Below are 288,358 nucleotides of genomic sequence, written 5' to 3'. Positions count from 1 at the left end.
AATCTGATTTCTAGTTAGTTAATTGACTTCCTGGACTGGTTCCTGCAGTTTATGTGTCAGACTTCTACTTTTTTTTAAATATGGTTTGGACATTGTCTATATATTCGGTCTCTCAAGCATGATGTGTTTGAAGAACGGCAGGAAGGCTAGTGTGATTAGAGTAGAGGGAAGGAGAAATTGTTAGGAGATGAGGTTAGAGAGAGTGGTACAGAGTAGATCTGGTGGGGTCTTGAAATCCATGGTAATGAGTTTGGTTTTATTCCATATTCCCTTTGGAATATTCTCAGTGGGGAAGTGACTTGAGTTGATTTAGTTTTAAAAGGTTACTTTTGCTATTATATGGGTAAAAGAGATCATAGAGAGGTAAGAGTAGAAGCAGAGTGGCCACTAAGGAGATTATTGCCATAGTTCAGGTGAGAGAAGATAGTGGCCTAAACCAAAATGGTAGCTATGGAGGTAATAAGAAGCAGTGAGTTATTTGGACATGTTTGGAAGGTAGAGCCAACATGATTCGTTGATGGATTGGATGTATGTGAGAGAGAGCAATAAACAATATCTCCAATGGGTTTGACCTGAGCAAATGCTGCCATTACAGAGATGAAGAAAACCTTTGTGAATGTTTTTGTGCTCTTTCATTAAATCATGTCTTCTTATCCAGCACACATATGCTACTTGAGGGTAGTAATGGAGCCTACTCAAGTTTTCTTTCCATTGTGCTTATTAGAGGATTATATAGCACACAGACTTAAGTGACTATTGCTGACTGACACTGCTAAATAAATTGAACAAAAAATTTTAAAGTTTTGATTCTAGGCCACCAGGTGGCATTTCTAATTGGGATGCCTCTGTTCTCTTTCTTTCCTCATTCTTTTGATAAGTAAAAGAAACGCAGAACATTTAGCAAATCTTTAAGGGGTAAATTTACCTGCTTATTATTATTACAGTTATTCTAGGCAAAGTGGCCAGATGTTATAACTTGATATAGAAGAATATAAATATTTACATTCATTTGAATCCAGAGTTTAGAAAAAAAAAAACAACTATTTGCAGATTGTACTCCTGGAGAAAAGGAAACATCAATATCAACCAGAAAATTATAGCTGAATTACAGATTATATACAAATCTTTTTTTTTTTTTTTTTTTTTTTTTTTGAGACGGAGTCTGGCTGTGTCGCCCAGGCTGGAGTGCAGTGGCCGGATCTCAGCTCACTGCAAGCTCTGCCTCCCGGGTTTACGCCATTCTTCTGCCTCAGCCTCCCGAGTAGCTGGGACTACAAGCGCCCGCCACCTCGCCCGGCTAGTTTTTTGTATTTTTTTTTTTTTAGTAGAGATGGGGTTTCACCGGGTTAGCCAGGATGGTCTCGATCTCCTGACCTTGTGATCCTCCCGTCTCGGCCTCCCAAAGTGCTGGGATTACAGGCTTGAGCCACCGCGCCCGGCATTTTATACAAATCTGTTAGTTGCATTCTCATCCTAAACTATTTGTTAAGTGCCCAGGTACGGAAGATTTTCTTCTGCTATGATATAAATCTGGATTTTTTGCTTCTTGTAAATCTGTAAATGCAACATAAGGACTACTTTTCTCCATCATTCTATCATAATACTCCTATTAATCATATTGTTACGTGGAAATACTAGGGAACAGTAATGCTTGGTTAGTAATGGAATTTACATATGAAAGCAAGTGATGCATATTCAATTGCCTCTCTTTCAGAGTCTCATCATTATCACATGAGTCATTACTGTGTAACTACCTTGTTTTGATTGATTATATGCATGAATTCAATATAAATGAGCATAGCTGTTAGGAAAGCTTCCTCCCATTACATCCTCATGAAATAGCCATCAATATATTTAAATTCTGCTTTTATAAATTTTTATATGGTACTCCCTAATTATCATATGCATCTGAATGTAAGCAAGAGTTTTTCTTTATTATCTACATTTTCATCTTTTCTGCTTTCAAAATTGTGCTACAATATTAAGTTTGTGACATCACCACTATTTACCTTGATAGAACAACTTACCTTGATAGTAATAGTACATATAGGGGTAAATAAATGATCGAGCAAAGTGAATATACAGTTTAATAAATGACCAAGCAAAATGACCAACTTTGACTAAAAGTAAATGGAGTCATTTGAACCCAAATATCTACCAGCAAATGAGAAAGATTATAAAATGATTGTTGAAAAACAGCCTGTTGCATAGCAAGAGTAAGGCAGTCTTGAAGCAAAACTGCCATAGTGATTGATGTTTGACTCCTGTAGACCAAGGCATTTTGCAGCAAAGTCAAGAAGCAATGCTTGTAGCATAGATAACCACTCAAGACAAAAACAATGCCCATAGATAAGCCTCCCCCATAAAGATGCCTAACTAACTTTCCCAGTGATCAAAAGTTTTATAAAGGGGCCTGAGACATGCCCAGTTGCATATGTTTCACTGTTTTACTGGGCGGCGGGGGGGAAGCTTGCCATATAAAGAATACTTTCTGGAGGGCTGGTGTGGGGATCTATAGTCTCTCTGCTGCTAGAGACATCTCTCTGTTTGTAAGCCCCTATTAGATGTTTCTTCCAAGAAACTGGATTTATCAGCCTCTTTCTTCAACCTCTCAGCTTCCTTGGCCTTTGGGGGGTTGATATGCATATACTGTTCTCTGCAGAACAGTGGTACTAGGAGCCTATGCTACAAAGAACCATTTGTTTTCTTCCAAATTTATTATGATGTAACCCAAAAATAAAACTCTAAGGCCCTCCAACTGAGGCAGGAGAATAGGGCCTGGAGGCAGGGAACCTAAGGACTTCCTAGAATTAAATCAAATGGAAACATTTCAGCAATGACAGGAATGTGAATGGCTTTGTAGCTTCACTTCATCCTCTCCATTTACATAGGCCACACACACCAAGTAACATCATCTCCATTTACATAGGACACATACTGAGTAAATGTCTTTGTAACTTGACTTCATCCTTGGCATATACCAAGTAACCAATGGGAAACCTCTATAGGGTATTTAAACCTCAGAAAACTCTGTAAGGGGGGCCCTTGAACTACTTGCTCAGTCCACTCCCACCCTGTGAAGTGTGCTTTCATTTTCAATGAATCTCTGCTTTTGTTTCTTCATTCTTTCTTTGCTTTATTTGTGTGTTTTGTCCAGTTCTTTGTTCAAAACACCAAGAACGTGGACACCCTCAACAGGTAACCCAACCATCTGAATGGACTTCCTCCCGAGCCAGAGCTCTTGAAATTTAACCTGAGAGACTGTTGCAGGCCATGATGGAAAGTGGGGGTTGAACGGGTCTCATTATACCTTTCCAGCATTAACATCAACACAGACTTTAAGTGTGATAAGAAACATTTTACAACCTATTCTCTCTGAAGGCTGCTAGGTAAAAGCCTCATCTGCATAGTTAAAACTTTGCTCTCCACAATCCCTTAACTTAGACAGATTCCAAGTCTTTAGACAAACTCAACCAATTGTCAACAAGAAAATGTTTAAATTTACCTATAGCCTGGAAGATCCCACTCCACACCCCTTTCTGGACCAAACCAATGTATTTCTTAAATGTGTTCGATTGATGTCTTACGCTTCCATAAAATGTATAAAAGCAAGCTGCACCCCGACCACCTTGGACACATGTTCTCAGGACCTCCTGATGGCTGTGTCACAGGCCATGGTCACTCATATGTGGCTCAGAATAAATCACTTCAAATATTTTACAGTTTGGCCGTTTTCATCAACAATGATTATCCTTCTTTGCCACATGTAAATTAAAAGCTCACTGATTTAGGCTGTGCTAAATCACAATGTTCAGAATTCAACATTTGAAGAACACGGAAATGATTTGGTAAGTAAATACGTAAAGAACACTGTTAGTGTCATATACGTTAACAACCTGTTTACTACAAGTAAACTCCCAGTAATAATGACAAAAATGTTCACAATATATGTAAGTATTTCGTATATTTTAGGTCCTAGCAGGGTCCAATCAAGATGAACTACATCTAGTTGAAAGTGAGAGTCGGTGGGCCAGGTCATGGACTTAGACCTCCCACTGAGCAGATCTAGCTATAAGCGTCAGAGACAGTGCAGTATGAGAGTCAGAGTACGACATTTAGCCATGCAGTCACTCACCCAGTATTACTGAATGTCTACTATGTGCCAGGGTTTGTGCTAGTCACTGAGGATGTACAGATGAGTGTCTTCCCTCCAGGAACTCATGTATATGCAAATGAATGTATTGCAATGCAGGGATTTAATGCAAGAATATAGGGAATTATAACCACCAAAGTCATGCAGAGGAAATAGTTATTAACTGTATTCTAGGGAGAGATTAAGGAAAATGATAGACTTGAATAATAGGTATGGGCCAAGTTTTTTTAAAGGGCAAATAGCAGTATGCTGAGGATACAGAGGTGAACGGAACTTTCCAGGATGGGGGAACAGAATGTGACCTAGCTGGAGTGTATTGAGAAAGAGAAAGGAGTGAGGTCTGAGGATTAAACAGAACAAGCAAGGCGAGCAAAGTTTTTTACCCATGCTAAGGATTTTGAACTGATGTCTGATCATCATACAGTGACACTTGTGAGTAAACTTAGCTTTTCAGTGTCTCATTCTTAAGTATGAACATCCAGTCAAGGATCACCAGACATGAGGAAATCTTTCAACATCAGAGCTGCACATACTTAAAGTGCACAATTGGAATATATATACATATATATATTTATATATATAAACTTGTGTAAATATGTACATGTAAGTATTTCATAAAACCATCCTCACAATCAAGATAGTAAACTTATCTACCACCCAAAAAGTTTTGTTAGGCCACCAGAAGTGGTTAGTCTTTTTTACTCTAGACATTCTAATAACTGTGCAATGGTATCTCATTGTGGTTTTAACTTACATTTTCCTAATGATGTTAAACAACTTTTTATGTGCTTATTTTTCACTCATACATCTTCAAAGAAATGTCTATTCAAATATTTTTCTGTTTTTCAAATTGGGTAAGTTGTTATCTTTTTCTTCAGTTTTGAGAGTTCTTTATGAATATTGGATTTGTCAGTTACATGCTTTGCAAAGCTTTTCACACAGTCTGTGGCTTGTTTTTCATTCTCTTATCAGTTTTTTTTTTGAAGATCCAAAGCTTTTAATTTTGATGAAATCCGATTTATCATTTTTTCTCTTATGGATTGTGCTTTTGTTTTTAAGTTCAATAAATATTTTCTTATCCCATGGTCACAAAGATTTTATTCTATGTTTTGTTCTAGAAGTTTTAGGTTTTATATTTAGATATAAGGTCCATTTTGAGTTAATTCTTGTATATCATGCAAAATATGGACATCCGATTGTTTCAGCAGCATTTGTGAAAAAGGCTTTTCTCTCTCCACTCCTTTGATTTTGCATGTTTGTCAAAAATCAGTTGTCCATATAGAAGTGGGTTTATGTCTGGACTCTGTTATGTTTCATTAATCTATTTGTCTACTTTTATGCCAATAACACTGTCTTTATTCTGTAGCTTAAAAAATATATATTTTATTTTAATTGACAAATAGTGCTGTAAAATCAGATATTACCCCCAATTTTATTTTCAGAATTCTTTTGGCTATTCTAGGTCTTCTGCATTTCCTTATGATGTTTAAAACCTGCTCATCAATTCCTTAAAAAAAAAAAGTCTGCTGGGATTTTGATTGGGATTGTGTTGAATTTATAGATCAATTTTGGAAAGAGGTGACACCTTAACAATACTGAGTTGTCCAATCCATGAACAAGGAATACCCATTTATTTATGTTTTGTATAATTTCTTTCAAGCAATGTTTAGCAGTCATCAGTGTACACGTCTTTCACATCATTTATTAGACAGTCCTAAAGATTTCACATTTTTGATGCTATTGAAAATATTATTTTTTAAATTTCAATTTCCAGTAGTTTGTTGTAATTGTATACAAATATAATTGATCTATATTGATCTTGTGTTCTGAAACCTTGCTAAATTCATTTATTAGTCTTAGTAGATGCTTTTGGTAGATTCTATCAGATTTTTTGCGTAGGCAATCATGTCATCTGAAAATATAGTTTTACTTCTTCCTTTCCAATCTGGATGTCTTTGTGTATTTATTTTTTCTTGCTTGATTACATTGACTAGAATGTTGCATAAAAATGGAAAAGCAGACATTTGCCTGTCTTATTCCTGATCTTAGGGGTAAAGCACTTCGTCTTTTACCATTAAATAGGATGTTACCATTGATTTTTTGGAAGGAGAACTGTATCAGGTTGAGGAAATTCCCTTCTCTTCCCAGTTTGTTGAGTGCTTTTATCATGACCTGCTATTAGGTTTTGTAAAATGCTTCTTCTGTGTCTGTTGAAATAATCATATATTTTTTCCTTTTTAGTTTTGTGAATATTGTCAGTTACATTGATTTTTAAAAATCTGCTCATCCAAACTTGCATTTCTGGGATAAAACCCATCTGGTCATGATGTACTCTATTTTTCACATATTGCTGAACTCAGTTGGCTAAAATTTTGTTATGAATTTCTTCATAATGTGAAACGGGAAAGGTTCCCTTGTCCCCCCTCGCAGGGCATGCGATGGGGATGTGCCTTGCTTCTAAAGTGCCCCACTGCTCAAACCTCTAGGGAAGCATACAGACTGGCAGGCTGTGGGATTCCAACCCCACGGCAGTGTCTAGGGTTGAATGTTTACAGCTGAAACCCCAGTGGGAGTGTGTTACAGGGTGCTTTTTTAGGTTGCTATTGATAGACAGCTTGTGTTAGTCAGCTCAATTAGACCCTCTACCTTGTCGCGAGGACAGAGGGCTTTCTGTATCCTGGGGTTTCTCGCCTTGGTGTACCGGAAGAATCAGATCACACCTGGGCTTGGAGAATGAGTACAAGGTTTTATTGAGTAGAAGCAGCTCTCACCAGATGGGGGAACCAGAAAGGAGATGGTTTTCCTCTGGAGTTGGGCTGGTTGCCTGACTTTCCTCTGACTGTTCTGGCCAAACTCGACGTTCCATCCGTTGATGGCCTGCCGGTCCCCGTCAGCATGCTCTTCTGCTGGTGGACTCTCCATGACCAGCTGCTTGTGTCTTCTTCCACCAATGAGTTCCTCACGATGTCCAGCCTTTTCTGTGTCTACCCACTAGGTTCTCAGGTTTTTAATAGGCCCAGGATAGGGGCGTGACAGGCCAGGATGGTCTTGGGAAATGCAACATTTGGGCAGGAAATGCCTGTCCTCACATAGGTCCGTGGGCGTGAAGCCCTAGCTAGGGACCAGTCTTTCTCTACCCAGCATTTCCCTTCCCCACTTCTGTATCATTTAAAGGGACCATGCTCTTCCCTTCCCAGCACTCCCATATCAAATGTTCATGAGGATATTAGCTTACAGTTTTCCCGTAATGTATTTGTGTGGTTTAAGTATCAAGGTAATGATGGCATCATCGCATGAGTTGGGAAGTGTTTTCTTCTTTTCAATTTTTTGGAAGAGTTTGTGTAGAATTGGTATTATTTATTTATTTATTTATTTATTTATTTTTATTGTTTTTGAAATGAGGTCTTACTCCGTTGCCCAGGCTGGAATGCAATGGTGCAAACACAGCTCACCGCAGTCTCAACATTCCTGGGCTCAAGCAATTCTCTCATTTTAGCATTGTGCCACCATGCCTGGCTAAAGTTTTTACTTTTTTTCTAGAGTCGGGATCTTGCCATGTTGCCCAAATGGGTATTACTTACTTTTTAAAGGTATAGAAGAATTTACCGGTGAAGCCATATAGACCTGGAGGTTATTTGTGAGAAGGGTTTAAACTATAATTTTAACTACTCTCTCACACACACAGACACAGACACATGCATACACACACACCATAACATGTATATAGGTTGCTATTTCAGGTTATCTATTTCTTCTTTAGTAAGCTTTGATAATTTACATCTTTTAAAGAACTTTCCCATTTCACCTAATCATTAAATTTGTGGGAGTAGAGTTGTTTAAGATATTCCCTTATTATCTTTTTAATATCTATAGATCCTGTCATTATGTCCCTTCTCTCATTCTAGATATTTGTTTAATTTGTGTCTTCTCTCTTTTTTCCTGAGAAAAATCTGGCTAGCAGTTTCTCAATTTCATTGATCTCAAATAATTCACCTATGGTTTTATTAACTTTTTCAGCTGCTTTTCTGTTTTTTTTTTATTTCACAGTTTTCTGCTTTGATCTTCATTATTTCCTTTCTTCTGTTTCCTTTAGGCTTCATTTGTTCTTCTTTTTTTAGTTTTCAAGATAGAAAATGATACTATAATTTGAAGTTGTTCTTCCCTAATATAGGTATTTTTTTTTATAAGCACAGCTTTAGTAGCATCCTGCAATTTTTGATAGGTTGTCTTTTCATTTTTATTCAGTTAAAATCGCTTTCCAATTTTCTTTTTGATTCCTTCTTTGATCCATACATTATTTAGAAGTGTGTTATTTCATTTGCAAATATTATGGGAATCCCCAAAGATCATTTTGTTATTAATTTCTAATTTAATTCCATTATGATCAAAGGACATACTATGCAAGACTTGGATACTTTTTAATTTATGGAGGCCTGTTTTATAGTTCTGAATATGGTCTATCTTAGTAAATATTTCCTGGGTTCTTGAGAATAAAGTGCATTCTAATGTCGTTGGGTGGAATATTCTATAGAAGTCAATCAGGTCAAGTTAGTTGATAGTTTTGTTCAAATCTACTGTATACACTTGCTGATTTTTCTACCCACTTGTTTTGTCGGTTATTGAGAGAGAGGTATATAGATTTTTGGATTATCATCATGGGTTTGTCTGTTTTTCCTTGTGGTTCGATTAGTTCTTGTTTCATACATTTTGAAGTTCTGTTATTCAGTCTATAAACATTTAGGATTGTTACATCTTCTGGATAAATTCACACCATTATCATTATAAAATGATTTACTTTATACCTGGTAGTATTATCTGTTCTGAAACCTACTTTATCAGATAATACAGCCACACCAGCTTTCTTGTGAATAGTGTTAGCATGCTATATCTTTTTCTATCCTTTTACCTTTAGCATATTTGTGTCTTTATATTCAAAGTACATTTTCTGCAGGCAGAATATAATTGTGTCTTAATATTGTATTTAATGTGACAATCTCTGCCTTTTAATTTGGGTGTTTGGACTTTTAAATTTATATGACTATTGATATGGTAAGGATTAAGCCTGTAATCTCATTGTTTGTTTATATTTGTCCCATCTATTTTTTCCTTCTTTTTCCTTTATTTCCACCTTCTTTTGGATTAATCAAATTTTCTTTGTGATCCCATTTTATTTTCCTTGTTGGCTTAGTAGTTATAAAAGTTTGTTTTGTCATTTTAGTGGTTGCTTTAAGGTTTATAATGTTAACTTGCTACAGTATATCTCCAAGTGATATTATACCATTTCACATATAGTATAAAAACCTTACCATTATATATTTGTATTTCTTTCTCCCAGTCTTTATGCTACTGTTATCATGTTTTGCTTTTATATATGTTCCAAATCCCACAGTGCATTGTTATTATTTTTGTTTAAACAGTCTTTTAAAGAGGTTGAAATAAGAAAAAAGTCTTGTATACTTACCCATATAGTTACCAATTCCTGTTCTCTTCTGTTTGCTCTTTGTTTAAATCAGTATTTTCATCTGTTTTGTTGTCCTTCTGCCTGACGGATGTCCTTTAATATTTCTTATAGTGCACATCTGCTGGTGATTCCCTTCAGGTTTTGTATGCCTAAAAATGACTTTATTTTGTATTTGAAAAATATATTGCCAGGTATAGAATTCCAGGCTGACAGATTTTTAAAAATACTTTAAAGATGTCCACTATCTTTTCCATAGCATTTTTCTCTGACAAGAAGTCTGACATCATTGTTATCTCTTCCCCTTAACAGACAGGTTTGTCTGCTTTTAAGATTTTCTTTTTGTCACTTATTTTGAACAATTTGATTATATGAATCTTAGTGTAGGTTTCTTCATACTTACTGTGCTTTGAGTTCCTTGAGTTTTTTGTATTTGCGAGTTTATATTTTTTATTAATGTTGGAGATTTTCAGCCATTATTTCTTCAAATGTTTTTTTTTTCCCCTCCACACCCTCAGAGATTCCCACTGTCCATATACGAGGTCATTTACTGTTGTCTCATAGTTCTCTAATGCTCTTTTCTTTTGTCAATATTATTTTTTTCTATGTGTTTTGTGTAATTTTTATTGCTATACATTCAAATGCACTTATCTTTTCTTCTGTAGTGTCTAGTCTTCCATGAATCCCATCCTGTGATTTTTTTTTTTTCCTTCTCAGACATTATCTTTTTATCTCTAGAAGTTCAATTTGGGTCATCTTTTTTATATATTTTGTATATCTATTTAACTTGTTAAACATATTAAGTTACATTATAATAAGCATTTTAATGTCCTTGTCTAATTTTAATATCTCTGTCTGTTATGGGTCAATTTTGATTGGTTGACCTTTTTTCACTTCATTATGGGTCATATGTCTCTTTTTCTTTGTATACCTAGTACTCTTTGATTCAATGTTAGACATTGTGAATTTTAACTTTTTGGGTGCTAGATATATGTGTGTCCCTATAAATCTTTTTGAGTTTTGTTCTTGGATGCAGTTAAGTTGCTTAGAAACAATTTGATTCATTTAGGTCTTATTTTTATGGTGTATTAGGTGGGTCCAATGCAGAGCTCAGACTAGGGCTATTTTTTTTCACTACTAAGGCAAGCCCTTCCTGGTACCCTACCCAATGCCCTGCGAGTTATTAGTTATTCTAAACTCACTGGTGGGAATAGGCACTATTTCTGGCCCTCTGTGGGTGTATGACACTTTACCCTGTAATATAATTCTTTCACATTGCTCTTTCCCTGGCCTTGGGTAGATTTTTCTCATACATGCACTGATAAGTATTCTGCTGAATACCTGAGGGGAGCTCTCTGCATGTATCTGGGGTTCTGTCTCTGTTCTCTTAGCTGTAGCTCTATTAGTCTCCCTGAACTCTCAGCTCCATATCCTCAACAAGAGTCCAATAGCCTTCACCTTAATACCTCCTTCCTATGCCATGGCCTGGAAAATATCTTAAGGGAGTAAGCTAGGGCAATCATAGAGGTTACCTAAGTTGTTTCTCATAGCTCCAGACTAATGTCCTTCATTTTCTGATGTCTGGTGCCTTTAAAAGCATTATTTCATATATTTTATCTGTTTTTATTTTATTTTTTGCTTGTTGCAGCCAGGAGAGTAAATTTGATTCCTGTTACTCCATTAGCTGGAAACAGAAATCCTGGTTAATTTTTAAAATTATCTACATGTGTTATTTTATTTATCATTTAATAATGAACATTTCTGGCCGAGCACGGTGGCTCATGCCTGTAATCCCAGCACTTTGGGAGGCCGAGGCGGGTGGATCACAAGGTCAGGAGATCAAGACCATCCTGGCGAACACGGTGAAACCCCATTTCTACTAAAAATACAAAAAATTAGCCGGGCGTGGTGGCGGGCGCCTGCAGTCCCAGCTACTCGGAGGCTGAGGCAGGAGAATGGTGTGAACCTGGGAGGCGGAGGTTGCAGTGAGCCGAGATCGCACCACTGCACTCCAGCCTGGGCGACAGAGCCAGACTTTGTCTCAAAAAAAAAAAAAGAACATTTCCAAACATAGAAAACTTTAAAGCATTGTACAATATGCATCTGTATGCCCACACTCTAGATTCTGCAATTAGCAATTTGTTATATTTGTTTTATTATATAACTGTTTATTCAGCCATTCACCAAAACTTCTTGTTTGTTGATGCACTTCAAATTGAAAATATCAATATAATTCACCTTAAGCACTTCAGCATGCACATCATTAATTACACTCTAATATTTGTTTTTGGCTGTTTGTCAAGGAAAAAGATACATATATTCAAATGCACAAATCTTAAGTGTGCCAATTAACAATTTTTGACAAATTAAAAACCTATGTAATACTATCTTCCATCAAACCACAAAACATACTTATCACCCCAGAAATTTTCTTCCTGATGTTACTAGTCAATTCCCCCACCTTCCCAAAAGAAACCACTGTTTAGATATTTTCACAACAAAAAGTTTACTTTTTTTAGGAATAGCACTGTCATATAGAAATATAATGTCAGCAAAAAACAGGGCCACATGTGTAATTTTATATTTTCTACTAGCCATAATTCAAAAGGTGAAAAGAAACAGGTGATATTAGTTTAAATATTGCATGTTGCATTTTGATTCCAAAATGGCAGAGTAGAAGCAAGTTGAATTTACTGCCTCCCCACCAAAAAAAAATAAAAAAATAAAAAAACCCGAGAACCAATATACAGGTACCAAGTTTCTCACCAGGACTATCCCAGAGCTCAAATACGAGGATGAGACAGTTTCCATGGCCATACAGAAGTGAAAAAACTCTAAGCAGATAGTAAGAGAATAGGACTTCCATATTCACAATGCCTTTCCACTCAATCTGCCCTGCACCACAGGCATGGAAAAGTTTGCCCTGATTCATGGTTTCTGCACTGGAAAAGGTGAGATAGAGGTAGACAATCAGCTTCCCCAGCATCTTGGGTTCCTTGGCAGGAGACCTGTCCCTGCTTCATCACATGGAAAGCATCAGGAATGCCTAAAGAAATAAATATCCCCAAGGAAAATTGGAAACCAAGAAAAGAACAGGAGTAGCTATGCTTACATCAGATAAAAATAGACTACAAATTAAAGACTGTAAAAAGAGACAAAGAAGGTCACTATGTAATGACAAAGGGGTCAATTTAGCAAGAGGATATGACCATTATAAATATTTATGCACCCAACACCAGAGCTTCCAAGTATACAAAGCAAGCATGCATAGATTTAAAGGGAAAGATAGAATACAATACAATAATAGAAGGAGGCTTCAACACCCTCTTTCAGTAGTGGACAGCTCATCCAGGGAGAAAATAAACAAAGAAACATTTGAAGTACACACTAGACCAGCTAGGCCTAACTGACATTTACAGAACATTTCAAACAACTGCTGTAGAATACACATTCTTTTCATCAGCACGTGGAACATTCTCCAGAATAGATCATATCTTAGGCCACATAATAATTCTCAAAAAATTTTAAAAGATAGAAATCATATCAATTATCTTTTCTGACCACAATGGAATAAAAGTTACAATCAATTACAAGAGGCACCTTAGAAACTTCATGAACATGTAGAGATTAAACAACATTCTCCTGAACAACAACTGTATTAATGAAGAAATTAATAAGGAAATTTAAAAATTTATTGAAACAAATGAAAATGGAAATACAACATAACAAAATACATGGGATATAGCAAAAACAGCACTAAGAGGGATCTTAATAGCAATAAATGCCTATATCAAATGAATAGAAAGATTTCAAAAACCTATCAATGCACCTCAAAGAACTAGAAAATAAAAAAAATCAAACTTAAAATTAGTAGAAGGAAAGAAATAATAAACATCAGAGAAAAACTAAATTTTAGATTAAAAAACAATACAAAAGCTCAATTAAACCACAAGTTGTTTTTTTAAAAAAAAGATAAATAAAATCAGCAAACTTTTAGGTAGACTAAGGAAAAGGAGATACCATATAAATCAATAAAATCATAAATGAAATCTGAGACCACAGAAATACAAAGAACCATTAGATACTATTAGGAACAACTATATGCCAACAAATTGGAAAACCTAGAAAACATGGGTAAATTCCTGCACGCATATAAGCTACCAAAATTGAACCATGAAGAAAAGGATGTGGAGGAAATGGACTCCCCCCCCCCACACTATTGATAGGAATGTAAATTGGAAGTAAGCAGCTATTAGGAAGTAAACAGAGATTACGGGAAACTATAGAGAGGTTCCTCAAAAATCTGAAACCAGAATCACCGTATGATTCAGTAATTCCATTACTGTGCATATATCCAAAATAAAGAAAATCAATATATTGAAGAGATATCTGCACTTTTGTGTTTATTGCAGCACTATTCACAGTAGCCAAAATATGGGTTCAACCTAAGGGCCCATCAATGATTGAATGTGATACATATATATATATATATATATATATATACACACACACAATGGAATATTATTCAGCCATAAAAAGAATGAAAGCATGTAATTTGCAGAAACTTGGATGAAGCTGGAGGTCATTATGTTAAGTGAAATAAGCCAAGCACAGAAAGACAAATATTACGTGTTCTCACTCATACATAGGAGCTAAAAAAGTGCATCTCATGAAGATAGAGAGTAGATTGGTGGTTATCAAAGGCCAGGAGTATGGGAGAATGAGGGAATAAAGAGAGGTTGATTAATGGGTACAGCCATACAATCTGATGGAATAAATAGACCTAGTGTTTGATAAATCACTAGGGTGACTATAATTTACAAGAATCTATTGTATATTTCAAAATTGCTAGAAGAGAATAATTGGAATGTTTCTAGCATTAAGATATTTGAAAGCTATTTAAGGTGATGGATATCATTTATACTGATTTGATCTTTACAAATTATATAAATATATTAAATTATCAGGTATACCTCAAAATATGTACATCCATTATGTATCAATAAAAAATAAAATAAAAATATTGTATTTTATGTAATCTAATATATCCCCAAAGATGATAATTTTCAACATGCAGTCAGTACAAAAATTTTGAATGATATATTTTACCTTTTAAAATATTATGTCTTTGAAATCCAAAGTGCAATTTATACCTATAGTACATCTTAATTTGGACTCGTCATATATCAAGTGCTCAATAGCCACATGTACCTACTAAATACCATATTGGACAGTAGAGTTCTAGAACTTTATATAAATGTGAGTATAAAATGTGTACTCTTTGTCTGAGACTTATTTACTTAGCATGATGTTTTTGAGATTCGTTCATTTATTTTTTTACTCAAAATAAAAATTAAAACAAAGTGGAAATAAATGCTCAAGAGTAATATAGAAGATGAAAGGAAAGAAATTGGACTCAAAAAATTCTACTGTGTAATCCTATGTTACAAAAGAGCAAATTAGACATACTGATGAACTTTATCCTTTAAAATAAGTATGATAAAAATACGTTAATATTTTAGTTTGGTCACTAAAATAATAAAAACAGAATATTTAATTCCAAAATCAGTAGAGGAAATAAAAGGAAATTAAAAACTCAAGCAACTGAATGAAATGTGGGGAAAAAAAGCAAAGAAAAAATAACAAAGTGATAGTAAGAAATCTAAATAAATTGGTAATCCCAATAAATATAAATGGGCTGAATGCACCAATTAAAAGAGACATTTTTAAATAAAATAAGAATACTAAACCCAACTAATATTCTAATTGTAAGATATATACCTAAATATAACAACACACATAGGTAGGGTGCTGTAGCTCATGCCTGTAATTCTAGCACTTTGGGAGGCCAAGTTGGGAGGATCGATTGAGGCCAGGAGTTGAAGACCAGCCTGGGTAACATAATGAGATTTCATCTATATTAAGAATAAAAACAAATTAGTTGGGAATAGTGGTGTGTGCCTGTAGTCATACTTATTTGAGAGGCTGAGGTGGGAGGATCACTTGAGCCCAGGAGGTCGAGGCTGCAGTGAGCTATGATTGCATCACTGCACTCCAGCCTGTGTGACAAAGTGAGACCCTGTATCAACACACACACACACACATACACACACACACACACACACACACTTACTTTAAGTAAAAGAATGGAAAATGTGATCTGGCAGATACCAAAAGAAAGCTGATATATCTCTATTAATATCAGACAAAATATTCATGAGGAAAATGGATCAAACATGCTTATGCAATGTAATACAACAGTGAAAATTAATGACACTTTAAGATACATATATATATAGTGAAACAAATTAAATCACATGTTATAATGATAAACCAAATTCTAAATAGTAGTGTTGAATGCTGGTTCTCTCAATATTATCAACATAACCTGTTGAGTTTGTTTGCTTACTGTGGTAAGAGATAACACCAACTTCCCAAAACTTTGGTAGTTTCCCAGAGGAGAAAAGACAAGGTCAGAATTTATTCAAAATTGAAAGTTTGTTTAAAAGTGGGTCTTTCAATATTGGGACTTCATTAGGATTGGGTAAGTATCATAATACAACAGTCCGGGATTAGTGGAAACAGAAAAGGATTTTGAGAAGAGGTATTCAAAGAGTGTAAGGCACAAACTGTCTGCTGACACTTTCATTGTAAAGCTGATGATTCTTTTGGGAAGTTCCTATAATGAATGATCAAACCACCTTCCTGCACAAGAGTCTCCCGGAAGACTCATTTTAATGTAGAAAGCTAGGTATATGGGGGTAGAAGTGTACATAAATTTAGTCCCCAGTGTTCAAGCTGGGAGTAGGGGTAGATCATTTTAGCTCTAAGTATTTAACTCTAGGGAAGAGGAATAGGATCATAGAGATGTACACAGGGGTGTCAACTCTGCCTATAATGTTTTGTATCTCTTAAAAGATCTGAAGCTAATATGGCAAAATGTTAAGAATTGTCAAAAGTGGTTCACAGGTAAAATGGTTTTTCTTTCCTAATTTTTTTTGCATTTTTCTATAGGCTTAAAATATTCCATAATTTTAAAAATAGTGCTTTTGCTTCATAAACAAAGACCAATTATTTGTCTCTTTTTTCTTCTAACAAAAGATGTTGTATAGATTTCCCTTTTTCTGATTCAGCATCATAGACGGTCTACCTACAGTACAATTGAGATAGTTGACGTTTCTTCATATCTCAGTCATAGCTTCCAGGCTATCTAGCTCTACCTAGGTCAACTTCATAGGACTTACTCACTTAGAACATAGTAACCTGGTCACTTTCCATGTCTTGTCAACCAAAATTTTACAAATCATGTCTCAGTTTGTATTGATTTTAAATTGCACTGAATTTTGCTATTGAGAGGGCCATCTTTTTCTCATCTTTTCCTTGGATTAAGGAGTTTCTATCTCTAGTGTTTTATTTATGGAGATATAGACATATATATGTGTATATATGTATGTTGTATTTATGGAGATATATAAACATGTATGTATCTTTTATGTATGGAGATATAGCATACATTTTGTGTGTGTAAATATGTCTGTTTATAATATAATATGCATATACACACATATTATAAACATATTTACACACACAAACAGAATCTGAGAATGAGAAGACCTCCAGCTCATCTGATCTAACTTCCTAGCAAATATAAAAATCACTTCTATAGACTTTGGTAGGCAGTAGAGCATAATGGTAGTATATGGGTTCTGGAGTCAGTTGGCTATGGGTGAGAATCTCAGTTATGTGTCATTTATGAGCTGTGTGACCTGGGGCAACTTATTTAATCTTTTTAAACCTTCATGTCTCATAGATAAAATGGGAATAATAATACTTATTTTGCAGGCTTTTGTTAAGTTTAAATAAGAATGCATGTAGAATATTAAGCATAGAGCTTGACATATAATAAATCTTCAAAATATATCAATTATTTTTAGTATAATTATCTTTTATAGGTATGTCCATGAACCTTTACTTTAACTGTTTCAATAATATTCTACTTTGCAAGAAAGTCTGCCCTATTTTGGGGAATCTGTCACTAGAAATACAATGAGTCAAAATTCTTTGCCTTTAAACTCTACTCCCTTTAAATTCTACGTGTTGGTCCTAGTTCTGTCCTTTGAAACTACACTGGTTAGGCCTCTACTGCATCATTGTAGAAATTCTTCAAAGGTTGGAAGTAAATATCTTATTCTTCAGGACATTCTTTACTTATGAGTCTAAACTCTAGAGTATAAATAATGTTAGAATTAGCTAACAGATTTCAGCATCACCTACAAATATATTAAATTGGTGAACAAATGTTGGATATTCTGGTAGTTTGAAATGTTAAATGTTGAAAGGATTGGTTTCGACATTTAACTAGCCTGTCTCCAGGCATCTAATGAGTTTTAGAATCTAAGGCTCAGGTAAAGTCCTATATTTCTTTCACTTACCTCTAGGTTGAAGTTCCTACTTTTAGTAAATTTAACATTTTTGTTCTATGTTTTGTCTTTTCTGTGTGTGGTCTCTTTTCCACCATGTTACCACTCAAGACATCATCATAATCCCTTCGCTAAACCAAAGTACTGCTATCTCTAGGCTATGTGAGTTTCAGACTTTAGTGAAGGTTCAGTTATGGTGCAGGGTTATACTTTAGGGCATCACGGCAAAAGACTTACAATTGAGCATTCACCATTGCTGTTCTTCTGAGGAAAGAACCTTCACTGGTTACTCTTCTGCTTGGTCTCCAGCCTCTTGCTATGTTGATAGGCCTCTTTCTACTTTGTATTCTTTACATTTCATCTCTGTTTCATGCTAAAAAATTCTTCAAATAACTGTTCATTTCTATTTCTTTTACAGATTTTATAACATTTTTAATTTTTGTGGGTACATAGTAGGTGTATGTATGTATGGGGTAAATGAGAAATTTTGATACAAGGATGTAATATATAATAACAAAATTATGAAAAATGAAGTATTCATCCCCTGAAGCATTCATCTTTTGTGTTACAAACAATCCAATTATACTCTTTTGGTTATTTTAAAATGTACAATTAAGTTATTATTGATATAGTCACCTTGTTGTGCTATCAAATACTAGGTCTTGTGATATCAAATACTAGGTCTCATTCATTCTTTCTATTTTTCTTCAACCCATTAACCCTCTCCACCTCTCTCTCAGCCCTCAATTACTGTTTCCAGCCTCTGGCAACCATCCTTCTACTCTCTATGCCCATGAGTTCAATCGTTTTGGTTTTAAGATACCACAAATAGGTGAAAACATGTGGTGTCTGTCTTTTTGTACCTGGTTTATTTCACTTAACATAGTGACATCCAGTTCCATCCATGTCATTGCAAATGACAGGATCTCATTCTTTTTTATGGCTGAATAGTACTCCATTATGTATAAGCACCACATTTTCTTCATCCATTCATCTGATGATGAACACTTAGGTTACTTCCAAATCTTGGCTATTGTGAATAGTGCTGCAACAAACATGTGAGTGCAGATATCACTTCGACATACTGATTTCCCTTCTTTTGAGTATATACCCAGCAGTGGGATTGCTGGATGATATGGTAGGTCAGTTTTTCATTTTTTGAGGAACCTCCAAACTGTTTTCTATAGTCGTTGTACTAATTTACATTACCATTAACAGTGTAAAAGGGTTCCCTTTTCTCCACATCCTCACCAGCATTTGTTATTGCTGGTCTATTGGATGAAACCCATTTTAACTGGGATGAAATGATATCTCATTATAGTTTTGATATGCATTTCTCTGATTATCAGTGATGTTGAGCACCTTTTCATATGCTTATTTGTCATTTGTATGTTTTCTTTTGAGAAATGTGTATTTAAATCTTTGGCCCATTTTTAAATTGGATTATTAAGGTTTTCCCTATAGAGTTGCTGGAGCTTCTTATATATTCTGGTTATTATTCCCTTGTCAGATGGGTAGTTTGCAAATATTTTCTCTCATTGTTCACTTTGTTGATTGTTTCTTTTGCTATGCAGAAGTTTCAGCTTGATGTGACCCCTTTCTTCCACTTTTGCTTTGGTTGCCTCTACTTGTGGGGTACTACTCAGGAAATCTTTGCCCAGGTGGATGTCCTGGAGAGTGTCCCCAATGTTTTCTTGTGGTATTTTTATAACTCGAGGTCTTAGATTTAAGTCTTTAATTCATTTTTATTTTATTTTTGTATATGGCAAGAAATGGGGTCTAGTTTCATTCTTCTGCATATGGATATCCAGTTTTCCCAGCACCACTATTGAAGAGACTGTTCTTTCTCTAACACATGTTCTTAACACCTCTGTTAAAAATGAGTTCACTGTAGGTGTGTGGATATGTTTCTGGGTTCTCTATTCTGTTCCATTGGTCTATGTGTCTGTTTTTATGTCAGTACCACGCTCTCTTAGTTACTCTAGCACTATGGTATAATTTGATGTTAGGTTATGTGATTCCTCTAGTTTTGTTCTTTTTGCTCAGGATAGCTTTAGCTATTCTGGGTCTTTTGTGGTTCCATATAAAATGTAGGATTTTTTTTCTATTTCTGTGAAGCACCTCATTGGTATTTTGATAGGGATTGTATTGAATCTATAGATTGCTGTGGTTAGTATGAACATTTTAACAATATTGATTCTTCCAATCCATGAACATGGAATATCTTTCCATTTTTTGGTGTGTCCTCTTCAATTGCTTTCATCAGTGTTTTGTAATTTTCATTGCAGAAGATCTTTCACTTCTTTGGTTAATTCTTAGGTGATTAATTTTATTTGTAGCTATTGTAAGTGAGATTACCTTCTTGATTTCTTTTTCAGATTGTTCACTCTTAGCATGTAAAAATGCTACTGATATTTGCATGTTGATTTTGTATCCTGCAACTTTACTGAATTTGTTAAACAATTTCAATATTTGGTGGTCTCTTTAGGTTTTTCCAAATAGAAGATCATATCATCTGCAAACAAGTGTAACTTGAGTTCCTTCTTTCCAGTTTGGATGTCCTTTATTTCTTTCTCTTGTCTGATTGCTCTAGCTAGGATTTTCATTACTATGTTCAGTAACAGTGGTGAAAGTGGGCATTTTTGTCATGTTCCAAAGCTTAGAGGAAAGGCTTTCAGTTTTTCCCCATTCAATATAATACTAGCTGTGGGTCTGTCATATATGGCTTTTTTCATGTTGAGGTATGTTCCTTCTATAGCCAGTTTTTGAGGGTTTTATCATGAAGGGATGTTGAATTTTATCAAATGCTTTTTAAGCATCAATTGAAATGATTATATGGTTTTGTCCTTCATTCTATTATTATGATGTATCACATTCATTGGTTTGTGTATATTGAACCATCCGTGCATTGCTGGGATAAATCTCACTTGTTCGTGATGAGTCATCTTTTTAATGTATTGTTGAATTTAGTTCACGAGTATTTTGTTGAGGACTTTTGCATCAATATTCATCATCACCCTTATTCACTGCAACCTCTCAGGGCTGTCTTCTGACGTGTACCTACACTGGTCCATTGGTTTCTGACTTCTAATTATTGGCTTTATTTACCTCTTATTTATGGTCTTGCTCTTAATCTTTGTACTTAATGTTTATATTTGGTCTCCCCAACTTGGAGTCTTACCTCTCTCCCAAGGACTTTGACACACTCTTCACTCTTCTACTTCTCCTGCTGGCAAGTTTCTCTGGGCAATATACCTTAGATTGAGAACCCTTAAACCTAATCTTCTTTTCAATCTGCTTGAAAAGTGGCCTACCCTCCAAAAATGGGGAGGAGCATGTTTGGGTATATTTTACATACATTATTGTCATTTCCTCAGTTTAATTTATAACCCCTCCCTGGGTAATCTCATCCTTTATCACCTCCTAAATGTATGACTCCAGCCCAAACCTCTCTTCAGAGTTCCAGATCCATATTTTCAACTGCCTACTTAACATCTACACTTGGATGTCTCAGAGGCACTTCAAACTCAAATGTCCTAAATTGAATATATCTCTTTATCTGATTTTCCTCCATTGTTCTATATCTCAGTGAATAGAGTCACCAGATCCTTGTTCAAACCAGAAATCTGTAAATCATTCTAGACTTTTTCTTCTTACTTACCCCACTTAAGCCAATTCATGGTCAAGTAATGCTGATTTTATCTCCTAAATCTATTGCAAAGATATCCATTTCTTCTTTCTCCTGAATCACTGCCATAGCCTTTCTGCTGGCCTCCCTGAAACCTCTTTTGCCTTTTTTCAATCCATCCTCTATATTGCTGCCAGTGTTCTCTTCTCTACACTTAAAATAAAGTAAAAAGTCTATAGCACTGCCCACAAAGGCCTGCATGTTCTGGTCCCTGTCAACCTTTGCAGGCTCCTGAAGACTTCTCTCCCTCACTCACTGTATTTCTTCAAGTGTCAAGTTTATTTGATCTCAGAATCTTTACATATGCCATTATCTCTATGACATGTTTGCCTTACTCTCTCCTTTTACTCATTCACCAGACTTTAGCGCATATATATATATGATAATATGATGTATATCATGATATATATATATAGTAATGTCTTCTCTGCCACTTTAAGCCAGGTTAGGAAGCATCCCGTCCACTTTATAAGTGCCCAAGCACTTTATACTTCTTTATAACACAGTATTCTTGCAATTATGTGGTTGGTGTTATCCATCCTAGTAGGCTATAGCCTTCACCAGGACATAGACTATGTGCTAAAGAAATGTTTACTGAATGAATGAATGAATGAATGAATTTCTGTGTTTGTCATTTTTGCCAGATTGTAAACTTTTTGATTGCAAACTTTAGATTCCTGCAGAGCCTAGCCCAGTACATTGTGTAATCTGCCTCTTTTATTCTCCTCCACATATATGTTTGATTTAATCAATAGATACTTGGTGTCAAAATGAATTGGAATACCTGGAATTGCTCAAGTTATTCTTCAAAATCTCCTCACTTATATTTATTATGTGTATTTCCTTTTTCTACTTCACATGTGTTCCATATTTTGTCTCCTTCAACAGTTCATTCTTTGTGGCTACAGGACACTTTTTTTTAGTTGGTAATTCTTTCCTTTTTTAATGTCATAGCATTTATTCTAGAGGACAAATGGAATTGCTGTGTATACTCAAGGCATCACATAATTTTAAAGAACAACATTATCTTTACCTAAGATGAGGTGTTCTCATTTCTGGGAGGCAAGGGGAGAGATAACAATCATGCATATGAAGAATTTGCATTGACTGTGAACATTAAATCCAATGATCAGATGATTGGGATTTGCATTGTGGGTGATAATTCATCTATATTACTGCCTATTCCCTTCATTTATGTAAATTAAAGCTGCAGGGTTTGCCTTTGTGCAATCTTTCCCTCAGTCTGCGAATGTGTCTTGCCACACTACATAATTATTTGAAGCGATAGCAGAATTGTATTAATTTGTTTTGAATTATTGGACTCAAGGAGTTAATCACCCACAGAGCTCAATTGTTGTTTGCAGAACTTGGAGTGTTATAGAATGAATAGCTCCGAAATATCTCTTCAGTGTTCAGAAAGAAAAGCATGGTGGAATGAGTATTAAAACGGGAGTCCAAAACCTTACAGTGTAATCTTGACTCTGCCTCTGTGTAACCACGAATGCCTCACAAATCTCTCTGTACCTGTTTTTTCTTTTGTCAAGCAGACTTCATGTTATCTCCACTCACTACTCACAGGGTTACTGTGAGGATCAAATGAAGAAAGTACAAAATGGAAACTACATTAAAAAAAAAAATCTGGCCAGGCTTGGTGGCTCACGCCTGTAATCCCAGCACTTTGGGAGGTTGAGGTGGGTGGATCACTTGAGCCCAGGAGTTTGAGACCACCCTGGCCAACATGGCGAAACCTTGTCTCTACTAAAAATACCGGAAAAAAAAAAAAATTAGCATGCGCCTGTAGTCCCAGCTACTTGGGAGGTTGAGGTGAGAGGATCACCTGATCCTGGGAAGATGAGGCTGCAGTGATCCATGATTGGGCCATTGTACTGCAGCCTGGGTGATTGGAGTGAGACCCTGTCTCAAAAAAAAAAAAAAAAAAAAAAATCCTATCAGCAGAGGAATGTGGAAAGCTATTGGCACTTTAGATACCTTATCTCAATCTTCCCTCAGGTCACTCTTATGGACAGCTGGAAGTTATTCAATTTTTTTCACAACTTACTACTGAACAAACAAATGCACCAATCACTTTACAAGTGGAGAGAGAATCAAAGAGAGAATAAGAAAAAATAATGAGACCTCAAAATTATAAAAGTCCCACAAATGTGCAGTCGTTACAATTTATAGTGGGATGAAGAGACTAATGTCATTCTCTTTACATTCTTCAGACAATAGATATGTGTTATCATTAAACCAGTCACCATTTATTGTCCAGGGATCAAAAATGACATGCTAAATATTAATGCAAATATATTTCCATTTTTACACAATATGAATCTATTTCAAACATTAATGATTTCAAACAAAAGAAACCCAATTTTTTATTCCACACAATTCTTCATTTTGTTAAAAAAAAGTTCTTTTGTACAAGCACAAGTGAATAAAATGTATTACTAAATATAACCATTGAAATGTATTAAAATGGATCCCTTATACCTACTTAGTAAGTATGGTGGGATCTGCAGCAGTCAAACTCAGTTGTGAGTCTAAAGCTTCAGATTTGGCATGGATGGAAAGGTTAGGCTGGATGAATTCATCTTTACTTGATTAACCTTAATATTTCCTGCTTAATACATAATACATAATACATAAGCCTTTTACAATATACTTTGTTTTATACAACCCATGATTCTGAAATATATGCAAAATATCTTTTAAAAAATTGGATTCTTTTAAAACATATTAGGAGAATTTACTATTTACAGAATTAATGTGGTGAGTCTTTGTATTAGGTTGAATTTTATGAAATTGGTGATATTTGAGCATTTTTTGGCCTATAAAATGGCAATTTCATATGGTTCAGCTAATAAAAAGTGAAGAATTGTTCTTTTCATCTTAAAACAGAGTACACACACATATAAATAACCTACCTGTTTATATACTGGCTAATGTGCAATTTTGGAGGGAGTGAGGGTGGGGGAAGGCAATCCAAGTCAGCATTTTGAACAGAAGAATAAACTCAAATTGTGCCCTCTGGTTACTCTAGCTGCCTTTCTGAGCAGTAATATATGTTAATACATTGGGGAATAAATATAATGTAAAAATCTTTTCTTTACAGTAAGTTTGCTACAATAAAAACATTCAGTTTATTTTCCTAAAGATTAAATACCATGTGAGTCATTATAATGACACATCTGCTTAAAAGCATTTCCATTTGTATTGTCACTGGAAATTGGGTGGGGGGTGTTATGCTGCTATTTTGGTATAAACTGTGCTGTGTGCTTTGGTTAATGCTCAATGACGATCTGGATCCCCATGGGGTAGTTGTGATGAAAGAGGGTGGTGGTTTTCCATGTGAGTAACCTAATCATAAATTAGAAAGCTTCATCCAAGTCAGTGCGTAAAAAGCAGTTTTATTCTCCTGAAATTTGGGTTAGGGAGGTCAGATGGGCAGAGAATAGATTTTCAGTCTGTATCTGTATTAGATTCAGCAACAAGGTATTTCGTATCTTGCTATTCACTGCTGTTGAGAGTATAATCAGTTCCTTCATTTATCCAGCCACTGACTTCTCAACTGTAAAGTGCATTCAAATACTGTGGGCACAAAACGGAGAGCCTGGAATGAGGGAAGATGTGTGTTCTTAAGAAGTTCTGGGTGGGGGGGGCGGTATTGGCAGTCTTGATGAAGTCCATGTTTGGCTACCAAAGCTCAAATTTTAAAGGGTCCACTGAATTTGGGTGTTGAATAAACACACAACTTAAGACCATCAAGGTGTAATAATGTGAGTCACTTTGAGTTTGGAAAAATACATGCCCTATCCAAGTCTTAGCCCATCTGCTAATTTGTTTTGAATGGTGCAGAATGCAGCTCCCATCTCTGACAGTGCACAGTTGGGTAACAGGTGTGGCAGAGTCAGCCTTACTGCTAAATTTAGCTCTGCATGTGGGGATTTCACACTTGCAGCCCCTTGGAGAGAGGAGCATTGACAAATGACTGTGTATAAAAGTGGAAAGCACTTGGGAATTTCACTACCAACTTAGATTTAGATCAGAGAAAAAGGGCCAATCTAAATTGGTTACAGACTACAAAGAGCTACATTTCTGGTGGGGGTGGCATTAATCTAACATCTATTTGATTTCTCTCTTACCGTCATTACAGTTCCTGAGAGAGTACTCTGAAATTTGATGACCCCCCCCCTTCAGGTGCAAGTGATAACTTATTTTTTGTTTTAGCAAGTAGAATTTAACACAGGTGTACTCATCCTTTGGTGGGAAGAATATGACCAGTTTTTTAAATTCTAATTTGTAAATGGTACTCATCTCCTTTGGTTTCCCTTTGAAAAGTTAGTTTTAAAAATTAAATTCTCTCCACACTACTGGCATACTAGGGCTACTTATGAGAACGGAATTTTTCAAAATATAATTCTCTTATAGATAATAAGTGAAACACTTCATCTTTTGGCAGGGATCAGGAAGGGAGGAACATTTTCTGGGAAATACAAATGAGACATTTGAGGACATTGATCTCAATAAGGATTTGTTGGAGGATGTTGTTTAATCCTTTCCTCCTTTGTCTTTTTTTTTTTTTTAATACTCAGATCTAAAGAGTATAGTGATGACTAAATAGCTCTCTAACCATTTTTCAGCACAAAAACCCTGGGACTCAGAAGGCTTGAATGTTTTGTCCAAAGCCACATTCAACAACAGAATACCAAAATCATTTCATTTCTGCTCTAAAGTACAGTTGAGTCTTGTTTGCAAAGGCACCTTTTAAACAAAGCTCATATTTGTGTGCAACTCTATCCTAGAGTGTGATAGGGAGAAAGAAAAAGACAAAGAAGCTGCATGAATAGAATTAACATAGTTATAATATGCACATTTTTCTCTCTCTAGATGAGTTTGTTTACTAGAAACTTCTTTCTGAAAACTTACTCTTTAAACTGAAACAGTTTCTTTAAATCTCTTCTTTCATTTGAAACAAACCGAATTGCCTAAGATGATCAAATCACTGCTGTTTAGGGAAAGGACTCGTGGTCCCTTCCATTAACTTCTGACATAATTTAACTTCGTGTAGAGGTGATTCTTTAGGATCAAAACACTAAATTAGAACTTGTCCTTTTCTTGGGATATCCTCTTTGAAGGATCAACCCTTTCAAAAGCAAATCTTCTTTGTTTTTGGAGCTTCCAGGGACCCTGTGTTTCTTACAACCACTGCGTATGAATTTCTGTGGTCTGAGGTTTGTGCAAGGCCCATGCACTGTTTGGTTACTATGGAAACCAGCCCTCCCAACCAGCTGTCATTTCCTATATTCCTTTCAGAGTGAGTCTTAAACGTTTTAGATAGTCCACAAGCAGAGTAAAGATGAAGAATAACACAAAGAAAACATGAACAGCTTGTTGTTAAATGAACAACTTGTGGATTCCCTACATGGGAAGCTTCATGTAAGAAAGCAAGCTCTCCTGGACATCTATATATAAGGGTTTACCCAGATCCACTAAAGCTCACCTTCATCCTGGCTTTAAGGAGTGGGGATTCGACTCTGCATCTCTACATCTGTGAACTGAGGAACACTTTCTGTGCTGTCCGAGTTGATGGGCGAGATGACATGTTTGAGCCGAAGGAGCATTGTGAAGAGCAGGATGAGGAGAATGGCCAGGAGGCTCAGGAATAAGCCCACATACATGTACAGGTTGGAATACTTGTCTGAAGAAGTATCAACCTCTGTTGCCAGAGTGGGAAAATGGGCACGCCCAGTGAGATTTCCATGGTATTTAAAATGCGCCTCCATCATCACTCAAGACTTGAGTTGGTATGTGTTTCTCTTTGATTTCTATTGCCCTTGAGGCATTTCACAGTCACTTAGACAGTCTCTAAATCTATTGGACGTGTTCTAACAATCCGGTAAAAACAAATCACTCTCAGAGCTAAGGTAATAGCACACAAGCAGAAAATGGCGATGCTATGATTTGACAATTGAGACACCCTCTCTATCCTTCAGCACAGCAATCACCCCTCCAATAGGTTTTATCAGAGCTTCTTAATCAATTTTCAAAAATATAAGTAATGCTTTATTTTCCACACTCCTACTTTTATACTGATTAAAATAAATATGGCTGAAACTGCTTTATAATACTGTTATTAGAACAAGAATCTTTTATAGTATTATGTCAGTCTTTTGCTCTGTTTTGGTAGATGGATAAAGGGCTCGTTTTGCCTATACCTAATCTAGATGTGTGGACTAATTATGTGGACCTAATTGGGCTCTTCCTTGAGGAGACTATCTGAAGGCTTTTGTATATATCAGGCTCAGCATATCTGAGTTTTCCTCCCGTTTGTCTATAATTCTGAACCTTCCCTAAGGATGGAGATTATAAGGTTCCTGCCCAGCTGCACAGCTTGTAAGTCTAGAAAATGTGAGTTTTCTGTAGCTTTGTTGACATCCCTCACTGTAGGCTGGACGGAAAGTGTTGTGAGACCTGGTAATTCTCAGGTAAGAGAGGTCTCAGAGACGCTGACAGCAGTAGGCCCAGGCTCAGGAGATTTGGCTCTTCAGATTCTCCAACAGATATTGATTTTCCTGAAAATCAAAAACAAAAATAAAGATTCGGTTATCTCTAAGAAAAACAAATGGCAATGTATTTTGAAATAAAAATAAATTGATAAATTGCAAAATGGTTTACTATATGCAAACCAATTTTAGAATGCTTTTTCTTCTGTGTAGAAGATAGCTTTTAAAAGGTTAAAGAAAAAAAATCAGATCACTAAACGGCAGCTAATAACTAACCTAGATTAGAACAATGTTTCCTAAACCGACTGATCATAAGATTTACTTGGGGGTACTTATTAATATACAGATCCTGGGCCCAAATCTAGACTTCCTGAATCATAATCTCCACAGTAGGGGCCTGGGCACCACTCTAGAGATTCAGACTTTATTGGTCTGGGATGAGACCGAAGCACTATTATTTAAAAAAAAAATAGCCACCCATATTCAAAGTTCATGTTTAGAATGCCAAGTTAAATCATTTTGGAAGACTGCAGCAGTAAATAGTTGACCCTATTTACATGGTAGAATGCTTTTGCCAACAAAAAGAAGGTTCTATCTTTACCAATGATGAAGGATGCATTTATTTGCTTGGAATAGGCACACCCTCTCAATTCCTTCTGGGTCTACAAACATTGGGGAAAAATGTCTATTTTTACCCCACATATCTAAATAAGAGAGATAGAAGAAAAGCAATAAAGTCTTTTCCAAGTAACTTCAAAGTGCAGCCAGGACTAAGAACCATTGATCTAGTTGAACCAGGAAAGCCTAGCACTGAAACAAAGGAATCCTAATTTTAAGGAATTGTTTTTCAATCTCCAGATCCCAGTGACAATTGTTACTTTAATGAATCAGGGGAATGTTCAGGAATGCAGGCTTCCCCTAATTTTGTTTTTAGTCTATCTCTCTCATTTAGATCTGTAGGGTGGAAATAGACATTTCCCCCCAATAGTTGTACACCAGAAGGAATTGAGAGAGTATGCCTATTCTGAGCAAATAAATGCATTGCATGCTTTATCATTGGTAAAGCTAGAACTTTCTTTTTATTGGCAAAAACATTCCACTGTGTAAATAGGGTCAACTATTTACTGCTGAAGCCTTCCAAAATGATTTAACTTACCATTCTAAACATGAATTTTGAATGTGGGTGGCTAAAATAAATGATATAAACAACCATCACCTGTCACACTTCTATGTACTATAGTAGATTGCTAACAGTGTAGCCTAGTTTTGTCTGTTGTTAACATACCGAAGGAGAGTTCGTAGAACTAGCTCCAACAGTCACATTATTTTTCCTATCATCTTGAATTTTGCCCCCAGCCTGAGAACACTTCAGCTTAAAGTTTGTATTCCCTAGCCCATGTTACTATACTTTCTATAATCCATATTTTTCTTAGTCTACCTACTTACTGTTCCTATTGCCCACACTTGATTCATAAGAAACAAGAACAGAGAGAGAGAGAGAGAGAGAGAATATCTTTCCACTGTATTTGGAGCAGTGGTCTAGGAAACATTTTTCTATCCTTGCAAGTACAGCTATTTTGATTTTTGATTAGCTGGGATCAAGGCCCAGGAATATGCATACTAAACACAAGCTTTTCAAGTGTTTCTTTGCATACTGAGCTTTGAGAGTTAATTATTGTTTTTTCTCTCTAGATAGCCCAGCTAAAGAATACAGCTAATCTATCTTATTGGTTGTTTGGAGGCTCTACTTTTAAAAGCATTTAAAACAATGTTATGGGTTGAATAGTGTCACCCCCCAAAAAATGGTGAAGTCCTAACCCCCAGTAACTGTGAATGTAACCTTATTTGGAAATAAGACCTTGTAGATGTAATCAAGTCAATATATTAGGTTGGCCCTAATCTAATGACTGGTGTCCTCACAAGAAGAGGAGAAGACAGAGGCATACAAGGAGAAGATAGAGGTAGAGATTAGAGTGATGTATCTACCAGCCAAGGAATGCTGAAGATTGCCAGCAAATACCAGAGGCTCGAAGTGGCAAGGAAGGAGTCTACCCTACAGATTTCAGAGAGTGCATGGCCCTACTGATACCATGATTCCAGACTTCTATACTCCAGGCCTGAAAGAATAAATTTCTGTTGTTTTAAGCCACCTAGCTTATATAATTTTTTTATGGCAGTTTTAGGAAGCAAATACATAGAGTAATCACCCTGAAACCCTAGTGTTTTGGAACCTTTGGGGTAATGTTTCTCAGAGTGGTCAAGGGAAGTCCCTTAACCAGAATCACCTACAGGGTGTTTATTATGAATAAAAACATGGACCCTTTCCCAGAGCCTTTCCCTTGTTTCTTAGATTAGAATCTCTGGGGACAGTATCCTGGAATCAATGTTTGAAACAAGTTACCCACTTGTTTCTAAGCACATTCTTCAGGGAATGCTTTTCAGTCCTTGCTATACTTTAGTATTACTTAGTATGCTTTTTGAAAATATATATAACTGAGTCTTTTCTTCAGGGTTTCTGATTCAGTAGCTCTGTATGGGGCATGAACATCTGTATTGCTTAAAAGCTCCACAGGTGATTTTGATATGCAGCCAGGGCTGAAAAACATCAGTCTACAAATAGAACAGAGCACTTCAAATCAGGACTCTAACAGTCCCAGACAGCCCACACAGCTCAACTGCTTCACTACATATTCAAGTGCTTCACGTACAGGTTGTCAGTCTGACTGGCCTTCCTCCTCACCACTTCTCCCAGCAGCTCCTTTTCTTAAGAATGGTAGTAACCTAGAGATAAGAGCTTAATGGATTTTTCATCCATGTATCTCCTAAGTTACTTTTTTACCTGCCTTCCAGAAAAGAAGGGTAAGGAAAAATGAACACTCACTGCTAGTGCAAGCCAAATGGGAGAAACCTCTATACTATCATAGTATCTTTATACTCCCTTTGAACCCCAAGTACACAGAATCAGGTAAGTCATACTCTTTGGTTTATGGTACATTGTCATCATTGGTAAATTTGAGCACTTTTTAATTCACTTATTTAATAATATATTGAACACTCATGGACAAACATCTGTGGGCAAACATCTAGCAACTTTAAGATTGAGAATGACTAATAATTTACATGACATCCACTTATGCTCTTCCCATCTCATCCTCTTACCTATCCTTCTCCAGAAATAACCAATAACCAATATTCTGAAATTTGTGACTCATTACCTTCCTTTTATTTACACACACACACACACACACACACCCCTATGCCTAAACAATGTTAGTATTATTTGTTTTGAACTTTATAAAAAGAATGCCAAACTGTGTGTAATCTTCAACTTGCTATTTTATTCTATATTTTATTACTATATGCTTTATTAATAACTAGTCTAGTGGAATGAAAAAGGAAAAAGAAATAAAATGTGGAAGTCCGCATGTTGCCTTTGGATTTTACTCCATTCTCCTTAGCTTGACATTTAAGGCTGTCAATGCTCTGGCCCTGGCTTACCTTAATTCCTTCCATTACCCTCTTTCCAATAAAACTGTAATGTTCACTCTTACCTACTTCCCTGCTTCCATATTTTTGTTTGACCAGTTTCTTCTATCTTCACACATCTCTGGGTGAGGAAATAATACAATTCTTTAAGATTCAGTTCATGAAGCTGATCTTGACTTTCCACCCTAACCCTAATTTCCACAATGCTTTGTATTTCTCCTAGAGGAATTAAATTTGACAAATATTGCAGATATCTATTTGATGTGTTTTCTTCTAAATTCTAGTTTACAAAATTCTTGAGGATCCTTTTCAGCAGTCTATCCCTTATACAGCTTTGCTTGCAGTAGCTGCTCAAGAATTATTGAATAAATGCATGGGTATGATGAAGAAATGTACCTAATATTTAGAGTTCGAAGAGAAGCATGGTCTTATCTCTGATCCGATTGCTAATATAGCTTGGAGAAGAACATAAATTTCTCTTTTCTTTTTATTCCTTTCCTCCACTGTTCAATTTCTTACTGGAGAATAATTCCAGATTATAATCTAGAGTTAAGAAATTATCACCTTGTTAGAAACTCTGTTGATGAAGTGCTATTTCACGTACAAGATTTTAAAGGAAAACTATATGGGATGGGTTAAATTTTAAATTTAAGTTTTAGAAAGTTCACTTGTGTCTACAGATAATTTTCAATAATAATTGATAGTTCATTTTCTGCCTCCTATGCAATTGACCCTGAATCTTCCTTAGGTCTGAATACTTATTCAATATTTATTAGAATTCTATGAAGCTTGGAGAAGCTTAGAGAACAACGATCTCAGCTACAGTTGTCAATTTCTTTAAACATTTCCTTTGAAATTTTGGAAAACTAACTAATCACATATTTCTTAAAGCCTCTATAGTCTTCAGGAGACCAAACAGTCTGGTCAATTCAGGGAGGTTTATCAATTTAATTCCTTAAGGACTTTGAAATGAATAAATGCAATGTTTAGATATTGGGAAATCCTCTTTTTCGTTACTCTGGTCCTATATCTGTGACTACTTCTCATAAAAGCTTTTCAAACAGGATTGTCATGGCTCTCTTTGCTAACTAATTAATGAGTTGCACAGATAATATGATTGCTCTGTTAAAAGCTCTGCACCATTTGGAAAGAAAAACAACCATGCAATTTCAAAAAGAATTCAAATTCTATTAATTCTGAAGGATATGATTTTTTGTGGAAAGAATTATTTTAGTATCCTGCAGTTCTTTCTGGAAAGCTCATACAATAAAAATCAGTTTCTAGTCTTTGTAAAAGTGATTGAAAGCTGTTGAGGGATAAGGAGGAGGGTGGGGAATGGAAAAGGGTGTAAGGAATTCGGGAAAGAAAGAAAGGAAGATAGAGGAAGAGGGAAGGGAGAGAGGAGGAAAAGAAAGAAATGTGAGAAATGAGTAAAGACTATGAGGGATGTGGGATGGAGACAAGATGGGGCAGGAAATGAGTGATTATAGGGGGGGCGAAGGAAGGGAAGGAGGTAATATTGAGAAAGAATGGAGGAAAAAAAGAGGACGAGAAGTTTGGGGGAAAGGGAAAAGAGGAAGTGTTTAATTTAATAACTGGCCAATGTCCAATATTAACTTGTGCCTCTGGTTTACTTCACTTCTAATGTAAATCAAAATACTCACAAGTGACATAAATGCACCTTTGGTTTTCTGATTGTATATTTTGTCATTCATTTGGTAAATAAAATCTTAGTAAAAAAAAAAAGTCTTCTGTTTTTAGTATAAACATTGAAATGTCAAATTCTCACTAATTTTTGACATTAGCATAGTATATATAACCTCACAGGAGCAAAATAACATACACTCCTAGATCATGAATTTTGCTCCCCAGAATGATAAGGGAATAGCTGTTTGCATCAATCAAACCCGAGAGCAATTCCTTGAGTGAAACTTATTTGTAACAAGAGTAACCAAGTTCTGCACAGCTCTCCAAAATCAGATTAACATTTCTTTGGTAAACATTTATTGAGTGCCAATCAAGTTCCAGACACTTTTTTAGGTGCTGGAGATATAAAATAAGAGTACCCTGATCTCTATTTGGTTCTCAGGGTGCTCCTAGTAGTTACTTTTATTTTCTTTAACATGATAAGGTTCTGGGAACACCCCACTGGTAATTTTACATTTTTCTACATGACACCTGCCTATATAATTCCAGAGCTGAAATCTCATCAAGTACTTAAGGAAAATGTTCAGTGGAACAATTCAGAAAAGAAATTAAAAACTATGAACTGCTATCAGCTTTTAAGAGTTAATACATTCTATTTATATTTATCTTCCTAGCTGGGGAGAAAAAACTAAGAGAGATAAGTGTATCGAGTTCCACATCACCCTATGAAAAAACGATTCCAGCAGCAAATGCTTCTTCAGTGGCTGGAGCCATTAAGTAATAAGCTTGCTCAAGTAGGAGTTGCTGTATCTTCTGCAGCAGATGGTGCCTATTTGTCACACCTGCCGATAAATAAAATAATGCCTCTCACCTCACCGGGAATAACATCATATTTCCAAATATCTCTTACCTCTCCTGGCCCACAGTATGAATAGGATGGGTCACTTAAGTATCCCTTTTGAAGCTTTCACCAACAGGTAAGTTGTTCAGGAACATCCCTGGAACAGCTGGAAAATAGAACGAAAGCCTTGTTTTGCCAAAGAAGCAGGACTATGTTCATGCAAAGTATGGTTTCTCTTTCATCTTCCTAAAGAGTAATCCCTTTGCAGAAAAACAGAAAAACACCTTCTATTACTTAAAATGTTACTTAAAATGCCAGTTACCACTTACAGCTTCAGAGTGCAGCTTCAGATGCCTGCTCCTTATAAGCTCTGAAAAGCAAAGAGAAGTCTGTTTGGATGTGTGTGTGCCCTCTGGAACACTTGAATGAAAGCAGCCTGAATTAGTCTAAGTCCCCAGTTCCTCTTTCGCAGGCAACAGTTTAGAGTATGCGGGAAAGGTAGTGATTCAGCTCTGCTCTGTCTCAGCGGTGTGGAGAGGGAGGAGATAAGAGAGGCTGAGAAGCAAAGTTTGTATAAGCTTTCTACTTTAACCCCTTCGAGGCTTCCTCATAAATCTGTAAGACTAGCTGAGGCTCCCTATCTTTATAAAAGCTGCTTCATATGTCATTTAAGAGGATCAAATCTCTAGCTAAATTCAAGAGGTTTTTCATCCTGGGTCTTACAGTAATACATGCTTAGAATTGAAACCAAACATTCCAGGATGTGATAGTGCTTAAATAATTCCATCTTTACAAACAGAATATTTGCATGTCATATTTCTAGGTTTGAAAAGAATCAACTTAATACATTTGATTTAAATATTTTGTGGAAATTTAACATCAGCCTGATTTTTTGGTTGGGGTTCTGAAATTAAAGTAGAACATTTTCTAAGTAGTCATATCTAGCCAGGGTATATATTCCACTATAAGTTATTCATCCATTTGTAGTCAAAGGCCCTTATCATCTTTTATATATTGTGGCAGGAGGAAGGAGATTAACATTTCTTGAGTGCCTACTCTATATTAAACATTTAACATAAAGAACTTAATTTAATCCTCACAACAGCCCTGTGATTTGGGTATTATGATCCTCATTTTACAAATGGGGAACCTGAGACTTAGAGAGAAAGTATATCATGTAGTTTAGTAAGCCTAGAGCTAGCACTGGAAAACAAGGCCATGTGATCCCAAAATCTCTGCTCTTTTCTCTGTAGCAGTGTTTCTTAACCTTTGTGGATCTTGGATTCCTTTGAGAGTCTAAGGAAAGCTACAGACCTTCCCCTTCCTCAGAAATAGGGATAAAATTTCTGTGCTCCACGGCCTCCAGGTTAAGAACAGCTGAATGTCCCCATGTTACTTCTCCAATATTATACCATCATTAGTGCATTGTTCATCCAACAACACATGATCGTAAACAATTTTTATTATGGTATCAATAATCACAATAGTATTAGTTATAGTGTCATGCCAATCTTTAAGAAATTACTGCAGTGATTTTCACTTTATTCCCAAATTCTCCTTAACAATTCTCGTATATTACGTCTTTCCATTTCCCTCATTCCAGTGGTTAAAATGAGTTGAGGCTGTCCTTGAAATCCTTGCCTTACCAGCATATTCCAGTACCTTCTTTCTCAAACTGAGGAATATGCTGGCACTTCTCAAACTAGAGTAGTATGCTCAAGAAAGTACAGGACAAACATAGTGTATTTTCCTAGATGATTAAATTTACTTGAATATTTAGACAAGGAGAACATAGATAGTTTAAGTGATAATTTTAAACATAGCTTATATGATAATAAACATATAGAATAGAATGCAAATTTATGCATTTTATGATCAAGCATGAGATTTCAGAGAAATTTTGCACTTGTGGTAGGGCCTTTTTGGGTCACCCAGACTTCCCCAGGGATACGTGTTGACTCTCCTCTGCCATTCGGGACTTTTGGATGAAAAAGTTCAAAGATCATGGTGTAGTAGAAAGATGAGGGACTTTGAAATCATAATGACCTGGGTTTTCACCTTAGCTTTGATCTATATTTTCTGGATTACCTTAAGAAGGTCAATTAATTTCTCTGAGGCTCAGTTTTCACCTATAAAAGAGGGAAAATTATAAAAAGGGGGTTAGATGAGAAAATCTCTCTAAAGCATATGCTACAGATGTTCAACAAATCTTAATGTTGTTGCTTCAAATTGGTAGATATCAATAGATGATGAGGCTATGTGAATCTAACCAGAGGTTTCACCATGGATAATTTACCTTTTCTTACCTAATTAGAAAAAATAAGCCTTATTTAACATAATATATATATATATTTTTTTTTTTTTTGAGATGGAGTCTCGCGCTGTCACCCAGGCTGGAGTGCAGTGGCCGGATCTCAGCTCACTGCAAGCTCCGCCTCCCGGGTTCACGCCATTCTCCGGCCTCAGCCTCCCGAGTAGCTGGGACTACAGGCGCTGCCACCTCGCCCGGCTATTTTTTTGTATTTCTTAGTAGAGACGGGGTTTCACCGTGTTAGCCAGGATGGTCTCGATCTCCTGACCTCGTGATCCACCCATCTCGGCCTCCCAAAGTGCTGGGATTACAGGCTTGAGCCACCGCGCCCGGCCTAACATAATATTAAATTCGAGTTTCCAGGAAGACATGATAAATGACCAACAATAGTTGGGAATTCCAAAGCCAGGCCATCATATACAAAATTTACAATGGAAATGCTCCAGAAGAGGTTCCAAGAAATAAAAGGGAGTCAGATTGTGAAAGGGAGTGGGAAGGGAAATTTGTGAAAATGTTTCTTTACCCAGAGCTGTTGCTAGGCCAAGACTCCACTTCACCTTCCAAAACGAGTAGAAGCCTAGTGGGTATTTCACTGGATCACTCACAGAGCTTGACATTTATTCCCTGTGGTAGAAGGGGAGCGAATTGGAACTGTACTCCTTTCTGAGAAAGCTAATGTGGCCCTTGGCAGGAGAACACGATTGACTGTGTTGAGATTGGCCTTCATTCCCAGAGTTTGTTAGGGCAGGGTATGTTTGATTTTTTCCTAGGAACCAAATGGGGGTCATGCAAGAAAGAGAGCCAGGGTAGGGTCATCCTGAACCCTTTTCAATATGGCCATCTGCAGGGGAGAAAGGACCCCATCAACAGGAAGCTGAAGACAATTTCTGGATTCCCAGAGGCTGAGGAAAGAGTTGTTAACTACCAACCTAAACAAAAATGCATCAACCCAGGCCTCCCAAATTACAGGAGAGGGGTCTTCTGTGATGGAGGTCTTTGAAGAACCCACAGAAGAGCCAAAGACCCAGAGAGTGGGAAGCCATTCCACCAAGGAAGAAATGACCAATCCCTTACCTCTCTTCCCTACTCCTATTTCCACCCTGGTGAGGATCCAAATAGAAACTGGCAAGTGGAGAGAGAAAGAAGAAAACCTATCACTCTTCCTTTTCCAAAGGCATTTAGCCACCACTACAGGTCTTAGCATGGGCTTAGTGGGAAACAAAGCCTCACCATTGAGTGAAGATTGAGAAAGTTGAGTAATATCTTGGATGGAATACATTCTAATTACTAAATCAAGGTTGTGTTTTGTGACTTAGAGTGACCTATGGACGGTCTATTTTTGAAGAAGTGAGCAGAAAATCATGTGCTCTATCCAAACTTCCATCTATGGCTAGGAAAAGGTTACCTCAATGGGGTACATTTTATTGGAACATGGGGAGACAAAATAAAGTTGTGTTTTGATTCTATGATAAATAATACTGTAGAAAATACTGGTTGTACTAACTAATTCATCCCTTCAACAAGCATGTGATTCCTTTCATGCGTCAGACATTGTGCTAGGAATAGGACATACAGTGAAATAAAACATAGTTCTTGCACTCAAATTACTTATGATATATGGCAGGGGTCAGCAAATTTTTCTCTAAAGAGCCAGATAATAAATATTTTAGGCATTAAGGGACACATACAATCTCAATTGCATATTCTACTTATTTTTGTAACTAACCTTTTAAAAATGCAAAAACCATTCTTATTTTGAAGGCTGTACTAAAAGAGGCCATGGGTCAGATTTGGCCTGTGCACTCTAATTGCTGGCTCCTAAATGATTGAAGTAACAAATTTTTATAAACCACCAATTACCATACATTTATTATGATTGAAGATGTGTTTAGGGCACTTGGGGGAGGAGACACAGAAGAGCATTTGCTAATTCTGACTGGGAAATCAGGGTTTCCAGGAAGAGGCAGTGTTGATTTGAAACCTGAAGGATGAGTAAGAATTAATCAGAGTTAGAGGAGGTGAGTGGTAAGCTGCCTGTACAGAGGCACCAAAGCTTGAGAGCTTGGTTTACTTAAGAAACTACAAAAGGGGAAAACTGAACCTTAGAGAGGTTAAGTATTTTTCTGAAGGTCACACAACTAGTAAGTGATGGAGCCTAACCTCTTAACTCAGGTATGTCTGACTCCAAACCTGTCCTGTTAGCCACTGTTATCATATTCCTGCCCTAGTATTGAAGCTATGTCTAAGGTCTACTTCTAGTATCTACAAATCAGCAGCTGTGCTTGGCTCATTTCTAATTTCCCTGGGGGTAAAAATGACAAAGTTCTAAAAGGGCTTGCAGACCATATTTTTAAATAAGACAGTGAATCAATAATGTTGGGTTGTCTAAATTAGAACTTGAATTTTCCTTTTCAAAAATAACCCCCTGCCCCAATAAAACCTAGTACACATTGTTCAAATAATCTGCTTGTTTCATCCTTGCAGAAGAGTTTTTTTTTTTCTTTCTTTTTTCAATTTTTTTCCTGGTAGCTAAGCTCTGGCACTGCTATAATGTAATTTCTTACCTTCTCATTATAGATGCAGACATTTATAAGGAATGGCAACATCTGGCTTAGACTATATCCTATGATTGATCCAAATACTGTTCCCATCTTCATCATTCACATTGATGACCTTGGGTGAGTGAGTTCACTCAGCACGGATGAACCTGTCAATGTTGTGTACATTGCTTGGTGGATTTTTACTGAGGTAGTATAGTTTAAAAAGCTAGATTAACCATGCAGCAACTACTCTCTGAACAATACTGCCATTAAAGATTGCCATGTACTCTTGGAGTCAGCAAGAATAGGGATTGAAATGAGGAGAAACAGGGAATGAGAATAGCCCAACTCGCTGTTGCTGGACTTCCAGTGGTCAGTGTTTCTTAACCATAGTTGTACTTTTCACTCAGGGGGCTCTTTCAAAACACAGAGTATTGGCCCTATCCCAGACCTTCTGCAGAGCTGAGGCCTGAGAATATGTATTTTTAACAAGCTCCCCAGTTTAAGAATCTTAAGAACCACTACCCTGAGGGAACAAATAGACAGGTATCTAATGAACTGACTGTACTAAATAACATACCAGACATTCTTGGACTATGCACAGAAATTCTACTTAAGAAATAAATATACACAAGCCAGGCACGGTGGCTCATGCCTGTAATCCCAGCACTTTGGGAGGCTGAGGTGGGTGGATCATCTGAGGTCAGGAGTTCAAGACCAGCCTGGTCAACATTGTGAAACCTTGTCTTTACTGAAAATACAAAAATTAGCTGGGCGTGGTGGTGCACGCCTGTAGTCCCAGCTACTGGAAGCTGAGGCAGGAGAATCGCTTGAACCCAGGAGGTGGAGGTTGCAGAGAGCTGAGAGTGAAACTCTGTTAAACAAAAAAAAAAAAAAAAGAAAAGAAAAAGGAAAGCATATATTCAAGTTTATTGTTCTAATGTTTCAGTGTGTTACACTGTAAAATGGGTTTTTATTGCCAAATCAGTTTGATGCTATCACAGCAATGAGTATGATATTATTTAGTGCTCTACTTTCAGAAGAAATAGAAAAAAAAAAAGCAAAGTGAGAGTTTAAGTTGTAATTGAAATAAGTTTATGTATTTCAATGAGTTAATGATGGAATACAGATTATATGCATGTATTGCCTCTACATCCCAAGATAGCAAAGGAATACAAAAGATATAATCTCACAACAATGAAGAAAATGGGAAAGAGACCATTGATAAATGAACGTTGGATGAAAGCTAAAAAGTAGATGAAGGAGTGGTAATTGATGAAGCAGAACAGGAGACGCCACAGTTTAGAATACTTTAAGTGTGTTGATACAATGAGAGGAAGTCAGCCTTCCCTGCATAAACGCTAAGGTTGACAAAGAAACCAGGTGAGATATAAGGCGGAAGGGGGAGGATGAAGCCATTTTTACACAGCTAATACTCCCACTGTCCTCCTCAATCTGGTGTACAGAATGCCCTGTAGCCGGCTATATCCTCCATGAGCGCCAAAATATTAGTGCTATTCTTGAAAGAAATTGAGAGATCCAAGAGAAAAATCATCTGTATTTCTGCATTTAGGCAACCCCTGAACAAAATGGCCAACTCCCTACCTATGTATATGAAGCTTCCAATCACTTTTTATTGCACCATTCTTCTACGTAAACAAAATATCAATGATTAGCAAATATTTGAAGAAAACTTCCAACATGAAACAGAATGGTAAACAAACAGAAAAAAAAGAAAAGACAGTTAAGACAGAAAAAAAGAAAAGAGAGAGAAAACACTAGAATTAGTATACTTAGATTCAATAAAACATTGCATTCTTATAACATAAATAGGATATTTGAAAATATATATTAAGAGGGCAAGAGGGACCTCTTGGAAATAAAAATAGGAGTGCAGAGATCAAATTCAAAGGAAGAGTTGGAAGACAGACTTGAGGAAATATTAAAAAAAAGTAGAACAGAAAGACTAAGAAAGGAAGATAAGACAGAAGGTAATCCTGGAGATCTAACATTTGACTAACAGAAATTTAAGAGAGAGAAGAGCTGGGCACGGTGGCTCAAGCCTGTAATCCCAGCACTTTGGGAGGCCGAGACGGGCAGATCACGAGGTCAGGAGATCGAGACCATCCTGGCTAACACGATGAAACCCCGTCTCTACTAAAAGTACAAAAAACTAGGCGGGCGAGGTGGCCGGCGCCTGTAGTCCCAGCAACTCGGGAGGCTGAGGCAGGAGAATGGTGTAAATCCGGAAGGCGGAGCTTGCAGTGAGCTGAGATCCGGCCACTGCACTCCAGCCTGGGCTACAGAGCGAGACTCCGTCTCAAAAAAAAAAAAAAAAAAACAAAAAAAGAGAGAAGAAAGGAGAAGGAATTATCAAAGAAACAATACAAGATCATTTTCATGTGAAATGTACATTCATGCGAAAGTACAATTCATGTGACTTATACATTCATGTGAAATTTCAGAATACAAAGTATAGAGATAACCTAAAGCTTCCAGAGAGAAAAGCAAGCAAACTACAAAGAGATGAAAATGATATTGACATCAGATTTCTCATCGTCAGTCTCACAGGAGACAACATTGGAGCAATACCTTCACAGTTCTGAAGGAAAATGACTTTCTTCAGCACAACATTCTAAAATCAGTTAAACTATCAGTCAAGTGTGAGAATAAAATAAAAGCATTTTCAGATACAAGATGACTCCTGTAATTACTCTGCAACAAATACTTTTAAAGGAAATTGAGGATTTAGTCCAGTGAAAAAGAGGAAATAAACCAAGAAAGAGGAAGACATGAATTCTTGAAAAGAGCACGTCCAACCGCGGGAAGCAGTGATGTCGCAGGATGGTAGCTTTAGAGTAAGTCTAAAGAGCAACTGGCCTACAATGGAGCCTGAGGTTGGAGGCCTTGGGAAGTGAATTTCCAGGAAAAAAAGGGGATTCACCTGTTATGACGAAGACTTTGAAAAGAAACGAACAAACTGAGCATATGACACAGGCAAATAGTGTGGGGTGGGGGGAAAGCTATTAGAATGTCCAGGAAATTTAAAACCTGTACAAAGAAGAAAACATAATTTAATTATTATCCCTGAAGTGAACACTATTGACATGGTCACAAAAGTGTAAACACTGGTGACTATTTTTAAATTTTAAGCTAACTGTAGTTATAGAAATAATGCAATAGAAAAGTACAAATGAAGAAAGTTGGGAGGTAAAAGGAAGACAAGAGAGCGGAAGGAACATGTAATAAACATTCTACATCCAAGAAATTAAAATTTAAAATAACTGATAGAGGAGTCAACATAACTATATAATTATATTAGATGAATGGAAAAAGGGAGAAGAAATTATTTCAGTAAGACCCAGTGGTCTAGGCATTTTATGTAGAGGTAGTAACTATAAGAAGAAACAGCTTTAAACAAGTTAAAGGTGTTGCCCCTGGAGAGCAAGCATATGCACTGTGACATGATGGAGCAGAAGTGTTGTTTTCCATTATAAGTCCTCCTGTATTTTATTATGTTTTGATACTGTGTGTGTATTACTTCAATAAATAATTTGTAACTGTTTAAGAAATTGATCTATTAGGTTTTGTCAGGTTTTTGTCCAATGAAGATGGTTACCATGGATAATGGAATTTAGATCAGAAGAAATCAAGCAATAAGCACTTGTTGAACACTTGTTATGTGCCAAGAACCCTGCCAGGTGCTAAAGGGAGCTCCAAGGCTGTTTAAGACACAGTCTCTGTCCACAAAATACTTTTAAAACTCTAGTTTGGCAAAGCAAACTAATACAAGAACAATTAGAGAATTAAAATACATGGTAAAAGGCTGAACTGTTAGAATGCTAAATTATGCCCAGTAGAAAATATGACAGCGAGAAAATGAAATGAGTTTGGATTGAAATTAGGGAAGGCTTTGGGTAGAGCTAGGGCTTGTTTTTGGCATAAAATGATGGAAAAGATAGGAATAGGTCACGAAAGGAAGAAGCCTTAGAGGAATAAAAGGCAACATGAGCAATGTTGGCCTGGAGAAGAATTTTTTCTACTTAGTTATGTATTATTAGGTAGAAACTTTTATCCTCTCTAATATCACAGAAAAGGTCTTTCTCTTTAAATCTTCCTAATATAACAACTTTCTCTGAGTGGATTATTTTTTTCTTGCTGACAGTGCAGTAAATTTTCTGTCACTTTGCAGAATGGGAACTGCCATTTACTAAATGAGCTCTTCTCTTTTCTGTGCTCCCTTGGTGCCAAGTCTTAATAGTAAGACAGATGGGTTTCCCCCATCGTGCTGCTGCTTCCCATCTCAGGCTGATGAATATGAGACTGAGAGCCTGACCCCTTCATTGTCAAGTAATGTAAAAGCCTTCATCCTTATTTATTGCCATACTTTAATTACTAAGGGGAAGTATCAATTAAGGGACAAAGATTTTAAAAAATCATTTCAACAAAACCAGGATGTCTGAGCAAATTAAAATCTTTTTGCCTTTCTATTTTCTCTTCTTTGGTAGTGGAGGGGAAAAGGTAGTGGGATATTTGGTGTTGTTTAGGTTAAATTTAATTAATAGGGACTCAGAGTAGAATGTTCCATGGAAGAATGCACATGTCAAACACCATGTCATCATAGGAGGTTATCAATTCAAATATTTGGGCTCAATTCAGTGAAAAATTTAGCCAAGTTATTAGACTTTACTGGTCATTCGAGAAACCTTTTATAGATATGAGGGAGTCTGAGCATCACTTTTGAGTGGTTTCCTGGTACTAAACCTGAAGATTTAGAAAGTCATTGACTCCGTAACCCATTTGAGAGAAGGGGTTTGCTCCCCATATATTGTAATGTAATGTGGAAACATCAAGAATACGCCTTGTCCCCAATCCACATTAAAATATTTCTGACTTGTTTCTAACTGCCTGAAATCTAAAATGTTATTCATTCATTCATTCATTCATTCACTGATGGTAGGATTTTGCATCTCTATAGAGCCTCAGCTAAATTATATCTGCTCCCAGGTCGGATTTTATAGCTTCAATCAGCTTCTAACGTGTTAATATGAATCAGTTTGTCTGATTGTGTGTGTGTGTGTGTGTAATGATTGTTGTCAGGATAACATAAATGTTTTTCTTTTGTTTAAATTTTTAGTTATGAATTCTATAATGTAATTTGCATGTATGAAATCTATTGTATACATGAGAGCATATGCAACATAATGCTTATTGTTTAAAGAATAATAATGAAATGAATACTCATTTACCCAACTACTAAAAAAACAGAATTAACCCAAATCCTTGAAGCATCTGGGTGTCCCTTCCTCGTCTCCAGAAGTAACTACTACTCTAAATTTTGTGTTTGTCATTCCCTTCCTCTTTTTCATGTGTGTATCTCTAAACAATGTTGCTTAGGGTTTATGCATGTTTTGGATCTTTACATACATGGATCCACACTGTGTATATTTTTCTGAAACTCTTCTCAACATTATGTTTGAGATTCATCCATGTTGACATGTAAGGCTATAATTCATCTGTTTTAATGCCTAACTATTCTATTGTACAGATATACTATAATTTATCCATTCTATCAGATGCTTACTTTGGGTGAGAAGGCTTTTTAACAAGATAATACATGCTTATGATTAAAAAAAACCTGAATCAACATGTAAATATATAAAAAGAACATCCTCTCCACTCTTCCCCCTCACCTCTACAGAAGTAACCACTGTTAATAGTTTAGTCTCTAGATTTTCTCTATGAACATACAAGTATATTTGTGTAGATATAAAAATAGGATTACACACACATTGTTCTACATTTTTTTCATTCAACCACATTATATGGACAGCTTTCTATGTCATGACATATATATTTATCTTGTTTTTTAAAATGTTTTTCATTCATTCCTTAGCATGTATGTACCTTAATTGATTTAATAAATATCCTCTTGATGAACACTAGGTTGCTCATCAATAGTAAAATAAATTGCTATTATAATAAGGTTGCAATGTTTGTCCTTATACATATAGATGTCTGCACAGAAAAGTAGAATTATTGGGTTGAAGATATTCAAGTTTAAAAATTTTATTGATACAACCAATTGCCTTCCAAAAAGGGGTCACTAATTTACACTGTATTGGAACAATCCTTTTCCTCATGCTCCCTCCAGTGATGGATAAGAGCTGACTCAATGCTTTTTGTTTCTGATTATAAGAAGACAATATTTCATTTATAGATACATTTGGAAAAAACAAAAAAGATTACTAAGGAATAACCAAAATAGCTTTTATTCCCATTAATCAGCAAGAACTATCATTACTCTTTTGGTGTAGTTAATTTCTACTCTTTTTTCTTTTGTATATTGACAACCTTTAACATTCAAGGGAGATATGTCCTGAGACATTGACAACTCCCCAAAGTCTTGAATATGTCTACAACATATTTCCTTCACAAAACACAGTTTCTGCACTGACTGTATTCCTCTCACTGAAGTTTTCTAATCACTTCTACTTATCTCCATATATAACATACAGTGAACTTGTTTATATCAAAGATCCATGCCATCATCAAATCCAAACAACTCTACTTTGTTATTTATTTAAAACTTCCATCACTGGAAATTGTATTTGTTTTTTTTGTTTGTTTTTTTGTTTTTTTTTTTTTTTTTTTTTTTTTTTTTTTTTTTTTTTTTTTGTTTTGTTTTGTTTTGAGGCGGAGTCTCCCTCTGTCGCCCAGGCTGGAGTGCAGTGGCCGGATCTCAGCTCACTGCAAGCTCCGCCTCCCAGGTTTACGCCATTCTCCTGCTCAGCCTCCCGAGTAGCTGGGACTACAGGCGCCCGCCACCTCGCCCGGCTAGATTTTTGTATTTTTTAGTAGAGACGGGGTTTCACCGTGTTAGCCAGGATGGTCTTGATCTCCTGACCTTGTGATCCGCCCATCTCGGCCTCCCAAAGTGCTGGGATTACAGGCTTGAGCCACGGCGTCCGGCCTGTATTTGTTTTTTTTTTTAAGGCTACTTTACAAAAAATGGAAAATCATGCCTGTTTGTTTTCATTCTATTTTTTTCATTCATTTGTCTTTGAATGCTCACATGTTTTCTGGTATAATATGACACTATAATTCTAAGTTATTCCAGATTTCTCTATTCTTTCATGTATTTGGGATACATTTTTCAAAATTCCTAGGCCTGAGGTAATAGAACTATTATTTATTGCCCTAATAACCTCTCAGAATATATGAGTCATCCCTGTGTTATCTAACACAAAAATAGATTTTTAAAGTGCCAAGTATTTTTTTCATTTTTAGGATTGGGTCTACTGTGCAAAACTGATCATGTTACTTTTCTAACTTAATTGTCCTTTTTAAATGTTTTCACCAAAATGGTATCATACTAGACATATTATTATATAATTTGCTTTTTCATTTGATAATTCCTGTAGTCATCTTTTCTATTCAATATATATTTACCTCATTTTTTAAGTAGGTAGATAGTATTCTATAAAATGATGTCTCATAATTTACTCAAGTATTACCCTATTGATGAACAGTTAGTTAGTTTTTTTTTTTTTTTCCTGTTCTCTGCTTACTGTAAACAATACTCTTTGGGTTGCCAACTTGTTTCCGGTCATCTGCGACTTTACTGGTTTAAGCACTGAAAGTCGCATTCCAAGGAAATTCTTCAGTCTTGGGGAAACTGGGACAGCTGGTCACTCTACTCTAACATCTTCCTACATCTGTTTTTACCACCTGGTAATTTATATCTGTCACATCCATTCCCAGAAGTGGGATTGTCAGGTCACCTGACTGCTTTCCTACATGACACTTTTTGTAGGAAGTCCTATTGCAATGCGACTCAGGTAATTTATAGAGTGGGAGATGTGGAGAGGGAGTCACAAAGTAGAGATCTGGTCCATATTAGAAGCCATAAGTAAAGTATTTTAGCATTATGCCATTTGAGCAGAAGAGGAGAGAATCATAGAAAGGGCATGAAGATTGCTGAATGGGTAAAGAAAAACGCAGAAGGGCCCAAAGACAAATTTCACCTTTGTATTTTTACCTAGAATCAGTCCTGCTATGTAGACCCTCTATGCAGTTTAAGGACATAGCAGTGAGTTGAAAATTTGGAAACCTGTCTTGTTTAATATGGTTGTGTCTCAATTTTTAAAATTCACATAGGAAGGATTAAAGATTTGCCCCTTTCTTATAACTTGGGTGTGTTAGAAGGCTAAGTTCCAGTGTTTATAAAAGTACCATGAACTACTTAAATTATAAGGGTTATACAAATAGGAAATACGTGTCCCAGTATCCACAGATATCTTCTTGACTTGTTCACAGATGCTGGGTTATATTAGCATCACTTAATTAATATTGAGCAAACAAGGTTTCAATAGGCCTATTTAATAGATATACGTACAGCTTCTTCTGCCATCTGAGGTAGTGCATTTCAGAGATAAGATTCTCAATAGTGGCTGAGTGCCATGGCTCATATTTGTAATCTCAACACTTTGGGAGGCTGAGGCAGGAGAATGGTTTGAGACCAGGAGTTTGAGACCAGCCTGGACAAAATAGTAAGACCCTATCTCTACAAAAATAAAATAAAGTAAATTAGCCGGGCTTGGTGGCACGTGTCTGTAGTTCTCCCTACATGGGGCCTGAGGTGGGAGGACCCCTTGAGTCCAGGAGTTCAAGGCTGCAGTGAATCATGATCATGTCACTGTATTACAGCCTGGGAGATGAGCAAGACCCCAACTCAAAAAGAAAAAAAAAAAAGAAAGATTCTCAATATTGTTTGCTTTTAGTTAGGCAGCAATTAAGGAAGAAAGAACATGTGCTTTCCAGGACCTTGTACTCATCCGTCACTTTTAAAATAGTTTCAAGGAGATTTGTTAGGTAGTGCTGGCTGAATTACTGGGTTTCCTTTGATTATTGCCAACGTATTTCCTGTAAGTCCTGAAGAGGGAGCGGGTAAGGGTTAGAGAGAAACAGTCCAGGGCTATTTATTTCTTATAATCTTCTTAGATCAACTCTTTAGAAATTGTTAGCTTTGGAATACCAGAAAAGAACAGCAAATAATTTACCAAACTGTTGTGTAATAACCACAGACTGAAAAAGTGCCTTTGAGTTACCTATTTGACAATGAGGTAGAACTACAAAAGGCCTTGCATACTAAAGTCCCAAACCACAGGACAGTCTCTATGGTAAGGGGTCAGGTAGCCTAGTAAAAATAAAAATTTAGGGACTCTGAATTTGGGACCTATTTCTGCTGAGCAACTGTGGCACCTCAGCCACTGGACACCAGTTTCTCATCTGTTAGATGTACTTAATACAGGTTGAGCATCCCGAATCTGAAAATCCAAAATCTGAAATGCTCCAGAATCCAAAACTTTTAGATTGCCAACATGATACCATAAGTGGAAAATTCTACGCATGCATACTTAAAACTTTATTTCATGCACAAAATTATTTAAAATACTGCATAAAATTACCCACAGGTTATGTGCATAAGGTATATATGAAACCTAAATGAATTTCATGCTTATATTACGTTCCCATCCTCAGGATATCTTGTTATATATGTGACTATTCCAAGTACAATAAAATCCAAAATCAGATACATTTCTGCTCCCACTCATTTCAGATAAGTAATACTTAACCTGTATCATTGTGTCTGGAGATGCAGTATCAGATGGGAGTGCAGGCCACAGAACCAAAATGCACGGTTCTGAATCTTGGCTGTGTCACTGATTTGCTGTGTTACTTGGACAAGTAAATTAATCCTCAACTACAGCTTTCTTGCTTTCTTGCTTTCTTTCTTTCTTTCTTTCTTTCTTTCTTTCTTTCTTTCTTTCTTTCTTTCTTTCTTTCTTTCTTTCTTTCTCTCTCTCTCTCTCTCTCTTCCTTCCTTCCTTCCTTCCTTCCTTCCTTCCTTCCTTCCTTCCTTCCTTCCTTCCTTCCTTCCTTTCTTTCTTTCTTTCTTTCTTTCTTTCTTTCTTTCTTTCTTTCTTTCTTTCTTTCTTTCTTTCTTTCTTTCTTTCTTTCTTTCTTTCTTTCTTTCTTTCTTTTTCTTTCACAGGGTCTCAATACATTGCCTAGGCTGGTCTTGAACTCCTGGGTTCAAGTAATTCTGCTTTTTCAGCTTCCCAAAACACTGCGATTACAGGCACGGTCCACCACACTCAGTTATTTCCCTTTTTCTCCCCTTGAGAATTAGTTTCTTAATCTGTCAAATATAGTTAATAATGGTATTGGCTCCCAAGGATTGTTGAAGGATCATTATGAGATAATTAATGAGAAGTGCTTAGAACTGTGTCTTGCACCTTTTTCCATCAACATAGGTGAAGCTTGAAATCACAGGGTCAGGATTCAGCCAGCCTGTATCCAAATCCTGATTCTGCCAATAAATGACCTTGGAAAATTATTTTACCTCTCGGTGCCTCAGTATTTTCATTTATAAAATTGGAATAGTAATTGTAATAGCCTAAGAGGGTTATTTCCTGAAACAATCCACGTAAAGGCTTAGAACAGTGCAGGGCACACAGTATTTAATAATAATTATTATTATTACCTAAGAGTCTTGATGTAGGCCAAGCTTATATTTAGGGCTTTTCTTTTTCTGACCTCACTCATCCCTACTCTTTGGTGTTAGCCTTTTTCTATGGCCCAATATCTTCATCACTGTTTCTTTTTTCCTTTTGTTTATAACAAAACCTGTTTCCAGATTCTTCTTTAATGCTCCATAAAAGTTTGATTGTCATTGAGGCTTTCAATTTAGCTGATCTGCAAGCTGGAACTAAAGAGAATTTCAGATTTCAGATTGAGGATGAAGACTGTGAAGCTATTAGAAGGAAATTACACCACTTGGAATTTAACCTCATAGGCACTGTTTAGTATTCCATAGTTATTAGATAAAAACACGAACTATTAATTCATGCAAAAATCCAAAACTATCAAGTATATACCAAACACTCAAGGGACAAGACTCTTCATTACCCACCAGCCTTTGCTGACAACTCATAATCATGGATTACAGATACTATTAAATTCATGCTTCCTGTGTGCTGAGCTCTTCATCATTTCAGTGTTCCATTACGATAATCCAATGTGGTAGACAACTCCATTTTACAGTTTAAAAAAATAGATAAATACTTCAAGAATCTTAAGTAATTTGTACCAACTTCACATAGTGAGCTTCCACAAATGATAAAGCCAAGATTTAAGCTCAGATTTATCAAATTTCAAACACCCCAATCTTTTTACTTCACCACATTAAAAGAGTTTTTATTCTCAGAACACAGTGTCACTGAGTACAAATCACTTTGGGAACTCAGAGGCTTGTCTGGTAGCCTGGCTGAAGAAGAAGCAGAGACTGCTAAACATTTTTCTTATTATTGCATCTCCCCATACAGTCTCTTCTGCTATTCAGCCAAGAGGACTGTAGTGGTGAATACCTTGATATTCATTTTAGAACTTATGTTCCCAACGTCCCAACTGAGCCCAGATATTAGACTAAACTGATTCAAAGTGCTTATTTTAGAAGTTTGATGTTTGCAAGGATGTGTCTGAAATAATGAAAGAAGGGAATCCAGTTGATGACTGGGTAGGTTGCTCTTCCCTTGAGCCCTACCAGACTGAAATAAGAGCCAGATCAAGATGGTGTTCCTCCCAACAACTGTGTGTTAGTACGTGGCTACTCATCTAACTTCACCTCTATGTTTGAGCCCAGACACCAGTTGATTATGAAGCTAGCTGATAAGATGGGAAAAGCTATGCTCCACACATTTTCCTAAAATCCCTTCTTTTCCATGAAGATAGCAAGAACAGATTTTGAGGAATAGGTAATAGACATAAGCATAGATTTTAGTGGTGGTTGGCTAATGTTTTCTAAGGAATATACTGGAAACTTTCCATAATACTTTTTTTAGATTTCAGAGGTACATCTTAAGGAGGGCTTTCTGTGCTTGCAATACAAACATTCCATTGGATGAAGCACAGATAGCCTTTTTTTTTCAAACAGGAGCTCACTCTGTTACCCCAGGCTGCAGTGCAGTGGCATGATATTGACTCACTGCAATCTCCACCTCCAAGATTCAAGTGATTCTCCTGCCTCAGCCTCCTGAGTAGCTGGGACTACAGGCATGCACCACCACTCCTGACTAATTTTTGTATTTGTAGTAGAGATGGGATTTTGCCATGTTGGCCAGACTGGTCTCCAATTCCTGACCTCAAGTGATCCGCCCACCTCGGCCTCCCAAAGTTCTGGGATTACAGGCATGAACCACTGTGCCTGGCCTACTCTTTTGTTAAATATAATACTGGTTCGTGGTGTATTAAGTCTTTGGAGGACTTTTTGACTCAATCAATGCATGTTTTATCTGTGGTGAATAAGAAAAAAGAATGACTGTTTACCTTTTCCCCAAATAATATAATGGGATGAGGACCACTTTGAACAAAGAGACATGAGGGCTGGGAGATTCTATGTTTTGAATAAAAATGAACTAACATCTGCCCCCAGACCACAAATTGTTCACAATATAGTGGAAGAGACAATTATATAAACAGTCTTCATACAAAACAGAATGAAATGCATACTAGACAGATTTACCAGTGCTAAGCAAAGTGCTGTGAAAATATAGAGGAAGGTTAAGTTAGTTCTGCCTGAAGAAATTAGGGATGGCTTCACACAAGAGTTAGCTATTCATGTGGGCCTTGGAAAATGAGTCCAGTTTGGTAAAGAAGATGCAGGAAGAATATTCCAGGCTGAGGGAATCTCATAATCAAAGGTACAAATATGTGGAAGCAAATGCCACCTTTTGTTTGTTTTTTCCCTTTGACAATAGTGAGATACAGCTATGTGGTTGGAGTATATAGTATGTGCAGTCACCTGGGCAGGCTGGTGAATCTGAGTGTGGAAGTGGGAGTTAAGTACTGAACTGCAGTGATGCTTACAACTCTATTCCTGGACTTTGCTTTGGAGCCTACTGGGGGAGAACATGCTGAAGTAGTTGGTGATCCTCCTGTTTCCAGAATTGGCTCTTACACTTGGAAAAGTTGGGAATTAGGGGGCCAGCAGTTATCTTATGGAATATCTAGTTTTGCCATAGAATAAACTCTTGCTTATGCAGGAAATCATTAGTCAATTGAATATACAAATGGATCTAAAATTAAGTTTTATCTCATTATTTCAATTTCTTCCCTTACCTGACTCTTTCTGTAACTGTTTAAATGATAAATGCATTTGTCTTTTATTTACAGTGCATCCCTCTACACATTTCAGGTGAAGGTAAAGGACCAAATGATGTCCCTGAGGGTAAATAAGGATTCTGGAAACCCACAAAATGAATATGATAGTTTACTAATGAATTAAAGGGCCTAGGTGCAGTATCCAACACATTTCTATGTCAGACAGACAAGAAGCACAGCTCAAATAATACCTCTGATCATCTTCCAAACAGTTTAGGAGACATGACAATTATCCCTGTACATGGATTATGTGTAAGATTCTTTAAATATTTTTTCTTGGTATAAAACTTAATGTTAAGATTTGTTAATAAAGCTAAAGTGTTTCTTAGATTGGCTGAATTTATTAGTGCCAATAATTAGTACTTAAATATTTCAAAGTATGTTACTTGTGGAGTATTTAAATGAAGGGGCTACTTACTTATAGCAGTGTTGTAGTTTGGACTAAAATACATGTCAAATATATAGACAGATGTATTCATTGTTTTTCTAACATGCTAATATAATTGAACTGATTCTTTACGATCCAAAAAAAGCAATGAATGAGAATTTAGGCAATTTTTCTTGTAAATTGTAAATAGTAAATAGTGGAGTCCTATCTTACTTGGGGGTTGGGTTCTTAGCTCAGTTGATAAGGCAAAAATCACTGTGGCAGAGACTACTAATTGCCTACCCAATATCTACTTTTCTCTTCCTCATTAATGGCAGGACCTGACCCTGTTGTGTGTGTGTGTGTGGTTTTTTTTTTTTTTTTTCTGGATAGTAATGTGCTTATCAAAATCTATATTTCTGAGCTAGAAATGGTTAATGGAATCTAAGTGGACCTTATTAGGAGGGACTTGCAGAAAAGCTATTGAAAATTGAACAGACTGCTGGTGAATGCCCTTATTGCCCGCTACCCCTCATATTTCCTGCTTGGAATGCAAAATTGATGACTAGAGCTCTAGCAGCCATCATGGACCATGAAGTGACTTTGAGGATGGCAGTTAGCACTAAAGATGGTGAAGCAGAAAGATAGGAACTTGAGTCTCTGATAACATTTGAAACCATTACATCATCCCTGTACTTACTTCATATGAGGGAATAAGTTCTTATTTTTCAAATGTTGTAGTTGGGTCTCTGTTACTAGTGATCAAATGCATCTCCTGATATAATTGTGTATAATCAAAATTACCTTCAAAAATAATTTAGGAAGGTGCCATGTTAGAGAGCAACATATCTCCCAATAAGTCAGTTTTCCCTTCAGTATTGGAACACCTTACTATTTCTATGTTTGAGCACTGGATTTACATATAACACTGTCACATGATACTGGAAAATACTTGAAAAAACAAGAGTCACATTTTTTCATACCTCCATTCACTCTGGGTGCAGGCACATTGAATGGGATAGGATAGGTTGCCAAATTTAGTAAACAAAATGAAACGGGAAGCCCAGTTAAACTTGAATATTGGATAAACAACCAATACTTTTTTAGTATAAAAATGTAATAATTATATTTTAAATTTTTTTGATTTTTAAAATCTGAAATCCAATTAACTTTTTGTCCTATATTTTATTTAACAACTCTAGATGGGGGAAAGAATCGCCAATGCTGTTTAAATGATCATTTTTCTCTCTTTCTCTATTTTTGTTATTTCTTCCTTTCTTCTTCTTCTTTCTATTTCATATCATATAGTTAAATTTGTGTAAGTTAAAAATGTATCTAAGGCTCAGCCAATTAAGTTCCAATGCAGATGAAGGGAGAAAATGCCAGAATACAAACATTTTTATTCCTTTTTATGTAATTTTCAAAACAAGGCAAAATTATTCAATGCATCTTTTAGGAAATCACACATAGGCAGCAAAAATTATAAACAAAAGTGAGGGAATAATTAGCATAATATACAGGGTTGTAGTTACCCCTGGGAATTTAGAGTTGCTATAGAGGGTACACCAAGGGCCTCTAAGGTATTGATAATATACTACTTTTTAACCTGAGTGATAGATACAGAAATGGTTGCTTTATTTTTTACTATTAATCTTTAAACTATAGGCAGGCTTAATCTTTCTTTGTAAATGACATATTTCACAGTAAAAAAAAAAAACTATGCTTTTATAACCACACTTAATCTTATGCTAATAGTTATTCCCTGTTTGTGGACTATCTGCCCAAGTTCAGTCTTTGACTGAGACACATTTTTTTTTTCTAACTAAATGAAAATGAAAATTTAAAATTATCTTTATTGCTATTTAATGTTTAAATCAAAATTTTGTCTTCTTGTTCAGGTGTGTTTGCCAATTCATAGATGGGCAAGTTTTCATAAATAGATGTTCTTGTTTTACGTAAAGTAGCAATATAAATCACCTAATGTGCCTTATATTTAACACATAATAGCTGTGTGACAGGCACCAACTGGATAGATGCCATTTGTTAAGTGGCTGTGATGTATATCAATCTCTGCGGTTAAATCAGAGGTGGCTTATGCAAAATTGCATTTGTACCATTCAACCTTGAAATTGGCCATTAGGCACAGGAAGTAATATATCAAACTTCAGTGATTACATCACATTTAGGGGAAAACATAAACAGTATCCAACAGACAGACCTAGAGGATTAAGTCCTTGACTCGATCTTTTAGTGGGATCAGATAATATGTACTTTACTCTAGGCTGAGGCCTCAGGAAGTATACTCTAGGAGCATAATAATGAAGCCTTCTATGTGAGCAGATCACTCAACTGCTCGAAACGCCAGTTTCCTCTTCTGTAAATATAAAGGACTTAATGAAGTGATATCTAAAGTCACTTTGATGCCAGCATGTTTGGTTCCATAACTGGAATAACACTTTCCATTTGTCAAAGTTTCTTGGCATATGATATTTCATTTGACTTCCCACTAACTCTCTGAGGTAGTTAGGGCAAGGTATTGTTATCCCCAGTTTAAGGATGAGAAAACCAAGGCTCAGAGGGTGTGGTGACCCCAAGGCATACAATTTAATTGAATACATTTACCAAGAGGACAAAATATAGGTTCCAGAGACAGATTTTATATTGAAAGTATTGTATAACACTTGATATATAACAGAAGTAATATTGCAAAACTGTAGGGCAAGCTTGGAATATTTAATAAACACTGCTGAAACAAAAGATTATCCATATGGAAAAAGTGAAATTAGATCTCTACTTCACACTCTATACAGTGATCAATTCCAGATGGTTTAGGGGCTTAAGTGTAATAGACAAAACTTTTAGAATAAAGTATAGGAGAATATTTTTGTAATCTTGCAGCAGGGAATGATTTCATCCATGAAGCAAAATATGTAAACTATAAAAAGGAAAATATTAAAAAATATAATAAAAACCAAGTGAATGGATTAAGAAATGAAGGCTTAAGTGTATTATTTGAAGTTTATACAACTAATATAAAAACTAAAAGCTATAATAGAAATTTCAAGGGGAGGAAAAAGAGAGGTAGGATTAATGAGTTAGGGTCTTGGTCACCTCATGAGAGAGGATGAGGGAGCCTAATCTATCATCTTTTTTAGTGGGAAGTCTCAGTACAGAAATTGATAAATCGAGAACTAGAGGCTCTAGTTAATCAAAAGTATGAAAAAACAGAAAATTCAAATGTCTAAAGGGATTTTTCTGGGAGCAAGGGGCAGGAAGGGAGCATTTTACTTGTCATTTTGTACCATTCTGTAGTGCTTAAATTTTTATTTCCTATGTATTTCCCATATACTTTTTAAAAAATTTAATTAAATGAGCAGGAAGAACAAATATGACAAAGTTGGATGCTTTGACCTCATTTTCTAACCAGAACTTTCTATGTTACATGAGAGGATCAAGTTGGCAGGTCAAATCTTAACCATTGCATCTGTTAAGTCTCTGGACAGTTGATTGCATTTTTGAAATAAGGCAGAACCAGGTTGGAAAGTGTTTAAATCTTTCTGTCAAGTCTTCTCTGTTTACATGATTCATAGGGAACAGATGGCCCAGCTGTCTGTATTTAACAGAAGTGGGTGGTTCATGGTTTGCGATCAATGAAGCAATAATTACAATTTTGAGTAAACTAGTCCCCAGAAAATGTTGTTTTAATTTGTGAATGAGATGGAGGCACAAAGAGAAGGTAGGCTGATTGGAATGTAATTGCAACATATTTAGGAAAGGGTCTTTAAAATAGAAACAGCTAAAAACCTCACTAAACCCTCTCACCAATATACTGGGAAAATGAACTTTGTCTTTGAGTACTATCAGACCACAACCTAACCAAGGTAACAGTGAGGCTGTTACTTTGTTCGAAACTCACAGATTCCCTTCCCTCAAGGCCCAGGAAACATTACTGCTGCTTAGAGTGTACTGGAGTTGGCTGATTTTGAGATTTGGGGAGAAGACCTTTACTTCTACCACCCAGTACCCCTAAGCACATTGAAATCTTGTTATTTGAATACTGTTAACCCACTCCCTCCTGAGAGTGCTTCTCAGAAATGAGAATGAGGATGTTTTGTGCCTCTCTTAAATAAATGGTGGATAAATGTAGAAAAGGTAGGAGTTGTAAGAATTAAAAGCACTGACGAAAATAAATTATTCTCACTTTGAAAGCTTTGGAACATATAAATACATTTACGCCATTCTTAAGGGTGTCTTTTATTTATTGAGTGTTTAAAATGTCTTATCAGCAGGTTAATAGCAGTTTTAAAGTGTAGGTTACCAGCTGCTAATGCATGCTTAATGACCCATTTTGTTCACTATAGAGCTGCATATTTCAGCTGTGTATTTATGATTGTAGCAAATTTGTTCACTTAAGTGGGCCACAGCATGGTAGTGAAAGGACACAAAGATAGATGTGTACCCGCCCCCCCCCGCTACACCCTTTGTTCTGCTCTCTAATCTTTGCACATACCAGAGATTTCGTAAGTTCTGTGAGTACCTGTTTTTCTGCACGTACCAGAGATTTTGTTTTGCACATACCAGAGATTTCCTAAGTTCTGTGAGTACCTGTTTTTCTGCACGTACCAGAGATTTTGTAAGTTCTGAGGCAAGGTCACAAGACGTGTTTAAGTAAGATAAACTCTTGCTGCCATAAACCTGCTCTCCCGCCTCAAAGGTTGAACCGAAATATCAGAAATGGCGGGAACCAATCATAGTTGGCCAAATCGCCTTGTTCAAACACTAGCCAATCATATATCTGATTTGTATAATAACTCTATGCCCACTTTTCTTAGACTATATAACACTGCTCGGAGCTCAGTGGGGGAGCTCTCCTGCCCGTCTTGTTTCGTGAGCGAAGGAGAGTTCCAGGTTCGAACCTGTAATAAAGATCCTTGCTGCTTAGCTTTGACTCTGGACTCTGGTGGTCTTCTTCGGGGAATAAACAGTCTAGGCATAACAGTAGGAGGGTCAGCCTTCCACAGGATGGGAAATGGTGGGAGATGGAATTATGTAAGTTTCTATTTTTTGGGGAGCTCTTCATCTTAGGCTAACACTTGGGAGCTTGTGGAAAGGCCCTGTTTACAGGGAGGTAACAGATTTTCTCAAGGGAAGAGATCTTAGTCCATGGACTGTAGACTTGGAAGAGGACTAACTCCTGGATTGCACTGAAGCTCCTTAGCTAGGCACTGCCTGCCACTTCTTCCATATACCCTGTACTCAAGCCACATTGGACTATCAGTGGCTCTTGAGAACTTTTACTACACTCCTGGGGGTGTTTAAAAGTGTACGGTGGTAGTTTTGGTTATCATAAGTTTGACGCTCCAGCTCTTAAGTAGGCAGTGTTATTTTTATTTTTTAAAATTTTTAAATTATTTTTGAGATGGAGTCTTGCCATCACCCAGGCTGGAGTGCAGTGGTGTGATCTCGGCTCACTGCAACCTCTGCCTCCCGGGTTCAAGTGATTCTCCTACCTCAGCCTCCTGAGTAGATGAGATTACAGGTGCGTGCCACCATGCCCGGATAATTTTTGTATTTTTAGTAGTGATAGGGTTTCACCATGTTGGTCAGGCTGGTCTCCAACTCCTGACCTCGTGATCCGCCTGCTTTGGTCTCCCATAGTGCTGGGATTACAGGCATGAGCCATTTATTTTTTTAAAAAAATTTATTTGCATACAATTTACACATTGTATAATTCAATGGTTTTTAGTAAAGGTCTTGCTTTTTCTACCTCCATATCTCTGCTCAACCTCTGCCTCTGATCTTTCCATCTATAACCCTCTTTCCTCTCTTATACACCTGAAAAAATGAGACTAATTCTAATATTTCCAATTCAGACATCATTGTTTTGATGCTTTCCTGGTTACCTCAAACAGATTTAACTTCTATAAGGCAGGAGTCCGCAAACTTTTTCTGTAAAGGGCCAGGGAATTACTACTTTTGGTTTTGCAAGCCATAGTCTCTCTTGCAACAACTCTGCCATTGTAGTGCAAAAGTGGCTACAGACAGCAAGTGAATGAATGGGTGTGGCTGTATTCCTTTATTCACCAAAACAGGTAGCCAGTAGTTTGCAAACCTCCGCACTAATCACTTTGTTCATACATTAATTACATCACTCAAAACATTATAATGCATTCAGTAATATATGTACTTGCCTCTTTCATGAGATAGGAATGTCTTTTTCATCAATGTAACCACAGTGATTAATATAGTGCCTGGAACATAGTGGGTGATCAATCTACACTGGTTGGTTGAATAAACACTGGTGCAGAGAGCACTGGAAGAAATACTTTTAGATTGCTATCAAGGTAATCAAACCTTCTGGCTATTTTACATATAACTGACTTTGTATAAGAACGCATTCATCAGAACAAATCCTGAGTTTCAGCCTCAAATCTTAAGCCCCTTGATTTGACCAACTCTCAAGAAGCTTTGTAATACTAGCTCATTGAAAGAAATCACAACCAGGATACTGCCTGACACCTAGAAGGCATTGAATAAAAGTTTGTGGAATTGTATTTCAGTAATAGAAACTATCTTTGTTGGGATCTTTGCTACAGACAAATAAAATATATAACAAGTTTAAGTGTCTTCCCATCTCCCACCTACCACCTCTGGAAAGAAAAAAAGGAAGGAAGGAAGGAAGAGAGAGAATGAGAAAGAGAAGAGGAAGGAAAGAAAAAAGGAAAGAAGAAAGGAAGGAAAGAAAGAAAAGAAAGAGAAAAGAAGGAAGGAAGGAAGGAGAGAAGGAGAAAAAAGAAAGGAGGGAGAAAAAAAGACAGACCTAGACTGGAAGATAGCAAACATTTTCATAGCATACTAAAACTGGGGTACTAGTTCATAAGAAATAGAGTCCTAGTTATGTTAAGAAAGAAAGCGCATTTCTCATAACCAGTGAAGGGTCTATTTAATTGCAGACATTTTAGAGGGTGAACAAGCCTACAGGCTTGAGTGGAAAATCATCAGTATGCCCTATCCCCTTTGTGACCAATGCTTATCCTTGAGAAAGTCTACCCAGGACACTGCAGACCAGCAGGAAAGAGAAAAGGAGAAAAAACGTTGACATTAGTGGATCCTTTGAGACTGTGAAATTTATAGGTTCAAAGTGAGAGTTGATGGGTCTTGAGGTTTGATTATTTCTATTGGGATAAATAACTGAGAGGGGAAAGTAGCAAGTAGAGGAGACTGGGACAAAGAAGGAGGAAAGGATTGAGGACTGTGGGAAGGGAACGGAAAGAGAGAAAGTTGAGGAATGAGGGAGGTCCACGTGGAAAACTCTCCAAAGTCCCAGAGAGCATCCAGTTGGGGTCACCCTACCCTGCTTCTGAGGCCTAGAATGTAAGGTTCATTCCTTGTGTAGTAGGAGACACTGAGGTAGCTAGTCCAATATCACAATGTCTAATTTCAGACACTGGCAACCAAATTTAGATGGCTTTGGACAAATAACTGCTTAAACTTTCCTGGGATCCAGTTAATAGTTTCTCCAAGGAAAGGCACGGAAATCTCGCTTTTTCCCAGCCAGATATGATAGTATAGGAGCCTCCTCTTTGTGGACTATTAGATACAATATTGACTAGAACAACATCTGTACCTTGGAGTAGTTTATAGTATGATAAGGGAGATGGACCTGCACATAGGATGTTCCATTATAATGTGGTAGATATATATATATGATAAGACACGTAGAGGTAGAACAAAGGGTGGTAGAGCAGATGACATTCAAGGCAGATGTTGAAACATGGACACTCAGCTCTCTAGGAAGAGAAGCAGAGTGAAGGCATTCTAGGCAGAAGGAACAAACAAGGCATAAAAGTCATAAAATACAAAGGGTAATTTAGGCTTTTTCAATAGCATGATATGGCTGAAACTATGGAGTAGGAGGGAATGGGAAGAAAGAGAAGGAGGAGGAGAAGCAGGAGAGGAACCAAGAGGTAAGACTGGAGTCAAGTGACAAAGAGCGTTGCTATGTGGTTTGGCTGTTCTCTTTTAGATAAGGCATAGAGAAAAGCAAGCTGACTGTTTTTATAGGTAAGCACTGTGTTTTGTTTTGTTTGTTCGTTTTTTACATTTAAAAAAATTCAAATTTGAATGCATTTAAGCAGCGTTTACTCTTCAATTGGCCACTAAACCCACCATTCAAAAATTGTCTTGCATCTCATAACTTCACACATTTGCATGACTTAACTTGCCTCTAGAAGCAGTTAAGTTTGTGATTTCCTGCTTAGAATAGGGAAACACGGAAGTAGTGATGGAAAATTGGTACTTTTATAAAATATTTCTAATGCTAGTGGGAAGAGCATAGGGAATGATGGAGGTAGAAACTATTCAGTCAGAATGCTATTGCAGTAGTTTAAACAAGAGATAACAAGGAGTCTGTCAATAGATGAATGGACAAACAAAATGTGGTCTATCAACACAGTTGAATACTATTCAGTAACAGAAAGGAATGAAGTAATAATTCATGCTCCAACATGGATGAGCATTGAAAACATGCTAAGTGAAAAAAGCTAGCCACGAAAGACCACATATTATATTATTCCATGTATACGAAGTATCTGGAAAGGCAAATTCACAGACATAAAGCAGATTAGTGGTTACCAAGGCTTTGGATAGGAAAGAATGGGGAGTGATTGCTAAGGGGCATGGGGAAAATATTCTAAAATCAGACTGTGGGGATGGTTTCACACCTCTGTAAATATACTAGAAACCATTGTATGTGCACTATTTAAGTGCATTAATTTTATGATATGCAAATTATATTTTAATAAAACTGTGATTTAAAGAAAAAGATAATGTAGACCTGAATTATGGCACCAGAAGTGGAGGTGAAGAGGCCAGGAGGCTGGATGTGTTCCAGAGACACTCAAAGACATGTGAATGATGCAGATGCAGTGCTTGAATTCAGGTGAAGGCAGTCTAAAACAGCCAGAGCATAGACAGAAGTAAAGCAGTAAAACGAGCCTGGCATACAATAATTGCTCAAGATATGTTAACTCTTAATATTATTATTCTCTCTTGTAACCAGGGTTTTCTCCAGAACTTTCTGGACATGGTGCTGCTTTCCATCTTTACCATATTGAGCGTGTTAGAAAGAGCACTGGACTTCAAATGAGAAAACTTGAATTTTAGATCTTGATTTACTACATGCTGTATAACTTTGGGCAAGTCAATTTATTTCTCTGGACCTCAGTTTCTTCATCAGCAAATTGGGGGAGTTGATTAGAACTGTAGTTTTAAAATTGTGCTACCCACTTTCACTACTGTTATTCAGCATACTACTGGAAGTCCTTGCTAGTGCAATCAGACAAGAGAAAGAAAGGAAGGGTGTCTAAATTGAAAAGGAAGAAAAATTATCTTTGTTTGGAGACGATAGGATCTTGTACTTGGAAAAACCTAAAGGGTCCACCAAAAAACTATTAGAACTGATACAACAAATTCAGTAAAGTTGCAGAATACTAAATCAACATAAAAAAATCAGTAGCATTTCTATATGCCTATAGGAAACAATCTGAAAAAGAAATATAAAAGTAATCCCATTTACAATAGCCACATGTAAAATTAAAGACCTAGGAATTAACCAAAGAAGTGAAAGATCTTCTCTAATGAAAACTATAAAACACTGACAAAGTAAACTGAAGAGGACAACCAAAAATGGAAAGATTTTCCATGTTCGTGGATTGGAAGAATCAATGTCATTAAAATATTCATACTACTGAAAGCAATCTATAAAATGAATGCAAGCCCTATCAAAATACCAATGACATTCTTCACAGAAATAGGAAAACAATCCTAAAATTTTTATGGAACCACAAAAGCCCCAGAAAAGCCAAAGCTACCCTGAGCAAAAATAACAAAACTGGAGGAATCACATTACCTAATGCCAAATTATACTATAGAGCTATAGTAACCAAAACAGCACGGTACTTGCATAAAAACAGACACATAGACCAATGGAACAGAAGAGAGAACCCACAAATAAATCCATATATCTAAAGTGAACTCATTTTCAACAAAGTTGTCAAGAACATACATTGGAGAAAAGACAGTCTATTCATAAATGGTGCTAGGAAAACTGGATGTCCATAAGCAGAAGAATAAAATTGAATCCCCATCTCTCATAATAAACAAAAATCAAATCAAAATAGATTAAAGACTTAAATCTAAGACCTTAAAGTATGAATCTACTACAAGAAAACTTTGGGGAAGATCTCCAGGATGTTGGTTTGGGCAAAAACTTCTTGAGCAATATCCCACGAGCACAGGTAACCAAAGTAAAAATGGACAAATGGGATCATATCAGGTTAAAAAGTTTCTGCACAGCAAAGGAAACAATATAAAAAAAATGAAGAGACAACCCACATAATGCAAAAATGTATTTACAAACTATCCATTTGACAAGGGATTAATAACCAGAATATATAAGGAGCTCAAATAATTCAAGAGGAGAAAATCTAATAATACAATTTAAAAATGGGCAAACGATGTTAATAGACATTTCTCAAAAGAAGACATACAAATGGCAGACAGGCAGATGAAAAGGAGAGTATATATCTGTGGATTAAGACTGATAATGTGGTAGTGTAATGGTAGTAAATATACGGAGATTACGGAATTGCTCAGTGCCTATGTTGCTTCCATCTTTTCTATCCAGGAAAATGATGGCTAGGTTTTAAAAAGTAGAAAAGCATTAGTATGATGGAACTAAAGACCAAGAGAGGGATGGAAATTATTAGAGCAAGACTCTTGGTTTGACAGAGGTCTCTATCAAGGTGCTGAGAAAAATTATGCATAGCTCATTGGTGTGATGAATAGAAATGGTATGTCCTTTGAAGCCACTGGTCTGGCTTTGAATCTTAGCAAATTTCTAGCTGTGTGACCTTTGGCCAATCATTGAAATGCTATGAGCCTCAAGTTTCCTCATCTGTAAAATGGGGATAGTACATATCTCACAGAATTGTTGCAAAGACAAAATTCTTCTAGATGAGGCTAAGGCGGTGGTTTTCAACCTTGGCTATGCCTCAAAAATCATAGGAAAAACTATTTTTTAATATGTAAATACACATGCCCTATTTCCAGGAACTCTTAGTAGATCTGGGATAGGACTTGCTTATCTAGATTTTTAAAAAATGTATTCCTTGGGTAATTCTGGTTTGTAGACGTTGTTGAGAACCAATTGAGTAGATATTCTGGACAGGTTAGACAGCAGGGTAGGTGTCAATGAAGAGATAAAAATAGCAATTATTAATGAACAGCACACATCACTGTTAAAGATATTAAGCAGCCAAATCCATCAGAATTAAAGATCTTTTCAAAATTTTCAGGCAGCCTGCTTCAGAAGTTTTGGAATCTTTCAGCTCATTAACTTTCTCTTTCTCTTGGGTCTTATTTGGCTGTTTTGTCATTCAGCGTGATGGTGATACTGAGCAGTAGGTATACCACCCCTGCAAACTGCATATTGTCTTTGTGTGAGAGGAGGAGGGCAGAGCTGGTGATGAGGTAGAAACCCCAAGGGAAAAAGCTTAGAATAAAAAATGTGCTTCCAAAGCTCAAGCAGAGCCAAGTATCTGTAAATCAGTCACTGCCCGGTCAGGTGGAACCTCACTGCAGGATCTGTTGCTTGTCATCTGCAATAAATTTGCTTGTGAAGCAATGCACGCCCTTCTCACAAGGGTGTGTTGGCCCAAGACTGAATTTCACCAACTGTTAAATTAAGAGGGCAAAAAACCGTACCATCTACCTGGTCGACTGAAGCTGACGGATATCAAGGGGTTCTCTCTCTTTCTGCATTAGTTTAGAGCATCCCAAATTTTAAACTCCATTTTAATGCTCATCTTCTCACTCACCTCTATCTACTACCTTCTCAGTAAGAAAACTCCACGGCAGAAAGCATCAGGGGCCTTTGTCAGACTGCCTTGTGGGTATAAAACAAAGAGAGAAATTTTCCTCCAGGGAGATGCAAACTAGGAATTTCCACAGAGACCCAATAAACAACTTTCAAACCTCTGATTCTCACTGTCATTTAAAACCTAATGCTTCAAGGCCTCATACCTCTGAGTGTGTAGGCTTTTTGAAGTTGTGACCATACTTCCTATCATAAGTGACTTTACAACTAGAATGTAGCCAAAACAGTGTGGGCAAAACAATATGAACATCATGAGACCCTTTCCCTCTCCCAAACCTTTCTTCCAAAAACGTTCATCAAATGACTTAGTTTAAAATTTTCCCAATATTAGAAATTAATTTGGAGGAAACTGATCTTCTTTTAAAATTCAGAGTCCCATGATTACTCAAGAATTTTCAATCATCCCTACCTTACCTTTGAATTAGTTCAATCAGATTGACTTCCTCCTCATATTTAGGTGAATCTGCACCTTAAAGAACATATATTTTATGATGAGCAGGAAGAATAGAAGCTGAACTTTTAAAAATGGGGGATGGAAAAGATTTTGGTGGAAAGAAATAAAAGAAAGGCCAACTAGAGAGCAGAACTGGGGAGATGAGAACAAGGAGGCTGAGAGCACAATTCTAAATTTTAAAAGAAACAAATGCAATTCTTTTCAGGGTTCACATCAAGCTCTGACCAATACTTATTATCCTTTGGATTCATGAATTATTTTTAATTATTATAAGCAGCAAATAGAGGAAATCATTTCATTAGAGTGTCTCAAATATTCATAAGACCATCAGAGGTTTCCTCTAAGGTTGAAATACAAGGCTGCTATTAGCTTTCCTTGCCTTTGACTTACTCATTCTACCACTTCCCCATGACTGTACCCACATCCAATACCCAGGTTGCTTTACTAAGCAACACTTGGCTGGCACAAGGGATCTGTTGCTATTTGGCTTTCTCTCCCATGCCCTTTTGTTTCTGAGGTTTTCCATGCTTGGTAATGAGAGATTTGTGGAGGGGAGATTTCCTATTTAGGGCTTTATCCCCCAAACTCCATTTAAATGCTCAAGTGTCCTAAAGCCCATTTCTCTTGATTTAGAAAATAGACCAAATAAAGAGCAGAGAATGAAGGAGTCGGTGCTACACATCAGTTTATCCTAAATGGTTTTGCTGTAGGGCTTCCTACAGACTGAGGAACGAACTAAGATCCACATGGCCTGCCAAAAGCCCCTGCAATCCACTTGATCCTCTGGTTCTAAGAAATTGCTCTGTGTCTTTTTCAGGCTGTTACAATGTTGGATGCTGTGATTCCCAGTTTGTTCCCAGTGGCTTCAGTGATGATTTTCCTAAGCTCAAGCTTTGAGAAGACTAGCAGTAGGCAGAGTGCTTTACCAGCCATCAACCCAACACAACTGCCCTAGAACCAGATGCCGCCAGAGATCAGACTGTCCTTAAGGGGTCTGGAGATGGACACAGCAGGGATGTGCATCTACAGTTCTGACTCTTCCCTAGCTGTTTCTAATAAATGAAACCTAAGAGCAGAATAGACACCAACAGAAAAACATGATGCAACGTTGCTACACTCGTTTCTCACAAAACAGTTATCCCAAGCAACCTGCATGTTTTCTGTTTAAACACCTAAGAAGGGCTTTACATTGCAAAATGTCAAATGTATTTTAAAAGCAATTTTATTTATTCATATATCCAACCAGGGAAATTGTAGTTCCCATTTTATTGTGTGAGAATTTCCATTTAAATCTAGTTTCTTTAAAGATGGTACTCTACATTCAAGCAAATGCCCGACTGACTCTAATCATGCAAACCGAGAGGTTACAGCCTATTTCGTATGTATTTGATTATAAATACCACTGGATGTAGGGCCCTCACATATTTCTATATGGTGTTATAATGATGATCGACACTTACTAAGTTCTGACAATGTGTTGGGCACATTTCTAAGCGCTTTATATGAATTAATTTATTCAGTTTTCACAAGAATCCTTTGAAGTAGGTACTACAGTATTATGATCTTCATTTATCAAACAAGAAGACTGAGTGACAGAGATACAAGTAACTTGTCTAAGGTTAAATCTGGTGGTAGAACTGGAAACTGAAAGCAGGTAGTTTAGCTCTAGAGCCAATACTCTTTATGTCTATGCCATGGAGCATACTGTGGCACCAACCACGCAGTAGGCACTTAAGAAATAAAAGTTGTGGTTTTAAAGAAATGAAACTAATTTTGGAACAAACAAACATAAGCCAATGTTTTTAATGCTCTAGAGTTATGGCATCAAGAGGCTATACTGATTCCTATAATGCTATAATAAATAATCCCTTATACTTGTGTTATATTCCCCACTTCAAGAGAGTTTTTCTTGCAATTTTCACGTAAAAAAAATCATGTAAAAAATCCTGTAACATACAATGACTATTGTTCTTCCCATCTGAGAAATAAAGCAGGTGAAACCAGGCAGATTAAATGACTTGCCCTGGCATCCCATGTTCATGGATTAGAAGACTTAACATGGCTACAATGGCAATATTCCTCAAAGCAACCTACAGATTTAAAACAATCTCTATCAAAATTGTAGCTGCTTTATTTTTGCAGAAGTTGAGAAGCTGATTATAAAATTCATATGGAAACGCAAGGAAATCAGAAGAGTCAACATAGTCTTGAAAATGAAGAACAAAGTTTGAAGACTTATACCTCGATTTCAAAACTTACTACAAAGCAATAGTAATCAGGACAGTGAGTTCTGGCATAGGATAAAGATATAGACACATATACAATCAATGGAACAGAATTGAGAACTGAGAAATAAAAACTTACATTTTTGGTTAACTGATTTTTCTCAAGAATGCCAAGACAATTCAATGGGGGAAAAATAATCTTTTAAACTAACGGTACTGGGACTACTAGAATATCCACATACAAATGATTAAAGTTGAACCCCAACCTGTCACTATACATAAAAATTAACTCAAAATGGATGACAGACCTAAATGTACAGGCTAAAACTACACAACTGTTAGAAGAAAGCATAGATGCACATCTTCTTGATCTTGGATTAGAAGTTTCTTAGATATGACACCAAAAGCACAAGAAATCAAAGAAGAAATAAATAATGGGATGTTCTCATAATTAAAAACATTCATGCTTCAAAGGAAACAATCAAGAAAGTGAAAAGATAACTGACAGAATGATAGAAAATATTTGCAAATCACATATTTTACAAGGGACTTGTGGAATCTAAACAAAAAAAAAGTCTCATAAAATAGACAGTATAACAGTGGTTACCAGAGACTGGGGAGGGGATAAGGAAGGAAAAAATGGAGAAGGGTTGGCGAATGAGTACAAAGTTACTATTAGACATGAAGAATATGTTCTGGTGTTCTGTTGCACAGTAGAGTAACTATGGTGGATAGTTATACTCTTTATTGCATGCTACAAAATTGCTAGAAAATAGTTTTTTTTTAATGTTCTCACCACAAATAAATGATAAATAAATCATGTGATGAATATGCTAACTATTTGATTTGATCATTTTACAACAGATATGTGTATTGAAACATCAAATTGTACCCCATAAATAACTATGATTATAATGTATCCTTTAGAATGTTTAAAGAAATTGACCAATGTCACAGAGTTAATGCATAGCAGAGATGGGACTTTTATTCAGCACAGCTCTCTTCTAACCTGCATTTTGAATCTCTATTAGTCATTCTAAAATCACAGCTTTTGTTGTGACTTTCCTCTGATTAAAATCCTCTGGGGTACTTCTCATCAAATAGAAACTCCTCATGATGATATTCAGCCTTATTTTACCTTGCAATCTTAATTTCCACTAATAATTTATTTCCTAAACATTAACTGAACACCTCCCATGGACATCTCGACTTGCTAGGACTGAAGATTAAAAGTTTGGGTACCTGTCCTTAATTTTAAAGTACTACTTTAAAGTTAAAGTACTAGTTGGGATAACCCCCCATCAAATAACTATAATACAAGCTAAAATTGATAAGTGTCACATGAACTAGAGTAATATTAGTGGTGTGGTAAGTTTTAAACATGAGACAGCTTTTAGCTAGTGTTTGAGCATATTTGTAGGTGCACGGGGTTGGTAGAGGGAAGGATTTGTGCAGAGGAAGTAGCATTTGAATTGAGCCTTGATAAAGAAAGGACTCACCATCTAGAAAAACACATAGACAAAGGCAGTAGAATATAGGCATATCTTGTTTTATTGAATTTCACTTTATTGCACTTTACAGATACTGCATTTTAAATAAATTGAAGGTTTGTGGCAACCCTGCATTGAGCAATGCAATCAGCACCATTTTTCCAACACCATGCGTTCACTTTGTGTCTCTGTGGCACATTTTGGTAATTCTCACAATATTTCAAACTTTTTAATTTTTCTTGTATCTGTTATGGTGATCAGTGATCACTGATCTTTGATGTTATGGATTGCAATTGTTTTGGGGCACCACAAGCCACACCCAGATAACATGGTAAACTTAATAGATAAATGTATGTGTTCTGACTGCTTCACTATCCAGCCATTCCCCCATCTATCTCCCTCTTTTCAGGCCTTCCTGTTCCCTGAGAAACAGCAATACTGAAATTAGGCCAACTAATTACCCTATCTATGATGGCCTCTATGCGTTCAAGTGAAAAGAAGTCTTACATCTCTCACTCGAAATCAAAAGCTAGAAATAACCTTAGTGAGAAAGGCACATTGAAAGGTGATATAGGCCAAAATCTATGCCTCTTGTGCCAAATAGCCGAGTTGTGAATGCAGTGGAAAAGTTCTCAGAGGAAATTAGACGTGCCACTCCAGTAAACACATGAATGACAAGAAAGCTAAATATCTTGATATGGTTTGGCTGTGTCCCCACCCAAATCTTATCTTGAATTTTAACTCCCATAATTCCCACGTGTCATGGGAGGAACTCAATGGGAGGTAACTGAATCATGGGGGTGGGCCTTTCCCATACTGTTCTCGTGATAGTGAATAAGTCTCATGAGATCTGATGGCTTTATAAAGGAGAGTTCCCTGCACATGCTCTTTTTTTTAAATTGTTCTTTCAAGGATTTCTAAAAACAGTTTTACTTTTTTTTTTAATTTTCATTTTTTTTTATTTTACTTTAAGTTCTGGGATACATGTGCAGAATGTGCCATGGTGGTTTGCTGCACTTATCAACCCATCATCTAGGTTTTAAGCACCACATGCATTAGGTATTTGTCCTAATGCTCTCCCTCTCCTTGCCCCTACCCCCTGACAGTCCCTGATGTGTGACGCTCCCCTCCCTGTGTCCATGTGTTCTAATTGTTCAACTCCCACTTATAAGTGAGAACATGCAGTGTTTGGTTTTCTGTTTCTGTGTTAGTTTGCTGAAAATGATGGCTTCCTGCTTCATCCATGTCCCTGCAAAGGACATGCACTCATTATTTTTTATGGCCACATAGTATTCCACGGTGTATATGTGCAACATTTCCTTTATCCAGTCTATCATTGATGGGCATTTGAGTTGGTTCCAAGTCTTTGCTATTGTAAATAGTGCTGCAATAAACATACGTGCCCTGCACATGTTCTTATTGCCTGCCACCATGTAAGAAGTGACTTTGCTCCTCCTTTGCCTTCTGCCATAGTTGTGAGGCCTCTCCAGCCATGTGGAACTATGAGTCAATTAAGTCTCTTTCCTTTATAAATTACTTAGTCTCCAGTATGTCTTTATTAACAGCATGAGAACAGACTATCACAAGCCTCATTGCTGATATAGAGAAAATTTTGGTGGTCTTGATAGAAGACCAAACAACCCACAACACTCCTTTAAGCCAAAGCCTAATCCAGAGCAAGCCTCTAATTCTTCAAGGCTGAGACAGGAGGGAAAACTGCAGAAGAAATGTTGGAAGCTAGCAGAGGTTGGTTCATGAAGTTCAAGGAAAGAAGCCACCTCCACAACAGAAAAGTGCAAGATGAAGCAGCAAGTGCTGATAGAGAAGCTGCAACATGTTACCCAGAAGGTCTAGCTAAGATGATTGATGAAGGTGGTTAGATTAAACAACAGATTTTCAGTGGAGATAAAACAGCCTTCTAATGGAAGAACATGCCATCTAGGACTTTCATAGCTAGAGAGGAGAAATCAACGCCTGGCTTCAAAGGAAAGGCTAATTTTTATTAGAGCCTAATGCAGCTGGTGAATTTAAGTTTGGAGTAAATGCTCACTTACTATTCCAAAAATCCTATAAGAATTATGCTAAATCTATTCTGCCTGTGCTCTATAAATGAACCAACAAAGCCTGGGTAACAGTGCATCTGTTTACAGCATGGCTTACTATTTTAAGCCATTGTTGAGATCTACTGCTCAGAACATTCTTTCAAAATATTATTGCTTGTTGACAATGCATCTAGTCACTTAAATGCTCTGATGGAGATGTACAAAAAGATTAATGTTATTTTCATGCCTGCTAACACAGTATCCATTCTGCAGCACATGGATCCAGGAGTAATTTTGACTTTTAAGTCTCATTAAGAAATACATTTCATAAGGCCATAGCTGCCATATGCAGTGATTTCTCTGATGGATCTAGGCAAAGTAAATTGAAAGTCTTCTGGAAAAAAATCACCATTCTAGATATCATTAAGAATGTCCATGGCTCATGGGAGGAGGTCAAAATATCAACATTAACAGGAGTTTGGAAGAAGTTAATTCCAACCCTCATGGATGACTTTGAAGGGTTCAAGGTTTCAGGTGAGGAAGTAACTGCAGATGTGGTGGAAATGGCAAGAAAACTAGAATTAGAATTTGAGTATGAAGATGTGACTGAATTTCTGCAATCTTACGATTAAACTTTAATAAATGAGGAGTTGCTTCTCATGGATAAACAAAGTAGTTTCTTGAGATGGAATCTAATCCCGGTGTAGATTTACTGGAATGACCACAAAAAATTTAGAATATTTCATAAAGTTAGTTGGTAAAACAGTGGCAGGATTTGAGAGGATTGACTCAAATTTTTTATCAGTATGTAATATTTTACATATTTATATGGGTACATGTGATACTTTGCTACATGCATAGAATGTGTAATAATCAAATCAGGGCATTTGGAGTATCCATCACCTTGAGTATTTATCATTTCTATGTGTTGGGTACAGTTCAAGTTCTCTTCTGTAGCTACTTTGAAATATACAATAAATTGTTGTTAAGTATAGTCACACTACTCTATCATCAAACAGTTGACTCTAATTTTGAAAGAACTTCTACTGTAGATAAAATGTTGTCAAACAGCATTGCATGCTACAGAGAAATCCTTTGTAAAGGGAAGTGTCAATTGATGCAGAAAACTTCACTCTTGCCTTATTTTAAGAAATTGCCACAGCCACTCCAACTTTCAGCAACCACCACACCGATGAGTCAGCAGCCATCAACATTGAGGCAAGACCTTCCACCAGCAAATGATTATGACTCTCTGAAGGCTTAGACTATTATTAGCAATAAAGTATTTTTAAATTAAAGTATGTATATATTTTAGACATAATGCTATTGCACACAGTAGACTACAGTATAAGGTAAACATAATTTCTATATGCACTTGGAAACCAATACTGCATGATTTACTTTACTCTAATATTTGCTTTATTGTGGTCGTCCAGAACGAAATCTACAAAGTCTGCAAGATACACCTGTAAAGGGTATGTTTCAGAAGTGGCAAGTCGTCTTTATAGGCAGGAGTAGAGTGGACAGAAGGAAGAGTGATGTGAGAGAGAATGGAAAAGTAATGGAGGTAGATTATGGAAGACTTCGATCACCAATAAAAGGTATTTGGACTATATTCTGACATGGTATGAAGGAAAAAGACCATGGACTTTGGAAACAAATGTACCTGAGTTCAAATCCTGGCTGAGTCACTAAACAGGCCAGTGACTTCCAGTAAATTATGTTCCTAATTTCCAAAATGGGAATAAGGATATTTATTGTATTTGGGTTGTTGTGAAAACTAAATGTGATAACTAGCTATTAGGTGTTGGGAGAACCATTGATAGATTTAGGGGAAGGATAGAAGAGGTGATTAAAGCTATGTTTTTGAAAGGTTCCTTTATTAGCAAGGGGAATAGGGAGGAGCTGGGCAATGAAATAAGTCAGGAAGGCTGCTGCTATAGTTCAGATAAGAGATTATATACTGATTCTCAAAAGGTAGCTATAAAAGAATCCCTTACACTGATGAAAATCTAAACAAGGATGGTGATATACAAAGACCTTCCATAAGATGAATCAACCAAAATATTTGACTGATAAGCTGCATGAAAAAAGGGGAAAAAAGAGTTAAAGAGGACCTTGGGCTTTCTAACTTAAATGAATAAGAATTTTATTTCTACTGACAAATCTTGAAAAGTCAGAAAGCAGAACAGTCTTGGAATAAAGGTGAATGAGCTAGGTTTTGGACGTCTCTGAGGAAATATTAACTTGATTGAGGGTGAGGGTGAATAGGAATTTTGAAAGCCATGGGAGACTGGAGATGCTAAAGCAGTTTAGGAAGCTGTCAAGCTCTGGGTCTTAGGACAACCTAAAAGGCCCGGAAAAGGTGCAGAAAGGCAAGTGGGTATTTTTCAGAAACCATGTGGCATATTTGAAAATTTGCCTTAGGCAGGCCAGAACTATTCCCAAGGGAAGAGCAGGCACTGTGGAATTCTCTTCCTCTTTCTTCTTCTTCTCCTCTTTCATTCTGTATTACACAGGCCCTATTAACCAGAAGTGAGAATTCCAACTAATACTACAGTATTACACCTCAGCTACACTGGAAGATTAATAGGCTTTTTTAACGGGCTGATTTGGAACCTGAGAATTAATGTATAGCATTAAATCTATGGGAAAATGTGTTTTGAGTTCCAAATCACTAAATCTTTGGAACACATCTCATTTGTAAGCTGAAGACTGCCTGTATTAAAATCATAGTTATAATTCCTCTTGTTCCACTGCATTCAGCCTTTTCAGAAAGCTAGATAGTATTTAAAGCACATAGGAAAACGATCTGTTTTGTGTGGAAGGTCCAATATCAGCTTAATCAGATGGTTGGCTGCTGGTCCATCTGCTTTAAGGGCCCTAGCCATCCACAACTCTTGAAGGTATTATGCAAATGAGCTTCTTAACAGGTGTTAGCCATTTCATTCATAGCCCCTTGGCTCCCATCTAGAAAGAAACTTGTGGGTCACAAATTATCTCTGTTTCTCTGAGCCTCTAGCTACTGCCTTCTTCTAGCAAAAGCCAGTTGGTAGAGGAATTCTTTGGTTTAGTTGCCATTCTGCAAGCCTGGGAACATGCTGGGCACAGGCATTCAGTGCCCTTTCAGAAACCTTCTGTACCCTGATATATGGAATGTCTTTTTAATGCCCTCTTACTGGCTGTTTGTAGTTTCCTACAGTCCTGCCTTGTCAATTAGCCAGCTGGCAAGTGTCTCTAATCTCTCCATGTCCTTTCTTCTGAACATTAGCTTTCTGTGCCACCTGAGAAGCTAATTGACAGTTAACTGGTGGTGGGGATCACAGTAATGTTCAAGGACGAAACAGCATTGGACTGATGTTACTGAACCAGGGCCTTTCCTCTTGGAGAGCAGCCATTGTACTAGAAATACTTGTTAACTGGTTTCCCATTTTTTTCTCCTACTTCCATATTCTAAATACATTTCTTGGGGGCAGGGGCAAAATAATACCAGACTTGTTTGACTGTAGGAATAAAAATTTCAAGGACAGCAGTAGAAATCACACTAAAGTTAAAATGATATTGTGTCAAACAGCAACTGACCAAGGATTATTGAGACTCTGAGATCCCTATGCTTCCAAGGAAATAAACAAAAAACATAAGGACCAGACCACTGCCAAAGCTCCAAGCAGAACTGATTGCTCCTTTCTCCATCAACCCAAAGTAATTTGTGGCATTGAATTATAGTAACCCTGTAACTACATATCCAATAACCAATTTCCTCTACTAGATTATAGTCTTAATACTTCATTCAGTCACTCTTTCTACGAGAAAATTATCCAGAGATCTGATGTGAAAACTTGAATCAATCACAGATTCACAGATTATAGAAATTAGAAAATTTTATATATCTATATAAAACTGCTTTCTGAAAAAAAATCAAAAATGCGAACAAAGTTTTATGTATAAGGATAATATAGTATTATTTATTAATGGTAATATGATTTGGATGTTTGTCCCTCTAAACCTCATGTTGAAATGTAATCTCCAGTGTTGGAGGTAGGGCCTGGTGGGAGCTGTTTGGATCATGGGAGTGGATTCCTCATGAATGGCTTAGCGGCATCCCCTTGGTGATGAGTGATTTCTCACTCTGAGTTCACACAGTATCTGATTATTTAAAGGAGTCTGGGACCTCCCTGTTTGCTCTCTCTCACTCTCACTCTTGCCATATGATGCAATTATTCCCCATTTGCCTTCTGCCATGATTATAAGCTTCCTGAGGCCTCACCAGAAGCCAAGCAGATGCTGGCACCATGCTTCCTGTACAGCCTGTAGAACTGTGAGCCAAATAAACCTTTTTTGTTTATAAATTACCCAGCCTCAGATATTTCTTTATAGTGATGCAAGAATGGACTAATACAGAAAATTGGTACCGAGGAGTGGGGCATTGCTACAAAGATACCTAAATATGTGGAAGCAACTTTGGAAATGGGCAATGGGCAGAGGTTGGCAGAGTATGGACAGATCAAAAGAAGACAGGAAGATGAGGGAAAGTTTGGAACATCTTAGAGACTGATTAAATGGTTGTGACCAAATGCTGATAGAAATATAGACAGTGATGGTCAGACTGACAAGGTCTCATATGGAAATGAGGAAGTTTTTGGGAACTAGAGTCAAGGTTACCCCTGTTATGCCCTAGCAAAGAGCTTTGGAACTGGGTAATGGGCAAAGGTTGGAAGAGGGCTGCATTGTGTTAATGCCACAGGAATCTATAGAAGTTTGAACTTAAAAGTGATGACCTAGTTTATCTGATGGAATAAATTTCTAAATGTTCAAGAGAGGGCCTAGTTGCTTCTTACAGCCTATGATCAGATACAGGAGCAAATAAATGACTTAAAATAGGAACATATACTTAAAAGGGAAGTAGAACATAAAAGTTTGGAAAATTTGCCACCTGGTCCTGTGGTAGAGGAAGAATTCAAGTGGGCTGTGGAGCAACCACTTGCTAGAGAGATCAGTGTGACTAAAAGGGAGCCAAGTGCTAATATCTAAGACAATGGGAAAAAGACTTCAAAATCATGTCAGAAATCTTGGCCTCAGCCCTTCCCATCACAGGCCCAGAAGCCTAGGAGGAAAGAATGGTTTCAGGGGTAAGGTCTAGGGCCCTGATGACCTATGCAGCCTGAGGAGGTTACTCCTCAAATCTCGGCTTTTCCAGCTCCAGCCTCAGCTCGAAGGTGCCCAGGTATAGCTCAGGCCACCACTCCAGAAGGTGCAAGCCAGAAGCCTTGGTGGCTTCCATGTAGTGTTAAGCCTGTAGATATGTGGATTGCAAGAGTAAATGAGGCTTGGCAGCTTCCCCCTAGATTTCAGAGGATGTATAAGAAAGCCTGGGTGCCCAAACAGAAGCCTGCTACAGGGGTGGAATCCCCACAGGGAACCTCTACTAAGGCAGTACAGAAGGGAAATGTGGAGTTGGAGCACCCACACAACCTCACAACTGGAGCACAGCCTAGTGGAGCTGTGGGAAGGGGACTACTGCCTTCCCAGACTCAAGAATAGTAGATTCACCAGCAGCTTGCATCCTGAGCCTGGAAAAGCCACAGGGACTCAACTTCAACCTGTAGGAGCAGCCGTGGAGGTTAAGCCCCACAAAGCCACAGGGGTGGAGCTGCCCAAGGTCTTGGGAGCCCACCTCTTGCATCAGTGTGGCCTGGGTGTGTGACATGAAATCAAAGGAGATTATTTTGAAGCTTTAAGGTTTAGTGACCTTCCTGCTGGCTTTCAGACTTGCATGGGGCTTATAGCCCCTTTCTTTTGGCTGATTTCTCCCTTTTAGAATGGTAATGTTTACCTAATACCTGTATCACCATGTATCTTGGGAATAAATAACTTGTTTTGATTTTATAGGCTCATAAATGGAAGCATATGAGTCTCACATGAGAGGACTTTGGGCTTGATGTTGAAATGTTTTGAGGACTATTGGCAGGGGATGATTGTATTTTGCAATGTGAGAAGAACATATGATTTAGGGGCAAAAATGATATGGTTTGGATGCTTGTATCCTCCAAATTTAATGTTGAAATGTAATCCCCAGTGTTGGAAGTGGGGTCTGGTGGGAGTTGATTTGATCATGGGGGCAGATCTCTCATGAATGGCTTAGTACCACCCCCTTGGTGACAAGCGAGTTCTTGCTTTTAGTTCATGTGATATCTGGTTGTTTAAAAGAATCTGGGACCTTCCCCTGTGCTCTGTCTCATACCTGCTTTCACGATGGGATGTACCTGCTCCTCCTTTGCCTTCCATTATAATTGTAATCTTCCTGAGGCCTCACCAAGAGCAGATGCTGGCACCATACTTCCTGTACAGCCTGCAGAACCATGAGCCAATTAAACCTCTATTCTTTATAAATTACCCAGCCTCAGATATTTCTTTATAGTGAGGCAAGAATGAACTAATACAAGTGGTGATAAACTAGAAGCCATTTGAATGCCCAGCGATGGGGGAATTATTAAATGAGCTAAGTTATAGATACAAGGTGGAAAATTATACTGACATTAAGAAGCACTATTTGAGAGTGGATAATGATATGGAAAATGTCCATGAAATACAAAGCAAGATATACAACTACAAATAGAGTATGATCCCTGTTTGAGGAAACACACACACACATACACACACACACACACACACACACACAGAGAGAGAGAGAGAGAGAGAGAGAGAATGAGAGAGAGAGAAAGAGAGAGAAATTTCTAACCATTAGGGATAGGTGATCAGGTTCCTGAAGATTCATTTTCCTTCTTGATACTTTTTTATGTTTTTTAAGTTTTCCACTGTGGACATGTATTACATATGTTCTACAAAATACACTAAATATCATATGAAACATCAATGGTTTATATAATAGAAATGGAAAAGACTCCCTCTATACTAACCTTTTTTTCCATTATGTTCTCATAGTTTTGAATTTTCTTTTTTGTTGTTGGTCCTTATATTAGTCTGTTCTCTTGCTGCTAATAAAGACATACCCAAGACTGGGTAATTTATAAAGAAAAAGAGGTTTAATGGATTCACAGTTCCACTGGCTGGGGAGGCCTCACAATCATGGTGCAAGGTGAAGAAGGAACAAAGGCACGTCTTACATAGTGGCAGGCAAGAGTGCATGTGCAGGGGATCTGCCCTTCATGAAACCATCAGTTCTTGTGGCTTATTCTCAAGACTTATTCACTATCAGGACAACAGCATGGGAAAAACCTGCCCCCATGATTCAATTACCTCCCGTGGCGTCTCTCCCATGACATGTGGGGATTATGGGAGCTAGAATTCAATATGAGATTTAGGTGAGGACACAGCCAAACCATATCAGTCGTATTTACTCAATCCATGAGAGACAAGGATGATTTGCCAAAGCTTTTATAAAATTAACAGAGTCAATTAATGGGATAATACATAACGTTGGTGAGGAATGTTTAAAAGAATGAGATCTGTGGAGAAGATAACCCACAGGGATGGAATATGACCAGTTAGCAACTGGAAGATGTACAATGGGAAGACTTGTTTCCCACTGAAGACTAAATAACAGAAGATTAAATTGAAGCTAGGGGAATTTAGGATAGAGACATTGCAAACATTATTGGTAGTAAAGACTGTTAAACTTTCAAGTGGGTCACTAAGAAATGAGTAGATAATCAGCTGTGTGAAGTGATTTTAAGTCTAGATTTATTTACAGGTGGGGGATAGACAAAATGACTTCATGCAATATTTTTTTAGCCATAAAATACTAAGACTTTATGCTAGATCAGGATATAGAAATGATGGTAACAGCTTTTTTTTTTTTTTCTTTAGAGACAGAGTCTTGCTCTGTCACCCTGGCTGAAGTGGCAAGCTCATACCTTGCCACAGCCTTGAACTCCTAGGCTCAAGGGATCCTCCCTCCTCAGCCTCCCAAATAGCTGGGACTACAGGTGCATGGCATCATGCTTGTCTGTTTATTTTTATTTTTGTAGAGACATGGTCTTGCTATGTGGCTCAGACTGGTCTCAAACTCCTGGCCTGAAGTGATCCTCCAGCCTTAGCCTCTCAAAGCATTGGGATTACAGGCAGGAGCCACCACTCCTAGCCTGGTAACATATTTTAAAAGGGAGAATGAGCATTTAGAAGTGATTGGGAGCCTGTAATCCCAGCACTTTGGGAGGCCGAGGTGGGCAAATCACCTGAGGTTGGGAGTTCAAGACCAGTTTGGCCAAAATGGTGAAACCCTGTCTTTACTAAAAATACAAAAATTATCCAGTCCGTGGTGGCACACACCTGTAATACCAGCTACTCGGGAGGCCGAGGCAGGAGAATCACTTGAACCTGGGAGGCGGAGGTTGCGGTGAGCCGAGATCATGCTATTGCACTCCAGCTTTGGCGACAAAGTGAAACTCTGTCTCCAAAAAACAAAACAAACAAAAAAGTGATTGGGAGCTGGTAGTCATTTGTATTTTTATCTCTACCTTCTGGCATGTCAATTGGTAAGAGATTTGGATATAATCAGGGCTCAATCAAGCATAATTTTTGACCACAATGCAATGAATAAATCTCAAAAATTTCAGATTAGGCTTTTACTAGCTCTTAAAATATACCATCCCCAAGGAATTCTAAGTGCCAGCATCCATCAAACAGTAACTCTTGGAACTAGAGCTCTGGGAGGTTGGCTCAGGCCCAGGGACCCATTTAGCTGATGTTGTATTCTGAAATCACTCTGCAGAGCTTCTAAGTGCCAGATCTCAGACAACTCAACGAGTTGACTCTGCAAAGCTAACAGGAACCCAGGAAACCCATTGGCAGCACTGTTAGTTATTACTGTTTTTCAGCTAGGGAATTGTTACCGTTACAAATCTCTATGCTCCAGAAAAAAAAAAAAAAAAAAAAAAAACAAACAGGGAGCCCAAAGGGACTGCTTATCTTTGAGCAGAGAAACTAAAAAGTATGAGGCTAAGTAACCTCCTGGATGTAACATCAGGAGCAATGTGAAAGTCCTCCTTACTTCTGAAGAAATTCTGGCTTAGATTAGTGGATACCTGAAATATCTTTAGTAGAAAAACGCCATTTTTCTACAATCACAGATAAATATTGCTATGCAAACACTCTCGGGTGAGGAAATAAATTAATGGCATAACTCATCCATACTGAGGTGAATGTACAGGCAGAAAACTTTAATGGGAAAATATCTGAAGTAGTGGGTATGCACAGAAGCAGGGAGAGGCACTGGGATGGCATGGCGGAATTACCCCCTCTCCAACTTTGGCCCCAGGGCAGCATTATCAGAATCCAAGTGCATGTGTTGGTATGTATGGGTACTCCTGTGTGAGTGCACATGGGCCCAGGCCTATTATATTTAAAGATTGTGAAGAAATATTAACACCTGCTGAGCACCCGAGAGTGCTAGACACTGTACAACTATTATCTCACTCCATCCTTACAAAGTAGTAATTATTCCCATTGTCAGAAAACTGATGCACAGAGAGGTTAAATTGCTTGCTCAAGATTTTAGAACATGATGAAATCTGGAAATAAAATCAGTTTGGGGATGGAGAGTGGCCTAGGCTTCTACCTAGATTAACAACATCTCTATATGAGATCACAGAACTAGTCATTGAGTTAATGTGTGTATTTGAAGTGTTAATTTGTTAAATATAATAATTTTTGAGTAGTTCATACTGTTTTTGGCTTATTCTATAATTTCCTTTTTTTTTTTTATTATTATGCCAAGAGCCTTCATAAAATGGAACTGGACTGAGCTTCCCTGAGCTCTCAGAGGTCTTGTCTCTATTGCTTCAGAGTAGCCACCACCTGGTCAATAAATGATGTCTCTATAACACACATCTGCTCTTGTCATTCACTTACTTAAACCCCTTCATCGGCAATCATTTTAATCTGTTTAAAGGACAAAGTCCTTAACATTTTCTTTACTAATCTGACTCTACGTGAACAGCCTGCCATATTACTTCATACATCCTCTGAGAGCCTTGCTGAACTTCTGGTTGGCTATACCCTAAATGTGTTGTGCTGACGATTTTGGTTCCTCTGCCTGGAATCTCTCTGTCTACTTTTCCACCTAGATAACTGCCACTCCTTCTCTAAAATCATTGTTTAAGGTGCCAGGATGAGGTAAGGATGGGGATGTGGGATGCACGTTAGAGGCAGCAATGTAATATTTAACTACATGTAGTCATAACTACTCTGAAAAATGTATTAAACACCCCAAAGTACATGATACATTGTTTTGTTTGAAAATGTATTAAACACCTCATAGTACATGATACAACTTTGTACCTAAATACGTAGGTAAAAAATATGTATAATTAAACACTAGAATCATATTCAGAGCAGTGTGGTGAGATGCCAAAACTGCAAAAGTAAGGAACTAAGATCCTGTGGGACAATCACAAATGCATTTCTGCTGTCTCACACTCACATAATTCTGCACTCACTAAGTCTTCTTGGTAGTCTGAATTATTAAAATTCTTCCTCTTTTTTTCTCTTTTCAATGTGGATGCACCCCTGTAATGTTACTTCACTATAGCCAAAAACTGTGAAACTTTTTCTGACTCCCTGTGGCAGTATCAGCTTCGTAGAATTATATTCATGTCTCTACTACAGCACTAGTTTGTCTAGCTGTAATTAAAGTATCTGTTCTTTCAAATAGACTGTGAACTTCTCAACAGTGTGACCCATATCATCTTTATTACTCTACTCATAGCACTGAGGACAATTCTTAGTAAAGATAAGGCCAAAGCTTCTCTAAGAATATTTGTGGATCAATATCAGAATTACCTAGGAAACCTCGTAAGATGCAAATTCATTAAGAGAAATAACAATTTTTATTTAAGGTTCTGATTCAGCATTTCTTGGGTTAGCTCCTGGAATTCCTATTTTCAAAGCACTTCACAGGCACATCCACATTTACATATGGAAGCAAATATAAATGTGGCCTCTTGTGATGCCTTCTCTATTCACTCCCTGTCTGTCCTCCATGGATGTGGCCTTTCCTGTTGTAATAGGATGAGATCTGAAGAGGCATCAGAACTGAAATGCAGAGAAGTGTTGCAGGCACTGGAATGAAACAGCTGTGAAGGAACTGGAAGGAGAGCTTGAATTTTGCACAGAGGTTTTGTATCCTAGTCTGTGCACTTGAGTTGAGGTTGCTCCACAAGTTGTAAATTGGAAGTAGTGGACATTGTGGTTGACTCCCTAGGACTCATTTTCTTCCTCTCCTATTGAATTGCAGCAATGCAAGTTGGAGAATTGATTTCAGCTCAAAGGGTGAGCCTGGTTGGTCTGAGGATAAATTTATATCATTTTCCAGCTATGGTTCAGATACTCAACCTGCCTGAAATTCAAGGAAAAGTATATTGGAAGCTTTGCGGGAACTGCCTTTGGTTTTAGGAGAAAGGCTCTTCCCTCGGTTGTAAGCAAGAAAACATACAGCTCTGATTGTTGTTGTCTATCATGACCACGAGGAGATTCTAGCTTTAGAAAGCAGTGAATGCTCTAGATAACAGAGTATAGTGACAAAAAAAGAATCTGGACCAGGCGCAGCGGCTCACACCTGTAATCCTAACACTTTGGGAGACTGAGGCAGGAGGATCACTTGACCCCAGAAGTTCGAGACCAGACTGGGCAACATAGTGAAACTCTGTCTCTACAAAAAATAAATAAATAAATAAATAAATAAATAAATAAATAAATAAATAAAAAATTAACTGGGTGCTGTGGCCCATGCCTGTAGTTCCAGCTACTTGGGAGGCCGAGGTGGGAGGATTGTTTGGGCCCTGGAGATCTAGGCAGAAGTGAGCCATGATCATGCCACAGCACTCCAGACTGGGTGACAGAGTGAGACCCTGTCAAAAAAACAAAACAAAACAAAACAACAACAACAACAACAAAAGAGTCTGGGTCCTTCATGGCTTTTTTTTATTGGTAAAATACACAGAACATACATTTTATCATCGTAACCATTTTTAAGTGTACAGTTTAGTGGTATTAAGTATATCCATATTCTTGTGCAACCATCACTACCATCCATCTCCAGAACTTTATCTTTCTCAACTGAAAGTCTGTCCTCATTAAATAATACCTCTGATATTTCCCACTCCCCTAGCCTCTGGCAACCACCATTTTGTTTTCTGTTTTTATGAATTTGACTACACGATGCACTTCATATAAAAGAAATCAGGCCGGGCGTGGTGGCTCATGCCTGTAATCCCAGAACTTTGGGAGGCTGAGGTGAGTGGATCACCTGAGGTCAGGAGTTCAAGACCAGCCTGGCCAACATGGTGAAACCCTGTTTTTACTAACAATACAAAAAAATTAGCTGAGTGTGCACACACCTGTAATCCCAGCTACTTGAAAGGCTGAGGCAGAAGAATCGCTTGAACCCAGGAGGCAGAGGTTGCAGTGAGCCAAGATCATGCCATTGCACTCCAGCCTGGGCGACAAAAGCAAAACTCTATCTCAAAAAAATAAAAAAAGTTAAACAAATCATACAATATTCGCCCTTTTGTTACTGGCTTATTTTATTTAGCACACTGTCTTCAAGGTTCATTCATGATGTAGTGTGTGTCAAAATGTCCTTCCTTTTTATGGCTAAATAATATTCCATTTTGTGAATATACAACATTTTGTTTATCCCTTCATCTGTTGATGGACACTCAGATTGCTTCCACCTTTTGGCTATTGTGAATAATGCTGCTATGAACATATATGTATAAATATCTGTTTAAGTCCTTGCTTGCGATTCTTTAGAAGTATATACAAGGAAGGGGAACATCACACACTGAGGCCTGTTGTGGGGTGGGGGGAAGGGGGAGGGGGGAGGGATAGCATTAGGACATATACCTAATGTAAAAGACGAGTTAATGGGTACAGCACACCAACATGGCACATGTATACATATGTAACAAACTTGCACGTTGTACACATGTACCCTAGAACTTAAAGTATAATAAAAAATTAAAAACTAAATAAATTAAAAAATAAAAAGCAATCAGGAAGAGTAAAAAAAAAAAGAAGTATATACAAGAAAGAGGAGTTGCTGGGTAATATGATAATTCTATTTTAAATTTTTTCCACAGAGGCCGTACCACTTTATATGCCAGCCAAGAATGCACAAGGGTTCCAATTTGTCTGCATCCTTGCCAACACTAGTTATTTTCTGTTTTTATTTTTATTTTTTTCTTTTTTTAATAGTGGCCATCCTAATGGTTGTGAGGTGGTATCTCATTATGGCTTTGATGTGCATTTTCCTAATGACTAGTAATGTTGAGTATCTTATCGTGTGTTTATTATTATAAATTTGTATATTTTTTTGAGAAATGTTTATTCAATTTCCTTGATCATTTAGATACTCTTTCCTGTTCTTTAATGTTATGCTATGTTTTACATTATTAGAGATAGGGTCTCACTCTGTCACCAGGCTATAGTGCAATGTTACAATCATAGCTCACTGCATCCTCAGATTCCTTGGCTCAAGGGATCATCCTACCTCAGTGTCCTGAATAGCTAGGACTACAGGGTCATGCCACCATGCCCAGCTAAATTTTGTCCATTTTTAAAATAAAGTTGTTTGGTGTTGAGTTGTCCTCGATGATAGTTTTAAATGTTTGAATCAACCAACAACAAAGTCTCCTCTAACTTTGTACCCCCAATGTGTAATCCAGTAAACTACGTATGGTAGACAGAATAATGGCCCACCAAAGATGTTCATGTCCTAATCTTTGAAATCTGTGAATATATTCTCTTACATGGCAAAAGGGACTTTGAAGATGTGATTAAGTTAAGGATCCTGTTATATGAAGATTATCCTGGATTATCCTGGAGGGCCCAATCAAATTACAAAAGTCTTTATAACAGGAAAGCAGTAGAGTCAAGAGTTACAGAGAGCTACAACAATGAAAGCAAAGGTCAGTGTGATACATGTCCATGAGCCAAGGACTGTGGGAAGCCTCTAGAAGCTGAAAATGGAAGGGAATGGAATTTTCCCTAGAGCCTTCTGAGGGAAGACAGCTCTGCCAACACTTTGATTTTACTCCGGAAAGATTTATTTAAGATTTATGACCTCTGGAACTGTAAGATAACAAATTTGTGTTGTTTTAAGTATTAAGGTTTGTGGTAATTTGTTACAGCAGCAATAGGAAACAAATACGCTACCTATTGTTTAAGCCAGTTTGAGTTGAGTTTTCTGTTATTTACAGCGAAGAACATCTTAATTGACAGAAAAAATAAACCAATAATATAAGGTAGCCAATCCCAGACTTTTAATGAATTCTAACTACATAGCAACCATGTTCAGGAAGGTTGATAATAGGCAGTCATTGCATGACAGGAGACAGGCTGGGAAAAGAATTTCCGATGTACGTTATGGTTAAAGAACAACTGGAATAGCACTTAATAAATGTTTGATTAATGAATGATATTTTTGTTTAGTTTAAATATTGGTGTTTATAATTTCCTCTCTGGTTTAATGATTCTGTGGTACTGACTGACAGGGCTGTGTATTTCTCACCAGGCTTGGCTTGCATGTATGTTGGAGGATGAATATACATAGGAGTTGATTGTTGCCCCAGAGACTTGTCTTAGAAACTTAGGCTATTTGCAGACTCCATCTTGCCTCCCTCAGGGACCTTTTCCTTCTCCGTTATTTTTGTTAAATAGCTAGGCTGAGCTAAGCACCCAAACAACAGATCTTTCTCATTAGGACCCAGAGGAAAGAGGTTTGGACTACTCACCTTAGACACTTCTGTCCCTAGGCCCTAAACCACCAATGAAACATAAGTTCCCTAGGCCAGGGTCTTGATTCCATCCTGGATGAGCAGAGCTCTTGCCTTAAAACAAAAAAATCAAAATTAATAGGCTTGTTTTCCTTCCTCTCTTGATGTTTAGAGTTGATGTTAAAACTAGGTTTCCTGTTGTTACTTTCAGATAAGAGTGTGGGGAATTACAGAGCAGTGCTGAAAAGATCATTAAAGACCCTGAAGATTGCTTTAAAGTGAAAATAACACTTCCTGGAAATCATATAAGCAAGTGCTGAGAATATAAGTAAAGCTGTTTCCTGGAATAAAATTTCCATTAATCAGATATCCCTTTCCCCAGGATGAGCTCCAAACAACTAGAGATACAATCATCTTTCTTTCTAAGCTAGCTGATGATCTAAGTTGTGGATTACTCAGAAACTTGGCGTCTCCTCAACCTCTCCATGGGCTGCTGGATTTTTGGACTTTTCACAGCAGGTCAGTATCCCCAGTAAAGCTAAAATATCATCCTCAACAACTACCACCCAGATCTCAAGAACAGTGAGAAATTGGATGTTTATGTGAAAACAGGTTTCCAATTAACTGCTTGACTCCAAGTTTCAGGGCTTGAAAGGTGAATCAGCCTATGGAAGCAGGTCTGTCCCATCTCACGTCCTTCACAAATTAACTTCAGGCACAGAACTTAACTTTCAGCCTGTGCTTCGGAGGAAGACAAGTCTGGGTTCAAGTCTTGGCTCTCATAATACTAGCTAAAGGTAGTTTTGAGGTTGTTTAAACATTCCAAGCCTCAATTTCATCATCTGCAAGAGGGGGATTACAGGATCGTTCTGAGCATTAAATGAGATTATATGTATATAAGTGCTCCGTAAATGTTAAAGGAATTGGAAAATGTTTGTATTGGCCACTTGGGGGTCAAGTTCTTGGCCTATGATACTCTAGAGTTGGCTGATAAAATCATCATTCCTGGCTGGAACCTTGCAGTAAACTCTTGATAATCATCTCAAACTGCAACTTAAATTCTACCATGAGAGTACACAGCCCTTGCTCTGTTGTATTATGTCTGTTTGAGACAAAATACCACAGAAATATTCATTGTCTGAAAAAATGAGTGTCATTCAGTTCCACCAGGTGTGACTTATGATAGTTTATCTTAGGGAGCAGGCAGCTTCTTTACAGCAAAGTAAGCATTAGGCCTAACAGGTATCAGGTAACTATTGAATGTACAGAATCACTAATCCTACTGCCCAATTTGAGGAAACAGACATTCCATTTCAATTGTTTTATCTCTTATGCCAGTGACCCCCAGGGCTAACTCAGCCAGTCAGGTGGAGTAAACCCAGCTGGCTAAACAGGTGGTCCCTTCCTCTCCCACTGTTCCATTTGTTGTGTCATATTAACTTCTTTTCTTGGGAATATTAAGGCTCAAGGGGAATATAAATCTATTCCTGCTTGAACTGTAAACTATGGAAAGTAAGGTCGAGGTCTATTTCATTCCAGTTCCAGAGTGGTATATTAACATCAGTTTCCTAATCCAAAAGAGGCATTTGAGTTCATTTAAATGATTAATACAACCTCCAAGAGTACCTAATGTTCACCTGGAGAATGATATTAAGTTAAAAAGGAATTGGTCTCCTTACCATCATTCAATAGGAGGGCACAATGGACCTTAAATAAATTTCAGACCTCAGTAATTGTGCCTTTCTAGCATCACTTGTCCTTAACTTGGTAATGAGAAAAAAATATTAATACATATACAGTTGACCCTTGAACAACACAAGAGTTAAGGGTGCCAACTCCCTGCACAGCCAAAATCCGTGTATAACTTTTGACTCCCCCAGAACTTACCTATGAATAGTCTGCTCTTGACTGGAAGCCTTACTGATAACATAAACAGTCAACTAATACACATATTTTATGTGTCATATACTGTATTCTTACAATAAAGTAAGCTATGGAAAAGAAAATGTTACTAAGAAAATCATAAGGAAGAGAAAGTATATTTACTGTTCATTAAGTAGAAGTGGATCATCATAAAGGTCTTCATCCTCTTCACCTTGTTACTGAGTAGGCTGAGGAGGAGGAGAAAGAAGAGGGGTTGGTCTTGCTGTCTCAGGGATGGCAGAGACAGAAGAGGCAGAAGAGGTGGAAGGGGAGGGAGGAGAGGCAGGAACACTCAGGATAACTTTTGTTGAAAAATTCCACAGATAAACAGACCCGTGCAGTTCAACCTCATGTCAAGGGTCAACTGTACATATATGAGACTTAGGTGAGCCAAAAATCATAGCAAGAAGAGAAACCCACAAAACCCTCCTATATTTGGATATAGTTTTGGCTGTTTGTAATAGAGACCTAAATTGACAATGGCTTTAACAAGTAGAAGGTGATTTCTCTCTCACATTACAGTCTGCAGGTAGGTAATCTAGGGCTGCATGAGGTTGTCTAGGAATACAGATGTTTCATATCCTGTGGTTCAACCAATCTCAGGGTATTTCCTTTGTCCATGGGGATCAAAATGGTTCTCCACAATGTCTAAAAACCAAGCAGCGGGGTAAAGGAAGCAGGAGATGTTCTCTTCCTTTAAGAGTTAGATCAGGGGTGCTTCAAATCTCTTCCAGCTGCATCCCATTGGCAATAGCTTAATCATATGACCAGAACTAGCTGCAAGAAAGGTTGCAGAATGTGCTCTTTGCCTAGGTGGTCATGTGTCCAGCCAATAATCCTTTTACTTTGGAAGAAGAGGAGAATGGATATTAGATAACAATGAACACTTCTGAGCAAATGCCCATGTCATCACTAATGTCCTCATGACTTTGTAAAAGGAAAAAAATAATATGTTAAAAATGTTTTCATGTATTTGGTTTTTTAGGAGAAAAGCATAAACCTGCTTGCCTTCTAACCACACACATTCCTAGGCAGTATTTCTGATTATAAGCACCTCGAGACAGCATTTATAGCCAGTAAGACAGTGCTGACATTCAGCCGGTCTGTCCCACTAAGGCTGTTTCTGTTCAATTCTTGAAATCCTTTCCATACTGGTTGGTAAGTAGCTACTGCTTCAAGATCCCCACCATCCCCTCTGACCCTGCTCTATACTTTCCATGATCCAGCAACTAAAGACTTAGGGCCTGGCTCAGCAAGTGGCTTTGGAAACTGCTCCAGGACTAAGCTATTGCCCATTCTAATTAGTTAATGCAGGCCAATACAGGTGTTAACCTATTTTGACTATCACCCTGCACTAAAGATGAAGGGATGCTCCAGCAGGAAGTTAACTCCAGATTTTTCAGTTGCTTGATCATGCACACCTGAGACCTAGTATTAGCAACTATCCCACAAACCTGGCCATGGCTGACATTGTGTCTTGGTTTCTCTACCCCTAAAATGTGAGAGGTTTCCTTTGTAATTATGTCAGGAAACTAGCAAGAAAAGGAAACAGTGACATCATTAACGAGATGTACCAGTAAGGAATTTCATCCTGACCCTAGTCAAAGGGAAATTCAAGAGAGACCATTTCATAAAAGGGATTGGAGGAATCATCAAAACGAGGTTTGAAAATACAGAGTCTGGACTAGAGCTGGCAAAAAGAAGAGGTAGTTTTCTACAATAAAATATCATGAAAATGAGAAAGCTATATGGAGTCGCTCAGCAGCAATACTGGCTTCTTAAAAGACGAATTAAAAATGACCACATTCTCCTTATTCAGAGAGACAGAGGCCTGGTGATTGGTCTCTTCTCAGTTATTTCCTAGAGGAACACCAAACACAGAGTATGTGTGGAGATTCAAAATAATGTCATAAAGCTAATCAAAGTGCACACCCCAATGTGCACTTTGCTCCATCAATAATCAGTCTGCCTTCATATTCTGAAGGAAGCACAACAAGAAAATCAGGCTCAGGCAAGTTCCTTAACCTCTCTGAGCCTTGAAGGTTTTCATTTGTAAAACAAAGGTTTTGCCTGCCTATCATGGCAGTTGTGAGGCTTACAGTGAGAAAATGCACATATGTATCCTGTGGCCTTGGTACATGGATAGTTGCTTAGAAATTTTGAGTTCTCTCACCATCAGCTCTTGGATATTTCTAGGTCACAGGTTATTAATAAAAGTAAGAATTTAAGCTCAGCACAGACTCCTACATGATTTCTCCTTCTCAGTCTTTCTGAAAGAAAGCATTAAAATTAGCAAAGCTTCTACCCTATGAAACCCAACCCCAGATCATTCCACCTCACCTGCCATCTCTGATCCTTCCACAGGACTGTAGAGCTCTGCTCGAGATAGCCACATCAGTATGCCCATTGGTGCCATGTGATCTTCAAATTTAACTGACTCAACACAGAAACACCCTTTGATGTGTCCCACCTCCTCAGCAGTCTCTTATTCATCACCTTTCAACCTTTGTTAGTCTCTGCCTCACCACCATCCTCTCTCTATCATAGACCATCTCTTATCCTAGTCACTAAGAAAATTGATATTGCCTACAGGTATATCTGTATTCCTCCTTTATCTCTTTGCATCCTGATTTGACAGGAGAGGAATTCTGACTCCTGCCCACATTTAATCATCCCACCCCTACATGAATCCCATTCCTGTCATACACTGGGAACCATGTTCCATCGCTGATCTATTCTCTCTCTTTTTTTTTTTTTTTTGGTAATTTTGGCCACTAATTTTCTGCTAGCTTCTTCTCATCAGCATTATAAACATGTTTAAATATCTACTATCTTTTCAAAAAACTTCACGATCAGCAGTTTGTTCCACTCTAGCCCCTGCCTTTATTTTTCCTTTACAGACAACCTTCTGGAAAGAAGCTCCTATTCATCTTTCAGCCATTTTATCTTCTGCTTCCAACACTCACTTTCCAAAGTCACCAATGGATTCCTTGTGTTAGATCCAAAGGGCAATTTTACTTTTTAAGATTTATTTATTTATTCTTTCCCTACTTTGTGATAAAGAAAAGGGATAGAAAAGTAGGTACTCTTACTATCTTCATTTTATAGATGAGGAAACTGAGGCTCAGCAAAGTTAAGAAATGTACCCAGGGTCTAGTAGGTATTCAAAGTAAAACAGCTAGCAAGTAGAGAGCCAGGACTTGAACCTAGGTCTATCTCGTGGTATACACCTCATGGATTACTACTTCTCAGTCTCCTTTGCTGGTTCCTCTTCATCATTTGGCTGTTCTAGACCTCAATTCTCAGAAATTATGTTTCTCTATACTTACTCCCTTAGTCATCTCATCCAATCTCATGACTTTTTTTTTTATTTTTAAAATGTTACTTTAAGTTTAGGGGTAGAGATGCAGGTTTATTACATCGGTAAACTTGTGTCATGGGGGTTTGTTTTACAGATTATTTCATCACCCAGGTATTAAGCCCAGTACCCATTAGTTATTTTTCCTGATCCTCTCCCTCCTCCCAACCTCTTCCCTCTGATAGAACTCAGTGTGTGTGTTTTCCACTCTGTGTGTCTATGTGTTCTCATCATTTAGCTCTCACTTATAAGTGAGAACATTTGGTTTACTGTTCCTGCATTAGTTTGCTAAGGATAGTGGCCTCCAGCTCCATCCATGTCTCTGCAAAGGACATGATCTCGTTCTTTCTTATGGCTGCATAGTATTCCGTGATGTATATGTATGACGTTTTCTTTATTCAGTCTATCATTGATGGGCATTTAGGTTGATTCCATGTCTTTGCTATTGTGAATAGTGCTGCAATGAACATACGTGTGCATGTGTCTTTATAATAGAACAATTTATATTCATTTGGGTATATACCCAATAATGGGATTGCTGGGTATCATGATAGTTCTGTATTTAGGTCTTTGAGGAATCACCACAGTGTCTTCCACAATGGTTAAACAAATTCACACTCCCACCAACAGTGTTTAAGCACTCTTTTTTTTCTCCACAACCTCGCCAGCATCTGTTATATTTTGACTTTTTGAAAGTAGCCATTCTGACTGGTGTTAGATGGTATCTAATTGTGATTTTGATTTGCATTTCTCTAATAATTGGTGATATTGAACTTTTTTCATATGCCTGTTGATGCATATATGTCTTCTTTTGAAAAGTGTCTGTTTATGTCCTTTGCCCACTTTTTAATGAGGTTGTTTTTCTCTTGTAAATTTGCTTAAGTTCCTTATAGATGCTGGATATTACACCTTTTTCAGATGCATAGTTTTCAAAAGTTTTCTCCTATTCTGTATGTTGTCTGTTTACTCTGTTGATAGTTTCTTTTGCTGTTCAAAAGCGCTTAAATTCAATTAGATCCCATTTGTCAATTTTTCCTTTCATTGTGATTGCTTTTGGCCTCTCCATCATAAAATTTTTGCCTGTGCCTATGTCCTGAATAGTATTGCCTAGGTTGTCTTCCAGCGTTTTTATAGTTTTGGGTTTTACATTTAAGTTTTTTTTTTTTTTTTTTTTTTTTTTTTGCCGTCAATAAGAAATTTACTTGTTTTAAAAAAATCCAAATGCTGGCATTGTCCAGAAAAATTTAACAGGTTTATTTATAATTATTATAAAGTTGAACCGCTGAAACTTGTTCACTGAAACATTTTAACTTGCATTAATGCTTTACGCCTCTGCATTTATATTAAAAATTCACACACAAATGAAAATGGAAAAACTGCCAATACCTGATTTCTGTCCCCTATTTTTCCACTCGCAATCATATACTTAGGTACCTTTTGACCCCATGGAAAAAAAATATCTAACGTTCAGAACTACCAATAACAGGAAGAAGAGGAATTTTTTTTTTTTTTTGAGAATGAAATGTTTCCCATCATAGTGGATTCTTAAGCACGTTCTCCACGTATGCGGCGTGCTAGCTGGATGTCTTTTGGCATAATTGTTACACGTTTGGCATGGATAGCACACAGGTTGGTGTCTTCAAAAAGGCCAACCAGATAGGCCTCACTTGCCTCCTGCAAAGCACCAATAGCTGCGCTCTGGAAGCGCAGATCTGTTTTAAAGTCCTGAGCAATTTCTCGCACCAGACGCTGGAAGGGAAGTTTGCGAATCAGAAGTTCAGTGGACTTCTGATAACGTCTAATTTCACGGAGTGCCACAGTACCAGGCCTGTAACGATGAGGTTTCTTCACCCCTCCAGTAGAGGGCGCACTCTTGCGAGCGGCTTTTGTAGCCAGTTGCTTCCTGGGTGCTTTACCACCGGTCGATTTGCGGGCAGTCTGCTTTGTACGAGCCATGGTACAGAGACCTCCTTACTTACCCCCCTTCTCCTTCGGCTGTAGCTCGACGAGCGAGAGGTGGCACTGGCGTTAGAGAGCGACGGCGGCGCGGCGGCGGCTGCGAACACAATTCTACATTTAAGTTTTTAATCCATCCTGAGTTAATTTTCGTATGTGGTGTAAGGAGGGGGGCCAGTTTTAATCTTCTGCATATGACTAGCCAGTCATCCCAGTACCATTTATCAAATAAGGAATCCTTTTCCCATTGCTTGTTTTTGCAATCTCATGACTTTAAATATTGTGATGCATTACCTACAAAGAGGGCCACCGACAACTCCTCCCATTGTTGTATGTGCACCTTGTTCCTTCTGACAGGTGGTGAAGTCCATTTCTCCTCCTCCTTGAATCTGGGCTGGCCTTGTAACTTGCTTTGAACCATAGAATATGTGGAAATACAGTGAAATTAGAAGGTGCCAATTCTGAGACTAAGCATTAAGAGGCCTAGCAGCTTCTGCTTTTGCTTTCTTGGGAGCCAAGTCCCATGTATGAAGCTTGTGGTACATAAGTAAATGATGAGAGACCATATGGAGAGAAAGAGATGCCACATGGAGGAGAACTGGGGCACCCCATAAGATAGCCAGCACCAAGGCCCCAGACATGCATGTACCAGCTGTAGCTGAGCTTCCAGATAATTGCAGCTACACCAGCCACAAAAAACACACAAAATCATGACAAATAATAATTTATTGTCACTTTAAGCTACTAAGTCTTAGGGTGTCTTTTAACAGAGCAGTAGATAAAAACAAATGCCGTCAACATGCTGATGACTTTCAAGTTTATATCTCCAGTTTCAACTTCTCCCCTGAACTTTAGACTTACATATTCAACTGCTTACTAGATAGCTAAGAAGCATCTAATAGGTCTAACAAATACTCAATTTTTGGCAATGGTTTTATTGAGATATAGGTCGTACATATACCATACAATTCACCCATTTACAGTGTACAATTCAATAGTTTTTAGTATATTCATGGAGATGTAGTGCAGACCTTTGATTCCCACCTCACCACCCCCAAAAACTCTACCCCTATTCTTATTTGCTTTGCTACGTGTTTTTAAGCCCCAAATCTAGGAATCACCATTGGTTCCTCTCTTTATGTCCTACTCCTCATCTGACCCATTAGCAAGTTTTGACACACTTGTCTTTCAAACATATCACAAATCTAACTATCTCCTTTCACTTCCACCACTCTCATCTTAGTTATGCCAACATCTCTTCTTTCCAGATTTACTGCAGTAGCCTCCTAATTAGTCTTCCTAACTCTCTTTCTAACTGATCATCCACTCAAGTGACACTCAGTCAAGTTTTCCACAAAACAGAGTGGTGATTAAAATACATAGATCTTGTCACACTCCTGCTCAAAACCCTTCATTGACTTCCCATCATGGAATAGATTCCAAACCGCTCACCATAGCCCACTAGACCCACCCTTACTCATGCTGTTCCAGACACATTGGTCTTCCTTTTTTTACCTTCAAGCCATCAAACTTATTCCTGCCTCAGGGCCTTTTCACTAATTCCTCTACCTGGAACGCTTTCCTCAAACTTTCACATGGCTTCTTCCTTCCTTAATCAGGCCTCTGCACAAATGTCACCTTCTCAGAAAGGCTTTCAGTGACCATGTTATCTAAAATAAAAGTCCTCCTCCTTCCAAACAAAGTCACTTTTTATGGCCTTACCCTGATTTATATTTTTTTCTAGCACTTGTCTCTCTCTGACATTTATCCTACATTCAGTTGTCTATGTGTTTGTCATTTGTTTCCCCTATTGTGGCAGCTATGGAAATGCTCTTCTCAGATCTTCTTCAAATGAACACCTGGCAGGGAACGTGGAAACTTCACTAGCCTCTCAGAGCTTATTTCTTCATCCATAAAGTGGGATAATCTAGCTCCTGTCCAGATTGCATAATTATGGTGAGGACAAGTCATATATTCTAAAACCTTTATGTAAATTTATTTTGTTAATTTTACAAAACCTTATACAAAGATAAGATTGTTTTTAAAGATCCATTACAGCCTGAGAATGCTGATCTGAACTGCTTTTTAAAATTCTGAGGCTACCTTTGATATGAGGATGCCCTCTGTTGTTCTCCTGTATATCTGATTCACAGTAAATATGAGACATGGTCTGTATCATCATTCTATACAAGACTATCAGAGTAGGAATGATACTCAGAGAACACATAGTCTCATTTTAAAGATGAGAGAGCTAAGCACAGACATAATGATAAAGTGCCTAAAAGCAGTCAAACCAGGACCAGAAACCAGTATTCTTGACTCCAAGTTCAGTGTGCTTTAGTCAGAATGGCAATATACAAGTATGGAAATACTATTGAATTTGACTTAAATGTCCAAGTTGACTTCATTTTCTTGCCTTAACACTTGTTATTCCTCCCAATTTAATTATTCACATTAACAGAATTACTCTTGGTATCTACCCAGTCTCCCAAGACGGAAACCCTAAAGTCAGTTTTAATTCTGTTCTCTCCTTTATGCACCACATTTTGTTATGTGGTCTCATTAATTCTACCTTCTAAATCTCTTTCACCCTCTTCTCCATGTGGGCTGTCATCCCTTAAGCCTTCATCTTTTTAAGTCTGTTTTATTTCAATAGCCTCCTAAGTGTTTTGGCATCCTCCAGGCCCACTCACCCTTTTTTCATTCAATATCATTCTTGCTTAAAATTTTTATAATATTCCAGGGGTTAGGCTAGATATGGAGAATGAAAAGATGAAGTGGACATAGTGTGTGCTCTATAGGAACTAGAAATCTAACAGAGAGATGTAAACATGTAAATAAATATTGATTTCTTATTACTCCAAAATATCATCAAAACAAACTGTTGATGAAACAAAGCTGAGTTTATTCTCTTTGCAGTAAGGGGTGGCACTACCTCAACAGACTTTAGTAGTATCTACACATGGTGAGGGTGGATTTGGGATATTTATGAGTTTTGAAGTCTGGTTTAAGGCAGATCTTTCAATGGGAAGAGGGCATTGTTATAATTGATTAAGAATCATGACACAGTAGTTTAAGATTGGTATATCCAGCACATAAGGATTTTGAGGAGTGGAGTTCAAAGAATCCTTGCTTATAACTATTGCTTGATGTTCCTGATGAGTTGATCGTTTTTTCAGTAAGTCCCTGGAATAAAGTTGATTTAGAACTTTCAGTTTCCTATGCAAAAGTTTCCTGGAATAGTAGAGTTATGTTGATGAAGACAGTAGAATAGTAAAATCATGTTGATTTAAGCGTAAGACTGTGTGGTGGTAGATAGTTTCACTTCTTAAAAGTACAGCAAGACATTATAGATACATGTGTGGAGTACTGTGGGAGCATGAAGGAGGGGGTGGTCAATGATTCCTAAAGTCAGAGTGAGGAAGAATTAGAAAAGACTTTATGGACTTGAACTGTATCTTAAAAGGTAAATAATATTCCATTTATGGATATATCACATTTTGTCTATCCATTCATCAATTAATAAACATTTGGGTTGTTTCCACTTTGGGGCTACTACAAATAATGCTTCTATGAACACTCACGTATACATTACACTTTTTTGTGAACATGTGTTTTCATTTCTCTTGGGTATACAGCTAGGAGTAAAATTGCTGGGTCATATGGTAACTCTATGCATAGCTTTTTGAGGAACTGCCTAACTATTTTCCAAAGAGGCTGAACCATTTATATTTCTACCAACAATGTATAAGGGTTTAAATTTCTCCACATCCTTGTCAATGCTGGCTATTTTCTGTTTTGTTTGTTTGTTTGATTATAGCTATCCTAGTGGTGTGAAATTGTATCTCGTTGCGGTTTTGACTTGCATTTCCCTAATGACTAGTGATGTTGAACATCATTTCATGTGCTTATTGGACATTTCCATATATTCTTTGAAGAACTGTGTTGTAAATACTTTGCCCATTTTTAATTGGGTTATTTGTATTTTTATTGTTGAGCTATAAAATTTCATTACTTTGGATACAATTTCCTTATCAGATATATGACTTGCAAATATTTCTCCCACTCTGTGGCTTGTATTTTCACTGTCTTGATGGTATTCTTTAAGCACAAACGTTTTACCTTTTCTTATTGAGGTGAAAGTCACATAACATAAAATTAATCATTTTAAAGTGAACAATTCAGTGGCATTTAGTGAATTTAAAATGTTGGGCAACCACAACCTCTGGTAACAAAATATTTTTATCATCTCCAAAGGAAACACTGTACCCATTAAGTAGTTGTTCTCCACTCCTCCTTTCCTCTAGCCCCTGGCATCTACCATTCTTTGTTCTGTCTTTGTGGATTACCTATTTTTGACAATTCAGATAAACGGAGTGATACAATATGTGACCTTTTATATCTGGTTTCTTTCACTTACTATAATGTTTTTCAGGTTCTTTTACATTGTAGCATGTATCAATATTTCATGCCTTTAGATGGCCAAATAAATAGGGAAGTGTGTATCCTCTACCTTTGTCCTACTTTTTCAAAAATGTTTTGGGTATTTGGGGCCCCTTGCAATTCCATACTAATTTTAAAATTTGCTTTTCCATTTCTATGAAAAGGCCGTTGGAATTTTGATAGAGATTGCATGGAATCTGTAGATTCCTTTGGTAGTATTGCCATCTTAACAATATTAAGTCTTCCAATCCTTGAAAACAGGGTGTGTTTCCATTTCATTAGGTCTTTAATTTATTCTAGCAATGTTTTAGTTTTCAGTGTATAAGTCTTTTATCTCCTCGATTAAATTTATTCTTAAATATTTTATTCTTTTAATGCTATTGTAAGTAAAATTGTTTTCTTAACTTCCTTTTCATTGCCGAGGTATAGAAATACACTTGATTTTTTGTTTGTTTGTTTGTAGATCTTTTAACCTGTAACTTTACTGAATTTGGTTAACGCTCTTGTAGGTTTTTTGGTGGATTCTTTCAGATTTTCTTTTTTTTTTTTTTTTTTTTTTTTTGAGACGGAGTCTCGCTGTGTCCCCCAAGCTGGAGTGCAGTGGCGCGATCTCGGCTCACTGCGAGCTTCGCCTCCCGGGTTCACGCCATTCTCCTGCCTCAGCCTCCTGAGTAGCTGGGACTACAGGAGCCCACTACCGCGCCTGGCTAATTTTTTGTATTTTTTTTTAGTAGAGACGGGGTTTCACCGTGGTCTCGATCTCCTGACCTTGTGATCCGCCCGTCTCGGCCTCCCAAAGTGCTGGGATTACAGGCGTGAGCCACCGCGCCCGGCTCAGATTTTCTATATATGGGATCATGTCATCTGCAAATAGAGATAGTTTTACTTTTCCCTTTCCAATTTGGATGCCTTTTATTTATTTTCTTGCCTGATTTATCTGACTAGAATTTCTAGTACAATGTTGAATAGCAGTGGTAAAAGCAGGTATCTTTGTCTTGCTCCTGATTTTAAGAGACTATTTTCAGTCTTTCATCATTGAGGAGGATGCTAGCTGTGGGTTTTTCATAAATGCCCTTTAACATGCTGAGGAAGTTCTCTTCTACTCTTAATTTGTTGAAAGTTTTTATCAAAAAAGGGTGGCTAGACTTTGTCAAATGTTTTTCCTGCCTTAATTGAAATTATCATGTGTTTTTTTCCTTCTTTCTTTTAATGTAATACGTTACATTGATTAATTTTCTTATACTGAACAACCCTTTTGTTCCTGGGATAAATCCCACTTGCTCATGATGTGTAGTCCTCTTCATATGCCATTGAATTCAGTTTGATAGAATTTTATTGAGAATGTTTATACCTGTATTCACATGAGATAGTTGTAGTTTTCTTTTCCTGTGATGCCTTCATGTGGCTTTGGTATCAAGGGAAAACTGACTTCATAGAATATTCCCTTTTCTTCTGTTTCTTGGGAGAGTTTGAGAAAAAATTGGTATTAATTCTTCTTTATATGTTTAGTAGATTTCACCAGTGAAACCGTCTCGTCCTGGACTTTTCTTTTTTGGGAGTTTTTTTTTTTTTTTTTTAACTATTGATTCAAACTTTGTAATTGTTATAGGTCTGTTCAGATTTTCTATTTCTTTCTGAGTCTGTTTAGGTAATTTGTGTGTTTCTCAGAATTTATCCATTTTATCTAGGTTATCTAATTTGTTGCTGTACCAAACAAATTTTGATGAAGTCCAGTTTTTCTACTTTTTTCTTTTGTTGCTTATGCTTTCATTGTCATATTTAAGAAACCGTTGACTAATTCTAGGTAATAAAGAATTATGTTTATCATGTTTCCTAGGTTTTCCTATAAGACTTTTATAGTTTAACACCTACATTTAGGTCTATAATCCATTTTCAGTTGATTTTTGTATTAATATATGGTATGAGATAAGGGTTGAGATGTATTGTTTGTTTATTTCTGTATATGGATATACAATTGTTCCAGCATCACTTTTTTAAAATAATAGGAGTCTGATGCTCATTAGTTCCCCAAACTTGGTACAAACTTTAGCATCAGGGTGAGGATATTGCAGGGTGAGTTTTAGTTTGGTGTCGGTTTGACGGAGAGGGAAGTACAGCTATCTGGTAAAGGTTTTGCTTGTTGGGCAATTCAGAACAAGGAAGGACATACTGACATCTCTTTCATGTCTCAGACCTAAGGCAGGATGCAGCAGGTCGGCATTTGTGTTCATGGTAGTCATTTCAAGTGCTCATGCTGTACTTCAGCTGCCTGACATTTATCTAACGTGCAGCAACTGAGTTGAGCTGACTTTTTAAATATTTATTTATTTACTTATTTATTTATTTTTTAGACAGAGTCTTACTCTGTTGCCCAGGCTGGAATGCAGTGGCATGATCTTGACTCACTGTAACCTCTGCCTCCTGGGTTCAAGCAATTCGTGTGCCTCAGCCTCTTGAGTAGCTGGGACTATGGGTGCATGCCACCACACCTGGCTAATTTTTTGTATTTTAGTAGAGATGGAGTTTCGTCATGTTGCCCTGGCTGGTGTCGAACTCCTAAGCTCACGCAATCCACCCGCCTCGGCCTCACAAAGTATTAGGATTATAGGCGTGAGCCACTGCGCCCTGCCCTAACTGACATTTTTTTTTTCCTCTCTCATTTCCTTCTCTCAGGACTCTACCATCTGCTTCCCAAAGTAGCTTCAGATAATCTGGGAGATTGGTTTTTGGTGGGGGGGTGGGTAGTAGTAGTAGTACTAATAGTAGTAGCAGATAACAAGATGGAATCTGGAGAAATAAAGAAGATGTACTTGGCAGGAGGAGAAGAGGAGGAAGGAATAGTGGAACTAGAAAGCAGCTGGAATGACCAGGAAGGGTATCCAAAAACCCAGCCATGAGGCTTTAGTTTTTGCAGAAAGGAGACAGAGAGAACTTTAGTAGTGCACCAGCTGGCTGCTACAACATTCAAGCTGGGGAAAAGTCAGAGGGATGGGGCAGGGAAGACTGAACACTCAGATGTATTAATAGAAGGGAAACAAGAGGAAAAAGGCAATTTCCATCTCACTGTAGAAAAAATTCAAGAAGAATGAACATAGGTGGGAAACAGCTTCTTCCTCTTCTTAGGCAAACACTGCTCACACTCTCTTGGGGCCCAATTTCTATTCTTAGGCCTTTCTAGAAGATCAAAGCCACTCTGATACTCTTGCTTTAATGTAATGGTTGAGAAAAATAGAATTTTGCCCTGCCCAGATAACGTGTACAGTTTATTAGGAACTGTGACAGGCCCGTGGAGATGATTAATTGGAGAAGAGGGTCTGTTTCCTTTGCATCATTCAAACTGCACTCTAGGGGGCAGTGTGGTGTAGTCGAAAGATCACAAGCTTTGTAGCCTGACAGACAAGGGTCCAAATCTAGGTTCTGCCATTTTACTCCTCGTGCACCTTTGGATGAGTTACTTAACCTGTCCGAGTTCTGATTTTTCTCTCTCCAAAAAAGCAGATTATGTGTACCTCATAGAGTTTTTCAGGGAATTAAATGAGAGAATGTCAGTAAAGCCCCTTGTACAATGTCTGGTACATATACTAGGAACTCAGTATGTGCCAGTTTCTCCCCCAGTGTCTTATCACTGACTGCATCGTAGGCACAAACTGAAGCTGTCTCCTGTTTTTAAAGACTTTGACCCCAAAGTTCTACTTTTAGTACTTTTATTAAATTTTGAAGTTGTATTAAAAAGAAACAATCCAAAGAACAGAAAACATTTTGTGGTTAAGGATGTTCACTGGGTTTGTTCATAGTAAAACAAAGAAAAAATATTCTGAGCCCCCCAAATGTAAGCAAATGTTATTTATTTAAAAAGACTTCCAGAAATAAAAATAAATTAAAAATGATATCCATGAGGATGTTTAATAACACAGTGATATGTTTACATTCTACTATTAAGGTAACAAAATTTATACATACAATTCTATATACAACTATCTTAATTGTTGAAAAAAATGTATCAAAACAATATTGAGATGAAAAACACCAAAATGTTAATGATGGTTGATCTACCTTTGGGAAGAGGATTATGAGTTACTTTTTTAAAAACTTTCCTACCATGCACAAAACATGACTTTCATACTGAAAAAAACAAAATTTAATTTAACCACATACCAATTTTTTTTTTTTTTTTGAGATGGAGTCTTGCTCTGTCACCCAGGCTGGAGTGCAGTGCACAATCTCAGCTCACTGCAACCTCCGCTTCCCAGGTTCAAGCGATTCTCCTGCCTCAGCCTTCCGAGTAGCTGGGACTACAGGTGCATGCTACCACACCCGGCTAATTTTTGTATTTTTAGTAGAGGTGGGGTTTCACTATGTCTGCTAGGCTGGTCTTGGACTCCTGACCTCAAGTGATCCACCCACCTAGGCCTCCCAAAGTGCTGGGGGTACAGGTGTGAACCACCATGCCCGGCCACCGCAGACCAATTTTTAAGAGGCTCTTGAGGAATACTCTACAGCAACAAGAATGATCTACAACTATATGCAACAATATGATACATAGAGAATACCTCAATTTCTATAAAGTACAAACACAAGCAAAATAAATCTACGCTGTTAGTCATGGGGATAGTGATAACCCAGGGCAGGGGGTGGGTACTAGCTTTTACATCTGGCCTTATTTTGCACAATGTTATATTTGTGAAATTCACTGTGAGTGTGGGTTGGGGGTGGGGAGCAGTGACTAAAAAGGGGCACAAGAGGGCTTGTGGGATCTAGTAGTGCTCTGTTTCATGATCTGAGTGCCAGATATGCTTAGTCTGTGAAAATTTAGCATCCTTATTAATGGTGAAATTTTCTATATGTATGTTATACTTCAATAAAAAATTAAAAAATAGGATAGATAGATGATAGATACATAGATTATGAGCAGATGATAGAGATATAGATAAACAGATAGATTACAGATATACATAGATAGATAGCTATAGATAGATATACATACATACATAGATGATAATATACTGACTGAATGCACATCATCATTTGTTTCTTAGCTGGAGAGCCATCTTTAGAACAAAAAGACAAACTTGTTTTGACCACAAGATGGCAGCATTAGTTGCTTGGGAATCAAATTCCAGGGTGCTTCAGCACAAACATTTCAAGAACCAATTATGCAGTGGGTACATATGGACATAAAGACGGGAACAATAGACACTGGGGACTATAAGCGGGGAGGAAAAGGTTGAAAAATGACCTATTGGTTCCTGTGTTCACAACTTGGATGATGGGTTCAATCGTACTGTACTCCAAACCTCAGCATCATACAATACATCCATGTAACAAACATGCACATGTAGCCCCCAAATCGAAAATAAAAGTTGAAAAAAAAAAAGCAACACATATTTGTGTTAGTAGAAGATAATTTAGAGATTTTATACTCTGACCTTCTTTAATTTTCCAGATTAAAAAAAAAATGCCATAGAAAGACTAGTTGCCCAAGGACGCACTGCTAGTTAGAAGATAACCTAGGCTGAAAACCCCGATTTCTGGGCTTGCTCTGCCACACTTAAAAACTCCTATTTTCAGCTATGGTTCCTTTCTATCCCGCTGTGGAAGAGGAAGTTTATTAAGAAGAAGCACTCCTCCTTTTATAACTCCAGAAAACAGAAGTGTCAAACGGAATAGAAAATTCATGAGCAGAATTGGCAGTACTGACAGGCTGTAGCATGAAATTTCCTTATATGGACTTTTAAAAACATCACATGGCCAATTCAGCCTGAGCTCACTTAAGCTTCTACTTCCTTAGATGTAAAAGATAGACCCTGTGACCTCTCTGGGTTTTGTTTGTTCTTTCTCTCTCTCTCCTCCTCTCTCTTTCTTGTTTTGGGTTCATCCATATTTCATCATATAATTTTGCTTTTTATTTTCTTCTAAGGCAAGAAGTACTGAAGCCAGTTCTCAAAAAATTGAGTGCCAGCTATGCACAAAGAAGGCATAGCACTGTCACCAGAGACCCTCGAAGATCAGAATCACAAGGTGAGAAGGTCAAACTTAGCTTGATGTTTCCCTTTCCTCTGCTCTCTTTTGTAAAATTGCAATGCAGGAATTTTAATCTAAATCTTTTCTAAAGAACAGCTAAGCATTCCCTGGCATCACTTATATTTCATAAATGGCCAAGGTCATTCCTGACACCTAATAAGAAAACATGATTGTCAACTACTCTGCAGCCCACTGAGTCCAGACTCCAGCTACTCCCACTCTTACCCTTAGTCTTGCTTCTTGTCACCGACAAGCATAAAGGACACTGGCAGAAAAGCTTCTCAGAGGGAAAACACAGGTTACCAGAACTCTTGGTGGCTGAGAGAAAAGTTCTGGTTGATTTATTTTTCTGGGTAACCAAAAAAGGCTTCATTGTTTCAACTTTTGTGCTGAAAATCTTCTGTGTGCTCCTACTATGTTAGGAAGTAAGAGAACCTGGAGAACATAGTTGGAGCAGATGATTTCATGGATTTAGTCATTGTCTTGCACATCAATTACCATGTTCAAGGGATGAACATGGTAACTGAAATACAAGAGCTTTGGAAGTAGTCCAGTCCTTCATTTTACAAATTAGGGAACTGAGGCCCTGAGAAGGAAGTGAACTAGCCAAGGTAAGGTCACATGAGTCATAAAGCTGGGAAGGCAGAGAACTAGCTCCAGTGTGAGCTTATATCTTCTAAAATTGGGAAGGAAAATAACCCCACTTAATTTGAAGGTCCTGGCTTGCTTAAATAGAAGTCATAAGTTTCCCTGTTCATCTAGTTCTTCTCTAAGTACCAGCCAGAATCCTACTGACAAAGTAAAAGATTGAAGTAGTTTTCTGAACCATTTGGACTGAAACCCCATTGCATAGCTATAGCCTTTAAATATATGTGGTGTGGCTATAAAGCAGTGTGACCAGTTTCCACAAACCACAGAATAAAACTGGGCACACTACTATATATTCATACTGTATGCTTTGGATTTTCCATGAATACAGGGGACAGGAAATCCAGAAATAGCCCCCAAAATTATTTTGAAACCAGTTTCTACCTCCACCTTCAACAAACCTTTTGCAAAAGGCCACGAAGGAGAAGCACGTTGACTTAGTCATGACATCACATCTGTTATCTTTTCTCTTGTGCGTATTTCATTATTTACTGGTACTAATACCAAGGCAAGTGTCAAAATGGACAAATGAAAGCAGGGGTAATAAGGAGATGAAAAATGAAAAACAGTCTGTATCTCAAAGAAAGATGGTGAAATAAACATGCACAAGATAAAAGATAAGATAAGAAGAAATGTGATGGTATGGGTAAGTCAATTTTGTTTCTCCTTAGTAGCCTTTTGTAAAAGAGCCTCAAGTGATTTGTGTGCATATTGAAGTTTGTGAGGCACAGATGTAGTAAAAATAACTCTGGATTCAGACTTGGAAAACCAGGTTTCTTTCCTTGCTTCTGCCACTTTGTGGTTTAATAAATTTATCCAAGTGACTTCCTTTCCCTGAGCTTCAGTTTTCTCATGAGTAAAATGAAAGATTCAACCAGAAGGCTTCTGAAGGTATTTAAGCCCCAAAGTTCTAGGATTCTAATTAGCAGTGAACACTTGACCTTGGATGCTTCCTTGCAAATATGAATAGCTCAACTTCCTTCAGATTAATGAAGTTTATGATTGAAAACCAGGTGGTAAAACATTGGTTTGTTGGATATTTCCAATTCCTCCTTTCAGATTGCCTCAACTCCACTGGCCCTTCCAGGCATTCTGAGATGAGGTGTTCATGATTGTCACCATTCCAGTTTTGCAAAGTGAGCCCGCATGAAACTACAGGAGAGGGTAGCTGTGCTGATGGTGGGAAGAAACCAACATCTGAGGCTTTCCCCCCAGAGCTAGATTGAACAAAGGTAAATTCTCAAGGTAAAGAGAAATACAGACAAGTTCAGAAACTGATCCCAGTTCACCTGGCACTTCCTCTTCACAGGATCACTTAAGAATAAAGCATTAATTTTACCCTCAGTGTTGATTTTCCTCTTTCTGTTCTTCCATCTCTGAAATCAGGTCAAGTTGGCCCTACCACCATTTAACCATGGCAACAAGTTCCCATGTTTGGCCATGGCCTTATTTTTGTTTGCTTGTTTGTTTTTAAAATTATTTTATTTTAAATTTTTGGGTACATAGTAGATATATAGATTTATAGGGTATAGGAGTTTTTTGATACAGGCATGCAATGTGAAATAAGCACATCATGGAGAATAGGGTAGCCACAGATCCCACGTCTTGATGGAAGGAGTGACAATGAATTTGTGGCCATTTAAAAAAAACCTCTATATTATCCAGGAGATAAATAGCACTGAAGGAACTCTCTTTATTCAATGCTAGATTGAAACATGTATACTGCCAGGGATTCCTTTTTCCCATCTAGCTTGGGGTTCACACAAGAAAGCAAGCTCAGCTCACATCATATCTTAGTTCACTGGATCTTAAAATTTTGGCCAAAAAGGAGAAAATAAGTGAGAACATAGAAAAAAAGTGTGCACACTCTCTCTCTGTCTCTCAATCTCTCTTTTTAAACGCCCTTTCCCCCTCTTTCTCTTTCTTGTTTTTCTAAGATCTAGATGAGCTAAACCACCCACTCTCTGTCTCCTTTCCCCTGAGCTGCACCCTGATCCTGCTCAAATTTTCAAGAGCTGTGGAATGGTGTCTTCCTGCACCAACCCACTGGGATCAGAAGGAATCAAAAGAGCAAACTATGCAGAAAAGAAGGGATCCAAGAGAGCCAAAAGAAAGCAAGGGTTTGTTTGCCTTAGACCAGTTCTATTTATATTTCCTATACTCCACCCTAGCAGGGTGGTCTAATTGTGTGGCTCTATGGACTCCAGAACTAAGCTTTATTTTTGATCCACACCAGAGCTCCTACTCTGAGCAGGAGGAGAGAATTTCAGTCCCGCATTTCTCTCCCTTTCCAGAGTTACTATGTGTGCCACTTAGCTAATATTTATTACTTACTCTGTGCCAAGCACTGTGCCAAATACTTTATAGCCATTATCCCATTTAAGCCTCACAGCAACTTTATGAGGTACATAAAATTATTCCTGATTACAGGTGAGAAAACCAAGACATGGTGAGCTGAAATAACTTGTTCTGGCTCACACTGTTAGTATAAAGTAGAACTTAGTTCAGAACCGAGGCAATCTGACCACAAAGCCTGTGGCAATCTCTCTGTATTTATCTCAGCTGAGCAAGAGGGACAATAGTATTTATCATAAAGCTGTAAGAACAGTATATTTATAGTCAATAAGACTTTTGTTTAAGGGCTGCATGCAACTAACTGGTAAAAATAACCAGTATCGATAAAAGTAGATTTTTAAGAGAGGCTGGGTAATTATAATAATGACAGTTAACATTAACCAAAAGCTTAAAATGTGCCAGGAGCTAATGAAATATTTTATTAACATATATTAATACAATTAATAAAATTAATTAATTAATTAACATATATTAATTTGTTAAATACAAAAACCTAGGTCGGTAGTATCATTATTATATTTGATAATTGAGTAATATAGAGCATAGAGAAGGTAAGTAACTTGCCCACAATCAAACTCAAAGTAAAAGACACAGCAAGGATTTAAACACAGGCAGCTAAACTTGGAAGTAAATGCTCTTATATTATGCAATACTGCCTCCCTTGATTGCATCTGCTCTTGAAAGTTGAAATTATAGACACTATTAATCTTTCTGGGAAGATGAAGGTATATAGCCTACCCTAGAAGTGCATAGTATTAAACACCTAAGAACTGTTTTGGTCAAGGTCTTGCATCCTCACTGACAAGAGTTTTGTTTTATTTTGCTTTTTTATTAGTCTAGTAACAGTACTCGGCATGTAGTGGATGCTCAATAAACAATTTCATGATGGTATTATTTTATTCACTTAATCATATTCTATGAGGTTCAGGATCATGTGAACCAGCAAGCTAAATCAAAACAAATCATTTCTTTTCTGCTTAAATATGGTGAACATCATCAGTGCATGAGGCTGTGTACTAAGCATTCGTGGAGACGCAAGATATAAAATCAGTCATTGATAGCTCCCCAAAAGACCTCATCTTATTATTTCTTGTATGTTTGCAGCACTACTCTTTTCCTCTAGGAAGATTATCTTTTTATATCTGATCTCCTAATTCTGGAGTTCTTAGGTTGTCACAAATTAGGGTTTTTTTCTTTTCTTTTCTTTTCTTTTTTTTTTTTGAGACAGAGTTTCACTGTTATCACCCAGGCTAGAGTACAGTGGTGCAATCTTGGCTCATTGCAACCTCCGCCTCCCAGATTTGAGCGATTTTCTTGCCTCAGCCTCCCGAGTAGCTGGGACTACAGGCATGTGCCACTACGCCCGGCTATTTTTTGTATTTTTAGTAGAGATGGGGTTTCACCATGTTGGCCAGGCTGGTGTCCAACTTCTGACCTCAGGTGATCTACCCGCCTCGGCCTCCCAAAGTGTTGGGATTACAGGCGTGAGCCACCGCGTCTGGCTCAGTTTTTTTTTTTTTTTTTTTTTTTGGTTTTCTTTACTCCTATCCCCACCACTTTTTAAGGTATGTTCCCTCCTATGTAGATGGCTCTCTGCCTTGCCATATTCCACAGACCATGCCTGGGGAGTTGCAGCTGCCAACCAGTTTGTTAGAGGAGTGAGGACAGAAACCTAACATGGCTGCAGCTTGCCTTTTCTTTCATATGGTACTTTCAATGAATGCCAACCCATCGGCCTATCACATCAAGTACAAATCTTTCTGATTTTTCAGTTCATTTATATCTGGCCCCACCCTAATTCACCAACCCCATTTCTCCCTGGTCCTATATAAAGATCTTCTGTCAGGCAGGCAGGCCTCTGTCACCAGAAATTACTTCATGCTCATTTCCACCCTCTTGTGATTGTTCACTCAATTTTTCCTTCTTGCTGCTACCACTAGCACTTGTACCAACTCAAGCTAACACTTGGTGGTATTCTTGTAATAAGCACTCATTATTTCATGTATCAACTTGGAGTTCCCAACTATATTGTCAATGCCGCTAAAACTCATGCTATCCTGCTGTAGCACCCTTGGTTCCTTTATGTCACCAACATCTACTATCCTCTCAAGCCTAGCTTTTCATTTAAGTCAGCTGGTGTCTTTGGTGTAAGGTGTCTACTCCAGACTTACAAAATTGTTAATGAAAGGAAAGCATCACATATAGATTAAAAGAGAGGAAGGGTCTCAAATTAATAATCTAAACTCCTATGTCAAGTACCTAAAATAAGAACCAAATAAGCCTAGATTAAGCAAAAAGAAAGAAATAATGAAGAGGAGAAAAAAATGAAATTGGAAAAAAAATGGAAAAAAAGAAAAAAACAAAACCAAGAGCTGGTCCTTTAGAAAGATAAATAAGATGGACAAATGTGTACCAAGACTGACAAAAAAGAGAAAACATACAGATTACTAATATCAAGAATGAAATAGAAGATATCACTATATACCCTGCAGAAATCGAAAGGATAATAAGGGAATAGTATGAAAAACTCTAGCACATAAATTTGGCCACTCAGACTAAATGGACCACTTTCCTGGAAAACATAAAGTACCACAGTTTGCCTAATACAAAATATATCATTTGAATAATCCCATAACTAGTAAAAATATTGAATTATTATTTTTATAACTCCAAAAAAACTTCCAAACCCAGAAAGTTTTACAGGAGAATTATACCAAATTTTAAAGGAGAATTAACACATTTCCACATAATCTCTTCCAGAAAATAAAAGGAGTATTTTCCAATTCATTTTGCAAAAGTAAAACTACCCTGGTAACAAAATAAAACAAAGATTGTTTTTAAAAAAGAGAAAAGAAACAGAAAGAAAGAGGAAAAGGAAGAAAACTACAGACCATTATCTTTCATGAATATAGATGTAAAAGTCCTTTAAAATATTAACAAATAAGGCTGGGCACGATGGTTCATGCCTATAATTCTAACACATTGGGAGGCTGAGGCAGTTGGATCCCTTGTACTCAGGAGACAGCCTGACCAACATGGTGAAATTCTCTCTTTAGAGGAAAAAATATGAAAACTATCCAGGCATGGTGGCATGTGTCTGTAGTCCAGCTCCTCCAGAGGCTGAGGTGGGAGGATCACTTGACTCCAGGAGGTTGAGGCTGCAGTGAGCTGTGATCATGCCACTGCACTCCAGTCTGGGCAACAGAGCGAGACCCTGTCTCGAAAAACGAATGAACAAACAAACAAAAAGTTAACAAATAAAATTCAGCAATGTAGAGAAAGAATTATACATCATGATCAGTGGGATTTACTCATGTTGTGATCATATGGGTAAACATAAAAGCCAGTATTATTGAACATTTTTGGTTTGTAACTCCTATTTTTTCCCTATATGATTTAAAAAGCAAGTAAATAAAATGATAATTATAAATCTATCTTAATGGGCACACAATTGTATAAAGATGCAATTTGTGACAATAACAACATAAAGGGGGCATGGAGCTATAAAGCAGCAGTGTGTGTGTGTGTGTGTGGTTTTAGATAAAGTCTCACTCTGTCGCCCAGGCTGGAGTACAATGGTATGATCAAAGCTCACTGTAGCCTGGAACTCCTGGGCTCAAGTGACCCTTCTGCCTCAGCCTCCCAAGTAACTGGGTTTATAGGCATGAGCCACCATGCCCAGCTTTTTATTTTTTGTAGAACGGGGTCTCCCTATGTTGCCCAAGCTGGTTTCAAATTCCTAGGCTCGAGTGATGTTCCTCACCAGCATTCCAAAGACAGCAGCTTTTTTACTACTACTGAAACTTAAGTTTTTGTTAATTCAAATCTGATTGCTATAGTTAAGGGGTTAATTGCAATCCCCAGAGTGACTACAACAAAACAACTTAAAAACATAGGGAAAAAGGAACAAGAAGGGAATCATAACACTAGGGGGAAAAAAACAGTGAATCACACACAAAAAAAGGCAGTAATGGAAGCACTGAAGAAAAAAAGTTATAAGAAATGTAAAAGACAAAGCAAAATTACAGAAGTAAGCCTTTCCTTGTCAGTGGTTACTATAAATGTTAAGGGCTTAACTCTACAACTAAAAGATAAAATTGATAGAATGGATAAAAAACATGATCCTGTCTACATATGCTGTGTACAAGAGACTCACTTTAGATCCAAAAATTACTAATACATGCAACAGCTTGTATATGTTATTTGTGCAGATAAATGTGGGAATACTTGAAGTGTGCCTCGTCTTCTACCCCTCCTCACAAGACACCCAAATAACTTAAGCAGTCTCCCCACAAGGCTTTCACCCCACTCAACTCCACCCTATTCGCATTTAGATCTTGCATTTATGCTAAAGAGTCTACCTACCTACCTAGCAGGGATCAAAGCCATATCTCAAGGCTAGAATCTATGAATAGATTTCAGGTTTTAATATGAGGAAGAGACAGGGATAGGATTTGGAGTACTGGGGAAGGAGGAGTAGGGCAAAAGGACCTTTGCTACACCTATGATAAAATATACAATACACAGCCTGGGAAATAAAAAAAGGGCTCCTGGAATATGGTTGTACTTGTTTTTTCCTTTCTTTTCTTTTCTTTCTTTCTTTCTTTTTTTTTTCTTTTTTTTTTTCTTTTTGCACTTGCCCACACAGCTTTACAAATACATCAAGGAATAGGCACCTGGCTCTTTTTTCTAGTCTAGAAATGCTGATTCTTGTCTTCTGAGAAATGAGTGACTTTCTCTTCTCGTAAACAATAAAGCAAAGCTCTGCAAATTATCTGAAAGACAGCAAGGTTCTCCCTTGATTAATTTTCTTATTTCCCCTTGTTCTTCTTCCAAATGTGGAAAGCATGTGGTGTGCTTCAGTTTCAAATGAGAGCTGCTGGCTTGGATTCATGAAAGATTTTTCTTGTTACTTATTTTTTGCTTGAAGGAGAGGATTTCAGTTAAATTTTTTCCAATATTTTATTATGAAATTTCAAAAGATATAGAAAATTTGAAAGAATTTTACAGTGAACATTTGTCTACCTATCACCTAGATTCTACAATATTCCGTTGTATGGATGTACCACAGTTTATCACTTATTGAAGGATATTTGTGTTGTTTCCAACTTTTGGCAATTTTTCTTGTTACTTATTTCTTGTTTGAAGGAGAGGATTTTAGTTAAGTTTTTTCCAATATTTTTCCAATTTTCCAATTTTTGGCAATTATTAATAGAACCTCTATAGACATTGATGCCTAGAGTTTTAATGTATTATTATTTAGTATTTTATTTCCAACTTTAAAAAAGCAAACTCTGCAATGATTAGTATATTAGTATCATCCATTACTTAGATTTTCAGCATTATTCCTAAAACTACATAAAAAATACAAATGGAAAAATGTAAGTCATAATTATTTAACAAAACAGCACTTCATCACAAAAGCTTGTAAAATTGCAAGAATGTTATTTTAAAATACTGGCACTTTAAGATAACGATAATCTCAAAACCCACAAAATTGTCAAATTTCCCTAAACTGCTAAGCAGAGAAGAAGCTGACTCTAATTAATAAGTTTAAAGAAAAATCAAATTTCATACTGAGATGCAAAGCTTAAATGTCTTCTTTCCTCACATCTATTTGATTTATAAAGAGGTAAACCGCACTATAGGAAAATATACCCTATTTTAAATCTGACATTGTCATTTTAAAAGCTGGCCCAATTAATTAGAAATACTTTTAATGGAGAGTCTCAAGTTTCCTGAGCAATCCATATTTAGAGAAATGGGAAAAGACCTTTACAGCCAGCACTCTCAGTCTTCACTGGAAGTAGCATCAACAAAAAAGTATTCAGTATGGTGGTCTTGTATTTTAAGTTCATGCTTTTGGGAATACATTCTCCGTTCTTCTTCAATGTAGGAACTGCAAAATATAACTACCATTACATGGTAATGGGAGTGAAAGAATATAGAGTCCTCATGTAAAAATTAAAACATACTTTTCTATTAGTCCTTCAAAAATAGACTTTCAAAATGTTTGATTCTCATAACCCCTTGCTATGAGTAGCTTGGTTACTCTTCACTTTGTAAATATAAGTGGGTTATATGAAGTTTGTTATCAACTGATCAAGATTTGGGGATTCAGTTATGGATGAAAACGGTCTCAATTTAACTTTTATTACTCCCATGATGAGAAGCAGGGTGTCTAGATAAAATCTTTTTATCAGCTAACTATATGAAAAGATAAACACTGTAATAATTCATGTGATACAAAATGGGCAAAAGCAAAAGGCTAGCTTCCCCCCCCAGAAAGAAAAATTTCAGGCCTATGAAAAGGAAGGACAACAATATTAATTTTTAAAATTATATTTACTTAGAAGCATTTAGAATGTCAAACAAAACAGCTGCAACTTTTTGCAATTAAAAATTAGTATTTAGTAAACAAAACAACAGTTATTTTGTATAAGCTGCATCAGAGAGAACTGAAGATGAAAACACTGTCATCCCATATATAACTAATTTGTGCTGTGCACCAACATAAACCTGCTTTAAATTTCCATGCCAATTTGCAACCGCTGTGCTGTAACAGGCAAGATTAGTGACTATTGAACATACCACCAGGATAGGGCTAGCTAACTACACATTTGGTAGTGTGCTAACTATACAAAAAAAGACACTGTATAGTTGTTAAATCTTACACAATATTACATTTCAATTTTTTTTTTAATTTAAAAGGAGTGAATTGTATACAGGGAGGTTAAATGCTTTGCAGACAAGAAAGAAAAAACTGCACTAGAACCAGCTTATTCATCATCATCTTCCTCCTCAACAGTCATCCTCTTCATCTTCCTCCTCTTCATTCTTTTTCTTGCTTTTCTCAGTCCCGACGGCTTTCCTTTTTGCTGCATCAGGCTTTCCTTTAGCTCCGTGTGCAGCGAAATCCTTGTCATATTTTTCCTTCAGCTTTGCAGTCTTCCTTTCATATGGCTGCTTATCATCTGCAGCAGTGTTATTCCATATCTCTCCCAGTTTCTTTGCAACGTCACTAATGGATAGTTATTTTTGATTTTTGGGCGGTACTCAGAACCGAACAAGACAAAGGCTCGAGAAGGCCTCTTGAGTGCATTGGGATCCTTGAACTTTTTTGTTTCCCCTTCAGTAGGGATTTAGGTTTCATTTCTCTTTTGTAACGGGCCTCACCGACTTTGCCACGTCTTCAAATTTTCCTTTCTTTTTTGCAGACAGGTTTCCACCTCTCTGAGCACTTCTTAGAAAACTCTGAGAAACTGACTGAATCTTCTGGGTGCTACTTTTTGTGCTCCTTCCTGGCAAGTTTGCACAAAGAATGCATATGATGACATTTTGCCTTTCAGCTTCTTAGGCTCTCCTTTGGCCATGTTTAGTTATTATTTCATCAGCAAGGCACAGAGTCGCCCAGTGCCCATCCAGCTCTCACTTGCCTGGGCGCTGTCTCTGTGAAGCCGAATGTACTGCAATCCCATCTTATTTTTAACATCCCAAATTATTTAATATTGTTGTGGTGGGATTTTTAAAAATCAGTGGCTGTCTAGAATTCTACATAGATTAATTTATTTGTTCACTATGGAAGATTATATTTTCCAAGGATAGAGGTGACCATATCTCTTATCCCATATCCCACATGCTCTTTTGCAGTGTGACCTTGCCACTCCCCTATCAAGAGGTGCAGTCTAATTCTTTTCCCCTTGAATTTGGGCTGGCCTTAGTGACTTGTATTAATCAATAGAATGTGGTAGAAGTGACACTGCATGGATTCTGAGGCTAGGTCAGATACTGAGGCACAAAAGGCAATACAGCTTCCACCTGGTTCTCTTGGAATGCTCACTTCTGAACATTCCCATTTGTAGATACTATGGTCAACAGTCTTCACTAAGCAGTCTTTGAGTTATCCCAGTTCATATGCCAGATATGTGAGTGAAGATGCTACCAGAGGCTTCCAGCCCACCAGATTTGAGTCATCCCCAGCTATTCAAGACATTCCAGCCAAGGTCTCAGATACCATACAGCAGAGACAAGTCATTCTTGCTGCTTACTTAGGTTGTTGTGTGAACAGAAGTTTTCATTTCTCTGGAGTAAATACCCAGGAATGTGTTTAAAAAGAAAATTTCAACAAATTAGCGTAAAGATCTAATTGGATTTTGTTAGCAATTCACGAATTAGGGAACTTCTATTTTTTTTTTTTTTTTTAAAGACAGGGTCTTGCTTTGTTGCCCAAGCTAGAGTGCAGTGGTGTGATGTCGGCTTACTGCAGCCCAGGTTCAAGTGATTCTCATGCCTTAGCCTCCGGAGTAGCTGGGATTACAGGAACATGCCGCCACACCTGGTTAGTTTTTGAATTTTTAGTGGAGCTGGGGTTTCACCATGTTGGCCAGACTGATCTCAAACTCCTGACCTCAAGTGATCTGCCCGCCTTGGCCTCCCAAAGTGCTAGGATTACAGGCGTGAACTACTGCACCTGGCCAAGGCAACATCTAATCTACAAGATAGAAAGGCACTCCACTGGGCACGGCAGAACAGTTGGTTTTTATAAGTTAGTTTAAGCAGAAACAAGAAAACTGATATCATAGTGTGAAAAGCAGATTGGTTAACAGGTTACTTCAGGTAACATTCCTTATAGGGTTAAAGCAGGGAAGGCTTCCTTATCATACCTGCTCAGGTTGACTGGGCCCCTTGGGATTGGTTGCTGTGAATCTCTTGTTCTTTTCAAAACTGGCCAGAGTTAAGTTCAGTTTGGTTACATGGCACTTAGTACAAGTGACTCAATTCTGCTTTGATCTGGTCTGTTGGGCCTAGTGCAGGAGCTCAGTCCAAAACAATGGCCTCCCTTAAATTCTATTTAACAAGTAGGATTACTCATTCATATGGCAAGTGTGCATTTAATTTTAAAAAAATGCCAAATTGGCCAGGTGCAGTGGCTCATGCCTGTAATCCCAGCACTTTGGGAGGCCGAGGTGGGCGGATCACGAGGTCAAGAGATCGAGACCATCCCGGCCAACATGGTGAAACCCCGTCTCTGCTAAAAATACAAAAATTAGCTGGGCGTGGTGGTGCACGCCTGTAGTCCCAGCTACTCGGGAGGCTAAGGCAGGAGAATCACTTGAACACAGCAGGCAGAGTTTGCAGTGAGCCGAGTTCGCACCACTGCATTCCAGCCTGGCGACAGAGTGAGACTCCGTCTCAAAAAAAAAAAAAAAAAAGAAAGAAAATTAAAAAAAAAATGCCAAATTGTTTCCCAGGGTGGCTGTACAGTTCTATATTCCCACCAGTAATATATGAGAGGTCCTGTTGCTTTCAGTCTTCATCAGCACTTGAAATTGTCATTATTTTTAACTTTAGCCATTCTGATAGCGTTCAGTGATAGCTCATTGTGACTTTATTTGCATTTTGCTAATTGAGAATAATGCTGAAAATATTTTCATGTGCTTATTTTCCATCCATATATCTGCTTTAGTAAAATGTTTAAGATTTTACCTACTTTTAATTGGTTGTTTCAGACTGACTTTTAAAAATTCAAATCTGATAATGTCCAACATCCCCCCTGCCCCCAACATGACATGTATTCTTCATTTTCTTTCCCATTCTGTTTTTCTTTTTGATGTGCATTCACTGAGTTTTGAGAAATGCATATACCCATGTAAACCAAACCCCTATGAAGTGATACAACATGATCATCACCCTATAACGTCCCCTCCTATTCCCCCTTTCCAGCTATTTTCTGCCCCCAACCCTCTCAAATGTAATTCATGTTCTAAATTTTTCCGCTGTAGATTTTTCCTGATTTAGAAATGTATATACATGAAATCATACAAAATGTACTCTTTTGTGTAAGACTTCTTAGCATAATGTTTTTGAGATTCATCCATCTTGCATGTATTAATAATGCATCCCTTTTTCTTGCTGAGTGGTATTCCATTGTATAAGTAAATCATAGTTTGTTTACCCATTATTCTGTTGATGAATACCTGAGCTGTCTCCACTTTGGGCTATTATGAATAAAGCTGATATGAACAATCATATTCAAGTCTTTTTCTGGGCATATGTTGTCATTTATCTTGGCTAAATACCTAGGAGGTGAATTGATGGATCACAAGATAGCTGTGTACATAAATTTATAAAAAACTGCCACAATTTTTCCAAAGTGTAGAAAAGTACTTCTATCATTCAAGATGCCTTTGGAATCTCTGACTCATGGGTTTCCCAGGAATAGAAGTGCCCTTTATTCTGGAAATTGTGGAGGTGGGATGATTCCCACCCCCTTCCTGTATCAGAATTGATTCAAGAATATGTGTGCGTCTCCTAGCAGCTCTGTTCTCACAGCTGTCAGCCCTGGTCAGGGAAAGGCAGGGATGTTTAATTATAATGTTCCTGACAGTTTCTGAGCAGACAGCCCAGTGCCTGCTGTGCCAACAGCTGAGCTTCGCCTGAAGCTGCCATGCTGAAGACTCACGTACCCGTATCTGGCTTTTCCTCTGTAGGCTTGCTTAATGGCAAACAAATCTCATGTTTCCACTTGCTCAGTGCTGGTCAGGTGCAGGTTGCAGGCACAGTCCAGCTTAAGAGGCTTGCATTACTTTCCTCATCCTACCATTGGGTTAGCTGCCAGTGCATGATACAGCCCAGTAGAGCCCAAACTACCTAAGAATTCAGTCCTCGACATAACCCAGACTCTCAGAGTTCATCAGATTTGAACATACAGCTACTCACTGGTTCTACTGAAGTCCCTCTGGGATCCATTTATGTGTCTTCTGACTTGTTTCTCCTGTGGTTAATTAGGAGATCAGGGAAACAAAGATTCACTGAGAGATAGGGCACTCCTATTTTTCCCTTTCCATAAATGCTCTTTACTTCTCCCCTGTATTAGACCGTTCTCACGCTGCTAATAAAGACATACCTAAGACTGGATAATTTATAAAGGAAAGAGGTTTAATGGACTCAGGGTCCAGCATGGCTGGGGAGGCCCAAGGAACTTACAGTCATGGCAGAAGGGGAAGCAAACACGTCCTTTTTCACATGACAGTAGCAAGGAGAAGTGCAGAGCAAAAGGATGGAAAGCCCGTTATAAAACCATCAGATCTCGTGGGAACTCACTCACTATCACGAAAACAGCACTGAATGGGGACTGCCCCCATGATTCAATTACCTCCTACCGGGTCCCTCCCATGACACGTGGGGATTATGGGAACTACAATTCAAGGTGAGATTTCAGTGGGGACACAGAGCCAAACCATATGAGGGTGATTTAGAAATGTATATACGTGAAATCATACAAAATGTACTCTTTTGTGTAAGGCTTCTTAGCATAGTGTTTTTGAGATTCATCCATCTTGCACATATGAGGGTGATATGGTTTGGCTATGTGTCCCCATCCAAATCTCTTATGGCACTGAACACTTTCTACCTTGTATTACTATTATTTGAAGTTTTTTCTTTGGTTCATCTCGTCCCAGAAATTGGAAGTGATTTGTAAGGGTAAATCAAATATAAACACACATCATATATTTAAAATGGAATTTTAAAAAAGCAAGGGTGGGGACATAAAATGGAGCCAGGAATGCTAATTTTGTGCATTTCTTAACCATCCTAATAAATAGTGAGAGCCATAACAGAAGGAATGCGTTTTATTCCTCTTTGTATTAATTGCAAGGCCCAACATATTCTTTTTTAAAAAATAGCTTTATTGAGATATAACTCACACACCACAAAATTCACGCACTTAAGTTTAAAATTCAACAGTTTTCAGTACATTCAGAGTTGTGCAATCATCATCACAATCCATTTTAGAACATTTTTACCACCCCCAAAAGAAACGAGGTACCCATTAGCATCATTCCCTGTATCACCCTACCTCCAGCCCCAGGCAACCATTAACCTCCTTTCTGTCTCTATGGATTTGCCTATTCTGGACATTTCATAAAAATTGACTCATACAATATGTGGCATTTTGTGTCTGGCCTCCTTCACTTAGCATAATATTTTACAGTTCATCTATGTTGTAGCATGCATCAGTACTTGATTTTCTATGTCTGCATAATATTCCATTTTACGGATATATCACATATTGTTTATCCATTCATCTATTGATGGGAATTGGGTTGTTTACAATTTTTGACTGTTAATAATGCTGCAATGTACATGTGTGTACAAATTTTTCTGTGCACATTTGTTTTCATTTCTCTTAGGTATATACCTCAGTGTGGAATTTCTTGATCATATGGTAACCCTGTTTAATCACCTGAGGAACTGCCAGACTGTTTTCCAAATGCACCATTCCCACTACCAGTGTATGAGGGTTCCAATTTTTCCACATCCTAGCCAAAACTTTTTATTATCTGTCTTTTCTATTCTTTCTTTTTAGTGAGTGTGAAGTAGTATCTCATTTTGGCTTTCACTTCAATTTCCCTAAAGACTAATGGTGTTAATCATCTTCTCAGGTGCTTATTGGCCATTCCTATATCTTATTGGGAGAACTATTTATTTAGGTTATTTGCTTATTTAAAATGTTTTTTTTTTTTAATTTTTCAGTTTCAAGAGTTCTTTATATTTTCTGGATACAAGCCTTTCATTGGCGACATGATTTGCCAATATTTTCCTGCATTCTGTGGATTATCTTTTCATTTTCTTCATGGTATCATTTGAGGCACAAAAATTTCTCATTGTGATCAAGTCCAAGGTATCTATTTTTGTTATATGGGCTTTTGATACGTGTAAGGTATTTTGCTTAGCCCAAGGTCATGAAGGTTTCTCGGCCCTTTCTTGCACAGACTGGACAAACAAATGTTTATTTACAACAACAGCACTATTTGTTCAGCACTTGATTTAAGCTTGGCGTCATGTTGTGCACTTGCCAGAGGGTACTGATGTCAATAACAGCAACAATAATAGCTAAATTTATTGAGCTCTTACTTGAATGATTTCATTTAATCCTCACAACTAATCTTTGAGGTAAATATTAATATCTCCAATTTACAGATAGGGAAACTGAGGATCAAAAATATTATCTTCATGTGATGCACAGAATTGTTGTAGCCATCTTCTGACTATGAAAGAAAGCACTGATGTCAAGTTGTGGAAGACAGAAGAGAAATATGGAAAGGACCAGCTACCAAATTAAAAGCCAAAATAACATAATCAGTCACAACATTAATAGCTGATATTTATTGAGGACTTTACGAGAATTATCTGTTATCTTATTTAATGATCATAACACTTCCTTGTTAAAAAAAAAAAAAAAAACCGTATCATGGGGATCCCCACCATGTGGCTCAGATATGTTAAGTATTGTGGCAAACTTTGTTGGTTTCTTTCACTAATTTCTCACTAACAGAACCTCATTTTTTTTCACCTTCCTCTCATCAGCTGTAATCTTCTGGAGAGACTGAATTTTCTCCCATCCTAAGGAGGTGAATCATGATCAAGTTTACTCAATCAGTGGTCTCATTCCTTTTGCCAATAATTGGCTAAGGCATGGAAATGGAAGAAATCCTGGCTAATGACCTGAAAGGAAGTCTGCTGAGTGGCTTCTAGGAAAGATTTTCATGGAGAATAAAAGCACGTTTGTTGGAAGAAATGTCCTTGCTTTTGTTTAAAATGGTTGGTTCGGCCGGGCGCGGTGGCTCAAGCCTGTAATCCCAGCACTTTGGGAGGCCGAGACGGGTGGATCACGAGGTCAGGAGATCGAGACCATCCTGGCTAACACGGTGAAACCCTGTCTCTACTAAAAAAATACAAAAAACTAGCCGGGCGAGGTGGCGGGCGCCTGTAGTCCCAGCTACTCGGGAGGCTGAGGCAGGAGAATGGCATAAATCCGGGAGGCAGAGCTTGCAGTGAGCTGAGATCCGGCCACTGCGCTCCAGCCTGTGCGACAGAGCAAGACTCCATCTCAAAAAATAAAAATAAAAAATAATAAAATAAAATGGTTGGTTCTACACATAATGCCTAGAACATGTGTTATTTTGTAGCTCATGTGAGCAGGCACTGCTGATAAACTGGGGAAGAGAGAAGGGATATGTGAAAAGCAGTGGATCCCTGAAGAGCCACTGAATTAAAAATCTTGGAATTGCCCTACTTAGAGGCTTATTGTTTAAGCCACTCTTAGTTGTCCTTTCTGTCCCTGGCAGCTAAATTCATCCTGACTGATCTAAATACTTAGGTCGTAAATGGCTGAGTCAGGAATCAAATCAAGGTCTGTCGGACTCCAAAATGTATGAACTTAATCCTTATACTAAAGTGTCTCTGTTCAAATGGGTGAATTTTCAATGCAGGACTAAGAGCCTGTGATGTTATATCACATACAATTCTATAGGGTGGAAATAATTTCATATTAGTAAATATGACATTTATGAGTTTGTCAACTGAAGAATGATGAAGTTGTCAAATTTGGAAAGGAGAGGTAATATTCTTTTTTCGGAGATGAGAAGTGGGCACCACTCCCAAGCACCACACCTAAACATCACAAAAGTATGATATCTCTCACCTGTTCTCCTAAGGGCTCATTTATCTCTCTAAAAACTCATTTAAATGTTTTTCAAGAAATGCCCTTTCTCCTTCTAAGAAGTCATTTATTCTCTCAGAAATGCCCCTCTGCTCCTCCCCATCCTTTATGAAGATGCTATACAAGCCTCCAATTCTAACCTCCTTCTTGAGTCACATTTCTTTGTGAACTCCCATGTGGATGTAATTAAATTTGGTATTTTCTCTTGCTGATATGTGTGTTGTCAGTTTAATTTTCAGGCCCCCAAACACTGAAATTAGAGGGTAGGGGAAAAGGTTTTTCTCTCCAACACCAGCCATCATAATGTGAGACAAACCAAATTAGCTAAAGTAGAAAAATCACATAGAGATGCTCGGTTATGGAGGGCAACTGAGGCCCCCAGCTGACAGCCAGCATCAACTGCCAGACATGCTCTGAGTGGACTAGACTAGAGATGATTCCAGTCCCTGGCCTGTGAGTATTCCAGCTGAGGCCCAGACATTATAGAGCAAAGACAAGTTATTTTCACTGTGTCTTGTTCAAATTTCCTTCCCTTCTTTCTTTCTTTCTTTCTTTCTTTCTTTCTTTCTTTCTTTCTTTCTTTCTTTCTTTCTTTCTTTCTTTCTTTCTTTCTTTCTTTCTTTCTTTCTTNTTCCTTCCTTCCTTCCTTCCTTCCTTCCTTCCTTCCTTCCTTCCTTCCTTCCTTCCTTCCTTCCTTTCTCTTTCTCTTTCCTTCTTTCCTTCTTTTTTCCTCTCCTCTCCTCTCCTCTCCTCTCCTTTCCTTTCCTTTCTTTTCTTTTTCGAGACGGAGTCTTGCTGTGTCACCCAGACTGGAGTGTAATGGTGCCATCTCAGCTCACTGCAATCTCAGCCTCCCTGGTTCAGGCGATTCTCCTGCCTCAACCTCCCGAGTAGCTGGGATTACAGGTGGGCTCCACCGCACCCGGCTAATTTTTGTATTTTTAGTAGAGACGAGGTTTCACCATGTTGGTCAGGCTGGTCTCAAACTCCTGACCTCGTGATCCGCCTGCCTTGGCCTCCCAAAGTGCTGAGATTACAGGTGTGAGCCACCATGCCTGGCCATCTTGTCCAAATTTCTAACCCACAGGATCCGTGATAATAATGAATGATTGCTTCATGTTTCCAAGCTTTGGAGCAATTAGTTATGCAGCCATAGTAACTGGAATAGGTGACATACACACAAAAATTCAATAACATGTCTGTAGGGTAATTTTTAAGTACAGGTCTATAAATCATGCCTATTATTAAATATCACCAACTATGGGCTGAGAACTTTATACTCATTATTTCATCTAATTCTTACAAATTGCCTACAGGTTTGGCTCTATTCTTACCCACATTATATAGCTGAGTAAACTGAAGCTCAGTGAGACTAAGTAATTTGCTTGGGGTCATACAGTTAACGTCTACACTTTTTCCACCACACCACATGGTTTCCTCAGGAAGAACTATATTTTAAATATGCAATAAAAGATGGAATATCTAGGATTTGATTACAGAAATCTTACTCACATTTCTGATGTTTATCCCTCTCAACTTCTATAAGGCTACTTTCACTAAGTGCCTGTAATTATTTCATTAGCTTCTAGATGGTTTCCCTGCTTTCAGGTTTTCAAGGTGCAAAATCTTCCCATAGCCTGTACCACACTGAGATTCCTAAAACACTGGTAGTTTGGGTCTGTCTCTTATTGCTATCCTTGATGTAATAGCTTCATTAAAAATTCTTCATTTTTTCTGAAAGACTGAAGCACAAAGGCCATCTCTTCAAAGAGCAAGATCTGCCATTTCTTCTTTATTTGTCTTCTCATTTCTGTATTCCCCCTTGCACAGAGCCTGGCACATAGGAGAAGCTCAGAAACTATTTGATAGAATGAAATCTCTTGAGTACACTATTGTGTGGATCAGTTTTCTGCTTTCTTTCACTTTATGAACCACTTCCACTTTGCTTCATAAAAGGATATTTTAGACCAGAGATGATCCCTGGGACTAACTATAGATGAGCAGGTACTTTCTAGAAGTTGTTTCCTGGGAATTGACTTAGGCCAGTGACCACAGACACCCCTCATGCTCTTCTAAATGGCTGGAAAAGCTACATAAGTATTCATATCCCCTTTGTTGAGGTAAAATGAAAATGTTATGTTTTTCTTGGTTCAAGTAAAATTTATGGGTAACACACTTCACTGCTCTTACACTTGCAAAATTTTCTCCCAGATGGTAGATAGGTTATATCTCATTTTAAAAATTAGTTCTTACTTATATAAATAATACATAAATTATTAGGCATTATTCCCTTAACATCACTACTTTCCACAAATTATTTTTCTTCTTGCTGAAGTATATTCTCTAACAATTCTTTCTGAGGGTTTCTGTGGGTGGTAAGTTTTCTGGGTTCTTATATATCCAAAATGTCTTAATTTCTCCCTCCTACTTATATAATAGTTTGGCTCAGTATTAAATTCAAGTTTCAGCATTATTTTAACTCAACAGTTTGAAGATATTGCTGCATTGCTTTCCTGCATGTGATTTTGATAATGGAAAATCTGATGTCAAACAGATTCTTGTTCCACTGTAGGTGGTCTTTATTTTCTCTCTGAATGCTTTCAGTATTTTCATGTTATACTTGATGCTCTAAAATTTCATTGTGGTGTGTCTAATTTTAAGTCTTTTTAAAAAAATTACTTTTCTTGTTTTCATAAGTCATCCTGCTTGGCAATCAGAGGGTCCTTTCAATCTGAGGATTAATGATTTTGTGTCTGAAGAGGTTTTTCTTTTTGGCTATTCTTCAAATATTGCTCCCCACTCATTTTCTCCAATTTTATTCAATGGAACTCTTTTAGAAAAATGTGAAAATGTCTTGATTGGTCCTTCATGCCTCTAATTTCATCTATTATTTACTTTTAAAAGTCTCTTAAGTTTTCATATTTGCTTATTATTGTATTCATAATTGCTTGATCTTTCATTGATGTGATATCTTTTCTTATCATTTTGAGCTTATTATTGTATATTCGTGTTCTTAGGACTGTTACTGTAGTGAAAGTCTTTTAATTTGTTGAGTCTTTTTGTCTACATTTCATAGGATTTTCTTTGTCTAAATGTTTGGCAAGTCTCTTATTATATGCTTCTCTTTGTAGTTGAGGTATCATATTAGACTGTCTGCTTCCCCTGGCTATGCAATCTATTTTAGAGAATAGGGGAAACAGACAGAGGTACTATTTTCAGTGAGAGTGAGTGAGATGGAGAACATGCCATAAGGAAGGGTAACTTGATGACTATATGTGCTTTGCTATTTCTCATAAATATTGTTATTTTCTTAGCCATTGCCCGTCATCATCACCCAAGGCACTACCCTGTCTCACAGCCTTAAGCTCCTGTACTTATTGCTTTCACCTGAAGACAGATTCCTCTGTTACTGCTTGCTGGTCCATGTGGTGGGTAGAGGGATAAAAAGGGGCTGAGTTTTTTGGCTTTTCTTCCTGTTATACAAAGTGGCTGCCTCTAAGACCACTGCTTGGTTCTAGGTTTCACCTTTTGGCCCGGAGAACTCTTGGGATTATTTCACCATCTATAAGAATACTCTCCCATGTGTGCCCTGTGCTGTAGTTCCTTCTTCAATCAGAGCCTATCTACTTCCCGTCCTTCAGATTCTTCACAGTTTTTGACCCACCAACAGTGATTTAAAGCATGCCTATATTTAACATTTTTTCCTTTGTATTAGGTATAAGAGAGCCAATGAAAAAACTATAAATAACAGGGGTTCAATAAATGTATAAGCTTATTTTTCTATGCCTTAAAAAACATTTGTAAGGAAGTTTTCCAGGGCTGAGGTGGTTGTATTGTAATCACCAGGCTTCAGTTTATCTTGTTGCTCTGCCATTCTCAATACCTGGCACCCACTTCCTGGTACAAGATGGCTGCTTGGGAACAAATTTTGTCATTCAAATTTTAACCAGCAGGAAGGAGAAGAGGATGAAAACATATGTGTTTTCGCTTTCTATGAATATTTCCTGTAAGTTGTACGAGATACTTCTATATTCTAAGTCTGATAAATATATCCTTTATATGTATCATAACTACTACTAGGTACTTTGCATCTGAGTCTAAAGTCCACATTGTTAAGTTTGTTCCACAATGCCAGTGGTTCTCAACATTGGCTGTACTTTAGAATCACCAGGGTAGCTTTGAAAAATAGTAATGCTTGAGACCACACCAGATCAATGAAACTACACCAGATCAATGAAATCATAGTTAAAAGTATGTTGTAAAAGCATCTCATCTGATTCTATTGTGAAGCCTGGGTTAAGTACTACTGAGCTACGCTTTACAAATTGTTTCTCTTTTTGACTACCAAGCTGTGTGTCCTTCTGCCACACATTTTTCTGAGTAATTAATTGCTTACACTGTTTTACAAGTCTGTGTAATTTTTAAATTATTTTGAAGTACAGAAAGGTACCTTATTTCATATTTGCTTCAAGTTAAGAAAAAAAACTAAGAGATATATCAGACATTAAAAATGTTACAGATTTGAAAATTAATTTATGTAATAAACCATATTAACAGAATAAAGAAGAAAATTATATGATTGTATCAATGGATATGGAAAAAGCATTTGACAAAATTCAATGCCCATTCATAATTTTAAAAAAATTCCTCAGAAAACCCTAGAAATAAAGGGGAACTTGCTGAATTTGATACAGAACATCTACAAAAGAGCCTCTTACGGCTAACATCATACTAAAATGGTAAAGATTGAATGCTTTCTAGGTAAGATTAGAAACAAGTTAAGGAAGTCCATTCTCACCACTGCTACTCAATATAGTACTAGAGGTTTTAGCCAGTGTGACGAGGCAAGAAACAGAAACAAAAGGCATTGAGATTAGAAAGGGAGAAATAAAGCTATCTCTATTTAAAGATGGTATGGTGATCCATATAGAAAATCCCAAGGTAATGACAAAAAACTCCTGAAACTAATAAGTGAATTCAGCAGGGTGGGAAGATGCAAGATCAGCATACACACATCAATTACATTTTTAGATACTAATAATAGTGAACATGAAGAATGCAAAATTTAAACTACAATACAATACGCAATCCTTTAAAAATGAGATATTTAAGTGAAAGTCCAACAAAACATGTATAGGACATGCATGCTAAAAATTACAAAATACTAAGGAAAGAAATCCAACCTAAATGAATGATGAGGAATATATTGTATATGGATGAGAAGATTCAATACAGTCAATTCTCCCCAAATTGGTATATTGGTTTAACACAATTTCTATCAAAAATCCCAGCAAGAGTTTTTATAGATATAGACAAGAGTATTATAAAATTTGTATGGAAACTCAAAAGACCTGGAATAGTCAACACAATTCTTAAGAATAAGAATAAAATGAGATGAATCAGTACACCCAATTTCAAGAATTATTATGTAGTGACAGTAATCAAGACTTCAATATTGAAGGAGGCATAGATACATAAATCCATGGAATAGAATAGAGAACTCAGAAATAGACTCACACCAATATATCAAATTGATTTTTGACAAAGGTGCAAAAGCAAGTCAATGGAAGATATTCTTTCCAACAAATGGCTCTAGAGCAAAACATATGAACAAAAAATATGAACAAAAAATGACATGTGAACAAAAAATAACAAAAATATGAACAAAAAATGACACATGAACAAAAAATAGCACCAAAAAATGAACCACAACCTAAACCTCACACATTTTACAAAAATTAACTCAAAATGGATCATAAGAATTAGGTAAAACATATGTTTATAAAAATTTTAGAATATAATATAAGAGAAAACTTTAGGACCTAGGCTTCATGAAGGGTTCTTAGGCATGACAACAAAACCACAATCCGTAAAGGAAAGAAATGAATAAATTAACAGCTTCTCCTCTGTGAAAGACCATGTGAAGAGGATGAAAAAATAGGCTATAGACTGAGAGAACCTGTTTGCAAACAACATATCTGACAAAGGACTGATATGAAAAATATATAGTGAATTCTCAAAACTCAAAATCAGAAAAAATAAACAGTCCTATTAGAAAATGGGTAAAAGGTCTGCTTGCTTCGGCAGCACATATACTAAAATTGGAACGATACGGACAGGATTAGCATGGCCCCTGCACCAGAAAATGGGTAAAAGGGACAGAGTCATTTCATCAAAGAAAATATATAATTAACAAATAAGCACATGAAAATATGTTCAACATAATTAGACATTAGAAAAATGCAAACTTAAATCACAAAAAGATATTACTGCACATCTATTAGAATGGATAAAGAAAAAAATGACAGGTGATGCTAGTGAGGAGGCAGAGAAACTGAATCTCTCATACATTTCTGGTGGGAATGTAAAATCTCACAGCCACTCTGGAAAACAGTTTGTCAGTTTCTTATAAAACTATATATTGCAATTACCGTATGACCCATTAATTGCAATCTTAGGCTTTTCATTTCCAGAGAAGTGAAAACTTATAGTTGCACAGAAACTTGCATACGATTGTTCACATAGCTTTATTTGTAGTAGCCCAAAACTGAAAACAACCAAAATGTCCCTCAATAGGTGAGTGTGTAAACAAATAGTGGTATATCCTTACCATTAAATACTATTCAACAATAAAAAGGTATACATTTATGATACATGGAACAACTGGGATTTGTCTCAAGAACATTATGATGAGTGAGAAAAAGCTAATCTCAAGAGGTTACATATTGTATGACTTCATTTACATAGCTTTCTCAAAATGATAAAGTTACAGAGCTGGAAAACAGATTAGTGGTGTCCAGGAGTTAGCAATGATGAAGGGATAGAGTATTGGGTGTAACTAATAAGAGGTAGCAATAGCAATCCTTGTGGTGATGGTATAGTTCTATATTTTGATTGTGGTAGCAGCTCCACTTAATATATACACAAAATAAAATGACATAGAATTAAATATATTTTGCCAATATCAAACTCCTGATTTTGATATTGTACTACAGTTTACTAATTTGCAACCATTGGGGGAAATTGACTGAAGGGTACATGGGCTTCTGTACTATTTTTCCACCTTTTGTAAATCTATAATTATTTAAAAATAAAAAATAAAAAAATGTACAGAGAAAACTAGATGGACCACCCATATACCTACCACTGAGTTTTACCCAATCATAAAAATTTGCCATATTTAAACACCTCATTTTTAAATTAACATGCAATAAAATTGACTTTTTGGTGTATAGTTGGGTGAATGTTAACATATGTACAGATTTGTGTTAACAACACAATTAGAATTTGTGTGAACCACAATTGGAATCAAATACACTTTTGTCACCCCTCAAATCTCCTTTGTGCTATCCTTTTGTAGTCACACCTTCACCCCACACCTAACCCCTGGCACACACTGCTATGTTCTTTGTCTCTATTTTTTGTCTTTCTAGAATGCCATATTAATGGTATCCTACACTATGCAGTCTATTGAGACTGACATCTTTTACTTAGCATAAGAATTTGAGAGTTATCCAAGTTGTTGTGTTTACCAGTAGTTCATTGATGTTATTGCTGAGTAGCAATTTATTGTGTGGATGTAGCTCAGAGTGTTTATTCATTTATTTGAGCGGTTGAAGGATACTTAGACTGTTTTTACTTTTTTGCAGATTATGAATAGAATTGCTCCAAACATTTATGTATAAATTTTTATAGTTTTTCTATTGAGATACAATTCACACACCATAAAATTTGCTCCTTTAAAATGCACAATTTAGTGGGTTTGAGTATATTTATAAGGTTGTGCAGCCATCTCTAACTACTATATAATTGCAGAACATTCCAACAAACAACCCCCGAAAAACCCATACCCATTAGCAGTCACTTCTTTCTCCCTACCACCAGTCCAAGGCAACCACTAATGTACTTTTTGTCTCTTTAGATTTGCCTGTTTTGGACATTTCATATAAATAGAGTCATATAATGTGCGGCCTTTTGTGCCTGGCTTCATTCACTTAGCATAATGTTTTCAAGGCTCATCCACATTGTAGTATGTATCAGTAGTTTATTCCTTTTTATGGCTAAGTAATATTTCATTGTATGGATACACCATAATTTGTTTATCTGTTCATCAGTTGATGGACAGTTGTTTCTACTTTTTGGCTATTATGCATAATGCTGCTATGAACATTTAAGTACAATTTTTATGTGGACAGATGTTTGTGTTTCTCTTGATTATGCAGAATTAAATGTAGAATTGCTGAGTTATGTTGTAACTCTGTGTTTAATTTTTTGAGAAACTGCCAAAACATTTTTCAAAGTGGCTGTGTTAATTTATATTGTCACTAGTAATCAGGGTTCAATTTCTGCACATCCCCTTCAATGCTTGTTATTGTCTATGTATTTTTTTTTAATTCGTCATCCTGGTAGCTGTGAAATAATGTCTGACTATGGTTTTGATTTGCATTACCCTGATGGTTAATGGAATTGAGCATCTTTTCATGTGCTTAATGGCCACTTGTATATCATCTTTAGAGAAATATCTATTCAAATCCTTTGCCCATTTTCAAAATGGGTTGTTTGTCATTTTATTGTTGAGTTGCAAGAGCTCTTTTACATTCTGGAGAGAAGTCCTTTATTAAATATATAATTTGCCAATATTTTCTTCTATTACATATGTTGTCTTCTTCATTTATTCATGGTATCCTTTGATACTCAAAAGCTTTAAATTTTGATAAAATCCAATTCATATTTTCTTTAGTTGTTTGTGCTTTAGGTATTATATCTAAAGATACCATTGCCTAATCCAAGGTCAGTTACAAAGATTTATACCCCTGTTTTCTTCTAAGAGTTTTAGTTTTTAGTTCTTACATTTAGGCCTTTGACTCATTTTGAGTTAATTTGTTCATATGGTTGTTGTGGCATTTATAACTTTCTTTCTCCACTACATACTCCATATTTGCTAGGGATTTTTGTTTTTATTTTGCTTGTCTGTTTGGGTTTTTTGTTTGTTTGTTTATTTACCCTGTAGCATCATCCCAATTTTTATTTCAAGAAAAACTGAGCCTTTGATAGTTTGCCGGTATTGGATTGCTCTAACTTTCAAGTGATGGAAATACCATTCCCTTTGGAATTAAAAACCAAAACCACACCAAGTCCAAAGTTGCAGGGAGTGAAGCAACTTTTTGTGAGTGGGTCATTAGGTATAATAATGATTGATACCATCTCTATTTCCATTCTTTGATAGCCTGGCTGTAAGAGAAATATAGGTAGCTAGTTCAGAGCACAACTATATCCATAGAACAGTACTTCAACTTCACAAGGTGTAGCCTCCCAGTTAAGGCCATAAACTGATTCAGTGTTAGGTAATGCACCATTCAATAAGGCTAGCTGCTTCTGAGAGATGGCATCCATGGTAAAGACCTGTGAAACCCATGAATATGAGGCTACTGTCTCTCTTTTTTGGCTGACAAATGAATTATTTAATTAGAACGAATGTTGCAAAGATACTGTGATGATGAATAAGATAGTAAATCCACGGATGGTGGTATGGCAGAAGCCTTGTGGATAGCCAATGTGAGCGTGTATAAAAAATAGTTGTCTATTCCATTGAGGGCAAACATCTGCCTCCCAAATGACAGTTGTAATTATACTGTTACCAGGTAGGCATATGGTTATACTGGGTTATGGTTCCAAATTAGCAGTTCAGCAGTGGTCTCTGCTAGAGGCAGACTGGGCACTCAGCAGGGCTGGAGCCAGACTAGTTTTTTGATAAGAGGAACCTCATGTTGTTTAGCTATATGTATCTTCCACCCTTATCATCATGGATGTTTTATTCGTCAGCCATATTAACCAAGCTCTGATGTAGCTGGGCAAGGATGTCTGCAGATAAAACGTCTACTTTCTCAAAAAATTTTAAGACATGCGAAGTCCTGATTTTATATATCAGTTCTATTTGGAAAGGAAATGCTGCTGTGCATGTTCAACTTTATGTGCTGGCAGATCAAATAAAACCCATATACGATGGGAAGCTTGGGTTCCAGGGTCATTCTGTTTCCCATGGTCAGGCATTAAATTCTTGCCTAGAACACACAAGAAAATCAAGAGCTACTTTACAATATAAGAGGCTTTTCTTCAAAACCTTTGAGGGATGGGGAGGGGGTTACACAAATTATTCTATTAGGACTTGCCACCATCTCTATATAACAACCTGAGCTGCTATAGATATTTTTGAGCACCACTGGATCTGTTGGATAACATGAACCCTACAGGTTCGATCAGTATTATGTCCATTGGGATGGTATGATGATCAAGGTGCCTAGATTAAGCTAGAGATCCAGAAAGCTGGTGAACTGCTGAAATAAGACAATAAGCATGTACTGATGTCAGAGGGTATACTTAGGATATATACTAAGGGTAAACAGATGAAAGCTACTTGTTTTCTGTTTTATGGTTATTGGGATAGAGAAAATGTCCGATTGGTAACTGTACATGAGGTTCTAAGAGCTGTGTTTATTTGGTGAGGTAAACATATCCTCTATGTTGGATCAGAGCATCCTAATGGTATAGCTGCTATTAAGGGTTTGTTTGTTCAACAATTAAAGTCCTACATGATCTGAGTTCAGTGAACCACTTATCAATAGGACTGATAGGAGGACAATAGCTAGGATGACTTCATATGAAATTGTTTGGACTACTGCTCATAGTGCTATACACACAAACACACACACACACATATATGTGATACCTACAATTTTACATATATATTTTTATATATAGCTGTATTCAGCCATTCTTGCATTTCTATAAAGAAATTCCCAAGACTGGATAATTTATAAAGAAAAGAGGTTTAATTAGCTCATGGTTTTGTAGGCTGTACAGGAAGCAAAGCTCCAACGTTAGCTTCTGGGGAGGCCTCAGGAAGCTTATCGTCATGGCAAAAGGCAAAGTGGGAGCAGGCACTTCACATGGCAAAAGCCGGAGCAAGAGCGAGAGAACAAGAGAGCGAGAGAATAAGAGAGCGAGCATGTGAGAGAGAACATGCATGCATGAGTGTGTTGGAGGGGAGGTGCCACACACTTTTAAATGATCAAATCTCTGGAGAACTTACTATCAGGAAGACAGCACCAAGTCATGGGGGATCCAACCCCATGATCCAAATACCTCCCACCAGGTCCAGCATTGGGGATTACAATTCAACATGAGACTGGACAGAGACAAAAATCCAAACTATATCAACATCTATGTGTCATATATAGATATCAGGACACTAACTTTCTGTCAGATATCTAAGTTTCAAATATCTTTCTCAGTCTATTATTTATTTTTTAATGTTTAAATGCTGTCTTTTGCCTTTAGAAGCTGTAAATTTTTATGAAATCAATTTATCAATATTTTCATATAAGATCTCTGCTTTCTGTGTCTTAAATTCTTTTCTACCATAAGGATTTAAAGGAAACCTTTTTTGCTTCATTCTAATAATTTTAAAGTTTTGTTATTTATTCAGGTCTTTAAAACATCTGGAGATTATTTTTATGTATAGTGTGAGGGGAGTATCTAATTTGTTTTTTTTAATATGAAAGTTAATTGACTTAATGCTATCTATTGAATACTCTATGAGTTCCTTACTTTATACAGTTCAACAAATACCCAAACCTATTGTGTGTTAAATATTGTTCTAGGCACTTAAAATGCAATATTAAAAATATAGACAAAAGTAGTCCTATTAGTAATGTGAATTACATATACCATTAAAGCTGTTAGAATATTTCTACCCTGTTGAAGCTTATATTATACCTTGAGGAAATATGTAATTAATAAGTATATTATATAGTATGTTGGAGATGATAAATGTTATGGAAAAATAAAGAGAGTAAAAATTTTTGAACTGTTAGGTTGAGAGGGAAGGTTGTAACTTTAAATCAGGTAGTCTAGGTAGGCCTTGTTGAGAAGTCAACCTTTGGGTGAAGACTTGAAAGAAGTGAGGTAGTTGGCATATGAATATTCGGGGGATAATAAAAGTTAATACTTATACATACTATATGCCAGAGTCTGTTCTAAGCACTATACATATATTTGCTCATTTAATCCTTGTAACAACTGAGAATGCTACTGTTATTATCATCACCTTCGTGTGACAGACGGGTGAAGTGAAGTACAGAGGGTTAAGTACCTCACCCAAGGTCCCTAGCTAATAATTAGTAGAATCAGAATTTGAACCTAGGCAGCCTGGCTCTAGAGTCCATGCTTTCAGCATTACCTTATGATATAGCAAGTTCCTGTTTATGCTGATATCTGTTTTAATTAATCTTTTCTGTCCTATAGGCCAACACCACACTATCTTCATTACTATAGCTTTATAACAAATTTTTTGTGGGGCAGATATTGGCTTCTGATTTCTCTTTTCTACAATGATCTTGGCTACTCTTAGAGTTTTATATTCTTCCACAAAAATTTTGAAGTAATTTTTTGAGTTTCACAAAAATTCTTGTTAGGGCTTTTATTGTAATTTCTTCATATGTATAGATTACTTTGGGGAGGACTGTTATCTTACATCATTGCATCTTGTTATCTATGAGCCTGGTCTGACTTTACACTTATTAACAGCTTCTGTTATGTTCTTTGATAGTTTTATGATCTTCTCAATAAAGGCCCTATGCATAAACAATCTTGTAATATGTTCCAACCTCACTTCCTGTTTGCTTACTCTGTCCCACACTGTATCCTACTCTTTGTGCTTCTGATTGGTAACATAAACTAATAATTTTTTGGTATTTGTGTGTGTGTGTGTGTGTGTGAGAGAGAGAGAGAGAGAGAGAGAGAGAGAGAGAGAGATGGAAGAGAGATTTCTCGACCCTGCTCTTTAAGCTGAGTTTGATTAACCCAGACTGCAGGATATCAAGAAAGATCTAAGCCTTTCTTCATGATTTTTGCAAGATGCTTAGTCTTGTGCTATCTCTTTTCTTCAATGAGTCATCAAGCCCCTCAGGGGCAGTGATGGATGTTTCCTTCAGTGTCTTGCCTGTGGTACAGGGCACATGGTAAGTAATCAAAAGGTCTTATTGCTACATTTCCAACATGGAGTTGCTATTCTTTTTCTCAAATCATTTCGCTCCATTGAGCCCTCAACCGTGACTTTCCCTTGACTTTCAAAGTTGACTTCCATATTTAAAGATGTACTTTTCCCCTGGACTCACATCCGAGACCTTCTCTTTTGCCAGTGGCCTGTTTCCTCTGAAGAAGTGAGAAAGAAGGTCTTGGTAAGTAGCTGAGAGTTCTTTGAGAAGAAATATCTTTGTGAGATGATCTAGTCCAATTTTTGCAAAAGTTTTTTTTTATCCCTGCAGAACATTAGTGCATGTTCTGGGGCAACCAAAATGTTCTGAGCTTTAAAAAATAAGTGGAAGCCCTGTATACCAAGTTGTTTTCTTTTTGAGACACATTTTATAGTTTATATTAAGGGCCCTGACAAGTTTTATGATAAGCAAAACTATCTTTGTTTAGCACATCACTTTTCAAACATTTTTGCCCACAGAATTTTTTTTCCTGTTTTTAAGGAACACCTCTTAATGCCCACATATCTCAAACAAGGTAATATTGATCCTGCCTCTCCCTCTGCTCTCTGGTATATATAAAGCAAACAAAGTCATTTATCCAAGGCTGTCTCATAAAGACATTTCTCAGCTTCCACAGTAGCATTGCAAAGCCTGTATTATGAGGAAATTTCCTCTAAAATACATTTCAAATGGTTCGTGTTTAAGTTTTATTATCCCATCCATTGTTGTATCTTCACCAGAAATAAAATGATTTTGAGTTCTGATGCAAAATTAATTGCTACATATTTACTGAATGCTTATGATGTGCAGGAAAGAATTTTTAAGACATTAACCTTGTTGGAATTTCCATATTTTCCTGTCCTTATTCCTTGATTTTTCTTTGCCTCTAGCCTGAATAATGTTGATTTTTCATGACGTTGCCACAAGGTAAGGTAATGTAACGACACATGGAGGAAAACAGGGCAGAGACATGCATTCCCCTGAGATACTTGTATGGTAACCAAGAAATCAGCAGCAAGTTGTTGGGGGGACTTAACTAGGTAGGTTGCACATTTGAGGCTGTCCACTCAACTAACAGACAGCTCCAGGCTTTGCTGAGTCAACACCTTTCACAGAAGAAAGACAATCATATTTTTTATCCTACTTGACTGCAGCTTACAATAAAACACATGCAAAGAAAGTGCTTAAATACAAAAGATCAACAGCACTATATAAAAGGAAGTGTTAATTATACTAGGAATCAGATATAAAATAATTACTGAGCATGGTATTAGCTCTGAGTTTCCTGGAAACCAAGCAAAAATAGAACCATGATAGTTCAAGGCTGCTACATATTGATGCATGTAGCCTCAATTGTGAAGATAGTATCATCTCCCTACCCCATTCAACCTCTCACCTTTCTCTTGTTTTATAGTTCGGCCTGATCTAATTAGTTCAATTTGGATGCTTCCTTGAGATTTTTGTAACGTATTTTATATAAAGCAATCAGTTAGTGACAAATAAGCAGTTTGAGGAGAAATCTGTTAATATTTATTTTGTAGCCATCAGATTTACTTCACATAGAAAGGTCTTTGGGTTGGGTTTGAACTTCCAAACTGTCAAAGGTAAATGCCACATTAACCTTTCATTAACCAAATTCTTACAATAGGCTAAAAGGTTTGGGGTGTCGTTTTTACTTCTATCTTCCATAATATTCTAGAATTATTTTTCCTTGTTTTGTTCCTATCCTACTTCCTCTTAGTCTACTTTGTTGACTTCATTTAAAAAAAAAAAAAAAGACCAAAAAAGCAGTTGTTGGACACTTGAGCTAAACTGCCTTAAAGAATCTGCAGATTTTATTTATTTATTTTTTTCCACTCAAGAGGGTAAAAAGAAGAGAGCTACAATTTCTAAGCCTGGATTGGCTGTCTGAGTCTGGCCCCCAGGCAGATTAGGCCAAGGCTTGGCCAAGTGAAATTGCCAGTTTTCTAAAAGAAAGGGCTAGCACATTGCTCATTAGAGCATTCTGATTTTGTCTGCGCAATCTTTTTGCTACCCTGCAATTTCCTGTTGGTTATAAATGAAACCTTTTTAGCTGTTAATGCAGCCTGTGAATTTTTTTAAAAGCATGTAATTAATCATAGGAGGTTGGGGGGATTCACTAAGCCTGAGTTACATGGGAGAAGCTAGACAAGGCACTAGGACCTAGAAGGCATCTATCCACCCTGGCAGGAATTTCTTGCTTGGAGCTCAGACAACAAAGGCATAGAGAGATTGGTTTTCTTTCTCTCAGCATCTCCACCCAACCAGCAGAAAACCGGTGAGTGGGGCTTTTAAGTGATTTTCAAGCAGAATGTAACAGATGTCAAACGGGAAAAGCACAAGGCAAAGCCTGCTCTCTCTGTCTCTCTGTCTCCTCTTCTCCTTTTTTGCCTTATTCTATCCGATTTTTTCCCTAAGCTTCTACCTGGGATTTTCCTTTGGAAAAGTGAGTTTGACGTTCCTTTGTTTTCATTGTGATGTTAATTTAGAATAATACTACCTCTGATCCTAAAGCAAAGCAAAGCCTTACTGGCACGCCTGGGGAAATGTTTGCTACTTGCCTTGAGGAGGTGGGGTCTCTTACCACTGCAGGTTGTCTGACAGAGACAATGCTGAGCTCAGCATAGGTCATGGTGACATTGGAAAAAAGGGGGAATTCAGCCTGGCAAACCCATTGGGCATCAGTCTTTCTTATTTCCTGTCCTCCTGGTCCCTTGCAAATATATTGATGTGGCAGTGTGTAGCAGCTGAGCCCTGCTTGCTTTGTGAGTCCTTTTATCTCCATCTGTGAGATGCATGTTAATAGTTTGGCTCTTAGGATGTCACTACATTTGCTAGCATTTGGGGCTTCAGTTGTATTGGGTTTCATGTTTTGATTGTTTGGGGTTCTTGGTGGGGGAGGGGGTTCAACAGAAGGGAGAAAAGCAAAACCTGACAAATGACCATCTTTTCCTCGCTAATGCACCTGGGCAACATACAAGTTTGGGGTGAATTGCCTTCTGTGAGGGTAAAATGTCACTTCAATTAGGGTAGAGACCCAGAACAATGAAAGGTGTGCTTCCTTCTAAAGGTCCCATATGCTGTTCGGAGACTCATTTGTGAATCTTTCAACAATTAAATTATTCCATTAAGAGGTGTTGCTGCATCGGTGGGGAGGGGGTGGAGCAACTGGGGAAAAAAAAATAAAAAAGGATTTTGTGAACAAATGATACCGGGGGAAGACAGAGCTAATAACTTGTTAAATAACTTATTTTTCTAATCCTTTTTTCCCCCTAGCTTATTTCTTATGAATGTCGGATAGCTGCACCAGCTTGGTGGGGAAAGGGTTTGATGAATAGCACAAAGACACTGGCTGTTCCCTGGAGGCTGTCCCTTTAAAGGAGAATCTTAGTTTATTCTGGGGGGATGGGATGCACACATTAGAGTAGGAAAGAGGGCTTGGAATAAAATGAAAACACTCCCCCTTCATAGTCATTGTACTGAAATGCAAAGACTGCTTCCTAAGCTGGAGATGCTAACCTTGGCTAGCTCCTTCTGTTCTCTTCAAGGGGAATTTTGTCAGGCTATGGATTCATTTACAACTGTTAGTCATGTGGGCATGTGTGAGGAAACAGATGCCAGTTTTAATGTATTTAGCCCGAAGTTACAATTTGATAGGAGCCACTGTCAGTAAGTCTCAGGATTTTCAGCTATTTCAAAATCTCCCCCTCTCCTCTGTCTGGAACAGTGCCAAGAGTGCCTCCCTCTCTATCTCTTGCTCCCAACCCCCACAACCACCAGCACCCCCGCCCAGCCCCTCCTTCTTCTCTATTAAGATCAATATTCCTGCAGGTCAGGGGCAAGCAGCAGATGGGTCACAGGCTTTTTTCAACCAGTTCTTTTCACAAGCAGCAGATTGCAGATCTGGATCTGGCTAATATTTGAAATCCCTTCTTTTTTCCCTCTCCTCGTCCCTTTTTGTTTTTCCCTCTCTTCACCCCCATCCCTTTCTCCAACGCTCAGGTCTCTGAGGTTCCACCAAAATATGGAACTTGATTTTGGACACTTTGACGAAAGAGATAAGACATCCAGGAACATGCGAGGCTCCCGGATGAATGGGTTGCCTAGCCCCACTCACAGCGCCCACTGTAGCTTCTACCGAACCAGAACCTTGCAGGCACTGAGTAATGAGAAGAAAGCCAAGAAGGTACGTTTCTACCGCAATGGGGACCGCTACTTCAAGGGGATTGTGTACGCTGTGTCCTCTGACCGTTTTCGCAGCTTTGACGCCTTGCTGGCTGACCTGACACGATCTCTGTCTGACAACATCAACCTGCCTCAGGGAGTGCGTTACATTTACACCATTGATGGATCCAGGAAGATCGGAAGCATGGATGAACTGGAGGAAGGTAATTTAAATAGTGGGTGGTGGCCCTTGGTGGGAGGTGGCATCATTGATTATGGTTACATTCTTAGGTTGCTTTGAAAAAAATTAGGCAATGCATTTTTCAAAACACCGGGTTGATTGATGCTCAAATTCCTAATGCTATAGACATCAACAGAGCCATTAGTAATCACCCTTCAGTCTCTGCTGAGGTTGAAGTGTGAGTGGTGGTGATCATGCATTGTGCTTATCTGCCAGGGTATAAAAAGGAAAATCTTAATTGTAGCATTTACTCTAGATTTTGTTCGTAATTAACTCTGAGTAGCACTATTGAGGCAGAACATGAAATCATTACGGGTATAACAAGGAAGGACATTTGGTTGGGTTAACAGAGAAAATATTATGCCCAAATTTTCTTTGAACTGCTGAGAAATTATTTGTGAATTGCAACTCATTGGAAATAAGCACCTTAAGAGCAGAATTTCCTGGACATATTCACAGAGGATTATTCTTTTAGGTAAGTGGTTGCTGCTCAGCTGTTGCTTCTAAAAAGCCTACTTTAGGGTGTGTCCCTAAGGCTGAGGTCATTGGGAGAAATACCAAAGAAAGCTGTAGGTATGTCTGGTATTTTAATAAAGACCATTCCTATTAGAATAGGAATTGACTCACTATACCTAAATCCCCTTATAACTTCTCTAGATTTTTGTATGGCAACTAAATTTTCTACGTAGATTGCCAAAAATCCCAACAACCTGTGTACCCACCTCAAAATAGGGAAAATCCCACCTCTTACCGGAACTTACCCAGCCATAGAGTCTTCTTCATGGTCATTTAGAAAATAGATCTTGGGTCACATTTTTTAACATTCTATATTATCAAATCAATTATACTGAGGATGCTTCCCTATTTTTAAATTGGTGGATGTAACACATGTGATCAATTTGACCTAATACAGTGCTTTAAAGAACAGCCTGAAGGAGTGGTGATAATTAATGTGTTCTTCCTCAAGCCCCTTCCCCATTATCCAGCCCACTCTCCTCACTCCTTTCTTTCCCTGAGCAAAGGTGAGTTTAAAGCAGGCAGATCTCTAGAGTAACCAAATTATGAAATAACTATCAAGGAAGGAGAAATAGCACCTTAAAGGATTTGATGTGGGAAAAACCTGCCTCTGCTTCACTGCTTCTAAGTTTCTTATGTTCCCAGACAAAGGAGAATGAGGGTTTCCTTTGTACAAGATCCTACTTCTCTCAAATAGCTGCTGTTGCCCAAGTAGTCAGGCAAAGTGATTGGGACTAGTTACTTATAAGAGACAGCATCCATATGGTTGCTGCATCTCAGTCTCAGGGTTCAAATTCGAGTTTCTTTCTCTCTTTCTTTCTTTCTTCCTTTCTTTCTTTGACAGAGTTTCGCTCTTGTTGCCCAGGTTAGAGTGCAATGGCATGATCTCGGTTCACCACAACCTCTGCCTCCCGGGTTCAAGCAATTCTCCTGCCTCAGCCTCCCGAGAAGCTGAGATTACAGGCATGTGCCACCATGCCTGGCTAATTTTGTATTTTTAGTAGAGATGGGGTTTCTCCATGTTGGTCAGGCTGGCCTCGAACTCCTGACCTCAGGATCCACTCGCCTTGGCCTCCCAAAGTGCTGAGATTACAGGCGTGAGCCACCATGCCCGGCCGAGATTTTTCTATGTAGATGACCTTGAAAAGCAATGTGCAGGAAGCTTAGATTATTTCATCGTGTGCTCAACGGACAGGCAGAGGTTAATCCTAGGCCCTTCCTGACCATCAAAGGATTGACCATCCTAGTGCTTGTCTTAAAATAAAGGAGAGTCACGGCAACCTCGGCAACCTCGAAGGGTTTGAAGCTAGGTCGAGGGAGCTGTCCAACAGAGTAATTGTTAGGGTGTCTGTCTTTTGTCACTGTAAAATCCACATCTCAGTCAAATTTCAGGGATTTCTCCATAAAAACTTTCACAGACAAAGCACCCTGTATCACCCAATATGTCCTCATGTCCATGGACTGTGATATTCTAAAGACCACAATAGACATTAGGAAAGAGTACTGAACCAACTGACATTGTATTCAGACCAAGTATTAGAATAATCCTGTGTTTGATATAAGAGAGGTGATATGCACAAAATTTTCCCCCAAATCCATTTTTTACTATTGATTTTTCTCCCAAGATATGTGTGTGTGTGTGTGTGTGTGTGTGTGTGTGTGTGTGTGTATTGGTGTATTACGAGAGGGCTGGTGATAGTCTCTGTTCAACATAGGTAGGCAATAAATGTAATTTTGAAAAGACTGCAGCTTTCTATTGCCTTGATTCCCTTTGAGTCATATTAGATTGAACTCCTCTTATCTGTCACTCCCGGGTGCAGTGGTACTTCTTGGTGAATTCCCGGACTATGTGAAGTGTGAATAGGGCTCAGTTGCATTTGTTCACATGTCATCTACAACTACAAGGCACAGTGGACCTCAATACCCTTCTAGTCCTGAGTACTGCCTATTCAGTCAAGAAAATTCAGGGCTATCTCTGGGATAGTGTTAAGAAATGTGATCAATTTTCCCACTGACACAGAGCCAAATGGGAAAGGGCACTGGGATGAGGAGGATGAAGACAATGTGTCTTTTTCTCTCCTATTTTATATTTTAGAACTGCCCATCTGGGAATGGAGGACAGAAGTCCTTTGACTTTGTTCCCCTTCACAAGAGGTTGAACGAAAGATCAAAAAGTCATACACATTGCTTTCAGTTAGACTTCCCGGCGTGAAATATCAGGATATTGAGTTCTAGTCTTAGAAACAGCAGATTATAATGAAAAAAAGAAGTCTTTGGACTCCGATTTGGTTCAAATCCAGGATCTGTCAATGCTAGCCTGTAAGACCTTGAGGAAACCATCTAGATTCCCTAAGCCTCAGTTTGTCATCTGTAAAGTGGGAATAATGGCTTTGACGATTAAACAAGACAGTGGATATAAAGTGCATATTACTCTGCCTGGCACACAGTAGTGCTTAATAAAAGGTAGTTATTATTGTTTGAATTATCCTAGTTTATAGCTGGTTTAGCTACATGATCATAGACTTGTCCTTATCATTAATGTGACTCATGTTAATTATTTTTAAAATAACTCTTTAAAAAAACAAAGAACTGTATTAAGGTATAATTTGCATAACATAAAATTTACCCATTCAAGCGTACAATGATTTTTAGAAGATTTATCAAGTGGTGCAACCATCATCATAACATAATTTTGGACCATTTTCATTTCCTCAAAAAGAAACCCTATTCCAATTAGTTGTCACTGAATATTTTCTTCAATCTCTCCAGCTCTAGACAATGATTAATCTACTTTCTGTCTCCACACTTTTGCCTATTCTGGGCACTTCATATAAATTGAATCAAATACTATGTGGTCTTTTGTGCTTCTTTCACTTAGAATAATGTTTTCAAATTTTATCTGTGTTGTCCATGTATTGGCACTTCATTCCTTTTTGTTGAAGAATAATATTTCATTGTATATGTAGACCACCACATTTGTGTATCTCTTGTGAGTAATATTTTTAACTGTAAAATGGGACTAGTAACACCTGCCTTCTCTATCCATCAGGGTGGTTGTAAAGTTAAACTTAAATAATAGATATGGAGACACATTGACAAGGTAAAATTATAGCTACAGGTACTATTATTATTAATGATGTAAAGACACTAATAATGGAAATAATAATAATAATGATTATGACAATGATGTTAGTAAGGGATTGTAATGATCAGTGGTTCCTAAACCTGGCTGCCTTTCAAAATCTTTCAGAGCTTTAGAAAAATATTACATTCCTGGGCCACACCCAAGATCTATTGAATCAGAATCCCCAGGGGTAGGGACCCAGTGTTTGTGTTTTTACAAATCTCCTCACATGATTTTTATGAGCACTTAGACTTGGGAAGTATTAGACTGGGTGATCTTGATGGTTCCATTCACCTCACTAAAGTGGTAGGAGTTTTGAGACATGCAGAAATCTGTTTTTATTTTTTTCTTTTTACATCTTAAAGGAATAATAGAGCATAGAACTCACTGTGTTTTCAAATGGCCACATTATTACATCTTTAGCCTAAAAATACATGAAAGTTTAAAATGATTGGTTAATAATCACTCTGGCCTATGGCACTCCTTTGTCTAGTGTCTCTAGTCTGCAGTTTTCTGCTAGATACAGAAAGTATCAAGGGCAGCATTTTGGATCAAAGGTTATTGATGTCAGTTTTCCCACAGTCCTTGGGTACACCGAGGGTCTTAGTGAAGTCATGTAGGATGTGGTCCTCATTAGCTGTATCCCAAGGAGGTCAATGAATAAAATCCACTGGTGGGTTTTCCTTTTGTCATGTCTTTTTTTTTTTTTTTTTTTTTTTAAAGAATCTTTCTCTTTCCCTTTATGGCTGGTCCAATTCTTTTCCCATTTTCTTGTATGTAAGTATCCAGATCAACTTTGGGGGTATCATTTATGACTAGCCAGTTTTTCTGAACTCAAATTGAGACAAGTTCAAGAGTTATTACACAGACCACGGGACAGAATATTTACAATTGGAACAGTCTTAGAAAATCTGAGCTGTGTAGTCACACTGGCTATGATCCAGTTATTTTACCATAGCTCATATGTTTCAATGAGATGAATCCACCTTCTCACTAATTTATTCTCTAACTACTAAAGCAAGTACATTGTCAAACACAAGAATTTTAAGATACCTGGGAGGGATGCATTGCTAATAGATATGATAATATAATCAAATGTCATTTAATATTTTAATATAATACAGCAAAGTGTCATTTAATATATTCCTTCTTGAGTCAGGAAATCCTGGAGAAGAGGAGAAAACCCAGGCAGAAGTGCTTTTGTGCTGAGAAGATACAAATATATATATAATGCTTTTGAAAATGGAGCCTTCTTGAAGAGAAGGGAGGTAGACATTAGATCATCTCGAGCCCACAGCTTGTTTCATTTCTGCCCTTTCAGCTGTGCTTCCATGATTTCACTCCTTACCCCCTCACCCTAAAGCAGGTTTTTAATTCCAGCCAATTTGCACCCTGCTTGGCTCTGAAGCCAGCTTTCCCTCTAGGCCCCCAACTGGTAGGAAATAGCCCTTGGAAGCTGTGGCAGGATGGGAACTCAGCTGTGTAAAGGTGCGACACACCTCATCCAGCTCCAAGTGCCAGGCAGCAGGATGTGCAGGAGGCACTGAGTGCTGGCAGCAGACATTGAAAATGCTGGCAAAATCAGAACAAGGAAGTCTTAGTCTAGTAAAGAAGCGCATTTGATGTCTTTCTAGCATAGAAGTGGAGAGTCCTTGGAGGTGGGCAGCTATTTTCTTAACATTTAATTATCCTAACAGCTTTGTTTTCTCAAGCCTGTTTGAGATGGAAAAGAGAAGAAGATTCCTTCTTATGGACTCTTGGACCTAGAAGGGACTCAGGTGTCACCTAGTGCATTATCTTTGCTTTAGAGATGGCAAAGCTGAGACTCAGACAGATTAAGTGATTTCCCTAAGGTCACACAGCTTTTAAGTGCCTAGTTGAGATTTGAATCCAGGTCTGTGTGACTCCTGAGTCGTCACTCTTGACGATGATAAATATCCTGCCCTCAGTGGGCCTCTGCTGTGGCAGCAGCGGCTTTGCTGGGTGTTAGCATAAATCTCCTATATTTGGCATTTGCCACAACTGGAAGCCTCCTCCCGACCAGCAGGAAATCTTATCCTTGAATCACAGGTCCCCAGCAGTGCTCATGTCGTATTGTAATCGCAGTTCAGTTCCTAGATGGTTGCCCTTGATACCTTCTCTTGTTTTTTCTCTTCAGCTTCTATTCCTCTTTTTAGTCTCTTTCTCTCAGGAATTTCTTCCTCTTTTTCCTCTTTGCTCTTTCCTTCTTGTTCTCTCGTCTATTCCATAAGATTAGGGGCTTAGTAATAATAGAAATTTATCAAGTGCTTACTATGCTCCAGATTCTGGGATCAGCATTTTATTTTTATTTTATTTTATTTTATTTTATTTTGAGACGGAGTCTCACTGTCTCTGTCACCCAGGGTAGAGTGCAGTGGTGTGATCTTGGCTCACTGCAACCTCTGCCTCCCTGGTTCAAGCAATTCTCCTGCCTCAGCCTCCACAGTATCTGGGATTACAGGCATGTGCCACCATGCCTAGCTAATTTTTGTGTTTTTAGTAGAAATGGGGTTTCACCATGTTGCCAAGGCTGGTCTTGAACTTCTGATCTCAAGCGATCCACCTGCCTCAGCCTCCCAAAGTGCCAGGATGACAGGCATGTGCTGCCGTGCCTGGCCATGGGTTGAGCACTTTTTATCCATCATCTGATTTATGCCCCACAACAACCCCACAAGGCAGGTGTTCTTATTATCACCCTTGCTTTGGAAAGAAGAAACTGAAGGGAAGGGAGGTTAGAGTTCACAATTAGGAAGTGTTGGGGACCCCATTCTGACTGACATCACATCAGCTGCGCTTTTTCCATTACTCCATATTCAGCCCAACGAGAGAGTGGAGTGACTAAAATGTACCACTGGAAGGTGCTCAACATAGATTTGGCTGAGGGCTGGGCCCTCTGGAAAGTTCTTGGGTGCTATATGTACTTTAACTGTCAGTCATCATGTTCATTTTCATCTGGAGATGGTTAATCATACTCATACTTCAGAGGCTTAAGAGGTTTAAGAGATGGGAGCAAAAAAGTCCAAAGTCCTAATAGGGCTACACAGCTGACTCTCCAGAGGAGACTGGATGAGTGAAATCATAAATATATAGCTTCACATTTCCACACCACCAGTTGTCTGACAGTTTTAAAGTACATGACAAGTTATGGAAAACATCTGACTCAAAGGCAGTGACCTCCTGCAAGGTGGCAATGAATCTAGTGAACTGCTAAGTCAAGAGACCATTTCTAGGGTTATGGGAGTTATTGGCTGTGAATATATGGAGACACTAAAAAGGCCCCTTCCTTCATCCTTTTAAGTCAAAAATTAAAGACCCCAGCCTGTAATCACTTGGGTTCGGTTGAATTAACCAGCAAGGGAGTCAGAGAAATCAGAGCTTCTCTTGGCTGGGGTATTGACCATCTCATCCTGGGTGTCCATGTATGCACCAAGTGAGTAAGGGTGCCTATCCTCACTTAAAATCATCCCTTTGTCCCCTTGTCAAGATAGAACTCTGGGACTGAGGGCAGCTTTGGAAGCCACTTTGCTTATGTTGGATGCCACTTACCCTCCCCCTCCACACACACACACACACACACACACACACACACACACACACACACAAATGTCCTCAAAGGTACCCGAGAGATTTTGACTGAAACTTCTCTTAGCATTACTGAGAAATTTATTCATTAACATGTCTTAAAGGATTTGGTGCTATGGCAAAGCAATAAATATTTGCAAAGGGAGTGAATTATCAGCCTGGTGTTTCTGAATGCAGTTCTCCTGCTGAGACCAAAGGAGAGCCATCAGACTATAATTGTGTTTAATGCTTTCTGTGCACTGGCTAGAGTTTATTTATTTATTTAGGGTTATTACTGAAAACTTAAGCCTGATTAAATCACACTGTTTCTGCAGCTCAACCTCTCAATGAACTTCTAGATACCTTGAGGCTAATGTGTTTTACTCAATGAATTCAACCTTTTCCAATATTCTCTCCCCCAGGCTGAGCCTATCTCTCTTCCTATTTTCTTTAGCTCATAGTCCCAGGTGTCCAATCCCTTCCTCTTGCCTCTGATCCCTGCATTTCTTCGGCTATATTAGTCATTTCCTGTAGCCCAAGGTAAATGTGAAAATTACACTAGATCCTTCCAATCCATAAATCAGGCTGTATAATGTATTCTCACTTCTTTACCTCATTACTTGTGGCAGCCAAGGGTGAGCACTGGTGAAGATGACCCTGAATACACAGATCTTATGTGCATCCTTTGAGAGGATGGAAAGATGAAGGGTGAGTGGTAGAAACATGAGAGTATTTTTCAAGCAAGAGCTAGGGTGTTTATATGTACAGGTTGTTATTTAGACAGTTTCCCTACCTAGTGTAGTGTAAGGGGTAGAGGACACACTTATACACACATATAAACATTCAACATATGCACACACATTTCACATTTCAATATTCCATACTTGGCCATATACTCTGTGCAAAGGACGATCTGGTTTCTTATCAAGTATGTATGTATGCCTGATATACAAAGTTACTTGGTTCATTTTAACTTGGCATAAAAATGTTTTAAATTTGAAAGTTTTCCTTGGTTCATAATATAACAAAGGGATGGGACTTTGAGTCCAAAAATAGGACAGGGATTTTAAGAAATAGAGATGTTAAAAATGCTCCAGCAATGCCCCTGAAAGCTAAACATCCTAGAAACTAACATAAATGTTTAAATTCAAAAAAAACCATATCAAACTTGGAACTCCACTTGTTATATTAAATTTAGACATGCTCTTTGTCCTTAGAACCCTTAGCTTTACAGAGTTCTTCAACTAGGTGTGCCATTATATTGAAGGATGTTTTGAGAATTACTCTTGAATTTGGATGAGCCAAGTTTTTAGCCCAATTAGGAATTGCACGTAAGTTTGGTTAATATCACCATTTATTGAAAAGTTCCAATCCAGTGTCAGTGTGTATTTGTTTAGTTAGAATAATCCATATATCTGCTATTAAACTAATCACCTAATCACTTATTTCTTGCCTTAGGGGAAAGCTATGTCTGTTCCTCAGACAACTTCTTTAAAAAGGTGGAGTACACCAAGAATGTCAATCCCAACTGGTCTGTCAACGTAAAAACATCTGCCAATATGAAAGCCCCCCAGTCCTTGGCTAGCAGCAACAGTGCGCAGGCCAGGGAGAACAAGGACTTTGTGCGCCCCAAGCTGGTTACCATCATCCGCAGTGGGGTGAAGCCTCGGAAAGCTGTGCGTGTGCTTCTGAACAAGAAGACAGCCCACTCTTTTGAGCAAGTTCTCACTGATATCACAGAAGCCATCAAACTGGAGACCGGGGTTGTCAAAAAACTCTACACTCTGGATGGAAAACAGGTAGGTACTTTTTCAAAGTACTTTTCTCATTTTTTTCTAAATTCTTACATGATCATGTTATACCTAAAATATCATTTCTTGTAGATGGACTCTTCCTCCACATCTCATCATCACAACCTGATATTATGTGTTTCATTTGGAGAAAATGTATTTTCAGCAGGCAAAACAATGAATCAGGAATCTGAGGCTCTGAAATTCAATCTGCTTCTGATTTACCTTGCAGAATGGTCACTTAGCCTCACCTTCTTTATCTGCTATGAAAGATGTGTTAGAATCTAGGTTCTATGAATTCTTATGAATATGAATTTAGCTATTATATGATGCATTCTTTATTGTTCAATACACTTGACTGAAATGATATTTGCCCATTCATTACTTTTTAGATACCCTCACATTGGTGCTCAGCAACAATTTTGATAAAAGGAAGTTGAAGTGACTTTCATATGCTCTGAAAAATGTCAGATACGGGGAAAGTACTGAAGCCTCTGGCTCGTTGTCTTTGCCTCACACTAAACCATACTTATTCTCTTTCTCTTTTCCATATGACATAGCTGTCTTAATTTGGTTCCACTGATGGTTTGTGTGAGAAAGGGACTATTTCAGGATCCTAAAATTAGCCCAAGAAAGATGCTGCCATCTGTTCCCCCTCCAAATCAGGTTCTTCATGTCATTGGTTATACTACTAAAGTACCACCTATATTAATATCTGGGAAAGAATGCAGCCAGGCGTCTCCATCAGACAGATGCACCATTCTCTTGAGCATAGGGAGCTGTAAATATACAACAAAAATATTCCAAGGGAATTGGAACAGTGGCTGGTTCTGTTGGCTCTAAAGAGAATCCTGGTCTCCCATCAGAAAAGACAAGTGTGGATTAGTATCAGTCCATATATTCTACCTCTTAAAATGCCTTTGGTGTTTAAGCAACTATATAGATTCTAAAAAGGTGGATTCACTATATATCAAAGTTACTGATGAGTGTTCAAATGCAGACCTGTGCCTCCTCCTATAATTTCTGATAATAATGTGTGCTCCAAGATTTTAAGTTTCAGGGAAAACCCACCCATGTACTGTGTACTTTGCAATTTTGAGAAATATGTGGCCTTTGTTTCCCATCATTTTGTGATCTGAGAGCTACCTGGATGCATTGGTTATACCTGACTTGTGTTTGTTGTACCAAAGCAATGGGTTTGTCTGTGATGTTGGGAAAATCTCCAATTCCCAAGCATTTCTCTAAGAGTGTCTAACTTCTAAGCACCATGTATGTATGTAATAAACAGGAGCTGTCTAAGTATAGGCCTGATTGCCAAAATCTCATCTCAGAGAAATAGGACATATAAAGTTTGGAATCATTGGATCACAGAGTTGAGAATGACTTTAGAAGCCATGACATTTAATATTCCACCTAAGGCATAGATATCTTCTACAATCACTCTATAAGACTATAAGGCAGCCTATTTCACTGTTCAACAGCTGTGATTTTTAGAGTTTCTTTATATTAGGCATAAATCTAATTCCTTGTGCCTTCAGCCTTGTGAAGTAATATAGGAATATGCAAATCAAAAACATAAGACTGGGATTAAGAAGATTTGGACTCTACTCTTGATATTGTCACTTAACCACTTAACTGTCCTGAACCTCACACTCCTCCTCTGTACAAAAGGACTGATCACACCTGCCCTGACCATGCTCACAGGGCTTTTATGAGGATCGAATCAAATAATGGATATGAAAGCACTTTGTAAATTGACACATGGATATATATATATATATATATGTATATATATATGTATGTGTATATATATATACATACAATTCATCATTAAATGAGATTTTTGGCAATTTTTGTATATTAATAAATGTTAGCTCTCTTACTCCCACTTTATTTATTTATTTATTTATTTATTTATTTATTTATTTACTTTTGGAGACAGAGTCTCACTCTGTCACCCAGGCTGGAGTGCAGTGGTGTGAATTTGGCTCACTGCAACCTCTGCCTCCCAGGTTCAAGCAATTCTCCTGCCTCAGCCTCCCAAGTAGCTGGGACTACAGATACATGCTGCAACACCCGACTAATTTTTTGTATTTTAGTAGAAACGGAGTTTCACTGTGTTGCCCAGGCTGATCTCGAACTCCCAAGCTAAGGCAATCTGCCCACTTTGGCCTTCCAAAGTGCTAGGATTATAGACATGAGCCACCACGCCTAGCCTCTTCTCCCTACTTTATCTCTATCATTCTTATTATAAATTTCCAATATTTGTGAATATGCACCATGCTTTGGCATTCTGCTTTTGTTCCAAATAACACATAAAGGGACACCTCCATCTTCTAGGGAAGCAAGCTCCAGTCCAGTGATGCACAGGGTTTTGTCCTTCAGCAGGTCATGCAGAGTGGCAAACTGTCTCAAACTCCTTTAAGCATCAGTTCCCTTTCTTTGGGGAACACATTACAAAATGCCAGTATATGATATGACATTTATATAGAGAAATAGAGTGGTGCCCAGTGGATCTGAACAATGCCCTTTCAGGCATCTGTACCTCTGTATATACGTTCCCTTTCTTTAAAACGTCTTCCTCTGCCCACCCTGACCCCTGGAGGTCATCTTATAAGACCTGGTTCAAATGTCACTTTATTTTTGAAAATTTCTGTCTCTACTAAGGAGGGTAAAAGCAATCCTAACCTTTTTTCTAAATTAATGCTCAGCTCCTGGTATATTATGGATGCTCTATAAATGTTTGTTGATTGAATGAACTGACATAAACAGATTCTCTCATGGCCCAGGTAGATGTTTTGAGGACCCTTCTTCTTTCAATTCCCCGGACATTATCCTTAGGTCTTTCAGAAGAGATAGGGGGCTTCCAAAGGAGTGCATATTCCACCCAGGTGATTTCTAACTGGTGGTTTACTTGGAAGTCACTGAGGGCAGGCATTTAAAGCATTTCCCTAAATACAGTCTAAGGAGAAATGTCTCCATGTCCTCACCTCAAAAAGCTCTCCAAAAAGAATTCTGTGGACAAATAAGGTTGTAAAATGCTGCAAATTGTGTGCCATTCTTAGAGATTCACAGTACTCACTGGCACATTGAATGCTCTGAGAAGTTCTACAGCAAGGAAATCCATCCCAATCCTACTTAACCACAAACATTTTTAATGAAACATACACACACACAAACCCACACATACATATATGTATATGTATGTATACACACACACACACACACACACAGCGTGCACTAGAAAATGTTGTTTACATAGGCCAGATGCAGTGGCTCACACCTACAATCCCAGCACTTTGGGAGGCCGAGGCAGGCGGATCACGAGGTCAGGAGATCGAGACCATCCTGGCTAACACAGTGAAGCCCCGTATCTACTAAAAATACAAAAAATTAGCCGGGCGTGGTGGCAGGCGCCTGTAGTCCCAGCTACTTGGGAGGCTGAGGCAGGAGAATGGCGTGAACCCGGGAGGTGGAGCTGGCAGTGAGCAGAGATGGTGCCACTGCACTCCAGCCTGGGCAAGAGAGCGAGACTCTACCTCAAAAAAAAAAAAAAAAAAAAAGAAAATGTTGTTTACATAAAACACTGATGATTAGGAACTAACTACTGTAACTTTAATGGTAAGATTGGTAGGCACAGGGTAACCACAAATTAAACATTGTTGTTTTGTTACAGAAAGGACATTAAATAAAATTTGGGGGTACATGGACAAACCTACTAATTACAAAATAGATGCTGGGTATAGTGAAAGTTGTTGCCAAATTCAAAATTTTGGAGCTCAGCTCATTTCCCAGGTCTGGTGATGACAGCTCTAATGTTAACACCTGTCAATTACTTTGATTATTAGTGGGTATTCATACGCTTGCGAATATAATCCTTTTCGTGGAGACCGAAGTCACATGTATTGCAATAGCTTGACTTGCTTGGATGAGATTCCAATGCCTGTTTTTGGCTACACATGACACAAGGCACTTAGTTGAAAAGAACAAAGTATGGTTAAGGCTATTTGTTATGGAGTGATTTGTTCGTGAAATCAAGGCCGTCGCTTGATTTCAGTGTTTACTATAACTGGATTCCAAATCGACCAAACCAAGTGGTTTTCCCTCTTCATATAAATAATATCAGCTAAAAGAGCCCAGTTGGTTATTGCAAATTTATTGTTGCTTCTGTAGTTGTGTGTACCATTTGACTGATTGGCTTACACTGATTGACAAGCAATCTGCAGACATGGCTCCTTTCTTTCTGTTTTTATTTTGTTTGGATGTGTCTTTTAGAGCCCTTGATCTTTTTAGCTTATATTTGATGTTATGGAAGATTGGTTTACTGACCTCTTGCCTCTGAGATATTTGTGGTCTGTGTAGACAGGAAAGCCAACCACTACTAGTAGGAAGACACCCCAATTGATTCCTCACCTCAATAAGAAGTTATTAATTGTATAAGAAGTAGTTGGTAGGGCTCTGGCTACTCCCAGGGATTAAAATAGATTTCTAAGAGGTCAAAGAGGACATGATAGAGGATTGGATGATGATGCATATGAGTTCACTTGCAGGTGAAAAGTGTTCTTTTGATTCCTTGGCAGCTGGAGTGGTTGTAGAGTGTTGACAAAATTATCCAATTACTAATTTCCATAACTAAAGTACACATTGATTTTCATGCATAAAAGTCATGGATATATAAAAACTAGGACCCAAATTTCTGGTTCACATGATAGTAGTAGTTTAATAGATACATGTTCTGGCCTGAAAATTAATTGCAGAGCTTTAATAATAGACTTTCAGCTTTTTGGCCTCATACACAGGGGTGCAGCTGGTCTTCACATCGTCCATTTTCATGCTACACTGATTGACATCTCTAGATTCAGTTTTGTCCACACCCAGAATCTGTGCAAGAAAAGATTCACTATTGCTTCAATATACATGCCTAAGGCATAAGTATGGCCTTTAGTGCTCGTTCTAGCTTTGTTAGGCCAATTTTCAATTGGATGGATTTATTTTATGTTTTTGTCTGTACCTTTATAGCACCGACTACTTGGACCTGGGATTACAGGTCTCAGAATAACAGAGGAGAAGTTTAAGCCAATTCCAAGATTATCCATAGCCTTGGAAACTAGTACAGGGGTTTTAAGGAAATGGTTGATGCATAATACACAGATGAGAGCATGAAGGACGTTTCAATTGCTGGTTAGTATTCTAGGAAAGACTTGCCCTTTCCACGTTGCCACACAAAAGAACTGGGTGCTGTAAGCACAAAGGCAATTGCAGGAAACACAGGAAGACAGATTGGATTTAACCTTGGAAACGTTGAATGCACTTACCAAGGTAGGCGTGTTTTTCGTTTGCCTACATAGCCAGTTTTTCTCTCCCCTGTTATCTCTGCTTTCCCCAGTAATATCTGATCTTATTTATACTCCCTGGCCTCCAGCTCTCTCAGAGTCAACCTCTCTCTCTTCTCCTAATGTTATGACCCTGTCAGTCAACATTGGGCTCATTAGAAAAGGCCACGTGGGCATAAATTATGCACCAAGAGGGAGGTCATTTATCATCGGCCTTCACTTAAGAAGATAAAGGCTGGAAAGTTGATGTTTTTATTACCAAAATTCTCCTTCCCCAACCTTTCAGAGGTTCCTAGAGAAAGGCTTTGGGAGGATTGGCTTGAGCATGAAGTGTAATAGAACAAAGGTGGAAAGCCAGGCTGGGCTCTGTGAAGGGAGACAGTTTGCAAACTACCATCTCATACATGGTGGTAGATTTCACACTTTAAAAGAGTGGCCAAACATTGAATATACTGCCCTTCTGGAAAGAAAGGACTAAGTGTAGCCTGGTGATCAGTTATTTCTTCAGTAATTTATCCTCTTAGAGTTTTATTATTGTTGAGATGCTCCTGGCTCTGAGCAGTGATAGAGGTGTGACTTGGCCAATTCAATCAAAAGCTTTGGCATAGAATTCCAGTCTCTTGTACTGACTAGTCTGTCACTGTCTAGCATTCAGCAAGTGGAAAGAGCCCTAGGCTGGGATTCAGAGGCCTGAGTTTTAGTCTTCACTCTGTTCTTCCCTAGCTATGTAATGTGGAGCCAATCACATCTCTTCTGGGGCCTTAATTTTTTAAGGAGGCTTAGTATATGACCTGGAAGAGTCCTTCTAGTTCCACAGTAACAGAGTATTCATCTCATAGAGTTGGTTCTGTCTAGATATGTTTTCACTCTTCTGAATGTACTCCACCTCTCTGTGCTCCTAAAGATTGTCAATGTGATGTAGTAATTACCTTGGTGGATACATTGCTTTCCAGGATGGCCTCTAAATGGTATTTGCATAATTCTTATATTCAGATCTTTCTTGCTGCCTGCAATGACATCACCAAAGAATATTTTCAAACTTGTAATTTTCATTTGACCCCCTTTTCTTCACATTGTGGATGGTATAAGGAGCAAAGGGCAGAGGACTCACAAAACAAAGCAAGACAAAAGCCAGCCTGCTAAAATTGTGGCAAGTGTTTGATGGTGCCATTATTAAGCTATTTCTATCGCAGTGGTGCTATTTTCAGTGCTGGGGAAGGATTATTGCTAATGGGGGTGGTTAGCACTGGCGCTAAATGCATTGCTATTTCTTGAGTAGACTGAAGAGATTCATCAAGTGGGGATTGATCTATCCAGGGATGCAGGCTGTTCCATTTAAAACTGTTGAAGCAACAGTCATTTTGTTCTTAGTTCTTTATTTTCATCTGTTTCATTATTGTCATTCCCTCAAAGTGGGAGAAAAAGCATTGTCTCCAAAAACAGTTTTTAAAAACAGCTTTATTGAAATATAATCCCCATATTACATACCTCACTCATTTTAAGTATAAAATTCAACAGCTTTTAGTATATTCACAGAGGTCTGCATCCATCACCACAATCAATTTTAGAATATTTTCATTATCCCTAAAAGAAACGCTGTGCCCTTTAGACATTGCCCTCTAGTTCTCTGATTCCACTTCCCCATCCCTAAACAATCACTTATCTACTTTTTGCTCTAAGGATTGTCCTATTCATGACATTTAATAATAATGGAATCATGTGGCCTTTTGTGCCTGGCTTGCTTGACTTAGCATAATGTTTTCAGGGTTCATCCATATTGTAGCATATATTGGTACTTCATTTCTTTTATGGGTGAATAACATTCTATTGTATGAACTTACCACACTGTATTTACTCATCTATCTATTAATGGACATTTGGGTTGTTTCTATCTTTTGGCTATTGTGATAATGCTACTATGAACATTCATGTACAGATTTTTATATAGATATATGTCTTCATTTATCTAGGGTAAATATCTCAAAATTGTATTGCTGGGCTGTATAGTGTGTTTAAAATTTTAAGAAACTGTCAAATGGTTTTCCAAAGTGGCTGCACCATTTTCCATCCCTATTTGCAATGTATGAGAGTTCCAGTTTCTTCACATCCTCACCAACACTTGTTATCATTTTTTTTTTATTAGATCCATCCTAGTGGGTTTGAAGTGGTATCTAATTGTGGTTTTTCTTGATTTGTTTGCATTTCCCTAGTGACTAATGATGTCACACATATTTTCACATGCTTATTGGACAATTGTATATCTTCTTTGGAAAAATGTCTATTCAGATCATTTGCCCATTCTTTAATTGAATTATTAGGCTTCTTATTAATGAGTTGTAAGAGTTCTCTATGTATTCTGGATACAAGTCCTTTGTCACATATGTGATTTGTAAGTATTTTCTGCCAGTCTGTAGCATGTCTTCATTTTCTTAATGGTTTTTTTAGTTTTTCAAGAGAAAAAAGTTTTCATTTTGATGAAGTCTGACTTATTAATTTTTCTTTTATGCATTATACCTTGGTGTCATATCTAAGAAATCTTTACCTAACCCAACATCTCAAAAATTTTCTCCCATGTGTTCTTCTAGAAGTTTTATATTTTTAGCTCTTAGATTTAAATCTCTGATTCATTTTGTGTTAAATTTTGTGTACAGGTTAAGAGTCAAGGTTCTTTTGAGGGAGGGGCACATAGATATCTGATTTTTCTAGCACTATTTGTTGAAAAGAAAAGATAAGGCAGTTTTCTTAATTTAAACTAAATATGAGCAGTGGTTCATATAGCCAAGCCCTCTAAAGGTTTTTCGAATTTTTAAGAACTGTGGGTGTGAACTAATGGAACACAGGAGCTTCTCCTATACAGATGTTGTGGAACAGTACTCTACTCAACAATACTCTACAATACAAGTACTCTACAATACTCTAAGGCTGTATTAGTAAGGCTGGCTTAGTCTCATTTCGTAGGGAAAAAAGGGGGCTTGATAGGAGAGGCTAAAATGGGCTATTGTTCCTTGACAGTGCCCCTGCCATGTTCTAGACTCCTAGAGTTCCCACCCAGAACTATCTGAACTTCCCTGTCGCATATCCTATACCCTTCTGGTGATGCTAAACAGGATTGGGGGAGGAGAGTAAGGAGATGTCCAAAATTGTTGGGGTTATTTTCTTTTGTAACATCTTGAGATATAATTCACATATCACATATTTCCCTTATTCAAAGTGTATAGTTCAATGATTTTAATATGCTCACAGATGTGTGTGACATCACCAAAGTCAATTTTAGAATATTTTTATTACCTCTCCTACCCTCTATCCTCCACAGCCCTAAGCAACCACCAATCTACTTCATAGTTCTATACATTTGCCTTTTCTGAACATTTTGTATAAATGAATCATATTTTATGATTCATACATATATGCTAAGTGACTAGCTTCTTTCACTTAACATAATATTTTCAAGGGTCATCTATGTTCTGTCATGTATCTATCTGTACTTTGTTCTTTTTTATCGCTGAATAATACTCCATTGTATGGATATACCACATTTTATTTATCCATTCATTTGTTGATGAACATTTGGGTTGCTCCATGTTTTGCCTATTAATAATGCTGCTATAAACATTTGTGCATGATTTAGGTATAGACATATATCTTCATTTCTCTTGAATATATATCTAGTAATAGAATTGCTGGGTGTTGAGGTTTCTTGATGTCCTATCCCCTAACCACCAAACTCATGTTTCTAAAACATGTACCCCAAGGCATGCTCCAAACAAAGAAATTCACAGTCTTTTCATTTCTATGTAGATATTTGTCCCCCAGAGTTCTTGCCTAAACAGTATAGAAGGAAATGTGAGGGTTTCTTTATTAACTTTTCTTAAAGCTAGAACAAATCCTAAGAAGCTATTTTGTTCTTTTTATCTGAGTCCTACATTGGCCCTCCTAACTTTCCAGAATCAAAGATGCATTCTAAACAGTTGGGACCTTCAATCCAGTGGGTCACAGATTCTCCTCCAAACCACCAAAGTTTCTTATTTTGAAAAAGGAGCAGAAAAAGGAGCTTCTAGAATTCCAGTCTTATTAATTTTTCCTAGATTTAGAATACTTTCATAATCGATACCACATATTCTACCCTCTTCAGGTCTTGTGATGTTAGCTCATGAGATAAAAAGCAACTTGGGTGTAGGGAGCCACAGCAGGTCTTCATCGTTAGCCCAGTTGTCATCGACTAGGACAATTTGCTGTCCAGGGGACACTTGGTAGATATATTTTTGGTTGTCACAACTAGGGAAAGGGTGCTGCTGACATCTAGTTGGTATAGGCCAGGGATGCTGCTGAACATCTTACACTGCACAGAACAGCACTTCCCCCCACAAAATACAAGTGATCTGGTCCCAAATGTCTACAGTAGTTGAGAAACCCTGCATTACAGGTAAGGTGCTGGGCAGACACAGCAGAAGATGAAGCTGAAAAGAAGGCAAAGGCAATATTTAGCAATGACCTTGTAAACTGTGTTAAGGAACTTGTATTAGTCCATTTTCACACTGCTATAAAGAACTATCTGAGACTGGGTAATTTATGAAAAAAAAAAAAAGAGGTTTAATTGACACACAGCTCCACAGGCTTAATAGGAAGCATGACTGGGAGGCCTCAGGAAACTAACAATCATGACAGAAGGTGAAAAGGAAGCAAGGACCTTCTTCACATGGTGGCAGGAGAGAGAGAGCAAAGGGGAAGTGCCAAACACTTTTAAACCGTCAGATCTCATAAGATCTCACTCACTATCATGAGAAAAGCATGGGAAAAATCTGTCCCCATGATTCACTCACCTCCCACCAAGTCCTTCTTCCAATATTGGGAACTACAATTCAACATGAAATTTGGGTTGGGGCACAGAGCCAAACCATATCAGAACTTGATTGTTACCATGTGTTAACAGAAGCCAGTAAATGATTCTTTTTTCTTTTTTTCTTTTTTTGGCAGGGTATCACTGTTGCCCAGGCTGGAATGCAGTGGTATGATTTTGGCTCACAGCAGCCTCATCCTCCTGGGCTCAAGCGATTTTCCCACCTCAGCCTCAGCTTCTTGAGTAGCTGGGACTACAGGCATGGACCACCACATATAGCTAATTTTTGTATTTTTTGTAGAGACAGGATCTCACCATGTCGGCCAGGCTGTCTCAAACTCCTGAGCTCAAGTGATCTGTCTGCCTCAGCCTCCCAAAGTGCTGGGATTACAGGTGTTAGCCACTGTGCCAGACCCCACTGAAGGATTTTAAGCAGGGGAATTATATTATCAGATATGCAGTTTGAGTAGGTCACTATTGTTTTGGATTTCAGGAAGACAAAACTAGTAAAGAGTCCAGATAGAGGCTGTGTGGTAGTACAGGCAGGAGAATAGAAGGATCTAAATTGAGGCAGCAGTAGTGGAAATAAAAAAGGAGAAAACAAAGCCAATAAATATTTGTGAGGTAGAAACTGGAGAACTTAGTGATTAATTGAATTTGAGGGTGTATTAATTGTCTATTGCTGTGTAATAAGTTACCACAAACATAGCAGCTCAGAACAACATTCATCTATTATGTCACAATTCTATAGGTCAGAGTTAAAGGCTTGACTAGATTCTCTGCTTAGGGTCTCACAAGGGTGAAGTCAAGGTGTCAGATAAGATAGGCTTTATTTCTGGAGGCTCTGGGGATGAGTCTAGTTCCATGCTTGTTCAGGTTTGGGGCAGATTTCAATTCCCATGTCCTTCTTAGATGTCAGCTGAGAAATGTTTTCAGCTTCTAAAGGTTACCCACATTCTTCTCACATGTCCCCTTCCATTTTCAAGCCAACAACATACATCAGATTGTTCTCATGCTTAGAATCTCTCTGACTTCCTTTTCTGCCACTAGCCAAAGCAAATTCTCTGCTTTTAATGGGGTCATGTGATTAAATTGGTCCCAACCGGATAATCTCCCCTTTGATTAACCCAAAGTTAACTAATTTAGTAACATTAATTACATATAAAAAAGCCCTTTTTGCCATGAAACATAACATAATCATGGGAATGGCAACTCATAATTAAAATTCAAAGAGAGGAGAATATACAAAGGCAAGAGTCATTGGGGGGTCATTCTTAGAATTCTGCCTACCACAAGTGAGGGAATTGGAGGACTCAGGTGACTCTGAGGTTTATGGTTCAGTTATGTGGGTGGATGGTGGGGCCACTCACTGATGTAGGGAAAACCAGGGCAAGAAGTGGGGTTATTTATTTATTTATTGACAGGATCTTGTTCTATCACCCTGGCTGGAGTGCAGTGGCATGATCCTTGCTCACTGCTGCTTCAAACTCCGAGGCTCAAGTGATCCTTCCACTTTAGCCTCCCAAGTAACTGGGACAACAAGCGTGTCTCACCACACCTGGCTATGGGGTTTAGACGCATTGAACTTGGGGTCCTTTGCTACATCTAAGTGGAGAATCCAGAAGGTAGCGATAGATATGGATCTGGAAATCAAGAGAGAGGTCTGGGCTAGAGATTCAGGCTTGGGAGTAATCTTCAAACAATGGTAGTTAAAATCAGGTAAGTAGATGAGCTTACCAAGGGTGCATGTGAGAAACTGTCCAAGGAAAAGGCCCTGTAGACGTTTGCATTAAATGGGTGGGTAGGCATAAGAGCCTAGGAATTACTAGAGAGAACCATGGAGAACTAGATGAAGATGTATCCAGAGAACACTAAAAGGCAGGTGCGGGCAGCTGTGTCAAATGTAGCAGACAGGGTCTGTTTCAGATAAAGATTTAGGATAGTAAATCAATAAAATCCAGCTGATTTGAATAGTCCTTATTGCTGGGAACAGAAAGCAAAATTCTCCGCAGACCAGAGGGCAAGCCTTGGCTCATAAAGACTCTCAGAGGTGACTAGGCAGATGGAGCTATGACTGGCTATTGGATCTGTCTCTTGGCAGCTTCCCATGCTCCAGATCTATCAAAACTTGTCTGTCCAGTGTCCCATTTTCTCTTTGCTAGCTCTTGTGTTATATGTAGTTGGTTGCTAAAATGTCCCGTGTAACTTACTTATGTCATGTATATGTTATAACATATAGAGCTAGCCCTTAGTCCAATTGTGCTCTTGTCTTATCACTTAAAGCCCTAACTCAGATAGATCAGACATTTTCTGAGTCTGATTTTCTTAGAGCCTTCATCATAGTTCATGGATTTAGTTGGTAAGGCTCTAACAAATCAATCCTCACTATGTTAGCGCCTATCAATTTAGAGAACATTTCTCAAATTACGCTACATGTAACACTGGTCTGATCAAATATTCTGTGGTCAAATAAGTTTACTAACATTGTATAGTATAGTCTCCTCTTGGAAAAAAGACTCCAAGAATCCCTCTACAAAGAAACCTGCTTGTGTTTAGACCAGTATTCCCCAAACTTGTTTGAACACCAAACCTTAAAAATAATTCTATGACCATATGGTAGAATGCACTTTGGGAATCACTAGTCTTTGCCTCAGGTATTTATTTGCATTTTAATTAGAGAATCTTGAAGAGGAAAAACCTTCAAGGCTGAGAGGAATAATTAAATTGAAAGAAAACAGGCACCACTGCATTTTGATAGGGCTTATAAACTAAAACAAGAAGGGCTTTGTAGATAGAGTACCAACAATCACTGCAAAGGTAACACCTATTCACCCATGGTAAGGGCAGGACTTTAGAGCATCTATCTCTGAAATAAACTATAGAAGGAAAAGGAGAAATTGAACAAAAGGGGCAAATTTTCTAGAAGATGTTTGAATAGTCCCCCAAAGTTGTAAGAAGTTAGGAAAATCCTATTGGTTATAGGCATTAAAGTCTGGCTTCTCTAGCCTTAGTGGTAAAGAGGCAGTAAATATCAATTGCCAGGTTTAGAACCTTCACAATAGATTTAGTCCTATACAAACAAGCACTCCTTCCACTCACCACACCATGCTGCAGAGTCTCACTGGAGGAATCAGTCAGGTTTACTAATTAGACTTTAACTTTCATAAGTAGTGTTTACTATTTAAATAGACTGCATACTTTCTATTGCACCAAGTCCATACTTGTCCAGCTGGCAATAATTTGGAAGACCCTAAGGGTCTGAATGGCTCGCACAGCACGATAATATCCCTTAAGAGAGGTTTTGAGCCAGAGACCAGCACCTCTCTAAGTCTCTTTGTGTCTGCATACACACACTTGTGCCCCTGTTTCTTTTAAGTATTCGCTGTCTCATCTGATGAAGTCATATATAAATATTTATATGTCAGAACATTTCTGGTCTTACTCACCAGAGACATTACAGCCTTGATAAAAAGCCTCCCTCTGGCAGTATTTGCCTCCACAGTTTATTTAATATGGCAGTTGATAGGTGAACTTCCTCTTGCTGTTTGCAAAGAGAATGGAGCCTTGCCTTGCTTGGAGTTTCAAGTGTTTGACTTGTCTCCTGCTGGGAATCGATGTTTGTGCTTTCCCAGATTTCTCTGATTAAAAGAAGTGTGAATTCTCTAGCAGGTCATCCTACCCTTTAGATTTTGGATTTTTAGGAATATTTGATAAACTTAGGAATACATTATGCTTTTGGTGGGCCCTCGGCACTTTTGCCTTCGTGGATCTCTTCCTCCAGTAAAAAACAAACTACCATTGTGCTGATATAAAGATGAATATATTAATATTACATTTTACAGCATTTTTACCAACGAAAAAGTTTATGTTTCCGGTTTTCAAAGAAATTAAACCCTTTTCATGGGTACATAACAGTGCTGTGGGCCCTAGGCACTTTGCCTACTATACTTAACAGATAATCAACCCTGGATATACAGAGCTATCTGATTTCTGGGCTGGCATTGTGAGGTCACATGGGTTAAGCAATGAATAAGAATGGTATGACTCACTGAAGGTTTAGTCTAAGAATGCGGTAGCTTCTTGGATGTACCAACTACTAATTGAGATGTACCAAGGAGGTCCCCTCCACTTCCTTTGTTCTAACACATTTTACCCACTCTACAGAGCATGGTAATAAAATGCTGCCAATAGGCATTTTTTTCTGGCTTGGTGGACTCAGAGTTGGGAATAGAAATCTGCCTCCTCAGCATCTTCCAGGAGAGGCTTCTGGGAATGATGAATGGTGTCATTCATTTTCAGGCTGAAACTGTTTCTGTCATTTAGCCTGTGGTCCTACAGAAGGCAGCTGAGTGAAGGTAGAGTGGAAGTTGATTAGCAATGAAATGGATTACTGCAGTTCATCCAGAGAAAAGAGGGTAGGGCTGGTTTTAATCCATGTCTATATTAGTGGTAGTTAATTTAGGCAGCTCTATGTCAACCCCAACCATAATCTTCCTTAGCAACAGCCACCCCACCCTGGAGTAGGGTTCTGAATCTGACCACTGCTATCACATTGACTGCTGAAGAGTTTGTCTCCTGACAATTTACCAATAAGCCCTATCTGGAAGCTGGTGGTGGTTGGGATTAGACATGGACTGATGTAAACAGAAGATAAGAATTTAGAGGGGACACTCTCATGGGGTTTTACTTTACATTGCCACCTTGCTTGTAGATATTTTTCTGGCTTGGTCCAGGGCTAGCACTTGGACTCCAGAGGAAATAACTGTTACTGAGCAAGCTAAAAAAATTCACACACACATTTCCACTCAGCTTAACAGTGCTGGCTCTGGTTGAGTTCACCGAGCGGTATGGAGGTTGTCTTCTCCACAGGGACCTTGCTGAGACCTGAGGTCAGACAGCAATCATTCTCCTTCCCATCTTGCCAAGCAAAAAAAAAAAAAAAAAATTGTTTAAATCAATCAATAGGTTCCCATACCCCCAGCTGGATGTGGCTTTCAAGGATGACAGTATCTGCTCCATACTGCTCTTGCCCTTGTCAAGTCCCAGGCTGAAACAGAACAGAATGACGTGGGGTAGCTAGTTTGTGTATGTAACACATACAGCATAAACACGATTCTAGATCCTGGAAATCTTCATACAAAAGGCAGAGCTAGTGAGAGATAGAAAACAAGAGTAGTCAGATTGAAATATAATTAGAAAGAATTAAGGCTGATGGGAGTTTGCAGTCTCCAGGCAACTTCCCTTTGGAATACAAAGGAGAACCTGATTTTCCTTCCTTCCTTCCTTCCTTCCTTCCTTCCTTCCTTCCTTCCTTCCTTCCTTCCTTCCTTCCTTCCTTCCTTCCTTCCTTCCTTCCTTCCTTCTTCCCTCCCTCCCCCTTCCTTCCTTCCTTCCTTCCTTCCTTCCTCCCTCCCTCCCTCCCCCCTCCCTCCCCCTTCCTTCCTTCCTTCCTTCCTTCCTTCCTTCCTTCCTTCCTTCCTTCCTTTCTTTGTTTCTTTCTTTCTTTCTTTCTTTCTTTCTTTCTTTCTTTCTTTCTTTCTTTCTTTCTTTCTTCTTTTTTGACAGATTCTCTATTGCCTAGGCTGGAGTGCAGTGGCACGATTCTGGCTCACTGCAATCCCTGCCTCCCAGGTTCAAGCAATTCTCCTGCCTCAGCCTCCCGAGTATCTGGGATTACAGGTGCCCACCACCACACCTGGCTAATTTTTGTATTTTTAGTAGAGACAGGGTTTCACCATACTGGCCAGGCTGGTCTCAAACCCCTGACCTCAGGTGATCTGCCCACCTCGGCCTTCCAAAGTGCTGGAATTACAGGCATGAGCCCCATACCCGGCCAAGAACTTGATTTTCCATTAGTCAAAATACAATAGATCAGAGGTCAGCAAACTATAGGTTTTTAAAAAGGGACAAAAAATATACAACAGAGAAAATGTAGGACCACAAAACCCAACATATTTATTATATGGGCTTTTTTGGTCAGGGTTCTCCTGTGAAACAGGACCAATAGGATATATATAAAGAGATTTATTTTATGAAATTGGCTCCCACAGTTTGTGAGGGCTGGCAAATCCAGGGCAGGCTAGCAGGCTGGAGACGCAGGAAGAGTTGATGTTTTAATCTGGAGTTCAAAGACACTGCCCTTTCCAGGGCATTTGCCAACCCCCGCAACACAGGAAAAGATTGTGGAAAAGAGCTTTGGTCAAGGGACTCAGAGACTCCTGCTTTGCCACTAAAGAGCTCGATAATCTACGAGAAACCATCACCTCTCTCTGGATCTCAGTTTCTGCTTTGGTAGAATATATTCCCAAAAGTTTCTTCCACAGCGCAAACATTCTGTGCACTTCAGTCCTCCCTGTACATAAAGTTCCATGATAACATAACTCAAATTTCAAACATTCCAAATAGCCAATCTTAAGCTGCTTCCTGGCAATGTCTAGAAATAATTCCATGCTGGCAAGAGTCCCAGACATCAGTAAATTTTAATTATCTATTATACAAAGAATAAACAAAATACCCAATAGTTCCAATTTTTAGTGACTTTCTTAATAGTAGGTTCCATTAATAGCCGAATGTGATGGTCCTTTATAATCATTAAACTGCAATGCATCCGTTATTTGCAGAGTATTGTACTAGTACTTTGGGAGACTCTATAGTAACCAGAAAATAAAGTATCTAGTTTTGAGTTGCTTACAATCTAGTCAAGACGGCAAGCTCCATACTTAGAGTAAAGTCTTATATCTTTAGAGTAACATATAAACAACTGTCAGGGGCAGAGGAATTATCATGTTCATAGATATATCCTCAGGACCTAAAACAGTGCCTGGAACATGGTATATGCTCAATATATATATTGAATGAATGAATGAATGGAGAGTGATTTAATAAGTAGTAAGTACTAAAAGAATGCATACACACTTAGATTAGGGCCAGGTGGAGGCTAATTCATGAAGGCCTTCTAATGGAGGAGAAGATATAGTGAGCTCAATACAGGAAGGCAATAGTCCAAGGGCAATATTTCTGAAATGTTGTATTTCTATAGATAAAGGTATAAAGGCTAAAGTCAGGGTTAATAACCATACAGATTTAGACATTTGGTAAACTAAAGGCAGCTTGAAACAAGGGTCTAAGCTTTGAAGTAGAAAGACATGGGTTAGGGTTTATCATCTATCTTAGAAGTGATTTAGTTGTTGACTTTCAGCAGTTATTTAACCCCTCTGTGTCTCAGTTACCTCATCCTTAAAATTGAAATGGCATCTATACTCAGAATATCAGAACCGTAAGAGACCTTAGTCCTCATCCAATCAAGTGGGTCTCAGTTTTGGCTGTCCACTACAAACCTTGGGGAACTTTTAGAAGTTTCAATGCCTAGACCTGACTCCAGACTAATTACATCAAAATCCTCTGGAGTTGAGACCCAGGCACCAGTGTCAGTATTTTTTAAATCTCCTTAGGCAAGTCAATGTTCAGCCAAGATTGAGAACTACTGTTCTACTCTAACCCTCTCATTTTATAGATGAATAAGGTACAGAACAGATTAAGGGACCTTGCCTAACCTACCTCACGGGGCCATAAAGGACAATATTAGGTCATATAACTTCAGCGCTGCAGACATCAAAATACCTGTGAAGGTGCTCTGAGTAACATAACCATTATTCATTTGTGAAGGATGATCGTGCCAACAGAATCAGAAAATACTAATTGGTAATCAGGCAAAGCATCCCCTCTGTCAATAAATTATACTAGTAGGAAAATGGATAAAACCTTTATTCTTTATTCATTTCCCAGGTCTCCTTGAATTAACAAATGAGTAAGTGTTCCATTTTAAAAGCTAGGATATGGATTATTGGATTAAAATTTTGGAAAATGAAGATGTCCTGAAAATTTATATTTTTTTTACCAAGAAGAAACATAAACATCTTGCACGAGGACACAAATCTATAGCAGGGAGTGCTGTTAGTCTAGTTCTAGCATATTTCTAGCCTACATCATCTGTTTGGGGCATAATCATGTCTGGAAGAAAAGGAATGAGGTTTGGGAATTTTAGCATGGTATCAGGCATTTTTGGTTAGGAGGGCCTTCATTTGCTCTTGGCTTGGAAGTCTTTGGCTTGCACTCAGCTTGTAGATGTCACATTTTGTAGAGGATGGAAACCAAGAGTAATTTTCATTCAAGATTCATGTCCCCATTCCCACCCTTTCCTTATTTAATCGGATGCACTCTCTGTGATTCATCCTTCTATACAAAAGTTGTTGAGTGTTAAGTGTATTTTCTGTTCTCCTGTTTAGCTCCATATTGTTGAGTTATCCTTTGTCTCAGAGACCATTTGTTGAATGACTCCTAGAAGAAAAAATGAAAAAAAAAAATGTGAGATGATTCCCTATGCATGCCCATGGTCACCTCTTTTTGTGCAGTTTTCCAATTCACATACCTTGTTTGAACGTCAGGCATACTGAGAATGCCAGAGAGTTTGTCACTTCATTGTTTTGCAGTTATTTTTTTATGTGTGTTAGGTCTATCTCCCCAACAGATCCTGTCTTGCACTCTCTTGTATCTTTCCCTTCCCCCAGTTCCAGTATTTAACATGTTGTTTTTACAAAATCAATGCTTGAGCCACTTGTGTAAACAACTTCCAGTTGCTTGAGGTCTTTCAAAACCCTAGTAAAATGCTTCTCTGCTGGGCTCATTTGCCATTCACAGACATTTCTAAAGGATAACACATGACTGTATGTGAGGCGAGGTGGAGAGGTTGCGATAAAAGTATGTTGGGATAGCACTTGTCTAAAGCAATGTTTCCCAAACATGGCTGTGCATCAGAATCACTGGGAACTGAATTGTCAGGGGAGGGACCTGGAAATCTAGAAATTTGAAAGCTCCACAAGCAATTCTGATAACATCCAGGTCTAGAAACCACTGGCCTCAATGCTCTCTAGTGCTTCTCAAACTTTAATTTGTGTACAAGATTTTGCATTTTTAACAAGTTCCTAGGTGATGCTGATACTGTGGGCCAGAAGACCAAAGAAGGCTAGAAGGTAGTGGTCCTCAATGTGTGGTCCATGTGCCAGCAACATCAGCGTCATCTGGGAACTTGTTAGAAATACAAACTCTCAGTTCTCACTCTAGATCTACTGAATTCAAAACGGGTGGGGCCCAGCATTCTGGGTTTCAACAATTCTCGCCAGTAATTCTGACTATTGCCAAAGCGTGAGAACCACTGCTATACTTAATATTCAAAATAAGGTACAGGGATGGTGCAGTGGATTTTAAAAATTTCAGTTAAAGTCTCAGTTCTGTCACTCAGCTACCTGTTACTCCCCCTGAACCTTAGTTTTCTCATCTATAAATCCAGGATAGAAATAATATACATTACTTCAACAAGCATTTATTTTGCCAGGCATTTCATTAGGTGCTGGGAATATATTAAGATGAGTAAGATACATTCTCTGCCCTTGAGGAATTCACTGTTTCCTTGCCTAATGCAAAAGGTTATTGCAGATCTTAAATGAGATAGTGCATGTGATAGTGTTCTGTGAACTCTAAGGTATTTTGCAAATGTTAGTTATGTTTCTGACTAAAACAATGAAATATGCCCCTTTTTTCTTACATTTTGTGTTCGTAGTAGTTCTGTGAAGTACTTAGGCCTTAGGAAACATTCCACTGGTAAAGATAAAAGAAGTAAATTGAATAGTAACAAAAGTATTTTAAACTTGTCTTGTATTTCATACTTGTAGGAGTCCTTTCACTTTTATTATCTGTTTGAATTGTCACAACAATCCTATGAGGTAACCTTGATGGATATGATTATCTCTATCTGAGAGATGTAGATTCTAATATTCTAGGAAGTGAAGAGATTCACTCAAGGTCACAGACCGGATCAATAGCAGAGCCAGAACTAGAATCAAGATCTCTCGACTCTTAGGTCAGTGTTCTTTCCCTCATACCATGCTGGCAGATCAAGTAAAAGTAGTTTCAGAGATTCTCCACATGCTAATTAGGTTACTGTAAGCACAGATGTGAAACAAGCTGAAACTTTCAAAAATCTTAAACCTGCCCAGATTTTACTCATCTGCTTGAGTTAAAGCGTATAGCAACTGTCAAAGAGACATAGCTAAACTCCTCTGTTTTGAATTTCTATGTATCAGAAGCCTTATCAACTGCTGGCATGCAGTTGGATTACATGTGCATTTTAAGAATCAAAGGCGGCTGGGCGCAGTGGCTCACGCCTATAATCCCAGCACTTTGGGAGGCCGAGGCAGGCGGATCACGAGGTCAGGAGATCGAGACCATCCTGGCTAACACGGTGAAACCCTGTCTCTACTAAAAAATGCAAAAAATTAGCCGGGCGTGGTGGCGGGTGCCTGTAGTCCCAGCTACTTGGGAGGCTGAGGCAGGAGAATGGCTTGAACCCGGGAGGCAGAGCTTGCAGTGAGCCGATATTGCGCCACTGCACTCCAGCCTGGGTGACAGAGTGAGATTCTGTCTCAAAAAAAAAAAAAAAAATCAAAGGCTTGCTTTAGATAGCTACATTAGAAAACCAGAGTAATATTCTTGCATTATCGATAAATAGCCCTTTAGAATGGATTAGAAATAAGAACCTATATCTTTAATACAAGCTGAAACTGTAGGCCTCCTCTCCTTTGTTGATTTTTGTTTTACGACACATAGCCTAATTTTCAGAGTAAGTCAGTGTTGAGGAATTTCAACTTTGGACAACTATAGTTACTGGGAGTTACGTCTTAATAGAGACATTTCCAATTTGCAAGTAAATGCTGGAGGAATGACATATTCTGCTTGGACACAAAAGACTAAGAGAGAAAATATGCTTGTTTTCTAAATAGGATTTCTTTGAAATAGATTCTGAGTAGAGTTGTTTTCTTCACAGAATAGGCAGAACAAATGGCTGCCTTCTTAAATCTTCAGGGCATTTCTGCACTCTTTCCTGTCAGCCTCCCCACCTCCTCCCATTAAAGTCTTACACCTATACCATTATGTACAGATAATTCTCTGTCATCCCAAATTCTGTTTAATGTCTCAATTGATATATATTCCTTTGGGGTTCTCTGTGTCATGGACTATGCTTCACTGGTACTTTCATTCAACATTATGTCCTGTCTAATCCTTTGCACTGTATTTTGGATTCCCCCATACCTTGATCCAAGAAACAAATGCCACAGAAATAATTCAACTTTGTTAAGTTTAGCTAAAATAAATATAAACTGAAAACACAAGGACATCATATTGGCAGAGTAGAGTTTGGAATACAGGAAAGAGGAAAAAAAGAGAAATTATATTCCAAGCAGAAACCTAACAGAATTCTTTCCAAAACATCATTTCTACCATTTAAAAAATTTTAAGAAACAAAATGTTGATTGGTAAAAACATCTTTGATTGGGAGTCAAAACACCTAGGTTTTAGTCATAGCTCTATCATTAAGTTGCTGTTCAACCCATGCCAGTCACTTAACCTCTTGGGGTGTCAGTATCCGCATCTATGAAATGGAGGAAGTATCCTTGCTTTACCTAAATGACAGGTGTTAAAATATAATTTTCAGAAAAAAGGTAAAATCATAACACACAAATATAAAAATGAATATGTGTTAAAATTTTTATTTAACTCATAATAAATGAGAGAATCAGGCTGATGTTATAAACCAGTTCAAAAGAGAATGTATAATATTATTAATATAATAATATTCCCCAAATTGACCTACTGATTCAATGAAATTCCTATCAAAATACTGACTGACTTTGCAGAAATTGATAAACTAATCCTAAAATTCATTTGGAAATTCAAGGGATCCAGAATAGCAAAAACAATATTGAAAAAAAGAGCAATAAAGTAGAACTTATACTTCCTAATTTCAAACTTACTACAAGTTTACAGTTATCAAAACAGTGTGGTACTGACATAAAGATAGACACATAAATCAAAGGGATAAAATTGAGAGTTCAAAAATAAACTCTTACATTTACAACCAATTGATTTTCAAAAATGTCAATATAATTCAATAGGGAAAAAATAGTCTTTTCAGCAAACAGTGCTGGAACAACTGGATATCCACATGGACAAGAATGAAGTTAAATCCCCACGTCACACCATATACAAAAATTAACTCAAAATGGATCAAAGACCCAAATGTAAGCTATGAAATTCTTAATATGTATAAATCTTGAATTTAGATTAGGCAATGGTTTCTTAGATATGATACCAAAAACACAAGCAACCAAAGGAAAAATAGACAAATTGGACTTCATAAGAACTAAAAACTTCTGTGCTGCACATGATACATCAATAAAGTGGAAAGACAACTCAAAATGGAAGAAAATATTTGAAAATCATATATCTGACTAGGGACTTGTACCTAGAATATATACATAGAACTCTTACAAATCAATAATAAAAAGATAATAGCCCTATTTTAAAATGTGCAAAGCCTTAAATAGATATTTCTCCAAGGAGCACATACATGAAAAGATGCTCAACATAATTAGCCATAAGGTAAATGCAAATCGAAACTACAATGCGATACAACTTTACGCCCTTAGGGTGGCAATAATAAAAAAGAGAATAATAAGCATTGGCAAGGAAGTTAAAAAAAAGAAACCTCATGCACTGGTGGTGGGAATATAAAATGGTGCAGCCACTTTGGAAGCAGTCTGTTATTTCCTTGAATGATTAAACAGTCACCATATGACCCAGCAATTCTACTCCAGAGAAATAAAAATGTATGTCTACAGAAAAACTTGCATGCAGATGTTCAAAACAGCATTATTCATAATAGCAAAAAGGTGAAAACAAACTAAATTCCCATCAATGAACGAATGGATAAGGAAAATGTGCTATATTCATGCAATGGAATATTATTCAGGCATAAAAAAATCAAGTAATGACATGCTATAACATGAATGAACAATAAAAACATTATGATAGGTGAAGGAAACCAGACACAAAAGACTATATATTATATAATTCTATTTATATTAAATGTCCAGAATAGACAAATACATAGAAACAGAAAGTAGGTTTGTGGGTGCCTAGGGTTGGGAGGTTTGGGGAGAAATAGGGATTGACAGCTAATGGGCACAGGGGTTTTCGTTGGGGGTGATGAGAATGTTCTGAAATTGGTTGCAGTGATAGTTGCACAACTCTGTGTATGTACCAAAAACCATTTAATTGTACACTTAAAATCGGTGAATTGCATGGTATACAAATTATGTCTCAATAAAGCTGTTACTTAAAAGAAATACATTTCTAAAAATATTCAAATTCAGTAATATAGTTTATGCATGAATTATAATGTGTGCTTATGAACTAAAACTTCCATTTGTGCTGCTATAACAAACTACCTTAAACTAGGTAATTTATAAAAAGCAGACATTTGTTTTTTCACATTTCTAGAGGCAAGAAAGCTCAAGATCAAGGTGCTGGCAGGTTTGCTTATCTGGTGAGGGATGAATTTCCCAGAAGGGAGGAACACTGTCCTCACATTGCAGAAGGCAGAAGGGCAAGAGAGCCTAATGCTTTGTGAAGCCTCTTCAAGGGCCTTAGTCCCGTTCACAAAGGAGGAGCCTTCATGGCTTAATCACCTCTTAAAAGCTCCACCTATTAATAATATCACATTAGCAACCCCTGAATTTTGGAGGGAACACATTCATATCCTAGCAGCAGTCAATTCAAAGCACATAGGAGTGCTTTGACCTTGTTTCAGGGCAATGGACTTACAGACAGAGATAAAATGGATGCTTACTAAACAGACAACTGTGGGTATAGTTGTGAGGCAAGCTACTAATGGCCCCTGAAGAGAATCTCCATGCCCATATACAGAAATTTGGTCTCTACCTAGCTGCACATATTAGAAAGTTGGGAGTTGTTTGTCTGTTAGCGAAGATTGGTAAGGAGGTGTGAAGAATATTATTTGATGATGTGAAAGTAAACTTTATGTCAAAGAGACACCATAAACCAGCATTTTGCAGTGTATTGTTCATGGGCCACCTACATCAGAATTCATGTGGGTAGCTTGTTAAAAATGCAGATTTCCTGAGCCTCGCCCTAGACCTGCTAAATTAGATTTGCTAGAGGATACGACTCAGGACTTTGCATGTTAAGCAGCTAGCCAGGTAATTCACATAGATGCTAATGCTTGAAAACCACTAAGCTAATCCTTTACCTTCTGCGATATTGTGAGATTTTCAACACTAGCTGCATATTCTGAACACCTGTGAAGTTTTAAAACTAAAGATGGTTGGCCCCTCCCCAGATCAGTTACATTAAACTTTTTATATACATGTTCAATGCTTTTGCTTGACTTCTATGCTCCTTGATTCCTTGATCCCTGCCTGACTCTAGCCCATTGTCTCATCTCAACCATTGATTTTGGAGACTCTACCACATCAGGCTTGCTCCTGTGCTTGGCCCCTACGTTTTGTCCTGGGCCTTTCTTTGGTTTCCTGGTCCTGCCTTCTCACTGCTGCCCAAGTCTTACACACTGCTAAGAAAGAAAAGATTCTATGAGGTGTTCAAGATTAGGTAAGTCCTTTGGGCTCTTTGTGCCTTAGCTTCCACAGTTATATTATGAAGATAAGTGTCCCTAGTAGAAGGAGAGAGAGAGAGAGAAGGAGAAGGAGAACAGGAGGAGAAGGGAGGAAGTTAGAAGGAGAAAGGGAGGAAGAGGAAAGGAAGGAAGTGGACCAATCATTGACAATGTATATTGAAGATTGAACATGTGTTCCATTGTCAAAGAATAAAAGCCATGTGCACCATCCAGAGTATTTGACATCTCTGGGAAGCATTCCCACTCCTCCTTCAACCCTCTCATTTTCACACCTAGGATTGGTGGATAGAGCAGATGCAGGTGACAGAAAGCTGAACCCAAGCAGTCTGATTGGGAAATTGATTCTCAACAGGAAGGGGCTCCAATCTCTGCTTATCTTTTCTCACTCAAATGTAGCGTTAGACCCCAAGACAAAGCTCAGATTGATGCAGTCCCCGCCCCACCCTTCTCCTGGCTTCTTTTCTGTAAGTAATGCTTTCAATGTTTGGAGTCTGGCAGCTGCAAGGCCTGGTTGCTAGGTAACAATTTCTCAGCACAAAGAACCTTCAGCTGGGAAGGTCAGGTCTGTCAGTGTGAAACAGCTGTAAAGAATTTTTATTTGTCTCCTCTTGTTTTGGTTAATCACAGGGCAGGGAACCAAAATCAAACTTTCCATAGAAATGAGAGATACTGGAGGGTACCAGTTTAGCTGCTGCTGCTGATTTTTCGCAGCTCTTCAAATCACAGCCTTTTTACGCTGGCTCAATAGAGCCCCAACAAGCCTGTCAGGCTGGAAGTGGAAGCGGGAGGAGGAGGGGTCAGGTGTTTCCTAGCCTCTTTAGTGTCTGAAGCAGGAAGGGCATAGCAAAACCATGAGCTGAGAAGTTAACTCATTTTCTTCAAATTTACCAGCTATTTCTTGAGATTAGCATTGTCAGATTAAGTGTACAACAGACAGTTAAATTTGTTTTAGATAAGCAATGAGAAATTCAAATTTAACTGGGCATCCTGTATTTTTATTTGGTAAAGCTGGCAACCCTACTATGCAATGCACTTGATATGAATTTTGTATGGGATTGTTACCAAAAGAGTAATAGAAATGGGAACAGAGGTTGGACTAGAGAGTGGCTTTCAAAGTGTGCTCCCTTCGTCATCAGCAGCATAAGTATCACCTGGGAATTTGTTAGAAATGCAGATTGTCAGGTTCCACCTCATACCTTCTGAATCGCAAACTCTGGGGGCTGGGCTCTGATGTCTGTTTTAACAAGCCCTCCTGGTAATTCCTGATGCAAATTCATGTTCAAGAACCACTGAGCTAGATAATCTTTAAGGGACCTCTCAGCTCTTATTTTCATTGGTTCTGCTTACTGATCAGCAAGCCCCAGTGGTCAGCCAGTTATTTGAAATGGCATATTCTCCTCATTCCTACCTTCCTCAGGGACTTATTCAGAATTAGTTCTTTTTGGGCTCTATATCATAGCACAGAAGTTTCCCTTATAGTTTCACCTTCATTTGATTTTGTAGCCTCTCATTTTCATACAGCAAGGACTTCTAAGGTCCACTTTGCAGCAGGCTGGTGCCAAGGTGAAGGTTTCTGCAAGAATCAGCAAAGACTCTGACTACTGCATGCATGCTTCATCTTACCACTAGACAAAGGACTCTGTCTGGGGTGTGTTACTACACAGGAATAACTGGCTAAGGACACACCTCAATCTGCTTAAGTTGTTTTGAACCACTGCTGCCTTCAATTCTAATTTTTCCTTAAAAAACTGATATTTTCAATAGCCCCTCCCCCGGCTCATTCCTCATTCTTCCTATAAAATGGTAAGAACCCCACCCTATTGTCTTCCTAAATATCAGTTTACTAAAGAGAGTAAAGCAGAATCAAGAGGAGAAACTTAGGGAGCTAATAAACCTCGGAGCTTGTTTCTCTCAATAGCTGGCATCTGATAGTGTTGTCCATGGTGCTGAATGTGGTTGCTGCTCCTAAACTTGGAAATCTTCGTAGGAAATGTGGGCAAAGGAAGGGAAGCTGAATTGTTGTGGTAGTCTGTCATTTGCTTATTTCATTTCCCAATGGAGAAAACCTAATGAATTTGATAATCACATCATGCCACTTAGTCAAGATGACCAGGGCAATTATGTTGTTTAATATGCCAGTGCCTTTCTCTTGTGCTTTTCTAGTGGAGGAGCAGAGAAAGGTGCTCCTAGCTTGGGTAACTGATTTTATTATGACATAGAGAGCTTAATGTAAAGTATGTTTTTGCTTAAGAACAATGGAACATCCTCCAAGTACTGCACTGTAAATATGAATGAGAGAGGATAACACTAGGATATAAAGTCAACAATCAAGAGCCTAGAGTAGGACTCACAAATTATCTTAACCATCAAGAAGCCTTAAGCACGAAGAGACTCAAGCATCCTGCCCTAGTACTGTCTAGACTACTCATGGAAATCTCCTTTTTATTTTTAAGAACTGTTTATTTTGAAATAATAATAGATTCACAAGAAGTTGTAAAAATTATGCAAAAAAAGCTACTATGTACCTTTCCCCCAGGTTTCTCCCAATGGTAACATCTTACATAACTATAGTACAGTATGAAAACTAGGACATTGACATGAGTACAATCCACAGACCTTATTCATATTTCACCAGTGTTACATACATTCTTTTTTGTTTGTGTGTGTTTATGTAGTTGTATGCCTATGTAAAATTTTATCATGTGTAGATTTTTGTGTAGCCATCACCAGGATCAAGAAACAGAACTTCTCAGCTACCCTAAGAATCCCTCGTGCTGCCCCTTTATAGTCACATTCACCCTCCTACCCACCCCACTCCTGCCTTTAACCATTGGCAATCACTTATCTGTTCTCCATCTCATTGATTTTGTTATTTCTAGAGGGTTATATAAATTGAATCATCTAGTATGTCATATTTTGAGGGGTTTTTTTGTTCATTATAACTCCCTTGAGGTCTAAGTTGTTTCATGTGTCAATAATTTCTTCCTTTTTATTGCTGAGTAGTATGGTGGCCAATAGCTGAGAAGCCTAACAGGAGATGGTGAGACAACCTATAAGTTAACAATAGCAGCAACTTTTACCACTCCTCCCTAGGACTGGCAGAACAAAGGGTTAGTGTCACCAGAGCTCAGGGCCAGGGTTACCTGGTAGAAGCTGGAATTATGACCGACTCTTCTGTGGGAACTGAATCCATGTGAGAGCTGTAGCCACCACAGGGTATGCTACTTGAGGTGAGGGTGGAGGAAGGTTCTAGTTGAGAAATACCTTGGCTTTTCCCTTCCTACTGCCTGTCATTTTCCCTCCATTGCCTTCCACTGGGTGAACCCAACTGGAAGGCAGATAACCTGGCTGCCCAAGATGAGTAGCCTCTAGCAGTCACCCTGCTGCAAAACTGAGCATATCAGGAGACAGCAAGGAATGGATCTGAGGGCAAACATGCCCAGGATCTGAACAGTAGCATATGTGAATATACAGTTTTACAAGATAATGCCACAGTGTTTTTAAGTATTGTATTAATGCACAACCCCATAAGCAATATAAAAAAATCCCATGGATTAATTTGTTCTCCAGTGCTTGGATCGTCTATGGATAACAGAAAGCTTCTTAAAGCTACTCTAGGCTATACTCAAATAGGCAAATAGTGGGATCCAGAAAGCTAGAAGGGAATAGCCCAACCATAACATGCCCTTCAGTCCTGCCACTGGACCCTGGTTTGCTTCACTTCCTTTGGGGTTCTCATTATGACATGGGCTCTACTTTAATAACTTCTGGAGTAAGCTCCTGTGCGTCCATAGTGGCATTGTTCCCTACATGGGCACCTACTCTCAGATTTCAGTGTAATTTCATGAACACTACAATTACATGGAGGATCAAAATAGAAAAAGAACAGATTCAGGGAGCCCATAGCTGTTATTTTTAAGGAGCTTGGACTTGTCTAAGAGAGAATAAAATGGAATGCATTTAATTCCAAATCTCTTTAAAGTGTCACATCCAGTTATATACTGTGACTCTAAATAAGTTTGTAAGTTTCCTTGAGCCTCACTTTTATTATCTATAAAAATGGGTACAATAATAACGAATAGGTACTATTTGTTGAGTAGTTACTATATACCAGACACTATCCCTGCTTCAGAGGGTTCTTGTGATAATAAGATATGGCTGTTGTAAAGTACTTGGTGCATAGTAAGCACTCAAAAATGGCATATATTAATATTATTATTGACAACAAATATTTACTCCACTTGTACGGAGACGTATATTTATTTGGACCATGCATGGTGCCTCAGACTCTCTTCTTGGCCAGGAGTTGATTTTGCCTAATGTTAACTCTTGGCATGTCTGATAGATGTGTCCCAAGAGCCACAGTTATTCCTGGAAGCAAGAGTAAACACAACCAATTATTCCTATTTCTTGACTCAACAAACACCATTTTTTTGTGTGTGTACTAGTATTCTTGAATGACAACGAAAGCCATCCCTGAAATATTTGAATCTCTAGGTTGAGAGTCAAGATATCCGCAGACAAAATCTCCTAAAAGCCTGAGCCAGTCGTTGATGGTCAATATTCACACAAATATCTTGTATCTGTTCTGTGGAATCAGGGACCAGGGAAGGGATTTCTTGCAGCTTGAACTTGGTCCCTCTGTTCCTTCATCCCTATATCTAAATGGTGTGCTTAGCCCCTCTGGGGCTAGAAGGATAATGATAAAAGGTCAGCCTTGCTGTATTTTGGCCACAATTCCGGTAGCTGAAAGTGTCAAATCATAGTAGTGATTACACTGGGGACGTTAACTCTATGGGTTTTGCAATAATGGAACATTGACCTCCCTAACAGAAAACTTCATTTCATGTCATTTCATTTCATTTCATTTCATTTCATTATGTTATCAGCTTTCCTCTGTTAGAAAGCATCCCTTGATTGCTGACTTCATCATAACCCCAGCCACTCATTTAGCTAAATTGCCAGCTATTTCCCCTCCCTGGTGGAAGAGTATCTGTAAGCCCTCACATGATTAAAATAACCCTGGCAGTCTGATATTCCAACGGAGCCACAAAGCTTGAAGTCTCAGCACCTTGTCTCATCCTCTTCTCACTCCCTTTGCTGCCTGTGGGCTAAATTGAGATTCCAAAGCTTTGAAACTGATTTACCAGCCATTTTTAGGCTTCCTGATAGTGATAAAAGAAGTTCTGTTTTCAGCTGTCACCATACTTCCTCTTAAGACTCGGCTACAGAGTTTACTACTAGATATCCATCTTCTGCCCTGCTCAGAGCATGCCACTCTCTTCTTGGTGCCAAACAACTAGTATCATCTAGCCTGTGAGGGTAGGCTATTAGTCTGAGTGGCCCAATAGGGGAGACTGAGGAATAAGATGGCTCCATATGATGCTGCCTTACTTAGGAAAAAATGGACGACTCTGATGTACATAAACAGCCACCTCGAATGGGGTGTGGATAATTGCCCAATACAATGGGATTTTCATTAGGAGGAAGGGTAGCATAATGTAGCTTGAGTGAGCTCCAGGCCTGCCCATTCTCTGGTTCTGTGGAGATGTTAATAATCCTGCTTCTGGAAAGTCTGTCAGAGCCGAAGCCGATGATGTAACCGATTTTCCAGCAACCCTTTGTTTGAGCGACTGCAGCACAGCTGCAGAACAGAGCGTCAGGGAGCTGAATGTGTTAATGGGAAAAAAAGCTCTTCCCCCAGTTCTTTATTCCACAGAGATGTTGTCACTGAGAGCTTTGTGTGTTGGTCAGCATGATGGCTTGTCTTATTGCTGATATTTCTCAAAGTCATGATGGAAAGTGCATTGTTAAGAACACAATAGATACAGATGCTCATACCAAGGTGTGAACCAGCAACATTGAGCTGCTGAGATTTCTAAGCTTTCTCTGTGTTTGGGTCAGAGGCTCCATGGCTTCATTTGAACTCTATAACTGAATAGATTAGACAAATTCTAGGGAAGTGTGTGTGTGTGTTTGTGTGTACACACGTATCTATATAATACTATATGTATAAAATACAATGTGCATATAATTAACAAATAGTTTTTAGCTCTTACTCTGTGTGTAATGCATAGAAAAGGAAGTGTGGTAGTCAACAGTGTGAGAATGTGGTTCTTAGAATCAAACCACTTTAGGTTATGTTCTGGCTCTTCCAATAATTAGCTATGTGATTTTGGGCAAGTTATTCTCTCTAAGCCTATTTTTTCTTTTTTTTTTTTTTTTTTTTTTTTTTTTTTTTTTTTTTTTTTTTTTTTGAGACGGAGTCTCGCTCTGTCGCCCAGGCTGGAGTGCAGTGGCCGGATCTCAGCTCACTGCAAGCTCCGCCTCCCGGGTTCACGCCATTCTCCGGCCTCAGCCTCCCGAGTAGCTGGGACTACAGGCGCCCGCCACCTCGCCCGGCTAGTTTTTTGTATTTCTTAATAGAGACGGGGTTTCACCGTGTTAGCCAGGATGGTCTCGATCTCCTGACCTCGTGATCCGCCCGTCTCGGCCTCCCAAAGTGCTGGGATTACAGGCTTGAGCCACCGCGCCCGGCCAAGCCTATTTTTTCTATCTGTCATGGAGATGAAACAGTAGAGAGGATTATATGAGATAATCCATACAACTTGTTTAGTGCTTAACAAATTGTAAGCCCTTAATAAACATTAACTTTATTGCTAATTTACTTATATTATCTTATTTAAATCTCCCAAACAACCTTTTGTGGTAGGTACTATTATGATTCCTATTTTATAGATGAAGAAACTGAGATTTGCACAGGTTACCTTGCCTAAAATTTCACTGATAGCATTGGTTGAGCTGGATCTGGCCTCAAGCTTTTGGACTCCAGAGGTGTTAGCCAAAAGACTCCACTGCCTCAATTACAGAAAGCTGGGGAAGTGGAATTTGCTTATCTCCCTTTAAGGCATTTTCCACCCTGGCTACAACTTGGAATTACCTAGAAAAAAATCAGACGAGAACAGTGATTGCCTCTCAGGGGCAGGGATGGGTGTTTACTGGGAAGATGCATGAGAAAATGTTCTGTATCTTGATAAAGGTTTATATTATACAGGTGTATGTATGTCACAAAGGTAAAAATATCAAATGACATAGTTACAATTTATGCATTTCACTGTATATAAAAGTTAACTAATAAAAATAGTGTTAAACAAATATTGAACTCTAATGATATGCCTGCAGAAATGTTTAAGGGTGAGTGTTCTAATATTGGTAACCTATTTTGAAACACATTAAAAATAAGATGGATTGATAGAGGGGTGGATAGAGGGATAGATATGTGATAAAGCAAATATAGCAAATGTTAATTGTAGAATCTAAGTGATGTAGACTTTACTATATGTTTGAAAATGTTCATTTAAAATGTTAGAAAAAAATTGGATCACCTTCTGGAGCTTTTAAAAAATACTGATGCTGGGGATTTCTTCAAAATTTCAGAAATAATTAACCTGGAGTAGGGCACATGTATGTTTTTATTTTATTTTATTAAAAAAAAAAAAAAAGCTCCCCAGGTGTACCTGACATCCAGCCAAGGTTGAAAACCATTGCTAGGGTAAGCCCAATTTTGGTGTGTGGACTTCTTAATGAATGATGTACCTTAGATCTTCAAAACAAACACTGGATTCTCAAAGCCAGTTCCAAACTGAGAGCGTCCTGACAGACTAATTATTTCTGACACTATTGTGAGTGATATGCAAAGAACTGCCCCTCCAAGAGAGAATTATACAGCCCAAAATGTCAGTAGTGCCAAGGTTGAGATATCATGCTATAGACAAGTGCTTCTCAAACGTAAAAGTATATATGAATCACTTAGGAATCTTGTTAAATTACAGCTTTTGATTCAGTAAGTCTTAAGTGAAGTCTAAGATTCTGCATTTCTGACAAGCCCTTAGGTGATGTCCTTGCTATCGGCCTATGGAACACTCGCTGAGCAATGGAGACCTGTAATTTCCCTCTTTATCTTTCTACCAAATCATGCCTATCTCAGAGTTCCGTCCTCTCAAGACTCTAAGATTGGCTATTAAAAGAAACTACTAAAGAGTAAAATGGCTGAAAATATATTAATGTGTTTCTTGTAATTAGTGGGGCCATCAAAGCCTTAAGCCAAAGACTAACTTCGATGAAATTTTCAGGAACTAAGCATAGTCAAAAAGATATATATTTTGTCTTTGGGTATGTTTTGGGGAATAGGGCAACATTTTTTTTAGCAGTTTTCCACAAAGGCAGAGGTACCCAGGCTGGATTTATGGAAATGGTCTTATTTATTTTCATATCCCTGATGCCTAGCACAGTGCCTGGCTCAAAGTAGATGCTCAAAACCTGTTTGTGGAACCAATTGACAAATTGCCCATAGCGCTATAGATAGCTGCTAGAGAGCAAAGCAAAGTTATCTACTGAGGCAGGACTCTGTTGTGGACCCTAAAAGCCAGAAAAGAATGCCCTTTAGCAGATTTCCATTTGAAAGATGCATACTCTGAGAATGCACCCTCCTCCTCACCCCCTGGATGGCAGCAAGATCAATTAAAATAGCTGCAGTACTGGCTTAATCTGTTGTCAGTGTATCCCTGCCCACTATCTTTGACTCTTGGAAATATGTGCTAATAGATTATGTGATTTGCAGTGTGCCAGTCATAGGGCCACCACTGCTTCTCATGTTCCCTATCATGGTACCTGAAAATGCCCCTTTGGGGACCATCCCCTTGGATAATGCAGATTTTCTAGAGGTCTCTGTTAAAATATATGAGTTACTGTATAGAGAGAAATAAATTGGTTGGTTGCCTAGTGCTGGAGAGAAATGGAAATTGACTGCTAAGGGGTTTCCTTTTGGAGTGATGAAAATGTCCTAAAATTGATTGTGGAGGTGGTTGCACAACTTAGTGAATATGCTAAAATCCATGGAATTGTATGCTTTCCATAAGTGAATTGTATAGTATACGTGATGGTTAATACTGAGGGTCAACTTGATTGGATTGAAGGATGCAAAGTATTGATCCTGGGTGTGTCTGTGAGGGTGTTGCCAAAGGAGATTAACATTTGAGTCAGTGGGTTGGGAAAGGCAGACTCACTCTTAATCTGGGTGGGCACCATCTAATCAGCTGGCAGCACGGCTAGAATATAAAGCAGGCAGAAAAACATGAAAAGATGAGACTGGCCTAGCCTCCCAGTCTACATCTTTCTCCCATGCTGGATGCTTCCTACCCTTGAACACTGGACTCCAAGTTCTTCAGTTTTGGAGCTCAGACTGGTTCTCCTTGCTCCTCAGCCAAGCAGACAGCCTATTGTGGAAACTTGTGATCATGTGAGTTAATACTTAATGAATACACACACACACACACACACACACACACACACACACACACACACACATATATATATCCCCTATTAGTTCTGTCCCTCTAGAGAACCTTGACTAATACAGTATTTGAATTGTATCTCAATAAAATGGTTATAAAATATATTAATATAAATGTGGTTAAATTAGGGATACAGATTAATTTAAGAGATAACTAGGGAAACCTTGGAATACCACCTGGAAAGTAACAAAGAATGCTCTGACTGACACACAGAGAGAAATATTGAAACAAGAGATACAGGGCAAGAAATGGAATTCATTCTTCATTTTTTAACTCTCCATAAACTCATTTCTATTCTTTCAAAACCAGTTGCCAATGATCTCAATGTTATTAAGTCGTTCAACATTTGCTTATTTGCTTGGAAAAACAGCCAGGAAATGCTTGAATATAGTGAATAAAGACAGCCAGGTCCCCTAAGATAAAATAATCATGGTGTTATTAATGAAGCATAGGGTTTGGCACTACCCCAGTATTCTGGAAGCTCGTTAAATTAGATCAGGCCACTCAGACTACTGTTGCTTTCTATAAAGAAGTACAAGACCTGAGGTCTGAGAAAATTGGACTTTTTTCGTTGAAATGGAGACTATGGTTTTGGAAGAGCTGGTGTTAAAACCACAGTTATCTTATAAGCCTTGTGGCCAAAGGCTTCAAAACCACAGAGTGAGAACCCTTGTCTTTCCACATGTGGCTTTCCATGAACCCACTGTAATTTCAGAAGGTGGTATGGCACAATTGGGGGCATAAATTGCAAGCCTACTTCAATAAATTTTTTTTAAAAGCAGAAATGGCAGGCCTAGGACCTAGAACCCCTGTTCCTAGGTCTGAGATCATGCTAGTTGAACACACAAGTAGTATGGTTTCAAACATGGTAAAGAATTCTTCTGCCCCCTAGCCTGTGGCTTGAAATGTTTGGGGAGGAAAAAATAGCATACTTAGCTATTGTCAATGTTTATATCTCATTATGAATTAAGACTCTAAGGAGCAGGTCGTGACGGTTTGGCTAATTTTGGGGAAAAGGGCCCACCACTGGGGCAAGATGATGCCAACTAAGAGGTTGGGGGTTAACAAAACAAACTTCATTTTTCTCAGTTTTGCTCTAGACTTCCCCTGGCTGTGACCATGGCCAGCAATTCCTAGACTTGGAAATATAAATTGAGAGGGAGCTATCATTGCTATGCGGAATTATAATGTCTGCCTCTGAGTACACTACTACGCAGCACATTGCTTATAATTTGTCACTCCCTTAGGCCATACTATTGCTGCAGAAACCCAGGACAAAGGAAAGACTATAGAAAGACAAAGAGGATAGGCATTCAGTTATCAAATACGCATTTTACAGCAGAGCATTATCTCTATTGGATGCCAATTGGAGGTAGTCCAGCATTTAACCAGCGACTGACCTGGGTGTAATAAAACCTCAATTGTCAAGAAAGCATTGTGGAAACTCCTCTGATTGAACTCATCTCACTCTTCAGAGGACAGTGGGTTATTTGCAAGGCATAATGATATCCTGCAATGCCTTTTTTTCCTGCTAAGAAGAGATTTTATCATCTCTCTAGATTTCACACCAGGGTCAGTCTTCCTTGGCTCCGTTTCCTTGTGTCTGCAGATCTCAAATAATCAGGGACCATCTTGTTAGGAAAAGGCCAGATGGGCAGGCAGGGAAGTGATTCAGCCCCTGAGGAAATAAAGTGTTCAGTCTGTCTCTGCTCCCCCATGGCACCAGAGAGTAAAGAACCAGACAGACAAAGATGCATGGGGGGTTACCTCCAACTTAGCTCAGACTGCAGAAACCAGGGCCAGATGAGAATTTTTGGAGTTTGGGGAGCAGGAAATTTACATTTTCAATGTAGTGAGCTCACATGGTAAAATCTGATACCGCCCTCTGTGCTCTGCAAATGAACTCAGTCTTCTCCTTGAATTGAGGTCTTGGAGCCACAGAGCCTCACAATACTATTCTCATTCTCCATATCTTACTGGATTTTGGAGGCAAAGTGAAATACTGAAGACAAGCATGGATAGTGATACGTGGTCTAATTAAGTGCTCAAAATGAAGAGTGTTGTCACTGCCTTTATATTTCGATTACCTGATAGATATATTTATCTGGAAGTTATGTGGTAATTTGATTTTAGACTAAGTCACTCCAGAGTCATCTTTTCATTGCCAGAGCCCAGCACAGTGCTTGATATGCAATGTTCATTAAATGTTTCTTAGGGGTAGGCCTGACACCTGGCGTTGACCTCTCCTTGTTCCTTGGGAATATAAGCATTGAGGTCTCGGTGTCATGTCCTCATCAGGCAAGTGCCAAATTTTCCATGGCCTATCTCTATGTCTGTCCTTTGGATTGACCATGCCCTGAGAGCCTGGGTAATGTCTAGATAAAGCAGAAAAGGAAGAAGGAAGCATTGTTTGCCAAGCAACCATGTTTTTGATTGTTCAGAGAGCTGATCCTGTGGTGGGCTCTGGTTGCCTTCCACTTCTTAGCCTTGACCATTAGCCCCATGACTTTAACCCTCAGCTATGTCTCTGGACTGATTACTTTTTACCGTGTTAATGGGTTTCCTGATTACTATCCCTGTTTTCTGACACATGATCTGAAATCAGTCTATGATGTCAGGGGAAGAAGCCTGGCTGTTACTGTTTAATTGCTTTAGTGGTGATGTCAGAGTACAGTCTGGGCTGAGGAATCCCCAACCAACTAGGAAAAGAAGTGTCAGCAAGCAAGGTCAGGTTATCAAGGCCAAGGTTAGACATACACAAATCAAGATCTGGGAGAAAAACAGAGACTGGCATTAAGTTTGAAGGCCTGGGCAAGGTTATAAGGATTTATATAATGACATCATGCTAATTATGTATTCAACCAGTGGTTTTCAACCAGAAACAGTTTTGTCCAACAGGGGACATTTAACAATGTCCAGAGACATTTTTATTGTCATGACTGTGGGTGTGCTACTGGCACCTAGTGGGTAGAGGCCCAGGATGCTACTAAGCATTCTACAATGCACAGGACAGCCCCTCAACCCCACAGCAAAGAACTACCCAAAAATGTCAATAGTGCCAAGACTGAGAAACCCAGTGTTAAACAAAGAAGCAAGATACAAATTATAGATCACAATTATATACAATGTAAAGATAAAAAGACTAAAAGAATACACACCACACTTATAATAGTGGATTTGTCCAGGTGGCAGGACTATGCATCTTTTTTTTTTTCTTTTTTTCTTGTTTACAAATGTTCTAATATAACTATATTGCCTTTAAAATTTTAAAATGTTACCAGAGGCTGTTAAGGGTAGTGGGGGACTGGGAGCAGGGGAAGTGGGGATGATTAATGGGTACAAAAAATAGAATAAATAAGAACTACTATTTGATACCACAATCCTCAATAATAACTTAATTGTACATTTTGAAATAACTTAAAGAGTGCAATTGGATTCTCTGTAACTCAAAGGATAAATGCTTGAGAGGACGGATACCCCATTCTTCAGGATGTGCTTTTTTTCACATTGCATGCTTGTATCAGAACATCTCATGTACCCCATAAATATATACACCTACTATGTACCCACAAAGTTTTAAAAAATTTTTTAAAAATTAAAAAGCACCCACAAAAATTTTTAACATAATTTTAAATTAATTTTTAATTACATAAATAATAAGTGAACAGTTCTGCTTATAAAATATTACAGTATCACAAATAAGACTATGCCTGGCATGGTAGCTCATACTTGTAATCCCAGCATTTTGGGAGGTGAAGGCAGGCAGATCACTTGAGCTCAGCAGTTTAAGACCAGCCTGGGCAACATGCAAAACCCTGTCTCTCCAAAATAATAATAATATTAATAATAATAATACAAAAATTAGCTGAGCTTGGTGGTGTGCACCTGCAGTCCCATCTACTTGGGAGGTGGAGGTGGGAGGTTTGCTTCAGCCCAGGAGGTGAAGGCTGCAGTGAGCCTCACAGTGAGATCGCACCATGGCACTCCTGCCTGGGCAACAGAGTGAGACCCCGTCTCAAACAAAAAAAACAAAACACACATAAATAATACTGAAAATGTCTTTGACCAACCCAGCTTCTCCCACCTCAGTCCACTTCCCAAGGGTAACCACTTTTGTGACTGTGGCCTTTCAGAGCTTATCTATGCATTTACACGTATATTATGTGCAGTCATACAAAATATAAACTATCTCATTCTTTTTAACAACTTGATAGTTATTCTGTAGTTTATCTGTTTCCCTACTGATGAAGATTTAGGTTGCTTCCAGTTTGAGGCTATTACAACAAATGCTATATTGTACACATTTCCTGGAACATGCTTGTAAAGGTGTTCTAAAGTAGGTATGGGAATTAAAAAATGCTGGTTTGTGGAACACACATATTTAAAATTTTATCAGCTACTATCAACTGACTTCCAAAATGGCCACCAATTTAATTTCCTGACATCTTCACCAATACCCAATACTTATCTTTGTTTTTCACATTTGCCAATCAGATAGTTGAAAAATAGTATCTTTTTTATATACTTTGCATTTACCCTGTTACTGATTAAGTTGTGCACCTTTTCATGTATTTGTTGAACCTGTCACATAGTCTCTTGTGTGAACAGTGGTGTTAACCTCCTTTACTCACTTTTGTATTATGACTTTCCAATATTTTTAAGAACAAAACAGAAAAGGATCCGTTTTGCATAAAAACAAAGAAGTCAGCCTACCTAGTGTCTTGCGTATCCTCGCTAGGCAGATACTGAGTCCCACCCAGTCCAAAATGATCCTTACTTGCCATTACTAAGAACCTTAGAAAGCAGTTATTATTAGGAAACAAATTAGGCAGTCCTATTTCCACCACTGCACCATGATTCTCTGGCCTGTGTGCCTCCTTTACCGTGCTTGCATCTTCATGCCGAGCAGCCAGCAGGTACTGCCAGTCAGATTCATTCCATTCAAATACAAACCTGATATGTAGTAAGGCATAAAGGACCATGAAAGGCAGCGTGTGAACCTGATGGTATCTGCAGCCCATGCAAATGGCAATTAGTACCATTAAATTTCACTTAATCTTCATTAAGAACATCTGTTGTCTAGCCAATGAGAACACCAAAGATGAGGTTGAGTGATTGTGACCACTACAAATAGGTAGTTTTATCAGCTAGTTTTTCCCCACCTTGGGCATAAACTGAAAAAAGATGTGACAAGGAAAATGTATAATATGTGATATGTGGTGGCTAAAGAATAAAACTAGATGGAAAGCTTCTTCAAGACTGTTCAGCATTATTTGAAACTAGGAGGTATGTAGGACATGCCCCTTTGTGATGAAGGAGATGATTAATTCAGTGGTGGTGAGTTGCAGGATCAGAAGAACGGGTTCCAAAAACTCAAACAGAACAAGCCTTTGGCCAGATTGGGTATGGCTAAATCAGACCATACCCAATCTGATATTTCTTATCCCCTCCAGCCCTGTTGGTTGCCCCCATCCCATATACCCTCTTGAACTGTTTTCTTGGGGCCTTGTTCTCTGCTGGAGGACTATGGATTTAAAACACTTTAAATTCCTGCTACCAACATGTTGTCTGTCTGCCTCCCTTCCCCCAACAGATCGGGGGACATCTTCTGCCTGATCACCCTCCCCGTTGGCTTGTGTTCTGTGGTGAAGCAGACAGAGTCAGAACTGTTCACACCAGTTACAGAAGAGGTGTCAGGGAAAGGGCAGTGCTTTCTGCCCCTTAGCCTGAGTTTAGGCAGGTTAGGCTCTTCATGCCCATTTACAAGGTGATGGTCTTTTCTAAGTGAGTGGAAGGTTAGGTGGGAGATAGGTAGATAAATGGCCTATATCATATTCTTTTGTCGTATACACCAAGTACCTCACCTTGTAGCCTTACTACAGTTGTAACTTTACATTTGTTTGGATGACTATTTGGTCAATATCAGTCTCCTCTACCAGCCTGTAAACAACATGAGAACAGGAGCCAAATCTATTTTTTTTTTTTTTTTTTTTACTTTTATTTTGTTCATCAGTGAATTCCCAGCACTTAGCACAGGTCTCTATCAGGTAAGTGCTAATAAATGGCATTTGTTGGCTAAATAAACAAACAGTAGTAGCTCTGATGTTCTTAGGATGGAGGAAAGCCAGATATTTCGGCAGGAGGATGGGGAAAGGCATTTGTGAGAGACAGGGAATCTCTCCATCTCTCTACTTTCACAGGAGAGAGACATCTCACCCTGCGACTCCACAGTTCACCTTTGCATAAGGCTGTCTCCAGCCCCAGGCATCCTCTGAATCTGTCAACAGTGCCTTCTAACCTAGGAAGGTTGGAAATGACTGAGGATGAAACCTGCCTTTGATAGTTTACTATTTTCCCGTGATCTCAAAGCCACTGTCTTCTACAAGACAGATGCTCATTAGCAGGCACAGCGCCATCTCGTCCTTTGGAGACTAGGAGGAAAACTATGCCAATAAGTTGTGGAGTTAGGATGGTGGGGGAACTGAATGGCTTGAGGACTGCATTTCCATTAAATTTGAAACAAAGACACACTAGTGTATTTCTTGTATCATAATTGCTCCAGTGATATATTGCCAATATATCACTCTTGAAGAGAACTGACATGCAAGGAGGAGAGGATGAAGAATGAAGGGTGTTGCAAAGATGCTGGAAATGGAAGAAAGTATTTTGAGGAAACTTTGACTCAAGCTCTGATTCAAGAGCATTCTTATGAATTAAAGCAATGATTTTTTTTCTGCATCTTTTTTCATCCATCTCATTTCACCTCTTTTCAAATCTTGCTCTTTTTTCACAGTCTTTCTCTTGATCTCTTATCTGTTGTCCTGAATTCTTGAAAGGCCTTGTACCTCTGTCCATTGATAGCAAAAATAAGATTCCAACCGAATCCCCAGCCCCTCTCATATGACCCAGGATCCTGATGCAGAAATGAGGAGCAAGCTGAACCCACAAATGCTTTTACCACAGCAGCTTCACAGTTGCTACTAATTGGAATAGCCCTAATTCATGAAAACCAACCAAGAGTTTTCCAGTGAGACCATTGCTAATTCCATAACTCAGGAGCTAGATAAAGCAGTTGGCTTGGGTATCACTAATTTCATTTTCATGCTTATATTTACCATTATTCATTGAGGGACAAGAACAAGTCTGCTATGATAAGGGTAAACCCTAGATTAGCATTGTGCATTGTAGCTGTAAATTTTACTGTAAATGAAATGTACAGATGATTTAAAGCCAGGTATAGAGGAAACAAGAAGCTACAAATGAGCCTTTGATGGAATATAACTTCGTTATTTGTTTGTTGAGTATTTGGGATTGGTTTATTTTTCCCTTTTTACAGGGATATAGTTCCCAATAGGCCTAATATTCAAATAATGGTAACAGTTTAGGAGTTTAGGTGAAGTTAATAAAGCCAAAAATCAAACTGTTCTGAAGTGAGAGTAAGTGAAGTCTGGCAATTCTCTTCTTTGAAGTATACAACTCTTTAGGGCCAAAGAATAGACTTTATGGGATCATCCAGTCTCATGTCCCATGCAAAACAAAAATTCCTCTTACTAGTGATTCTTTAAACTCTGATCATCTCCAGAGACAGAAAGCTCGTTGTTCCTTATTATTTTTTTAAGTACACATAATATATTAGTTCATTATCACTTTTAGGTAATTAAAGCAATCCAAAAGTATGTAGAGAATATGTAAAAGTTCTCTCTTCTCTCTTTTCCCACTGCCTCTTTCTCTCATTGGAGGTGACCATTGTTAACTGTTTTATGCATATCCTTCTAGCACTTTTCTGTACATTGATATCAGTGGTTCTCAACCAAAGCTATTTTGCCCCTCAAGGGGACATTTGGCAATATATAGAGACACTTGTGGTAATTACAGTTTGGGGTGGGTTGCTACTGGCACCTAGTGGGTAGAAGCCAGGGAGGGATGCTGCTGAACATCTTAAAGTGATCTTCCAACAAAAAAGAATTTTGCAGCCTCCAATGTCAGGAGCACCAAGGTTGAGAAACCCTTATTTACATATAAAGACAGAGAGCTGTATAAATATATCTTTTCTACTTAAATACATAGAATCACATAATCTCTATTTTCCTATAATCTACTTTTGTACCATTTAGAGCTCTTTCTTTGTGAGTGAATATATTTCCACTGCATTCTTTTTAATTTTTAAATTAATTTTTAGTTTTTGTGAGTGCATAGTAGATATATATTTATGGGGTACATGAAATGTTTTGATACAAGCATGCAACGTGTAATAATCACATTATGGAGAATGGAGTATCTATCCTCACAAGCATTTATCCTTTGTGTTACAAACAATCCAATTATACTCTTTTAGTTATTTTTAAATGTACGATTAAATTATTATTGACTGTAGTCACCCTGTTGTGCCATCAAATAGTAAGTCTGACTCATTCTTTCTATTTTTTTGTACACATTAACCATCCCCATCTCACCCCCACCCCCACTACCCTTCCCAGTCTCAATTTTCATAAAAGTTCTATAGAGATTTTGATTTAGACTGCTTTGAATTTTATATCAAAGTTTAAGGAGAACTGACGTGTTTAAAGTATTTTAAAAATTAAAATATCTTCTATTTTCTTCTGTAAAGATTATATAATTTTCACCAAATAGGTATAATAGATTTATTGTAGACTTATTCCTAGGTCTTTTATAATTTTGCTTGCTGTTGTAACTGTGATACTTTTTCATAGCTTTTATATAATTGAATATTGCTGGAGTACAGAAAACCAATTACTTTTTATGTTGCTCTTGCCTTGTTGAACTATCTTATTGTAGCAATTTTAAAGCTCATTTCTGAGATTTTGTGAGTGGATAATCACAGAGTATGAAGATGTGATAATTTTTTCTTCTGTTTTGGAAAATTTATCCCTCATTTTTTTGTCCTTACAGCAAGATCATTTCTTCAAAGGCTGCATGTTTAATGTTCCTTCTTGTTTTGACTCAAAATCTGTTCTGAAAATTTTCTGTCCCTAGTTCTAATTTGGTTTTCTAGAGTTAAACAGAATAAGGCAAATTCTTCTTCGACAGGATAACTCTTGAAATGTTTGAATATGGTTATCATGTCCTTCCTCACATCTTCTGACTTCCAGGATAAGCAACTGTATTACCTTAAGCATATGGCGTGACTTCCTAGATCCTTTTTTCGCGTTGGTCATCTTTCCCTATATAAACTTCATTTTGTCAATATTCCCCTCAAAACATGGTGTTCTGAGTGAGAGTTCAAATATTGTCTGACGTTGCAGAGTATAGAGAAACTAATTTCATTAATTTGCACACAATGCTTCTATCAATGTAGTCTAAGATTGCAATGTTAGAGCTAAATGATTTAAAATTGTTTGTTGCAATGGAATCTTTTCAGAAATGAAATCTTAGTCAGAACTCCAATTCTGGCCGGGCACGTTGGCTCACACCTGTAATCCCAGCACTTTTTGAGGCCGAGGAGGGCGGACCACCTGAGGCCAGGAGTTCGAGACCAGCCTGGCCAACATGATGAAACCCCACGTCTACTAAAAATACAAAAAATAGCCAGGTGTGGTGGCGCACGCCTGTAGTCCCAGCTACTCAGGAGACTGAGGCAGAAGAATCCCTTGAACCCTGGAGGCAGAACTTGCAGTGAGCCGAGATCACTGCACTCCAGCCTGGCTGACAGAGTGAGACTCCGTCTGCAAAAATAAAAAATAAAAAATAAAAAGAACTCCAATTCCTTTTCTTTTTCTCTTTCTTTCTTTCTTCTTTCTTTTTTTTTTTTTTTTTTTTTTTTTTTTTTTTTTGAGACATGCCTTGCTGTGATGCCCAGGCTGGAGTGTGGTGGTACAATCATGGCTCACTGCAGCCTCAACATCCTGGGCTTAAGGGATCCTCCCACCTCAGCCACCTGAGTAACTGGGACTAGAAGCAGGCACCATCATGCTCACGTAATTTTTTATTTTTTATTTTCTTTAGAGACAAAGTCTCACTATATTGCCCAGGCTGGTCTCAAACTCCTGAGCTCAAGTGATTCCCCCAACCTTGGCCTCCCAAAGTGCTAGGATTACAGGTGTGAGCCCCTGTGCTGGGACAGAACTCCAATTCTTAAAACAGTTAAAAGTAGAATTCCTCTCATTGAAATGAAGAGAGTGAGAGGCTACAGAGCCTTCATCATTTCAACTTCTTTCTTCTCCCCAAAGGTAGCCCAAGAGGAATCCTAAGGAACCAAAGAACATAGTTTGAAACCACAAATTGAGTCCAACTTCTTCAGGGGGCGGTGTGGTCCTGAGAGTAAAAATGACTTACCAAGATTACATAGTTACTTAGTGAACTAGATGGACCTAAACTTGGGTTTCCTATTTCCCATTTCAGAGATCTTTTCACTATGTCATGCTATTTCTCCCTATTAACCACTGCACCCACCTTGATGACTCATAATAACCTTGAGCTCAACTAAAATCCTAGAACTACTAGTACTATTTTTGTTCTACTATACACGGTTTAATATTAAAAACCTAATTGTGAAAACTTACAATTATTAAATGTATTACATGTAATCTCTCCCAGAATCCAAAGGGGCATTAAAAATCTTTTGCTTTGGCTCCAAAGTTCTGGTTTTTTAAAACTTTCTTCTGTTATCAACTTTTTATTTATTTATATTTTGTAGAAACAGGAATCTCGTTATATTGCCCAGGCTGGTCTCAAACTCCTGGCCTTAAGTAATCCTCTCATCTCAGTCTCGCAAAATTTAGAAACTTTCTAAATCTTGATTCTGTCATTCAACATCAATCTTTTGATTGATTTTTATTCTTTTGGTAGGACTGTTCAATTAAAGTTTTAATTCTTTGTTATAATTTTCACATTTAACTGCCAGTTTAATTTGCCAACAATTGTATAATCGACTCCTCACTTCAAAAACATCAGACTCATATTTTATTGCATTTTTCCTTCTTTACTTGGAGAACTCCTATTCAACTATTGAAGCCCATTTCAAATGTCACTTCCTCTGTGAAGTGCTCCTAAGCTCTTACTCCGCATCCTTAGAACAAAACCGATAGGTCCCATTTCTGTAATATAACAAAGTTATAATACCTAAATACTTTCTGTACTATGTTGTACATTCCCTAAGGGTCTTATGTATTCTCTGCATCCCCAGACCCTGAGCCTGGGACAGCAGGTTGGTCTGCTGTGACTGCTTACTGAGAAGGAATGTGAGGTTGAATAAGAGCTTAATGGCAAGAGTGCTGTGAGGGGTTAATGATTTCTGCCATGGACTCTGGAAGGAGATGTTTTGCCAGTCCTAACCCAGGCCATGCCCACTCCTAGATGTCTAGTAAAGTTATCAAAAGAAAAGTTTGCAGGGCATGCCTTCCATCAACCCTTGTTTGTGTATACTGATTATAATTTCTCTTGAGTCCTCAAAAAATATATTCTAATAATCCCTTTTAAAATTTTTATCTGAGTATCGGCATCAAGTTAACTATTGGTTTATATTTCCTGAGATATACTTCTTCCCCTTTGCAAAAATTAGGACAACATTTCCTTGTCTTTAGCCTTCTGGCACCTCTTCCATTTTCCAAGAACTTTCCAGGTGGTGGTGACTCATTTGGAGAAAATGGCCTCTTTCACTCGGACCTTTCAACAGTATTGTTTGTAATGGTCAGGGGCCATGACTAGGAGATCTGTTTCTTGGAAAAAGTATATTTGAATTGGGCAAATCAGAGGCTGAAGTCAGGATAGCCAATAAATGTGTTATTGACAGAAGCCTGGCCTAGAAAGTGAGCCAAGTCTAGGAAGGCAGTTTTCTCTGAACCATGGCCCAATAAGCATTTTGGATGGCCCTCCCTTGTCTCTCTTCCTTTCCCCTTCTCTTGGCTCTATGTTCTTCTCTTTGCTGCACTTCATCTCCTCTGAGCTGAATTTGGATGGCTAAAGTGTAGCCTCAGTACAAAAATGACTAGAAGAATGCACATCTGTCCTGAATTTCTGATTAGGGCATAGGTCAGTGACTGTTAGTAACAGAGATGATAAGCAAAAACAGGAAATAATATCAAGAAATTAAATATATTAATGAACTTTTACCCATTAAAGACAAATGTTATCTTTAATTAAGAAATTAAAGATGTTAGATTAATAATAGATGTATTTCAGGCTGCATATGTTTGAAAAAGAGAAGATATCAGCTATGTAGACACACACAAAATACCATAAAATGATGATTCATTGGAATTTAAAAAACAATAGATTTTTTTGTGGACTTACCAGTGTCCAGTCCTGTGCTAGACTCTGAGTGGATACAAAGACATGATCCTAAATATGTAGCAATAATTTAAAAATATTTTTCTACCTTAATAAGAGAATGACAAACAGGGGTTCAATTTAAAAAAAAAACTTTTTCTTTAACAAGATTCAGAACCAAAATATGTGAATTTTTTAGAAGGTGAGCCTCCAATTACTAGAAAATGAAATTCATCCAAACTCTTTCAACTATGTGTAGGTTAAACAACCCTTGATCTACTATAAATGTAAAGAAAATGAGACTGAAAAGGCTGCAGCTTGTCTCTTCACTTAGTGCTGTGGGTTGCTTTGTAGAGGTTGCAACAGGCCTGGTCTTCATTGGGATTAGGAAATCTCATTATGCAAGTTCCGTCCAGCTAAGGTTCCTGTCCCTCCGGCGTGAATCCTACCACCTACCTCAGTAAGAGGTACAGCGAGAAGGGGGCTTTGGCCCTCCAACAGATTGTCCTGCTGCTATAAACCATTGAAAGCTAGAATTCTGATCCCAGCAGGCTATGCAAGAGGTGAATTTAAACAGGGGCTGCTTTGCTTGAAGTGGAAAGGTTTGAGTTGAGCTCGTTCCAGGCAATCACACTGGCTGCCATTTTATACAGTCTATTTCTGTCTCCCTGTACACATCCCTCAATTTGCATTCCTGCTGAAACTTGCCACTGGTCTTGCCTTTCTGTGTGGGAGGTGGGATGGATTTGGAGGGTAAAAAGAAAGGCCTTTTTGTGAGGGAGGAGAATACAGGACTTTCACTAGCTGTTCCTCCTAGATGTCTTCAGAGAAACATTTTGTCTCTTGGTCTCTTTGAGAGTTGTTACAGAGACTCTCTTTAACACAGCCATCAGCCTTATTTCTTTATTTCTTTTACTTTTGACTGAGCTTGAACAAACTTAGCTCATTTTTTAAAGGGTAATTGGCATAATGGGAAGATGAACTATAGGGAAATAGAGACAGAATTCTAAAGATGGTTTACATACAGAGGGTGATTTGAAAGGACAATCAAAGGCCCTCGATATATTTCACCAGATTTTAAGGGATATGACAATGTCAGCTATTAGAGATTTATTCCTTCAGATTCAGTTATGGCCCTTTCTAGGTATCCAAATCTTACCCAGGGTTGGGGGAATGCCTAGAGAGAACCATAACTGAACATTCTAGCATGAATTAGCTTATCAAAAATTTGCAGTTGACTCATCCTTTCCCAGTAACCAGTTATTGTTCATTGCCAATATATTGGACTTGGATCTTTTTCTCCATTCTTAAGGGAAATGAACTTAATTGTGTAAGTACACAATCCTTAACAGGCTCAAAAAGTAACTGGTATGAGTCAAAACTTGGAATAGCCAAGCAGTTTCGATGATTGTATAAACAAGGTCCAAAAGTCAAATTTTTTAGACTATTAAATGTAGGTCAGATGCAAGAAGAGAATTAAATTGTAACAGAAGTGACTAAAATGAGAAACTTCCACCAGACTAATGGCTCCTTGAGGACAGGAGGCATGCCATGTTCTTCTCTGGGCCCTTAACAGTTATCATGGTGGCTGAATTATCATGAGCACTCAATGAATGTTACTCAGTAAGTGAATGAATTAAGACAACTTTCTTGAATGAAAGACCAATTCTAGAGTGTATTAATAATGTTGGGGAGTCCTTTATCATATAGATTTTGTAAAATAATAATAAAAAGGATAGTTACTACTATGCCAGGAATGTGGAAATTGCTTCATAGAGACAGAGAAAAAGACAGGAGATTTCTCTCTTTTTTTCTTTTTGCCAAAACAAGATACACTTTGCCAGCCTTTCTTGTTCTTATCTTATCCAACTTCATTTTCCCTCAGGTCACACATCTTTTGTGATGTGTAATTATAATCTGTATTCATATAGCACTAATGATTTTCAAAGCATTTTATATGCACTGTTTCTTTTTGTTCTATAATTTAAAAAAATTATGAAGCACTCAAAGTAGTATTCACTCCATTTTTCAGGTCAGAAACCTGAGGCACACACCGTTTAAGTCTATGATCACACAGCATTGTGTGACTGAACAAGGACTAGAAGCCAGGCCCTTTCCACAATACTACCTGACTCTCAAAATTCAGGGATGGAGATTTGTTTGAAAAACATCAGTTGGTTCTACTGTCTTCATGGTCATACTTTTTGTTGTTGTTCCAGATTCCTCCTTTATAGTCCTTTCTAGGCATATGAAGCTGACACTTGAGAAATGGCCAAACCAGACATTATCTCAACTTTGGGGTTTCAATTTGCTCTCTTTTTTTCTTCTTCAATACAGAATTGATGCTTAATTGGCTCTAAAACACCATTGTGTAAAACATCTTTCTACCTCTGCTTAAGCCAGTTGACACAATAGTCTTCTGAAATTTGTTACCCAGAATGCAATGCATCTTCTCTCTCTCTCTTTCTCTCTCTCTCTCTCTCTCTCTCTCTCTCTTTCCCTCTTTCCCTGTCTGTCTGCCTCAGCTTTCACTGACAGTCACAGGAGGAGCAACTGTTGCGCTAGCTGATAGTTCATTGAGGTGTTTCTTCCCTGGGGCTGGCACCTTTCTCACAGAGATTCAAAAGGTGGCAGGTCTAGTGTAATTGCCAGCCCAAACCCTATTTGGTGTTCCCGAATGAAATGAGTAGAGCAGTGTTGTACTGAAACCATCGATGAAGTTGGCTCTCAGAGCCTGGGAAGGATGCCAGGACTAGAAGAGCTTGCAAAAACCAGAGGTCTAGGCAGGCTGAGTTATTAATAATACAACAGTTAGCAACTAGGAAATAAGCTTCTATTAGGGTTAAAGCAAGGCCAAGGGTCAAAAACTAAATAGCAATGAACAATAGTAACAGCAACAACACACTGGAAAATGAGATAAATTCTGCCTCAGCCCAGAAGCCTGCTGAGATGGAGCTGGTTCTTGGAGTAGTCAGCCTGGGATTCATAGGTGGAAGCAAGAAAGCCATCGTCAGAGGTGGGGAGTGAAGAGTATAATGGCCAGGGCTAACGTAAATATCTTGACAGTCATCAAATGCTCTAGACAGGGCTTCTCAACCCTGGCACTATTGACATTTTGGCCCAGATAATTCTTTGTTGTAGGGAGCTGTCCTGTGCATTGTAGGACATTTAGCAGCATTCCAGGCCTCTATATCTTAGATGTCGTGGCACCCCTCCTCCGAGTTGTTACAACCAAAAATGTCTCCAGATATTGTCCAATGTTTTCTGGGAGGAGGATATTGGAGGGAGGCAAATCATCCCTGGTTAAGAACCATTGCAGGCCAGGCACAGTGGCTCACTCCTGTAATCTCCACGCTTTGGGAGGCTGAAGCAGGAGGATTGCATGAACCCAGGAGTTCCAGACCAGCCTGGGCAACATGGCAGAACCCCATCATTACGAAAAATACAAACATTAGCCTGGCCTGGTGGCTTGAGCCTGTATTTCCAGCTACACAGGAGGCTGAAGTAGGGAGGAAGGCTTGAGCCCAGGAGGCAGAGGTTGCAGTGAGATATGATCGCACCAGTGCACTCCAGTCTGAGTGACAGAAGCTGTGAATTCTGAAAGTTTATTGGCCTTGAGCCTTCTGTATTTACTAAATTATCTCCCAACCAGGGAGACTAAGGTAGCAGCTATAGGCATCTGCAATCTCATACTTCCCAAATGTTTTTTCATATCTAGTGCCTGGCTCATCACTTCCATTAGACTGTTGCAAATCCTAATAACATTGAACATTTAGAATTTTCCCCAAATTCCACTTAATTGCAAACTCAGTGGTGGATCTGCTCATGGTTTTCATTTCTGAGCACCTAATAGATGGTTTACATGCTAACTGGAACAAATACTTTTTACTTTTTGCGTTTGAATTCTAAAAGACATTTTATTTCTGTTTTCTTATTGTTTACCTTGAGCTTGTCATTTCTTCTTTTCATTTATTTCCCTACTTCCATTCAATCATATCTGTTACACTGGAAGTATATAGTTGATAAGGTGGAACACCCAGAGGCCAGAAGAGAGAAGAGGGAGACAGGATAGGGAATCTTGACTAAAGTCATTTGGCAAAAACTGGGTCTAAGAACCTCTGCTCTGGAAAGTGGTGAGTGCAAAGAACACTGTATCCTCTTACCTATCTTCCAACTCAGCTTGTTCCCTCATGACCCCACATACTGACTGGTATGGTTTGGCTGTGTCCTCACCCAAATCCCATCTTGAATGGTAGCTCCCATAATTCCCACGTGTTGTGGAAGGGACTCAGTGGGAGATAATTGAATCATGGGGGCGGTTTCCCCCATACTGTTCTCATGGTAGTGAATAAGTCTCACAAGATCTGATGGTTTTATAAGGGGGAAACCCCTTTCACTTGGTTCTCATTCCCTCTTCCCTCCCACCACGTAGCTAAGATGTGACTTGCCCCTCCTTGCCTTCTGCTATGATTGTGAGGTCTCCCCAGTCATGTGAAACTGTGAGTCAGTTAAACCTCTTTCTTTTATAATTGCCCAGTCTCTAGTATGTCTTTATTAGTAGTGTGAGAATGGACTACTACACTGACCCTTTCCTAAAAATGAGAGGAAGAAATGTATATACTTTTCCCCCTTATCGTTGCTCTTGTGGTGGAATTGACTGTGTGTCAGAAGAAGCACGAGATCACTGAAGAACTATCAGAATAGCTCTGTGGACTAAGACAGGGTACAGAAGAGATAACATGATATAGTGGAAATGGTCCTAGACCAGGAGCTCAAACTCAAGTTCTAGTCCATGTTCTTTTTTTGTAGACATTTGGTCTTTGCAAATCACCTAAATTTGGTTGACCCTCAGTTTCGTTATCCATAAAAAAAACTACCTATTTGCCTACATGGTAACTATATGTTTCAGAGGAGACAATGGGGTAACTGAAGCACAAAATGCGTAAAGGCTTTTACAAATGCAAAATAGTATTATTATTATTGCTTAATCACTATTCACACATCTCTTATATTCTGGGCTATAAGAACAGCTCCTTCCTTTTGCCTACAGTGGCAGATCTACTCTCCAGGACTTCCCCTCCAGATCTCCTTTCTACTCTCTATTCCACCCTGTTCTGTGTCCTGGGAAGCTGACTCTTATCAATAGGCTCCCTTGTTTTTTTGATTCCAGTTGTATTTAGCCAATGGGGAGCACTAACAAGGAGAAATGTGAGATTAGGGTATCTATTTCCAAGCACCTTGCCTGAGAGGTTGCTGGGCATCCCTTGACTGAAGGTCATAGCTCTTATCAGGGTGTTCTCTCTATATAATTGTCATTCTCTCTCCTTCCCTCTGAGTTCTGGTTCCTGACATCTCCCCTGTCTCCTTCAGGCCTAAGAGTGGTAACGAACTTCACTATTACTATTCCCAAAATTCTACAGTGCCCACTGTGGTTCTTCTATACCCTGCCCATACTTTTGTAATCAATCCCCTTTAGTAAACTCCAATCAATTTATCCACTCCAGGAGTGTCAGGTATTTCCTACTGGTACCCTGACTGATGGTTGATGTACCCATGAGAACTCGTCCTTTCTTCTCTCCTAACCTCCTTCTTGAGTAGCAAAATATACACTTACAGAGTAGGGGATATTATGTAAGGAAATGCAATATGTTTATGGTCATTAGTATTCTGTCCAGCCATGTTGAGGTTAGCTCCTAAGTAACAATTTCAGAATATCTATAATCAAGCTGTATGTCCCTTACCAACTGGGCAGTCATGCTTTTTTTTTCCTATCCTCAACCAACCACTAAGGAACATTTAGAGGTCATGACTCTCATGCCTACACTCTCCTGAAAAGTTAGCATCCTTCCTAAATTCTAGCAACCTGGGAGGCAATGGATCCAATGCACACTCTAGTTTTTGGTTTGCTGTAAATCAGTTTGCACTCCTTTGCTTCCCTTGGACTCAGTTTGCAGAGAATGAGCTTACATCCTTTTGCTTCCTTTGGACTGGAGTCTCAGGAAGCCTGGGAAGGGGGGTACAGTTAAGCCTCTGGGATTCCACGACAGCTGCCAGCATTCTGGTCCGGGTGTCACTGCTCATTAACTGTGTCCAACCTGGAATGTTTCATAGACTATCAGGGCTAGAAGAGACCTCAGAAATCAACTAGTCTAGGGACTCTTAATTTGGGATCTATAGACAAGCTTCAAAGAAATCCTTAACACCCCTAAACTATATGGAAAACTAGCTATCTATGGGCATATATGCATTTTTTCTAGGGAGAAGACCAACAGCTTTCATCAAATTCTCAAAAGGGCTTGTGACACAAAAAAGACATAGACCTCAAAAGGCTCTAGACCAGCACCTTCTCCTTATAGCAGAAGAAACAGACCCAGAGAGAAAGCAGTGAGCCAGTGTCAAGTTGTAACCTAGAGTGCAGGTAGACAATAACTTCTTTTCTTTTTTTTTTTTTTTTTAAGAAAACTTTCCTTCCCCTACGGGGTTCAAAAGCCATATCCCTCCCATGCTTTGTGTGTAGCAGACACCAGGAAACTGTTAAACGCAACAGATAACTGTAATGGGCCCTACAAGCACACTCTCTTATTTTAATTGACCTTACTAAATAGAACCTAGAGTTGTGTGGGGCCCAGAGCCAACCTTAGAGCTTAATGGTGCCAAGGGATCAAGCAGGGTTTTTCCACCCCAGTTCTTTCTGATGAATGGAGTTCTGTCTCGTCGCTGTTTCTCTGAGCCAACTTGTCCCCAGGGCCTTGTGGAAGGGCAGGTGTCAGTCCTGGGCATGTACTCAACAGCCCAACTCCAGCGCCTCTGCAGCTGTTCTCATCCTTGAGAGGCCCCCAGTGGGAGCTGACACAGACTCTTGGAAAAATGGCAAAGGAAAAGTAATGAAAAAACACCCTTGAGCATTGAGGGGCTGCCAGCCTTCCAATCAGGCTGGTATTGCCTACCTCAGGTTATTAAATCACCACCAGCTCCAGGTAAAATAGAGTAGAAAGCCTTATTCCTTCCTATCTCCCCTCCGTGCCCCTCTTTCCCATACCACTGGTATTTTCATGCTACTCAGAGTCTCCTGCTGTTTTTCCTTACCTGGGTCTCCCCTGTCTAGGAAATGTCTTTGCAGTATAACTTAGGTACCTAGTGTGTCAGAATAAATTAGACAATCTTGAGTTCTAGTATCAGCTTTGTCACTAACCAGCAACGTGACCTTGTACAGGTCACTGAACCTTCATGGACCTTGACATTTGATTTATTAAAAATTAGGCCAATCAACCAAATACGGTAATGAAGATAAGGGCACCTGACACATGTAAAACAGCAAAAGCTATGTAGGATCATTATGGCCCTTCACCGTTCAAAGATAAATTATTTTAAAGGTTGAAAACAATAAATTTGAGGACCAATATCTCAGCTGAGATCTGACAGCCAAGATTTAGTATAACTGGGTTGCCTGGGGGAAATTCTAGAATGGGGAGAGGAGAGTCACCATTGGCTGTGGGGCTAAGATCAGTGGAAAAAAATGAGTTGACAGAACACGATCTATTTGAAGAGTTTCTCATGGTACTTTATAGCCAAAAGACCAATGTAAAGAGCTTCTGAGGACCAGTCACTCTTCACCAGGCAAGAGTGGAGAGCGATTCAGTCAGATCTAGACGGGAGTCAGTCTCAATATGACTTGCTATAGGAATAGGTAAACTGGCTGCACAGGGGCTGGGAATTCCCAGAAAATGGTACAGGTAGTAGGAAAAGAATATCAATTTTTCCCCCACAATCAGTTAGTCAACACTGTTTCTTAAGGCCCTGGGATGGGTCATATTCTGTAGCTAAGCCCCACAAGGCAAGCCAAAGAAAATCAGTGTCTTCAAGAAATGGATGCTTTGATGGGTGAAAGAGGGAGAAAGGACAAAACTCATCATAGGATGATCCAGGCACTCAAAGAAATGGTCTTTAGTTGGGAAGGGGGTTGACATTGTATTGTTTTTAGGCAAATAATCAGAAAACAAAAAGATCCAGAATTAAGTAAACAAGTCAATTTCATCTCTTATGTCTTACTCTTCCACAAGATGCAGAGGACAGTGATCACTAGTAGTCCAGAGATAGCCTTATTATATTGCAATATCCTTAATTATGAAACTAAGATTTAATTATGGGTTTTAGATTCTTCTTACTCTTGCTTGTTACTACTGCTAATAATACTTTTTAAATATGTGTGTGTGGTTTTTTTTTTGTTTTTTTTTGTTTTTTTTTGTTTTTTTTTTGGTACTTTAACTTAGTAGGGATAGAATGGTGAACAAACAGATGAGGTCTCCACTCTTGTGGAGCCTAGATTCTTATGGTGGTGGTGGTTCTAGTTTATATTGGGCAATAGGTAAGACATCTCCACATAGGTGAAATTTGACTTCTGTTACTGTAATATGTCAGAATAAGTATTCTAAAAGGCCTTTTGGCGACAATATAAGTAAATTCTGAATAAATCTTAATAACCTTTTTTACATTTCTTTTTTAATAGTTTTATTGTTATATTATTCACATAGTATATAATTCACCCATTTAAAGTATATAATTCAATGGTTTTGGTATATTATATTCTTAATGTTTTTAATTTGGTCAAATATGTATAACATAAATTTTGCCATTTTAATGTGTAAAATTAATTTTAATAATTTTATGTGTACAATTCAGTGGCTTTAGTTACATTCACAATATTGTTTGATCAGTATCTAGTTCTAAAACTTTTTAAACCTTTAACATGACAACCAACTGTTACCATTAAGCAATGACTTCTTATTCCTTCCTCCCACTAGCTGCTGGCAACTTCTAATCTACTTTTTGACCCTATGAATTTGTCTCTTCTAGATATTTCATGCAAGTGGATCATACAGTCTTTGTCCTTTTGTGTCTCGTTATTTCACTTAACATAATGTTTTCAAAGTCCATGTTGTAGCATGTATCAGAACTGCATTCTTTTTTGTAGCTTAATAATATTCCATTGCATGGATATACCACATTTTGCTTATCCATTTCATCTGTTGTCTCTTCTAGCTCTGACAGTCTAAGAAACATTCCGGATTGGACACAAAAGCCAAAATTGACAAATGGGTTCTAATTAAACTAAAGAGCTTCTGCACAGCAGAAGAAGCTATCATCGGAGTGAACAGGCAACCTACAGAATGGGAGAAAAATTTTGCAATGTACCCGTCTGACAAAGGTCTAATATCCAGAATTTACAAGTAACTTAAACAAATTTACAAGAAAAAAACAACCCCATGAAAAAATGGGCATGGGATATGAACAGATTTGTCAAAATAAGACATTATGTGGCCAGCAAACATACGAAAAAAAGCTCAGCATCACTGATCATTAGAGTAATGCAAATTAAAACCACAATGAGATACTATCTCACACCAGTCAGAATGGTGATTATTAAAACGTCAAGAAACAATAGATGCTGGTGAGGCTGTTGAGAAATAGGAACGCTTTTACACTGTTAGTGGGAATGTAAATTAGTTCAACCGTTGTGGAAGACAGCATGGTGATTCCTCGGGGATCTAGAACTAGAAATACCATTTGACCCAGCAATCCCATTACTGGGTATATACCCAAAGGATTGTAAATCATGCTGCCGTAAAGACACATGACTGGAGTGAGATAGTATCTCACTGTGGTTTTGATTTGTATTTCTCTAATGATCAGTGATGATGAGCTTTTTTTCCTATGTTTGTTGGCCATGTAAATGTCTTATTTTGAGAAGTCTGTTCATATCCTTTGCCCACTTTTTCATGATTTTTTTTTTCTTGTAAATTTTGTTTAAGTTCCTTGTAAATTCTGGATATTAGACCTTTGTCAGATGGGTATACTGCAAAAATTTTCTCCCATTCTGTAGGTTGCCTGTTCACTCTGATGATAGCTTCTTTTGCTGTGCAGAAACTCTTTAGTTTAATTAGAACTTATTTGTCATTTTTGGCTTTTGTTGCAATTGCTTTTGGCGTTTTTGTCATGAGGTCTTTGTCCGTGCCTATGTCTTGAATGGTATTGCCTAGGTTTTCTTCTAGGGTTCTTATGGTTTTGGGTTTTACATTTAAGTTTTTAATCCATATTGAGTTAATTTTTGTGTAAGATGTAAGGAAGGGGTCCAGTTTCAGTTTTCTGCATATGGCTACTCAGTTTTTCCCAGCACCATTTACTGAACAGGAGTTGCTTTCCCCATTGCTTGTTTTTGTCAGGTTTGTCGAAGATCAGATGGTTATAGATGTGTGGAGTTATTTCTGAAGTTGCTGTTTTGTTCCATCAGTCTATGTGACTGTTTTGGTACCAGTAACCTGCTGTTTCTGTTACTGTAGCCTTTTAGTATAGTTCAAAATCAGGTAGCATGATGCTTCCAGCTTTGTTCTTTTTGCTTAAGATTGTCTTGGCTATACGGGGTCTTCTTTGATTCCATATGAAATTTAAAGTGTTTTTTTTTTTTTTTTTTTCTAATTCTGCGAAGAATGTCAATGGTAGTTTGATGGGAATTGCATTGAATGTATAAATTACTTTGGACAGTATGGCCATTTTCATGATATTGATTTTTCCTATCCATGAGGATGAAATGTTTTTCCATTTGTTTGTGTCCTCTCTTATTTCCTTGAGCAGTGGTTTATAGTTCTCCTTGAAGAGATCCTTCATATCCCTTGTTAGCTATATTCCTAGGTATTTTATTCTTTTTTTGTAGTGATTGTGAGTGGGAGTTCATTCATGATTTTGTTCTCTGCTTGTCTCTTGTTGATATAAAGGAATGCTTGTGATTTTTGCACATTGATTTTGTATCCTGAGATTTTGCTGAAATTGCTTGTTAGTTTAAGGAGCTTTGGGACTGAGATGATGGGGTTTTCTCAATTTAAAATCATGTCGTCTGCAAACAGATACAATTTTACTTCCTCTCTTCCTACTTCAATACCCTTTATTTATTTCTCTTGCCTGATTGCCCTGGCCAGAACTTCTAATACTATGATGAATAGGAGTGGTAAGAGAGGGCATCCTTGTGTTGTACCAGTTTTCAAAAGAAATGCTTCCAGCTTTTGCCCATTCAATATGATATTGGCTGTGGGTCTTTATAAAAAACTCTTACTATTTTGAGATATGTTCCATCAATACCTAGTTTATTGGGAGATTTTAACATGAAGGAATGTTGAATTTTATCAAAGCCTTTTCTGCATCTATTGAGATAATCATGTGGTTTTTGTCTTTGGTTCTGTTTATGTGATGGATTATGTTTATTGATTTGTGTATGTTGAACCAGCCTTGCATCCCAGGATGAAGCCAACTTGTTCGTGATGGATAAGTTTTTTGATGTACTGCTTGATTCGGTTCGCCAGTATTTTTTTTTTTTTTTTTGAGACAGAGTCTCATTTTGTCGCCCAGGTTGGAGTGCAGTGGTGCGATCTCCACTCACTGCAACCTTTGCCTCCCAGATTCAAGCGATTCTCCTGCCTCAGATTCCAGAGTAGCTGGGACTACAGGGGCCCACCACCATGCCTGGCTCATTTTTGTATTTTTAGTAGAGACGGGGTTTCACCATGTTGGCCGGGCTGGTCTCAAACTCCTGATCTCGGGTGATCTGACCACCTTAGCCTCCCAAAGTGCTGGGATTACAGGCATGAGCCAGCCCTCCCAGTCTGCCAGTATTTTATTGAAAATTTTCGCATCTGTGTTCATCAGAGATATTGGCCTGAAGTTTTCTATTTTTGTTGTGTTCCTTCATGGTTTTGGTATCAGGATGATGCTGGCTTCATGAAATGAGGTAGGGAGGAGTCCCTCATTTTCAGTCATTTGGAATAGTTTCAGAAATAATGGTACCAGCTTCTCTTTGTACCTCTTGTAGAATTTGGCTGTGAATCTGTCTGGTCCTGGGCTTTTTTTTTTTTTTTTTTCCCGGATTGGTAGGCTATTAATTACTGACTCAATTTCACAATTTGTTATTGGTCTATTTGGGGATTCAATTTCTTCCTGGTTTAGTCTTGGGAGGGCGTATGTGTCCAAGAATTTATCCATTTCTTCTGGATTTTCTAGTTTATTTGCGTAGAGGTGTATATAGTATTCTCTGATGGTAGTTTGTATTTCTGTGAGGTCAGAGGTGATATCCCCTTTACCATTTTTATTGTGTCTATTTGTTTCTTCTCTCTTTTCTTTTTTATTAGGCTAGCGAGCGGTCTATCTATTTTGTTAATTTAAAAAAAAAACCCAGCTCCTGGATTCATTGATTTTTTGGTGGGGAGGGGGTTTGTGTGCTTATCTCCTTCAGTTCTATTCTGATCTTAGTTATTTCTTGTCTTCTGCTAGCTTTTGGATTAGATTGCTCTTGCCTCTCTAGCTCTTTTAATTGTGATGTTAGGTTGTCAATTTGATATCTTTCTAGGTTTCTGATGTGGGCATTTAGTGCTATAAATTTCCCTCTTAACACTGCTTTAGCTGTGTCCCAGGGATTCTGGTACGTTGTCTCTTCGTTCTCTTTGATTTCAAAGAACTTCTTGATTTCTGCCTTAATTTCATTATTTAACCAGGAGTCATTCAGGAGCAGTTTGTTCAATTTCCATGTAATTGTGTGTTTTTGAGTGAGTTTCTTAATCCTGAGTTCTAATTTGATTGCACTGTGGTCTGAGAGACTGTTAGGATTTCAGTTCTTTTGCATTTGCTTAGGAGTGTTTTACTTCCAATTATGTGGTTGATTTTAGAATAAGTGCCATGTGGTGCTGAGAAGAATGTATATTCTCTTGATTTGGGGTGGAGAGTTCTATAGATGTCTTTTAGATACACTTGATCCAGAGCTGAGTTCAAGTCTGGAATATCGTTTTTAATTTTCTGTCTTGCTGATATGTCTAATATTAACAGTGGGGTGTTAAAGTCTCCCACTATTATTGTGTGGGAGTCTAAGTCTCTTTGTAGGCCTCTAATAACTTGTTTTTTTAATGTGGATTCTCCTGTATTGGGGGTGTGTGTGTGTGTATATATATATATATATATATATATATATATGCTCTTCTTGTTGAATTGTTCCCTTTACAATTATGTAATGTCCTTCTTTGTCTTTTTTTGATCTTTGTTGGTTTAAAGTCTGTTTTGTCAGAGACTGGGTTTGCAACCCCTGCTTTTTTTTCTTTTTTCTTTCCATTTGCTTAGTAAATTTTCCTCCATCCCTTTATTTTGAGCCTGTATGTGTCTTTGCACGTGAGATGCATCTCCTGAATATAGCACACCAGTGGGTCTTGACTCTATCCAATTTTCCAGTCTGTGTCTTTTAACTGGGGTATTTAGTCCATTTAAATGTAAGGTTAGTATTGATATCTGTTAATCTGGTCCTGTCATAATGATGCTATCTGGTTATTTTGCACACTACTTGATGCCGTTTCTTCATAGTGTCATTGGTTTCTATATTTTGGTGTTTTTGGGGTGGCTGGTACCAGATTTTCCTTTCCATATTTAGTGCTTCTTTCAGGAGCTCTTGCAAGGCAAGCCTGGTGGTAATGAAATCCCTCTGCATTTGCTTGTCTGGAAAGGATTTTATTTCTCCTTTGCTTATGAAGCTTAGTTTGACTGGATATGAAATTCTGGGTGGAAAATTCTTTTCTTTAAGAATGTTAAATATTGACCCCCAATCTCTTCTGGCTTGTAGAGTTTCTGCTGAGAGGTCTGCCCTTAGTCTGATGGGCTTCCCTCTGTAGGTGACCTGGCCTTTCTCTCTGGCTGCCCTTAACATTTTTTCCTTCTTTTCAACCTTGGCGAATCTGATGATTATGTGTCTTGGGGTTGTTCTTCTTATGGAGTATCTTAGTAGTGTTCTCTGTATTTCCTGAATTTGCATATTGGCCTGTCTTGCTAGGTTGGGGAAGTTCTCCTGGATAATACCCTGAAGTGTGTTTTTTGGCTTGTTTCCATTCTCCCTCTCTCCTTTATGTACTGCAATCAATAGTAGGTTCAGTCTTTTTGCGAAGTCCCATATTTCTTGGAGGGTTTGTTCATTCCTTTTCATTCTTTTTTCTCTAGTCTTTTCTGCATGCCTTATTTCAGTAAGATGGTCTTCCAACTCTGACATCCTTTCTTCCACTTGGTCAAGTTGGCTATTAATACTTGTGTATGCTTCATGAAGTTCTCGTGCTGTGTTTTTCAGCTCCATCAGGTCTTTATGTCTCTCTCTAAGGTGGCTATTCTAGTTAGCAGCTCCTCTAACCTTTAATCAAAGTTCTTAGCTTCTTTGCATTGGGTTAGAACATACTCCTTTAGCTCAGTGTAGTTTTTTTATTACCCATCTTCTGAAGCCTGCTTCTGTCAATTTGTCCATCTCATCCTCCTTCCAATTCTGTGCCCTTGCAGAGACATTGAGATCATTTGGAGGAGAAGAGGTACTCTGGGCTTTTGGGTTTTCAGCATTTTTTCATTGATTCTTTCTCATCTTCATGAGTTTGTCTAGTTTCAATCTTTGAGGCTGCTGACCTTTGCATGGGGTTTTTGTGGGAGCTCTTTGGTTGTTGTTGATGCTGTTGTTGTTGCTTTCTGTTTGTTTGTTTTTCTTTCAATGCTCAGGTCCCTCTTATGTAGGGTGGCTGTGGTTTGCTGGGGGTTCACTTTAGGCCCTATTCATCTAGTTCACTCCATGCCTAGAGATGTCACTCAAGGAGGCTGGAGAAACAGCAAAGATGGGTGCTCTTCCTTCTTCTGGTATGTCTGACCTCAAAGGGTACCAACCTGATGCCAGTAGGATCGCTCCTGTATGGGTTTGTCTGACAACCCCTGTTGAAGGGTCTCATCCAGTCAGGTGGCACAGGGAACAGGACCCATTTAATGATGCACTTTGTCCCTTGGTGGAGGGGGTATGCCTCATTGTGGGGAAACCCACTCATCTGGGCTGCCCTGATTCCTCAGAACTACCAGGAAGAAAGACTAAGTCTGCTGGTCTACAGAGACTACAGCCACCCCTACCCCTACGGGTTCAGGCCCACGGAGATCAGAGATCTGCCCCTGAGCCTCTGGCTAGAGTTAATAGAGTTCCTGCAGGGAAGCCCCACCCAGTGAGGAAGTATGAGTCAGGATCAGGCCTGAAGAGGCACTCTGGCCACAGTCTGCCACAGCCAGTGTGCTGGGCTGTTGGGGACACGTCTTGGGACCAAGCAGTACAGCTCCCTGGCTCCAGCAGGGGAAAAGTGTGGCCTGGAGCTATAGAGATGGATGCTGTCCTTCTTCCCCCACCCAGGGAGCTAAAATGTTTGGATTTTACTCTATCTGTGATGGGTAGACTTTCAAGGGTTTTAAACAGAAGAGTGATATTCCTGATTAAAATAGTAAAATACTACTCTGACTGCTTTATGCAAAACAGAATAGGTATTTGTGGGGCATGGGGAAGGCATGCTGCCTAGAGAACAGTTATGAGATTATATTGTAGTATATTTTTGACTAGTACTGTGACCAGGGAGAGGGAGAAAAGTGGCTCCTAATGTAAAATGACTCTCAGGTTTCTGGTTTGGGTAACTGTGTGAATTGTGCCTTTTCTTTAAGATAAGGAAGGCTGAAGGGAGGTAAAATACGGAGGAGAGAAATAAGAGTTTAGTCTTGGGCATATTAAACGTGGGATGCCTATCAGACAAGCAAGTGGAGATATTGAACAGGCAGTTGGATGGATATGCATGTCTAGAGTACAGGGGTAAGAAGGACCTGGAGATATCAATGTGTGAGTATTCAGTATATATATGGCATGTGTCTTAGTTAATTTTCTGTTGCTTATAACAGAATACCTGAAGGTGGGTAATTTATAAAGAAACATAATTTATTTCTTACAGTCCTGGAGGCTGCGAAGTTCAAGGTCAAGAGGCCAAATCTGGTGAGGGTCTTCTTGCTGGTAGGGACTTTCTGTAGAGTTCCAAGGTGGTATAGGGCATCACATGGCAAGGGGACTGAACATGCTAGCTCAGGTCTCACTTTCTCTTCTTATAAAGCCACCAGTTCTCTTCCCATGATAACTCATTAATCCATTAACCCATTCATCCAGAGCCCTCATGACCCAATCACCTCTTAAAAACCCCACCTTTCAATAATGCCACACTGGGGAGTAAGTTTCAACATGAGTTTTGGAAGGCACAAACATTGAAGCCATAGCAGTGTGTAAAGAATTAGAACTGGATATGATCACCTAGTAAAAATATGTAAATAAAAAATAAAAGAGATGTAAGACCTGAGCACTGGGGCTTTCAAATACTGGAAGTCTAAAAAAGGAAAAGAATCTAGCAAAGGATATTGAAGCAGAAAGAAATTCAGAAGACTGTGATCTCACAGAAGCAAAGAAGGAAAAGTATTTAGGAAAAGAACTCAATCAACTTATATCCAGTGTTGCTGATGGGTTGAGTAAGATGAGGCCAGAGAAGGACCATTGGATTTGACAACATGGAAGCCATTGTTGGCCTTGATAAGAGCAGCCTTGGTGGAGCAATGGGAATGGAAGCCTGATTGGATTGAGTTGAGAGGAGAATTACAGGTATGAAATAGAACACAAAATACCATAAATGTGGAAGTGTTTCAAAAACAGTAAAAATACCATACAAAGGCAAGTGCCATTGTTATTATTTCAGCACAGATTTTAGGGAAGTTCAGGGCATTGAATAAAGAGATCTGTGCCAAAAAAAAAAAAAGAAAAGAAAAAAGAAAAAAAAAAAAAAAAGCACTGTAGAACCAAGGAGCTTGTTGCGCAGGCAAAAATGTTGTCATAAAAAACCCACAAGAAAGGCTTCAAGATAACCCCAGAAGCATGAGTTTGATTAAAAAAAAAAAAAGTCAGGGTTGTTTCAGAAAGGTTGCTGCAGCTCACCAAGCCAACTCTGTGTCAACCTCTGACTGGAGCTGGTCCAGGGCTGGTAGGTGGGAAGTGTTCCAAAATACGAGTAGCAGTAACATTTAGAAAAAGCCTCATCTGTTATGTTTACTGATATTTTATTAACTCATTTTGCAAAACTTCCCTGCCGTTCTTGATAGGCAAGGCACACTATTGGCAAGACAGAAAAATCAGTGTGGTTTGTGTTCCTTGCCACAGTCTTTCCCTCTTCTTTACCGCTCCGGCCACTCCTCCTCATAGACACTCTCTGCCCTCCTCTTCACCCTGAATTCCACCAATAGACAACTCTATGTTTTGCCTGTGCAGAAGGTTGGCAGGTGAGTCTGGGCGATTGTGCTGTGTACAGCTTTGGAAGATCAGAATGCCTTCCTAAGTTTGTTAAGAAAAAGGTACCTACCTTTGTTTTGCAATCACCTCTGCCTCCATCAACCTATATCCCACTCATTCTTCAAGACTCAATTTTTCTCTGTGAAGCCTTCCCTAGTTCATAATTATAATTGTTCTCTTTGTCTTCTGTGCTACCCTTGCTCTTTGCATCTTTATAATAGTGCTAACAACAGCCTGCCTTGTATTCCAATTATTTGTGTAATCCTGACTTGCTTATTATGTTGTCAACTCTTTGAAGACAGGGCCCTTTATTATACATTTTTGTATCTCTTACAGAGTTCCTTTGCCCTAGTAAGTGCTTAATGTATCAATATTAGTAAAATTTAACTTTTAATGAAAATAGTTTACAAGTTAAAAGTGAGCATCATAGATAATGTGAGCAAGACCTTACTTCTTGAGAAAACATTTCTTTCTGAATAGTTAGGTAAGGGAAATTTAGAATCTACTAGCATCAGGCATGTTCAAAAAGGAACTGCCAGCATCTGTAATATGTGGATGGAGAATCTAATCAAGCTTAAATCAAGTCACACAGCGAAGTTTCTATTTGCAGCTAATAGACTCAAACTGCTCCGACACAGTGATCTGTTGTCTCCATTTCCCCATGTGTACTTTGACATTCAAGCCACTGGACTATCCATATAATCTATTGTTCACACTAATGCACAACCAAGCTGGCTTCCCTTCCCCCAACACCTGCTGTTTTTTTTTTTTTAAGGAAGAGCATTGAGTTAATTGTTCAATGTTAATGTGAGTTGATTTTACTGATTTTGTGCTGGAAGTTGATTAATTATAAAGGTAGGTGTCATGCCTTTGTGTTCTCTTTCCTGACTTAAAAATCCAAGTATGATTCATACTGAAGCTGATGTCAGCAAGACCTTTGATCCCCGAGGATGCTGTAATGCTGTAAGTGATATTATGATGATTATTATATTTACTATTTCTGTTGCCCCCTTGTAATGGAAATTATATCTCAAAAAACTAATTTGGAAAATCATACGTCTGTAATGTTAGCTAAGGTGGACTTTGTATCACATTACCTCCATGGAATTTTAAAAAGCAGGTGTTAAGTGAGTGTGAGTTTCATCTGAGAATTATTTCTTATATTCCATTCTTCTTCTCCTCCTCCTCCTCCTTCTTTTCCTTCTTCTTCTTTCTTTTCTTCCTCCTTCTCCTTGTCCTCCTTCTCCACCATATACTTGGTTATTAGTTACAGTAATGAATAGGAGTTTTGTTGTCCATAGATTAAAAATATACTTAAAGAAGATTATTTTTTTCAATCCAGTAAGATGTTCTAATGCATAGCAGGCATTGATTAGGACAAATATAGACTTTCCTGCTTAGGCTATAGATATGCCTTTGAAGTCAGTGCTTTAGGATGATATGTTCTTTCAGGCAACTGAGTTATTTTGTTCTGAATTGAAGCAGAACACCTGAATGCTAGTCTCAATTCTGTCATGAGTCAGCTCTGTATCCTTGGGACACTTCGACTCACTGTGCTTTGAGTTCCTCTTATTTAAGATGGAGAGCACTGTACTCCAGCCTGGGCGACAGAGCGAGACTCCGTCTCAAAAAAAAAAAAAAAAAAAAAAAAAAAAAAAAAAAAAAAAAAAAGATGGAGAGCATTCTATTTTCCCAACACTGTAACAAAGATGGGGGGCTGCTGTATCTCAATAGCCAAGACATTTAGGAAAGCTGGGTATCTACATGCACAAAGTACATTTGTCTGCATTTGGGAGCCAGTAAAATGTGGAATGGGATCACACAAAGACATCTGATGCCGAACAGCTGGATTGTAGCATGATTGTGTTTGAAGCCAGCAACACCATTGTTGAGTCTGTTAGAAGCATAGGGGACTTTGCTTTTCTTAGAAGCTCCCCAAAGGAGGGGTTATCCAAAGGCTTTTCCCAAAGCCTGGGTGAGGGTGGAGAGGCTTGTGGTTGGAGGAGGGTGGGTCATTATAACAGCAACCCCTGGAGCAATATGTAAGGCATTATTGTCCTACAATAGGATATTATGGCATGTGTCTGAGATGGCTGCTTTGGAGCTTTTAGATTTTCTTCTTAGGAAGCAATTTCCACAAATACCTCCAAAATGAATGCTCTGGTGACTTTGCAGGGAAGGTTGCTGTTTGAAGCATTTACTAAATTCTTTTTTATAGCTATTAGCTAGTTTCAATTTTCTATTTCTTTTTGAACTAATCCGATTATTTAGACTTTTCTTTTTTTTCTTTTCTTTCTTTCTTTATTTATTTTTTTTTTTTGATGGAGTCTCTCTCTGTCGCCGGGCAGGAGTGCAGTAGCGTGATCTCGGCTCACTGCAATCTCTGCTCCCAGGTTCCAGCGATTCTCCTGCCTCAGCTCCCCCGCCCCCGCCCCCCTCCACCAGTAGCTGAGGTTACAGGCTTGCACCACCACGCCTGACTAATTTTTTGTATTTTAGTAGAGACGGGGTTTCACCATGTTGGCCAGGATGATCTTGAACTCCTGACCTCGTGATCCACCTGCCTCGGCCTCCCAAAGTGCTGGGATTACAGGCGTGAGCCACTGCGCCTGGCCTAGACTTTTCTTTAAAAATCATCCATTTCATTTGTTTTCAAACTAATTAGCATAGTTATGTGAAGAATAGTTTCTGAATTCGCATTATTTCTACTTTCTTGTTCCTAAGTTTGTTTATTTGTGTTGCCTTTTAAAGTCTCTAAATGCTACTCTCCGTTGTCTGCCGCAATTGATTTCATCTTTCTTATTCCTACTTTTCTGTCTTTGTATATCCTTACAAAGCTGCTGAATGTTCCTGTATCTTACCTTCTTTGAATGCAGTTGAGGCAGAAACAGCCCTAAGTAAATTTTCACTATGTGATAAGCTCTCTACAAGGAACCACAGGAAGATATATTGGAAGGTATAATTGGGCTGTTAGATTCAGAAACCTGTGATCCAACAGGGAGAACTAAGTGAGTCCTCATGAAAATACAGGCAGGTCTTGAAACAAAGTGCTAAATCCTTGAGACCACTAACAGAGGGACACTCACGGGTGAGGTGTTCCTGACTCATGACCAAAAATAAAGACAGCTAGTCAGGGTCAAAGGCAGCCTCGAATAAGAAGATATGGCAGAGGTCGGCCGGGCACGGTGGCTCACGCCTGTAATCCCAGCACTTTGGGAGGCTGAGGCAGGTGGATCACGAGATCAGGAGATTGAGACCATCCTGGCTAACACAGTGAAACCTCGTCTCTACTAAAAATACAAAAAAATTAGCCGGGTGTGGTGGCGGGCTCCTGTAGTCCCAGCTACTTGGGAGGCTGAGTCAGGAGAATGGCGTGAACCTGGGAGGCAGAGCTGGCAGTGAGCCGAGACTGCGCCACTGCACTCCAACCTGGGGGACAGAGCGAGACTCCATCTCAACAAAAAAAAAAAAAAAAAAAAGAAAAAAAAGAAGAAGAAGAAGATAAGGCAGAGATCTTCAGGGTCAAGGATGTGGCGGCAGGTAAATAGTTCAGAGATATTTGGTGTATCAGAGTTAAGAACTCTGCGTTTTATTAAGCCTAGGTCCAAGATATTGGTGGGAAGTCTGCAGCTAGGATCAAAACCATGTAGCCTCTGTCACTGGATCCACTACTAGGACAATATGCAGGATGCCTATTGAACTAACAGTGCTAACTAGTGACTAGGGTCATTTGGACATGGTAATAAATAGTTTTCACAGCACCAACAGATACTCCCATCCTAGCACTCATGACACTAAATTGAAATGCTCTATTTCAATGTATCTCACCTCATCAGACTGTAAGCTCCATGAAGTCATGGCCTGAGTCTTATTCATTTTTTTCTCCCCAGTGACTGATCTATATGTAAGTGCTTTGTATTGCCAAGTGGTTAAAAGGAAAGGCTTTGAAGTTAGATAGATCTGTGTTTATTTGGCTTCATTGATTTCCACCTGGAAAACTTACTTACTGTCTCTGGGTCTCAGTTTTCTCAAGTCTAAAATAATAATGACAATAAATACTGACTTCTAGGGTTTCTTGTAAGGGTAAAATGAGATGACAGATTTGGAAGTACTTACCAGAGTGCCTGTCACAGAATAAGCATTCAAGTAGTTTGTAGCTCTGATTGTCATTCTGTGATCGTGGAATGAATGGGTGAAGGACAAGTGGGTTGAAGAAAGGTGTTGGCCACTTTGATGAGATCAAGACCCAGGACTGGAAAGAGGCTTAATGAGGGTGACCCGCAGTCCTTCGAGTCGCCTTCTCTTCTCTGGGCATCTCTTGGATGATTGAGAGGCTGACACAATAGGGATAATCTTTAAGTATATCTCCTTTTGTGTAAGGCTTGCAATCATTTTGTCTGGGAAAACAGGGATTGAGTTAACCTTGGGTGGGGGATTTGTTATTAATATAAATATTTTTCTAATGTAACATATTGCTCTCTGCACCCAGCAAGCTGTTGTTAGTTTGTGAGCACCATCCCTTTGGAAAGCCATTGCTGGCAGCTTGAATGGGAAACTTAGAACAAATAGAGGTTTTGAACACTTTCAAACTAAGAGGTGGGATAAGTATGTTTTCACTCTATGGTTCCTCCAGGGATTTCCCTGATGTGCTGGACTAATTATCAGATGTAATTAGGAAAGCCGAGAAGTGGGGAGACTGCAGGAAGCACCATACTTTCCCAGGGACCCTCATCTCTTTATGCAGAAAAGGGTTTGGGGAGACTGTCTGTCTGTTGTGGAGAGGCAGTAATGCTTAGGATGCTAGCAAGCATGGGGGTCCTGGGAACATGGCTCTACCAGTAGAAACTCAGGCCTATTGGAACCAATTGCTCAGATGAAGCTTTAAGTTTTCCTCTTCTGGTTTCACAGGAAGAAATGGTATTCTGGGCCACTACCAGGTTCTTGGCCAGCTTTTAGCAAAAGTTCAATTTTTGTGTGTCCAAAGCAGTTAAGAAATGATGTCCTTTTAGAACTCATTCAGATGAAGCGGCACATTTCCACTTCTGGGTCAGCTACAGTCAGGCTGCAGAAGATTTTTCTCATCTGCTTTGGCCCAGTCCCTTGCCCTAGAGTTGGGCCAGGAGCTCCCTGTCTTTGAGGCTCTGAGAAAAGATGACATTTGTAGGGCCATCTGCTGGTTGACTTTTCTTCAGAAAAGGGCATTCCATTTGGACATGGTCTCAGTCTTACTCATGACTCAATTGAAACTACCACACTTGAAACATGGATAGACAATGGTACTCAGTGTATCATCACTCACTAGGGATCATGATTCAGACTATGAGTGTGGTAGGTGTTTTAAGAAAAAGAAAACTCTTGGGAGCTGCAGATGATGGCCTAGATGGGAAGCTTTTCTCCTTGTCAATGTAGTGTGAGGTTCATTGTCAGGACCGTCATATACCAATCAGTGTTTCTGCTTTCTCCATAGGTAACCTGTCTGCATGATTTCTTTGGTGATGATGATGTGTTTATTGCCTGTGGTCCTGAAAAATTTCGCTATGCTCAGGATGATTTTTCTCTGGATGAAAATGGTAAGCATAACCACTGGGTTTTATTCCTCCATTGTTCTCTCCCCTTCTATCCCTTAGGATTTCCATGGGTGTATACGGGGTGGAAAACATCCATGCCTGATCCTTCAAGGGCTTATAATGTTAGTCTTTCTCCTGTATATTTGGATACATGGGTCGTGACCCATGTAAGACTGAAAGACTGACTGGACGTCCCAGAGTCCCAGGCTCCAAACTCAATAAAACTCACTGTCTGCCCCTATAGTGACCATATTTCTTGAGTCATATATCGTGTCACATGGGATAACAGGCACAATCAAACCACAGGAAGGAATATTTTCAGTCAGAACTTGGATATTATACGTATCCTTTTTTTTCTCATTCAACATCCTCCAGCTACTTAGCTCATGATTATGGTTCCAATTTAGAGAGATTTTTCCACAGTATTCTTAGTGTCAAACCCTTTTCATACCACCAGACTTGCTGCCCCATTCATCTGCCTTGTGATTCAGGATTGTTAATAATAAGAAGGAGCTAATCGTCTTCCCATCTCCCTTGGTTTGAGACCAAGCTCCAGGTATACATTAAAGGTTAATTAGCTCACGCAGCAATAAGGGTAGAATGTGATGCTGATGGAAAGACACATTCAGAGCATATTTCCCATTTAGGAGAAGCAAAGTGTGAAAAAAAAATCAAAGGGAATTTTGCTAACATAGACTTTATAAACAACTCAAGTGACAAGAACCCCATATGAGGTGGCATTCCTGCTGTGTTCCCTTTAGGAAGAGGCAATGACTATAGAAAAGCTAAACAAACCCCAGGTTATGTCCAATTTCCTATACCTTCTGTATCTTCAGCTCTAGACAGTGATCACTAAAGGACACCAAACAAAACAAGAAGTGAAACAAACAAAAAGGGGCTTTCTGCTTAACTCAGTTTCCTAAAATATTCAATTTACCACAAAAGCCCCTCTAATCTTTCTGTTTAATTTATATTTCAATGCACCTTTAAGTAAGAGGCAACAAGAAAGTGTTTAAAGGAAAGACTATATCCTCTACTCTGCTGTTTGATTCCCCTTTTTTGCATCACAGCACAAGGTTGGAAAAACTGTAGCAGAAAGAGCACCAAACTGAAACTCAGGAGACTTGACTTTTATTCCTTGCTTTACTAATTTCTTGTTTTGTGGCCCTAGGCAAGGGGGTTAAGTTTTTTGTACTTTCATCAGCAAAATGAGTATAATAATCCTTCTAATAAATTAGCACTATTGGTGCCCAAAATGACCATAGAAGGGGATGCTGAGTGCTGCATAGAAAGGGTGTTCTAAAGGTGTCAGACTGAGGCTAGGGCAAATACAAAACGTTTGGCAGACTCTCCCATACACCAGCAATCTTTCTTAAGTTTTGAGTGGCAGAGTCACTGCTGGCCCATTTATTCATTAACCCCCCATAAGGGATTGTAATAATATACATGGGAAATCGAAAAGAACTCGATAAATGCAAGATGGTGGTGGTCATAGTGCTTATTTATATAAAGTGACATGATATCCATCATGTGACTATTACAACATGTGGCATGTAATAGACAGTAAGTGGTAGCTCTCTACCTCTCCTTCAGATTACTCAATGGATGTTTCATCTGTGTAGCTATAACTTCTGAGCTGTTAATCTCTAGTTCAGGGAAATTAATTAAACATTATATCAATAGGTGCTATTCTGAGACATAGCTAGCTTGTCCATAAATGATTGAGTTGACTATTTAATTGCCTACTTGATCTGTTTTTGGACTCTTGCCCTTGTTTTCATAATTCAGGGGCTTAAACACCTAGTTTAGCCCAGGTGGCTTTTGAAGGTTTCCCTAATGCCTCCCTCCCCAGAACCATGGCTCCTACTAATAATAAGGACGACATTGTAGTCCTGACCCATTTAGGTCCTTTGGCCTGTGGGGGTTATTCCGGTTTCCAGAGGCTGATAACATGCTGAGCCTGTTTTACCCTCTACTAAGCTGTTTGTGTCCTTTGGCCCCAGAATGCCGAGTCATGAAGGGAAACCCATCAGCCACAGCTGGCCCAAAGGCATCCCCAACACCTCAGAAGAGTTCAGCCAAGAGCCCTGGTCCTATGCGCCGAAGCAAGTCTCCAGCTGACTCAGGTAACGACCAAGACGGTGAGTGCTCTTTTCCTAACTGTGCACGCTGATTTCATTTATGGAGGACAATATTGTCTGCATGCAGAGGAATCAGTTCCTCATGAGCACTACTGTGTCTCCATGAAACCCTCTTCTGTCAATTCAGGGACTAAAACAGTCAAACTTGTTTGGAGTCATGGAGGCACAGCTACAACCATTACTCCACTCAAATGGATGCAAACCAGAAACCTGGCCCATTGTCTATGCTTGCTGTAATGCTTACTGTCATGGTTGTCATCATTTTCATCATCTTCAACATCATGTGGCAAAAACATATTCAATTGAATAATCAAGTTAACCATAAACCTGAAACTAAAAATCAGAATCAAGAAAAAGAATATAAAAAACAATACCCCAAAGTGTCAACATGGTTGACTCACTTGAGCTTCAAATTTGACTCTGAAGTAATTAGAAGCCAAAACAAAAAGGGAAACAAGTACACTATATATATATGCCATATATATAGGGAGACAACATAAATTGTATAAACCTCACAATAGGAAATTAAAGCATAGACCAGAAAACAGAGAGATTTGCCATAGAAGATTTTATATAGTGGATAGTGAGTTATCTAAAACATGTGCTCTATTGATCACTGCCAACCCATGAACTATTTGTTACCAGTCAGTCTGTGGCAAGATTAGGAGCTTGTGTCAAATGTAAATAAACTATGCCATTAAGCAAACCATTTAGCTCAGCTGACTTTTTTTCAGAGCCTGATTTTATTGATGAAGACAGCAGTATGTTGATTTGCATTCTGATGTGAACCCTATCTTGTCTTAGACCCACAGTTTGAGTGACATTGACCTAAGAGGCAATGTCTTCCATTCTTTTATACAAATATAAACAATAAAAGGCCTCAGAAGTCCAAGTTCAGAAGCTTAGGTTTATGCACGATTTGAGGTTCTTCACACTAAGGAAATTATATGTTCCAAAAGACATACATTTGTCATCCTAAGGCTCAAGAGTTTATCATGAGAATTCTTGCAGTCTGAGAGCATTGGGAAAACAAAAAGCCCCTTCAGTTTGGGGCATCATGAGCAGCCTGATGGCTTTGAAATGCTTGTGCCAAGATGAATAGCCTGTACTGCCTGCCTCACGCTGCCAGGAGCATGCATATCACCAGTCATTTTTTTATTCTTGGGTTGAGGAAATTGAAGTATGAAAAGGCAGCCCAGGCTTTTAGTACTTCCATGTCTTTGCACTCCCTATTCCCCCAATACCTGGAATGCCATTCCTCTAACCCATCAGCCTTTTTTGCTTGAAAGCTCCTATTCATCCTTCAAGACTTCACAAAGAGATAATTGTTCCAGTGTCTGCAATACCATAGCATGCCATTCATATCTTTGGGGTAATATTCACCACACTGTGTTGTAAAGTATGTGTTTACCTGTCTACTTCCCCAATTAAATGCTGAGCCCCTCAAAGGTAATGTGGTAGGTTCATTTTCATATCATTAGTGCAGAGCACAGTGCCTGGCCCCTAGTAGATGCTCCAGTAATATTTGTGAATAAATAGATGCACAACAGTACCTATTTTACCCAACATGGTGCTAGAGACCAATCAAGCATTTAGATAATGTTTGCTGGAGAAATAAAAAATACATGTGCCTTGATGCTATCTTGTTCAAATGTACAGAAGAGCACATAAATCTATATCTAAGCAAATTCATATTGTTAAAACTACAAAGACCTAGGTTTTAACACTTGGGCTGACAATAAAGTTGGACAGTTTTTAAGCAGAGACTTGCAAAAAAATACACTTTAAAACACTTGATCAAGATTAATAAAGTCTGGCAATAATTGCTTAACTAATCATTTCTTAGAAACAGCAGTAGCTATTTCTGGGATTTCTAACCTGTATTACTTGTATCTTGCTGTGAAACAAATTCATTACCCCAAAACTTAGTGGCTTAAAAAAGCCATTTTTTTAATCTCACAGTTCTGGTGGGCAAGAAATTCTAGAGTGTTTTATCTAGGTGGTTCTGGCTCAGAGTCTCTCATGTGGATATCATTAAAATAATGGTAGGGGCTGCAGTCATCTGAAGGCTCAACTGGGGCTGTAGAATCCACTTACAATATGGTTGTTGGCAAGATCTCCCACCTTAGTTTGTGATCCAAGAGAATGAATAAAGACAAGATGTATTACCTTTTGTGATCTAGTCTCCATAGCCAGCACTGTCACTTCTCCTTTATCATATTCATTGGAAGCAGTCACTAAGTCCAACCTATATTCAAAGAGAGAGGAACCAGACTCTGTTTATTAAAGGAAAGAGTGTTGAAGAATTTGTAGATCTGTTTTTAAACCACCATATAACCCATCAGTTAGAAATTCTCAGGTGGTGTCAGCTTGAAGTAAATAGATTCTCTTTGCAGACTGCATCCAATTGGTTACCCAGCACAGGTGAACACAACTAACTATAACTACACAGTTTAAATATATGTCAAATCACTGATCTCCAGAATGCCACCTACAGAATTTCCCTTCTACAAAATATGCACCTCACTGACTCTAAGGTAGCAGAGATATAACAGGAATACATTAGAATTCAATGAATATTTGTCAAATTGAAGGGAGTTATTACATAATAGACCCCAACCCAGGCTTTGGCAGGCAAGATCTGTTCTTGCTTTTTCATAACTCCTTCACTAAAAAAAAAAAAGGAAGAAAAAAAAAAGAAACGAGGATTTATTCCAACCCACATGATAAACAGAGTAACTAATTTGGGTGTATGAGGGGAATTTGCTTGACAGATATCAGAATTACAAATAACCTCTGTTTCCTACCACCAATCTAACATTGTGTTCTCAGTTTAAAGAATTGGAATATTCATTTATATTCTGATGTTCATGAACATAAATGAAGTCAAACCCTAGTCTAGACAATCTTTATGGCAATTGCCAGAATGTTTGCGCTCATCTCAGATAATGTATGTAGAGCCTCCTCATGATTCCAACCCTGAAGGGTTGTAACATAACCAAGCCCATTTCATGGGAGTTTGTTCAGAGCCTAGTCCAAGGCATCCATTCAGTGAACATTCCGTAAGGGCAAAGTTGATCTCAGGCAAAACAGTACCTTAGCTAAGGTTTGGATTTGCTATACCCATTTTCCCCTCTCCACTTCCACCTTACTCAGGACCATTCCAAGCTGGGAAGTGGAGATGGGTAAGATATGAAGGAGGAGAGGAAGATGACTCTCTAAGAAGTCCCAGCTACGCCACTTCCTGGCTTTGTGGTATGAGCAAGATTTTTGCCTTCTCTGAGATGTGATATCATCGTTAGATAATTCAGAATTTGAATCTCTATAGATAAGGATAATTTTCGATTGTTATCAGTTATTTACAATTTACAGAGTTGTAAAATAGCTCCCACAGAAACAAAAGCAGATAACCAGAATGATAAGCTATAGGTAATGCATACTTTTCAGTTGGCATAAATTTCTCCTTACTGACATTTGAGATTTAAAAAGGAACAATTGTTTCATAAAATGTCAAGATTTTTTTAGCTGTTAGCCAGGGACATATACAGGTTAAAATACACTTAACCAAATGATAATAGTGTTAGGTGGGGCAAACAGGCTTTGTTCGTTTCTAGGACATGGTAGTACCACCCTGTTTCCATCCTGTGTTAGTCAGTCTTGGATGTGGAACTTGTGAATGGATTTATAAACCTTCATTCAACCCGAGTAACAAAAGGTTATGTAAGATAGACCAATGGAAGATTGTCTTCCTTTGAAGACAAAAGAAAGACCAAAAGTGTTCCTCTTTAGCAGGAATTCTAACCAAATGAAACATTGGCTGGGTTCAGGTTCAGTTTAAGGAATGTTTTGATGTTCTGCTTCATTGGAAAATATATAGGTTTGATTCTGGTTTGAACAAGTTTGCTAGATATCTATATCTATATCTATGTGGTCCAATTAATGGTCCGATTAATAGCTAGGTTCGTTCTGACTTGAGGTTTAGTAAATTGATGCTATTTCGTCTGTAATTTGTGCTATAATTTGATTCTTTATTCCTTAGTCTTTAGACCTTAAGTTGTCCCTTTCCTGTTCTGCCCCATGAATAAATCAAATCCTTCTACTTTATTCCCTTCAAGTTCAATCCTCATTTCTGCCAATATTGAGTTTGCCCCAAATGGAATGTCTGTTGCTAAGTCCTAAACTCAAGTTAAGTAAGGATTTGGTTGTCCATATAATATTTCTGTAAGGAGCTCATTTTCACTGGGCAGAACTGATGGACTCTTAGAATCCAAATCATATTAGCTATGTCTGTCTTTAAATCAGGCCATGGAACTGTGGTAAAAAGATAAAATCTGAGCCCAGGAGGCTCCTATGGGATATTTGAAAAAAGCTTATGCAGTTCCACACTTTGATTAACCCGGGACTTGCCATTTTGATGAGCAAAGGTAAGCCTGGCTTCAGAACTAAAGAAAGACATGTCTCTCTCTGTTTCCATTTCAGCCATTAATGTGTTAATTTTTCCTTTATGTAACTTTGTCCCCAATTGAATTGAATTGAATTAAAAGGACAAAATAGCTAGTTGCTGGGAAGGAATCTTTCTCTTTCTTTCTTTTTTTTAAGGAGCCCCGAAGGAAGCTAATTACCCACCCTGGTAGGCTGAGAGAATTGTAATGTGATAATTAGTTTGCTATTCTTCAACAGTAAGTCATTGTTGTAGCAATCCAATGTTCTCCATTCCCCTTCCCCCAACTCATGTGCACCTATTTCTGAAAGTCCGATCTTTCCCACTCCCAAACTCATAAGAAAGAAAGCCTTCTCTAACAAAATATACAGCCTTTAGAAGGGGAGGTCAAGGGACACAAAACAGCAGGGTTCATGAGAGACCTGTATCCCAGGATCCTTCTTTTCTGAACCTAGTAGGCTGCTTTGGGTTGCCTAAGATAGAGGGACTTGGCCATTCTGACCTTCCTGAAAGTGACTGTCTAGACCAGCTCTGCTCAACAGAATGTGAGTCATAAATGTAAATCATGTATATGATTTACATTTTCTAGTAGCCACATCTTAAAAAGTTAAAAAATGGGCAAAATTAATTTTTACGTTTCATTTAATGATACATTCAATATATTATTAACATATAATTAATGTAAGAAATTATACATTCTTTGAAATTGAGTTGTATTTTACACTTACAACATATCTCAGTTCTGACTAGCCACACTTCAAATGTTCAACAGTCATGTGACTATTGGCTACTGTTTTAAACAGCACAAGAATACCTTTCTTCTCTAGCTAAGAGAGATTCATGATAATGGTCTTTTTACATGAATTAGATGCTATGCACTTTGCAAAATATTTCCGAATCTATTACCTCAGTTGTTCCTCATAATTGTAGTATGAATTAAGTTGGAAATGGATAATTATCTCTTTTTTTTCTTTTCTTTTCTTTTTTTTTTTTTTTTAGATTGGGGAACTAAGACACAAAGTTTAGGATCTTGGGATCTTCCCAATATCACACACTACTTAGCACCCAAGAGCCAGAACGCCGCTCTCCTGACTTCCCAGCAAGCATTATTTGCAGTGTCCCACTGACATACAGTAGTATATGGGATGTCCTGTCTGGTGAATGCAAAGGTCTATGTTAGATGGTCCCTGCTTCTTGGCTTCCTTTACCCTTCTCCCATCTCCAGGCTAGGGAGGTGGAAAGGCAAGGGGTGGGTTGGTATTTGCGTCATTTTCTTTGTGCAGCTTTGAGCAAAGTCCCACAAGTAATTAGGTGCCTTTCAGTGCTACAGAGCACTGAAACAAGACAGCTTAGACATTCCTTCAGCTCCCCTAGCTCCCCTACTGGCAACTTCAAAGAGAAGTGGTGTCCTTGACAGAGCTGTGGGAAGAGAAAAACTTCCCTGGTTCCTCCCCCAATCTGATTTTTTCTAAAACCTGCTTAGAAAATGATTGGAGCAAGCAGTATGTTGGGTGCCAGTGAGCACCCCATAGTGCATGGTATATGGTGATATCTCCCTACAACAGGAGTCCTATCAGCCAGACTTGGCTTGGGACTTGTGTTTACACACAACTGAATGAGCAAAGTACTCCTGTAAAGTATTTAGTAGTGCTAGGTGCTATGAAGAAAAAGGATGTTAAGATGAATTCCCTGCGACTAAGAAATTTATGATTTATTTGGGTAACCAGTATACATGTAAATTTTAAAAATATATTTACAAATACTTATATAGCTCCTATTATGTGTCAGGCAACTGTTCTAATCGCTTTACATGTATTAACTAATTTAATCTTTACAACAACCTTGTGAGGCAATTACTATTATCCCCATTTTGCAGATGAAGAAACTGAGGCATACAAAAGTTTAGTGACCTGCCCAAGATCACACAGCTAGTAAGATGATAGAACTGGATTTAAACCCAAGCAATCTGACTGCACAGTCCACAATTTTAACCACTGAACCATTAATGCCATGTTAATGGTAATAACTTATTTAAATGCAAAATGCATAATAGATACTGGTAGTAAGTATTATTGGAACTATTGGAGTTCATGGGAGAGAGCTCATTAGGGACTAGAGTGCTAAGGGAGAAATTCCTGGGAGAACTGGAACTTGAAGGAGGGTTATATATAAGTTGATAAGGAGATGGATACTTCTGGCTGGCGGGGAAAAATGAACAAAGGGGCAGAGGTGGTGATGAATATGGCTTATCAGGGTACAGGGAGGAGGCTCTTAAATCTACCTCTCCAGCCCCAATCTTCCTTCTGGATGTCAGACCCATAATGCCTACTAAACAATCCTGTGTATATGGCTTATATGTGACAAATACAAGCTATCTAAAAATCAAAAGCATTTCCACCTCCCATCTCTTTGTCTGAAAATACAATTATCATCCTTCCCAGGTTCAACACCCTGGTGCTATTTTTGACTTCCCACTCATTAATCCTGCATACCCACTGTGTGCTATTGTAATCATTGTTGGACATGTGAACCATCTCCATGTGACTCGCGCAGCAGTCCCTTCCTTTCTCTTATGACCTGATGTCTTGATTATTTCACAGACTTCTTAGCAATATTTCTGCTTCAAATCTCTGTCCACTTATCCATGTGGTGTGGTGCCACCACATTTCTCATCCTAAAACACCATTTTCATTGTGCTACTTCCCTGCTCCAAAATTTTTAGTGGCTCCACACTGTTCATTGACCAACACACCTTCCCCTGCCGTAATAATGCTGAGAGGGTAAAAAGAGAGAACAGGATAGGGCCAATCATTTTGCTTTGGGGAGCACAGCAGTAAAATGCAAAAAGAAAAAAAAAAGAAGCAAAACAAACAAACAAACATAAAACAGAAATAGTAGGCTTCACCTAAGGAAAGCTTCAGTTATCTGATACTTGACCAACTAGCCAAAGAATTAGCCCTCAGCCTACATAGACTGATATCTCATCTCTTGTGGAATAGGATTTCCTAACTCAGTGCCTATGAATTGAATACTTACTCAATGCTAGTAGTGGTGGTAGTAATATTGATAGAAAGTACAATTTATTGAACCCTTTTCTATGTGGCAGATACTTGGCTAAGCACTTTGTGTATAGTCTGCCATGTAGTCATCAAAACAGCAACAATTGAGATATTATTATTCAAATATTACAGATGGGGAAACTGAGACTCAGAGAGGTTAAGTTAGCCCCAGGATCACAAATCTAGGAAATGGCTAAGCCAGGATTTAAAACTTTGGCTGATTCCAAAGTCTGCGTTCTTTTTACAAATTAAGAACAATGCAGTTTGTCCTAGTCCCTGCACCAGGAAAACCAGCAGTCAGCATTGACAACAGGCTAGCTCCACCAGAAACATGTTCTGTTTCTCAGTAGGAAATAAATGTTGACAGCATTGTCAACCCTGAGAAAACAATTCTGGCACTTCCATCAGCCCCCCTACAGATGTCCTCTTCTTGAGGGAAACTCATCTGTGTCAAAATATTGCAGGATTGGGTATATACATTTGTTTTGTAACAAGGAAGACTCTTACTTCTCCCCCTTATTTAAAGGATTCATAACTTCATGCTGTCCAAGATTCTGTAGGAAATAGATTTAAAATTCAAATTCCATCTTCTGAAGTTACAGTGTCTCACAACCTACAATTGAATTTGGCTTGAGAGCAAACCCTATGATCAAATCATTGAAGAACTATTCCCAGGCTCTCAGTTCTTGCTTCCCTAATGGATGGGTCTAGGGAGAGGGACAAAGGCTTTTCCATTGAGCAGAAACAATTAGCCAAAGCAGTCCACACACCCTGCCCAAGGGCTCTTTGGAATGTATGTGTGAAAACCACAGGGTCTGTCTCTTGGCCTTCTTCTGAAGTAAGTTGAAACCACCTTGGATCCACTTGGATGGCCTTCCAGGAAAAACTCCCTGTATTTGTAAGGAGAAAACAAGGTATCTTTGGACTGGAATGAATAAAAGCTTAGAGCATCTCAGTATGAGAAAAATGAGGAAGTGGCAGAATTGTGTGTTGAGATCTCCCTCTGCAAGGCATTAGGGAGTTACAGAACACAAGACAGAAAATGAATTACTAGAAGTTCACAGTGGGAGGTATGTGATGTGCTAACTTTAAGGAAATTTTGAAATAGAATCTGTGAGCAAGTCCAGAAGCCACCATCCATTGAGGAGGGGCAGAGTGTATACCATTTATGCAAGTCATACCCTCTCTGAACCCCCATATCCTTGTTAATTAAAAGGAGACTAGTAATACCTGGCCACCATCTCTTAGAGCTATCTGGAGAATAATTTGAGTTCATGTATGGTAAAATGCTCTGAAAATAACTGCAGAAAAACAGTTGAAATTATAAAAGAGGCTCTGAAATTATTATCATAGCTCTTTTGATAAACTGGGGTTGTTTTAAATGAGCAATATTTCAAAATGACATCAAATAAAAACCATGAGGCTTGATTTTGAGTTGGGCTCAAATGTTGGGCTTAGGATGGAAGGAAAAGCCAGGGCTAAGTGAATGGGCATTAACTTGGTTTGGTCTGTGGTCAAAGGTTGGGAGAAACGTAGATGCCAAGCTGTCCCTTTATTTTCTGTACCATTCTGGTCATGTAAACTTGAGCCCAGGAAGTATAATGACTCATGTAACTTGCTGTCCAGGCAACTCTATAATTGCTACACCTGGGGCCTCTTATGCCCAACTTGTACTCAGTTGCCTCCAAGTTTCCAGGAATCGGTCCAGCCTCCAGACAAGGGAATCCGCAGTTTGGGAGTTTAGCATCAACTCTGCCTGGTTGGTGACCCCACTTTGTCCTTGGCCAAAAACTCACACCAAAAACTAGACTTTCTCATTTTTCTTTGGGAACTAACCTCTCGCTACTCGATCCACACGTACAGGCCTTATTACTCATCCCCCAGGAACCCATTTTTCCCTATATATTTAAATCTCCGTAAATCTAGATAAGTCAGCCTAGTTTCCTTACCAACTATCCTGTTTGGCCTTGTGCTGTTCCATTCTGACAGGAAAGGCAGACAGAGCCAAGGAGCTAAAGATGAGTACAAAGACAAGAACAGGCATAATCATTCAGAGGAGCCAGTGAACCAAGACTGCAGGACCAAGCTTGGCAATTGTGCTGCGTAGCTGAAGGGCACCAACTGAGAGGGTTGACAGACAGGGCATAGATACTATCTTCCCGGAGAACTTTGTAACATGAGGGTAGTTACGTGTCATGCTAAATGCTCTGTCTGCTATTGTTTCATGACACAATATATGATACCCAACTGGTTCGGTGAATGAAAGAAAGCTCTTGCTAACCACTTTCTAAATCTAAACCAGACCGAATAGGATAGAAGCCCCGAAGATGGGTGTCAACTCTGGTGTCTGTCTTTTTTCATTACTTTCTCTTTTCTCGGCCACAACTTTCACCCTCCTCATAGGAAGGAATTTCAGAAGCAATTAGGTTTTTTGTTTGTTTGTTTGTTTTGTTTTGTTTTGTTTTTTAAGAGCCTATGTTAGCAAAAACAAAAAAACCATATAGGCTTTGGAATCAAAGAAACTTACATTCAGATCCTGTATTTGCTACCCCTAGCTGGAACATGTGTTTGTGTGTGTGTGTGTGTGAGAGAGAGAGAGAGAGAGAGAAAGAAAGAAAGAAAGGAAGAAAGAAGAGTGCCTGACCCATCACAGACACTCAATAAAGAGTAATTTTTATCCTATTTTTGTTGATAAGATTGAAAAGGTGGCCTAGGAGATAGAAAAGTTTTTGATGCCCCTTGTTGCCAAGGGGAAAAATGGACTATACAAGAGTTGAAAGAGATGAGAGAATTTGGGCCATGTATAAATAAAAGGTCAGAACAGTGAGACAATGCTGTGGTTCTGAGAAGGGAAATGAGAAAGAGAGACAAGTTAAAGATGGAGAAGATCCACCAAGGCATTTCCTAATTCCCACTTAGAAATGGAAGCTCAAAGACAAGAGCTAAGGATGGTTAGTAAAGAAGAATAAAGGAAAATGAGGAATATCAAACAGTGGTGCCATTTCCAGCCACTCTTAAAATGAAATGTGGATCTACATGGATTTACCAATCCAAGCACACAAAGTTCATCCGACCCTATTTGTATTATTTCCTGCTGCCTCTTTTACTTGACATTTATGTGAACTGGCTCTAGAATCCATGTCAAATGGCACCTTTCCAGATTTTTGTCCCACAGAATCCATAGACAAAGTGTGCCTTTGGATACATTTTATCTAGTCTGTAAATGTAGGGCCTCCTTCAGCTTGTAATGAATCTACATTTAACTGTGCAAGTCTACATTACTTAATTTCTCTATGTCCACTTTTGGATTTCGTTCTATCAGGGAACTCTGGGAACGTCTGAGAAAGTGTCTGTATTTTTACAACAATGCAGTGAATGGTAGTTAAATTATTAAAAGCTGATTTCCAAAATGCTTGTTGAATGTTGATGACAAAATTAAGTCCTTTATTTATAGACAGCTTAAGATTAATTCTTAATTTTAAAAGGGAGAGGAATGGGTGGAGAATTGGGAACATATATAAATGTACACATATGCAGAGAATATATAGAGAGGCATATATGGAATATGTACTTATGTACTGCCCCTAAAGTTACTGAGTGAAAATGTTTCAGAGAATACTGACAAAAGACCTGGAAGTTGCTGAAGAGCCTATGCATTCAGTTCTGTAACCAATAAATAGAAACTGACTCACATGGACACATGCTTGTGCTTAACAATTTTCCACACTTTGGCAAGACCAGTGGACTCATTTTCAGCTAGATAAGTGTGTAGGTAAAAAAGACAGTTCTAATATTGAGGGTATAGCAACCATCCCTTTATAGCTTGGCTAACAAATACTGGGACACTAGAATCTGTGAAGTATATGGCAATCATGTAAAAAAAAAATGCCAGAGGAGAACTTAATGGGGTTGCCCACTACTGTCAGACTTTATGGCTGAGGTCGCAGCTCTTTTGGAAGAGTTCTATTGTGTCAGCTCATATAGGTCTCCAAGATTGCTTCTTACCTTGAGTGCTATGGGTCAGGTCCTGCTGGGGAAGCCCTCAGGCACTATAGGTGGTCCATTAACTCTTTCAACTATTAACTCCTTCATTTCTGACAAAGAGTAATTCACTGCTTTGTGACTCCACAGCCTCTTGCCTTTTCCAAAGTGCATTTGTTATTCACAAAAAAGCCTAGTGCCTTGACAAAGTCTAGTGCCCGCATTCTTGGTGCTGTTTGGCACAGGTCATGTTCTTTGAGTGGTTTATATGGTATGTAAACACAATACTCTATGCTTATCTGGCCTCTAGGTCCCTATCTACCATGGTATTCATTCTCTCCCTCCCCCGTGGCCTTAGTGAACCATCATCACCCCTTACCTGGATTAGTGCAATGTCTTCTAACCAACCTCTTTGCTTCTACCCTACCCCTTCCCACTCAGCCCTCTGTCTTAACCAACCACAGTAGCTGGAGCTTTAAAATGCAAATTTGATATCACTTTCAGCTTAAAATTCTTCTGTGACTCTCCTTCAGAAACCAAATGCAAACTTCTTAATAGGCTACACAAAAAGGCTGCCAGGGGCTGACCCTTATCCTCTGTCTCCAGCCTCATCTCCTGAAACTCCCTGCTGGCACCCTGTGCTTCAGCCATTATGAGTTACTTGCACTTCTGTTATCATAATGTATTCTCTCACACATTCATGTCTTTGTTCCTGCTGGTGCAATTTTTTTAAACTTTTTTTTTAGGTTCAGGGATACATGTGCAGGTGTGTTATATAGGTAAACTGCCTGTCATGGGAGTTTGGTGTGGAGATTATTTTGTTAACCAGGTAATAAGCATAGTACCTAATAGGTAGCTTTTCTGATCCTCTCCCTCCTTCCACCCTCTACCCTCAACTAGGCCTCATTGACTGTTGTTCCCCTCTTTGTGTCCATGTGTTCTCATCATTTAGCTCCCACTTACAAGTATGAAATTAGATATTTGGTTTTCTGTTCCTGTGTTAGTTTGCTAAGGATAATGGCCTCCAGCTTCATCCATGGTACTGCAAAGTACATAATCTTGTTCTTTTTCATGGCTGCATAGTTTTCTGTGGTATATATGCACCACATTTTCATTATCCAGTCTATCATTGATGGGAATTTAGGTTGATTCCATGTCTTTGCTATTGTGAATAGTACTGCAATGATTATACACATGCATGTGTTGTTATGGTAGAATGATTTATATTCCTTGGGGTGTATACCCAATAATAAGATTGCTGGGTCAAATGGTAATTCTGTTTTACGTTCTTTGAGGAATCACCACACTGCTTTTCAAAATGGTTGAAGTAATTTACATTCCCACTATCAGTGCATAAGCATTCCCTTTTCTCTACAACCTTGCCAGCATGTTATTTTTTGACTTTTTTTTTTTTTTTTTTTTTTTGAGACCAAGTCTCACTCTGTCACCCAGACTGGAGTATAGTATCATGATCTCAGCTCACTGCAACCTCCACCTCCCTGGTTCAAGCAATTCTCCTGCCTCAGCCTCCCAAGTAGCTGGGATTACAGGCACATGGCACCACACTCAGCTAATTTTTGTATTTTTAGTAGAGACAGGGTTTCACCACATTGGCCAGGATGGCCTCGAACTCCTGACCTCGTGATCAGCCCGCCTCAGCCTCCCAAAGTGCTGGGATTACAGGCATGAGCCACCATGCCCGGCCAACTTTTTATTAATAGCCATTCTGACTGGTGTGAGATGGTATCTCATTGTGGTTTTGATTTGAGTTTCTCTAATGATTAGTGATGTGGAGCATGTTTTCATATGCTTGTTGGCTACATGAATGTCTTCTTTTGAAAAGTATCTGCCTGTTCATGCCCTTTGCCCACTTTTTAATGGGATTGTTTGTTTGTTTCCTGTAAATTTGCTTAAGTTCCTTATAGATGATGGATATTAGACCTTCGTAAGATGCATAGTTTGCAAGTATTTTCTACCATTCTGTAGGTTGTCTGTTCACTCTGTTGATAGTTTCTTTCACTGTGCAGAAGCTCTTTAGTTTAATTAGATCCTGTTTGTCAATTTTTGCTTTTTTTTTGAAATTGCTTTTGATATCTTTATTATTAAATCTTTGACAAGTCCTATGTGCTGAATGGTATTGCCTAGGTTGTCTTCCAGGGTTTTTCATTTAAGTCTTTGATCCACCTTGAATTAATTTTTGTACATGGTGTAAGGAAAGGGCCCAGATTCAATCTTCTGCATATTGCTAGCCAGTTATCCCAGCACCATTTATTGAATAGGGAGTCCTTTCCCTATTGCTTATTTTTGTCAACGATCAGATGGTTGTAGGTGTGTGGCCTTATTTCCAGGCTCTCTGTTCTATTCCATTGGTCTGTGTGTCTGTTTTTGTACCAATACTGTGCTGTTTTGGTTACTGTAGCCCTGTGGTATAGTTTAGTCAGGTAATGTGATGCCTCCAGCTTTGTTCTTTTTGCTTATAGTTTCCTTGGTTATTTGAGCTATTTTTTTGGTTCCATATGAATTTTAAAATAGTTTTTCCTAGTTCTGTGAAGAATGTCATTGGTAGTTTGATAGGAATAACATTGAATCTGTACATTGTTTTGGGCAGTATGGCCATTTTAATGATATTGATTCTTACTATCCATGAGCATAGAATGTTTTTCCATTTGTTTATGTCTTCTCTGATTTCTTTGAGAAGTGTTTTGTAATTCTCATTGTAGAGATCTTTCATCTCCCTAGTTAGCTGTATTCCCAGGTATTTTATTCTGTCTCTAACAAATATGAATGGGATTGCATTCCTGATTTGGCTCTCAGCTTGGCTGTTGTTGGTGTCTAGGAAGGCTAGTGATGTTTGTGCCTTGATTTTGTATCTTGAGACTTTGCTGACATTGTTTATCAGATCATGGAGTTTTGGGGCAGATACTATGGGGTTTTCTAGATATAGAATCATGTCACCTATAGAGATGGTTTGACTTCCTCTCTTCCTATTTGGATGCCTTTTATTTATTTGTCTTGACTGATTGCTCTGGCCAGAATTTCCAATACTATGTTGAATAAGAGTGGTGAGAGAGGGACCAGGCAAAGTGGCTCACGACTGTAATTGCAGCACTTTGGGAGGCTGAGGCAGGAGGATCATGAGGTCAACAGATTGAGATCACCCTGGCCAACATGGTGAAACCCCATCTCTACTAAAAATACAAAAATTAGCTGGGCATGGTGGCGCCTGCCTGTAGTCCTAGCTATTTGGGAGGCTGAGGCAGGAGAATCACTTGAACCTGGGAGGTGGAGGTTGCAGTGAGCCAAGATCATGCCACTGCACTCCAGCCTGGTGATAGAGCAAGACTCCGTCTCAAAAAACAACAACAATAACAACAACAAAGGGAATGGTGAGAGAGGACATCCTTGTCTTGTGCTGGTTTTCAAGGGGAATGCTTCCAGCTTTTGCCCATTCAGTATGATGTTAACTATGAGTTTGTTGTAGATGACTCTTAACATTTTGAAGTGTGTTCCTTCAATGCCTAGATTATTGAGAGTTGTTAACATGAAAGGATGTTGGCAATTCTAATGCCTAGAACACCCTTCCTATCCTCTCTGCCTATGTGTTGTTATGGTAGAATGATTCTATCTCTGATTCATCGTTTTTTAAGGGCTTTATTGAGATACAATTTACATAACATATAATTTACTAATTTAACATATGCAACTCAGTGGGTTTTAGTTTGGCCATGGAGTTGTACAACCAACATCACTATTTAATGTCAGAATATCTTTGCCTTCCCCAAAGAAAACTTGTACCCAATAGCAGACTTTCAATCTCCTGCCCTTCCTCCAACCCCTGGAAACCATTAATCTACTCTCTGTCTTTATTGATTTGCTTATTTCAGATTCATCTTTCAAGATTTCTCAGGTGTTGCTCTCTCTTGTTTGTCTTTCAGGCCCCAGATTTCAAAGTCTATTATCTGGATTCCAGTAATACCCTATGCAAGGCTATGTCTTAGCGTTTATTTCACTGAATTCTTGCCTGCCTCCCCCAGGAAGTAACAGTCCTCTCTGAAACCCCAATGTCTAACACTTTGCTTGGCTCATAGGTAGTGCTCCATAGCTACTGGCTAAACGAAAGAACGATAGGGAGGAGGGCTTCTCAATGAGTGGGTGAGAGATGAATGAGGATATAAGCCAGACAGTGAATGCTTAAGTATCCATTTTTCAGCTCACTTGCACTTAAATAAACTTACCAACCACTACACTGATGTCTCTTCCATCTCTACAGTTGATGTGCATGTTCCAGAACCTAGGGAAATATTTCCATAAGTGGTGCAGAAGGAATATATCCTCAGGAAATATTCATGATACAGCAGTTTAAGCTTTACCTATGGGACTAACAGGAACACTCTCAGGCCATCTTTCTGCTTAATGTTTTCAATTTTCAATTTTCTATTTATTCTCTCTCTCCCCACCCCACTCCTTCTCCCTCCCCCTCTCTCTTCCTATCCCCCAGTCTCCACACAACCTCAGGATATTTGCCTTTGTTTTTAAAGCACATTTTAGAATATCTCTGTTTAACAATGTAGGTCTTAAGACTTAAAAAAAATACTTTAGTATGAAATGTCTGAACAAGAATCCACTTTGAAAGCTAATATTCCACATTTCTTTCTTCATGATTGTATATTAAAAAGTTCATTAGCAAGGGAATATAAAACAATTTAACAACACAATAGAATATAAAGATGTTTAAAAAGAAACTCTCTGATTTTCAACATTTTCTTGGCTGGAGCCAAATGGGGGTAAACCCTGACTCTGGCTACCATTTTGGATCTTTATGTGTCTCTATGTCTTTCTCCATGTTTCAACTTCCTCCTTCTCTTTTAATATCTTATCATCTTCCACGTCTCTTTTCTCCTCCATTCCTGATCTCTTTGTCACTCTCTCTTTTTTTGATTTTCTCCTCTGCCCATTCTGCTGCCTGAGGCTTCTTTTAATGTTTCACCTTCTGTTTCTCCTCCACTTTCTCTTTCATTCTTCCTAACTAGTCTATTTTGTCTTTCTTACATCCTGTTCCTTTCACACATGCAGAATGAGATAGGAAAGGCACAATGGTGGGGCATGAGCAGGAAAAGAAAGTGGGAGAGACTAACAATAGGGCTGTCTTTCGCCTACCCCATCATCTGCCACCAAAGGAAATGTGTACTGGTCCAAATTGCCCATATTTTTTCCTCTTTAAGGTAAGGCACATAACCTCTCTGTGCCTCACTTTTGTCCTCTGTAAAATTAAAGCAAAATAGTACCTTCCCAGACTACCTCCCAGAGATGTTAGGGGCAAACCTGGGAATGAATACGAAAAATGTTTGAAAAGAAACAGACCCCCGTGATTGGGAAGCACTGAGGAGGAAAAGGTGGGAGGATGACGGCCTTGCACTGCATAGGGATCCAATTAACTGAGGACTGCAGTTCTTGCCCCTTTGAGGAGTGTGTTTCTTTTCATCTTTGTTCTACTCACCACATCACTTGGTTGTCTGTGTATCTTGTTTGAATGTTCTTAGTGTCTTCAGAGGGGAAGGATAACTTGCTCCTTTGTATTCTGTTGATTTTTATCCCTTCCTTTTCTCTTGCCTTGGGCTAGCAAACGGAACCTCCAGCAGCCAGCTCTCTACCCCCAAGTCTAAGCAGTCTCCCATCTCTACGCCCACCAGTCCTGGCAGCCTCCGGAAGCACAAGGTATTATGTCTCTTATACCTTACTAAACCTCTTTGCACTCAGAGTTTCCTGAATGGCTCGGTGAAGGTTTTCTCTTCCATTCCAACTCAAAAGCACATTAAGGCCAGAAATTTTCTTCATCTGGCTCCATTAACTTGAAGTTCTGGGAATCCAAGCAGGGAGCAAGCTTCTAGTCATTTTTATTTATTCCTCCAGTTCCTGATTTATTTCCTGCTACATTCTAACACTTCTTCCAAAGGGTTTCCAAAAGGTCTCCAAAGCTAATGAGGTGACCAAACCCTGCTTTGGGACATGGGTTGAGCACTTGTCTCCCCAATTCAGAGACATAGCAAAGGGGGTGTTCAGGGCACTTTATGTCACCAGGCACCAGTCAGTGGAAATGACAAAGATAGCAGTCCCAAAAAGTTGCACTGAGTTACCTACTCCATTTAGATTTACTGGACATCAACAAATGAATAGCTCCTACTTTCACTATGTACCCTTTATCACCAGGCAGATTCTGGTGCAGTGTAGGAAGAGAGCACATATACACATTGCACTGGCCTTGGCCACCATGTATACCCCTTAAACTATTCCAAATAAATATATCATTAAATAACAGAGCACATAAATTCCCTAGCCCCACTATCCAAACAGATTCTCACCCAAAAATCTCTGTGTAGAAAATATGCAGTGGTCACTGCCTTGAATTTCTTATACCTAAGGCAGTGTTGATGTGACTTATTCTCTGAATACCATACTGTGGAGCAACTTCCTCTAGCCTTCTCTAATCTTTTTCCTGCTCACAAGACTGGGTGTGAGATGGTAAAAGGCAAAAAGCCACCAATATGACTAACTGCATCACAGAATCAGAGATGGTCAGAGATGGAAGACACCTTAGATGGAGATAATTTAGTTTTATCTGATTCTCTAAATAATCTTTGACATTTTACAGATGAGGAAATTGAGAGCCAAAAGGTTAAGTTACTTACCAGGGTAACATATCTAGCCATAAGAGTGGTACCCAAATCACCACCAGTGGTATGCTGTAGCCAGCTCACACGAGGTGGTGAGAGCTGATTGTGTACATTGCTTCTCAACTCTGTATTGAGTGACATCATATTTGTAACTTGAATTTGGCCATGGTGGGAATATGTACACCATGGACATTAACAAATACTATAAGTCAAGGTTGTTTTTTTCTCACAGTCAGTTGCTAAACAGTTAACAGCACACCACTGCCCGTCATCCATTTTCATTTTCTTTTTTCTATATCAGTCTTTTAATTTCCTGGCTAATCTGGCTACTGCGTGCCCCACAATTTCTAATGTCTGTTCCGTTGCTTTAATGGCCCCTTTAACTTCTGCTATTGAACCTTCCAGAACTTTCTGATTGTCCTGTTGAGCTATTTCATTTCATCAAAGAAGTATTTACTGAACTCTGTGTAACCAGTGTTACCTAGAGATTATGAGATGGATGAAAATAGTTTTTACAGTTGGCTTTTAGTTATTCTTTGCTGAGCAGCAAAGCTTGTAAATATGGACATGCCAAAATGGGAACAGACTACTTCTGTTGTTCCACTGTCCACACAGCACCTCCTATATGCCTTTCTGCTCCTACCTTCCTTTTGGGAGGCATGATTTACCCTAGCACTTTCCATCGGTACCTTCCCTAAAGTGTGAAGGCAGCTTGGACATTCGTTCTGCACACTCGAGTTATTCAGTTTTTCAACTGACATGTTCAGGTCATTTACGCTGAGGACCCATCATCCATAAGCCCACCAAGGTGAGTTGTTTGCATTGTTAAACTATTTTTCCTGGCTGGGCTTGCAGGCACTTATGGCTTGTTTGTTTACTGACTCAATTCTAACCATTGAAGACTAGAACAAGCTCACAGGTGGCTGCATTGTCAGAGCTTCACTGTTTTCTTAACTGTGGAATTTTCAGTGTTTCATTTTATTTTTAAAATTACTCTTTTTAAAGACAGTTAAGCAAGCAAATGTTAAGTAATACATTATATCATTTTCTAGAGCAAGCTTTTAAATAAAGTAAACATTTAAATTTGGTATAATTCTCACTATTTTTAAAGCTCTTTATTTTTATATCGTTTCAAACTTACAGAAGAGTTGCAAAAATAATAAACAACTTATATATCTCTTTACAGGGATTCACTAGTTGTTTATATTTTGCCTCATCTACTTATTTTTTATGTTCTCCCCCTCTCTCTCTCTCTCTATATATATATATATATGTGTGTGTGTGTGTGTGTATATATAGACACATACACAAATAAATACATATAGTACATGTTATTTTTTCTGAACCATTTGAGATTAACATCATGGGCAAACATTATGCCCCTTTACCCCTCAATATGTCAGTATGTAGTTCCTAAGAACAAGGACTTTTTCTTTCATAACCATAGTGCAATCATCAAAATTAGGAAATTTAACACTGGCACAATACTATTATATACTCTACAGTCCATATTCAAACTTTATCAATTGCTTTAATAATTTTTTTTTTTTTCTGGTCCAAAATCCAATCTAGAATCACATGTTGCAAGTTCTCATGTCCCTTTAGTCTTCTTTAATCTGGAAAAGTCCCTGAGACTCTCTATCTCTCAGTACAGTATATTGTAGAAATAAAGGGTACAGGCCAGTTATTTGATAGAATGCCTTTCAATTTGGGCTTGTCTGATGTTTCCTTGTGATTAGATTCAGATTCTGAATTTGGGGCAGGAATATCATAGGAGTGATGTTGTATTCTCTCAGTGCATCCTATCAAGAAGCAATAGTGTCATGCTTACACCACCAGTAATGAAGATTGAACTGGTTTTTCTGAATAAGATAAAAAGCTTGTGATCCTGTCTCAGTCCCCCTGGATCTCAGGTCCTAGATTCATGCTCCTCCTTTCACACAGCTACCTGAACCTTAGTACCATCAAGTCTCTGGGCAGCAGGTCTGAGCAGATCTCATCTAAACTTCTGTCCAAGTGGACCTGAAAGGTGTGAGTCATGATGCAGACAGGAAGCAGATGGCTGAGGCCATGACTTTCCTCCTGCACAATTGGAAAAATCTTGAAGTCCCAGCATCCCTTTGGTAACTTTTGATGGCTGTGGCGGGGCCCTAAGCTGTAATCAGCTTCTTGGCTTCTTCTCTTAAGCACTTCATGGAGAATCTTCTTTAATGCAGCTGCAATGGGGTTAGCCAAAGTCCGCATACTCAAGTGTTACAATGTGGACACAAAGTAAATCCTTGGATAGTTAATGAGAACAACATTTTGCATTTTCATACTGCTTTTTTTTCTATTGCACAGCCATTTTCTCATTTACTCTTATGATATCCCTGTGAAAGAGACAGGGCAGATAGCATTTCCCTTTTACGGATGAGAAAAAAAGAGGTGCAGAGGAAAGACAGTCCCAGTATGATTCAACAAAAATTTATTAAGGATCCCTTTGGAGATATATGTAGTAAAGATTTTCAAAAAAAACTAGAAGGATAAGGAAACTCTTTCATTTATTTAATTTTTAAAATTTCAGATCAGTGATTGCACCAATGGCTTGAAATTTAGAGGCATTTTGTATGCAGTTGTCTAGAGACTAGAGGGAACTATATTCAACATAGTATTTGAAAATATAAATAACGTTATTTAAATATGCACTTTCCTCTGCTTCCAGACTTCTTTTGTCCTCTTGTATGTGCTTGGAGAGGCCCTTTGATGAATAAAGTAGGGTCCTGACCCTTAAATCACAGAATGCAACTAACTCTTATATAAGTGGCTTTGGGTAGTATGATCAAGAGCTAACGAAAGGACTGCATGAGCACAAAGGAGGGTGGGAAAGACATCCTACTGGGAGAGAGTGGGAGATGGGGAAAGCTTTTCACAGAGGTAACATTTAAGTGGCTGGTGAAGAGAACAGGCATGCCAGCTTTAAAAAAATCAGCAAGAAACAAAATCACACCATCATAAAATTGCAGGGCACGTTTGGGAAATAGAAAAACCAAACTAGAAGCCAGGTTTCTCAAAACTCCTCCCTGACTTCCTTTGGACTATAAGCTCCTTGGACCAGAGACCAACATTTTGTTTTCTCTAACACAATAGTATCGCCAGCACAGCTGTATTTGTTACGAACATTTTGTTCTGTAGGGCTCCAAGGGACTAAGCAAATGAATTTCAGGTGCAAATTATTTGTATTGCTAAGCAATATGTGTGTTTCTGTATTTCTACATATCAGTCAACAACAACAGAATGTTGAGATAATTCCTTTTCCTGAACACTGTTCTACCCATACAAGAAAATACATTTTGAATACGAAATGATTTGATGGAGATACAGTGTTCAGAAGTTCATAATTAGGCCTAGTTCTATGAATTCTCTCCATCGCCTGCATCTCATGCCATTAATTTGGAGTCTCACAGCAGCTACAAGTGAAATCTCTTCAGGATTCTACCCTCGGGCCTTATCCCCGCTTCCTCTGAGATAAAGTTCTGGAACAATCTTCTCAGATAATTTTTTCCATCAACCAAGCAACTCCACTGAAGTATCTGTTGCATGAATAATGCTAAAGCCCGGTGGTTCAGTGTGCTGGGACTCAAGGTGGCCTCCATATTATTAAAAGGTACTTTTGTACTACCTGAAAAATACCCAGGGAGTTCACTAACTTGGCAATGTGTGTACCATTTCTTTTGCTTTGGGGTAACTACAGAAAAAAATAGAATTATTGCAGTTTATAGAATTTTGGAACTAGAAGGAACCTTAAAGATCTTCCTCAATTTTAAGATCTAGAAGCAAGGACCCTGAAAAGGGAAGTTAAATGGCAAAGGTAGGCCTAGAATCTGAGTCTCCAGACTCTTAATCCTGTGCTTTTTATATTACAGTGTTGTTTCATCATATGCAAGTTTAACTTAATGGAATTCATCAATAGTCATAACACAGTAATAGAGCGAACAACTATAAAACCTTCTCTTACATTTGTATACATCATTACATCCTGAATATCACTCATACCTATATATACACATGTATATATATTATATATAATAAATATATTATATTTATTACACTATATACAATATTATATGTGTTATTTAATATATTTATTATATATAATAAATATATATACATGTGTATATATAGGTGTGTAGTGATATTATATACATTATATATATACACACATGCATATTGCTGTATATGGGTGCATACTCAGAAATCACATAAATAGTACTTAATTGTCAATATAAAGGATTTTCAAAGGTACTTTAAAACAATAACAGCTTATTGAGATATAATTCCCATAGTATAGAAGTCACTCCTTTAAAGGGTACAGTCTGGTGGTTTTTAGGGTAATTTAGTATACCACTATCTACTTTTAGAACATATTCATCACCCTCAAAATAAACCCCTTACCCGTTAGCAATCGCAGCCCCTTCCCCTTTCATCCAACCCCTGGCAACCAACCACTAATCAATTCTGTTTCTATGGGCTAGCATATTTGAAATAGTTCATATAAATTTCCCCCTGAAAACTGCTTTAGCTGCATCCTATAAGTTTTGGTATGTTGTGATTTCATTTTCCTTTATCTCAAGGTATTTTCTAATTTTTCTTGTGATTTCTTTTTTGACTCACTGGTTAGTCATCTGTGTGTTATTTAATTTCAACATACATATGAATTTCCTGAATATCTTTCCATTATTGTTTCTAATTTAATTCACTCGGGCCAAAGAATATAATTTGTATCATTTAAATCCTTTTAAATTTATTGAGAATTGTTTTATGGCCTAGCATATGATCTATCCTGGAGAATGTTCCATGGGAGCTTGAAAAGAATATGTATTCTGCTCTCATTGGATAGAATATTCCATAAATGTGTATTTGTTTATAGTATTATTCAAGTCCTCTAATTACTCATTGGTCTTCTGTCTAGTTGTCCTATCCACTATTGAAACTGGGATATTTAAGTCTTCACCTAATATAGTTGAATTGTTTGTTTCTCCTTTCAATTCCGTCAGTTTTTGCTTCGTGTATTTTGGTACTCTGTTAAGATGCATAAATATTTATATTTATGTTTTCTGGATATATTGACTCTTTTTATCTTTATAAAATGTTTTTGTCTCTAGTAATAAATTTGTCTTAAAGTCTATTTTTTTTCTGACATCAATACAGCAATTCTAGCTCTCTTTAGTTACTGATTGCATGGCAAATCTTTTTCCATCACTTTACTTTCAACATATTTGTGTGTTTGAATCTAAATTGTTTCTCTTTTAGATAGCATTGAGTTGGATCATGTTTTCTAAAAATCTATTTTGCCAGTCTCTGCCTTTAATTGGATTGCTTTATCTACTTATATTTAACGTAATTATGGTAAAGCGGGAATTACATCTAACATTTTGCAATTTTCTATATATGTTATATCATTTTTTGTTCATTACTTGATACTTGCCTTTTATGTGTTAAATATATTTCTTAGTGCACCATTTTAATTCCCTTGTTGTATTTTTACTAATTTCATATTGAGTAATATTTTTTAGTGATTGCCCTGAGGATTACAATTTACATTTTAATACACTCTACTTAAGATTAATACAAACTTGATTTAAATTATATATAAAAATTTTGCCATAGCATAGCTCTGTTTCTTTCCCACTCCTTTTTTCTCTTACTGACATACAAATTACATCTTTATACATAATAAGTCCATCAACACAGTCTTGTAATTACTAGTTCTTGTAGTTGTCTTTTGAAATAAGCCAGACACAGAAAGAAAAATATGGTATAATCTCACATATATGTGGGATCTAAAAAAAAAAAAGGGTCAAATATACAGAGATGGAGAATAAAACAGAGGTTACCAGAAGCCCGGGATAGAAAGGGAAGAAATGAGGTGATATAGGTTAAAGGATACAAAGTAACAGATATATAGGATGAACACATCTAGATATCTTAATGTAAAATATGAGGACTATAGGTAATAAAATTGTATTATTGGGTAAGTAGATTTTAGCTGCTCTTGTCAGCAAAAAAGTAATTATTTCACTATAGTAACCACTATGCTATCTATATGTAACCCATAACATTATGTTGCAAACTTCAAATATACACAGTAAAAGAAGAAAAGAGTTACAAAAATAAATTTGTACAGTCTTTTGTGTTTACTTATACATTTACTATTTTTTTAATTATGTGGATTTGAATTACTTTCTCATATCCTTTAATTTCTCTGTGGATGATTCTCTTTAATATTCTTTTGCAGGACAGGTCTGCTAGCAATGAATTTTGTGTGTCTATTTGGGAATGTTTTAATTTCTCCTTTATTTGTGATGATAATTTTGAATGAATAGGATAGTTTTGTTTGCTTACCTTAAATGCCTTGATCCAGTAAGACTCCCAGCCTTTGCCGAGGGACTCTGTTCCTGTGTTAGGACATGATTTCAATGCTCTGCCAGGCAGTTTACAACTCCATCTTAGCATTCTCTTGCTGCTTGCACAGGGCCTCAGGGTCAGCCAGTGGGGAAAGATTAGGGCCATCTCACTTCTTTTCTAAGAATATACCCAGTCCTGAACTTGTGCCTGGCCTTCTAGATTCCCAGGAATATGTCTGAGCTTTTCAAAGATCCTTATAGGCACATAATTCTATGACTTTTTCCTTTCAAGGTTTTCAGCAGCTTGATTTGCCCCAACTTTTGCCCTCTTCCTCCTATGGCTGCGATTTTTAAACAATTGCAACTGATCAATGCCCCCTGAAAAGGCTGTTCACAGCAAGTGTGCTCTGAGTCAGGTTAAAAAAAGAAGAACCTGGCAAATGGGAGTTTCCAGGGAGCTAACCCACAGGTCAAGGAGTGACAATTCTCTGGGAATGAGTTATATGGGGAGCTCCAAACCCCCAACTGCATCCTCTAGTAACTACTAGATTGCTGTTTTTCATGGGTACAGTAGTTGTGACTGTTGGTTTTCAAGGCTACCATGGAGCTGGGGAGAGGGAAAATGGAAATAGGGCAAGTTGAAACACCAAACATCTTAGTATTTTTACAAGATTCATCAGTGTTTTTTCAATACTGTTTGGACTGTTGCAAGCTTTTGATTGATTTTTAGAGCCCTGAAAAAGTTAATTTTGACAGTTTTGCCAGTGTTACTGCATTTGTTGAGGAACAGATTTTCAGAAGGGCTTATGCCACCTCTCTGGAAGTCCAGAACTCAAAAATACTTTTGACTATGTTCACTTTATTCCAGTACTTCAGAATTAATCCCTTCAGAGATACAACTCCATTGTATGCCACTTTGCCTCAATTCCATTTTACATGTATTCATTGCATTTCTAGTATTTTCTTGACATTGTACATCCTACCTGTTTATCAGTTTTCTAAGAAACTTTTGTTTGGTAGTTTAGAACAGGGATGCCAAATCCTGCCTGTGTCTTGGTTATATTTGCATGGATGACCCACCCCATCTAATTTTTTTTTTTTAACGTATTTAAGGGGTTATAAAAGAGCAAACTCCAAACAAACAATGAGGAATGTGTGACAGAGACCATATGTGACCTGAAAAGAAAACCTAAAATAGTTACTATCTAATCTTTTACAGAAAATTTTGCCAACTCCTGGCTTACAGTGAAGGCATGGTACGTTGTCGAGAACTGAGAACCGAGTCTATTTGCTGTAGTTCCCTTTGTTGTGTTTCTTAATCATTCAATATTCCTTTAGGACTCCCAAATTATAGTCTCAGAGCTGGAAGAAACCTTGCAGATTGTTCACCGATAAAGAAACCAATATTCAAAAATTTGTTCAATGTTGTAGCATTAATTGGCCAGGGTTAAACCTTGGGTTTCTGAATATGCTTTAATCCTCTTTCCATTGTAAGGTGCCTACAAGTTTTCCTGTCACTTCTTTTTCAGCAAAAAGCATTTTCAATGTTAGATAATTTCTCAATGTTACATAAATAAGTCCTTCTCCTCCCCACTCTTGTCTCTCTTCCTCATTTCCACTCTTTTCTCTACCTCAAGGAGAAGCTGTGTTCTCCAATTTTCTTGAACAATCCTCTACTGAAGTTCTTGTCCTTATGATACAAAAGCAGTGGCAAGGTGGTGGGGGTGGGGGTGCCACAGAATTGATTCTATATTTTCTGGTTTTCTTTGGTATCTTATCAACAACATGTATGAAAAAATGTGGTTTTCAAATTGTGTTCCATTTGGGGAAGGTGAGAAAGACAGAACTGGGTGAGATTTTGCCTCTCGCACCTCTGGTACAACTAGAACAACTACACTTTTACCTGTTCCATGTATTGGGCTTCCAAGCAAGATTTCATTTGAATAGAGGATTTAAAGGGAGAGAGAGGGAGGAAAGAAGAGAAAGAGAGAGAGAGAGAGAGAGAGAGAGTTAAAAACCAGTGATTTAGACCATGGATGGAGTCCAAAAGGAATCACAAGGATTGTCAAATAAAGCCTTTGGAGAATGGGAAAAAGTCAGTGCCATGTCATCTCTGGCCCTCCATCTCCTCAAGACAGACATAAGGCTTGGGGCAGTATTGCAGCCAGGAATCCCAACTCCTGGAAGCATCAGAAAATAAGCTGGAAGTAGGTAAATGTGGTACATTTTCCCAGCTATCATTTATTCAGGGCCTGAAAGTTCTCTGGAAGATTGAAATGAAACTACATATATATTCACAACTGATTTCGACAGGGGTGCAAATGTCAATCAATGGAGGAAAGACAGTCTCTTCAATAATGCTGCTGGAGCAGTTGAATATTCATAGGCAAAAAAAAGTGTGATGGCTGGGTGCAGTGGATCATGTCTGTAATCCCAGCATTTTCGGAGGCCAAAGTGGAGGATCACTTGAGGTCAAGAGTTCGAAACCAGCCTGGCCAACATGGTGAAAATACTAAAAATACACAAATTAAACGGGCATAGTGGTGGGCGCCTGTAATCCCGGCTACTCGGGAGGCTGAGGTAGGAGAATCGCTTGAGCCCAGGAGGCAGAGGTTGCAGTGAGTGGAGATCACACCACTGCACTCCAGCCTGGGTGACAGAGAGGGACTCTGTCAAAAAGAAAAAAAAAAAAAAAAAGAAAAAAAAAGTTTCTTGACCTAAACCTCATATCATATGCAAAAATTAAAAATGGATTATAAGCAAAGAATTCTTAGACTTGACAACAAAAGTAAAATCCATAAAATAAAAACTGATAAATTGGGTAAATTTGACTTCAAAAATTAAAAATGTTTGCTCTGCCAAAGACCATGCAAAAGGTGTGAAGGTGTAAAAAGACAAGATATAGACTGGGAGAAAATATTTGCAACCCAATATCTAATTAAAGGCTTACTTGGAGAGTATAAAATAACTGTTAAAACTTAGCAGTAAGAAAAAATCTAATTCAGAAATGAATAAAATCATGAAGAAACATTTAATTGAGGAAGAAATATAGATGAAAACTAAGCACATGAAAGGATGTTAAACATTATTAGCCATCAGGGTAATGCAAATTATAACCACAATGAGATGTCACTACAAATCCACAAGAATGGCTAAAATGAAAAATGGTAAAAACATCAAATACTGGAGAGAATGTGGAGAAACTGAACTAGTAATACTTTGCTGGCAGGAGGTGAGACTGTAAATGGTATAGCCACACTGGAAAGCAATATGGCATTCCTTACAAAACTGAAAATGGAATTACCATATGACTCAGCAATTTTAGTCCTGGGTGTCTGTCCCAGAGAAATGAAAATGTATGATCACACAAAAACATGTACAGTACAGGAATGTTTACAGCAGCTTTATTTGCAATAGCCCAAAACTTGAATCATTCAACGTGTGCTTCAACAGGTGAATGGCTAAACAAACTGTGGTACATCTACACCATAGAATACTACTCAGCAATATAAAGGAGCAAATTATCGATACATATAATGGCTTACACAAGTCTCTGAGGAATTATACTGAATGTAAATGGCCAATCACAAATGGTTATATACGGTATGGTTTCATTCATATAATATTCTTGAAATTCCAAAATTACAGAGACAGGAAACAGATTATTTGTTGCCAGGGCTCAGGGAAGAGGGGAAGATTGGATGGAGCTCTAATGGGGTAGCACAAGGGAGCCTTGTGTTGAAGGTACAGTTTTGTATCTTGACTGTGGCGATGGTCACACAAATATACACACATGATAAAATTGCATAGTACTCTATACACACACACATACACACCCCACACACAAATGATTGCATGTTAAACTGCAAGATGGTACCATTAGGGAAAATTGATTGAAGGGTACATTGGTACAAGGGTACCTCCCTATACATTTTTTCAACTTCCTATGAATCTATAACTATTACGTTGTAAAAATTAAAGAAAGTATTAATAAAAACAAAACAGCCATTCCAGAGCTCAAGATATCAAGAAAAAGAGAATTAACTTTGTCTCTTCTCTTCTTATAGGACCTGTACCTGCCTCTGTCCTTGGATGACTCGGACTCGCTTGGCGATTCCATGTAAAGGAAGGGAGAGTGCTCAGAGTCCAGAGTACAACTCCAAACGTATCATTGTAGTAGGGTACTTCTGCTCAAGTGTCCAACAGGGCTATTGGTGCTTTCAAGTTTTTATTTTGTTGTTGTTGTTATTTTGAAAAAAACACTCTAATATGTTCGGTTTATTTTCCTGTGATTTCTCCTCTGGGCCACTGATCCACAGTTACCAATTATGAGAGATAGATTGATAACCATCTTTTGGGGCAACCTTCCAGGGATACAAAATGTGCTAGTCCATGACCTTTCAATGGAAAGCTTAGGTGCCTGCGTTATTTTTGCCCTGTCTCATTTTGCCCATACAGTCTTCCTTCTGTAGAGGGCTGTTTACATATACAGCACTTAAAATGTTTGTGTGGGGGAAAAAACTCATTGGCAGATCCAAGAATGACTTTGTCAAAACACAAGTGCCCCTTTTCTCTGGATCTCAAGAATGGTGAATGACCCTGGAAGGACAGCAAGGCAGCTCCCCAGCCTCACTCTTCACTCCTGATTGAGGCCCGGGTTTGTTGTCCAGCACCAATTCTGGCTGTCAATGGGGAGAAATAACCAGCAACTTATAATTGTGACACCAGATGCTTAGGATCCTGGTGCCGGGTTAGCTAAGAGAATAGGCAGAATTGGAAAATACTGCAGACATTTTGGAAGAGTTTATAAAGCACAGTGAATTCCTGGTCAATCTCTCCACTGAGGCAATTTGGAATCAATAAACAATTGATAAGAGTTTGGAGTAAGGGACTTCATATACCTGATTCCTCTAGGAGGCTGTCTAACATACCACATGATTACATGAACTGTATGGTATCCATCTATCTCTGTTCTATTGAATGCCTTGTTAACAGCCAACACTGAAAACACTGTGAGAATTTGTTTTCAGGTCTGACACCTTTCAGTCTCTTTTTATAGCAAGAAATCAATATCCTTTTTATAAAAACTCATGTCTGTATTTCAGGAGCAAACTCTTCGGGCTCCTTTTTTATAAACTGGTGATTTTTCTTTTGTCTAAAAAACACATGAAGAAAATTTACCAAAAAAAAAGCAGAAGAATAATGTAGTTTAGAAATTATGCTGTCACTGCCAAACAGTAACCTCCAGGAGAAAACAAAATGAATAGCAGAGGCCAATTCAATAGAATCAGTTTTTTGATAGCTTTTTAGCAGTTATGCTTGCATTAATAATTTCAATGTGGACCAGACATTCTAATTATATTTTAAATGAAATGTTACAGCATATTTTAAGCAACTCTTTTTTATCTATAATCCTAATATTTCATACTGAAGACACAGAAATCTTTCACTTGTCTTTAACATTAGAAAGGATTTCTCTTTACTAAGGACTGATCATTTGAAATAGTTTTCAGTCTTTTGAGATACAGGTTTATAATACTGCTTTTTTTTTCTGTAATTGTAGCCCATAATGGCAAAGACAACTAAATTTAGGTGAAGGTCATGCATGCCAATTCTGTGTTTGCTTTTAGCAGATATGAAGATTTCCTTATTTCTTTGTAATTGTGCAGATATTTTGAAAGGCACAGCATTCAAAGCCAAGCTGCTGTTTGGCTACTGAATGGTTTGCAGTTGTTCCTCCTCTCTAAATGGAATGAGCTTGCTGTGTGTGTGTGTGGTGGTGGTGGGAGGGGGTGGTACATGTGTGTATATGTGTGCATCTTCAGTTGCTTCAAAATTAGGAAATACTACAGGACATCCCTGTAATGGATTGGTGGCAACTTGGTGGCACTGCTGATGTGCACTGTGTAGAGGGAACCTAGTGGTGGTAGGGGTAGCTCAGATGCTCCTAGACAAGTTTCAGATGTCTGTAGCTACCAGAAACATTTTTGGTTCAGGAGAAGTGAGATGATGGTACTACTGGTTTCTGGTGAAATTGGTCATTGAAGAACCCCAAATGATGAGGATCTCTTTTTGCCCCTCTCCTTTATTTGTAGACCCATTCAAAACCATTAATAAATTCACTTTACTCAGTCCCTATTTCTTTCTAGAAGCTCAGGGTTTTCTTAGTGCCTCCCAGAACATTTTGTAGTTAATTGGGAAAAAGTGATACTTGGATTAGGGAGTGTGGGCATAAAGAATGGTGGGAGGCCTGATTTTAAACTTCAGGCCAAAGCCCCCCAGTGACTCCACCCATAGTCTCACTTTAGGTCTCATTTAGTCCAACACCTTTATTTTAAGATGAGGAAATGGAGGCTGGTAAAGAGCAGGACAAGAGGAAGAATCCAGATTTCCTTATGCTTGGGCCTCACACTAGCTCTCTGAGCATTTCTTTGATTGCGGTATATGTACTACTAGAAAATACTAAATAGACATATTTTCTTTAGGATAACCTTGGAACCAACAATCTTCAATAACAGTAGTACATTTTCCATCTTACTTTTAATTGAGTATAAGGAAATGTTTCTTTATGGCCATTTTGGAGGGGGCAAGGGATGGGGCTTGGCATAGTCCAAAATTCGTCTCCAATAATTAATTGCATTTTAAATTGGCCCACTTTCAAGGCAAATTTTTTTGTGTGTCTGTAACTGAGCTCCTCCACCCCTGTCATTCACTCCCAATTTTACCCAATCCAATTTTACCACTCAAGTTCCATTGTGTTAATTTCTGCACAGTCAGCAAAATCAAGTCAGCAAGCATTTGCCACCACTCCCTATACTTCTCCCTCCCTTTTATACACACACACGCGCGCGCGCACACACACACACACACAAAATCCATCTCTTGCTTGTTCCTACCTCCTGATTTTTCTTCCCTACAGAAATAGAAATAGGGACAAAGAAGGGGAAAATGTATATATTGGGGCTGGGCTGAACAACTAACTTCATAAGTAGTGTTAACTGGGGGTAATTTGAGAGAAAAGCTCCTTTTCTCTTCACTGTTTTGGAAAGGATAGCCATTAGCATGACTGCTTTGTGTCCTTATGGACTTTAGTATTAGCCTAGATTGAATCATAGTGTTTTCTAGCTGGAAGGAACCTTAAGATCACATCATCTACTCCTCTACTCCAAATTTCTCATTCTTCAGGCCAGGAAACTGAGACACAGAGGTAAAGTAATTTCCCCAAGGTCACACAGCTGGCTGGGGCAAGATTGGGATTAGAACCCACACCTCCTGGCTCTTATTCTAGGGCCTTTTCCCCCTAAGCAGTATTGCCTTCCACTAGGCCCCTGAGAGTTATTTCCCAGGGTCATGTTGCATCTTGGAGCCACATGCTGCTGCCCTGATGTCGGTGGGAAATCCACCCAGCAACCTAATACAACCCCTTTTCCCTGCATTCACATGGTTCCCATCCACATGGGTTGCAGATGTCCTCGAAGAGAGTGAGGCATTGAGGGCCAGTAGGAGCAATGGGGTCCCTGGCCTTGTCCATCTGATTCAGGAGATCACTGCTCCATCTTGAGGAGCCCTCTGAATAGGCCCCCCTGAATGCTTGCCTTGCCCAAATGGAATGGAGGAAGACTGATTTTCACTGTCAGTTCACCTTGTGTCATCTCATAATGGTTGGTCTTTCCAGGCTGAGGGAAATGTGTCTTGTTTTCAGAGTAGAGAAAGAAAGAGTGGAACAATAGCTTTGTTCATCCTAACTTTCTGAGATGGCTTTTCAACATTTTAAAAAACTAATGTGGCTACCATTCACTGGCAATGATTTCTTTTAGAATATGGGAGTGAGATGAGCTAGAGAAAATAACCTGGTCTTGCTGTGGTTGCCCTCATCCACAATGTCCCCAAAGCCATTCTGCTCTGATGAGGACAGTTTCCAAGTATAAGCAAGGGGCTTTGTGACAAAAATGTACCCTGGTTGATGTTAAATATTGGCTCCTGTGTTTGCACCAAAATAGCAAGCTGTGTACTCTATACACTCTTCCCATCTTCTTGTGTACACTGCTACTGTGGCCTTCCACAGCAGAAACCAGGGCAAAAGGGTAAAAAACATGTGGTTTTCCTTGCTGCAAGGCTCTTCCTGGGGATTAAGGGGGTATTTATTAGTGCAGTTTTAGAGTCCTCCTTCTGGGCTTATCCCACTCCTCAGGTACTTCTCTTTCCTTCCTCCTCCTCCTCCCCAGTCACAAGTAACCAAGGAACCTGAAAGTGGATGTGTAGCTATTTGAAGAAGGCAAGGAACCCTGAGATTCTTCTTTGAATCGTCTAGTCCAAGTCCTAGACCAGTGATCGGTGCTTACCTCAAACAAAATTTTGTCTGTGTTCCTAATCCCTTCAATACTCTGGGTACATATGCTCCCAATCACCCTGCACATTTGATTCTAAATGACTTTTATTTTTTAAAAATCCATATCCCTAGGACAGGAGAACAGGATGCCTATATCCCCAAAATGAGCTCCAGGACACTCATGGGAATGTTCCCAAAGATCAACCCACCTCAGAAACACCTGTGCCAAGAGACTTCCCCAGATAGAAACACTGGGACAGTGTGGTTTGAACAACTTCTTTTATGGTGGTCCAGTTTACTATGGAAATAAAGGGCATTGGTTTTTTTAAAAGGTGATTGGAACCTGTCCTTGGCCACATAGGGCCACTTGGATCCATTTCCAGGCCTTACTCATGTATTGCCTTCACTGAATCAAGGGCTTTGACTTTAAGTCCCAGACTGGTCTCCCAAGGGAACCATAAGTGTTTTGGAGTTCATCTGGGGTGGAGCATGAGAATGTTGCCCCATCTATCCCTTCAGGAAAAGGTGCCTTCCCTTCCTTTCTCCTAAAGGCTGGTCCCCAGAATTTGTTTTCATCTCTAAAAGTCTAGTATGGTCTTTACACCCAGCCTCTTAGTGTTGCTTTCTGCCTTGTTCCTTTGTTAAGGATCTACGCAGACCTCCCACTTTGGCTTAGCTAGAGTGACATTGGCTATAATTTGACAAGACTAACTTTTGTGTTTTTTTTTGACAGAGTCTCCCTCTGTCACCTAGGCTGGAGTGCAGTGGCACAATCTTGTCTCACTGCAATCTTCACCCTTCACCTCCCAGGTTGAAGTAATTCTCCTGCCTCAGTCTCCCGAGTAGCTGGGATTACAGGCACATGCCACCAAATCTGGCTTTTTAAAAAATTTTTAGTAGAGATGGGGTTTCACCATGTTGGCCAGACTGGTCTTGAACTCCTGGCCTCAAATCATCTGCCCACCTTGGCCTCCGAAAGTGCTGGGACTACAGGCATGAGCCACCATGCCCAGCCAACAAGACTAATTTTTTATCACTTGGTTTATTGGCTTCAACATCTTCTGGAATCAGAGGTGATTTTTTCTTACCTTGGTTGCCTGAGACTAGGGGAGTACAGAATTCCAGTTGGGAATTAAGGCGTCTTTCTGCTCCTGATCAGAAGGGCAGGTTAGTTGGGAGAGGTCAGATGGCACAACAGAAGTCACCTTGTAAGTAAGGCAAAGACTTGAAGGCATTAGCATTTCTCATTACTAGGTCAATAACCTGAGGGAATCAATGGCTTTTTGCCACTCTAACTCTTGTGTGTCTCTTTAACTTTTCTTCCTCTGTCTGGTTTCCTCTATTCTCAGTTTATACTCTATGTTATCATTCTCTCTTTCCACAATATAAACATCCATCCTTTGTCCTGTGCAATTCTCTCTCTCCCCTTATTATATTTATTTGCACTTTTTCCTTCCTCCCTGTCGAGACATTGGGCATGTGCCTCTTCTTAGCCTGTGATTTTGCCTTGGGACTGCTGATAAATTATTTCCGGATTCAATCAGCCCTGGTCCTACCCCAGTCCAATCAGAAGTATGTTGGTGGGAATCAACCTGATCCTGGCCCTTTCTTCTTCTCCATTTTCATTCTTAATCCCTCTCCGCAGATCTTTACAAGCAGTTTCCTTATAGCTCATGTATCTTTAGGTCTTTGCCTTCCAAGCACTGTACAGAATACTTTGTGTTTCCTTTTTGTCTGCCATTTTGTGGAGCAGTGAAGCGTGCTCAGAGACATAATCAGCTGAAGAGAAAAAATCCAGCCATGGATTTATATCAGCTAAATACTAATAATTGATTTTGTTTGATTTGCCCATAATTTTTAAAGCTGCAATATAATATAATGAGGGACCACAGGTAATTTCTCCTGTCATTTGTTTCGGCTAGATGGGGGTGGGGGAGTAATTGCTTAAAGTTTTACCATTACACATTAAACTCTCTATAAATAATCTTGTTTGGGGCTTGCTGTTGAGTTTTTTTTAACTAAACTGGTAGGCAATTGGAGTTGATTTAAATGAAAAGATTATTTAACAAATCTATACTATAAAAAGAGACATTCGCTTAATTGAAATGTATTTTTTCCTTCTATTACTAGAGTCACCTAAACATTTACTCTTGACACCAACTGTTCATGATACTGAATAGACAGTCCATATAAGAGAAATTAGTGGACCTAAAGAAGCCAGCTTGTAGGTGTTAATTTATTAAACAGAGTGCAAAGCCCTTGGAAATGTCACTGCTTTGCAATACCATATGGAATGCCAAAATTCACAATGACTTTTCTTTATAAGTTATCCGAAAGGGGTTTGAACAAGTAAGAGGTTATGCCAAAATGTCTCCAATGTATGGTCCTGTAATATATTGCAGCTTGAAGCCAATGATCCCTTATGACTTGTATACAACTAATGCATGTTTTGATTGAATTTTGCATTTCCCATGTGTGGTAAGTTCTTTAAAATGTTTTTGATCACCTTTTTGTGCCATTAAACTTGTACAGAAAATGCTTTTATGGCCATTTTCAAAGGGAGAAAGTTTAAAATGGAAACAGCCCACCCTTTCTGCCCTATAGCTGTAGTTAGAATTGAGTAACTGTAGCAAAACAGCTGTAATTGGTGGTTGTAGTGTTAGAGGTGTTAGCTTGCTAGTGACTAGCTTTGGAGAGTAAATGCATGGTATTGTACATCGCATTTCTTAAATAACTCATTTTAACCTCTGAAAAGAATATATTCTTCTTTGTAGTCCTTTTTCCCATCCCCCTTGCCCTCTCCCTCTCCCTGCTCCCAGGTGTCTTACAGTTGTAAATATCTGATTTGAGGCCCAATAATTCTAGCCAAGTAAAGTCAGCAAACAACAAACAAATCAAAATGTGGGGAAAAGGCATTTCTCAACCATCTCTCAGTAGTTATTAATCATTTCTTAAGGAATGGCATTGTGATCAAAGACTCAACTTTACGTAAAAATCAGTGGTAAATTGGGGTTGTATTTGGCCATTTGATTACATTTCAGGATTGAACAGTTTTCAGAATCACACGTAATCCAAAGACAGTAGGTAGTGATGTCTCTTATCCCTGCAGCTGTTTTGAGGTACTTAGAGACCTCAGAAGACTCTGCTTGACGGATGACCAATAATTATTTGAAAAAAAAGAAAAAATGAGAGAAATACAATAGATATTTAAGAATTATAGCCACCTATTTAGAATAGTTATAGCCAGAAAAAAAAAAAAAACAAGGGCATGAGTTCAAATGCATTACTATCAGTGTCCCAGGCAATACCTAATCTACTCTGAGATTGTGATTCAAAAGCAGTATTTCAAGAGGCATTCTCCTTTTTGGTTTGCTGACCCCACTTGGACTGGTAGGTTTGGTGAGGCCCCCATAAATCAGCTGGAGCAGACCCTTTTCATCTCCTGTGCCTGCAACATCCCTCTTCCCCTACCCCCTCCACAATTCAGTGAGGGCTTTCTTGGGTCAGAGGACTTCAAGGTTGTCTAGAGAAGTTCGCCATGTGTGTAAGGTGCTGTGAACTGTGAGTGCTGAAGATTCGCAGCATTCAATACCAGGCAGCCAAAGAGCTGCTCTTGCAATCATTTTGGCTCTCAAGCTCTGTTCTTCATCGCATTCTCATTTCTGTGTACATTTGCAAGATGTGTGTAATGTCATTTTCCAAAAATAAAATTTGATTTCAATATTTCTGACTGACATTCTTTTTTAAAAAAACAAAAACAAAAAACATTGAACCAATAATCATATAACCGCAAAATGTCCAAGCTGGCAGGAAACTTAGACATTATTTTGTCCAACCTCTTAATTTTATACATGAGGAAGCTGAGAGTTAATGTATGGTAGAAACACCATAATTATCGGTACAGCACATTTACAAAAAATAAGATCTCAGATCTCCCTCTAGAGTTGAGCAGGAATAAAGTGACCTCCTTTTATGCATAAGATGCTTTGGCTAATGTCAGCCTGTGTCATCAGGTGGTGACTTCTAGTACCAAGTTTTCAGAGGCCCAAGAAAGACTCCATGTCTTCCAAAATACCTCTACCTGTTGCTTGCAATTTCTTTAACAGTGTGGCTATTCTTCTTCACACTGTTCTACACTCTCTACTCTTCACACTGTTCTACACTCTCTGCGAGAAGAAACACATAACTATCATATTTACCCTCAGACACAAATGACTGTTATTTCTCAGATCAGGTTTTAATTGGATAAAGAACACAAAGCACTGGGTTTGGGAAGAGGTTGACGGAGAGGGAAGGAGAAAAGGATGTAAAAAACAGGAGGCTGAGGCTGGGTGCGGTGGCTCACACCTGTAATCCCAGCACTTTGGGAGGCCAAGGCAAGCAGATCATCTGATGTCAGGAGTTTGAGACCAGCCTGGCCATCATGGTGAAACCCCATCTCTACTAAAAATACAAAAATTAGCTGGGTGTGGTGGCGCACACCTGTAATCTCAGCTACTCGGGAGGCTGAGGCAGGAGAATCACTTGAACCCGGGAGGCAGAGGTTGCAGTGAGCCGAATCGGTGCCACTGCACACCAGCCTGGGTGACAGAGCGAGACTCCATCTCAAAACAAACAAACAAAAAAACAAACAAACACAAGAGGCTGAGATTCTAAGAAACAGTTTGAGCAACATCACAATTACGTGAGGGCCAACTCTGCAGCTCTCAGCTGACCTGTGTTCAGAGAAGCAATGATGTCAGCTTCCCCTAGGCACTCCCAAGGACCAAGATGATTATGGATTCTTCATCTAAGCAGTATTTTACCAACTGGCTCCATGACCATCACACTGGTGGAGACAAAGAAAGTAGATGGAAATGGGACTTCTTGGTGTTTCTAATCCAAAGAAAAGTTGGATACAACAATCAGACTGGCTAGGCCTCTTGCTGACAGATTTATCCCCATTACCATCAGGTTCTCCTTGTCCCTGATTACTCATGATGTCCTTTTCATCCACCTTGGTCTATCCTGAAGTGCCCTGCAAGTAAAATCTTTCTAAAAGATCATTTTGGTCACAAAAGGACAAATACCATAAGATTCTGCTCATATGAAGTAACTAATATAGTGAAAATCATAAAAGCAGAAAGTAGAAAGGTGGTTATCAAGAGCTTGGGGAGGGTAAAGGGAGAAGTAGTATTTAGTGAGTATAGAGTTTTAGTGTTGCAGGATGGAAAAGTTCTAGAGATCTGTTGCACAACAATGTGAATATACTTGACACAACTGAACTGTACACTTAAAAATGGTGAAGATGGTAAATTTAATGTTATGTTTTTTACTACAATAAAAATCATTGTGATTGTCTCATTTCTCTGATCATTAAACCAAGTCCAACTCCTCTTCATGGTTTTCATTAAGACATCTCTACAGCACTATGTTCTAGGTACCCTGCCAATTGCTAGGCTTTGGACCTAGGCCTCCAGGACTTCCAGCCTAGTGAAGACAGACCTGTAAATAAATGAGTCCAGTGCAAAGGAGCAAGTGCTGTGGGAACACCAGTGATAGAATAATGATTGCTCCAGGATGATGAGGTTCAGAAAAACTTCATGGAGCTGGCAGCATTTGAAGACAGATTAAGAGCTTTCCAGGTGGGCAGTGAGCAATCTAAATAGAGGCAATAGCATGAAAGGTGTCCCAAAAAGCAAGAGTCTCTCCGAGAACTGATGATTACCTGAGGTGGCAAAGTTACAGAGCCAATACGCATGGTTCTGGCAGGAAAACACAAGTACAGTAGTCTGAGAATTACAATTTGGGTGGTTTAGATCAGTGGTTCCCAAATGCTGGTACAGCAGCCAATGGTAGTCTGTAATAAAGTTTTCACCAGGCTGTGGTATAAAGAGAAAACTAAGGACAATGTAGTATGCTTTTTTCATAGAAGTAAATGTACTTCATTTAAATAACTATCTTTAGTTTTGAGATCATAACATTTTACTTTTGGTTATTAAAAATGTCCTTCCTTATATGAAGTTTTGGTCATGGTAGAAGATAGGTATGTATTTGTTTTTGAATGTCCTAACTAGGCAAAATTTAAAGTGACTAATCCTAGGAGGGGCCTCAAATAAAATCTATATTTCTTTCTTTTCTTTTTTTAATTCTTATAATCTGTGAGGTTAATAAGTTTAGCAAGCACTGGTTTAGACTAAAAGAAATGGGGAAATGGAGAAACCACTAGGGGTTGAGTTATAAGAAAAAAGGTGTTTGGTATTTGAAGGAAGTTCCTCCTGAAAGCATTCAGTTCTCTCTCCATCTCCCTTTTCTCTTCCCTCAGCTTTGCCTCTTCCCTTCTTCAGCCTCTCTTCCTTTGTCCTCCCCTGGTCCACACAGTGTGAGCAGTGCTTCAGCCCCACCTAGGAACTTGTCAGAAATGCACATCCTTGACCACACACACCACTGCCCCACCCACATATACTGGATCAGAAACTCTGCGGGTAGGGTTCAGCAATTCTCATGTTAACAAGCTCTCCATGAGGCATCTGAGACCCTCTCTAGTTTGATAATCCCCTGCTCTTGTGAATTCCCCTTCCTTTTCAGTGAGGACTCAGTGAGAATTTAAGCAGCATATATGATCTCTTTGGCCATTTGGGTTAGAGTTTGCATCTCTCCCAGGAGAAAAAAAAGATGCAAGAGATTGTTTATTTCAGTAAGGTCTCTATATACTTAGTTTCTGTAGAGAAAGACAGCCTTTTCAAGCTTGAGAAGAAACTTGTACCAGTAAAGACACTCTGGAAAGGGTCTTCACAGCTGTTGCAAGCTGTCCAGATAGAGACAAAAGCAGATTCTGAATTAAGGCCAGAGCAGTGGTGGTAGAGAGGAGGAATAAGAGTGAAAAGTTGTCAATATAAAATTGTCAGAATCTGATGTACAGATTGGATGTAGGGAGGAAATGGGAAGAAGAGAAAGCCCTGACTTGAGCAACTCGGCCTGAGCGTCCCCTGTTCCCAGACCTGGGCCTCTGCTCTGGACAGCCCAGTAGCTTCTCATGCACCTCCTCCCCTGACTTCAGCTGTCGCTATGCAATGCTCATTCACACTTCACTCTTGCTGACAGAGCCTACCCTTCTTTCCCTGCCTAGAAAAATACCCTCTGAATGCCCTTCCACATTCTCTCCACCTGTCTAAATCTCAGATGTTGCCATAAACCTACCAGCAATGGAACTTAGGGCATATTTATAAGAAAAACAAACCCAAACATGGAGAAAAACTGGCAACTTTCTATCCTGAACTTTCCAGGGCAGTCCTGATCTTATGTAAATTATGTAATTTTTTTTTCTTTTCCAAATAAAGATGACTTGTTAAGCATATAACTATATATATAATTTACATAAATACACTCACAAATCAGAAAACACCCCTTTTCAGGCCACGCATCCACACTGAGGGCTTGGAAAATAGGATTCCTTTCAGGGAGAGGCTTTCTCCAGGTTTCCTTGTCAGCTTGTTTGGAACCCCTCTCCTGGATTCCATTGCCAGTGTGGGGCAGGTGTTGCACCCTCTATTTCTAATATCCCCTTTTCGATACCCAAGAAGGTCTTTCAGATCATCTGATTATATCAAGCTTGAATGCTTCAGAGAGAGAGAGGCTGGACTAAGCAGATAATTTAATTTCTCTTTGAATCCCAGAGGTGCTGATTCTCTCCAGTCAAGAAGACTTGGCTTGATTTGTTGTAATCCCTCTTCCTTTTCCCCACTGGCACAGCCCCGGATGATTTAAAAAATATTTACCCTAATGGAGAGAGGGGTAAGTCCCAGAATTCTGAATTAGGTATCACTATTTACTATCCTTGGTAATGAACAAGTGCATATAGAATTGCAGAATTTCAAAGGTGGAAGGGCCTTTATCAATCACTTACCTAACGTTTCACAAAGTTCTCTGGGGATGTGAGTCACTTCAGGTACTTGCTACAAATACAACTTCAGGGACCCCATCCCAGTTCCACTTCATTAGAGTCTCCAGGACAATGGCCTGGGAAGCTGCATATTTAACAAGAGCCTCAGTGAATCTTTCATCTGCGAAGCTTACAGAGCTTTCCAAACTTTGTTGTGGATAGAATCACGTGGGGATCTTGCTAAAATGCAGAGTCTGATTTGGAGATTTGGTGTGGGGCCCAGACTGTGTGTTTTTAACAAGCTGCCCACTGGTACTTCATGCCCCTGGTCTGTGGACCACACTTTAAAATAGCAAAACACTAAGTTCAAGTTCCTCATTGTTCATAAAAAGAGTAAACTGAGACCCAGGGAAGGAAAGGAAGTTTCTCACATTCAGACCCTTGGTCAGAGGCAGAGATGGGCTTCCATGGGCCAGTACTGTTTCCATATGACCAGGCAGCCCATCACCAGCAGGCGTTAAAAGCAATCCAGCTGCAATGGTACTGTTTCTAATCAAAGGCTAATTGGAAAAAAATGATGCTTCCTGAAAGAGAAGCAGCCCTGGCTTGTCTCAGTAATGAGTGGGCACACTGGCAGAAAAAAAAAAAAAAAAAAAAAAGACAAAGGGTGGGGGGAGGGAACAGAATTTATGTTTCGTTTTAATTGAAGAAATGAGACTAAGGTCCCCTTACAAGGGGCCGGCAGGGGGTGGGGAGCGTGTAGGGACATGTCCTCCTACCTCATTCAGGAGAAAAACATAAACTAAACAAACAAAATCTATCCCCCAAAGCATTGAGGAAGTGCTATGATAGAGGTTTTGTAAGGAGCTGAGAGAGCCCAGAGGAGGGGCAGTCTAACTGTTAGGGTGGGGTGATGAAGGCTGCTAGATATTGGACTTGGTATAATAAAGCATTAATGATGAAGAATGAGCTAAGAATTATCCTGCCTAGAATAAATCTTTATTTTAATGCTTCCCTTCAAGCACAAGCTTCACTGAGGAGGTGAAACTTGAGCTGAGGCTTAAATAAGTTGGAGTTTGTTAGGCAAAGAGGGGAGGCGCAGAGGGGAAGAGGGAAGAACAAGAGCCTTCCAGTCAGAAAAACCATATGAACAAAGTTAAAGAGGTATGATCCATGCCCAACGTGTCTGCAGATCAGAAAGGCTTCTAGTGAGGTAGAAGAGCCTAAGATGTAGAGTGTGGGGGAGTGAATGGCATGTAGACAATGTTGGAAAGGCAAAATAGGATTCATTTTTTGACGCATATGCGACATACTATGTGCCAGGTGCTGTGCTAGGCTCTAGGAGATAAATAGACATGGCCCTTCACCTCACAGAGCTCCAAATATAGCTAAGGTAGACTGTAATTATACACAGTATGCCCAGTGCTGTGACATGAAGAAGCATAGAATGGCCCCATGGCACACCTAATTCAACCTGAGGGATGTTAAGAAAGCCTTACCAGAGGAAGTGACATATTAAGTGAACTTTTTTTTTTTTGAGATGGAGTCTCACTTTATTGCCCAGCCTGGAGTGCAGTGGCGCCATCTCGGCTCACTGCAAGCTCCGCCTCCCGGGTTCACGCCATTCTCCTGCCTCAGCCTCCGAGTAGCTGGGACTGCAGTCGCCCGCCACCATGCCCGGCTAATTTTTTGTATTTTTAGTAGAGACGGGGTTTCACCGTGTTAGCCAGGATGGTCTCGATCTCCTGACCTCGTGATCCGCCTGCCTCGGCGTCCCAAAGTGCTGGGATTACAGGCGTGAGCCACCGCGCCCAGCCCATATTAACTGAACTTAAAGGTGAGTAAAAGTTAGCTGTTCCAGATAAGGGTAAATGAATATGTGAAGGCCCTGAAAAAAGCAGGACTGTTTGTTGAAGCAACTGAAAGTCCAATGTGGTTGAAGTATGGAGTGTTATGGTGGAGAGGTGGTGAGAGATGACATGAGAGAGAAAGACAGAGGCCACGACATGGGGTCTTTTAGCCACATTAAGAAGCTTGAATTTCCCCCGAAGAGCACTCAGTGAGTCATTAAAGAGTTTTAAGCAGGAGAGTGTGATGAGCAGATAAAAGTTGTAAATAGATCACTCTTGCTGCAACCTTGTGGAGACTGGACCGGAGGGACACAAGAACAAGAGATAAGTCATGCATTTGGGGCTGGTGTCATGATGGACTTTGGTTGGGCATGCTTTGCTCTGGCTGAAAAGTCCAGACCCAGTGGAAGGACTTACCAATAGTTGAGCTCTCCTGTGGTGTGCCAGGCACCACACAAACTTTCTCCTGAACAAACTTCACCAAACCCCAGCAGAATGGGGTGGGGTTATCCTCATGTTTTCAGACAGGAAATGGGAGCTTGGAGAGGTGAAGTGATCTGTCAACTGTTGAACAGCAAGAAAGTGATGGTCTGACAGTCTTTACACTAGACCAACTTGCCTCTGCAAAAATTTTGATATGTCTAAGTCCTGCCATTATGGCTCCCATAAAATTAGAGTTTAGCCTGTAATCCCAGCACTTTGGGAGGCCGAGACGGGCGGATCACGAGGTCAGGAGATCGAGACCATCCTGGCTAATATGGTGAAACTCCGTCTCTACTAAAAAATACAAAAAACTAGCTGGGCGAGGTGGCGGGCGCCTGTAGTCCCACTTACTCGGGAGGCTGAGGCAGGAGAATGGCGTGAACCCGGGAGGCGGAGCTTGCAGTGAGCTGAGATCCGGTCACTGCACTCCAGCCTGGGCGACAGAGCGAGACTCCGTCTCAAAAAAAAAAAAAAAAAAAAAAAAAAGAGTTTAGCCTCTTCCCTAACTGGAACAGCAAAGGGGTTACAAATAGATTTGAGGCTGCTATCTGAAGATTCTGTTGTCTGAAAAGGTAGATTGCATACGTATGGAGAAAGCAACAAGAAAGTTGTAGGGGTTAAAGAGGTTACTTAGAAAGGGGTCCGTTCTCTGTAGAAGCAGCTTGGAGCTAATAGTGTAAAGAAAAAGTGGTGTCCCAAAAGCTTTGGAGGGGCTCTGGAGGAGCATCACCAGCGGGGCTGGAACTCAAGAACATTGATTCCAAAGGACTTGGAGAAATCATCTAATCTGGGCCCTGGCATATGAGCATCATTCTTGCTGGATTTGTTCTTCATTTTAGCGCATTTTTCCTGTCTTTAAAAATGTGGGCTAGTGCATGTTCTCACTAATTAGTGGGAGTTGAACAATGAGAACAAATGGACACAGAGAAGAGAATATCACACACCCGGGCCTGTCGGGGGCAGTGGGGGGCAAGGGAGGGAGAGCATTACGAGAAATACCTAACGTAAATGACGAGTTGATGGGTGCAGCAAACCAACACGGCACATGTATACTTATGTAACAAACCTGCACGTTGTGCACATGTACCCCAGAAGTTAAAGTATAATTTAAAAAAATGTGAGCTGGTGTTGGTGTTTCCACTATACACAAAAAAGTAAGCGTGAGAGATAATGCATGTGATAATTAGTTTGGTTTCACTGATTTCACAGTTCCACAATGTATACACATTTCAAAACTTATTATACACCATAAATATATACAACTTGTATTTTACCAATTAAAACTATTTTAAATGTAGGCTAGAGCACCATAAGACACAATCAACAGACTGAACAGGTAACCTATGGAATGAGAGAAATATTTATGAACCATATATTAGATAAGGGATTAATATCCAGAACATATAAAGAATTCTGAAATCCAGTAACAAAACAAATAATCTTATCACAAATGGGCAAACAACTTGAACAGACGTTTCTCCAAAGTAGATATAAAAATGGCCAATAAGTACATGAAAAGATGTTCAACATCCATAGTCATTAGGAAAATGCAAATCAAAAACCAAATGAGATATTAGCTTATATCCATTAGGAAAGCTATTATCAAAAAAAGTGTTTGATAGCACAATAGAGTGACTATAGTCAATAATAACTGTACATTTAAAAGTAACTAAGAGTATAATTCTATTGTTTGTAACACAAAGGATAAATGCTTGAGATGGATACCCTATTTACCCTGATGTGATTATTATGCATTGCATGCATGCATCAAAACATCTCATGTACCCCGTAAATATATATACCTACTATGTACCTACAAAAATTAAAATTTAAAATTTAAAAACAACAGAAAATAGGAAATGTTGATAAGCATATAGAGAAATTGGAACCTTTGTGCACTGTTGGTGGGAATGTAAAATGGTGCAGCTGCTATAGAAAATAGTATGGTGGTTCCTCAAGAAATCAAAAATAGAATTAGCATATGATTCAGCAATCTCACTTCTGGGTATACATCCTAAAGAACTGAAAGCAAGATCTCGAAGAGATATTTGTACCACCATGCTCATTGCAACATTATTCACAATAGCCAAAAGGTGGAATCAACCCAAGTGTTTATTGACAGATGAATGGGTAAACAAAATGTAATATATCCATGCAATGGAATATTATTCAGCCTTTTAAAGGAAGGAATTTCTGACACATGCCACAACATGGACGAAACTTGAGGTCATTATGCTAAGTGAAATAAGCCAGTCACAAAAAGACAAATACTATATATTCTATATATATAAGGTATTTAAAGTAGTAAAACTCATAGAAACAGAAAGTAGAGTGGCAGCTACCAGAGGCAGAGGGGAGGGGAAAATGTGGAGTTATTTAATGAATACAGTGTTTCAGTTTTGCAAAACGAAAAAGTTCTGCAGATCTGTTTCACAATAAGGTGAATATACTTAACATTACTGAACTGTATACTTAAAAAGTTAAGACAGTAAATTTTATCTTATGTGTATTTTATCACCATTAAATTAAAAATTTATTTAAAATTGTAGGCTAGGATCAATGTTCCTGGAAATCCCTTTTCTCTCCAGAAGCCTCAGGCCCCCTCTCCCTTAAGTTTTCCTGAGCTCTCCCCCTAAGCCTCCTGCAGAAAGCTTTTTCAGTCAATGGGAAGAGTGAGAATGATTCTCTAACCAGGCTCCTTCAAACCTCCTTCCTCACTCTCTAGCCTGCAGGGCCCCTCCTTCTTTGCTTATACCCAATGGATATTCTTAGTTTATTTTGCGTGTGTTCATGGAATGTGCGTTCTCAGAGGTACTGGATGAAGGCTGTCAATGAGAAGCAGAAAGGTGTGGACAGCTTGTTCCAGCTCTGTAAGTTATAAGGAGCTCTGTGCTTGTCTGGCAATAGCATAGCTTTGTAGATTTTAGGCAAGCCTGTGCTTCCTCTGAAACGTTCTTTCACTGCAGGTACAAAAACACAGTAAACCGCGATCCAAAAAAAACCTGTCCACTCGTGAATGGTGCTTTGTAAGCCAGTTAATGTATAACACTTTAGAAAGCTGGGCAGGGAGCATGTTTGCTTTTCCAACAGGAACCACATCAGGGGTGTCAGATGCCAATAATCCCAGGATTCTGTGGTCACAGGCTTTGAATCTGCAGCCAAACTTTGGCATCCAGACGTGGAGGCCAGTAATTTCCAACCTTTTCACCACCAAGGATCCCTTTTATTATTTTTCCCCCTGTAGCCCCCACATTTGGAAAAATTTTTATCTAGCAAAGCTGCATTTATTATGGAATAATTCATTTTCCCAATTTTTTACTCACTCAGGGCTTCTGATCCACATGAGCTAACCACACCAAAGCTAATATAATTTCAGTCAAAAGCAAAGAAACATGATATTGTACTTAGCTCTCTGTGGCTTTGTCTTGGCTGAATGTACAATTTCTATGATTTTTTTAATATTGAAAAATAGCTTAAGGGTATCATTTCCTGCCTTTAGAGACCCCCAGATTGAGACCTGCCAGCAGAAGGTAGTGGGACATTGACAGGATGACTGTCAGCTTAAGAAGCTCCAGAGCCCGTGAACCACAAGTAGAAGAGAATCTGTTGATCAGGAGGCCTCCCTGTTTCATTTCACTAACTTCAGTTTATTTCTTGTCTGTAAACGGAATGGTGAAATAAATGGTTCCCAAAACAAGAATAACAAATGTTTACCAAGCACCTGGGTAAACAGTTTTTATTCTTGTTTTGGGTAACATCTCTTTCATCCTGGTACAGTGACAAGACAACTCTCAGACATAGGGATCTGCCTCCCCCAAGGCTGATCCAAATATTCTCCCCAAATCTAAGGTATACTCCCTATGGATCAGGGATCTTGTATGACAAGGGGTCTTAGAGGCTCATCTAAGCCAAATGTCTCCTACTACACTGAATACAAATGGAAATGTCTACTTGTCTTTTTATGCTACTAGACTGGAAGCCCCTTGAAGTCGAGGACCTTGTCTGATTTTTCTTGGCACCTCTGCATACCACAAGTGCAGGACGGTGCCTGACAATCAACAAGTGCTAGTGAAATACATGACAGTGAGTTCATCAAATGAATCGTTGAATTACTGGGAACAAAAACTAGACTGTGATGTGAGCTTGTTGAGGGAAGACAGCGTCTTATTTGTGTCTGGGTTTCCAGTGTCCCACAAAGCGTGACCACTCAACAAGTGCCTGAGTGAATGAATAAATGGAAGAATCATTATCAAAGAGTTGGCTGTATACCCAGGGGTGACCCATAGAACAGCTATTACAGGCACACGAGTCAGAAGCAACAGGTAAAACTCTTTCCTCACCATTTATTTTTGTAAGTTGTCACCCAGCAGTGCTCTGTCTCTGGCTAATAGTTGGCCACCATATCTCCTTCTGCAAGAGTCCGTGTAACTCCCTCTTTTCTCCCTACCTCACCACCCTCCCACCTTGCCATTGTTTGCATACATAAGTCCACACGCACTAGTCCTATAAAACAACATGGGTTGGAACCCTGGCACCTCATTTTGGGAAAGTTGCTGACCCCTGCTCTAAAAGAAGCTCAGAAAGGCCTGAGAATGAATGCAGCCTAGACATGTCTCTCTCTGTGGTGTCACTGGATGCGATTTAAGCAGAGGCATTCCTGCAGTTGTTACACCCAGGCAAGTGTGGGGAATGAAACAGTTGTCTGTGACTGATTTAAACTGTGGTTTTTGACAACTGTGCCCGGGATTGAAGTGTCCCATCTGTTAATTTTAGTGTTCAAGGGAGGTGTGAACATGGCTCCAATAGCAGCAGCTACAATTCTATGAGGTCCATGACAACTCAAGAAAAGTTTCTATCCCCAAACCAAACTGGGCATTTTCTCTGCATCTAAATGCTGTTTAATTAATACAATTATTTCTGGTAGGATCCTGGAATACAGGAACAAGATAGGGAGAATATGGAGGGGGCAGTGAGGGGAATGGAGGGAAGCCTCTTTTCAAATATTTAAGAAACAAGCAAGACTATCTTTAAGCAAAGGTCATGAAAAGGTCCCCGTCTCAAATTCCTGTCCCTACCCTATCCTCACCCCATCACCATCCCCCTTTAAGCCTAAAGTCTCATGGCAACCCTTGTTTCTAGCAAAGGCATTGCAGGCTCCCATTCTAATTTGAACATCATTAAGACATTATCAAACCATTAACGTTTACTGTGAATTTGTCTAATCAGGTTTGTGCTAGTAACATGATGGAGCCCTAAGAAAAAGTGACATGGTTTGGTTGGAGGAAGGAAAGAGAACTAGTTAGTGAGAGAAAAAGATCCTTCCTAAAGAAGGTGGTTCTGGGTGAGACTCTGCCGGTGACAGAAAGTGAGGGCGCTGTGTGCAGAAGGGCAAGATGGAGCTATTGAAACCCAAAGAGAAGGGAGGGTGGACAATGGAGGTGAAGGAACCCTAGGCACACAATTTCGTCATTGGTGGGCCCTTGTTCACGATTTCCATTTCAGAGGATCTTGGCACGAAAGAAGTTTCAATTATATTACCCACCCCCAGTGGCAGCCTTCCCAGCTGCCCCAGTCAACTAATCCATGACTGTCTCTACAGCTATATTTGTCTAGGCAGGCTCTTGTGTCTACACATACCAGCTTGCAGAACTCACGTAAACTCCTAACTCCTCTACATTTAGGCTCTACCCAGTCTGATCTCCCGCTATTTGCCAACATGAACTCTTAAGCCCGGCCCCACCAGTCTTCTTCACTGTTCTTCCCTGAAGGCAATGCCAACACACACTACATTTCCCTGACTCGAGACCTTAAGATCTATAGATCGCTCTACCCTATACCCCAAATACCTGCTTTGTCTAAAAGCACTATTATCCTTTCAGGCCCAGCTCAAGTCTCTCCTATTCCATAAAAATTTCCCCTGGAAACCCTCCAGAGGAGCCTTTTTATCTGGGTAAAATTGTCATACCAATCTTGGAAGTATTTGTGGATGCCCCATTACAGAGACTGTCCATCTCTTTTGGATGGGGTATCTCAGGATTAGAAGCTTATAGAGAGGGAGAAAAGTAATGAAGGAAGCAAGGAAGTAGCTCACTAAGAATATCTCCAGATCCCAAACTTGGGTCCGCCCAGCTAACCATGGCGGTATGGCACAATTAAAGTAACCAGGCTTTGTCATCATCAGAAAACTTTGGTTTGAATCTATTTTGCCACTGAGACATCCATCTTACTATTGTGAAAGCTAAGCAAGACAATATATAGGAAGCACATTGTACATGATGGGTGTTCAGTCTAAATTAGCCGAATCAGGAATGCTAAGGAAGAGTTTGCTTCCTGTGCTTGGAATATCAGCTTATTTGATGGCGGTGTGCCTGTGTTAATTCTTTAAACCTGTCACTCCCAGTGCGTTCCAGCAGTCCAAAACTCCCATCACTCTTTAACCCTTTCCTTTGGTACCTGCTTAAAGGATCCAAGATTTATCCAGACATCAGGGTAGGAGCAAACCTCAGGGTGGGAGTAGACCTCTTATGTACATGAAGTGGGTGTCAGGTCTACACTCTCTGGGGTTTTGTTTTCTCACTGTCTGGGGAATGTAATGTGTTCTATTATCTTTTCCCACTCCCATCCCTTAGCTACTCCTCACTACCTTTCGTATTATCAAAGCCTTCAAGGTTCAGTTCAATTCTTTCATCTCATGAATCCTCTGCCCATGATATATCATTTGTAATACATCTTGCAAATATTCATACTTAACTCTACTACAAACTGGGTTGTACAGAATGGGAATGTTTCACTTCTGTTTCTCTTTCCTCCCACAAGGAGAATGGAAGCAATCTGAGAGCTAGGGACAATTACGTCTTTTTTCTTTTCTGCATCCTTGCGTTCCTTCAGGAAGTAAGCACTATGCTAAGCACTAGGGATACAGAGATCAACTTGACATAGTCTCTGCCCTCAAAATGAGACAAACACCTCAAATAAAGATTTAAAAGGAGTGCTGTGCCATTTGAGGTTGCTGGCCAGGGGAGGGTATTCAAGGTAGAGAAAAAGGCATATGGAAAGGTCTAGAGAAAGAAAAAGGCATGCCATGTTCTGGGGATGATTAGAGTGCAGTATAGTGGGAGCTTGACCACATGACAGGAAATAAGGCTGGAAGTGGAGTAAGGCCACCTCTAAAGGGCCTGGAAGCAATGTGGAGCCAAGGGAGTTTCTCTATCAAAGCAGTTATCACATTTTATATCAACTATTCGTTCACTTTTCAGTTTACCTTACAACAGTGGTTCTCAACTGGGTGTGTTTTTGCCTACCAGGAGACATTGGCCATGTGTGTAGACATTTTTGGTTGTCACAACTTGGAGGAAGGATGTTACTGCCTTCTAGGGGTACAGGCCAGGGATGTTGCTAAACACTGTACAATGCACAAGAACAGCCCCCACCCCAACACACATAACAAAGAATTATTCAATCCCCAATGTCAACAGTACTGTGGTTAAGCAACCCTGTCCTACAAGAACACTTTTTGTTCCTTGAGGGCAGGAACTGTGTCTCCAAGGCCGAGCAGGTTCTTAGATATTGTGAGTGCTTGAGTGATTAATAAATATTGAGTGAATGAAAGGGTGGCTGATGTAAGATCCTTTTCAGGGAAAAGTATGTGTCTAAATAAGTACTGCTCTGTTTAGTTACCCTCTTTCTCAACACATGTCCTGTATGTCTCTCTCCACCTATTAGAATATAGCTCCATGGGGGCAGAGACTCCAGCTTGTCCACTGTTGTCTCACTAGCAATGAGGTGAATGACTAGCAAATATTAGGTGCTCATAAATGTTTTTTGAATGAATGAATGATAGACTTGAAGGTTAAGCTTGGGGAAGCCAGGATTTGAAGTAGGTGGGACTTGTCCTTCTTCCCTGTTATGATGCAGAAAGGGGAGACTGACCTCTCTGAAAATCTTCTGTACTGAATTCCCCAAAACCCATGGAGTGGCAGAGAGTGATGTCTTTTGGACCATGACTTCTAATTTTTAGATTTTTAATTGTGGCGTGTTTTGGTATGGATTTCTTTGAGTTTATTCTGTTTCAGGTCACTAAGCTTCTTGAATTTTTAGGTTTATGTCATGACAAATTTGGAAAATTCATAGCCAGTACCTCTTCAAATATATTTTAGCCCCACACTCCTTACTTGTTCCTTCCAGAACTCCAATGATACACATGTTAGCACTTTTGTTATTGTCTTACAGCTAGCTCCCTGGGTCCCTGTTCACTTTTTTTCGGTCATTTTCTCTTTTTTTTTTTTTCATGTTGGGTAAACGTTACAAACCTATCTTCAAGTTCACTGATTATACCCTCTGTTATCTCTACCATTGAGCCCATTCAGTGAGTATTTTTTATTTCAGTTATTGTGTTTTTAAGTTCTATAATTTCCCTTTGGTTCTTGTTAACATTTTCTATTTCTTTGCTGAGATTATCTAGTTTTTCCTTTGTTTCCAGAGAATTAGTAATTGCTTGTTGAAACCAACTAGCCCTGCCTCACATCACCTTGTTCAGTCTCTTTGCTGCTAGCTGGTAGTGGAGACTCAGCTCACTGCTAAGCTGAACCTGCTCTGATGGGGGAATAAGAGGACTAACTGTTTCTGCCAGGCAGGGGATAGAATATCAGCTCTCCACTCAGCCCCACTGAAACCCCAGAGGAGTGGTATGCAGTTGTGCCATTGATGTTTAGTTGGAATAGAGTGAGTATTGCCAAAAAAGGTTTTCTATTGTTAGGTAACCTTTTCCCCAGTCCTGTGGCTACAATGAACAGGCTTTACTTGGAACACTTTTTTTCATCTGTGCTTGTGGGACGTTTCAGGTTGGAGTCTTCTACAACATCCTATCTGAGATATATGGGAGGAAAAAAGAAAACCCAGGGTATTCAAAGTTGTGTTGTTTCTCAGGTCCTTAGGTGCTTGGGTTGTCTGCCTTCTTCTTCCTATATTTCAGCCTTCTTATGTTTTTTTGTTGTATTATAGCCAGCATTTTTTAGTTGTAAGAGGGAGGACTGGGAATGAGGGTGGGGAATGGGACTCCTCTGTCTCAGCCAGAACTGGATGTCTGAGCCATGCATTTTAACCTTACTTCTTATTTCAGGCATCTGGATCAGGCCAGCCACCACCTGCTAGCAGAGGCTTAGGGATGCATATGTAATAATCAGATTGGTGGTCAACTGAGATGTCTTACATTTCTGTTCACATGAAAGTTTTCATAGTGCTTTCCTATCCATGATTTTATTTGATCCTCATGACAGCCCAATGAGAAAAGTACTATTGTTATTATCTTCATTTCACACATGAGGAAACTGACACACCCAGAAATTAATTATCTCCAGGGTGTCAAAGCTGGCATTTGAGCCCAGGTCTCCAGGCTATAATTTAGTTCTCCATCCATTGTACACTTTCTGAATGGCCACCAGCCTGATTTGCTTCTCACCAGCCTCTCTTTTGTCAATGGGCACCAGAGTTTTCCAGCATGCCTTCTGCCTCTGGGTTCCACCCTCTCTTGCTCTATATCTGATCTATGGAGCAGCAGTCCAGTCCATCAGTCAGCAGGGATTTACCAATGCCCAGAACTGTGACTACATAGTGAATGGATCCCAAAGAGCCATTTGGGCCTCCGTCATCTCAGTCAATTCAGACTAGCCGGGAGGGGCTGCAAAGGGAGTGATGGTCGGTGTTCTGTAGATGTTGCAGCTGTGGGGATTTAGCAGAAATGTTAACTTGGGCCAGGACCTGTGTAGTCGCATAGTATTCTGTGCTTGGAGGGGCCCCACACCTAGTTTAATGTTCTGCAGTGGCTGTCTTGAAATTTCTAGTACATTTTGAACAAGAGGCCCCACATTTTCATTTTGCACTAGGCCCAGCAAATTATGTAGCTGGTTCTAGCTGGGGCCCATTGTAACCAGGCCTCAGGAAGCAGAGTTTATTCTCTCAGCAAAGAGCAGAGGAACCTGAAAAGTTATGGCCTTGAATGAAGCGTGAAATCTACTCCTTCAAATTTCACACCACACTCCCATTCCATTGCACTCAATCAGGCTCAGCGACCTGTGTTGTTCCCTGGGGAATGATTTCCCTGAGCTGGAAGTCCCACCACCTTGTCTCCAAGTCTTGGCTGAACTACTCAAACCTACAAGATTATTGTAACATCATCTTTCAAAAGAAATTTCTGTCAGATTAGAGAGAATACACTTGATTTATATATATATATATAAAAAATAAAATTTAATGTATATATAAATATATATATTCCCACTACATATTATCTCAGTTTTCATTGAATCATCTTTATATATTGAATTTACATATATACACACATTATATGTGTTAAATTTATATATATATCTGTTCCCACTACATATTATCTCCTTTTTCATTGAATTTTTTAAAGATTATTGTATTTTCACATGCAGTTGTAAGAAATAGTACAAAGAGATTCTGTTTACCCTTTTCTCAACTTTCCCCAATAATATTTTGCAAAACTTTAGTATAATATCACAACTAGGATATTGACACTGATACAATTCACCAGTCTTATTCAGAGTTCTCATTTTACTCATATTCATCTGTGCATATACATTTAGTTCTATATAATTTTAAACACATTAGGTTCATGTATCTACCATCAGAGTCAAGATACTAAAAAGTGCCATCACCTCAAAGATCCTTCATGGTATTGCCCTTTTATAACCACACCCACCTCCCTCCTGCAACACAGCTTCTCCCCACCCCCAAACCCTGGCAAATGCTAATCCGTTCTCCATTTCTAAAACTAGGACATCTGGGCTATTTCCAGTTTTTGTCTATTATGAATATAACATTTGTTTTTGAACATGTGTTCTTCTCATGAATTCACAGCCACTTAAATGATTAATAAAGCAATATTTGTCAAGAAAAATCTTTTAATCCCCTATTAGTCAATGATTATTTTCAATTTAGGGGCAACATAGTCTAGGGGAAAGCAGGAGGTCTTTGGAGTTGGAAGAATTGCTTTTTAGAAGCAGGGGCTTCACAATTTCCTTCTTGTGTGGCCTTAGCCTGGTTACTTAACATAACCCCGAGCACCCAGCAGGTGCCCCCCTCTGATAACCAAGAAAAACACTATCTCTGCTATAGAGTTGTTTCTGTGAAGACTAAATGAGATAGCACAGTAAAGCTCCCAGTACTTTGAGGCTTTCCATACCTATTTAGTCTCTTCTCTTTTGGTACTAACTGAGGAGGGAAAGAGGAGAAGGAGACTAAGATAGTGAAAAGTCAGAATTGTAATTTTTTAATGTAGTTTTAATACTCCAAAGTATTTATGATAAGGGAAAAATTGGACAGGAATAACCAGGATTTACAAGTAACTTAATGAGATTTCTAAAGAGCTCTAGGAATGAACTGGGAAAACTCTTAACTAAGTCAAACAAGACTTTTCCCTATCTCTCACTGTCTCTCCCATCATGGAGGAGGCTTAATTAATTTAGCAGTTCTTTTTCTTTCAAGATCTGGCTATAACAAGCTATAACCTCTCTTAGTCCGATTTTTCAAAAATCCCAAATTAGTGGATGCCAGATGAATGACATATTATGGGGATTGAAAAAGAGTCCCTTCCCTCCATGTTAGACATTTTTCATATTTCTGTTTGCTTCTAACCCCCTCCCTATCTTTACTTCACCCTCCGGCTTAATTACAACTCAAGGCTGCCTCCTCTCATTTTGTTCTAATTCTATAAGCTTTCCCAGCTCTCAAAGAGTTGTTTATGTATACCTAGCTCTGACAAAGGGATACTATAATACCATCCTCCATGACTTCCACATTTGGGACAGTTTTACTTGGTTTTCTAAGCACGTGTGTGTGTGTGAGCACGCACGCATCTATGCACTCGCGTGTGTGGTAGGCTAATTTCAAGTCTCTTGCTAAGTTGCTACTGACTTCCATTCTGAATATCTCTGGAATTCCTTGCCAAGTATTTACTGCACATTTACTTGGTGCCTGGGTCTGTGCTTCACACTGTGGGGAGTGTAAAAGTATGGAAGCTAGAGCTGCTGTCCTCAAGGAGTCTGTAGTCTGAAGAAATCCAAGCACACACATGAAACATTGAAGAATGATTAACTAGAACTCTGTGTGATATGATACTGACTCAAAGTGAGATGATTATTCAGAAAGAGTGCAGATCACTCAGGGAGGGAGAAGGCTTCATGGAGAAAGTAAGGTTGGAGAAGCAAGACCTGGGTAGTAAGACCTGGGTAGCAAGATAAGCAATACCTGGGTAGATGGAAGGGTGAGAAAGAGCAGTCACAGCCAGGGACACATCTTGAGTAAAAATATGGTGGTAGGGTTGAATCATGCTGGGAATCCAACCCCCATTAAAAATGAGTACCTGATCTGTGGCTTTGTTCTTAGCTGTTGCCTTGCATTATTTGGCTCCATCCCACATTACACAACATTTCCTGACCTGTGAGTTCTGGATCACCTCAATTCCTGACTTCTTGCCTTGTCTTCTGTCTGTGGCCTTGTCCACTCTCACCTGGTACCCTATGCTCAATTCTCTAGGGCTGACCCTTTCTCAGCTACAATTTATGCCTAAGACTTGGATGACATCTGTATCTAAAGTATTACCCTCCACCCAACCTTTTCCAGCCCTGAGTTTCCTACTCTAGCACCAGCCCAGTGGTGGTTATGTTTCTGAAAGTTTTGTCCAGCCCTAAGAAATGGAACACAAAGGCCAGCTAGACTAGTGCCAAGTAGTGGTGAAACCAAGCTTTTGGTGGAGAAAGAGGTTTGATGACCAAGCAAAGGGGTATGGATTTGATACAGCCAAAGATCAGCAACCACTGTAACCATTTATTTCAACTACTAGGGACAGAGGTTTCCTTTGACTAATATTGAGAAACTAGAGCCCTTTTGTTGACAAGGCAAATGAGTTGCTTCCCCTGTTTATAAAAAGTTCTGCTGACAGCCAGCGAAGCATATTTTTGTGTTAACCAGGCCAACAGAGAAGATATCCAACTTACTCTCTCCCAAAGTCTTGGTTGAACTCCACCCCAAGGCTATTTGGTTTGGAAGCTGACAGTCCATCCTCTTCCGTGGCTTCTGTTCACACTTTCACTGGCCTCGGAGGATTTCAAGCTAAAAAAAGGTAAGGACTGTAGTTAGCTAGCCAAAACCAAATGACACTACCCCACATGGCTGAGCCATACTACACCAATGTACAGCAACCCCCGCCCCTGCTAACCACTTGGCATACTTGGTGCAGCTGGCTTTTTTTCTCCCTCAGGGAACTCAGTTCTACAATCTAGGGATGGAAAATGCCCAATATAGGGGAAAATATTGGGCTGGGAATGAGGCTGGAGGAAGCAAAAGATCAGAATCCAAGACTTGGGTGAGGGCTGAGATGGAATTAACCAGAAGCTATAGCATCGTGGAGAAAGCAGCCACGAACTTGCTCCACAAATCCTAGGCTACCATATCAAAAGCATCCTTACCGCTATCCCAAGCTTTTAAAGGAGGTCCTTTTAAGATAAGTAAAATGTGCCACATTACCCAGATAATGGAACAAAATAGTAGTACAGACTGAAAACTTCCACAAAGCAAGCACATGACTGATTTTTAACTTATTGAGGGTGAGATCATGTTTCTTATTATAGGCTGCCATTATAACTCCAGCAACTAGCATAGTATCTGGTATATAGTAGGAGCTCAGTAAATGCTTATTGAATGAATAAGTAAATCACCATAATGATAACAATAACAGCAAGTAACATTTGTTGAGCCTCAGTACTATGTCAGGTACTGCTCTAGGTACTTTATATGTATTAATTAGCTCGTTTAATCCTCACAACAACCCTCTAAAATAGGCCTGTTTTATTTCTATTTTATAGAGAAGGAAACCAAGGACTGGAAGGGCTGTGCCTTGCCCAAGAATATACAAGTAGCAAGCATCAGAGCTTTAATAAACAGTTATTAAGGGAAGGCAGGAACGCTCTGGCTATCTCTTGATCATTTGTGGTATCTTCGTAAAAATATGGTGGTAGGGTTGAATCATGCTGGGACTCCAACCCCCATTAAAAATGAGTACCTGATCTGTGATCAGGTTCATAATGATCCACCAAGTAGACTATGAGGCAGACCAAGGTGGCAATTCTTATCCTTTATTATTCTTTGTTATTTCCCCTGACTGGGATGCCATCCTCAGTCTCTTCCCTGATTCCTACATATGCACACATCATTATTTGGTTCATATTGGGATCCTACTCATTATTTAAGATCCAGTTCAAATTTCACCTCTTTTATAAAGGCTGCCTTGATTACTCTTATTAAAATAGTTCTCTCCTATTTTGGAACTCATACAACACCCATGGGCCATACCACTCATTTGGTGTTTGAAATCACATAGCATTCTGGTTAAGAGCCAGTCTTCAGAGTCAAACAGAGCCCAATTTAAATCTCAGCTCTGCCAATTTACTAGGTGTGTGGCCGTGGGCATGTTAATTAACCTCTCCATCAAGGAGCATGATCTTTGAACTGGAAAGAGAATTAAAGCCCAAGATAGATGAGGAGATAATAAGGGAGTCCTTAGCTGCCTTCAATGAGTTTCCAGGCCCACACAAATTACATTTGAGGCTGCTGAGAGAATGTGTAGATGTGATCACAGAGCCAGTCTTGGTAACCTTTGAGAAATTATGGCAAAAAGAAGACATGAGGGGTGCAAAGAGGCAGGGAAATATCCCAATTTTTAGTGAAGGTAGGTGGTAGTGGTGTGGGGTGCAAAATATAGATCCTGGAAACTGAAGACCAATGAGCATGGCATTTATCCTTGGCAAAAGTATAGAATGCACTGTTAAGCAGATCATTTGTGAGGCTTTAGAAAGGGAGCCAAATCACTAGGGGTAAGCATGGGATGACTAAAAGCAAGTAATGCCTAAGTACATTTCCTTTTTGAAAAGGGTATCTAAAAGGATAGATCACTGGGATACCATAATGTATACCATAGAATAATGTATCTGGATTTCAGCACGACATTTGAAAAAGTCTTATGATATTTTCATGAAGAAGATGGAAAAGTAGGAGCTGGGTGGTAGCAGGAGTTATATGGATTGTTTCAAGTTTGAACAACCTTATCAAAAGGGGAGGACTCAAGGTTATGCTACAGTATTCTGTCCTGGACCCTCTCATTCAGTACTTTCATCAGTCTGATCAAATATGCATATAAAACATTCGTTGATATAGATCATGCATTCTCAGCGGGGGTGATATTGCTCCCAAGAGGGCAAAAATTGATTCTTGAAGAGTGAAAAAAATTTCTATTTTACATGAAACAGAGATATACATACAGCAAATAAACAGCATATCTGTGGTATTAAAATTTCATGGAGAGAGATTGGGAAAAATATCTAAAAAGACTCTTTAGGAGTGTGATAATGATAACAAAAGATTGAGAAACATTACTATGAAGAATATGATTTTGTATATTAGGCTCAAGATAAAGAAAGATCTTAAGGAGACAAATTGAAATAAACAAGGCAATGGTTTTTGAGAATGAATACAAAGCCCAGCGTCCAAGTAAAATTTAAAGTCAATTTCACAAACCTAGAATCAGGTACATAGTAGTAGTTCATGCCAGAAACAACAGAGGATTTCGATTAAGCTACGGGCTGCACACTGAGTAGATTTATGCCCAAAAGACAACTAGAGTGGCAAAAAGTCTGGAAACCATGTCCTCTGAGGCATGGTTTAAAAGAACTGAGGATATTTAGCCCAGAGGATGAATGACTTGGGGTGCCATGCTAGATATTTTAGAGGGCTGTCATGTGAAAGAGGAATTAGAAATTGTTTGTGTGAAGCTAATTTTTCCTCAACCTAAGGAAGATCCTTTTAACAGTTAGGAAATGATCAAATATGGAATAAGCTGTTTTGCAGAGGGATGGGTTTTTCAGACTGTCAGGAGGATATTTCTGCACTGAGCAAGAGGATAGATGTGGCTTCTAAGGTTCCTTCTAATTCCCAGGTTCTGTGATTCCCTGCTAGATTTATAATTATGAAGGTGGAAAAGATGGCTAAAGAATATGAACCCAGACAAAACAGCCTCCCTTGATTTTAAAACCAAAATTCCACACCAGGGATATTTGCTTGAGGAATATCTCACTGTCTAGCTGATTTGGTTGCCAATATTTAAAGGCCTAATTCTCCTGAGCCCCTGTTTCCTTGTGCCCTACCTCTAGCTCAACTTCCATCTTGGCATAGAAGGTACAGAGGGAGTTGTAAGGAAATGCCAAGAAGGAGATCTCAGAGACCAGAGTTATAGAAATGCTCAGAACTGTTTTATGAAAACATTGGTATGGGCTGAGTGAGTGGAGACAGAACATGCTTCCTTTCCTTGTTGGGCTCTATGTGGCTCACCTGTTATCTCCAACCCCCACTTATCTCTTAGATCTTCAACTAGCCAGCAGGAGGGTTGGTGCAGGAGTAGGGGTAGAAGGTAGTAATTTCAGGTTCAAGGGTTAACAGTACACTGGTCAGGAAAGCTGAGGAATGAGACGATGAGTGTCTTTACAGTTTGTGAAAATGAAACAAACAAAACAACTTGAGAATCATGTTCCTGGAATTGTGTCCAAATGAAAGTCTCAGGTTGAAGGGACCAGGACTTTGACTGTGATGTAGTACAGTATTTACAGGGGTCTTGCTTGGCTTTTCAGAGCAAAAACAATTATTTGCTCTCCTTTCACCTAACACTGCTGTGCAGAATCTCCATAGCCTGGTTGCTAGAAATTAGGGTTGTTATAGCTGCTGTGGAATAAACTCCATTCAATTTCCTCTTAACACTCCCTTCTCTCTGTCCTTGGCCAAATGTTACCTGTTGTTTCACGAAGTGACCTTTTCTTCGTTGCACCCCATTAGCTGCTCTTTCACTGACAGTCACTTGCTGAAGTCCTCATCACTATCACAGATCTGCCTACCAGGGCCATGTCTGTAGCCTAGCCCACATTAACTTTGCCAACACTTCACCATTTTTCTCTGCATGTCCCCTCTCCAGTAATGTGCATGTCTGTGATATTAACCCTGGGACAGAAAAGTAAGAAATCTATCAGAATCCTGGCTGAAATTCCTATTTCTCCTTGAAACCGAAAGAGCTTTCAAACGTGGCTTCCTGAGTTTTTCAGTTTGCTGGTGGGTGGGTCTGGAGTGGGCATCCCGTCTGCACATCTGGTAGAGGCACTTTCCAGATTTTCCTCATGACTCAGGATCAGTTTCTGACTGCTGGGCGGGGCAAAGCCTCCTGAAGTTGCTGCGAGGCACCTCCCCCTGTGAGCAGAGCTTGGTACAGCCCAAATAGTTTTCAGGTTAAGAAAGCCAGAATCTTTGTTCAGCCGCACTGACTGAACAGACTTTTAGTGGGGTTACCTGGCTAACAGCAGCAGCGGCAACGGCAGCAGCAGCAGCAGCAGCAGCAGCAGCAGCAGCAGCAGCAACCGCAGCAGGGCTCCTGGGATAACTCAGGTGAGTAGAGAGGGAATTCACAAACTTACCCTGGAGTTTTATTTCCTGGATAACTTAGCGTCTAAGAAAGATGAAGAAACTTCAACTTTATAGTTAACCAAACTCCACAGCTATATTTTATGGCTTGTCTGGATCAAATATGTGCCTGTTAATAGCAGTTTGAGAACTTCAAAAATAATGGAATTTTTGGTTGGTTATTTTGAGGGGTGTGTGGGGTGATGATTGTGATTGTCTGGCAATGAAACTTTTCTGGGGATATCTGGTCAGTTTTGTGTGTGTGCACACACGCATGCACGTGTATGTGCTTGCCTTCTGCTACCCAAAATACCTGGTAAGTGAGGAAAAACCACAGGGGATGGTGTTGAGGGGGAGAAGTGTGGCTCCTTTCAGGGCCTCCTTCTAGCTTCTGCTGACCCACAACTGTGGGCAAATTATTGAAATGCGGGCAAAATCTTGGAGCCACACTGTATACAAAAGGCCCGTGAGCTCTGGTAGGAGGGTGAGCAGGCTGTGCGCTGTTGCACAGGAGAAAGTGGTGGCCAAGTCTATCTTAACTCCCTGTCTGCACAGCCAGTGGTCTTCCTGCCCCGGTGACAGGTTGATCTTGGCTATTCCATTTTCCGCCTCTGGCCTGGCTTTGTTCCCTTCTGATTCCAGCTTTGGTTTAAACTTTGATTTGAAGATGGGGCTCCATCCTTCACCCCCAGGCCAACTACACTGTTCTAGGGTCTTCACTGGACCACTTGGTCAGAACTGGCTTTGGGTGGGGGACGGGAAAAAGGAGCGGTGCATTGCAATAGAAACAATTGGTTCTGAGGATTTGGAACTGTAAGTTTGCTGAAAAGCACATAGAAAAACTCAACAAATTCTGCTGTCCTGACAATTACTTCTGGCTTCAGGATAAAGCATCCTGGTTTGTATTAATGGTGTATTGAAATTCAGCTAATGCCTCATTTGCTAATCTTTATTGTGAAAGTAAGAACACTTTACAGTCTGAAGTAATAAACAAAAAATTCTTTGTGGACTGCTAATTAACTCTTTTATTCCTCTGGAAGTTTGTGTGTGTGTGAGCATGCTTATGTGCATGTGTGTGCCTGAGTGTGTGTGAATACTTTGTATTCAAATAATGTTCTTTATTTGTCCTTAGACTCCCTAGCAGTCTAGGGAAAAAGTCTAAACACTTATATGGTCAGGAATAGGTTAAAAAGCAGGCTTTCCATATCCTTGGGAGTTTTCAGTTCCTAAATTAAAAGCAGAAAATGCCCCTTTGTGACCCCCAAACAGTGTTTCTTTGATTAGCCTTGATTTGAAATCATCTCACCTTCTGACAACTTGCAATTCAAAAAGAAAACTTCTAAGTGCATTCTTGTGAGAAGAGGATAAAATGAATTTTTAAAAGCAATGTCTTGCTTGACATATTGTGTCTGCCGGTTTGCCCTCCTCCCCACCTTACAGCAAATTGTGGTTAAAAAAAAAGTTGAGAGGTCCCAGTTTTAGTGTGGGCTCTGTCACTACATAACCCTTTACCTTACAACAAAAGAAAGAAGTTGTACTAAGTGATTTCTAAGAGTCTTTCCAACATAACGTTCTATAAAATCAGAATTTGATTCTTGAAAGGCTGGAAAAGTAGACATATAGGATGGGCTTATTCGGCCAAAAGAGCAAGTCAGCCAAAAAAGGAGGGGTGAAATAGGGAGGTGTAGAGAATGGTGGAGGGGCGATTTTATATTAATCTTCTAAATGTTGGTGCATGTCTTATTTAAAGCACATGATCAAATTTCATCAGTTTCCCCTAAAGACAAAAGAAATTTAACTTGCTAAAAACAAGTGCTTCCTAATACTACTGCCCTGCTTTAGCCTTATCTTTAACAATTAAAGAGTATGTTCACATACATAATTTCGTTACATTCTCCCAATAACACTCTGAAGTAGACAGGACAGCTAACATATTCTCATTGTGCTATGGGGAAACTGAGGGACTGAGATGTTATGTATACTAAATGGTGATATTTTGGATTTGTTTCTGGACCTTGTAGCCACCTGTGTTGTTTTTTATCATTTTGAATTGCTTTTTATTTTTCGATAGAATTATTGAACAATGGAATTAAAGAAAATTGTGTCCTCTTTTTTTTTTTTTCCTTTGAATGACTTTGAACAGACTCTTCTCTCTGGGCAGAGTAGGTACATCTTATATAAGGCAGTGGGCTGGATCAGAGGATCTCTGTGGTCCTTTTTAGACCCAGAATATCTAGTTAGAAGTTTGAATCTGAACAGCCATACATAAGTCCCGTGGTTAAATGCGTGCCCGTATATGTAAACTATGACTGCCTGTGTACATATGAAAAAGCACTGTTCTCTGTATACCATGTGGATGTTGAATTTATATTACTTTTTCCTATCCAAATCCCTTTTCTCTCACCATATCACCCCCAGGTGTGGGGATAAGGGATGTGGATTGTGGGTAAAGTGGTGCCTACCTCATGCCAGGGCAGAATTGGGTCTTCAGTATTAAATTTGTCTGCAAACTTTTATTGATTTGATCTCGATTTTGGCTCCAAGTACAGAACAGGGAGGAAACTGAGGAAAAGGAGAAACTAGCCAGGAACAATGCCTTAGCCATGCCCTCTCTCCCTCTCTCCATTAAGTTCCCTCATGTTTTCTCCCACTCACCTAAATCCAAAGCAGCTTGTGAACTGCAGACAGGATGTATTTTATCAGATATTTTTAGAGCAAAATATGCTTTTTACTCTAAGGCTAATACACAGGTTAAGAAGCAAGAGATTCTGCTTTCACGACTTGCCTAACTTCCTCAAGTTTTCCAGTCCAGCGAGTAGAAAAAAAAATACCTCCCTCTTTAAACTGCAGCCTTGTATTCTACGTGGCAGTCTCCCTCAACTTCCCCTGGCATTTCTCAACTTTCTGCACTCTGGGCCCGCTTCTATCCTTTGCCTTGGCAGACACGGTTGTCCTCATATTCTTTCTCAAAGTGGTGGGTCTGAATTAAAATAATATTGCTTAAGACCATTACCTCAGTGCTAAGCCCCACACTCTGCCTCACCCAACCACTCATACCACTAGCCCTCAGGCCACAGGGTCCCCCTTCTTAAATGTCCACAAATTGCCTTTGTTAGCTAGAGGCTCTCCATGGTTGATACTCAAATCCCTGGGTTTATACTCAAAGCCCTAATTTTTTTCTTGTCTACCGACTTTCCTAATATGTGATCTTTAATGTAAGGGCTCTCCCATCCCCATCGCCATCGGGTGCAATAGAACAGAAAGGAGGGAGCATTCCCTTCTCTGCACTCATCCGTTCCAACAGAATAAGTTGTTTATGACAAACTCAACTTACAAATGTCTGGGTTTCCAAAAGTTTTCTGATGTTTAAATGATGAACTCTCTGATGTAAAGGGTTCAGATTCTCCCATGATCATCAAACCATGAAAATAAAGAACCTTTTCAATATCTACCATGGCAATAAATTCTAGGCAGAATGCCTCAAAGTTTGGTATCATGTTTGCTTTGGAGGATTTCCTCATTTGAACTAAAAAATCCTTTCTCTAAGAAGGTAGTGACCAAAAGAAGCAGTGTGGTGTGATGGAAAGCTGCACACCGAATCTGGCATTGCACAGAACCTGGGTTTGAGTTAATTCTGCCAGTTTCTAACTACTGCTTCTCTAAACTGCCATTTCTGCAGATACAAAATGAAGGGCACAGATAATCTCATTAAGCATGACTGCTATGACGAGAACCCGAACTAAAATGTAAAATACACATTTCAAACAAGAAATTGCCATGCAAACGTTAATTCTCCACATAAGACATTTATCCGTTCAACAAACATTTTCTGAACAATATTTGTGTGCCCAGCTCAATGCTAGGCAATGAGAGGGCTTCAGTGTATATTTTACATTTATGGATCACTTTCTACTTATTCAAAACTACTTTTACACCAACCATCTCATTAGGTACACCCATGGTGTAAGAGGGGGCAGGGCAGATAATCTCATTTTCCTGATGAGGAAACTGAGGCACAACCAAATGGATCACAGTTCTGTTGCCTGGTCAGAAATAAGGGTCATGTTTTTTTTTTTTTTTTTTTTTTTTTTTTGAGACGGAATCTCACTCTGTCTCCCAGGCTGGAGTGCAATGGCACAATCTCGGCTCACTGCAACCTCCACATGAAGGTCACTTCTACTCCGCAAGTCCGAGAGGACTTGGGACTACAGTTGTACTGTAGTGGAAGGTCAGACTTATAGCCTGCTCTTCTTTATTTACTGTGTGTCTCCAGAACACAAGCACCCCAACCTAAAAGGTATTCTGTCAAGCTGTAAACTATCCATATAAGCTGTACATTCTGCCTCTGAGAGAGTCTACTGGGATCACACGGGCTTTAAAAATCAAACCTGATTTTCCTTTCAATTTATACTACTTCTGTCTGTACACAGGCCCTCTTTATAACAGGGATTCCTTTTGCAGGATCTTGCCTGCCTTGCCATTTGACCGAGTAGTAAGGAAGACCTTTGAAGGCAGAACAGGAAATACTCATTTATCCAGAATGTCCAGGACTAGGAGGTTCTGGCAAACTAAATATTCTAATTGCCCCAGGCTATTCCACATTTACAGTCCCCAGGCTCTGGCAATTCACCAAACCTTCTAGGGAAAACAAGAGGCGCAGTAGTGTTGGTTGTAAGTTTGAGCATACAAGAAAATTGGGATCCATTTGTGACAGCCTTCAAATAGGAGTCTGGGCAAACATTCAGGTTGGCTCTGATGCTGCATAACTAAAAATTATTATTGATACCATCCATGCTTTCAAATACAATGAAGTACACTTTAATATTTAAAACACGTGAGCAGACAAATCTGATGAAAAAAACGACATCAGTGTTTTGCAGTGCCCCCACAGCTCTCAATTTTAAAAGCAATTGCCAATAAATAAGGCTATGGAAAAAAAATGTGGTTATTCTCAGCTTCTTGTTCCTTGGATTCACAGAAAGGGTAAGTTTGTTGTACACACATTGCAAATAACATTGTAATAACACTGCAAACATTTAAATTAAAAATTGTTATGGTTTTCAAATGGGGAAACTTCTTTACCAGTGAGGCATTTCAATGTGATACTGAAAGGACATAAAACGAACTAGTAGAGAGGTCTGATCAATATTTCACTTTTTATAAAATAGCGACTGCCCCACAGACATACCACACAGATACTCCTTAAAGTGCTAACGTATTCTCCTTATTTTTTTAGCAGACATTCTGAAACTTACTCAGGTTTATTTTTGTTTCAACCCTCCTGTGATTATAGAATATAGACAGTTATTTCTAAAATACATTTTGAAATAGTTGACACGATGTAAATTTCACAATCTCGTTCTTATTTACTGTTGAATGCCAGGAGAGGATCATTAAAATCATTACAAATCTATCTTTGTGAATCAAGAAAAAGCACTGAAAACCCTATTATCACCCCAAGGCTATTGAAAATCAAATTTGCCTTTCAAATTATCTTCCTAAAAACCAGTTGTTAAGAGCACTTGAGTGTGGGGCACTCTGATAGACATTGCTTGAAGAACCACTATATGAATTCTCTGTTTAGCCATGTGAGGTTTTTGTTTTTCCTCCTTTTTTTAAAGAAAAGGAAGCAAGGGTGTATTGCCGTGGGATAACAATCTATAGCCCATCAAATTAGCGTAATTGAATTTCAGAATCTGCCTTTTATCACTGGCAAAGGATAATACATTAGACTTTTAAGAAGAAAGACCATACAATCTTTCTATCTTTCCTTGGCTTTGGAGGCCATCTGCTGAGCCGTTTCTTGCAGTAGTCTGCCTGGCCAATAATAAAAAATGCAAAGCTCTCTAAATGACAAGACGGAAGAAATTGTGTAAAAAGACTTGCTGGAATGGAAAGAGGCTGCTTTTCCCCTCACGCACAAAGTGCGTGACTCTCCAGGGAACCAACTTATTCTGACTATAGTAAAATGATTTTTTCCCTTATCTTCAAGTTGTACTTTGCCTTGAACTACTTCCTGCTGGTGTAAATGGAAGACTTCTCTTTAAATTATAATGAATCACATTTAACTCACAATCTTCACTTTTATTATTGATTTTTTTCCCAATAAGATTAAGACCCATATTGCCCCATTTGACAAATAAAGAAACTGAGAGCCAAAATGGTTAGGTGCCCTACCCAAGGCCCCATACTAATTAGTTGCTGAGTGTGGAACCTTATTTCTTTGAAAATGGTGATGTTTCCTTTAAATCCAAACTAGAAGTGCCTAGCTCTGGGAAGAAGTCGCTGGGATGACGGCTGTTTGTCTAATCTCAGGTAACCCTTAAAAGACCTGAGAAATTCTTCCTTCAAAAACAACAATTTTCCTCATTCTAGGCATAGTTCAACACTATGGGTCCTCCTCTGAAGCTCTTCAAAAACCAGAAATACCAGGAACTGAAGCAGGAATGCGTCAAAGACAGTAGACTTTTCTGTGATCCAACATTTCTGCCTGAGAATGATTCTCTTTTCTATAACCGACTGCTTCCTGGAAAGGTGGTGTGGAAACGTCCCCAGGTAACTCTCTATTTTACACGTTCTCTCTCCTTGACCTCCTTCATCATACCTCTACTTGATCCACTGTTTCATTTACAAGGTCTACTGTGTAGACCAATTTAGAAGTTAACTTTCTTTCTTTCTTTCTTACTCTTTCTTTCTTTCTTTCATTCTTTCTTTCTCTCTCTCTTTCTTTCTCTCTTTCTTTCTTTTTCTTTCTTTCTTCTTTCTTTCTTTCTTTCCTCTCTCTTTCTTCAGCTTTATTAAAATATAATTAACAAATAAACATTTTGTATGTTATGGTGTTCAATGTGATGTTTTGATATATGTATACATTGTGAAATAATTACCATAATCAAGTTAACGTATTCATCACCTCACATAAAGAAAACTTTATAATGAAAGTTCCGTGGATCTGCGCTCCTGGCTCTAGCTTGGAGTCCTGAATTTTAGTCAAATTTTGGCAGATTTACTTAGAAAACACAACAAAAAAAGATATGCTGTACCTTTTTGAGATTAGCTATTTAACCTTAAGCAAATTAATCTAAGATCCAATCAAGGTGTTCTGTGTATCAATAGTTGTTTTGTTTTTACTGGTGAGTAGTAATTTATGATATGGATATGCCAAAATTTGTTCATCTACTCACCTACTAAAGGGCATTGGAGTTGGTTCTAGTATTTTTTACTGTTACATATAAAGATGCTATGAATATTTCTGTACAAAAAAGAGAGAGATATGCCATTCTTATTTTCTTTTGGAGGTTCATTTGAGTAAATATGGTAACTCAAAAAGCAGCTATGCTCTTGCCTCTTTACTGAGTTACCTATCATAACAATTTAAACGTAATTTTAGGCCAGTGAGAAGAAAAACTCCTTATACAGTGAGCATAAATGAGATGAATTTTAAAAGGAAAAGATGAATTTTTCATGGGGGCGAGAAGGGTTCTTTGCTGCTCTATGGACACTGTCACCTGTATCATCCCACAACTGGACAAGTGGGCTTCAAGTAGAATTGTAGGTCTTTCACCACCTATTAGTAGTAACTATTAATAGCTGTTGTGGTTCTCTGTGCATCATCTGTATGTTGTGTCTCTAAAGCAAGTTTCAGAATCCTTTCACTAGCCCTACATGAGCAGGAGCTCAATGTATAAAACAATAGGATGATGGAGTCTGGAGAATAAATTGCAACCTTGCTATATCTAAAGGGTATAACTGGATAGAAGGATATTGTACCTAAGCTCCTTCTCAATGTAGGTGATGAGGTATATAGGCATTGTGAAATGCAAGTTCTTAGACCTTCATAATATCCTGAAGACATTCAGGTCCTATTTAATGAGGTTCCTTTCTGTGTGCTATTATGGAACCATCTCAGGCATCATCTCAATGTTTGCTCCTTCAGGTAACCCTTTTACCAACTATCACTTTTAGTTGTAATTTCCACAGCTTAAATTCCTAAATGGAGTTATGCCAAGAGCTACTTCAGTTTATGCACGTTGCTACCATGTGGTGTCAAGATACACCGGTTACATCAAGACTTGTTTTCTACGCAACTCAAAGAACATCTCTTAGTTTTTGCCTATAAAGAATGACAACCATTGAAAGTATGAGACTGGGAGAAGCTCGCTCTGTCTGAAGGAAAATTACACTCCTCCTGCCTTTCTGTGTCTGCAGTTATTGACATTCCAGCGGATCACTTAGCTGACCTGCAAGAAAAATCTAGGAAATGAGCAGAATTCACTAACCAATACTTTGGTATGCAGACAGGCTTTTTTTTTTTTTTATTTTGCAAAAATACATAGAGAAAATAGAGATACATTTTCTGGGATCCACTCTTATGAATGCATGGTGATAAATGAGGGGCATGCCTCTTTTCTGATGCTTGGATATGAAGGAAAAGATGTCAATACGGCAAAAGTAGCTAAAAACGAAGCAGGAAATTAAGAGAGGTGTACCGGGTAGGTGTCTTTCTGAAATAGGACAGACTTGAACATATTTATAGGCTAAGAAGTAGATGGTAAAGAAGAAGAGGTTGAAGACACAGAAGAGAAAAGGGATGATAGGTAGGGGTGAGGTGGAGGAGGTGGGAGGGAATCCGGTGGGCAGCAAAATTGCAAGCCAACATGAAGCCATTCCCCAGATGTGCACCAAGCAGACAGTGTTTCCTGTACTGGCTGTCTTTAGACACATCCTTCCCCCTCTGTCTTGGCTCAGCCCATTGTCCTTTGCCTTCATCCTCCAAATTCTGTGGATTGAATCCTAGATGGATTAGCAGGGAAGGAAAAAGTCTTAACAACCATTGCATTTTGCCTCTAAAGCAAACAATACCCCTTCTAAAGTGAGAGAAAATCAGAGAGAGAGGCTGAACAGTGGGGATGGGTAGGAAAAAGAATCAACAGTCACGACATGCCTACTATGGGCCAGATACTGTGTTTGAGGTACATTATTTTATTTCACCCTTATTTACCAAGGCTTAGCAAAGTAGGCATGTTAAAAGTTACTTTGATGCAATTCTGTTTTCCAAGTTTAAAAAATACCAGCAGATACATGCCCATTATATATCTTTATATAGAAAGAAACTGTGTCTTTAAGAGAAGGTAAGTATTTGCTCAGGGTCAGACTGCTAACAAGCTAGGATTTTCATCCGGGTTTGACTGCAAAGCCTGCATGAGTTTTCACTCTATCCTGCTGTCATATCAGGGATATAGAGTTAGTTGTTTTGTGTCTCCTGTTTTTACCAAAATAAGTAGCTTCCCTCCAGTCAGTTCTCACATTCCTCTTCACTGTGTTGATGCCACACTTTCATTAATTGTTCCACACTCTCCTGTTTGAGAGCATGGTGTTTGCTTAGTCTTATTAAGCCCACAG

General features: G+C 38.6%; 4 protein-coding genes and 1 pseudogene across 8 annotated transcripts in view; 3 read left to right on the top strand and 2 right to left on the bottom strand.

The window, feature by feature from the left end:
• Positions 1-23,958: 23,958 nt before the first annotated feature.
• On the bottom strand, positions 23,959-34,701 carry SERTM2 (serine rich and transmembrane domain containing 2). Its single transcript, XM_025373135.1, has 3 exons — positions 34,529-34,701; positions 34,269-34,365; positions 23,959-28,294 (listed from the first exon to the last, which is right to left on the bottom strand). Exon 3 carries the CDS (start codon positions 27,506-27,508, stop codon positions 27,236-27,238), a length of 273 nt encoding a protein of 90 aa, XP_025228920.1. The 5' UTR covers positions 27,509-28,294; positions 34,269-34,365; positions 34,529-34,701; the 3' UTR covers positions 23,959-27,235.
• Positions 34,702-92,040: 57,339 nt separating this feature from the next.
• Positions 92,041-92,871, bottom strand: LOC112615407 (histone H3.3). The gene has a single exon (XM_025372042.1). It carries the CDS (start codon positions 92,760-92,762, stop codon positions 92,352-92,354), a length of 411 nt encoding a protein of 136 aa, XP_025227827.1. The 5' UTR covers positions 92,763-92,871; the 3' UTR covers positions 92,041-92,351.
• A 33,939-nt stretch (positions 92,872-126,810) lies between these two features.
• LOC112616701 lies at positions 126,811-126,908 on the top strand (annotated as a pseudogene).
• Positions 126,909-135,776: 8,868 nt separating this feature from the next.
• Positions 135,777-254,974, top strand: DCX (doublecortin). 5 transcript variants are annotated; one of them, XM_025373040.1, is made up of 7 exons: positions 135,777-136,068; positions 137,793-138,178; positions 146,876-147,216; positions 216,147-216,249; positions 218,250-218,372; positions 235,489-235,583; positions 246,990-254,974. In XM_025373040.1, exons 2-7 carry the CDS (start codon positions 137,815-137,817, stop codon positions 247,044-247,046), a joined length of 1,083 nt encoding a protein of 360 aa, XP_025228825.1. In that variant the 5' UTR covers positions 135,777-136,068; positions 137,793-137,814; the 3' UTR covers positions 247,047-254,974. The 5 variants fall into 5 exon arrangements, with proteins under 5 accessions (XP_025228825.1, XP_025228824.1, XP_025228826.1 ...); XM_025373039.1 differs by having other exon boundaries at positions 218,250-218,387; XM_025373041.1 differs by having other exon boundaries at positions 136,015-136,236.
• Positions 254,975-278,635: 23,661 nt separating this feature from the next.
• The window catches only part of CAPN6 (calpain 6), a 26,263-nt gene continuing 16,540 nt past the window's right edge, over positions 278,636-288,358 (top strand). The window contains exons 1-2 of the mRNA XM_025372433.1: positions 278,636-278,944; positions 285,335-285,514. Coding sequence (XP_025228218.1) covers positions 285,350-285,514 — 165 coding nt within the window. The 5' untranslated portion in view covers positions 278,636-278,944; positions 285,335-285,349. The remainder of the gene's footprint in view (positions 278,945-285,334; positions 285,515-288,358) is intronic.

Source organism: Theropithecus gelada, chromosome X (assembly GCF_003255815.1).
Source record: "Theropithecus gelada isolate Dixy chromosome X, Tgel_1.0, whole genome shotgun sequence".
NCBI lineage: Eukaryota > Metazoa > Chordata > Mammalia > Primates > Cercopithecidae > Theropithecus > Theropithecus gelada.
This window is presented reverse-complemented; position numbering and strand designations above follow the sequence as displayed.

Bases quoted from the DNA above. Each gene is read 5' to 3' on its own strand.
- SERTM2 (XM_025373135.1), bottom strand. From the start codon at position 27,508: ATGATGGAGGCGCATTTTAAATACCATGGAAATCTCACTGGGCGTGCC.
- LOC112615407 (XM_025372042.1), bottom strand. From the start codon at position 92,762: ATGGCTCGTACAAAGCAGACTGCCCGCAAATCGACCGGTGGTAAAGCA.
- DCX (XM_025373037.1), top strand. From the start codon at position 137,239: ATGAAAACACTCCCCCTTCATAGTCATTGTACTGAAATGCAAAGACTG. The intron at 137,460-137,792 runs GTAAGTCTCAGG...TCCAACGCTCAG, and splicing joins TTTGATAGGAGCCACTGTCA to GTCTCTGAGGTTCCACCAAA. The intron at 216,250-218,249 runs GTAAGCATAACC...CTTTGGCCCCAG, and splicing joins TTTTTCTCTGGATGAAAATG to AATGCCGAGTCATGAAGGGA.